General features: G+C 37.6%; 11 protein-coding genes and 2 long non-coding RNA genes across 21 annotated transcripts; 3 read left to right on the top strand and 10 right to left on the bottom strand.

Annotated features, from left to right (window-relative positions):
• Positions 1-7057: 7057 nt before the first annotated feature.
• On the bottom strand, positions 7058-7996 carry LOC136255213 (TNF receptor-associated factor 4-like). Its single transcript, XM_066047937.1, has one exon. It carries the CDS (start codon positions 7994-7996, stop codon positions 7058-7060), a length of 939 nt encoding a protein of 312 aa, XP_065904009.1.
• A 6144-nt stretch (positions 7997-14140) lies between these two features.
• Positions 14141-15730, top strand: LOC136255214 (TNF receptor-associated factor 4-like). The gene has a single exon (XM_066047938.1). It carries the CDS (start codon positions 14141-14143, stop codon positions 15728-15730), a length of 1590 nt encoding a protein of 529 aa, XP_065904010.1.
• Positions 15731-19410: 3680 nt separating this feature from the next.
• On the top strand, positions 19411-21102 carry LOC136255826 (TNF receptor-associated factor 4-like). The gene has a single exon (XM_066048721.1). The coding sequence runs from the start codon at positions 19417-19419 to the stop codon at positions 20986-20988; it is 1572 nt and encodes a 523-aa protein (XP_065904793.1). The 5' UTR covers positions 19411-19416; the 3' UTR covers positions 20989-21102.
• A 965-nt stretch (positions 21103-22067) lies between these two features.
• Positions 22068-41694, top strand: LOC136255813 (TNF receptor-associated factor 4-like). The gene is made up of 2 exons (XM_066048708.1): positions 22068-22274; positions 39923-41694. Exon 2 carries the CDS (start codon positions 39935-39937, stop codon positions 41540-41542), a length of 1608 nt encoding a protein of 535 aa, XP_065904780.1. The 5' UTR covers positions 22068-22274; positions 39923-39934; the 3' UTR covers positions 41543-41694.
• An 11573-nt stretch (positions 41695-53267) lies between these two features.
• On the bottom strand, positions 53268-54303 carry LOC136255215 (uncharacterized). Its single transcript, XM_066047939.1, has one exon. It carries the CDS (start codon positions 54301-54303, stop codon positions 53269-53271), a length of 1035 nt encoding a protein of 344 aa, XP_065904011.1. The 3' UTR covers position 53268.
• Positions 54304-62796: 8493 nt separating this feature from the next.
• LOC136256063 (reversion-inducing cysteine-rich protein with Kazal motifs-like) lies at positions 62797-67535 on the bottom strand. The gene is made up of 15 exons (XM_066048985.1): positions 67448-67535; positions 66566-66631; positions 66311-66502; positions 66163-66252; positions 65947-66051; positions 65787-65888; positions 65451-65566; positions 65313-65397; positions 64630-65264; positions 64473-64578; positions 64099-64262; positions 63867-63948; positions 63675-63806; positions 63301-63468; positions 62797-63250 (listed from the first exon to the last, which is right to left on the bottom strand). The coding sequence occupies exons 1-15, from the start codon at positions 67473-67475 to the stop codon at positions 62985-62987; spliced, it is 2337 nt and encodes a 778-aa protein (XP_065905057.1). The 5' UTR covers positions 67476-67535; the 3' UTR covers positions 62797-62984.
• Positions 67536-73072: 5537 nt separating this feature from the next.
• LOC136257078 (ultra-long-chain fatty acid omega-hydroxylase-like) lies at positions 73073-90838 on the bottom strand. 2 transcript variants are annotated; one of them, XM_066050195.1, is made up of 14 exons: positions 90535-90838; positions 87633-87777; positions 85999-86043; positions 84766-84893; positions 82748-82869; positions 81265-81327; positions 78961-79093; positions 77151-77246; positions 76639-76835; positions 76052-76182; positions 75882-75949; positions 75481-75563; positions 75361-75426; positions 73073-73226 (listed from the first exon to the last, which is right to left on the bottom strand). In XM_066050195.1, exons 1-14 carry the CDS (start codon positions 90715-90717, stop codon positions 73118-73120), a joined length of 1569 nt encoding a protein of 522 aa, XP_065906267.1. In that variant the 5' UTR covers positions 90718-90838; the 3' UTR covers positions 73073-73117. The 2 variants fall into 2 exon arrangements, 1 of the variants encoding a protein (XP_065906267.1); XR_010701796.1 differs by lacking the exon at positions 73073-73226 and having other exon boundaries at positions 75356-75426; positions 75859-75949.
• A 2968-nt stretch (positions 90839-93806) lies between these two features.
• LOC136257080 (ultra-long-chain fatty acid omega-hydroxylase-like) lies at positions 93807-150888 on the bottom strand. Of its 7 annotated transcripts, none has more exons than XR_010701799.1 (15): positions 150589-150888; positions 148931-149075; positions 148150-148194; positions 137356-137483; positions 136283-136404; positions 132947-133009; positions 122098-122230; positions 121310-121402; positions 115001-115197; positions 113652-113782; positions 113397-113464; positions 112166-112248; positions 112044-112109; positions 111724-111905; positions 99955-100042 (listed from the first exon to the last, which is right to left on the bottom strand). XR_010701799.1 is itself a non-coding variant. In XM_066050199.1 (14 exons), exons 1-13 carry the CDS (start codon positions 150769-150771, stop codon positions 94836-94838), a joined length of 1434 nt encoding a protein of 477 aa, XP_065906271.1. In that variant the 5' UTR covers positions 150772-150888; the 3' UTR covers positions 93807-94095; positions 94824-94835. The 7 variants fall into 7 exon arrangements, 4 of the variants coding, with proteins under 4 accessions (XP_065906271.1, XP_065906272.1, XP_065906269.1 ...); XR_010701798.1 differs by lacking the exon at positions 99955-100042 and adding an exon at positions 101922-102052; XM_066050199.1 differs by lacking the exons at positions 99955-100042; positions 111724-111905; positions 112044-112109; ... (1 more) ...; positions 113397-113464; positions 113652-113782 and adding exons at positions 93807-94095; positions 94824-94878; positions 94933-95015; positions 96221-96288; positions 96429-96559.
• A 10939-nt stretch (positions 150889-161827) lies between these two features.
• On the bottom strand, positions 161828-163599 carry LOC136256358 (uncharacterized). The gene is made up of 5 exons (XR_010701471.1): positions 163243-163599; positions 162257-162329; positions 162100-162202; positions 161980-162048; positions 161828-161916 (listed from the first exon to the last, which is right to left on the bottom strand). It is a non-coding gene; the product is annotated as an uncharacterized lncRNA (long non-coding RNA).
• A 2995-nt stretch (positions 163600-166594) lies between these two features.
• On the bottom strand, positions 166595-202712 carry LOC136257079 (cytochrome P450 4F4-like). Of its 2 annotated transcripts, XR_010701797.1 has the most exons (15): positions 202461-202712; positions 193239-193383; positions 190800-190844; positions 188892-189019; positions 183781-183902; positions 179555-179617; positions 175134-175266; positions 172741-172836; positions 172149-172345; positions 169791-169921; positions 169587-169654; positions 168277-168359; positions 168157-168222; positions 167277-167460; positions 166595-166630 (listed from the first exon to the last, which is right to left on the bottom strand). XR_010701797.1 is itself a non-coding variant. In XM_066050196.1 (14 exons), the coding sequence occupies exons 1-14, from the start codon at positions 202641-202643 to the stop codon at positions 167352-167354; spliced, it is 1569 nt and encodes a 522-aa protein (XP_065906268.1). In that variant the 5' UTR covers positions 202644-202712; the 3' UTR covers positions 167153-167351. The 2 variants fall into 2 exon arrangements, 1 of the variants encoding a protein (XP_065906268.1); XM_066050196.1 differs by lacking the exon at positions 166595-166630 and having other exon boundaries at positions 167153-167460.
• Positions 202713-207821: 5109 nt separating this feature from the next.
• LOC136255216 (E3 SUMO-protein ligase ZBED1-like) lies at positions 207822-209945 on the bottom strand. Its single transcript, XM_066047940.1, has one exon. It carries the CDS (start codon positions 209943-209945, stop codon positions 207822-207824), a length of 2124 nt encoding a protein of 707 aa, XP_065904012.1.
• A 12450-nt stretch (positions 209946-222395) lies between these two features.
• On the bottom strand, positions 222396-224073 carry LOC136257066 (uncharacterized). The gene is made up of 3 exons (XR_010701793.1): positions 223992-224073; positions 223524-223647; positions 222396-222546 (listed from the first exon to the last, which is right to left on the bottom strand). It is a non-coding gene; the product is annotated as an uncharacterized lncRNA (long non-coding RNA).
• Positions 224074-234255: 10182 nt separating this feature from the next.
• Positions 234256-244673, bottom strand: LOC136257082 (ultra-long-chain fatty acid omega-hydroxylase-like). Its single transcript, XM_066050201.1, has 14 exons — positions 244427-244673; positions 243025-243169; positions 242582-242626; positions 241309-241436; positions 240234-240355; positions 240063-240125; positions 239674-239806; positions 238339-238431; positions 237866-238062; positions 237329-237459; positions 235778-235845; positions 234758-234840; positions 234639-234704; positions 234256-234479 (listed from the first exon to the last, which is right to left on the bottom strand). The coding sequence occupies exons 1-14, from the start codon at positions 244607-244609 to the stop codon at positions 234371-234373; spliced, it is 1566 nt and encodes a 521-aa protein (XP_065906273.1). The 5' UTR covers positions 244610-244673; the 3' UTR covers positions 234256-234370.
• Between the last annotated feature and the right edge of the window lie 20076 nt (positions 244674-264749).

Consider the following 264749-nt stretch of genomic DNA (forward strand, 5'->3'; position numbering starts at 1 on the left):
ATGGCAGAACGATTATATTCCAATTATGGTCATAACCATGGTAACCAAAAATGATCACGTGCAATTGACTACACCCCAAGCTATCATTGTAATATTAAACGCAAAAAAGTAAAAATCGTTTACATCTGTTGCATGGACGTCTTAGGACTGCATGTATATGTCTTAACTAGACTAGTGATTTGCTGTAAGTTCAAAAGTGTGAAGTTCATACAATGTAGCTAGCTACCTACTGATGGTATGCCTCCTTCTGGCATTTACAGTGCATACTTCTGCATTCATTTTGTATGATATACATACTTCTGCAGACCGAATGTACATGACTGCCCGAGGCAGGAAGGCCAGTGAGCACACTGTGCATATCATTTATTGTATGTGTATTACTGACCATTTCACCAATACAGTATGTAATACATGCTATTATTTTGGTTTGTTTACATGCATACTGTGAACTACAGTTATTGTTTCAAGGTTTCTTGCTAAACCAGCCAACACTGCATATCCAAATCATCCAAAAACAATGAAAACATTAGATGAGAGTGGATTGGTTGTGGCTGGATGTCGTAATAGCTTAGAAGGCTGTTAACATGTTCAGGGGTGAATTGTTATTATCTACTTTACCAGTTAGGCACTGGAGGGTGTACACAGAAGGAAGAGCCTGTTTGAGGTGTTTACCCATAGCTTAGGAGCCTAATTGAAAATCTTTGAGCTAAATATCCTAAAGTGAAATGGGACAAATACCTAGAAGAGCTAAAAAAAGCCAACCCCACCGTGACTTAATCCGCAGGCCACCCAGATTCCGGATTGTAAGTTTAATAATAATTAACGGCCATATTTGCATTGTGCCCCCATATGTGTACTATATACATATTAATTTTATGCTTGAAGTTATGAGTGTAAAACATTCCCTCATTTAAGTTATTGCTTTTTTTCCTTGTGTATGTTTATTAGCTTCATTTGTAAGATAATCCAGAACTTCTGCAACACCACATCAGAGGAAATAATGATGCAGCTGTACATATACGAGGCTGTAATTGTATGATAGATGCATACTTGGTACATAGCAAAGTATCCATTTTGGTACTGTACAACAGGAACTTTTGATGGAACAAACAGTTGACAAATCCACACTTCATCAGTTCATACCAAAGATGAAAATCAACAACCAATAGATCTAAACATGTACTTTAAATTTAAAGGTTTGTAAGTAAATTATTAGTGATTTGTCAAAATCAGTTGTAAACGTTTTTCACCAAATTTTCCTATCATATGGTAACTTGGAGAACAATAAGCAAGCCTATAATCAATTTGCTGTTGGAGGTGTGTTGCAAACTTACAGCACTCATTTGCTGTATTCACATACGTACAGGATGTACATGAAACATGTAGTAAAATGCTAGCAAAGCATAAAGTGCTTTTTACTGTTGTCCTACATTGCAACTGTTTTACATCATTCTCTTGTAAGACCCATTATATTGATGATTTGAACCAATTTAAAGGGCAACCTGTTATTTCACCTCATCCCCACACACTGACTGCATTATTATTATTCCTTATCATGAACCATGATAGTGGTTCATAATAGGGATTGGGGCAAAAATTTTTAAAACTCTCTAATAGTAGCGAGTCCGGAATTCCGTAAATTTTGCATGTAATTTTCTCTGTGAATCTTCCATTAGAGAGTTGGCACAATCAATTCGCTGCCATACGAGTGATTGATCAAACAATTGGATCATTTCTAGTGTTTCTGGGTGCAAGGAATACGATGGTGAGCTAGTTTTCTGCTACAAATATGTTTATGTGGAGTTTTATGTCAGTTATAAGATTATCTAATCCAAAACAGCCAAGCTGTAAAAAAAGAGTGCGGCCCTGAGAAAGGCTACGGTGAAAAAAGATGTGAAATCCAAGGTGGCAGTCAAGAAATGGCTGTGATGGTAGGTTAATGGTAAAAATTTTAATAACAACAATTCAGGTGAATTTTGTGCCAAGACCAAGCGGCACCAAATTCACCTGAATTGTTGTTATTAAAATTTTTACCATTAACCTACCATCACAGCCATTTCTTGGCTGCCACCTTGGATTTCACATCTTTTTTCACCATAGCCTTTCTCAGGGCTGCACTCTTTTTTTACAGCTTGGCTGTTCTGGATTAGATTTCACTTCTTTTTGTATTTGTATACCCAAAAGCCGGCCTATGGCCGGCTTTAGGGCTTTTTAACCTATCATTTTTTTCTTTACTACAGGAAGAAAAAAAATGGAGCAGGGTGATTTCTTTGTAGCTGATCTCTCTGCAAGGTGATCCTTCTAGCTGATCTCTCTACCGGATGACTTGTTTGTAGCTGAACTCTCTACAGGGTGATTTGTTTGTAGCTGAACTCTCTACAAGGTAACTTCTTCTAGCTGATCTTTCTACAGGGTGATTTGTTTGTAGCTGAATTCTCTACAGGGCGATTTGTTTGCAGCTGAACTGCTGAACTCTCTACAATGTAACTTCTTCTAGCTGAACTCTCTACGAGTGGCTTGTTTCTAGCTGATCTCTCTACAGGGTGACTTGTTTCTAGCTGAACTCTCTACAGGGTGATTTGTTTGTAGCTGAACTCTCTACAAGGTAACTTCTTCTAGCTGATCTTTCTACAGGGTGATTTGTTTGTAGCTGAATTCTCTACAGGGCGATTTGTTTGTAGCTGAACTGCTGAACTCTCTACAATGTAACTTCTTCTAGCTGAACTCTCTACGGGTGGCTTGTTTCTAGCTGATCTCTCTACAGGGTGACTTGTTTCTAGCTGAACTCTCTACAGGGTGATTTGTTTGTAGCTGAACTCTCTACAAGGTAACTTCTTCTAGCTGATCTTTCTACAGGGTAATTTGTTTGTAGCTGAATTCTCTACAGGGCAATTTGTTTGCAGCTGAACTCTCTACATGGTAGTTTCTTTGTAGCTGAACTCTCTACAATGTAACTTCTTCTAGCTGAACTCTCTACAGGGTGACTTGTTTGTAGCTGAACTCTCTACAGGGTGATTTGTTTGTAGCTGAACTCTCTACAAGGTAACTTCTTCTAGCTGATCTTTCTACAGGGCAATTTGTTTGCAGCTGAACTCTCTACATGGTAGTTTCCTTGTAGCTGAACTCTCTACAATGTAACTTCTTCTAGCTGAACTCTCTATGGGTGGCTTGTTTCTAGCTGATTTCTCTACAGGGTGACTTGTTTCTAGCTGAACTCTCTACAGGGTGATTTGTTTGTAGCTGAACTCTGGTAACTTCTTCTAGCTGATCTTTCTACAGGGTAATTTGTTTGTAGCTAAATTCTCTACAGGGCGATTTGTTTGCAGCTGAACTCTCTACATGGTAGTTTCTTTGTAGCTGAACTCTCTACAATGTAACTTCTTCTAGCTGAATCTCTCTACAGGGTGACTTGTTTGTAGCTGAACTCTCTACAGGGTGATTTGTTTGTAGCTGAACTCTCTACAAGGTAACTTCTTCTAGCTGATCTTTCTACAGGGTGATTTGTTTGTAGCTGAATTCTCTACAGGGCGATTTGTTTGCAGCTGAACTGCTGAACTCTCTACAATGTAACTTCTTCTAGCTGAACTCTCTATGGGTGGCTTGTTTCTAGCTGATCTCTCTACAGGGTGACTTGTTTCTAGCTGAACTCTCTACAGGGTGATTTGTTTGTAGCTGAACTCTGGTAACTTCTTCTAGCTGATCTTTCTACAGGGTAATTTGTTTGTAGCTAAATTCTCTACAGGGCGATTTGTTTGCAGCTGAACTCTCTACATGGTAGTTTCTTTGTAGCTGAACTCTCTACAATGTAACTTCTTCTAGCTGAATCTCTCTACAGGGTGACTTGTTTGTAGCTGAACTCTCTACAGGGTGATTTGTTTGTAGCTGAACTCTCTACAAGGTAACTTCTTCTAGCTAATCTTTCTACAGGGTGATTTGTTTGTAGCTGAATTCTGTACAGGGCTATTTGTTTGCAGCTGAACTCTCTACATGGTAGTTTCTTTGTAGCTGAACTCTCTACAATGTAACTTCTTCTAGCTGATCTTTCTACAGGGTAATTTGTTTGTAGCTGAATTCTCTACAGGGCGATTTGTTTGCAGCTGAACTCTCTACATGGTAGTTTCTTTGAGTTGAACTCTCTACAATGTAACTTCTTCTAGCTGAATCTCTCTACAGGATGACTTGTTTGTAGCTGAACTCTCTACAAGGTAGCTTCTTCTAGCTGATCTTTCTACAGGGTGATTTGTTTGTAGCTGAATTCTCTACAGGGCAATTTGTTTGCAGCTGAACTCTCTATATGGTAGTTTCTTTGTAGCTGAACTCTCTACAATGTAACTTCTTCTAGCTGAATTCTCTACAGGGTGACTTGTTTGTAGTTGAACTCTCTACAGGGTGATTTGTTTGTAGCTGAACTCTCTACAAGGTAACTTCTTCTAGCTGATCTTTCTACAGGGTGATTTGTTTGCAGCTGAACTCTCTACATGGTAGTTTCTTTGTAGCTGAACTCTCTACATGGTAGTTTCTTTGTAGCTGAACTCTCTACAATGTAACTTCTTCTAGCTGAACTCTCTACAAGATGACTTGTTTCTAGCTGATCTCTGTACAGGGTGACTTGTTCCTAGCTGAACTCTCTACAAGTGATTTGTTTGCAGCTGAACTCTCTTACATGGTGGTTTCTTTGTAGCTGAACTCTCTTACATGGTGGTTTCTTTGTAGCTGAACTCTCTACAAGGTGACTTCTTCTAGCTGAACTCTCTATGGGTGGCTTGTTTCTAGCTGACCTCTCTACAGGGTGACTTGTTTCTAGCTGAACTCTCTACAGGGTGATTTGTTTGTAGCTGAACTCTCTACAAGGTAACTTCTTCTAGCTGATCTTTCTACAAGGTAATTTGTTTGTAGCTGAATTCTCTACAGGGTGATTTGCTTGCAGCTGAACTCTCTACATGGTAGTTTCTTTGTAGCTGAACTCTCTACAATGTAACTTCTTCTAGCTGAACTCTCTACAAGATGACTTGTTTCTAGCTGATCTCTGTACAGGGTGACTTGTTCCTAGCTGAACTCTCTACAAGTGATTTGTTTGCAGCTGAACTCTCTTACATGGTGGTTTCTTTGTAGCTGAACTCTCTTACATGGTGGTTTCTTTGTAGCTGAACTCTCTACAAGGTGACTTCTTCTAGCTGATCTATCTACAGGATGACTTGTTTCTAACTGAACTCTCTACAGTGTGATCTGTTCATAGCGGAACTTTCTACTGGGTGATTTGTTTGCAGCTAAACTCTTGCATGATTGTTTCTTTGTAACTGAACTCTCTACAAGGTAACTTCTTCTAGCTGATCTCTATACAGGGCAATTTGTTTGTAGCTGAATTCTCTACAGGGTAATTTATTTGAGCTGAACTCTCTACATGATGGCTTCTTTGTAGCTGAACTCTATTAGGTACCTTCTTCTAGCTGATCTGACTACAGGGTGACTTGTTTGTAGCTGAATTCCCTACAGAATAACTTGCAATGTAATATAACTGAGTAAATTATAAATGCAGCTGAATGCTTTATTAGGGTGACTGTTCTATTAGAGTATCTCGATCTCGCATTTGCTGCACGTAGTTGCCTTTCGAATCATAACTCAGTGATTTGTATCCCGATTCTTCTGTACCACTGCAAGGACTTTCTATGATGATTATTCCAGCTACATACTGATTTTCAGCTCGTTGCTCTAAGCGATTTGCCTGGTAGACACGAAAACTAATAGTTTTTTATTCATAAAAATCGATCGCGTAATTTTGACACAGGTTGGGTTTTGTGTCATATCTCCATGGTCTTTATCCCGATTCCTCACAAACCACAAAGAGGCACTCCTACGATGTTGCTCCATCTACGTATCAATTTTCAACTAATTTCTCCAAGGGGTTTACCCTGTAGGCGTGACAGACCTTCGACCTTATTTACGCAAATAAACGGTCATAACTCCGTGAATGTTCATCGGATTCCTACCAAAGTTGGTACGGAGATCCGCCTTAATGAGCCCTTTAAGTGTGCCAAATTTCAGCCCAATCCAAGCACGAATTCGTGTTTTATGGCGAATTTTGCGAAATGAAGATGAAGAAGAAAAAACGAAGAAATTAAAACGAAATTTTGTTCGCTCGTATCTCGGAAATGGCTGGAGCGATTTTCTTCAAATTTGGTATGTAGACTCCCCTAACTGGGCGGCACGTCTCTAGCAAAGTTGGTTCCAATCGGATAAGGGATCACAGAGCTACATAGGTGTGAAAAGTGCGTTTTCTTTTTTCCTGTTAATATACTCACGGTGTGGCGCGCCGACTTCTTGGGCCGCACGACACACTACGTGTGTCTTGATTTTGCAGTATAGCCACCACAATGTTATATTCTCTTAGCAAGAAATGACCCAGCACATGTTAGTTGCACCAAGGTGAGCATTTTTGTCCATGTAGTTTTCAATATTACTATGCTAAGTCAGTAAATTTGTACCACAAATAGCTCATCTCTTTGATGCACCATTTTGGTAGCTGTCAAGGAGCTGTACATTAAGAGAAAAATCATATAAGTAGCTATAAATCAACAGTACAACTCCTTGCTTTACATGCACATCGTATTTTTAGTGGAGATGACTGGTACATAGTGGTTGCACTTCACCATGTGTATGCTGTTTTACCATCTGCAAAATGCAGGTACACGTACACAGACACATGAGTGCCTTTACTGAACCCATTGCCAGCAGCAATCAAACACAGCCTCATCTTACATCCATTGTCTTGGGTAAAAAATGCTTCGCTATACCAAACTTGATTAGATTTCTTTAAGTTAGTAAAGTCGGGTACTTTGAAAATCACTGGACATGTTTCTCTACCTGAACAAATTTTCATGGACGCAATGTTGAGGTGTTGGCTATAGAGAAATGTACCTTGTAGTCGTGACCCCAACTCATTAATCCTTCTCTGAGCAACAAATTCAACTTCTGTAATCCTCGCTACTAGTGTAGCTTCCATTGCAACTAGTTGTTGTTTTGTTTGTACCAGCTCTTCCTTGGCATGGCTGAGTTCACGTTACAGATGCTTTTCCATTTCTTCTGTGTAATGCTTCTCCTGGTACTTGCGTTTTATCACTTCTGTACAACCCACTTCATGATACTGGAACTGTATTGTTTCTAATGGACACATCTTCAAGTGTTCTTCAATGTCCCCTCTTGTGATAATGCCGATATCGCACTTGTTAGGACAGGGTAAGGGAAACTTAGGACACTGTTTCTTATGTTTTCCTTCAATAAAACGATGACTTCCAGTAATTTGGCAATACCGACAGTTAACTTTACGACGCACACACTCAATCTCATGATCTTTCATGTCTTTTCGTAGTAAAGTTTTTCCACATTTGTTGACGCAGTTGATTTCTTCAAGTGGACAAGTTTTTCTGTGCCCATTCATCTCTTCACGAGGAATGTTATCAACATCACACTTGTTAGGACATGGCAGGGGTAGCTTAGGACACTGTTCCTTGTGTTCACCCTCAATTAACTGGTACTCTTCAGTGATGTGGCAATGTTGACATTCAACCTTAAGATGTACGCATTCAGTCTCAATATGCTTAGTAAGATTTTGTCGCTGCACAGATACCTCACAGTCATTGGGACAATTTATTTCTTCAAAGCAGCAGTGATTAATGTGGTAACGAATATCATTTACTTCACCCTGCCACTCACATCCTATCTTTTTGTTCGGACAAAATATTTTAAAACTTCTGACAAGCCGATCAACTTGCTTGTTATGAACACTTGTGAAACCCTTACTGAAACACATCGGACACTTTTGTGCCATGGATGACACCTCACTGGCACACAGGATGCAGGACTTACAGAACGTGTAGCCACAGCAAACAGTTAGTTGAGCCTCTCTGCTTGGACAGAGACATATTTTGCATAACAAAGTATCCAATGGCACATCCACGTAATCATAATCATACCCACCCAAGGTACTAGTAGCAGCCATATTCACATATTGTGGTAAACAATGAGCCTACAGTAGAGGGCTTCCTTCTAGCAGGATACTCCACTTCTGAATGTGAACAACCACCATGTAATCATTACACACTATCAATTATAATGTCTATAATCTAACAGTTGTATAGCATTACCACCCAGAGCACATCGGATACCTGTGCACCACTCAGGTTATAGTGTAGGTAGATGTTCATTAAGAGTTTTCCCAGCAAACAGAATGATAAAAGTGTTGATTTCTACCAAATTCACACTGATAATTATAAACATTCCTTTTGCCTTATTTAGAGCAAACTAGAACACTGTGCTGCACTGCTCTACCACTCTTTAACTCATTATTATCTAGGTTCTGTATAATATCAACTACATTATTTTAATATCCAACACAAATTCTTAATGTTTCTGACCAAATGTTGTACCAATTACTCGGTGCTTTACTAATACCAAATGTACAGCTGTTGATATAGACCACTGGTCGATGGAGTAATGTGAGTAAAACCTATACAGCAAGGTTGTAGGTAGGACTGCATTATTTCATCTGGCAAAAGTTTGGGGCAGAAGAGGAGGGTAATAGCGATGAGCAAAATGCTGGCATAATAGGTAGGTACAGTTTTCATAAAATCCACACTGGGGAGCATTTACTATGACATTAAAAAAATTGAGATACTCTAATAGAACAGTCACACATCATAACATATCAACAATATAATTATGCACCTATCAATGTCAAGCCCCACCCCGAGGGTCCCCATACACCTACTGGGGATTTGACATCTACACTTACCCCACCCCTGGGGATTTCGACTGTGGCAGTTTGCTGAACCAAAAATTATTTTAATAGGTACATGTAAATCAAATCTATAGAAACCCCTCTATCAAAGTGGAAACATGGTGGTGTTTTGACTCGCTTCTTAGCCCCAGTACTGTGGAATTTGATATGAGAGTTTGTCAAATCCCCTGTATTCCCCCACCCTAGGGGGTGGGGGTGGGGAATGACATTGATAGGTGCATTATAACTTCTTGCTTTTGGGCAATTAAATATCAAGATACTCCAACACAACAGTCACGTGATAACAAATACACAAATGTTTTGTTTTTGGGAAAAGCAAGGGAAGATCAAGATACTCTAATAGAACAGTCACTGCATGCATGGTGAAATGCAGTTGGGGCTGATTAGCTACTATAATTTGATGATGTTGAGCAAAATCAGTTTTGACCAAAGCATTCAGCATAATAGGAATTGTTAGAGTGGTAAAAGACTGTGATCTATGACATGTTAACATTTCCTTTACTGTAAATCCAATCCGTCACCCATACAATTTTCACATCTCAATAAATGGCAATCATTTTATTTTGATAATCAATAGAGGACTTGCACGCGTGAAGCAACGGTTGCTAGGCGGACATGTTTCGGGACAACTTTCTATGGCGCATATTCGGTCAGAATGAAGGTAACGAGATTTATTCACTAAGCACTGGGTATAGTGGCACTGGGAAGCGGGGCCGGTTTCGAAATAGAAGATCTTATCATTGGCTTGTGAAATAGGTGGCTAATTAAATTTCGATACATTACTAACGAATTCTAACTTCTTCGCCTTTTTTAACAAGCTGGGTGGTATTTACAACACAACTCAACACTGATTCGCTTCATTACAGCCTGTACCAAATCCTGAGAAAGCGCTTTTCAGCCACAACACTGTCCCGAAACATGGCTGACAGCCACGGTTGCTTAGCAATTACGATGATTTACGTCACGCTGCAAGTCCTCTATGTCATTTCAATAATGATGTGACATCATAGTAAAAGCAATTTTACACATGTGTTGACTTAAAGCCACGTAGTACTAATTAAGTTAGAATTTTAATCACTTCCAGCAGGACCGACACCCTACCACAAGTTTTCTTTCTGAATGTGGCTGATTTCCAATAGATTACAAAGATTTACTATTATCTCAATAAGCAAATTTATTACGATAGGTAATTTAGGTATCCAGATATCTTTTATCTAAATATTCCCTAGCAGCCATACATTTCAATATAGAACAGTAAACTACTCTAATAGAACAATCACCCATACACATTTGGAATTGCTTGCAAACCATATACACTAAGTGGTGCTGATCTGGCTGGAAGCACCTGTAAGGTGTGCTTGCGAGATCATATGCTAAATGGCAGAATTGTAAATTTTTAGAGTAGGCTACTTGAAAGAGCTGGTCTGTATAAGTACTACAATTCCAGAATGTTTTCATGTCAAGTGTGACCCTCTGCAGTTGCAGATATAGTATTATAACTAGGGATAACTATTGGAATATACCGCTGTATAGAAAAGCTTTGGAGTTGGAAACCAGACCATGAAACCCATCTGTTGTACAACTGTTAGGGCACTCCAAATAAATTCTCTTTTCCCATCCAACACCCAGATATGCTTATGTACTGAATGTTCCATTAATCTGTACCATTATTAAGTACACAAAATTTTGTTGGAATTTTCAACTAGAGTAGGGACCATAACACATCAATAAAAAAGTACTGAAACAAGTTGGAGTAGTACATGATATTAAATCACAGTAAAACAACATGAAGTGTTATATCCCTACTGTGCATTTGGGATGCCATGACATAGGAATTTTTATGTCAGAGAGGCTTATGTCACGACATGTCGTATGTCATGACATAAGCAATTCTAAAAGTTTCACAACTGAAGCTGTTACTTATGAAACTGTATAGCTACTTTGATTCAAACATGCAAAAATATCAACTTAAACATCAGCAATATTAACTATGACATCAGCAACCAACACTGTTCATACTTATTTGTCAACTATGTGGCTATTTATTGCATCAAATTTGATCAAAATGAATGGAAACTGTTCAAAAATCAAGAACTGTTCAAAAAGTACCTCTGCAATCAAAATAGCCATTATTGAAAATACGGATAATTTCCATTACGAAGGGAAACCATCATGTGTTACCGCCAAATTGACACTTTTTGCTGTCGGCAAAGATGAATGGGACACAAAGGAGGACACTGGTATGTCCATGAAGAATGCATTGTACGTACTGCAGTATGCCAAAAGGCATCTCTCGGGCCTAAGCAACATTGAACAGTGAAAAAATCAAGCCCGTAGCCAGTGTTGGGCAAGTTACTTTTTAAAAGTAACTAGTTACATATTACATATTACTTGCAACTGAACTATTTAGTTACAGTTACATATTACCCATAAAATAAAGTAACTATAATAATATTACATATTATATTACTTTGTGTCCACAGCCTTAAGCTGTCACGTGTGAAACTACCACTTTATCACGTGACATGATTGCGTTGTTGGACAATGTGCAAATCTTGGTTATAAGTAAGAAGCTGGTGAATAAGCTTCATTCAGTAGGCTTCGTTACTTCGTTGTGGCTAGGCATTACTCAGTGGATTACTAATGAGATTAGTAACTTCGTTACTTGTAGTAATAATATTACATAATATTAGATTTGTTACAGTAACTATATTACTTAGGTAATGCGTTACATTTGTAAGTAAAGTAACTTGAGTTATATTACCTGTTTTTATAGCGTATTTCGTTATATTACTTAGTTACCACAAAAGTAATAATATTACGTAACACGTTACTCCCAACACTGCCCGTAGCCTTAGCCGTTATTGAGTTACGCTTGTCTAAAGGCATCAGCAAGTCAGTCAGGCAGTAAGTCAGTAACAATTATGTTATATATATACTTCTCTTTTTTTAAATTCTGTAGCAACTTGTTGAAAGTGTTTCAGATCAATCTGAAAGCTTGTTTGGGCTTAGTTTTACCTAACCAATACTGCCTCATCATCGTCTGAGGCTGGTTTTTGGGTGATGTTAATTTGTGGGCCACGCCTACTCCTTTGTGGTAGGGCTGAGCAATACTACCGTTTTAGTGATATTTTGAAAGTATCAATATTGCGATATTTTGTTATTAACTATCGTTATACCATGCCTGTACATTGTCATTTTGTTATGCAGTAGTTTCATGAAGCCAATGATAAAATCTTCTATTTCGAAACCAAGCCCGCTTCCCAGTGCCACTATACCCAGCGTTTAGTGAATAAATCTTGTTTCCTTTATTCTGACCGAATATACACCATAGAAAGTTGTCCCAAAACATGTCCGCCTAGCAGACATGGAGCCAAGTACATTTAAAAGTACTTAAGTAAAGTACAAGTACTTTTGAATTTTCCAAGTACAAGTACTCCAGCAGCAACAAGAGAGTACTTAAGTAAAGTACAAGTACATGCTGGAAGTACTTAAGTAAAGTACAAGTACATTTTGCTGTAGTAAAATATTTGCTGTATTCAGTGTATTGTAGTATGTAAGTGTACCTAGGGGGGTTGGTTTTTGTCAACTATTCTCTCTCTTAAACTTTTAAAACACACTGACTTGAACAACAGCATTGGCGACATCGTTAATCGTGGCAACATGATACACAGTAAGGTTGGGGAAGGCAGTAGAAGAATCGCAAGAAGTTGTAAACTGCACCTTCATACAATTTTGATATTCTCATTGTACACCCACTGTGTACAAACTATGTACAATGTTTGCAGTACTTTAAGTACTCAAGTACATACAAGTACTTAGCAAAGTACTTGAGTATAAGTACAAGTACATTGGGGAATTTAAGAAAGTATTTAAGTAAAGTACAAGTACTTTCAAATCTGTACTTAAGTGTACTTAAGTATAAGTACTCATGTACTTGGCCCCATGTCTGCCGCCTAGCAACCGTTGCTTCATGCGTGCAAGTCCTCTATTGATTATCAAAATAAAATGATTGCCATTTATCGAGATGTGAAAATTGTATGGGTGAGCGATTGGATTCACAGTAAAGGAAATGTTAACATGTCATAGATCACAGTCTTTTACCACTCTAACAATTCCTATTATGCTCAATACTTTGGTCAAAACTAATTTTGCTCAATTTATGGTAGTCAGCCCCAACTGCATTTCACCATGCATGCAGTGACTGTTCTATTAGAGTATCTCAATGTTCACTTGCTCTTCCCAAAAACAAAACATTTATGTATTTGTTATCATGTGACTGTTGTGTTGGAATATCGATATTTAACTGCCCAAAAGCAAGAAGCTATAATGCACCTATCAATGTCATGCCCCACCCCCACCTCCCGGGTAGGGTGGGAGAGTACAGGGGATTTGACAAACTCTCATATCAAATTCCCCAGTACTGGGGCTAAGAAGCATGTCAAAACACCACCATGTTTCCATTTCGATAGAGGGGCTTCTATAGATTTGATTTACCTATTAAAATTTTTTTTTGGTTCAGCAAACTGCCACAGTAGAAATCCCCAGGGGTGGGGCAAGTGTAGATGTCAAATCCCCAGTAGGTGTATGGGGACCCTCAGGGTGGGGGGGTTGACATTGATAGGTGCATAATTATATTGTTGATATGTTATGATGTGTGACTGTTCTATTAGAGTATCTCAATTTTTTTAATGTCATAGTAAATGCTTCCCAGTGTGCACTTTATGAAAACTGTACCTGCCAATTATGCCAGCATTTTTCTCATCGCTCATACCCTCCTCTTCTGTCCCAAACTTTTGCCAGATGAATTAATGCAGTTCTACCTACAACCTGCTGTATAGGTTTTACTTACATTACTCCATCGACCAGTGATCTATACCAACAGCTGTACACTTGGTATTAGTAAAGCACTAATTAATCGGTACAACATTTGGTCAGAAACATTAAGAATTTGTGTTGGATATTAAAATAATGTAGTTGATATTATACAGAATCTAGACAATAATGAGTTAAAGAGTGGTAGAGCAGTGCAGCACAGTGTTCTAGTTTGCTTTAAATAAGGCAAAAGGAATGTTTATAATTATCAGTGTGAATTTGGTAGAATCAACACTTTTACCATTCTGTTTGCTGGGAAAACTCTTAATGAACATCTACCTACACTATAACCTGAGTGGTGCACAGATATCCAATGTGCTCTGGGTGGTAATGCTATACAACTGTTAGATTATAGACATTATAATTGATAGTGTGTAATGATTACATGGTGGTTGTTCACATTCAGAAGTGGAGTATCCTGCTAGAAGGAAGCCCTCTACTGTAGGCTCATTGTTTATCACAATATGTAATATGGCTGCTACTAGTACCTTGGGTGGGTATGATTATGATTACGTGGATGTGCCATTGGATACTTTGTTATGCAAAATATGTCTCTGTCCGAGCAGAGAGGCTCAACTAACTGTTTGCTGTGGCTACATGTTCTGTAAGTCTTGCATCCTGTGTGCTAGTGAGGTGTCATCCACTGCACAAAAGTGTCTGATGTGTTTCAGTAAGGGTTTCACAAGCGTTCATAACAAGCAAGTTGATCGGCTTGTCAGAAGTCTTAAAATATTTTGTCCGAACAAAAAGATTGGATGTGAGTGGCAGGGTGAAGTAAATGATATTCGTTACCACATTAATCACTGCTGCTTTGAAGAAATAAATTGTCCCAATGACTGTGAGGTATCTGTGCAGCGACAAAATCTTACTAAGCATATTGAGACTGAATGTGTACATCGTAAGGTTGACTGCCAATATTGCCACATCACTGAAGAATACCAGTTAATTGAGGGTGAACACGAGGAACAGTGTCCTAAGCTACCCCTGCCATGTCCTAACAAGTGTGATATTGATAACATTCCTCGTGAAGAGATGAATGGGCACAGAAAAACTTGTACACTTGAAGAAATCAACTGCGTCAACAAATGTGGAAAAACTTTACTACGAAAAGACATGAAAGATCATGAGATTGAGTGTGTGCGTCGTAAAGTTAACTGTCGATATTGCCATATTACTGGAAGCCATCGTTTTATTGAAGGAAAACATAAGAAACAGTGTTCTAAATTGCCCTTACCCTGTCCTAACAAGTGCAATATCGGCATTATCACAAGAGGAGACATTGAAGAACTCTTGAAGATGTGTCCATTAGAATCAATACAGTGCCAGTACCATGAAGTGGGTTGTACAGAAGTGATAAAACGCAAATACCAGGAGAAGCATTACACAGAAGAAATGGAAAAGCATCTGTCCTATACTAAACGTGAACTCAGCCATGCCAAGGAAGAGCTGGTACAAACAAAACAACAACTAGTTGCAATGGAAGCTACACTAGTAGCGAGGATTACAAAAATTGAACTTTCTGCTCAGAGAAGGATTAATGAGTTGGAGTCACGACTACAAGGTACATTTCTCTATAGCCAACACCTCAACATTGCTTCCATGAAAATTTGTTCAGGTAGAGAAACATGTCCAGTGATTTTCAAAGTACCCGACTTTACTAACTTAAAGAAATCTAATCAAGTTTGGTATAGCGAAGCATTTTTTACCCAAGACAATGGATGTAAGATGAGGCTGTGTTTGATTGCTGCTGGCAATGGGCTCGGTAAAGGCACTCATGTGTCTGTGTACGTGTACCTGTTGAAGGGTCTATTTGATGACCAGCTAGCGTGGCCAGTAAACATAGATGCTAAGGTGATGTTACTAAATCAAATTGCTGACAAAGATCATGTTGTTACGGCAACCAAAATTACAGCTAATAGAGTTGTGTTCACAAAAACAATGGTTGTTAATGTTGACCAGTTCATTTTGTACAAAGATTTTTACACAGTGACTGGGACATGTTCTTTTCTTAAAGATGACATCATGTTCTTCCAAGTTAACTGTATTTTAGATACTAATTGATAGATAGTATCGTATTGTTATTGGTGTGGTTTTGAATAACACATAATATAATAGTATCAGTATAGGTTTGCAATGTTATTGTTGTATTGTACAAGTACTGTATACCCTATTATCTATTTCTGTATTTGGTATAATTTATCTCATAGTTCTGATCTTGTTCATGAATTGATATGTGTGTCTCAAACATGCAGCAATATTGTGCAATAAAGCTACACCAAAACACTACAGGGCAACACCAGTAAATGTGACTTTACATAGCTATATATTCTGTAAAGCTTTCATTGGAATTCTGATTTGTGAATAGAGTAGCTATATGTGAGCTGTAACTCTAGATCTTTAATGGTTTCAGCTATGAAAGGCCAGCATGACAACCGCAATAATGGCAATAAGAAGTTTCCAACTATATTAAACCACTAAAACTTATAATGCCAAAAGAATAGCAGTCCAAAGCTGATATTGCCATCATACGTAAACGTAAACGTTAGTATATATGTTTGTTAGAACTTATAAAATTCACATTCATATAATTATAGTGTGCTTACCAGCAAGGGTGAAGACAGAATTCAGAAAGTGTGTGTGTGGTAGTGATGTGCGATATTAGGATTTTGGCTTCGGTACGATATCGATATGATAATTGGTAAAATATTCAATTTTCGGTATTTTTTTCTTCTGATTAATTGCGTGGGGTAAATATTTATAATTAGCAGCTATGCTTTATAGAATTTGTGAAGAAAGGTAATAACAAGACTTTGAAACTGGTAGACACTTTTTAAAATGGTAAACTGTACAGAACTGAGCTTCGTTTCTACTGTGATTGCACAATCACACACCAAAAGTTGTAAATTACCAAAATATTACTCAATATATTGAAAATTGTAGCAAAATATTGATATCAATTATAAAAATATTGAAATTCAATACGATATCGGTATTGAAAAAAATATTGCAATGTCAATAGTATATTGCACATCACTAGTGTGTGTGTGTTGGAGGGGGAAGATCATAGTTATATACATTGTATAATTCAAATTACAGTAGAGGCCATTGTATAGAGTGTGAAGTACACTCCAAAATTTTTGCTATAGCGTATGCATAGTCAATATCCACTAACAAACTATATACAACCGATCAAAAAGTTTGACATCTTTATTAGGGCATCATGATCTTTTTTTTACATACATTATCAAGTAACCTTTGTGCATTGAAGATTACACACTGACTAAAACCTCCCAGCCATATTCATGGACACATTCCTGAATTGTAAAACATGTGTGTGTGTGTGTGTTTATGGTATATTAATGCAGTGATCAGTGTAATATATATGGTGGCATTATTATCACTGCATGAATGGTAGTGCTTGCAATTGTTGACAATGGTGGTCAGTGTCAACAGTCATTGAATCATTCAATACTAATTTGTGATCTTTCAATTTGCATCATAACTGTAGTTCTGGTTATGCCCTAGTTTCTGCACTGTCTTGATAAAAATAGAATTTCTTTATACCCTAATTTCATGCCAAAATCCGCCTGAATCCATTTAAAAGTCAAAAGTATCCTTGCAACATGTGTACTTGCCTAGTTACATAGTTAATAACCATGTATCATTTTAAAACAAGCCCGTTGGGATCAGATGCAGCAAGGCTAACCAAGATGGAATATTGCAGCTTAAGGACTGATCTTTCCTACCAAGTTTGTATCAACGTATTTGCAACTTTTTTTTGAAGATTGGTGGTTTTGCAGCAGACATTCACAAAGTTATCCCATACACGTTCACCGAGTGCCATATCTTCCTAACAGCTAAGTCACAATTTGATGCATATATAGCTATACATGTTGTCTGTAGCAAAGTTGGGTTGCTGATCATATGTTAATGTAAAACATTACCTTAGGCCATGGCCAATTATAATAAACCAGTTAAATCCAGATAAACTACATGTTCATAGTTATTGTCATGGTAAAGCTGTTGACAAATTACAGATATTTTTTCTACTCAGGGGGTGTGGCAGCATAAGCCACATAGGCATGTAGTTGCACGTACTGACTTATAGGGGTGAAGAAACTGTGTAACCACTAAAAATGATCATGAAGATTTGATTTAATAAGTGACTCTTTATCAATAGCAAATAGAAACACCACGCATATTTAATATGATTAAACCATGGCCATGCATTATGTGATCACTGGATGAGTAGTAGTTAAGTTTCAAAGTTTGATAAGTATGCGGCTGGTGTGATCACTTGCCAGTGCATGCTGATAACCTAGTTCAATTCTATTTATAGATCTATATAGGATTCCTATAACCTTGTATACGTTTGACATAGTAGCTATATAGCTAGCATTGCTACATACTTAACACTTTCTTCAAGCATTAATTATATATATATATTATAGCTAGCTACTTCAATTACACTAAAGTGTGTATCAATTATTGATGCCATAGTGGCCTAATTGCTGCTCTAATTTAACTGAAGTGCTCACCTTTGCATATCAGGAAATAAAAGGACACAACACAGCATAGGTGATTCTAAGAGGGCGCGCCATGCTGAAAAATGACATTTTAAAAATCTTGGGGGAAAGTTGCAGTATAGATTGGCATTGTTATTTTAGCATTTTTCATGTTTTTAGTATAAATTTTAGGTTGTTTTCAAGCCTTTAAATTGCAAAAATCCTGCAGCTTCTGGGGGTTGCATCCCCAGACCCCCGTGAAATTCTACTTTATACTACAGCCAAACAATAATAGTTATGCTGTTCCCTACTTGCCCCCCCCCCCCCCCCCCCCTGTAGGTCAGGTCTAGAATCACTACTGCAACACAGAGGTAGTAATTGTCAGAACACCTGATGAGTTTGTAATTCAAGAAATAAAGTTTCAGCTTGTAGCACCATACCCCAACTATGTTCAAGGATGACAGGCAGTCAGACCAATTCAACTTTCCAGTTACCAAAGCAAAACAAAATATCAGTAACTATCATTTAAAGTCATGCAACTGAAGACAAAAGAAAAGAAATCTGATTGTCTTCACCCCACATGCAAACACAAGTAGCTACCAAGGTAGAGACTCAGAGGTACCCTCAACTGTCAGAGGAACTGTTATGATAGGAGACGGCCTGAGATGGTAACAACTACCAAGGTGGTACAGATAGCATGCACTCAAAGAGCAAAACATACCAGAAGCAGAACTACTGCCAACTGCATGGTCTGGTCACATAATTAGCGTCGTTTTGGTTCTAGGGTACTAGAACTAAAAGTACTTTTAGTACAGTAATTTGTTTTTAGTTGTAGTATACAAAACTGAATCAAAATTAGGAAGTGATTAACTAAAACTAAAGGAAATTTCTTCAACTTTTGGTTCTATTACTATAGTATAAATTAAAATTTGAGGTTTCAGACAAAAGTAAACCCTACTGATCTACTCTTGAAATATTATGGGTTGTGACTGGAAATTGTAAACATGTCTGAAACCATAAAGAGTCTATTATTCCTTATATCATGGCAAACATCAAAACTTGTCTTCTGTATTATATGACTTTATACAATCTTATTACTATCTTATCACAATCTTATTACTATCTTATCATAATCTTATTACTATCTTATCATAATCTTATTACTAGCTACTATTTTTCTGGTACGCTACTGTATGCCTGATATTGTTTTGTGTGTGTTTTTTTACTTGCAGATTTAAAGTTATGGTAGATGAGACTTTTGGTGGGTTTGATTATGATTTTGTAGACACACCTATGGAAACTTCACTGTGTAAAATTTGTTATTATCCAAGCAGAGAGGCTCAACTTTCTCTTTGCTGTGGCCACACATTTTGTAAGTCTTGTCTTGATGGTACAAAGAAATCAAAATTTACCTCAAAACTGTGTCCAATGTGTTGCAGTGGAGAATTTACTAGTGTTCATAACAAACAAGTTGACCGTCTTGTCAAAAGTCTATTGGTGTTCTGTTCTAACAAAGAGAAAGGATGTGAGTGGCAAGGTGAAGTAAATGATATCAATAAACACCTTGGTAGTTGCCATTTTGAAGATGTTGGTTGTCCTAATGATTGTGGGGTACATGTGCAGCGGCAAAATCTTACAAAGCATATTGAGACTGAATGTGTACATCGTAAGGTTGATTGTCAATATTGCCACATCACAGAAGAATACCAGAGTATTGAGGGTGAACACAAGGAACAGTGTCCTAAACTACCCCTGCCGTGTCCCAACAAGTGTGACATTAGTAACATCCCTCGAGAACAAATAAACCAACACAGGAAGATATGTCCACTTGAGAAAGTTGAGTGTGTTAATAATTGTGGGAAATCTTTGATGAGACAAGACTTAAGAAATCATGAGATGGAATGTGTGCGTTGTAAAGTTAACTGTCAGTATTGTCATCTCATTGAAGACCGTTATCTCATTGAGGGACAGCATAAAGAAGAGTGTTTTAAATTTCCTTTATCTTGTCCTAACAAGTGTGATATCAGCATTATCACAAGAGGAGACATTGAAGAACATTTGAAGACATGTCCATTGGAGGTGATCCAGTGTGAGTATTATGAAGTGGGCTGTACTGATGTTATAACTCGCAAAGACCAAGAGAAGCACAACAAGGAAGAAATGGAAAAGCATCTGTCCTATACTAAACTTGAACTAACTACTGCAAAACAACAACTAGCTGCATTGGAAACCACACTACTAGCAAAGATTACATCAATTGAGTCTGCTGCTCAGAGAAGGATTAATGAATTGGAGTCTCAACTGCAGAATACATTTCAGTATTGCCAGTGGCTTAACATGGCATCAATAAAGTCCTTGTCAGGTAATGAAACATGTCCAGCATTTGTGAAGATCCCAGAGTACATCAAAACAAAGACAAGTCACCAAGTTTGGTACAGTGAAACATTCTTCAGCCATGACAATGGCTACAAGTTGAGACTGTGTGTGATCCCTGGTGGCTATGGTGATGGTAAAGACACTCACGTGTCTGTGTATCTCTATCTGTTGAAGGGTCCAAATGATGCTAATCTACCATGGCCAGTACATATGGATGTTAAAGTGATGTTACTCAATCAGGTTGCTGACAGAGACCATCATGCAATGACCACTAAAATAGTAGCCAATAGAGTTAACCTCACAAAAACACTAGTGTGTAATGTTGATCAGTTCATCTCCTATCAAGATCTCTACACTGTCTCTACATCATGTTTATTTCTCAAAGATGATAACATTTTCTTTAAAATAAACTGTCTTTCACCAGTAGTTGTAGTATAGCTTGTGTATGCAATTATAATAATTTATGCTTGTTCACTTTAGCTACTGAACATGTACATATTCTGATAGTCAAATTATATTTTTAAAGAGTGTCAACTGCTGTGTGTAAATACACTGTACAATACACTAGTTATGTAATAGTATGCATAAGAGCATGTAATGCATCATGTATCGCTGGGTATTATGTGAGCTTGACTTTGTCCGCTACACCCTGCTGCCACCAGACAACAATTACAAATTGATCAATTTGTTACAATTGCAAACAGGTAAGTGGAGGGTAATGATGGTAAAACATGTCAAAGCTGAATGCGTAGCTTTACGTTGTAAGGTTGACTGTCAGTGAGTATTGTTACATAATCAGTATCAATGGCCGGACAAAAAATGCAAGCAACACATAATAGAAGTAGTGACCATCATGATAATGACAACATACAGGAATAGCTACAAGGTATATATATATACTTGTGAGCACTAACTTTTCTTCACAAGAATAATCTCACTCAGCTAATGGTTAGGACATGGTAGAGGTATTTATGTGTGCATATTACAGTATATAGTCTATATGCAGTGATGACACTTCAAACTTAATTGCAATACAAACTGATATTATGTGAAAGGCCACCTTTATACTCTATATATACCCTTTTAATGTTTTTGGTGTTTGATCATAATATTATACAAAACCCAGCTGTAATATGAGCAGTCTCGGCTAATCAAATAAAAATTAAATTGAAAAAAAATTAATTAAATTTAAAAACCACTGCATGGTATCATAGTAAACAGCAGTGTTGCCATGTTGTGAATAAAGTTCATAGATTTATGAACTTTTTGTCTTGTTCGTCAACCTGCAATAATCTATGAACTTTTGGCAATTTTAATCTAGGTGGTGACTTTTTTTTTTTTTTTTTTTTCTTTCTTTCTTTTTTTTTTTGCTCTTCAGTGCCCTACTAACCCAGAGATCCACCTATTTATAATGTGTGGGCTAGGTTTTGGAAAGTGACCATGGATTTATGAACTTTTTGTGAACAAATTTATTTTTTCACATGAACATTTGGAGCAAATCATCTGGTAAACGGGATTCTACTAATCACGTAACCATGTCCGCGTGATTTCCGGTAGTATAGTAGAATCGAGTGTACGTAGTGGCTAGTTACTCTAGACTACTGCTGTTAATATTTTGTTGAGCTGTGAAAAGGAGTACTGATTATTCCGCCATCGGTTTAAGGCCAGTGTTTTTATCTACTGTCAGCGGAGCCTTGGATCTCGCGATCGTCTGAACAACTGAGGTAAGATCCTGTTAATATGTACAGTACGTAACAGCGAGTGATATAAAGGTTTTAGGCTCGGTCGCCATGTACTTTCGGACACAATACTTTTTCTTAATAGCTACACGAATTACATTATTAAGATACAGGGGGTGTATCACAGTGTAATGGGGAAAAGCCCAGGATCAAATTGAGACTCTAGCAGCTACTGGATCCGGCACATGAGGATTGGACACTATAAACTCAATATAAGAACTATTTACTATCAAAATTATAATAATCCAATGCGACACGACTAACACAGCTGATATGTCCAGGAAAAAAGTTACAATCCAATCACAATGTTGTTACAAAAATTAGTTATCAAGTGTTTGAAGTTCTGTTGAAAAAGAGTCATCTGTCTGCCTAGTATCAACAACAACTATAAGAGCCTGAACAAGACTCGATCAATTATTACACTGTAGACCTAGCTATGACTACAACGTCCACATATAAATTTGCTTGCATCGTGTGGTGCAGTAACCTTAGAAAGCCACTGTCCAAAAAAATTAAATCGATGCTCGGACCTCGGACACCACCTTTTGTAATCTGTAGCTACCCTTCCCTGCAGCTTATAAGCTATTCCATAATTGTGCAGTAGTGATTCATAGAGCTATAACTTTGAGCTACCCCAGGATATAAGCAGATTAGATTTTTATTAACTGTACCCTCTTTCTCATTGGTTACAATTTGTTGAAGATTAGCAGGCAATTACATTAGCTGTGGGGCTAAGGATGCCTGCTGCTGTCATCTCAAAGCAATAATATCAACCTTAGCCTGACGTTGGTCAGCAAAAATTGTTGCATTTTAAAGCACAATAGATAACATGAGCCAATAGTAGAATCCACAGTGATATTCACTTCACAGCCAGCAAAAAACTCTTTTAGCAGTTGGTAGACTTTTTGCCCTCGCAAATAATCATGTCTTAGCAGCATTCACAAAAGTAGCCATAGGCTGGTCCTAAGTCTAGACTGCAAACCTGCCATAGCATCATAACAAACTGTATACCACAGCCATATAATAGCATTCACCAACAGCAACACACTGATGGTAAGAGTTAATATTAGTAGGGAGGGAAAGTATTTAACATCCAATAGGCCTGTATAAAATGAGCTGGTAGGTCACATGGAGTATTTCCATATTCCTTTGTAGTTTCGAAAGGTGTTAAAGACCACATTGCACATGCTTGCATACATTTTGTATGGCCTTGTAAAATCGATAGTCAGCAGTTGGGGTGGTTAGCAGTAGCCAAGGCAGTAGCAGCAATATTATGTTGGATGTTATGATGGAAACTCCAGTGTGAAATTTAAGCTACGGAAGAGTCAGGGTAGTATCGTTTGCGGTACGGCTCATTCGAGAATCAACCCGTCCAAGTTCTAGTGAAAAAAATTCCAGTAGTACAGCAAGTCTCAAAGAATTATCTTCAGTTAAGGCAGCCACTTCAAGAATTAACGTGTCCTACATTTGGAGAAGACTCGAGCAGCATATTGGAAAGCAGCTAGTTTCAGAGCACTTCAATTAGAATTCCTGGTTTCCAGTTATTTTTTCCCATTTGGCACTTCTTCTTATGCTGTGGTTCGATTTCAGTCTGGATTTCTCCTTTTTCTCCTTTTTCTCCTCATAAGTCATATATCGATATTGTGTTTCAATGGCGTGCCGCATTCTGCATCTCCTTTCATGCAATCAACACATCTGGAAAGAAGCCAGATCACTCTACGCACTCATTTTATACAGGCCTATTGGGTATTAGATACTCTCCCTCCCTACTATAATTAACTCTTGCTGATAGCATACATTACCATGGCATGTGGATCTCCCTGAGTGGTACCCTTTGAAGGGAAAATTTGCTGACTGTCAATAAACTCATTACATTATATAAGTATTCAGGAGGATGGTAGCCAAACAATACTTGTAGGTTGTGATGAGCCACCTGATGATTTAAACTGTTAGCATCAACTAACAATACAGTTAAATTCAAACATAGCACATACATAGGTAATGTTGTGTTGGTTACTCTTAAATGAAGATTTTCCACTTCAGTTTTGTGTCAGCCAGGATGCAGATTGTAATGCTGCTGTTCACGCTGCCAATAATTCTCACAACTACCTCACACACACACACACCTACAATATCTGTTAACATTTGTTCCAGTTATTATTTAGAGTGTGAACAGAGAAGGTACAACACACTCATGTGAGCAAATAGGTTTTGTGTAATAGGTTTTGTGTATATACTCATTAATATGAGGTTGTACAATTTAAAAAAAAAAACTGTAACTGCAGTGAACTGGGAAGTGGAACAGTGGGCATGGTGAGGAAGGGTGAATGCACTTTGATAAGTACGATACAAGAGTCTCACAATGTTGATATCAACCGATTGATGTACAACTGTTCGTTGTTGTTCATTCTTTCTTTGGTGACAATCACTTTCTTGAGTTGAGCCCAAAACAGCTGTTTTATTCTTGCAACCTAATCTGATGCCCAAATAAGGCCACTCCAAGTAAATTCATTGTTTCCCATTGCCTGTCAGCATGCAGATTCTCTTCCCATGATTTTATTTATAATTATGCTTAACATTTTTATTTGTCATGTGATTGTAGCAGTTGCACAATACCAAAAGGCATATTCAGAATCACAACCGATTTAGCATTTGTTGTATTGGTGCCCTTAGCAATATCTATAATGAATAATGAAAAATGAACTGCCTGTATGCATACATATTTGAGGTCAATAAAATAGGAAACAGTGAATCTTAGTCATAGTCTTTCCCAACTTCTGCTTTATGTCCTGTGAAAGTTTCATGCAGAATAGACAGGTAGGTCCAGGATTGCCCGGACAAGTCCTTTAATCCAAAATAGTCCTCTACAATGTATGGACATCCCAGGACAGCCAGCGTATTCCCTTATAGTCAAGTATTTCTATCCTAGGACATGTTGGGAATTCTTTAAGTGTCCTTGTTGTGGAGACCCTCTCTAGTCCCAGTCCCCAATGGTCCTTTTTGTCCTAGGACATGTTGGGAATTCCTCAAGTGTCCTTGTTGTAAAGACCCTCTCTAGTCCCAGTCCCCAATGGTCCTTTTTATCCTAGGACATGTTGGGAATTCTTCAAGTGTCCTTGTTGTGAAGACCCTCTCCCCAATGGTCCTTTTTATCCTAGGACATGTTGGGAATTCTTCAAGTGTCCTTGTTGTGAAGACCCTCTCCCCAATGGTCCTTTTTATCCTAGGACATGTTGGGAATTCTTCAAGTGTCCTTGTTGTGAAGACCCTCTCTAGTCCCAGTCCCCAATGGTCCTTTTTGTCCTAGGACATGTTGGGAATTCCTCAAGTGTCCTTGTTGTAAAGACCCTCTCTAGTCCCAGTCCCCAATGGTCCTTTTTATCCAAGGACATGTTGGGAATTCTTCAAGTGTCCTTGTTATGAAGACCCTCTCCCCAATGGTCCTTTTTATCCTAGGACATGCTGGGAATTCTTCAAGTGTCCTTGTTGTGAAGACCCTCTCCCCAATGGTCCTTTTTATCCTAGGACATGTTGGGAATTCTTCAAGTGTCCTTGTTGTGAAGACCCTCTCCCCAATGGTCCTTTTTATCCTAGGACATGTTGGGAATTCTTTAAGTGTCCTTGTTGTAGAGACTCTCTCTAGTCCCAGTCCCCAATGGTCCTTTTTATCCTAGGACATGTTGGGAATTCCTTAAGTGTCCTTGTTGTAAAGACTCTCTCTAGTCCCAGTCCCCAATGGTCCTTTTTACCCTAGGACATGTTGGGAATTCCTTAAGTGTCCTTGTTGTGAAGACCCTCTCTAGTCCCAGTCCCCAATGGTCCTTTTTATCCTAGGACATGTTGGCAATTCTGTAAGTGTCCTTGTTGTGAAGACCCTCTCAAGTCCCAGTCCCCAATGGTCCTATTGTGTCCTAGGACATGTTGGGAATTCTTTAAGTGTCCTTATTGTAAAGACCCTCTCTAGTCCCAGTCCCCAATGGTCCTTTTTATCCTAGGACATGTTGGGAATTCCTTAAGTGTCCTTGTTGTAAAGACTCTCTCTAGTCCCAGTCCCCAATAGTCCTTTTTACCCTAGGACATGTTGGGAATTCCTTAAGTGTCCTTGTTGTGAAGACCCTCTCTAGTCCCAGTCCCCAATGATCCTTTTTATCCTAGGACATGTTGGGAATTCTTTAAGTGTCCTTGTTGTGAAGACCCTCTCAAGTCCCAGTCCCCAATGGTCCTATTGTGTCCTAGGACATGTTGGGAATTCTTTAAGTGTCCTTATTGTAAAGACCCTCTCTAGTCCCAGTCCCCAATGGTCCTTTTTATCCTAGGACGTGTTGGGAATTCTTTAAGTGTCCTTATTGTAAAGACCCTCTCTAGTCCCAGTCCCCAACGGTCCTTTTTATCCTAGGACGTGTTGGGAATTCTTTAAGTATCCTTGTTGTAGAGACTCTCTCTAGTCCCAGTCCCCAATGATCCTTTTTATCCTAGAACATGTTGGGAATTCTTCAAGTGTCCTTACCCTCTCTAGTCCCAGTCCCCAATGGTCCTTTGTATCCTAGGACATTTTGCAAGACCTGGGACACTAAAGGACATCCTAAGACAAACCTGGTGTTATTCAACTATTGTGTCCCAAGTCCAAGTAGTCCTTGCAAGACCTGGGACATCAAAGGACATCCCAAGACAGTCCTGGTGTTATTCACTTTTTATTAGTGTCCCAACTCCAAGTTTTCCCTGCAAGACCTGAAGCACTAAATGACATCATGAGCCAACCTCTTATCAAATTTAACATTGAAGCTTGTTGATGATTGCACTTCTTTGAAACATTTTTACATGTTGCTGCACTTGGTTTATTCTTTTTATTAGTGAAAATCACGTAAGGAAGGTAATAAGGATAAGAATGTGGTCTTTTTCTTATTTTGCTATTTGTGAGCTTTAGTTTAGTGTAAACGCATATTGTCTTTGTAAATATCTTTTTTCTCTCTTGTAATGAAGAATGGCTATAGCCAATTGTTGGCATCTAAATGAAATCAACCACGTGTCTGGCTATATGGGAGCCATGCTCAGGATATAATTTGTTGAATTTAACAATCCAAAAGTAGCTTGTAGCATTTATTCATACTGCTAAGTGCTTCAAACCTATCAGGGTTGCAGTCGTCCGAACACCACTTAAGTGCATTTTGTCAACCACGATCTCTTCTTTGCAAAAAGTTGTGCTGTCCAGCTTACCTATGAAAATAATCCCATCATACTATATGTGCATGGGCATAAAACGTTAATTTAGTAGCCACTTTTACACTCCTTAATAACGCTTGACCAGTTTTTATTACGGTATTCATCACAAGCCTTGTATTTCAGTCTCATGTTTCTCCAATTTGTTTTTGTTGGGTTAGTTTTTGTTAAACCATTTGCTGACTTGAAGTACTAGTTCTGCTGTAGACAGACCTTAGATGGTCTACCTGCCGCACCACACTGAGCTGACAGTGAAAAGACACCAAGCTTGGTCTCAAGAGAGCGTTTAGTGCTTCCTGGTTGATCTCATATTCAGTTATTGGGTCACATAAATTTGTGCATACAGTATGCATATGACTTATACATATATAATACATACTGTATCACGTACACATATTGAAGGCGAAGGTTCAAGTTCTGTTTGTGGTGATGGATCATAGTCCAGTCGTAAACATAATTATGGGTGTCATCTTCAAAGATATGCTCAACATGAGTCAAAAAATGATTAGTAGGAGGCCCATTATAAAAGGCACCGATTCTAGTAGTCCAATATTAAGGTTGGTTAGGGTTTGGGTTTTGCTTTAGCTAGTAATTGCAGTTAGCTAGGGTTATGGGTTTAGTGATATTCTGTTGTAGACTAGATCATGGTTTGTATTGTTAAAATCCAGATTCCGACAGCTGGTACATAGTGGTGATACAGTGGACAGGGCTCAATGTATTTAAAAAGTGAAGAGTTCTACTGTTACGTAGTATGTTCAGAAATCTCTACAATATATTTTTTCTTTGTACAAGTTTCGAGTTGTATGTAAGTCACAAAGGGAATTTAGTGCTACCCGTGAAGAGAAGAACAACAGAAATACAATAGTATACTAAGTGATGGATGATGAAACTGATTATTGAAGTTTTGGTCACTACCAAAAATGTATTGTATAACAAGACTTGAAAGCAAGAGTAACATTAATTTTGAGTAAGAGAGAGCAAGGTTACTGTAACTACTAGAAAATGTTGACCTTGTCATAAACTATTAAACCTTCAACTGATTATTGAACATGTAACACTACAAGCTATGCATGAAGTACATGCTGTGACCTTAACCTCAGTAACTCATCGTACCTTTATGACTGACCAGCTACATACATAGTTAAGAAGTTGAAGTTAACTCCAGTAGATAATGAGTTAGTGCCTCTGTCAACTTTTGCTGCAAAAAATACTTCAACATGTTGACATGTTTGTTGTTTGTTTTATTTGAGTAATGACAACTATGCTTGCAGTTTCATTGTAATGTGATAAACTGACCCTTTTACTTGATAAATGGCTGATACCATTTCTAGCAGTGCAGAGCCAACAAATTTTGACCTCTTAATAGGGTGTGAATATTTTTGGGTACTGAGAAAAAGTTGACACCACCATCAGATTGTTTTTGATATCTTCAAAGATTCGATACATCTTTTTACAAGTGAAGGAATTTTAAGGAATAAAAGAATGAAACAAGGGAACAGCTATTTAAAAGTGGTGAAACAAGGAAGGTTACCTAATGCCTGCAGATATACTAGTGGATATTTAATCTTTAAACTTCAGTCTATACCCATGACTGCGTTATGGATTAATGTCCACTAGTGTATCTGCAGGTATAGGTAATCTTCCTTGTTTCACCACTTTTAAATAGCTGTTCCCTTGTTTCATTACTTTTTCTTCGATCCTAATCTAGCTTAAAATTCATAATTTTTCTTTCTACCTGTATTTATAACATAATTCACTGTATTAAAATAAAGAATGGCACCAGGAATGCTGTGAAAGTAATTTTGCATCAGAACATGTGCCCCAACAATCAATTACATAATGGAAGGCGAAGTGGCCATTGCACGTTGTTTTCACCTATGCTTCACCTGTTGCACAGCATTACAAGTGAAGAATAGCACAAGAAGTATCTCTACAATCAATCCAGTCACTATGGATAAGTCAACACAGCCACAGGGAAGCCGCATCACCCTATTGCGAATCAACACCTTGCATTGTCAGCAAAAAGAACTGGAACACAAAGCAAGTCCAGGATATGTGTGTATTGTACATACTGCGGTTGGAAAAAAGGCACCTCTCTGGAAGGATTTGGAGTTAGCCTGAAAACATTTTTGGGCTTGGCTGTGCCTGGTTTAGCCAATGCTGCCAAGCTATCATGAATGAAATTGCGGCTGGTTTTAGGGTGACACTTTTCACTGGAAAAGCCCAGTTCTTCATGATCCCTAATATACAGTACTACCATCCTGTATGATATTACAGGAAAGTGGTTCAGGTTCTAAACATCATTTACAGTGTATTACATGTTAATCAAATTCCACTATTTGTTTTGAGAATAGCTGGTAGATATCGTGGCCATGGAAGAATGAGAATTTGAATACTGCATTTGGGTCCTTGATGAGAAGCTTTCAGAAGGATAGAAAGTTACTTGAGAAATATGATGAAGTTAGTTGAGCAGAAAATAGTTGGGAGGTCACTAAGAACAAGTCTAAACAGGCTTATCATCCTGCAATAACACCAGTCAATAATCACATATTGTGTATGATACTTCAGCTGCTATAATGCAAAGTGGGGAGGGAGAATTTAAATGAATGTCTTCACAGAAGTCCAGCTATATGCGTATTACTACATTTGTATAGTGTCTTGTTTGCCATGCAAAGTGTCATATGGTTTCGCCCTTCATAAAGGTGAATTCATTGATGCCGTCTGTTTACGTTATGGCTTTACACCATCATTGTTACCATCGCATTGTGTGTGTGGTAAGGATTTTACCTTGTCTCACGCCCTTAGCTGCCCATATGGTGCCTTTCCAATTATCCTGCATAATGAAGTACGAGATTTGACTGCTAGTTTGATGACAGAAGTGTGCCATGATGTCCAGGTAGAGCCTCACTTACATGCCCTGTCTGGTGAGCTTATGCATCACCGTTCAGCTGTGCTTGATGATAATGCCAGAGTGGATATCAGAGCATCTGGTTTTCGGAGGTGCTTACATCATCGCACCTTTTTTGATGTTTGCGTTTTTAATTCTTTTGCAGCCTCCAATCGGTCTACCACCTTGGCTGCCACTTTTCGTAGGCATGAGGCTGAGAAGCGTCATGCTTATGAGGAGCATATACGCGAAGTAGAGCATGGCAGTTTTACCCCATTAGTTTTTTCCTCCTCCGGTGGAATGGGGAAAGCAGCCACTACCACCTATAAGCATTTGGCTCAATTACTCAGTGAGAAGTGGAGTTCCCCATATTCAGTGGTGATGGGCTGGCTCCGTTGCAGTTTGGGGTTCACCTTGCTTCGCTCCTCCATTATGTGCATCCATGGTTCTCGATCACGCTCTAAGCGTCCTGGTGTGCCCCCGGCAGTAGATCTCGCCGTCGCAGAGGGGCATCTACCAGTTCACTAACATTCCCTGGGCTTCTGTAGGTTCTTTTATGTGTCTTTTCTGTAGGTAAATTCTTTCTTTTTCCATTTTTATGTTGTTCTTCTAGCTTGTTTTCCATAGAGACGTGTGGGTGGAAGGGAGTGCCATTAGGGCCGGATAAAAAAAAAAGTGTCATAGTCACTGACATTTGCAAAAGCATTTTTGAAAATTGGTTGATATCCAAAAAGATGTAAGTAACACGTACGATGATTCCTCTGGTTTAAAGATGCTCATGATTCAGGTAATTTTCCCTTTTAACTTGAAAAGGTACACCACTCCTTGTAGCTTACAAGGCCTGTTACTGTATATTGTTTTTCAGTCGCTATATGCCTGTTACGTAGGCTAGCCCCTACTGAACTTTTATATACATCATTTCAGTGCCTGGCTACACCCCTTTGACAAAAATAGATAGCTAACCTTTAATATGGTACGTAAACACCCTTTATGCATTGAGTGAAGGTTTATTTCTGTAGCTCAAAGCCTGTTTGCTCATGTTGCTGTTGGACAGCCGTACCAACACGCAAACAAGGAGACATGCAGTTTTTGACAAACCAATTACAGGAAACCATGTGCGTGTCCACTGTGGGGGTGCTCTTGGGTTAAAAATGAATAGCGAATAGCATAAATGGAGGAGGGTGGTGAATGAAGTGTCAAAGATCTGGAGGATTATTCTCATCTGAAAAAGTAGTCCAGTCTGGGAAAACCGGTCTTATTGTCTATAAAAGTATTGAGAAATGCTGGTTTTAAGTATTCAGTGTGCTGTAGCTCACCAATGGATGAAGCTATGAGTACCAAATTTTCACATGTTTTATACCAATTACTTACCTTCCAGAGCATCCACCATACAAGTAGCCAACAGCTAAGTTTCCCGCCATTTGAGATAGATTTTAAACTGAGGTTAACTGTATCAGGCTAGCTCCAAAGGGGTGGAAGGCAGGGGCCGGAGGAAGGCAAGAGGCTATTTAAAAAATTAAAGAGGAAGGTGCAGGGGTGATAATTATTACCCCATAATTATGTATCAGCCCAGTTCCTATAGATATTGTATTTATCACTGGTTTTAGTCAACTGAAAAGTAACAAAATGGCACTTTTGATCCACCTGCAGCTCTCCATTGCAATGACTATTAATGTTCTTAATCACACAATATTACAACATTCAAGATCTCACAAATGTGACGTAAGCCATTACTTCAGCTTTGTGTGATGTAGGCTGACTTAAGCATTTCAGATAACCAAATTACTTTACATGCACCTTGTTGTTATACGTGTTGAATGAATTGCATATTATCTAACAAGTATGGATGGTAGTAGTATTTAGTAGGGTACCTGTATGCACCAAAATACCACTGTTACCTTTATGGAATAGTCTTAGTGACATCAATTCAGCATTTACAACAAGAAAATGCAGACAACTGGAGATTGAATTTTAAAATACTTGAAACCCAATTTTGGTCCCCTTGCCTGCCCACATTCCTATCTGACCGCATGCAGTCACAAGAATAGAGACCAAACGAGGCCACTATTTCACTCTACAGTAGCAAACTCACAAGTGGCATGTGTTTCCTCTGGTTCCGACAAGTGTTTGCCTTCTACTACAATTTGCCTTTCTTTTATGTTCTAGACCACTTTACCAAAAGCTATGGAATGTTAATTGGTCATGGCTTAATAGAGGATGCACATTAAACAATTTTTTCTATGATATGTATGTCTAGAACTGTCCGTTCATTGTAACAAACGTAACTGCAACATTAGATTCTACCTCCCTACAATAAAATGTTTCTAGGCATGCTTATAAAATGAATGAAGTGGCTAAACTGCTGTTGGCGAGGGTGACTGCTTGCCCACAGCTGGCTATTAGCCAGCAATATGCTTGTAAGAGCATGGCACATTAATGATTGAATGTGAGATTTGTAATGGAGGTCTTTCTGCTAGCAGGTCTCTAACCATTTAAAAACCTGGTGGATTTAAAAGACTTCATTATCTTCCAAAGATCAAAGCATAATTTATTATGTATACCATTATTTAACACTGCTTTGTTACCCTGCTATAGCATTCAAGGACACTCAAATTCTGCTTTACAATTCCAACTGAACACATAACTGTAGTATGATCATAATGGCCTCGCCAACCAGTACTCATCATAGAGCAGGTGATTAGTCCCTGTACAAACTTGTATGTTTTCGAAGTGTTTCACAGGCTCATAATCCCTTGGATTGAAATGAAACTTAGGCATGCGTGCACCATCTATAGAACTACAATAATTTAGTTCAAATAGAGTGAAAATCTCATGTTCACTGGTGAAGATATGGCTTCAAGAATGAAGTTGCAGTGAAGAATCAGCCTGGAAACACTTGCTTAGAAGATCCTACTCTATCAGTATCAAGTGAAGTGACCAGAATTAATCTTTAATGACAGTATATATTATAAAGGGCAATAATGCTATATTGTGATTCTGTTATGAGATAGTTTGCTGGGCTACAACTTACTATTACAATTAACTCTGCTTCCGTGTACTCTATGGCAATTGCTAATGTGAGCGATATAGGTTAAATTTTATCAAAACTCATGTGTAAGGTGAAATACAGCTACTTGATGGCTCATTTAAAATGACCACAACACACTACTGAGTCAAAAATGTAAGAAGAGAACGGCTTTGCAAATTAGTACTTACCTTAGAACAGGCAGAACATTACACAGAAATTCTACCCTACCACTTTCCCCCATCCACACAGGCACACACAACAGAAAAAAATCAGCCCGATCTATGTAAGTCTAGTGGTCAAAGTCATCTTCTCCATACAAAGAAACCATACCAAGTATTATTGACCCTTCTCTTGAATAAGCATATGTAAACAATATGAAATGCTTATACTACTGCAAAAGGCTGTACAACAAGGACACTTTAAAAATTCTCAACATATCTTTGATAAAAGGGACCATTGAGGACTGGTACTAGAGACAGTATTTACAACAAGGACAAATTCCCAACAAGTCCTAGGATAAAAAGGACCAGTGGAGACTGGGACTAGAGAGAGTTTTACAACAAGGACACTTAAAGAATTCCCAACATGTCCTAGGATAAAAAGGACCATTGGGTACTGGGACTAGAGAGGGTATCCACAACTAGGACACTTAAGGAATTCCCAACATGTCCTAGGATAAAAAGGACCATTGAGGACTGGGACTAGAGAGGGTCTTCACAACAAAGACACTTGAAGAATTCCCAAGGATAAAAAGGACCATTGGGGACTGGGACTAGAGAGGGTATCCACAACTAGGACACTTAAGGAATTCCCAACATGTCCTAGGATAAAAAGGACCATTGAGGACTGGGACTAGAGAGGGTCTTCACAACAAAGACACTTGAAGAATTCCCAAGGATAAAAAGGACCATTGGGGACTGGGACTAGAGAGAGTCTTTACAACAAGGACACTTAAAGGATTCTCAACATGTCCTAGGGTAAAAAGGACCATTAGGGACTGAGACTAGAAAGAGTCTTTATAACAAGGACACTTAAGGAATTCCCAACATGTCCTAGGATAAAAAGGACCATTGAGGACTGGGACTAGAGAGAGTCTTTACAACAAGGACACTTAAAGGGTTCTCAACATGTCCTAGGATAAAAAGGACCATTGGGGACTGGGACTAGAAAGAGTCTTTATAACAAGGACACTTAAGGAATTCCCAGGGACTACTTGGACTTGGGACACAATAGGTAAATAATACCAGGACTGTATTGGGATGTCTTTTAGTGTCCTAGGTCTTGCAGGAACTTGGGACACAATAGGTGAATAATACTAGGACTGTCTTGGGATGTCTTTTAGCGTCCCAGTTCTTGCAGGGACTACTTAGACTATAAGTGAATAACACAAGGACTATCTTGGGATGTTCGTCCTAGGTCTTGCAGGGACTATACTGGGCTTGGGACAGTATGGGTGAATATAGGTTGGGATTACTTTCATTCTCTGATAGGACAGAATGGATTTGTCTTGGGACATTCTGTAATATCAAAGGACAAAATAAGACAAAGGGATTTGTCCAGGCAATCCTAGACATTTATGAGAATAGATCACTAGAAGCTGAGTTGTATGTAGCCTCCTGAAGGAATATGCCATTGAATTTCTCTTTGTATGCCCCACGAAAGGAGGGAAAAAACATCCGTAATATCTTTAGCCTTGCGGCTGTGGTCAGGCAAGTAGGCAGGAAGGCAGACCAGAATTAAAAAAATTATATCCAACCATTTGTAAGTGTTTCTTGTTTTTAATGCTGGATTTGAAGTTAGATGTACTGAGTGATTTTCATTGTGTATGATGATTCTGGGATGGTTATTAATGCCAGTATTTTGGGTAGCACCCATCATTGTAGGGAGGGACCATACTGTTTGATTCTGGATCCCAAGAATCCATTTAGAGAGAATCTGCTGTATTGATCTATTAGGGCAATTCCAGGCTCAAAACTTAAAAGTACAAGTTTAGCCATCACAGAACCATACAGCCACATCAAGCCATTGCTGGGTTAGCCAGAACTCCATCAATGTCCCAGATTGCTCATCCATCTGGCTTGCCGCTGAGCTTGGTAAAGCAGGTAGGAAAAGCAGACCACTTAACTCTGGCTGATTTTAATCTGCTTTGTTGTGTTCCTCCAGATTTTTGCTTTTGGTTAGGTTAATGCTAGTACAGAAATACCATACCAATAATTTACAGAGCATTTTACTGATACCAATAATGACTATTAAGCATTTCACTTGTACACACACCCACGGTTGACTAATGTATTTCAGTTTTACACTTGTTTTATGTTTCCTTTAGACTACAACATGTTTGATAATTTGATTGGCTGAAAACGTGCTGGGTCTCTAAATCCCATAGTGCCATGCTCATTCCAATAGAGACCACGCTCTGAGGCGATACGAAACACATTAATCTTGTTTACAAGCAGCTGTCAACTCAAGGTACAATAAACAAGAATAAGTCAGACGTCAAGAACCAAAAAACCTTCAGGCTCTTAGTAGTGCCTGAGTGCAGCAAGGGCACTACAGCTCAGGGCATTCGAGTTTCTAAATCCCTGGTTTTCTTGACATCTAACCAGTAGTTATTGTTAAGAAAAGCAAGTATTCAACTTTTTTGGTGAAAGAAGGTAACGAAGCTCAGTACATTTGTTAACCTGCAGGACGAAATAGTTTTTTCAGAAGCAGCACTAGATGGTGGAGCGCATGAGTACTTTCTTTTTAATTACCTTTAGCCCTAGGATGTTTAAATTGGTTGAGATTTCATATTGCTTTTTAAAGGTGCTATTGTGCAAAACCCTCAGGGAAATTGAATAAACATATGGATGTACTATTCATAGTGTCAGGTGACAACTTGTGGATTGGGTTTGCTGTTTTGTCCCATTTCAGGCCACGGTTGTCACCTCAAACCAGATATAAAAATGCAATCTGTACCTAATGAACAACTTACAATAGCTCCAATTTGCACAAAACAAGCAGCTGCAAATAGTGTAATAGCTTACTTAGTCTTTGTGTGACAACACCTTGGGTAACACATGGACTATAGTCCTGTTAGGCATTAGCCTCTTATAGCACACCCTATTTTTACCATATAGGGTTACCGACCACGTGATCTGTGAAGACTCATCATTTTAAAGAACCAAGTCTAAATCCAAAGGACCTGCAAGAAGCCTGGTCTGAAATGTTGTAGATCGCTGGTAAAAGCTGGACCAGTTAACAACTATAACTAAGATCTTATGGAAATCTTGAAATCTTAAATCTCATTCCTGATTAGATCGAGTTTGTTGATCCCTCATCTGAATAAGTGGAATGTCACTAGATGTAATACACTACTATGGTTGAAAAGAATTTATTGCTATCACTTTTGTACATCGAGAGTTCATCAAGAAGTGAGGAAGGCCAAGACAAACAGCAAATATTGCCTTAACTTGAATAAAGCACAATTCACACGTTTCATTTGTTAAACTCTTCAAGAGAAGCTTAATCATACCTTGTTTTTAACCTATGAATGAAGTATGCAGCAGTTAAAGTGGTAACAGCAAATTCACACAGCTGCATAAGACAACTACAGTAACCCTCAGTGCTCAAGTGTTAATAACCAATATTGGCACCAATTTGATACTGATATTATTATTGGTGGAACACTAGTTAGCACCTTCTATGTGCTAACCTTGATTGTATCTACTACTGCAGGTTGTCTGATTCTACTTGGTGTCAAGCTACCTTTCCCTTTCATTTAGTTGGCCTTGGTTTGTGGGATACAGCGAGTAATAGTTACCCAACATATCTTGGCTTGCGCATTTGCTGTCCAGTTTCTTGCTAAATCTTCTTTCCTGGTGACTCTTCTGTGTATTCTTTGTTGCCTTGTAGTTCAGATTATTCTTCTAATCAAGACATTATTGAAATTCCCCTTGACATTGAGTGTTTTCAGTCTTCAGGAGTTTTTAGTTTTATTCAAGATATCGTCTGCTTGTCAGTTGCCATTGGCTGTAGTAGTCCATGGCTGTAGTAGTCCATGGCTGAAGGTTATTTCCAAAGCTATGCCTGTGTCTGAGCTTTTTGTATGTGTGTTTCGGTGTGTGTGTGTGCGTGTGTGTGCGTGTGTTTATTATGGAGATGAGCTTATTGCAAAATGTGCTGAGTTGCTTTTCTTCAGTGTGGACTTTTTGATAATCCACCCAGCATTTTGCTCATCACTTTGACCATGCAATGCGATCAAAATGTTTGCTGAGCACATCTCTATAGTATGTGTGTGGTGTGTATGATATGTCATGTGTTTGCCGTACAGATGTGTTGTCCTTCTGTTTTATATACCTCAGACATTCCGTTGTTCTTCCTCAATTTGGTGACCATTTTTAAAACTGTTTTATGTGCCGGGCCTTTACATATTTGTAGACATGCAGTTTTGTATTCTTGACAGCAAGACAATTTTGGGGTGCTGTGAGAGCAAAGAGTGAACAGTCCAGACTGGGCAATTTATGCTATCCAGATTTTCCTAGAGTTGTCTGCCTTCTTTGATGTGTCAGTCAGAAACGTTCTCATTGCTTCAATCATTTCTCAAGCCTTAGTGTCTGCTGGGGCTGCAGCTTGGAGAGGCTCTCAAAGATAAACATCATACATTACATTGTATAGCAGAATTTACCAAGCATTAAATTGTTCTCCCACCAATCTGATTCAACAGTTATCAGTTTGTATAACTGAAAGATGGTTCTTTGTTACTGGGTTCTACAACCAGTTGTGTTGTGGAAGCCAATGATAGAATATGTATCGATACATCTCTTACTCACTTATTCACTGCATTTCTGGCCGAAAGCAGCTGATGTCATTTTCAACCTGATACAAGAATGTGGTGACCAATTGTGTAACCAAGGATATGAAAATGCTCTATAAACTGGGGGTGTCTGTATGTAGAAAAGGGGTTCTAAGTGTCTGGTCTATGAGATCAGTTATACAGTGGAACCTGTCTAAAGCGGTTACATTCGGGCCAGAAATATTTGGCCTTTAGGCCCCTATTTGGCGATTATTAGTTTCTCATCCACCACCCGCATCCTTCTTAAGCTACCGCATGGTAAGCCATTATTAACTCTGTGCATGCTCAGAAGAACACGTGGTACCAAACTGTTATAATTTTTTTGTTGATGAATGCTAAAATGCGCTATATATTGCCAGGAGAACTGTTGTTTTCCTTAACAAATTGCTGCAGTGCCAGTTGCAATTGTGTTCTATCGACTTCATCAAAGCAGGCTTTCAATTGACTGTCGAAAAACAGTTGGCTATCACGAAAAGTAGAATCGCTGGTGAAGGAAATGTTTGTAGTAAGAAAAAAAAGACAATTTGGACAAGGTCTGTACATCAGTGTGTTAATATTATAAAATAATGGCATAATGGTAATACCCTCCCGCCCGCATCATAATAATTAGAAAGGCTGGATGAGAAACTAATAATCACCCGCAAATAGGGGTCTTATAGAGAGGTGGCTGCCTAACTCAATATCCTTCTTAAAGCAGCCATAGGCCATAAACTGAGGTTTGGCCTTGATACAAAGGTTTCAGGGACTTATATACTCAGGTTTAGCTATCAAAATGCATTTAGCTACACTCCAGTACATTGCTTACTTACATAGCAGACAAATTAGCAGAAAAGAACTCTGAGTTTGGAGACAGCAATTGAACTGATTATGATCCCTGGCTACAAAGTCTGTAAGTAAAAACAAGGACTTCCTTAAAGACGGCAAACTGTTAACTACACAACTGCAAATCCAGGACTGGAATCAAGATAGTAAGGTGAGCTTTAATTAGAATCACACTAAGAGGTAAAGCCATGGAGTGGCCATGAACTTTTCTATACTGTGAGTTTATAACTTTTCTGTATTACAGAAGTATAAAGTAGTGCAGTTAGTTTACTCACCGTAATGGCTGTAGCTGGTCGCTTTGTGAGAGGCCTTTTGTGTAGCGAAGTGCTGTTGGGGACTGCTAAAGCTGGCTGTTATACGTGTTATAGAGGTGACCGCTTAATGCAAACTATTTCTATACAAACTGATTGGGAATTGGTCGGGACCATAGTCACGTGGCTGCTATGTTGAGGTGACTGCCCAACTCAGGTGACCGTTAAGAAAGGTTCCACTGTATTGCCTGAATGCTTTATTAGAGTATCTCAATTTTTCCACTTAAAATATTGTTCAGAATAGCATTACTAAAATTAATTGCATGTGAATGATGTGATAAAAATCATTGTTACAGAAGTATTAAAGTATGCCCTGTTTTATGTTTTATGATGGATCCCTAATTTTTGGAAACCTGAATTCATAATTTCTCCTAAGCACTGTGTAAAATCAAAATGGGTACACATCTATGTAAGCATTTCAGTGGACTGGGTGATCCCATTCATGCATCTTCCAATATGCTGTGCCCCCTAGTTTGATTTCTATAAACCTGGATAGTATAAATTGCTGCACATAATTATGTCAATGTACTGTAGGTGTGTGAAGAAATGGCAACTAGCAAGGATATTGGTGGATATGAGTTTGACTTTGTCGGTTCTCCACCGGATATGTTACTTTGTAGGATATGTCTCCACCCCACTAGAGATCCTTATCTGATCGTCTGTTGTGGCTACAACATCTGTAAGTCTTGTTTGGAGAAGAAGAATGCAACATCCACTCTTAACAACACTTGCATATTGTGTAGAAGTGGGGAATTCCCAACTGCTCCAAATAAACAAATCGATAGACTTGTAAAGAGTCTTCAGGTGTTTTGTACTAACAAAGACAAAGGGTGTGAGTGGCAGGGTGAAGTGAATGATGTTGGTAATCACCTTGAGAGCAGTGATGGATGCCGTTTTGTAGAAGTGAATTGTCCAAATTATTGTAGAATATCCATGCAGCGACAAAATCTTACTAAACATGTTGAGACTGAATGTGTACGTCGTAGGGTTGACTGTCAGTATTGCCACATCACCGAAGAGTACCAGATAATTGACGGTGAACACAAGGAACAGTGTCCTAAGCTACCCCTGCCATGCCCTAACAAGTGTGATGTTGATAACATTCCTCGTGAAGAAATTAGTACCCACATGATGAGATGTCCATTTGAAGAAGTTGAGTGCATTAATGAAAATTGTGGAAAGACTTTACTGCGACAGAATCTTGCTAAACATGTGGAGATGGAGTGTCTACATCGTAAAATTGTCTGTCAGTTTTGTTCAATCAGAGATGAATTTCAGTTTATTGAAGGTGAACACAAGAAACTGTGTCCAGGCATTCTGTTACCCTGTCCTAACAAATGTGATATTGGCACTATCAAAAGAGGTGACATGGAAGAACACTTGAAGATCTGTCCATTGGAATCAATACATTGTGAGTATCATGAAGTGGGCTGTACTGATGTGATAACTCGTGAGAATCAGGCAAAGCATAACAAGGAAGAAATGGAAAAGCATTTGTCCTATACTAAAAGTGAATTGACTAGCAGAAATCAGCAAGTAGCTGCCCTGGAAAACACACTCCAAGCAGTTCAGAGGAGAGTGAATGAACTAGAAACTCATCAATTACCTGCTGCGTGGCAGAAGATAAATGCATTAGAGCAACAACTTCAGAACACTCTTCAATATGGACAGCATCTAAACATTGCATCATTAAAGTTTTCATCAGGTACTGCTGTCTGTCCAGTGACCATTAAACTACCAAATTTTGCCAACAGAAAGAAAACAGATCAAATATGGTTCACTACTTTCTTTATAGATGAAGGTGTGTACAAGTTGAAGTTTTGTGTTAATCTTGCTGGCCATGATAGTGGTAGAGGTACTCACCTGTCATTGTGCCTGTACCTCATGAAGAGTCCAAATGATGGCCGACTGCAATGGCCACTGCGAAGGAAGATCACAATCAAGTTACTAAATCAGATCAAGGATGAACATCATCACTACATATCTAGCATTATTGCTGTTGACAGGGTTGGGTTTTCTAGATCATCGGCACTAATCTGCAAATATGACCAGTTCATATCTAATGAAAGACTGTACGATGTTGCCAATTGCAGTAGATGCCTGTTCCTTAAGGATGATAGCATCTTTTTTCATGTGTGCACAGAACGTAGATGACAACTGTATGAGGTTGTAGTTACTGTGTGTGTGTGTGCTCCCACAAGTAGTGTGTACGTGAGCATGTGTGTGTGCTGATTAAAGTGTTTTAGTAGTATTTTTCAAGCGTGTGTAGTTGTGTATTGTCATTACATCATATCTAATTACTTTAAGGAAGGTGTTTAAGATATGCATTTATAACTAAAATCAAAATTAAGTTTTTTTTCTGATTTTTTATAAACTAAATTACAAGAACAATAATAAAATAAGCACTGAAAAGCTTTCTCCGTAACATGACCTTGATCTCTAATCAGATCCCATGACCTAGCTAACTTGTTGCTTGTGTATATAGCTGTGCAAACTATCATAACTGCACATCTTTGGTCATCATCATCTGTACGTGTGGTGTCATGTGAAAACAATCCTATGAGAATGAGGTTTGACTGGGTTTAATTTCCTCACTTTTACATACACAGAGGAGATGGAAAAAGTTTTTTATTTTTCTTTATGGCTACAGATGTGCAATTCACAATATTGTACCCGGAAAGCAAGACTGAGGGTTCCAGAGTAGTGGTGGTAATAACAAGGATATCGCAATCTTGATTTTGCTAGTTAAAAGAATTTTTGCAACTCTTTTATAGTGCCACCACCCATGGATTTCCATATTGCATTTTTACAATAAATGACTTCATTCCTCTTCAGTGGAAATACTATTGGCTTGAAATTACACAAGCTTGTACTTTATGGTCCTACCTACCTTTTGGAAATTAAATTATCTAGCTGTTGCCTACCAACTGCATACACTGAAAACCTATGGTGAATTTTAGTCTTTGTTTCTTCTCCCACACAGTACTACATTGTGACTGCAATTGCTACACTATATTGCTTCCTTATACCACATAGAATAATTATATAGAGAGATACAAGGAAAATTCCAAAAACCAGGCCATTGTTGCAAAATGCTGTTCCTCCTTCATACCCACACATGTGTCTTTAAAAATACACCTGAAGATAGTAATAGAGAGATAATATCCAAAACTCTGTTAGGGCTTCTCTATACTTGTACAAATTTTGGTTTAAAATACACTTGGGTTTATGGTGCCTACTTATCCTTTCAACATAATACTATCATGCTCACAGAATATAGTATGCTCCTTAAATTGCCTTTCTCAGAAAACTTGAAGCTTGAACTTCTATAGCATTGTTTAGGACAATGTAGAAGAACTGTGCTAGCATATTGATATTCATGATTTTTTTTAATGAATATCATTGAAAACCACAGGAATGCCACTAGAAATACATAGCATTGTAAGCATAAACATAATAAATAATATTATGCATATTAAAATTTAAGAAAAAACACTGCATTCTGATTGGCTAAAACATTACAACCATATTAATTTGTGTACAATTGAGGCAATTTTTTTCAGGCATATACAGTAGATGGTAATACATAAATATTCTGTTGATGCAAGGTAATATATTGTTCAGTCTTAAGTAGCTTGTTAGTACAATTCCACTTAAAAATAGCAATTTATGCTTGGTGGCACTATACCATCCCTTCAACTCTTAGTGCACCATTGGTTGCATGTGTCCTCACTGTGTGCTGTCCACTTCCTGTAGGCACACAAGTTAGTTAACTGGTCTACACCCTCATGACAAAACTGCAGCTTCTTGTTGCCTGCTTCCTTCTCAGTATCAGTACCTGTTCTAATAAACACATCACCTCCAGTGGCAGTGCATTGAGTGCAACAGCAACTCCAAGACCAATGCCATCTTAATGTTGTTCGCTCACCTTACAATATAAACTCTATACTGTACCGGAGGTTGACTCATCCATGCTGGAGATCACCCCAATCACAGATTATGGTGACATTGGTAAGTGCACAGGGTCCTGCCACCCAGCCTACTAAATTACTGTACCAAACACACATTACCAATCTTTTTTTTAGCCTGTAGGGGGAAATGTGGAATAAACTTGGGTGAATGGCCAAAGAAAGGTTCCAATGTGGAACCTTTCCACCCAAGAAAAATTGGAACTACATAAAGAGAGAACAATTATACTAGAGACACTATAATTATAACACATACTTGCATGTAGAGATTCAAAGAAAGATCTGAATGCATGTATTAAAACAATCTGAACTAAAGGATGAAGCTGGTTCTGGCTATGAACATGAAAACTGTACATGTGGAAGAATCATAGGTAACAATTGACTGAGACTGAATAGAGCTGTATGTGCAAGTCTGATATACTGTCTGCTTTGGCTGAAGTAGCATCAATACAAAAATTATGCATATTAAATTTACCTCTTGTCAAAGTGTAGATCCATGAGGAGGGAATCAAGGAATGAGGAAAGTATAGAATGAGTCAGAAAGCGGCCATCGCTAAGTTTGAATAAAGGGCCAGAAGCACTGCCGCAGATTGCCAAATATGCAAGAATGCCGTAATTGGACAGGACAGACAAGAGTATCAGTTCTACAAAGATACAAATTTACACCAAAGCAGAAGGGGTCTCTCTTGGACCGTTTACATAAACAGAGGACATCGGAAAGATTTGTTATTTTTCTTCATGTGCAATTCATGATATTGTACTTGGAAAGCAAGAAAGGTTCCAGAGTAGTGGTGGAAATAATAAGGATGCTGCAACCTTGATTTTGCTATATAGTTAGAAGAATTTTTGCAAATCTTTTACCATCCCTTCAACTCTTAGTGCACCATTGGTTGCGTGTGTCCTTACTGTGTGCTGTCCACTTCCTGTAGACACACTAACTGATCTACACCCTCATGACAAAACTGCAGCTTCTTGTTGCCTGCTTCCTTCTCAGCATCAGTAACTGCTCTAATGAACACACCACCTCCAGTGGCAGTGCAACAGCAGCTCCAAGACCATTGAACAACACTCGATTTGTCTGGAGCTTCCGAGCGTTCTGTATTGACAAACAGATGTAAGGGAGGATAATACTGGTATGTCAAAACTGAATGTGTGTATGTTGTAAGGTTGACTGTCAATATTGTCATATTCACAGAAGAACATAATAAACTGAGTGTGAGGTGGTATTGTACATGTCATGCACAAGCTGCAATTGTTGAAAGTTAGCCATTAAAAAAAATTAATATTTATTTGGCAGCAGGCTAATATTATTACATAGTAGTTTACCTAGCTGCTCTAAGAGTTTACTGATTAGGCTGGACATAGATCCATGTCACAAATTATCTTATTTGGCATCCATAAAGAATGGACAATCAACCCTTTATTTTATTTGCATACACGTGCAGTAGTTTCAGATACTGCATGTACTGATTTTCAATGTTTCATTCAGTTACTAGCAGTTGTATTGTATCAGTTGTACTTCTTTTTTGCCGTACAGAAACCTCCATATGGAGTATATGCATTCATGTTATGTAAAAGTGAATGGAATGTAAGTACTTGATTACATGCTGAGCAGAACTTTGTTGGATTTGCTTTTACTGGATGATGTTTATTTGTGATGCGAACAAGTTTCAACTTCTGGCTCAAGACACTGAGTAACAGATAGTAAAGCAATGTTACTCTGACAGTGGTGAAAGGGAATTTAATGGCTTCTGATTCCATAAAATGTATGATTATGTGGCCTGTATATTAGCTATAAAAGTTGCCATCTCATTATACTGTTGCTCATACATGTGTAACTGATAGATAGTTTGATTCTCAACTTTTCAAATGGATTCAATAGATTGGTAAGCTGTGTACAGATTTGTTGCTCTATAAGGTGTGTTGATATGGTTAGCAATTGCATGAGATTTTATGAATGTAAATGTTACTTTTGACTGTGGAAAATATATGTTAGTCTATGCTTCATGCAGCTTTCATTTGATACATTATTATTCAGTAGGGGCAATGTGTTCCCATGAGTATGATGTCTCTACTCAACATTTTCATTGACAAAACGCTTGCAGGAGTACCACTATCCAGCCTTGTGTGTATGGATATGAGGTGTCCAGAGTCATGTGAGTCTCAAGAAGCATGTCTACCAACTTGAGTATAGATATAGCACACAGGGATTTTATTGTATAACACACAAACAAGTATATCCTATATAATTAAAGAGCATGTATGTCAACTGATAACTTAAAGATTCATAGTTTTTACATGCTAGCTATTGAAACATCAAGCAGTTGCAGGGATACAATGTATGTACGTACGTACGTATGTACACACGGATGTGAGTATGTATGTACATTGCATATAACTTTTATGTACTTGTACTACTGTACACATGTAGGCCATACAAGAAGTCATGATGTTTAAGTACTGGTTGAATGCAGAGAAAATCATGGATCCCAGGCTGTGTGGCTCCACAGGTACTTGCCTAGACTGCACAATGCCTGTGGATCAAGTCACCACCTGGTCTAGGATATTTTCTGCATTCACAGGATTTTAGTAACATGTTTCTGACTTACTGATACACATGCTTGTAGTAGCCTTCTTTGCAGGTCCCTAGTGGGATAGTGAGTATGTGTTGTTTATTTGGTAGAACAATTTCTGCTGTATTGTGAACTATATAGCTACAGGTGTACTCTACAATTAGGACATTGGGACTTCAATACAACCGTGACACCCTACATTCACTTCTGCACCACAGAATATGATAGTCTGCATGGCTGTGGAATACAATGCTATCTATTTATGCAAGGGTAATTGCCATAGGAATAAAGTTGAGTCTCCACTTCCTTCACCAGGTTAGAAGAAACACAAGTCACAGACTGTGTACAGTGAAGCCCACCTCTGTGACCAAAAATGTAATAACAAGGTTGACAGCAGTTATTTAGGCCACTCCAAATAAGGATGTGGTTTCCCATCCTCTGCCCACATCATATCTGAGCACCCACATTAAATAGTCATTATTACCCCTTTTAGTCATTATTCTTGAAGATGATTATTTCTTGGTAGTGCTGCCACCTGTATGGATCCCTTCTGTTATGTGCTGAAACTCTGAAAGAATGACTCTAAGAGGCCTTGTAACTGATTGGTCACTTTGCAAAGCTGATGAAAAGTGGAAAGTTGAGAAATTTTTAGTAAGTTTAGTAGTATACTGAGCTAGATGACAGGATGTCAATCTCTGCATGCATGTGCAGCTATAACTATATAGTGAGTGCTCAAGTTTCTTAAATTTAAGCCTCGGTTTTATTATTAGCCAGACAAAAGAAGCCTTATATTGCTTTCATACTAGCTATAATACTAAATTTTGTTTGGATTGTTTACCCACTGTTGATGAAATATGAATGGTTGAACCACAACCTGTTGTTGTGACTGTAGTCTTCAATCTGTGAATAAACCTAGGGCCTCCAAATTTACTAGTAATTAGCTATGTGAATTAATACATATTTAGCTATGTAATAACACATGATTATCACATGATTATCATCAACAAGGACTGGCAGAAGCATGACATGGGAGTCATGTAATGTAATGACATGGAAGTCATTATGTCAAGTCATGTTATCCTGATTCTCACAAGTTCTCCCATGTATGTATTTATTAATTAAAACTTCTCAGCATAAAAGCTGAAGGTCTACAAGACTCGATGGGCCTGTAGCCTGAAAAACAAATTAAATTATTTATACGGATATGTATACAGTATGCGCATGAGTGAATTACAAGTAAATTGTGTCAGTGGTCAGAGTTAATTGTGTTAAAAGTGTGGAAGTTAATTGTAACTGGAATGGATGAACACCAATAACAGGGACAAACAATATGAAAGGTGCAGGCTTGATTCTGGTGAGTGTTTATAAAATGTTGCTTAAGTTGATGAATTGAAAGAGATGTTTCAAATACAGGTAGATAATTCCACAGTCTGACGATTCTGCTGAAATGGTATGATTGAAAACAGTTGGTACAGTGGGTAGAGATGCATGAAGCGTGGGGGTCCAATTCCTGTAGAGAGAACAAATATCTGTTTTCATTTATAGAACACATAAATTATTTATTACATTTATAATGCACATAACTGCTCTATTAGGGTATTTGAACATTCTATTATGGATTTTTCAGTTTTCAGCCCCACTCCAAGAACATATTCAGTGATCCAATTTTGAGGGAACTAAGCCCCCCCTCTTCCGCTCTGGCAAATACTGCAATGACAAAATGGCCAACTTATTACCAGCTGTTTGGTATTATGCCATGCATTGAAACCCTATAATTGCTATTGTGTGTATCAGACTATTGACAAGTACACAGAAAAATTTGGAATTTTCAACTAGAGTAGGGACCATAACACATCAATATGGCTATGTTCAACCCGTTACACAGTGGTGCAAATCAAGAACAGCACCCATGCTATCAAAATAGCCACTATGACAAATACGGATGATTTCCATTACAGAGGGAAGCCATCACGTGCTATCGCCAAATCGACACTTTTCACTGTCAGCAAAGATGAATGGGACACAAAGGAGGACACTGGTAAGTCCATGAAGAATGCATTGTACATACTGTGGTGTGCCAAAAGGCACTCTGGCTGAAGTGACATCAAACAGTGAAAAAATCAAGCCCGTAGCCTTAGCCATTATCGAGTTACGCTTTAGTCAGTCCGGCAGTCAGTATTCTGTTAAATGTATTTTTAAAATTCTGTAGCAACTTGTTGAAAGCGTTTTGGGTTGATCTGAAAGCTTGTTTGGGCTTAGTTTCACCTAACCAATACTACCTCATCATCGTCAGGGGAAATTGAGGCTGTTTTTTTGGGTGATATCATTTTGTGGGCCATGCCTACTCCTTTGTGGTCCCTATTATACAGTACTATTGTACTGTATGATTTTCTCGAACTGTATATAGAAATGGCTTATGGCTGTGTCCATGATCAGCAAACAGTGTAACTATAAGCCGAAAGATGTTTTCAGCTATAACAGTTCAATGTTTTTAAAACTGTCTTTGACTACAGCAGAGGCTCCAACCTTGGATCTTTCTTGGGAGTGAGACTTTTCACAAAGGTGAACAATAGAGATGTAGTCCTTCAACCACACACATGCAATTCAACAAAGTTATATTATAACCAGCACTTCAGGATGTCATCACATTATAATAGCACAGCCTCCTTGTGCTAATTATATTTGAAAGTGCTTGCACATACAGTTACACCATTGAGAAGTTGTGTATTAGATTACTATCCATTATGCAGAGAGACAAAAGCAAATATTGCTAGCCAGTGCCATGAAAGTTGGTCCTTACAATTTTCTAGTGAGTTATGTTAGCCAGTGAACTAAATAGGTACTAGTGTAAAATATTAATAACTGCAAAGTGTGTGCTAGCTGCTGTACATTACATTACGATTTCCGACAGGTTCACGTGATCCGCTGGAGTACACACTTCAATAATAATAATAATCTTCTGTACCTACAAGATGTCTTGCCAGCTCAACTAGCTACCTAGCTTCTAATCATGTCCACACAGGTTGTAGCTATCTTGCAGCAACAAAACCCCGGGAATAAAGTCATGTTGTACTCAACTACTACATGCTTTAAATGATTGGACCTTATCACTCGATGAACGTCTCTCTACTGATGTAGTTTATTTTGATTTCTCAAAAGCATTTGACAGCGTCCCACATACTAGACTTTTATTGAAACTTCAAGCATATGGAATTAATGGTCAACTTTTGAGCTGGTTCAAAAATTTTCTTACGGGTCGACGTCAATGTGTTAAAATTAATGGTGTCTTGTCATCTTGGGTACAGGTTTCCAGCGTGTCCCACAAGGTTCAATACTCGGTCCGTTATTGTTTTCTCTATATGTTAACGAACTGCCGTCACTTGTCTCCAGTCAGTTACTGATGTTTGCAGATGATATAAAGCTCTATCGTACCATCCGTTCTTCTGAAGACTGCCTTGTACTGCAAAATGACATAAATATCTTGCTTGACTGGTCAAAAACGTTGGTTATTATCTTTTAATATTTTAAAATGCAAGGTCTTACATATTGGCAATGCTCCATACACCGGCAATTATACTATAGCAGGAATCCAGCTGGAGCTATTGGATAACATTCGAGATCTTGGCATACAAATTGACTCAAAATTAAAATTTCACATTCACACAGATATGGTAGTTAAAAAGGCCTACCGGATTCTAGGTCTCATCTGTAAATCATTTGAGTGTAAGGACTCTGATGTCATGGTAAAACTATAAAACACTTGTCTGCCCAATTGTTGAATATAACAATGTCATATGGGGACCTCTTACACACTTGACAATCAAAAAGTTGAAAGAATGCAGCGTAAAGCAACCAGAATGATTCCATCTATCAACCATTTATCATACTTCGTCAGATTAAGACATCTAAACATACCATCTTTACAACACCGTAGACGAAGGGGTGATTTGATATATTTGTACCAAATTCTCAAAGGCAGTTATGATATAGAAAATCATTTATTTACCCCATCCACTTCTACTGTAACAAGAGGTCACACAAGGAAATTATTAAAACATCACACTAATTCGTATACAAGATCTAATTTTTATAGTAACAGAGTAATCAATGACTGGAATTCATTACCCCAATCTATTGTTGATTCTCCCTCTGTCAATGATTTTAAAACACTGCTGGACAGACACTACAGTAATTGCTTATTTGATTTTGTATAGTAATTAGAATAGCTAAGTACATAATAATTATTAATTTTGTTTATGGATGTACAGGCATAAGCCTTTATCCTTAAAATACAAATACAAATAAAAATCAGTAAACAGAATCGCTGAACTTCACAATTTATATCCCACCTGGAATCCCAGTGAACTTTCAAAGTTCCAGTACACTGCTTGCACACTCAGTCGTTGTCTAAAAGGAATCAGTCAACCCGAACCGCCATTGAGAACTCAGTCCGACCGCCAAACGAAAGTTTGAACGAGAGATCACGTGACTGCTGAAGCATAGATAACCTGACGCGCTCCGCAACTTTCTTAGCCTCAGGACTTAAGTGAAGCAGCCAGCATTGGAAAATTCGGGGAGTTAGGATTACTTGTAGGCGTGAGAGCGTGAGCCAAATCGTGAGAATCACGCCTAGGGAGGAGCCTCTGCTACTTCTCATTGTTAGCTGCGTACCTTACTACCAGTAGCTAGTTAGGCTAGTCTCGCGCAGCCAGACCACTATTTCTCCCCACGGCGCTTATCGATTAGAGCCGGATTATAAGCGCCTGCTCGAAATCTCTAATCGATAAGCCGTGGGAGAAATAGTGGTCTGGCTGCGCGAGACTATAGTTAGGCCACTATTCGGTGATATCATGTTTTTCATCAGAAAATTCCAAATGTATAGTGCGGGCGGGCGGGTCTTTACCATTACCCATCATTCCCAGTACTTGCCACAATATAGTTAGCTATAGACTTATTTTCATACCTCTATACTCTCCAGGACCTGATACTCTCTGCATAACAGACAATTTGCTAACTTAGCTTATAACTCAACACAGCCAGTTTTGCAACCATGCATATCTCGTCATCTTTCGTTACGTGATCACAGTTCCACTCGAACATCAGTAAGCATCACTGCAGTCTAATCTTTCACGTTCTCTTGGATACAATGCAAGATAGCTACTGTGCAGCAATCTTGAAAACTGAATTGCTCATCTTCAATATTTGGTTAATCAGATGAAAAAATGGTTAAATCTTTAATAATGGAGAAATACGCGTGGCAGTAAAAATACATGCGAGCATAGGCGGCGGAAGGGGGGGGGGGGGGGGGCCTGGGGGGGCCCCCTTCGGTCTGCTGAGGGGGAGCTTAGCCCCCCTCAGAATGATATCACACCGAAATTATCTTTCTTGAAGACCGTGATAAAGATCGAGATACTCTAATAGAGCAGTCACTCTAATAAAGTAGTCAGTGTGTAGCGAGCCATGTAAGGATTTTTATGTAGTTTATCAACTAGAAATGGTAACTGGTGAGGTGGAAAACTCTTGTCAGTTGGTTGTGACCTTTTTTTTTTTTTTTTTTGGTCTCACCTTACCAAACTGTAGAAATAAGTCTGGGTTAGCCCAGCGGAGCCCCCCCTCATATCAACTACTTCCTCCGCCGCTGCATGCGGGCAGTGTTTATTCTAGGATTTCTCCTTTAGGGGGGGTGGGGAGGTGGGGATCAGGGGGTGACCAGGTGCCTGAGAGTCTACATCCAATTGTCCAAGTTCACTATAAGTTGAAATAGTTGTGAAACTGGTTAGTCATTTAAGACTGTGTCATGAGTGTTGATTTTGACTTAAGTGAAGCCAGATCCTATGGTTGGTACCTAGAGCACAACGCATAGTGATGACATAATAATGATGTAATATCTAGGACAGCCATGTGCACCTCATGTACATAATTATTCTATTAATAGTACACTGCATTCGTTGAATCTGTTGAATAAACAATTTGTGTGAGATCACTAAGATATTGTATTGACTATCATTGCATGTATAATACCAACGACATGGGTGGATGTCTTCCAAGAAACTTACAGGCTATTTCAAATTGAATATTAGGGCCTTTTCATGGTTATGGAATTTTTTTTAAATCAGGCTTTCTGAGATTTAATCTGTCAGTATATTTGCTGGCTGTGCATGCCATTTAGGCTTAGAATATTTTACAAAATTACACTCTCTGGGAGGACATTTTGATAGTTAAGCATGCTATTTAAGAAACTGGGTAAACTTGGGCTCTCATTGTATATGTACCCTAGGAGACTTTTAAAAATTAAATGATCTGATACTGAATTTGAGAGCATAAAAAGATTGCAAAATTATGCAATTTTTAACCTGGGAAAATTTTACATAATGAACACTCTTGAGATTGAATCTGAGAACATTTTAAAGTTTTGTGTGCCATTTTAAAACAAGCTTAACCTAAGTATAGTGTAGCAGTCATTCACAATTTTAGGGGGTGAGTCTGAGATTTTAGGGGGGGAAGGTTCCCCCCCTAACAGCCCTAGAATAAACACTGCATGCGGGCGCTGGTGAAAAACATATTATCACCAAATAGTGGCCTTATACAAAAACTGGAGCCTAAACACAGCGTAATTACTACAGCCATGGCCAATAATAGTTCCCACAAGTCCCAGGAGCCACTGCAAAGGGTCCGCATCTACGAATTCAGTTAGGTTAGGTGCAGTGGCGGAGGAAGTAGTTGATGAGGTGGGCTGACCAGGGACGGGAATGAACTGAGGCACTACATTGTCTCCGGTTTGGTAAGGTGAGACCAAAAAAAAAAAAAGGTCACAGCCAGCTGACAATAGCTGCCCACCTCACCATCTATGCATTTATAGCTGATAAACTATATAAAAATCCTTACATAGCTCGCTACACACTGTTCTAATACTGTGACTGCTTTATTAGAGTGTATGACTGCTCTATTAGAGTATCTTGATCTTTATCACGGTTTTCAGCCCCACTCCAAGAAGGATAATTTCGGCGTGATATCATTCTGAGGGGGGGGGGGGGGCTAGGCCCCCCCTCAGCAGACCGAAGGGGTAGCCCCCCCCCCTTTCCGCCGCCTATATGGTTAGGTGTAGTACATGTTGCTAGGAATTAACTTGGTTTGGCCTTATGAGTAGCTATACTTATATTATACATCATGAACTCAGTGTATGCTTACTATGCTAGCTATACACAATCTACGCTATACACTTATATATACATATATATATATATATTTTTTTTTTCCCGGGGTGCCTGCACCCCTTGCCACCACCCCCAGCACCAGATGGTAAAAGTGCTGGACAAAAAAGACTGTAAACTCAAAAAAATCAATGAGATGGCAACACTTGGCCTTCCGAAATAGCAAGGTCAAGTGCTCCAATGGTCACAGGGCTGCCACGGTGTGACCTTGCTCCACGCAAGCAGGTCACTGCTGACCTGAGCAAAGAAAAGCTGGTGGAACATCTAATCCATGACACAACACTGCTGTAAGATTGGCCCCGTTGAGTAGATAGCATAGAAGCTAGACGTTTATAAGCAACTGTAGCCGCACTACCCATCCCTCCAAACGTGGAGAAAACCAATGGAGTGAATGAGCCCATTTCAACATCTCTTATTCTCTGTTCATACATCTTTTGTTTATCTCTTTCAAACCTTCTGTACAAGGAAGAAACCGCTGTGTTTCGATAACTGGGAGCAGTTGGATTGAAAATTCTAACATCAAAGAAAGCCTTCTGATGACGACTTCCCCAAAAACCATGTGCACTTACATCTAAACGTGCCTCATCCTCCACATTAGCTGTGGCATAGTGAAAGGACTCACCAGACAGGGGTTGCAGCACTGGTTCAATGGCCACATTATGACATACTTCAGACAAAGCAGCAGCAGTGAAGTCCCTAAGTTTATTATGACGTAGAGTAGGGAAACCACCTGTAGCACAATTCATTGCATGATCAACAGTAAAGCCATGACCACAGACACACTTAGCAGGTAGACCATTGGGCAACCAACCATATCGTAGACACAGTGCATCCCTAAATGCACCTTTATGGAGTGCAAAACCATGTTCTTCAATAGGAAGCACTGATAACCATGATGAGGCACCTTTCTCACTAGATAAAGAAACAATACGACGTAAACTAACTGGCAACTGTGGTGTGAGTTCCGATTGCTTACAAACCAGCTGCCGATGTCTCGAAGCTATAACATTAGCCTTAGCTTGACGCTGGGCACTAACCACTGACATCCTAAAGCAAGTCTGTTGTTCAATGATCTCCTTGGTTAAAGATGAGGTAACTTGAATGGAAGAATCAAATTCAAAGTTAGCATTAGCAGAAGGGTTACACAGACCCAGGCCTCCCATTCGTGCTGGAAGAGAAAACAATTCTCGCTCTAAATCACTGACAAATTTTCCAGTAACAGCAGGAATAAATTCTGTAAAAATAGTTGTTTCAAAAGGTTGAAGATAGTCAGAAATTCTGGGCAGCGTTCGTAAAAAATATGTCCACTTACTAATAAGACCACGCGTGAAAGCACAATAAGCAGCATGAGGGTGAGCCTTTGCAATTACACTTATATATAACAGTGGGAGAGTATCTGCACTGCACAAGTGCTTTTATTATCCTTAGTAGTATACTTGGTTGTGTTTTGTTATCAATTTACAGCAAGGAAAGGAACAGTATATTCAAAAGGCAAGCCTGTGCAAATTACTGTCCAAATACAAAACACAACTAGTACTCAAACGTTGTGAAAGTGGATTAGAGCGCCCTTTACATTAGAGATCGAGATACTCTAATTTATTTATTTGTTTGTTCACAATGTTTCACAACATAATAAACAGACTTATTAAACAGAAACAAAATAAATAAGATACTCTAATGGAACAGTCATATAGTATAGTATAATTTGCACATTCTACTTTCATTATAGCTATTAGCTATTTGTTCTTCCAACAACCAGACACCCGTTCTAAATTGAGTTACAGTTAATGTACCGGCAGTGCTGCACTAGAAATTCTCTGGAGATGCAAAATCATGCACCTGCAGGTTAAATATTTTGCAATGCTGTCACATGCACCGTACTAGCTACGTGACACGAGGAAAAACGTTAGTACTACGTTTCAGTAGCTACTCGGAAGCGCGTAGCTAGATCAGTAAAATTTCAATTGTAAGTCTGAGATGGAGCAAAGTATTGACGTCAGGTCTTCTTCTAGATCGTTAAGTGAACAGTCTCTGTACACTTTAGTGTCTCTTCCAATAGAATTGCTAGTGTACATTTTCTCTTTTGTGAACAGCGCACGTGACAAAGCAAAACTGCGTTATGTCTCACAACGACTACTACAAGCAGTAGAAGCCCCATCATTGTGGAGGAATTTTACTTGGCCACATTACGATTTTCGTGAGGAACGCTCGATTGAGAGTGTGTTTAAGTCGTGTGGTAGGCACATGAAGCAATTATCGTTTCCGGATACCACCGTGTTATCTGTTGAATCACTGCAGCATTGTAGTAATGTCCTACGACTTAGTTTACCATCAGTTAAACTGAATTTTATTCAACTGAGAAGGGTGATGCAATGTATGAAAAAGCTACAATATTTAGATGTTTTGTGGACAACAAGAAATGACATTAAAAGTTTACTTTTAATTGTAGCATATCCTGTCTATGGTTATGCTATCAAAGAGCTTACGATCAGAGAGAAAGTGAAAGATTCGTCATTTGGTGAAGCATTACATTTTTTGCTTAATGAGTGGACAGCATTGAGGCTATTCCCACATACTTTAAATGTTGTTACTAATGTTTCTCCTGACATTATGACAGAGGTTGTTGAACAGTGGATGCATTTCGGGAAACCCAGATCAGTTGATCGCATTAGCTACCTTAATATATATGGCAGTTTTAGCACTTTCATTGGTTTGGTTTCTAAACTTCCCATACTCCAATATCAGATTTTCGGTTCGCAATGTGGCATCCGTTCATTTATAAATGCCAGAAATTATGGGTTGTTGGGATTGGATAGTGATTATTTACTGTTGACTAGCTGTACTATCAGTAATGGTGATTTACTACACAAGGCTAACTTAAGTAACAGCAGTATTCAGGGTACTCCATTGAACATAACCAGCATTGAATTTTTGACACATTTTGTTGCTACTCAATGTGGTTTCCTTTACTCTGAACATCTAGAACAACTAGCTATTGTTTGCCCCAATTTACAACAACTAAACTTAATGGAAACTTCAAACTGTTTGAAATGCTTGCGAGGTTTACGTGCCATTGCTACTTGTTGTCAAAAGCTAGAAGGTCTAAACATCATGGGAATTTCAGTAAAAGAAGTGGAGAGTTGTATAGAACTGTGGAAAATTTTAGTTGATTTACACCTGACCTACCTAGCTATTGAACTATGCTGTCTGCTTTGTTTTGAAGATGATCAAACTAAGCAGATCATTACCAGTTTACACCAGAAGTGTTTAAAGGTGAAAGCATTGGAATCATCCAGTTATGGTGACTGTACTGAGTGTGTTGTAAATGAACTACCATTGATGTTATCCAACTTTCCATTACTCATCCATTGCTGTACATGGTTTATGAAGAATGTCAATATTTGTGAGACACTAAGGTATTTATGTTATATAGGAGATGATGATATGTGGTGGCCTTGGTCAATAAAGAATTGCAACTTAGAACAGTTGTGCACTTTTACAGAAACACTAGTTCTTCCTGACAGTTTCATGAATGCAATATCTGCTCATGGTGGACTGGTACATGTAATTTTGAATGTAGACTTTGTTACTCAAACTGGTATTGCTGCTCTCATAGAAAATTCTCCAAACCTCATAACTTGCCATGTTTATATACAAAATGAAGCCGCTTGGCATATTTTCTTTAGTTCAGGAGATTTCAGATCAAGACTAGTTGAGAAATATTCTCAAAGGAAATTATTTTTGTGCGGTAGTTGCTGTTTGGTGAAAGGGGGGTGGACCGTTAATGAGACCCGTGACTATTTGGTACATGGTAACATGGATGTCTTCTCACTCTGGAACTGCTGAGGTGAAGTATAGTGCAATTTTTTATGCCTGTATGTCATTTTGACATCAGTTTAGCTTTTATACAGTTTTCCTAGCATTTTACTTTTTAAAAATACATAACACATTACAATACTAGATCATGATAATTAAGGTTTGTGTTTATACCAACCAAACAAAATTTCAGTATCATGATCCACGATAGTGGGTTCACCTAAATTGCCCATATGTTTTTTTTGTAATAGCTGAGAACGCAGAACTAAAAACTACCTTGAAAGGCATCCTTCAACCCTCTGGTGGTTCTTTCCACTAGTAAGTATCAAGTGTCAGTCCATAAAATGTGGTATCTGTACACAATCTGTGTTGTATGATCCTCCTTACTTGTGATACCAGTTGTATAATGAGGATGGATCAGGATACTGGATTAAAACATATCATGACTAGGATCAAACCACAAGTGATAAAATGGAATACTAAAATATAATGGATATGCCACTGACGACAAGTACAATTCCAGTGTGTGGTAGCATTGCAGACTGTAACTATCATGAATAGAGATCGCCTATGTTTTTTCAAAATCCTAATAGAGCACTTACCTAAACACCACAGTAGGAAACCCAACCATGAAAGAAGCCTTAGAAGTTAATTTGTAAGAACATGAAGTCAAAAAGGACATGATAAAAATACTTCTTAAAAACACTGAAATCTGCCATTTTGAGCCATTTTGTTGATCTTATTTTTTCCACAGAGCTAGAGCAAAATGCGAGTACTTTTTGGGATAAAAGCTACATAACTTTCCTTCCTATGTCTTTCTTCATGTCAATGACCTATTTTTTTTTAAATGTATATTACAATGATAACACATTCTCAAGCAAATTTGCTTCTTGTAGGTTCACTTTGCCATTGATCTTCTGACTTGGTCTCTACAAGGATAACCAACATGTTAATTAATATGTAGCAACTTAGGGTTAGGTAGGTTTACAGCCTAATGGCGCTAACTAGTCACATATTATCTGCTTTTCTTATGGCAGACTGAATATCAGTACAAAAAATAGCCTATTTAAGACTACATCAACTATAATTACATCATAACCACAGTAATGTTCACCTAATAGTAAACATCACACAACTAAAATTAATGATTTGTTACAAATATGTATCCAATCTATTCATGTTAACATATTTATTGGAAACCCTATATCATTGTCTATATTTAACCACAGTATATTAAATTCATACCAGAACAACAATATTGTTGTGTACCACTGTGTACTTGACTTACTGTGATCACATAACTGCACAAGTGTATACATGCCTATTATGTATGATAAATCAGAAGCCATACTATTGCTGACCACAGTGTCAAAGCTGTATAGTACAAAGTACATTCAATAGTAAGGAAACAATACACTGGTGTTTGCTAACGCTGATAATATTAGCTGACTACATGTCAGCTACTGTACATGATGACTAATTTGATATGCATGTATACAGGGCCGCCCAGAAAAATCAAGGGGCCCAGGGCAAAGAGTTAAAGTGGGGCCCCAGGGGTAAGGAGGTTTCCATTCTGAATCACAACTTCACTCAAGCTGTAAGTTGAAGACCAAAAAAAAAAAGGTCATTACATGCTGAAAATGACAATAACTACCTCTCACCAACCATATCTCTTTATTTATAAGCTTGCTACACTGCTCCTCTGAAGAATATTGTGACTGCTCTATTAGAGTATATTGATCTTTGAAACAGGTATTCAAGGGGCCCTTCATGGGGCCTCCTGGGCCTCTTTCAGGCTGGGGCCTAGGACAAAATGCCCCAGTTTCCTCCCCCTGTGGGCGGCCCTGCATGTATAGACAATTGAAACTCAGCTCGAGACTAAGTTATACATATGTGAAGTCTTTCAATGATTCATTATTGAGTTGCAATAGGTGAGCATCACAAGACATGCAAACCATGTTAGCCAGCAGTACTGCACCTGATAGTTATGTGTTGCAATTTATAACTGAGCCACTATAACCCTCCTAATATGATTCATAGCGTTTCAATAGAAATGGTGCAGTGTATGTTATTTTCAGCTATGCTTTCTACACTACAGTATCATTGCCAACACCATATCTCAGTTGTTGAAAGACATTTAAATATATTTATATACTTGTACTGAGATTTGTAAATTCTCAAATTCCTTCACAAAATGGCTATGTACATCAAATACTGAACTCATAGAACTGATGTGATTTCATGTTATTGTTGAACCACATGCGTCTCACTTGAAGTGATTCAATTTGCAAATGTGACTGGGCTTGCAAAAACAGAGCATGTGGGAACATGATTTTTGCCTATTTTTTCAAACTTCCATCACTCATAACTTTTTATACCAGTAGCTATGGCAATTCAATTTTCAGCTCTTAGTTACAGAATGTAAATATTCTGTTCCAGTATTGAGATATGACCTGTAGTCTGATGGAGTGTAGTTTGTGCCCACATGCCCTGTTTTCTGGTCACAAATGTTATCACTTGGTTATTACATGGTTCACCTTGCACAATGGTGTATTGTTGTTATTGTGCAACAATGGCAGTCTAAGATGTATCCTTCTCAATCACTGCAACGAATGCTCTAAGATGTAAGTACACTGATTTTCTCTGTTTATAAAGTAGTCATTTCTAGAAAACTGCTGAAGTCTTATTCATCAATGCATACATTGTTATATACTCTTAACGTATTGTATGATAGCTACACCTCTAGTCATTATCGAAGGAATACTGTATGTTAACACTGCTCTGATATTATTAAATAATGTACAATTCTTGTATGTTACAGTGTTCCACCATGGAACTCTGAGAGTTGATGTTACTAGTTCCCTCACTTCCCTGCCCTCAAAAAGATCATGTCTAGTAATATATTGCCTACAAACTGGTGGCTAAGAAGCTTCCTCACGACAACCATGTCTCCAGAACACAGTTAACGAAAACAATGCATCTTCCCAAGTAAGTTAAGATGTGTAATGTGTCGAATACTGTATGTTACGACCGTTCTGTACTTATAATTGTCCACGTCTGTCACCTTTAGCACTACATACAGAGAAAGTTTATTTACACCTTGTATTGTTCAATTTATAAAAACCTTGCTGGGAAATTGAAGTACTTAACTTATTAAAACACTTCGATTATATGACCACCAACTTGACTGTTCTGTTGAAGTATTTTGTCATTAATGTACACTCTATTAGAGTAATTCAACGTACTTCTGCGTATAAAAATCATTGGGCTTCCGTCATCTTAACAAGTTCACTTATTTAAACACTTTTGTGTAACTCTTAGACTAGGAACAAATGTGTTAGGATCAATTGTAAACAATTTCAACATATACAAAGTAGTTGAAGAGAATACGTTTGTTTGTTTGTATGGGAAGTTTTGAATGCGAAAATCTAGATCCCTCCACCGCTGTGATTCGCATCAATTCTCTTCTTATACCCACCAATGTTCTTTATATTCTTAGCAATACAATTGTAAGCTACAGCATCACTCTTCAATTTCATCAGCTAAACAAATATGTCATTATAACTGCCTTATTCTTGATCACTTACGATAAGAAATATTTTCTCTTCAATGGTACTGTGTTGGTTACCATACACTTTGGTGGTGATTTTTCATAGTCAAGTCTCACTAACTTGCTCTCCAAGCTGTGCCTTCTAGTTTTTATTATAAACAAAATTGGTTAAAAATATTTGCTTACAATGCTGTAGGTCCTGGGCTAGTCAGTCTTACTATTACTACAATAGACTAATCAGTGCATGAAGTGGGGCATATACAAATATAAGTGGGGCCTACAAATATGGCTATATACTGGAAGTATGTCCTAACACACTGTGTATGCTATAACCATAGAGTCTCAGTTACTGAGTGGGAGAGTATCCGTACTTTCATTTTTGCTATGTACTTTGCTTTGTGCTGATGTCTCTCCTCCTACACATGGTTGCAAATCTACCACTAGCTACATAATGACAGTATGTTTGCTATGTTGAAACTGGTAGCAGAACACGGGATAAATTATTAGCTTAGAACAGTGGCACATTGAATCGGCACACTACCAAAAGCAGCATAACTGTTATTATTAGTGATTGTTCATCAAAGCAAATATGAATGCGACCACTTCCATATGATGAGATTGAAGCTAAGTATCATATTGTGTACTCCCGCCTTTCACAATTGCATCACACATAAAAACATTTTTCAAGATCAATCATGAATGAATGCAACAGCTTACTAACATTTGTGACCTGGTCAGTCTTATAGCCTGTCAAATTGTGACCACAATTTCAAAGTTTAAAATTCAATAACCTTTTCTGTGGACATGATTTAACATTTCACCACTTATGTAGAAATTTATAAAGAGTTTCCTGAAACTTACAGAATTGTTATAGATTACACAGAATTGGAGATACACAAAACTAAGAAAACACATGTAATTTCTAGCTATAAGACTGATTTTGTTAGACTTGGTCACATTTATCCTGGATAAAACTGATTATAGCATGGTTATTCTCAATAAATTTATACAATTCAATAATTAACACATTATAATTGTAGCAATTAAGGATGTAAGGTTCCAGAAACTCCTATATTTAAAGAACAACATAAAATTAATGCAAGACTAACTGGAATAATTTTGCAGCAGCTAAATCTTAATATGCATAATTAATTTCATACAATACCTGACCAGTCATAAACCATTATTGACATTTAGGATCCACTTTAAAATTTTGTTTTTGTTATGATATGATATGAATGTTGTCTTTTCAGTAGTTTTGACTGCTCTGTTAGGATACATCTAACTGTTCTATTAGACTATCTCGACCTCTATAAAAGGTGTACCTTTGTCCTCATTAAACCATCTCTGTGTAAGCTTCCTATTACACTCTAGTAATACTGCCCCACCTTGTTCCCATTTACTTCAGTCTGTACAAAAATTTGTGCTGTCAAACTAAGATAGTGTAGTAATCCTGCCACAAAGCAAACAAGTTAAAATATCAGAGACCATGCAAGCATGTATTGAAATACCTTAATATACACTATCCATGATCCATCATGAAATCATGATCTGGTATATAAAATCTTTAAATAGTGCTAGCTAGCTAATGAACCCATACCTCACTTATATCAAGAGTACATAATATATATATTATGAACTCTTGCTTATATGGAAACCACCTTGAAAAAATCCTACATATATATATATATACACCCCTAATATTCTTAGCAGTCCTTTGTATGAGCCTTACATGATTGCCATATACAACCTATTGTGATGTGGATCCATGTCACAAATGATATTATTATGCATCTAACCCTGACTGGTTTTGATTTTATTTTATTATAAATATGCATACAGTTTCATGAGGTCTTTTTTCTAACCATGCCCACAACTGCCTACTGTGTAAATCCTCCATTAGGTTGCATGTCGACATGTTTGTGTTTTGTACCCACACTGACCACTTTCTCATCATAACAGTCTAGGGCTCAAACAAATATTCGAATACCATTTCTGGTATTCGAATATTCGTTTCAAAGGAAATATATAACATCAGTGGTAGAGTACATGGAAATTCGTGATCCTACATAAGCATATCTATGACATAAGCGATCAAATCATGTTGATTCTGAATTGTATTAAAGAGATATCTTGTACAGCCGCAGGATTATTGATATCTCATCCATATCAATGTTGAAAAAGAATATTCGAATATTCGGTAGTTGTGAATAAAGAATATTCGAATAGTAAAACCACTATTTGTTTGAGCCCTATAACAGTCATTATGATGATATTAAAACACACCATCATTGCAAAATAATTTCATACTGCAGTATTATATATTGTAGCTAATTATGTACTGACAAATAAATGATAAAAATAATTCTTTACATTATGCATTTTGAGATGTATGTATAGTACAGGTCAATATGTATGTGTCATAATATGTACTGTGACATTGTACATGTTACTAGTAGCCACCTTCATAACACACAACTAAATGTTCATAATTACAAATATAGTGGACAATATTAGAAGTACTGGTGGCAGTATTCTGGCTGCACCACTGCCCCCTGCAGGGGTGGATGTCTCCTGTTCCAAACTAGAAGCTGCTGTCAGAAAGCTGATCACTGGATCTGGAACAATTTCAGAAACTGTGCCGTCTCCTTGGTCATTGACAAATTCAGAAAGATCATCAGCAGCAGTAAAGCAAAAAATAGGGTCTGTTCCAGTTATGGCTTCAAACAGGATCTCAAGGTTGTCTGAATGGGTAACATCATTATACAACATATAGATGTATATGTTAACTCACTGGTTGATGTGATGTATGCTGATATATCACAAGCATCTAAAACACCATCAGGTATTGTACCACTGCCTACAATACGCTCCAGTACAGCATCCACTGATTGTAGTTCAACAAATAGTTCAGTATACTGACTCAGTCCTTCTTCATCTAATCCTAAACTCACTATTCCTCCTAAAATATGAGGCATAAAACTGCTAATTAGTTAAACTCCTTTAGCATACACAAAATTTAAAGTAATTAGTGAAAGTCCTGTAAATTCTAGAGTGTTTATATGCTCTTGTACAATAAACACTAAACAGTATTATACTTTTTAAGCTACAGCGTACATACAACATATTTTGAATTTGAACACTGATGTATTTATTATTTACACTAACCACATATTGGGCAGCATCCATCTGTTGGCTGTACAATACTAGAACACCCATCAGGAATCACACATCGTTCTGCCCGTACACGATCACAAAATGTTTCAAGTGTATCCTCACTTACTGGATCAAGGCAAGGACCTGATGAAAGACATCACAAAGTATGAAGATTGTGTAACAATCAAGTGGAAACTATTGTACCTTCATAGTCAACTCGAATATTTGGGTTTTGTGAACGCAGAGCACAGACACTCGCATATGTTACAAAGTCTGTACCACATACCTGTATAAACATGTACAGTATACAGTAATGCATTATCATACTTCAACTACTATCCTCATGGACTGTTGAGTATGGTGTACATACTGGGTATGTATGTAGGTATATAGTGTATACGTTTATACAGCAAAGTGCTTTATTGTCAACACTTACTTCAGCATCCACGCATTCTGTTTGATTACATGGGCCATCATATTTAACATAAACATCATCTGATTCAAGAAGAAGACGGCACAGGCTTGGATAAGTTATTCCATCGGAGCCACACACCTCTTCATCCTCATCATCTACTGGACAGTCTGTGTCTGTTTCATTGACTAAAATGGAGGATTTAACAATTCAGAAGTTTATACAAACAATTTTGAACATTGCTGCACACACTAGTATACTGTATGTACTAGACAACTAGCAGTTACCATGGCACTACAGATGAGGGAAACCCTCAATAGATTTATCAATCACCTAGAGTATCATATGTATAGGCCTAATCTTATGCACACTAGCTATATATACTTGTCTCTACTTACTGCACATCCGATAATCTTCAGGTAAACACCCTCTTCTTGTGGAGCATGTTATCCGATGTGGTATACAAGTCAGCCCATCTTCACATGGGAAGTCTTCACAGGGATCCTATAAATATTGATAATTAAATTTTGTTATGATATAATATTGGTTACCGACCTTAGTGGAACATGGACCTTCTGTTACTTCTATTGGATCAATGCCAGCACAGAATTGTGCTGTGCACAGGTTGTCATAGGTTACACCATTTGGGCCACACACTGGGTCAATGGGCATATCTCTGCACATATCACATGGTGTTTCATCATCATCATCATCACCATCACGACGACGACACTTTCTCCGTGTGCATCCAGTGATCTTTCCATTCAGACATTTACACCTGTTACACCGATCAACTGCAAACACATCTCTATGTTGGTACTGGATTCCTTCATAGACACAGTTTAGTGGACGTCTAGGAGTGATTAGCTCGCAACTGCGACCATTAACACAAGTTGAGTTATCAAACTGTCCATTCTGACAAAGACAACGTCTACATTGAGACACATCTAGGCCAAATCGGTTGTGCTCCACTCTGTAGCGCCCAGCACGTACAACAACAACACATGCATCATACACTATGTCAGTGCACTCAGGTAGTCTACGCGAAGAACGTTGGTTAACCCTGGTGTTCATAATTTCAGTTCCATTTTCAGGATCCACACACCAGCAGCTATCACCAGAACACTGTAACGGACGGTACATTCCTTTGTCATCACAGTCCAATCCTCTGCTCTCATTAAAGCAAGGACCTTTAATGCAACAACAATAATGGAATAATATTTGTATATTTCTTTTACCATCAGTTTCATTATTGCTTTGACAAGTGTTGATTGTGGCATTAAATGGTAAGCAAGAAGAACCTCTTGGGCAAGGAACTGTCACCTGAAATAATTTGAATAGTTGACTGAATTCTTGGCATGTATTACATGACATACTGGACGGAATCGTCTAGAATTTCTACGAGAAGCAACTCCTCTCAGTAAACGCCTTGCGTTCATGTCCTCTTCACTGTCATCTTCTTCTCTCTCACAAATATCGCCTTCATCCATTCCTATTGTGATGGACAATAAAGGTAACTGACTTTGAAAATTGACTTTCATGTTGGTCAGTACAGAAAAGTGGAATATTCATATAATTACTATATAACACATACAACAGGAATCTATACAACTAGTAGTTTCACAGTGTGTATTCATTATTATTCACTACACACCTGGGCCTGTGTAGCAGGAAGTCAACTAGTAACTTAATTAAATAGCTGTGATAATTACCTGAGAACAAACACTTTCTTTCAGCAAAGCGTCCCCTAGCAATACAAACTCCACCAGTTGGACATCTGTCATCATTGCTATCACATTCATCCATATCACGACCTGTATAGATATGAATGATAATATATTAATCTGGAATAGCACATAGGTTAGAGCAGACCTGGGCATCGTTCCATACACTCCGGACAGCCATCATCACCTTCTGTCAAGCAGTCACGAGAACACTGTTCACTGACTTGGTCTGCAGTAGGACAGTCAACTTGATCTGTGAATGAACAAGATGAAAATTTTATTGGCCACACTTTAGTGCATTTTTATGCACAATAAAAACAGTTTAAATCTAATGTTTTGTAATGTAAGCAAATGTGCTGGTTACCTTTACATTCACAAATTTGACATCCAGTTCTGGGGTCTGTTGCATATTTTTCACAAAATAGTTGACATCTGATCTCAGGGCACTGAGGGTCTACAAAATAGAAAGAATATCATTTAATTTAATTACCTTAAGTTAGTTAATATATTACCTTCCATGCAGGTATTATTTGTCACCCTGTTTGATCTAAGTATGAGTCTGCTCACACGTGTGCCATTTGGATGGAGGCAAAAGCACAGTCTGGATTCTAGATCACATTGAAGTGCTGAAAAACTTCCATCATCTTCACATCTAATCCACTGAAAAGCTGCCATCACATCAGCACAGGTCCTGTCTGTGCTCTCTGTAAAATGCACAAAATTAAATTCAAACTTATTTGAATTGTTACATGTTCTCATCCGCTTACCATCTACTAGAGGTCCCAGATCAATTTTAGGTCCTCCACGAGCACACACCATTGATACCAAGAGACCTGATATTAGATGAATCAATAAATGCGTGCTGCTTATTAGCACCACAAAGTAATAATTATTGTATATTACCTAATATACAGCCAATTGGTGTGCTATCATCACCATTAATCACTGGAAACCAGCTAAAGGCTGAAATCCTGTACAATGGAAGCTAGAAACTTGACACTACTTATGACATGCTTTAATAAGACATTATCCCATACAAGTTGAATACCAATACTAATGATTAGAAGCCAAGCAGAATCAATTTATAGATATTTACAATTACGTATGGCGTCTACTGAACATTTTTGTTGACAAAAATCTTGCAGGAGTACAGCCCTACATGCATGGATATGAGATACACCTAATGTGGCTGTAGTCATATGGATCTCAAGGAGCATGTCCACCAACTTGGGTATTGATATTACTTCAAAGTATACAGGTTTATAGCATATAATCAAGTAAGTAGTATAGACATTGTACTTAATCCATCCAGTTAAAGAGCATACTGATAACTAAAGAACTGTAGTTTTTAGTGGCTATTTAAACTTAAACACCAGATCTTTGCAGATCAATGTCTCGGAATGTAATTGCTCTCATGGGAACATATTGCCCATGTTGAATAATAAGATATTGAATGAAAGCTGCATAATCTGGCAAAGAAGTACATTCATGAAATCTCATGGAATTGTTGTAACCCCTGACTTTACAATAATTGACTAAATCATGTACTACTGCATATCAAGTGAATATATCCATGATGCTAGTATTAAGATTGACAATGCTTGAAGCACCCGACACCTTATAGAGCAATACATTAGTACACAGCTTACCAATTATTACTACTACTTTGAAATCCATTTCTCTTGTACTTGAAAGTTGAGAATAAAACTATCTAGCAGCTGCACATATGAGCAATGGCACTGAGATGGCAACTTTTATACCTAACTAATGTGCAACCATATATCATGCATATTTAGATGGAATCAGAAGCCATTCTGTTTCACCACTGTTAGAGTCATTGCTTCACTATCTGTTGATTTAGTGTCTTGAGTCAGATGTTGAAGCTTGTTCACATCACATACAACTGAATATTAGCAAATCCAATAAAGTTTTGCCTAGCATCTAATTAAATGCTTACATTCCATTCAATTGTATCAAGAGTTCATAATAATATAAAGGGAGGGCTTTATATTATTATGAACTCTTGATTGTATGTATTATGAATGCATACTGCATACATCTAGCTACGTAGATTGGTTAACCAAACTGCTAGTAACTGAATAGCCAATATGTTAGTAATTGTGTGGTATACATCTACATCCATACATATATGGATCTTGATAATCAGAAGCTTTACTTAGGGTTTGTTGTTGTAATTCACTTGTTATATACACGGATAAGTAACTTACATGCATTTATCATTAGGTGTATGATAACTGGTAAATATGGACTTGAGTATACCTGCTGGCATTTTAGCTTATCAGTGCATGAGTGTGTTGGACCGTAGTGTTTGTAAAGATGCACACCTTTGAACAAGTTACAGAAAGTGGTGACATTACTAAACTAGGTGTTTATCAACTGATATAGCTACCAAATGGGATAGCATATATACACAGCCACCATTCATGTGTTTAGTAGCCATTAATGTGATGATAATATTATAATACTGTTGAGACATTTGGAAGTTACAATAACACTAGTTGACAATCATTTGCAAAACCTGGTGCAGAAATTCTTATAGTAGATTCATCAGTGTCACTATTCATGTATGCACATGTGTTTAAAGAAACACCTAACAGAGATGATGACATCATGACAACACTCTTAAATACTATACTGCATGTAAAACACATACACTTACACTAGTTGTGCTTTCTAAATCTTTTTGATTTAGTGTTCTGACTGGGGGTATTATTGACATTGTCATTGGTAGATTTGTTGAGGGATGGCAACTACATACAAATGTCCATTTTTGTCTGCATTATACTGTGAATTACAGGTTCAGGACCTGTGGTCTACTGCTTCACTTCATTGTATAATGTAGCCAACTGTCTACTCTATCCACTGGGCCATATCAGTGCTTGGAGCTGAAGCAAAAGTATTTTGGGCAAGACAAGAGAAGCTGTGATGTTACACAATCACACAGCTGACTCATATTTCACATGTCTATTTGTGGTAATGAAGAAATTATTGACCAATTTCTCATTCATGACATGAACCTTATTAGTCCATCAACACAATACATCCACATAATAGATAACCTTACAAAGAAATTTGTAGTCACTCAAGTGCCATTCAGTTAAACTAGCCATTCATGAATGAAAACATTTAACTAGCTACATTAGCAGTACTTTCATTGACTTTTTCACCAAATAAACATTAAGTACTTACACACCTCTGCAATCCACACAGACACCTGATTGAAGCCTTAGTTTACAATGATTCTGTAGGCAATAACAACATCAGTTATTAAGTGACAAGATATCAACGTACATGACACATATGTTGAATATTGACAAGATCATACAATCAGTCATTTTGTGTGTGTACACATGGATCAGTAAATCATGTTACTTTGGTACATCAAACTACAACATTCCTGCATGTACAGAAACATACAATCATACATACAAATAGCTATTATAATATTCAATTCATGCATGCACATATGTATGTATGTATTTATGTGCGTATGTTTGTATATACCACTTTAGTGTGGGCATCCAAAGGCGCCGCTAGAGACACTGTGCCCAGGAAATATCATGGGAACGTAGTTTGCTTATGGCTTTTTGATGCCCAACTAGTTCAAATAATTATATGACACGCTTGGACTCGTTATATTGAGCGACTTAAATGTATGTATGTATGCATAGATGTATGTATGTATGTATGTATGTATGTATGTATGTATGTATGTATGTATGTATGTATGTATGTATGTATGTATGTATGTATGTATGTATGTATGTATGTATGTATGTATGTGCATGTATGTATGCACGTACACATGTGAGTACGTATGTAGATTACATATGTATGTGTACTACTGTACACATGTAGGCCGTATGTACATTATATCTCTGAGTGTTTATTTGGTAGAACATTTCTACTTTGTATTTTAACTATATATGTACAGTGCAACCAGTTAATCAGGACATTTGAAAATGAAGACACCTGTATAATCTGGACTCTTGGTAATGATCCCTTATCATGTAAACTAACTTGGCCAGAAAATCAGGACACTTTAATAATCAGGATACTTTTGGTTGGGTTCCAAATACACAGGTTTGCTGTAATACCCCACATTGTTATACTTCTACACCACAAAATATGATACTCTGCATGGCTGTGGAATACAATGCTATTGTATCTTTCTATTTATACAAGGGTAAAAAGATATGATCAGTTGGTTATATATCCCACAAGTACTGTACACATGGATGTATTATCTTGTACTTGTATGTCTTAGTAGATCAAATAAACCAATGTTCAATAGAATCTAGGGACCCGCCGATTATGCTCATAATTTTACCTATTATGCTATGCTGCACTGCTCAAAAATTCACCTATTATGCTTAAATTAATGCTCAATATTTACCTATTATGCTCGATTATGCTCAATGTTCATGCCTTAGTTCATATGCTTTGCTACTAGTTTAACACCGTATAGAAAGAAAAAAAAAGGAGTGGCTGGAACACAAATAATAAATTCTTGCTGCATGCCTGCATGTAAGAGAAAAGATCGATATACTCTAATAGAACAGTCAGTTTTATGACTGTTCTATTAGAGTTACTGACTGCTCTATTAGAGTATATCGATCTTATTTTGCAATTGTCATTTTTCCAGCAAGAATTTACACTATCGTACAAATATTTAACCTATTATGCTGGCATTAATATGCTCAATGCTTTTAGGTACCTATTATGCTCAAAATTATGCCAGCATAATCGGCGGGTCCCTAATAGAATCACATTAAGCTTATTGTTGCAATAGACAGTATTTCAGCCACAAAATTACCACCTATATACGGATATGATCAAGGGTATTAGCTGCATATTTTGCAGCCTGAATATCAGAAATTTAGTGACAAGATTTTTACTCTCTGTATTCACAGTCTTCTCTGATAAAGTGATGCTACAACATTGCTGGTATGGATTACTTAATTTGGTGGAGTGGTGTTCTTACCTAGTTTACAACAAAAATATATTAGTATGGGATCATCACTACAACTCCCAGTACTACAATATAATGAAAATTTATTTCAATGTATAGCTCCAGTTGCTGATAGTAAATTGTACTTTCATTTATAGTGATGTCACTGCTGTTCATTGATCTGGAGACCTAGCTAAATAGCCTTATAGTATATATATACCAAACCAGACTAGCCATGTGATACTGTTGAGCATTGCTTTCACAGGTATTCATCAATATAGTTAATTGGGTAAGCTGCTTCAGAATTTACCAGACCAGGTCCCTATCAATGGCAGATCCAGGATGGGACAAATCCCCCGAAATACTAAACTTTGTCAGGCTAAAATCAGTTTACATAACTTGAGAAATGTATGCATACATTTACTACCATTTATTGCAAACAAACCAAAGTAAAGACAGCTGTTAAACTGATGAAACTGTCACCCAGTGCATACTAAGCACCTCTAAAATAATTATTGTGTTGCTGGTATTAGAGGCATTCATAGTCATTTATAGTCTTTGAACAGCTTTTACAACTATCTGCAAAGGCCAAAAATCAACAGTGAGACACTCCAAAGAGGTGATTATTTGCTTCTTCAAAAACACAGTAAGTACCAAGAGAATCTGCTGCTCTCCCCAACCACACTTAGTCTGTTTGTACCCCTCCCCTTGCCAGCACCTGGATCCACCCACATATATAGCAGGATAAATTGGAGGATGCAATGAACCACTTGACTTAAGGGTGCTCTGTACAGTTCGTACAAAGTTTCCCAAGACACTGTCTGTGTTGCACTGAAAGAAATATTATGGTCACTTAATTAGTCTGTGACATGTTGACACATTTTAGTACCCATAATTTAGGTATCCCATAGCAACAAGCGTACGCATCTTGCTATTCTACACCCTCTCACTTAAATTAGAACTACTCCATCATTTTAAATCCAATGGACATGAAATTTTCACACAAGCTACTTTAGTAATTTTGCCAAAGAAGAGCGTTTGCCATTTTTAAATAGCAAGTTCAGATGATGAATAACATGGAAGTAAAGAAAGGATTTCTGGGAGTATCAACCCAAAAGATAAATATGTGATGAATGAGAAGCTAAAAGACAAAAATAAAAATGCACAATGGTTTGTGCTGTTTAGTATAGTGTATCATAAAAGTATCAAGGCTCTAGTGTGTAAACTGTATAACTAGTTCTAGTATAAAGGGAAAAACTGTAACTAATGTTCTAAAGCAAATTTAGCAGTTGGGTTTGGACTAAACTGTGTACTTATATCCAGTAAAAAGGTACAGGACATTTGCTAAAACCATTTGTAAGTTATAGAACAAATTAAATTCATGGGAAGCCATATAAGCGGATTGTACAGAGCACCCTTAAAGCAAATTTAAGTTAGCATGCATGCACATAACTCCATACAAAAAAATATCAAAAGATGTGCAGTATCATAGATTATTAATCCCACACACAACTACTAGTCAATGGCACTACCATGCACAGCCCCACCCACTGTTTCCTCCAGCTCCTTCCTTCTTCTAGTAATGATTTCCATGGCAAAATCGTGAACCAATTTAGTGGCCTTCTTGAGCAGCTACATAGATGGCCAGGTTGTGAGACACTAGTGTACTATTGTTTGACATGTAGTATATCTGCCAATTATATTATATAGCAGACTAATTACGATTTAGTCTTGCAAAATGATTTAGTCTTGCAAACAAAGCTATAATACAGATTCATTGACAGATTTCAGCACAACCATCCCCTTATCTCATTTGCCAGTCCACTATATGATACCATACATAGTCATCAACAATATAATATTATTCAGATGCACATCTATCCAAAACCATGCATTCGTGACTGAAACAAATTGAATCTTACTTACTATTATATTCTTAACAGATTGTTATGTCAGCTCTAGTAGTCACAAAAAATGCATTCACATTTTGTTAGTGTCTGTAGTAGTTTAGCTATACCATTAACAAATATCAACTGTAATTGATCATTGGTTCCAGCTACTATATACAAGAGAAACAAGTGAAATATAATATGTGCAAAAAGGGGTCTTCCGCACACATCCAATTCTATGAATTTGGAGTGCCATAACTTAGTGTTCATTAACATACAAGCCTAAAATTTTCTCAGCTATGATGGTGCTCACAACTGGCTAAGTTGTGAGTTACTGGCTTTTTTTCTATCCGAAATTATGAATCACTAAAGTTGGTAAATTGGATGTGTGTGGAAGACCCATTTTTGCAAACCTGGTCACATATCATGTTTAAAACTCAAGTTTAAAAGTTTCAGTGTCACAATTCTCTAGGAGTTATCTTCAGTTTTATTCCATCTTTTGCTCTCAGGATAACCTCCAACTCCTTTAGAGGAACCTCTCCTCCTACTGCTTGTGCCAACTCAAATCTGCAGTATTGTATACACAAAACTAATCCTGATTAAACCCATGCAAACACTATCTAACGCAAAACAGCCAAACTGTAAAAAATAGAATGTGGCCCCCAAAAAGGCTATGGTGAAAAAAAGATGTGAAATCCAAGGTGGCGGCCAAGAAATAGCTGTGATGGTAGGTTAATGGCAATATTTTAATAACGACAATTCATTGTTTTCTCCTCCAAGTTTCACTAGGATTCAGCACCAAATTTACCTGAATTGTTGTTATTAAAATTTTTACCGTTAACCTACCATCACAGCCATTTCTTGGCTGCTACCTTGGATTTCACATCTTTTTTCATTATAGCCTTTTTGAGGGCCGCGTTCTTTTTACAGCTAGGCTGTTTTGGATTAGGTATCATTTCTTTTTGCATTTGTAATACTCCAAAGTCAGCCTATGGCTGGCTTTGGGGCTTTTTTAACCTATCTTTTTTTCTTTACCACAGGAAGAAGGAAAAAGTTTTAAAGCAGATTTTAAATACTTTAACTATTTTTGATTAAACAGTAAATATACAAATTATATAAATATATATATATTACATGCAATTATTCCCTACGGATAACTTGTTTGCAGCTGATCTTTCTACTAGGTGACTTGAAATGTGTGTACAGGATTTTCTCTACAGGGTGGCTTGTTTCTAGCTGAACTCTCTACATGGATATCTGTTTGTAGTTGAACTTTTACAGGGTAATTTGTTTGTAACTGAACTTTCTACAGGGTGATGTTGTTTGTAGCTGATTTCTCTACAGGCTGACCTGTTTCTAGCTGATCTATCTACAGGGTGATTTGTTTGTATATAGCTGAATTTTCTACAGGGTAATTTGTTTGTAGCTGAACTCTCTACAGGGTGACTTGTTTGTAGCTGATCTTTCTACAGGGTGAATTGTTTTTGTCTGATATCACTAGGGTGATTTGTTTGTAGCTGAACTCTTTACAGGGTGACATGTTTCTAGCAGATCTCTCTACAGGGTGAGTTTTTTTCTACCTGAATTCCTACGGGATGACCTTTTTTAGCTGATTTCTCTACAGGGTGACTTGTTTCTAGCTGAGCTCTCCACAGGGTGACTTGATTGCTTGTAGCTGAACTCTATACTAGGTGATTTGTTTGTGGCTGAATTCTCTACATGGTAAATTGGTTTCAAGCTGATCTCCCTACAGGGTGACTTGTAATGGTCTGAATCGCTAGAGAGATTTATCTGTAGCTGCATGATGACTGTTATATTAGAGTATCTTGGCAGTTGAATGCTCTATTAGGGTGATTGTTCTATTAGAGTATCTCGATCTTACTTTTGCTACACGTAGTTCGCTTTCAAATCATAACTAAGTAGCTTGTAATCCGATTCTTCTGTACTACTGCAAGGACTTCTATGATGATTATTCTAGCTACATACCGATTTTCAGCTCATTGCCCTAATAGTTTTTTATTCATAAAAATCGATTGCATAATTGTGACACAGGTTGAGGTGTGTACCATATCTCCATGGTCTTTATCTTGATTCTTTTCAAACCGCAAAAGGCACTCCTATGATGGTTATTCCATCTACATAGCAATTTTCAGCTCATTGCTTTAAGGGGTTTACCCTGTGGGTGTGACAGACCTTCGACTTTATTTTACACGAATAATCGGTCATAACTCCACGAATGTTCATCGGGTTCCTACCAAACGTGGTACTGAGATCTGCCGTAATGAGGCCTTTAAGTGTGCCAAATTTCAGCTTGATTGGAGCGCACATTCTTGTTTTATGGCAGATCTTGCAAAGTGCGTGAAATAAAGAAGAAAAAAAACAAAGAAATTAAAATGAAAATTTGGACGCTCGTATCTTGGAACTGTCTGGAGTGATTTTCTGCAAAGTTGGTATGTATACTTGCCTACCTGGTCAGCATTTCTGTAGCAAATTTGGTTCCAATCAGGTAAGGGATCACAGAGCTACATAGGTGTGAAAATCGCATTTTCTTTCTTCCTGTCAATATACTCACAGTGTGGCGCGCTGGCTTCTTGGGCCGTACGACACACTACCGTGTGTCTTGATTTTACTGAATTATGAGCACAGTTAGTTATAACATTAGTATAGTAGTCCTACCATTGTCAGTAGCTAGATAGCTAACCTTCTCAGTATTTTAGCAATCGCAACTTTTTCCTCATTCATAGCAAAGTTCTGCCCTATACAATTCCTATTGTAGAACACAATAGAATAAACAGCCAGTATAGCGGAGGTGTGTACTGACCTTGGACCAGCTGAGAATGGGACATAAGCAAATGGATCTCTTCCCTTAGAATTCTCCACTGTAAACCTCAGAGGATTAAATTCCTACAATACAAGTCTGGTTTGATTCCTGCATATATCCATCAACCCATTTCATACATTGTATTCATTGCGATAGTGAAAGTTTACAAAATTACTTTATTTTCTGTTACTACACTAACTGTTCTACTGTAGCCAACTAACTTTCCTACACAACAACAGTATCAAGCACATTTATGTATGCATGTGTCCATTTAAAAAAAAAAGTAGTTATTAAGCCAAAAATACTTGGTTTAAAGCTCAAGACAATGTTAAGATTCTACCAAAACAATGGACATGCATGTAGTGTAAAATAGCCCACCCATCGTCAGTTAATGCACACACCTCCACATCATCTCCCCAAACTGAAGCATTGTGGTGGAGAGGATAAATTCCAAATACCACCTTGGTACCTATCATGAAGACACACATACCAGTTAGAAAGTTGTAATAAAACATATTCATCACGTTTTATTATACATCAATACTCAGTTTGCTGTTGTGTACAGACACACCTTTAGGCATCACACGTCCTTCAAAGGCTACATCTTGTGATAATTCTCTACCAATGAAAGGTACTGGTGGGAACAGCCTCAGTGACTCCTTAATACACAAACCAACATAGTCAAGTCGGCTCATGTCATCCCTGTAAGCATAGAGCAATATCATTATACATACCATATCATTTACAATAAAACTATCAGTCACAAGATGTACAAGACAAGTCTAATATCAAAGGCAATTAGGGATGCATGACGGCAGGAGGTAGGACATGTGTGGCTTGTGTGCACCGTTTACTCATATCATTAGTATTTGAAATTTCACACAAGTATCAATAGTCATAATGCAAAACCAGCAAGCTTCAAGAAAATGTACTTTGTTTTGAAAGAGCTCCTGTTATAGATACACAAAAAATTGAGTTTTTGCTATTTCAACAAGAAATCCAGGGACTTGAGTATGTACGTAACCTTGAAGTTTATGTACAGCATTATCAACTATTACTACAATACTAATGATAAGCTCATATTTGTATTGAAATACAGTACAATGTCATCACTGATTATTTATCTATACTATTAAATTATTATATCTTAGTTTGTACCAGGTCAGATCTTCATTTTCCTTCTCATCAAACAGAGCATCCACCTCCTCCCTACACTTGGCCTGGTGTTCAGGGTGGATAGCAAGGTTGTATAGTGTCCAGGACAGACCACTAGCTGTAGTGTCATGTCCCTCAAATACAAATGTGTCCACCTCAGCTCTGATCTCTTCATTGGATAACCCAACTCCTTGTTCATCCTAGTAGGATTTAACAACCATGATGAAACAACCTCGGATGTAATAAGGAAATGTGGCTAATACATGTGAAGTAATTCTCTACCACCAGTAGTCAACATGATTCATGAAGATATGCATAACAGACATGAGTATTGTAGTACTTAAATTCTTAAATAGCACCACAAAATGCACTACTGTTGTTTTAATTTGTATAAATGTAGTCATCATTGTGGCAGAACTTTGTAATTTATTTGTCTCTGTGTAATAATACTGTGTAGACTAAAGCATTAAAATAACTGCCATTAGTTAGAATATTGTTTCTCCGTTAATACCTACCTTTGCTTGTAGCAGTATATCAATGAAGTCAAGGTACTTCTTTTTCCTCTTGTTGGCAGGTGCATCATTCATTGTACTATCATCATTACCAGTTTTCTAACAGGATAAATTCAGCTTGTGAATTATAACAGTCTAACACTGTGCACTAGCACTAGACAATAATACACTGTATATGTATCTGCAATCAACAACTGTACACTGCATGGATTACAAAGACTGAAAACTGTCTTGTGCTAAATTCACAGAGAAAGCAAACCAGTCTTCAGATGAGAAAGAAAGTAGGATTATTGGTGATACAGTGGAACCTCGATTATCCAAACTAATTGGAGGGAAAGGGTTGCACATATAATCGAATAGTATGTAAAATCGAACATCCATATCATTGCCTGAGAAAAAAGAAGTTCAGATAACCAAGGGTTCACTGTACTGTCCACTGTACTGTGTGTCTTGAACATTTTAACCCTGTAATATCTGAAGGTTTAACCATATTAACACCTGTACCGTAGATTAATAATCTATGTGCAGTTACTAAATAGTTAATAACTTGTAATTGTATAATTGATCATTTAAAAGAAAATTAGTAAAGCTACCAACTTGTTGACAGACGTTGTTCGTATGATGGACAAGTAACTAAAGAAACCCAGTAGTAATACATGTATTAAAAACCATCCGGATGGCTGCAGGTTCGAGGCTTCCCAGCTCCAGTCATGGATCTTTTCTCCTTTCTCCACCTTTATCAAACACACTTTATGTAACAACTTTAAACAGCCTGTAGGACCAGGTGTCCTACAGACCTTCAGCACTTGTGCTGTAAAGCCTTAATAAATAAATAAAGTGTGATGGTGACCTGGCTTCAAACCTGAGGTAGATATGTCACTTATTTCAACATTCAAACATTTTCTAATTGCAAGGCTGAAACCAGGTGGCTTTACCATCCAATTGTGACCAGCTGAGCGAAAACCAGCTATTTTCTTGCTGTACAAATCAAAAAATGAATTTATTGCTGTTTCAACTGCGCAGCATTCTACCAAAAGATATTCATCATAAAAGCTATAATTTTGGCTGTCTACTTTTTTGTTATTATAATGGAATTCAAGTAATGCACAAAACACGTGGCTAGTTACATAGTATGGAGACATTAGATACCTTTTATTAAACAAGTATAATGGAAAAATTAAGAATTTTAAGTTCGATTAGAAGTCATAGAAAATGTAGTAAAACAAGGTATGTAGGTCATCTATACCTGAAGATATGTATACCAGTTGACTCAGTGTATACCAACAACTGAATTAGGGATTAAATGTCCACTTGTATACAGTATCTTTCAGATGTACTGTAGGTATTACATTTGACAAAAAGCCGTCATGTATGCCTGCAAGCTCATGCCAGGCAGTAAACTGTTAATTAGCTAAGCATAGCTTCATTCTGAGAATACACTATTCTACAGAGTCAGCAACCGCTGGGTAGGGACAATTATGTTCACAGAGAATGACTGAAGGTTACGATCAAAAGGCTTGTTGTACACTACAATGAGACTGGAACATTATTGCACTTGGACTAAAAATGTGTGTGAATGCACAACTACTTCAACCCATACATAAGCTGCTAAGTTACAGTGTAGCTATGTAGTGGGCCTTATCATTTACTGTTTGTTTTGACATTCAGTATAGCATGATCACAGTGTTGCAGTGACAAGCAATTTATGATGCACACACAACCATTGTAACCACTCTTAATAACCCGATCAGGGAAATTTTGTACATGCCAAATTAACAAAGGCACTCCTACTACAACACACAGCCCCACATACTTTTCCCTCCAGCTCCTTCCTCCTCCTAGCAATGATGTCCATGGCAAAATCATGTACCAATTTAGCAGCTTTCTTGTAACGTCGACTGGATGATGTGAGGTTGTAGACGATGTTAAAATAGTAGGGAAAACATCTGTAGTGAAGATCACATGGTTGTTATATAAAACATACATATGTCTTTACACTAGCTATACGACTGGTATAGCGGTAATATCACTGCAACACACACACACACACATACACGTGTGCATGAATGCATGTACACAGTCACACACACATGTACACCACTATAGGTATTTGTAGCAGTGACATAATTCCAATATATAGCAACTAGTATATAGTGCTTTGTAAGGACAATTCCTCATTACGGATCCAGACTTTGAGTGGCCATATCTCACTAACTTTACATTGTTTCAGTGTGAATTTACCTTGATATCTTTTTCACTATTACATTGGGTAAGTGTTATCAAATCACTACATTTGTCTTAAACTTCATTGCTATAGTTGTCCAGGGTACATTACCAATAATGTTTTGTGGTGCTATTACTTTGGACAATGTGACAAGGTACTAAATTTAACTATAATATGTATGTACAAGTTGAGCTGGATTCTAACCTATACAGTCTTACTCCTTACTGTTTCTCTTCATTAGTAGTGCCATTATCACTTTGAAGGATTGTCTACAATGCTTGTTATTGACATCCCAAAATTACACGATTACATTATCCAACCGCGCAATAGTGCACGAGAGACCAGTTATCCCTGTTCCCATTCACTTAAGGGCGTGGCTGCTACAGCATAAGTGCAGGAGCTACTAAAATGCTCAACTGAGGTTACAGAGCACTTAAAATATGCTGTTATGGGTGTTTATATATCCAAACTGCCATATGGTGGTTGCGGCGGTGAGAAGGATAATGTCATATTTTGTACTATAGTATATTTTCTTGAGAGGCTGCAAGGTCTTCATAGTTTGAAAAAGTCGCTACATTAAAAGTGGCAGCTAAGAAATGGTTTCAATGATGTCATTATTGGTATAATGACAACAGTGTGGACATGTCATTAAATGATATTAACATTACTGTACTGTAGCCTACTGCCACCTTTGGCTTTTACCTTTTTACCACAGGAAAAAGATAACAATTAAGATTTTTATTGTACATACTGTAATGTTTGAAAAACAATATTGCAATCATGATTTTATTAGCTGAATGTTCGGTACTGTGACTGCACAATTAGAGTATTTTTTAATTGAACAAAATGAAGGAGTCTGGTGGCATGCCCTCAGAAATGTTAAAAGCTCTGAGATTGACTACTTTTAGCAGTAAATCCATTGCTTTAAATTTGATCACCTGGAGGTTGTCCTAAACTGTAGCTGTGATTCTTAGAACTATTAGAAGAGTAGTTACTTGACTGCTCTATTAGAGTACTTCCATCATTTTTAGTTGTATGATTGAGTTAAAAATCAAGTGTTGCTAAGGGTGTAATAGTTATAATGGATATGCTGTTGTATGCATAGCAGTATTTTGGGTCATGTTATGACAAAATGTCAACATAGCAATACTAAGTTATCCTGAAACTACAGAAACTCATCTAGATCTGGCACTGGTTTTCATCCACTATCTACACACTGTTTTCAGCTCATTTCCCCTTCAGTGGTTTATCTGGTAGGCATGACAACAAATTGTTTGCTAAATATGATGGACTGACTGCAAGCTGTAAACTGTCTGTGGATCAAGCCACTGCCTGGCCTGGAATTGTTTTCTGCATTCAGCATACTTTTCAGCTACAGGTTTCTGTCTCCCTGCTTCACAGGCTTACTATTAGCCTCCTTGCAGGTCCCTAGAGGGATAGTTGTCTATTCACAAAACTTCATTGTGTGCTGCTACATAAGTTTGGTTTAACTTCATAATTATGTACAAATAACATTGTACATCAGAATTCTCTGCCAATGTTTAATGCAACTTGCACAAAACATAGTTAATCCTAAACCCCAGTTAAAATCAGTCACCAAAATAAAAAATAAAACGAAAAGAAAGACTGACCCTTTGGTCATACATGTTTCGATGTCTTATGCGTATATAGTGTAGAAGCGACAGTGAACAAAGATCTCACCCTTAATATGAGAAATAGACAGGTAGCAATTGCTACCAAACACTACATCTTCCTTAATACAACTGCGTACGTTGGACTAATGTGAAGTCATTTAAACAACAGCAGGAAACAAGCATTTACACAAATATGATACTACACACATACACCAACTACAGTATGCATGTACTGTACACACCAGCAGTGTTCACTCACATTATTCTCTCAAATGCCAAGCTTGACAATTCATATACAGCATTAATGTAAGGATCACGCTCACTACATCAACAAATAGTATATACAGGGAATCAGAGAAGTGAACACACATAATGGTATACAAATGAGTTCTTGAATACAAAAATGCATGCTCTCAGTAAACAATTTAAACACTTTGCTTTTACTTTATTTGTATATTCACCCCACCATAATTTTGTAGTAAATCTTTTAAGACAAGGATATATGTGACCCAGTCTGGGAAAATGGTCTAATTGCCTATTATAAAAGTATCGAAAAGGAAGGTGTAGGGATGAATTAGGCCAAGTTATGGGCCATTAAAACTGGCTTAAATGAAAGGAAATTCACAGCACAGAGGTTTATTCAATATCACGGAGCTGTACAGCCACATACAGCCATCTTCAGGCTGCTTAAGGCACCACATTACACGTACGGATTGCCACTGTGCTTGGGAAAAGCAGCCAGCAAAAGCAGACCACTCAAGCCTAGCTGATTTTGATTGTGGAATTAGATATATTCATTTAGCTGTGTGTTCTTGGTGAAAAATCGAATCTGCTGACATGGACGATAAGACCGGTTTTCCCAGATCCAGTCACATATTAGTACAGTAAAAAGCTAATATGTGTCTTAGCTTTTCGTGCTTGTGTTCACAGTTCACATTACTCATGTGACATTTATTCAAGTAAATTTAGATTATGGTAACTACCACTCAAAGGTGGTATGGCTACAACAAAACAGCCTTTACCATCCTTTTTGTTTTCCATGATGCTGGCACCACAATCACATGGCTTTGGCAAGGACTATATATAATGCTGCTTCCACTTCAACATTAATCACCGAGTGTATCCATTACAGAAAGCAGGCCAAAGGCACATTCACTGGTCCCAATGTGGCCGGCTTAACTACACCAGACACAGGTTGCTCAAGCTCCTTTGCTCAGTAGAAATATTTTGAAACACAAATCCTTCTACTCTTCTCACACTATGTATTTTCTTTCATGACAAAGTACTTCACAGCTACTCAACATTCTGATCCAGCCAGCAATTTCACTAATGTGATCATGCATGGACAATTTAATATCACTCTTTGGTACACACATTGCCATCCTGGAGCAAATTTAAATTTGTGTGTTGTTTTGTGACACCGATTTTAGAATTGTGTATCATTTTTATTCACGTGGAGCTCTTACTGCGGTTGTTGCTTGTCAGACATTCGACCAAACAAGCCACCAAACAATTTGTCAAAACCAGGTTTTGCTTGGAAAGTGACCAATGGCTGATGGCTATTTCTGGCACTGCTACAGTGTATATCACAAGCAAGCACTTTTGCATGTAAAACATCCTATAAAGGTTCTAAATTCAACTATTTGTTGAATTTTAATGCATGCTCTTAAATCTACCCCTCCAATATACAGTACATGTTCTGCCTAGTAAAGTAATTCATTAGGTAAAACATCACTACTCACTTAGCTGTCTGGCAGTTGCTCTCATAACTACAAGTACAACGTAACATCACATCCAACGTCAGCATACTGGATGATGAGAACAACTCCACAACATCGTCTCTGTCCACCTTTGACCACTTGTCCTAATGAGAGAAGTTTACTAACACTTGTGTACATGAGTTTGTTTATAATGTGTTACTGTACGTAGCAAAGTAGCAGAGCCTGCATATTTATGATATAGTGCTTAGATCAGAGACAAATATAATGTTTTACAGTAGTCTGGTCATGATGTCCTGTCATGTGCAGGCTTGATCGGTCGTGGTGGGACATTTCAACTAAGAGTTAGATTGTACATAGTTATTAATTCTGGTATCTACTGTTCACACTATTCATTGCTCTTGTTGTGAGCTACTGTAACATTACTAATTGTATGGGAGTAGGCCTAGTACATTCATGGCCATCCCCTTTGGGTTGTAAAAATGTAGTGTCTCCTAGCAACCTTATGGTTAGCAGTACAATTAAGCCATTAACCAAACAGATAAACCATACTCCTTAGGCTGCATCCCTTTCTTTTGATAACTAGGACATTATGTCTAAGCAAACTGAGTGACACAGAGGCTATTTGGACAGCAAATGTCTGGTGACCAACTGTTATATTTTTCAGATATATATAGTTAGAATCATGATCAGCGTACTGAGCAAAACCAGTTATTTTCGCTAATTTCTTGAATTCCATTTAAAATTTTGTAGCAACTTGAAAGCATTTCAGGTTGTACTGGTGGCATTTTAGGGCTTCTAACCAATGCTGCTAAGGCAGCATTAAGATATTGTGAGGCTGAACTGTGGCTGATATTGTTGGTCAGAACCTCCATTATCCTTAATATGCAGTTACTACTGTACTGTATGATTATATACTATATATATATATACATCCCAGTAAATAAATATTTTACTGTGGCAAACCTTGATGATACAACTTTTTCTCCTAATTTTGAACCTTTTTGGTGGTGAATTTTTACTGGTATATGTTCATACAACCTTTTCTCTTACTGTGTAGTTTTTGTGCTAGTAGTTTTTCTCTCTTTTCATAGTGTGTACAGTGTCTTTTTTAGTGCTGTACACTTACAAAATTTTTGTCACCAGTTAATTGCCTAACGATAATTTGCAATAACTGGTTAATTGGTTTGTTTGTATATTGGCAGACATAATGATACTCAACAAGCCTGCTGGAAGATTTAAGGTGGTACCAAAGTGACCATCAACATCCTGTCTTGCAATAACAGTTATTACAATCACATATTTACACATGCTTTGAGGTTATGTTATGATGTTATATAACACTTGTCAACAGGGATAATTTATGATTTCTATGATAATTTATGTTATGATGTTATATAACACTTGTTAGCAGAGGTAATTTATGGTTTACCAAGTGGGTGGGCAATAACCAGTTTAAGGTTTCTTCACCAGTTAATAACAGGTTAATTGCACACCGGTGTATACTACTAGACCTTTTCAAAACACCAATCCTTTACACTTACACTTTCTCTCCTGGGGTTTTTAATCATACTCACCTTAATTTGTTGTTGCTGCCACTACCTCTGCTTTCAACAACACTCGATCACCTTATTTGGGCCTGACTACACCCACATAACCATAAACCAAACATTCAAGCTGTGCAAAATGGTACAGCCTTTATAAACTTGGGTAAATAATCAAAGATGGCGGCCATAGAACCATTATCAAATATATTTTTATGCTGCCAAATTGTTGTAAAGGGAAAAAGGCTTGTTTTTAATTGATATTTTAAGAGGGAAAACACAAACCTTAGCTATAGATCCTTTACTAGTTACTTTACACAATATTATAAAGTTGTGAATGTTGTTGTATTCTAATTTGCATGTACAATTATGTATACATAATTATTATGTATGAGTGTTGTTGTCATGTATGTACACAGTGCATGTTGTTGTCATGTATGTACACAGTGCATGTTGTTGTCATGTATGTACACAGTGCATTAACAAATACATACTCACCAATAGAACATCCACACATTCACAATAAACCTTCATATAAGGTTTCAAAATGTCAAAATGAAATGCTGGTGTGAGTAGGCGCCGTGTACGAGACCATTTTGGTCCATTTCCAGTTAATAATGAGTCACCTGTAGTATTTTTACAATGAATTTTCTCAAATCCAATACCAGAATACCTTTATAATCTGACATTGTTTGCTGCATCAGTAAGAATATTACTGAGTAATACCAGCTTTACATCCAAAACAATATTTGGCACCTAGGCCTGTGCCAAATATGCTAGCATAATTTGTGGAGCTCTAATAATTTGGGGCGTAATAGATAGGTAAGCATATTGCCAGCATAATAGGAACAAATATTGTGAATTGGGTAACAGAGAAGCTCAAGCTTCTACACAATTTGCAAGATACAAATTGTTATAGTCTAATTAAACAGGAAACACAGTTGATTTACTGCTAGTGGTGAAGGGAAGACTAGCAAAAGATCAATATACTCTAATAGAACAGTCACTGCATGCTGATATCCTAATAGAACATACAGTATTAAATACTCTAATAGCACAATCAAGCTAACAGCACATTTTGGGCATAATGAGGCACAATTGGGCACAACTGGAGCATAATAGGGAGGAGATTTTGGAACATTGCTCAAAAGCATAATAGACTCAGGCGTAAAAAGTGCTAGATTATAGAACCTTCACCAGTATTATATAAATACATCCATCCAATTATACATACACGTATTTAGCCTTTATCCGCCAAAAACACTGCCACTGAAAATCGTCACAACATATGTGGCAAAAATATAGAGTCTTGGTGTATCTAATGCTAAATCTTGCATTTAAAGGAAACTGTTTACATAAACACAATTATTGAATTTTAAACAACTGCCACAAGGAATTTATTCTTCGTATCCTTCTAGGTACATGTATAGACAGCATCAAATTATTTGAAGCACTTTTGCTACTATGAAAGGAAGTGGACATCTTTATCTATGACAATTTTTTTGTTTTACAACTGAACATTGTGGTCGTACCACTAAGCTATTTATCATGAGAAGATACTTAGGTGTTTTTGGGGGAAACATTATGGCAGCTGATGTTCAAGTTTGGGGCGATCCCTACTTAAACAGTACAGCTGTACTACCGTACTGTTTAGCAATTGCATCTAGCTTTAATTGGGGGTATAGGCATATTGCTTGTTTAATTTCTGAATAGCTCATTATATGTACTTACCTAACCAAGGCATCAGTGGATAGTAGAAGATATCAAGCTTGGGTTCTATATTCAAGAATAAAACAAATACTGCATGTATATATGCATGCACAAAACAATATACATACATATATGATGGCACATTCAAGTTCAAGTAGCTATTATGCACCGCTGTCACACATACATGGTATAGTTGAAACAAATATTCGATTCACTTGTTGTTGTTGTTGTTGTTGTTTTTTTTTACTAGTATTCAAATACGAAGCAACAAAGTTTTTACCAGTAATTGCAGTATGTGTTTGAAATTTTGTGACTGTGTTCTTTTCTATTACCGTATAGCTAGTAAGTAATTGCAGCTAAAATATCCTCCAGCATAAAATCATGTGATTGCTAAATTAGTGAGATACAAAAACAATTCTCTATAATTCTACTAATCTCTTTGGATACCGCATATAATTATAGAAAATGAAGATTTTGGCACTCACTCGCGAATATAAGATTTCACTCTGCTGTCAAAAAATTTTTTTTAAACTTGGATTTGCAGATTTCACAAAAATTTGTACATCTCATATAATATTATAGTCCCCTGTACAGTATACACTGTACTTGTACTTAAGTACATATATTCTAGAGTTGTACTGATAATCGGATCGGTAATCGGTAGAAGCCGATAATTAGCTGTTTTTACCATAATCGGAAATCGGTTGTAATGGGCTGTGGCCAGCAGATTATTAGTCTATTCAGCTTCAGCAGCTGCAGTACCACTGGAGGGCTAGTGTCAAAGGCTCTGGTATGTACTTGGGTAACTTGTTTATGTTTTGTGGTAACCACAAAGATAAACGGTGATGGTTCAGGCCCTAGCCCACTTGTCTGACTAGCAACTTTGAGTGTATAATTTCACAGAATTGGCTTTACTAGCTCTACTTTTAATGGAATGAGCACGAGTATAATTGTAGAGACCTACAATTGGGTATCGGTTAACTATCGGTAAAACAGGGTAAAAATATATCGGATATAGGTTTTCCCTAAAAAGTGGGAATCGGTACAACTCTAATATATTTCTTCTAGCAAACTAGCAAAAAGGTATTTCTAGCAGTGCTACCATGGATTTGTAAATACAGAATTACAAATCAAATCACATAAATTAACACAAACAGCATATTCAAAAAGTTTGAATTGTTCACTCATTGCACCATTAAAACTATTTGAATATTTCCAGTTCTAATACATGTACACACTCATGCACACACACTCTACACACAGACACATAATCATATAAATACAAACTACTGACTGACTGACTCACTCACTCACTCATCATAACTACATCCATATGGTCTCACACTTTGTTGCAGTCATAGTACAGGCTCTGGTACAACTGCTTAGACTACAAATATACCACAATTTTATCAATGATATTTGCATGCTTACAAGAAGTACCTGACTTTTTGACTGATTACATATTGTAGTATCCATGGTTTGGAGGGGTACAACATTACAAAACCTCCAAGGGAAGGTTACAAAACCTCTGAAGGTTTCGAAGCTTCCAAAACTTTTTTCCAGCCCTAGCACGCATGCATTCACTCACTCACTCAATCAGCCAGTCATGCACATGCATGCACACGCACACGCACACACACACAGACCAACCATACCTGGACCAAAGAATGCTCTTGCTGTATCAGGGTGATGTGCAAGTAGTATATAAAACAGATGGCCAAAATGAACAACGTGCATCTTTGGATCTAGTTTAGTACATTCCACCATCCAATTTGCAGCCTCATCACGATTTGAGAAAAACTGCAGTCAAGATAATAATGTAATATCACTACTGGTATAAACATATAATGACACTTGTGTCATGTGGCCAAGTGATGGGGAACAAGAAAATGGAATTTATCACTCTACGATGTGTTTAAATTCTACTTGCTATGTGAATTGGACCCGTTTCTTTCAAATTTGAGCTAAATTGGTACAGCTATCTCTGAGGTATGCACTTTAAATTTCAAAGTTCATCTAACATTCCTTTTATTTTATATACTTGTGATTATCAAAAATGCACATAAGTAGCTTACTATGGTAACTACACTGAACTTTACTATACAACACACTCAAGTTACAGTACAAACTTCACAATCAAAATGAACTGAGTGGTCTGCTTTTGTTGGCTTCTTTTCTCAAGCACTTGTATTGCAACACAGAAGGCAAAATTCAAAAAGCATAATAGCTTCTTTAGTTGACCAAAGAATGTTGTTTCATAGTTCACATTAGGGAAGGAAACATAATGAACTACACGTGTTGGTGGGTAGTTTACATGTAAGAAGCCATACCATGCTCTACACATTTCACTCTCCAATGTTGCAAGACACTTGTATGATGATTTTATTTAATTTGTGAATTTGAAAATTCATGTGTGATTGCTGTAACTAGCACACCCATACACAAAATAAAAGCAGTGGTCTGGCAACATGACACCATATAGATGTCATATCTCTCGGCTTAACTTTAATATCGGGGGCTTTGACATTTACACAAAGTTTTCAGCAGGTTCCTAACACACTAACGCTACAACAGCAGCACAAAAGTGAGTAACAGCATACAAATAAAATTAAATTAAAAAAAAAATAAGGAACATGAGTCCTCTTGAAAGATTTTTCTTAAGATTGAGACACTCTAATAGAACATCCAATCTTACCCTAACAGAGCATTCATATAAAATATCCATATGTTGAGAAGGAATTTTATTGCTAGAAATTACGTAGAATGTTGAATTTCAGATCAGGGTTTTTCATTGAGGAAGGAATATTTCTAGACCAGATATTGGTAAGCAATGAAAACTTCTAATACAAAGGAATAGAAATGTACTTCCTGTTTTAATATCATACAGTTGGGTGAGACACATTCTCAGTACACTTAGTTCTATTTGTGTCAGTGGATACATGTGTAATCTCACAATCTGCTTGCTACTGGGTGTTGTAAATCTAACTAAACTGATTCACTATCACACTAATATGCTAATTTGTCCATGAAATAATTATAGCATTCAATTGAGTTTTGGCCCATTAACAACACTCAAGGTCTCTCATGATCAATGGCTGGAAGCTGTGACCCCTTCTGCTGGCAATTGGAAACCCCACTTGTAAAATCCTGGCTATGAAAGATCTGAGCAGTGCACATACCTTACTTTAGTCATCAATTTAGGATATAGAGAATATACTATGTTTTAGTAGTGCAATAATTTTGTTGTAAATGAGCAGCAGACGTTGAGAAACAATCAACAAGTACATCATGTGATACAAGAAATCCAGTACCATTCCTATTTAATGGGCAATGTCACATGATCAAATTTTTAGGCATACCGGATGAGGCTATCTTTCAATAAGTTTAACAGTACACATTCATTCAGACAGTGAATAGTCAAAAGTGATAAACAAAACTTAGGAACGTCAGTTGGAAATGAAATGAAAAGCTGGTGGCATGGCATACAATAATTAGCTCTCTGTAGATAGATGCATTTTTAAAACTGTTAATGTCATACTCTTATATTGTGAATGGGTGAAATGTGTGGCCAAGTGTGCACGCCCACACCCTCTGAAGGTATACACTAGTCTCGCGCACCCGACCCATAAAGGGTCTGGTAGCACTCAATACAACGCCAAGTCCATTAGAAACCTTTCAAGACTGTTTGTACAGGTAATTACTTGTGGCTACTGACATCAGTATAATGAAATCATGACAAGCCGCAAAAATGTTACTCTTGTACAGAAAACATCTCTCGATAATTCCGATTATCCAGATCCTTTACACCCCCAGGATTGGAATCTTCTATTTTTAACACTTCCATCCGCACCTCCTCGACACCTTTCTACAAAGAGATCCATGAATTGATGCATCAGCAACTCGACTTTAGCGTATTAATTCTCTGTTTAGTGGACAGTACGTGCAATGAATTTACTTCAGTTCGATTAACAAAGGATGGATAAGTGCGCAAAACAAATTGTAAGTTCAGAAGACGTTGTTTCAGGCGGGTAGATCTAGCCAAAATTTGTCGCCACCATTCAAGCGGAAAGATTTGAACACGGAGACATGAACTAATGACTGTGCTGGTTCGATTCTTTATCCCAAGTTATACTTACAGACTGAATTTGACGCTCATAGAGTAAACAATTCGACAGTTACAGCTAGCCATAGTTTTAATCGCTTGGGTCTGTCAGCGAGTTTTGTCACTGTTTTTTCCTCCACAATCACCTTCGCCTTATTCGAAGTAAAGAACAAGGTTACTGTATCTAACAACATAACATTCACTACAGAACAATCAAGAGTATTATGTACTCTTGGAACAATGGATCAGACTTTTCTCCTCCCAGTTAACACCAATTAATTAACGGTGCTGATAGTCCAGCACATAAGTACAGCAAGTATGCGGAGATTCCTATCCCGGGGTGTAAAGGATCTATGACTGTACTGATTCCATCGTTGTTTCAAGCTGTCCACCCATAAATCATGGAGCGATGGATATCCATGGCACTACACAGTAATGATCTAATTATAACGTACCCGATTTGCGTGTCCCCAAAACCAGTGCATCTTCGGGTGACGGGGTAGTCCGCGAAAAGCACGATGCATTTTCCAGAAATAAGCCACCAGTTTGCCTAGTACGTACACAACCAGCACAGTCAACACTGCCAACAACACCCTGACCATGATGCTCCCTCCTAACACTCGTAGTAGTGAATCCATCGCTGTTACTCTATTCTTGTCAAGGACTTAGGGGTGCTCTGTACAGTTTGAGTAAGGCTTCAGGGTATTTTTGAATTTTTAGCACCTGTGCATTAGAAAACAGGTACGCCCCTTGCCTTAGTCAGACCCTATTTCTCCGCACAGCGCTTATCGATTGGAAATTATAAGCGCTTATAATTTCCAATCGATAAGCGCCGTGCGGAGAAATAGGGTCTGGTTACGCGAGACTATACCCCTTGCTATTCTACGCACTTATGTTTAAAATAGACCTAGTCTGTCATTTTTCACCCAAAAGGCATGAAAATTTTGGAGAGTTACTGTTGTAATTTTGCTAAAAAAGAGCACTTGCGGTTTTTTGATGGCAACTTAGGGTGACAAATATAGCTAGCTATACATGAAAGTGAAAAGAAAGATTGGTGGCAGCAAGAGTTAATAATTGAGAGGAGAGACACAATTTGGTGGCAGTGTCAAACCGGAAGTTCAGTATCTGATGATTGACGAAGCTAGAAGGCAAAAATAAAAACGCATCGTAATATATAGTTTGTACTGTTTTGTATAGTGTATCAAGGCTCTAGTGTGTAACTGAACTGTAACACTAGTTCTAGTTTAAAGCGAAAAATTGTAACTTGCATTCTACAGCAAATTAGCAGTTGGGTTTAGACTAAAGTGTGCTCTAGTGTTAGCTTAGGCCACTCCAAGTCATACCTTAGTTTCTGGTCACTCCCTAGCCAACAAAAGGATGCGGGCGGGCGGATGATCAGGACTTCAGGACTATCATAGACTCTTACATATACACCAGTAATACTGTAATGTTATTAATTTTGCTTAATTTACCCATTTCATATTGAGTTTACAACCAAGCTTAACAAACATTCTTATAGCATAAGTAGTTAATTATGCTTCTACAAAATGCACCAGAAAAATTGTTGATGGCTAGCTACACTGCTGAGCACAACAATGTGTAGCTAACACTAAGGAAAGGTCTGTTCATGTGGCTACTTTTGCTTTACAAATGAAATGTTTCATTAGCTATGTCAGGAAATTATTATTTACTAGCTAGCTAATAATAATCCAAAGCTATATTAACACATCATCAGAAACTCTTTCAAATGTGAAGTCTTAGCCAACTATATATGCATACGTTTCCAGCCTTCTATACAGTAAACCTTGAGTAAAGTAGCTGTCAAAGTTTTGAGTTGAGTTGTTGAGTGCTCCAGGCTAGTGTTTTTCAGTGATCATGTGGGAAAGCTAAGTTAATGTTTTAACTAAGGGATGTCATGCACTTGCTAATTTAGGACCATACTTGCAATTATGTAACCATGGAAAAGTTGAAGTTTGAGCTCACCAAACGTTACCGGATTTCTAGTCAGTATATCAGTGATCAGTGATAAGGAAGTCCAAGTTTAGATCCACTAGAAGAGTTACTAGACTAATTATTAGAGAACTACATCTGAATTGTTAGGAAAGTTTAAAGCTATGGTATATCTGATCATTAGGCTAGTGATCAATGCTACATACATACTGTACTGAAATTACTTACTGGCAACAGAAGCATTACTAATAGCTAGCTATATAGCTAATCAAGGACAAGTCAAAAACGTTATAGTAGTATCTGTCTATTCTAGTATTAGAGTTAAGGGTAGTGTGACTGCTCTATTAGAATTCCTGACTGCTCTATTAGAGTATCTCGATTTTTTGCAGTGTTTAAAAATCCCTGTCCTTGGTCACGTACACTTAAGCGCTTGTAATATTAATAATAGTCCTCATAAACTGGGGTTCCAGTTTACCATGCGGGCGGGTGACCAGAAACTAAGGTTTGACTTGGTGTGGCCTTATATCCAGTAAGAAAGTACAGTATATTTGCCCAAACCATTTGTGAGTTATGGTAATTTCATGGAAGCCGTATATACATGAACTGTACAGAGCACCCTTAAAGGTCATGATCAGTACTTGCAAAAGTACCATTACACAATAATTGTTTTAGAGGCGCTTACTGATGCCTTGAGAAGAAAACTGCATTGTAATCGTAATAATTATTGTAATTGTAATATTTACGCAGCTTATGCTGATTTTCAACGGAGCCCTGAAAATAACATACAGATATGTACACCAAGTACACAAAACAACAGCTATAGAAATACAAATACTTAAAAAGATGACAAAGTGGCAGCCTCCACAACATTTGAAGATAAACTATTCCAAAAATTGTTCCACGATGAAAGAAACTTCCTTTACCAAAGTTAGTGGCAATCCTGGGAACAAAAAGACGATCTGCATTAATTATGTCCACAATAACCTGTGACATCTTTAGAAAAATGAAAATATTTAGCAAATGGGAAGGCGAATAATTACTAACAGATCTGTAAACTTAACTTGAATGGCTGTGTGGTAACATCGATGTCCAGTCAAAGTAAAAGATAATCTGGAAGCACAAGATGGTGGCAACTTCTTAGTAAATTTAGAATGTACTCTTTCAATCATATTTTAAGGTATAGTTAGCATTTTTACAGTGGAACCTGCTATTCAGGATACTTGAAAATGAGGACACTTGTGTAATCTGGACACTTTTGATATCAGTCCCAACACAGAGCTCGAATTGAGAGTATATTATACGATTTACTCTTGATTTCTTTTATGTAATAGGATAGTCAATTAAAGTATATTCAACAGTAGTGGAGCAGCAGTAATTTTCAAGATAGTTCGGTTGATGCTATCTACTATACCCTTCAACACTGCATGACTTTTGAATATATACAGCAGCTAGCTAATCTATGCTTTGAGCTTGTAAGATGAATACACTATACATACTTTAGTTAGTTGCCACTCAACTGAATCAACTTGTATCAGATATATAGAGTCAAACTGATAATCAGGACACTTAGTCTCAATACCGGTTCACTGTATACTTTAACTAGAGAGAACTCACAACTGCATGTGAAGTGTATTATACCAATGTACATCATAAACTCTTCACTGTACGAAACCTGGCATTCGTGACACTTGTAAAAAATGTTGCATGTAAGCTCTTATCTTTACATCTACTTGTTTTGGCCCAGGCTTGTGACAACCAAGAGAGACAACCTGTATGTTTGCAATGGTTGTGGGTTACTGATCAATATTGAACACTACATGAAAATCTCAGATATTTCAGTTGTAATTTCACAATTTTGCATAACTGTAAACTGACCATTGATTTCCATATGTACATACATAAACTCCAACAAGAGAAACAAGTAAAATGTAAATATCAAGTGTAAATCTCTAAAATTTCAGTGTCACAATTCCCTAGGAGTTATCTTTAGTTTTATTCCATCTTTTGCTCTGAGCCCCAACCCCTTTAGAAGGACTTCCCCTTCTACTGCTTGTGTCAGTTTAAACCTGTAGAAGTACACATGTACTTAAAATTAATCCTGACCATGGGTGTATGTAGGAAGGGGTTTCAACTATAGCTTATATTTTACAATTACCTGACTGCTTTATTAGAGTATCTCAATCTTTCAACTGAAATTATTAGTTAGAACAATACTACAAGTGTAGCTATCACATTACTTTACTATAAGATAAAGGTCCTGTTATATGGCCTCTCGTTGTGATGCCAGCTCTATTGGCCTGTTGTGTAAATACGATGTCGAGGACCTTTTCAGAATTTTTGTCTTGCCCTTGCAACTATTATCCACGCTTATTCCTTCCACCATGTCATAGATGACAGTTTATCACTGCAGCGGCCAATAAAATACAATTCACTGGACTTATTTATTAACAGGTTTTTGGGCACAATTCCTTCAATTTGGACCACCATCCCATTGATTTTGAGAGAAAGAGGTATTACTGAGGGATGATTGTCATTTACTCCATGCAGCGACATGTTACTATATAACTGTTAACTAATGAATTTGTACGCAGCTATCCTATAATATGTGTGCACTGTATTTGACACCATAAAAAAGATAGATGAAACCTGAAGCTTCAATTTCTCAATGTTTCAAGTGTTCCTGAACCCCTGAGGGTACACCCATGCTGGTACAAGTCAGAATAATGAACACAGATGTATGTATCGTAGGTTCACTACAAAAATAGTTTGCACATTTGTCAGCAGCTTTTCTAACCTTCTCAGTATTTTAGCAATGCTCATTCATGGCAAAGTTCTGTCTTATACAATTCCTATTGCAGAATACAACAGAATAAACAGCCAGTACATTGGAGGTGTGTACTAACCTTGGACCAGTTGAGAATGGGACATAAGCAAATGGATCTCTTCCCTTAGAGTTTTCCACTGTAAACCTCAAAGGATTAAACTCCTATAATACAAGGTTTATGAATAACTGTACAGTAATTAGTTAGCTACTCAACCTATCCATATAGGATGAAGTTTAACTTTTTGTGTTATTGAGAATTCTAGGAAAATAGGAACGGGACAGGATCACAGGAATGAAAAATGGGAATGACTATTGGAAAAGGCCTGATAATGGTCGTCATGTCATTACACAGTTTTATTTTACAACACAATGCTTCTTTGCAGCATTGTTGGAGCCATCCACTCAATTGATTGAAACACTCTACAGTAATAGAGCAGTCACTTTCATTACAATACTCTAATAGAGCGATCAACAATGTTTTGTAAGTAACTATCCTACCAGGGATCTGCATTCTAAGTAAGACTGTGAATCTGATAGACTAGACCTGGCTGGCAAAGATTAGGTATATAGATAAGGTAAGTTGTCATCACTGAAAGCTGGCTACTTCCTTTAAACCTCAAAAATATTAAATATTTAAGAATTCACAAAGTATTCTATAAACATTAATATTATAGGCTTCAGGCTCTGTAAAGAAGTCATATGTCAGGATATGTAGCAATATGCTTGTCAGACTGGAGTGGTTCCATGAATGTTCATTGTTTTAAATTAGCTTCTTCACTGAAGCCACTCCAGATCAATGAGCATACAACAAATACCATCAGAGACCAGCAATGAAAGCCTGTGAATTTGATAGAGTATAGCTAGGTATACAGTGTGAATGCTGAAAACTCCCTTGTATATATTCCAAAGATTCAACCATGAAGTTTACATTCTAGTACGTTAAATAACATACAGTACCTGCATATAGATGTAGAAAGTTGCTGACTTGACTGCTTTACTAGAGCAGGTTACTGCTCTGTTAGAGTGTTTCAAATTTTTAGCAGAAGAATCCAGCATTATCCAACCTGTGTATTAACATGATGACTTTTATCGAGCATTTTCCATTGGCTGTTCTAGTTCCTGAATTTCATTCCTTCTACAAACCCAGAGGTTTACTTATACTCTGTACACTGTACAAATTTACAAACTATTTCCCTATATCTAACTGACTTTCCTGCATAACAACATTTCTATTTATTAGTGACTGCAGCATGTATGTATCTGGTTTCAAATAATTAATTTAGATTCTTCTGTACCAAAATAATGGACATGTGTGCAATATAACTCAGTATAATGCAGTCCCACCCATCATCCGTTTATACACACACCTCCACATCATCTCCCCAAACTGAAACATTGTGGTGAAGAGCATAAATTCCAAATACCACCTTGGTACCTGTCAAGAATACACACATATGTACATAGGGCTTTATATGACACTACTGCAGTTTGAAAGCTCTAATACAATAATTATACATACGTATGTATCACTAGATAGTATATTCATATGCAATTCATTGTTGTGTACAGACACACCTTTGGGCATCACGCATCCATCAAAGTCTACATCTTGTGATAACTCTCTACCAATGAAAGGTACTGGTGGGAACAGCCTCAGTGACTCTTTGATACACAAACCAACATACTCAAGATGGCTCATGTCATCCCTGTAAGTGTAGAACAACGTCACTATACATACCATTTAAAGTTGCTAATTTTACGACAAGACACAAAATGTATTCAGCCAAGATACGCTGTATACAAACTCATTCTGTAAAAGAAACACTTACATATGATCAGTGACACTAGATGGTTTCAGAGTAGTGCTCTGCGATATATCGGTGATACCGTTTATCGTGATAAATTATCATAACCGATTATCATCGTATCATACCGTGACAGCGTTTGATAACTGATATATCGAAATACCGGTATATCACTGAATACCGGTATAGGATTGCTTTTAACCTAGCCTTTGAGATTTAATTACCCAATTTGTTGATGGTTTAGCAGACACACCCTAAACAAAAACTTGAGGTTGTCATATTACAACACATGCTTACTGTACTGAACTATATATGTATTTTGGTTTTTGGGATGATACTGCTTCATACTAGGCCCAAGAAATGATGTAATAGTTACAATGACAAGCTAACCCCCCGTGATATTTTCCTGTTACTAATACCGTGTATCCAAATTTCAATACCGCCGAGCTCTATTTTAGAGTACAACTTGTCATCATACAACATGATGTATATACACCAGTGTCCAATTAACCAGTTATTAACCAGTGTTGTCTAGGTCAGCCAATAACTGGTGAAGAAACCTTTAAACTGGTTATTGCCCACCCACTTGGTAAACCATAAATTACCCCTACTGACAAGTGTTAAGTCATAACATAACCTCAAAGAATGTGTAAGTATGTGATTGTAATAACTGTTATTGCAGGATAGGATGTTGATGGTCACTTTGGTACCACTCTAAACCATCCAGCAGGCTTGTTGAGTCATATTATGTCTGCCAATATACAAACAAACCAATTAACCAGTTATTGCCAATTATTGGTAGGCAATTAACCAGTGACAAAAATTTTGTAGGTGTACAACACTAATGATAGTACTGTATATTAGGAATCATAAGAGTTTGGACCAAAATAAACCAGCCTCACAATACCTTCATGGTGTCTTGGCAGTATTGTTTAGGTTGACGTAACCAATCCTCAAAATGCCTTCAGAATGCTTCCAATAGGTTGCCACAAAATTTGAAACAAAATTTCTATTGACTACCTGAACTAATGTTCAGATAAGCGTAATTCAATAATGGCTAAGGCTATGGGCTTGATTTTTTTGTTGTTCAATGTCTCTTCAGCTCAACAGGTGCCTTATGGTTTTGTACATTCATTGCATGTTTCATGAACTTACCTGTGTCCTCATTTGTGCCCCAATTATCTTTGCTTACAGTGCAAGGTGTTGATTTGTGGTAGTGCCCCTGGATGCATGGCTTTCCTATGTCTGTAACAAGAATTGTCCGAGTTTTCCACTGTGATTGGATTGATTGTAGAAGTACTTCTTATGGTGTTCTTAATTTGTAACGCTGTGTAACAAGTTAAATAGCTGAAAACGAAGTGTAATGGCCACTTCACTATTTCAGTAATATTGATAGTTGGGACATGCACTCAGACAAAAACAATAAGCATGGTGATTATTATAACAGTAAAGACTTTATTACTACTAATGCAGAGACAATTATAACTTTTTAAAAAACCCCAGTGAAAATGTCAGGCAGACTAAAGCTTTACCTGACATTGATACACTGCTGCTTTACACAATTAGGCATTCAGGGAATACACCAATAGATTTACTTAACCTTAGTATGTATAATGGTACAATCATTATTGTGTTCACTATATACTTATGCACTAAAATAACTATACAACCTTGGACTACTTCCTTGTATTTTGATCTGACATTGTGGTCGGCCAGGCATGATATTTGCCTGACAAATGGCCTATGTCAGGCAGTAATAATTGGCTCTGTACTACTGGCATCTTCAGTTCTACATTTGCATGTCATCACAGATATTATGCCAATACATTGTTTGATCTTCATTTTCCTTCTCATCAAACAGAGCATCCACCTCCTCCCTACACTTGGCCTGGTGTTCAGGGTGGATCAGGGGTGGATCTAGGATTTATAAAGGGGGGGGGGGGGGGGGATAACTCAAGGTACTAATCTCTTGGGTAGAGGTGTGCAAAGCATGCTGGAACTAGGGGGTCTGGGGGCATACCCCCCCAGGAAAATTTTGAACAATAGATGCTAAAATACTGCAATTTGGAGACATGCCCACATAAAATTCATAATATTTTCTGCCTGTAGATTATATATACTGCCTTTAGATTATAGGTATGGCTCTCTGAAGCATTTTGCTAATGGAAAAGTTTGGGTAGGTACAGACAACCAAGTACATGATGCACCCTCTCACAATTGCACAACACTGAATAGGTGCATGTTAGAATAATAATGTTGAAAGTGGAAAATTTTGAAATTTGAACCAAACAAGATTGAATCTGAGAGCATTTTCAATGGAAATTGTGTACCTGAATTAAGTATTGCCATACATATTAACTACACAAGTGGATGAATGAAGCCCTTTAAACAGACCAATGTACTTCATTGTATGTATAGGTGCAGGCAGATTTGGAAAAATTTCATAACAGAACCAACTACATGTTTCCAGTGAATGCTCTATTAGAGTGGTTAGCTGACTGCTCTATTAGAGTATCTCGATCTTGTACACCTCCAATGCTGATCCAGGTCCTTGTTGCATAAAAGTTAGGATAAATCCACTAATAATACCTTGGAAAGATGTTTATAAGGTGGTTTTATGAGTATTTGTATTATTAGTGATCATATAATTATGCTAAGACAAAATTTCATTATAATTCTCAGCATATTGATCAAGTAAAGCCTAAATATGAAGGGGGGGGGGGGGGGGGGGAGGGGGGGGGCTTCAGCCCCCAAAGCCCCCCCTACCTGGATCCGTCCCTGTGGATGGCAAGGTTGTATAGTGTCCAGGACAGACCACTAGCTATAGTGTCATGTCCCTCAAATACAAATGTGTCCACATCAGCTTTAATCTCTTCATTGGATAACCCAACTCCTTGTTCATCCTAATAGGTGTTAACAATTACAATGTAACAACCTCAGAAGTAACAAATTAAAACTTGGCTAATATGGCATTGTGTGAAGCATTTCTCTACCAATAGCAGTTACATAACATAATTTGGTTTTCTTGAAGGCATGTAGAAAGAAACATAACAAGCACAAACATTATATTATTCAAATTATGCCACACCCTTGAGTGGTAACACAGTGTAGTACTATTTGAATTTACATTTTGGCAAAACAATTGTAGCTACTCTTGTGGCACATACGTACGTGCATACGTATTGTAGATCTGTGTGCGCATATAGACCAAAGAAAGTAAGTTGCTACAGTATAATTGTATTGGCAAATTGCTTTTTGATAGAATACTGTTGTCTGTGTAATACCTACCTTTGCTTGTAGCAGTATGTCAATGAAGTCAAGGTACTTCTTTTTCCTCTTGTTGGCAGGTGCTCCATCCATTATACCATCATCATTACTAGTTTTCTAATAGGAAAAACATAACAATATTCACTAGTCTATGTAGCTTTGTATTATCAACAAAATTACAAATAGAAGTTGCAAACTGTCACACAAAATACAGTACAGTTATACAAAACAGTTATGTAAGGAATGTTACATAAACAACCCCGCATGATTGATCATGTGTGTGAAATTGTACCAGTTGGTTCTACGACTAGAAATAGATTACATGGACACTTGTGTACTAATAATCTAATCACCAAAAATTGTTCTTTTACTAGTAGAACAGTGTATTTTCAAAATGCAGTCATGCTTAGCTAATTAGCAGTTTAGTGCCTGAAGCCAACAGCCTCCAGAACAGCTGGGTAGGGACGACATAAAACTGGAACTCAGTACAGGGGCGTAGCCAGGATTTTTTGAAGGGGGGTTCAAACAGCAGTATTGAGTTACCATGCAGGCACAGCCCCCAGCCACTGAGAGACTTGCAATATTTTAATGAATCAAAACTCAGTAGATTAATATTTTATGCAATTAATTATAATGCATATAAGTGCCTCTGGGATGAAGCTAGTACTGTAGATAAAGCTACCTAGTGGAAACAGACAGCATAACACATAGAGACACATATAGACATCTGTAAGTGATGGTTATCCCACTGGTATAGGAACCATAAATCCACTGATACAAATTAAATGAATGACTTACAATCAAAACATTATAACTACAATTTAATATGCATAGCATGGATTCATTTTGCATGCCCAAGTGATAAATTAATGGCATTCTATATCTTTAAACACTGCGCACCAAAGCTAGCAGAATAAGTTCATGCTCAGTTTTGTATTTAATGTTAGAATATCTGAAACACTTCACTAATGAAGTTCCTTAACATATGGATAATTACATGCATGCATATGTGACTGCTCTACCCCCTTGCTGGCGTGAAGTAAGGTTGAATGCAGAGAAGATCTCAGATCCTGGCCGTTGTGGCTCCTTTAGTGCATGTCTATACTGCAATGTTGCACCTCCTCACAGGGGATAGCATTAACGTGACTGCTCTATTAGAGAATATCGATTTTTTAAACCAGTTTTCAAGAGGGCTCATGTTACCTCTGTGAATCCTTCCTGAGAGATAAATCATGTGCAAGCTTTATCAATTGTTGTACTGCGCTTACTTACTAATTTTGTCCTGCCACACTAAATGGTGTGTTAGGGTCCTGCTGTAAACTGAGACGGAAGTCTAAATTTTACAGGGAGGTTCCTGAACCCCTCCCTATGCCCCTGCAGTAATTAGCTTAACAGAGAACTACTGAAGATCACAATCAAAAAAGGCCTTTTATACCTCGACTAGTATAATGTGTGTGAGTGCACAATTACTTCAACCTACACATAACAGGGACATATGCAGGAATTTTGAAAAGGGGTTTCCACTCAGTACAGCTAAGTGATGTAGTTTATATTGCCTGACTGCTTTATTAGTGTATACACCAAAATTATTATTCAGAACAATGCTACATATAGCTTTTATGTGAGTAACTATTGTTTAACTAAGATAAAAGTTTCAAAATTTGCCCTTTTACATGATCGATTCCAGATTCTGGAAACCGGAAGCTTCAATTTCTTAATGTTTTAAGTACTGTATAAAATCCAAAGGGTTTCATGAAGCCCCTGGAAACCCCCCCTACATTAGCTGCCATGTTATGTACGGGCCTTATCATCTACAGTTTTTTTTTGATACCCTATGCTTTGATAAAGCATATGCAGTGTTAGTATTAAGGTGACTGTCATAGTGCAGTGACAATGCACACAAAGCCATTGTAACTTCTTTTACAACCATACCTGGGAAATGGTTGTATGTCAGTTAACAAAGGCACTCCTACTACAAAACACAGCCCCACCCACTTTCCCTCCAGCTCCTTCCTCCTCTTAGTAATGATGTCCATGGCAAAATCATGTACCAGTTTAGCAGCTTTCTTGTAACGTCGACTGGACGATGTGAGGTTGTAGATGATGTCAAAATAGTAGGGAAAACACCTGTAGTGGAGATCACATGGTTGCTATATACATTGTGTTACGAAACGTATGTCCTATAATCCAACTTTACATCAATGGACTGGTATACTGACCCACTAACAGTGTTAGTTTAAAAAGCAATATATTACTTGCTACTGCCATTGCAATGTTATGTGCTTTATTTCAAAAGTAATTAGTGATATCTACAACCAAGCTGTGCAAAAGGGTGTGACCTTCCAAAAAATGGGCTATAAAGTATGGAAAAGCAACATCAAAGATGGTGGCCAAGAAATGGCTGCAATTATATTATGTCAACTTTGCAGCCATTTCTTGGCTGCTTCCTTTGACATCACTTCTGTTTCATACTAGCTATTTTGGAAGGCCACACCCTTTTACACAGCTTGGCTGTTTTGGATTAGACATTTTTTTGTATTTGTATGACTTTTGTCTATCTTTTTTAAATTTTTACAGGTGAACAGAAGAAAGCGACATTTGTAAACATCATATTAATGTTGCATGTATTGAAGGATCTCAAAACGAGCTTATTACATGCATGTAGCTATGGATGGCTTTCACATTGATTTCCATTACATTCATTACAGAAGGCTTGTACACCTGTAGCTTGATAGTTTACTGACACATGCAAGAAAATTTAGAGTGGTTTAGCTGGTAGACATGACTATAAATTACACTATCGCCAACTGATCTATTCTTGAGGGCATCTCGATCATGTGATTCTTATGTATATAGCCTATTGACTAGTTTTTAATCATTTTGTAGTACTCTAATATATAGAACACACATTTTTTCTGAGCACTTCTAATACAATGTTCACAGAATGTTCTAGAATTTCCATTGATAGATCTATGAAATTATAAAACTTTTATATACCTTTCTAATGTTATAAACTAGAATATTTTCATTTATAAGGTAGAAATTTAATGAACAGCTGACAGCAGTGGCAGAGTGGTACACGTAAAGGGTTTGGACATAGTTGTGGAGGTCCCTGGTTCAAACCCTGAACATTTTTTTCCAACGTTTCCATGCAATTTTTTAAACTTCTTGGTGACTGCTCTATTACAGTCTCGATCATGTTTGTTTCACGTGTTTGATATTTGCTCTTTATATCCCTTTATACTTTTAAATCATAAAAGGTCCGTGCTATGATGGTTAGCCTATGATTCTTAAGTTGCTTCTGTCAGTAGTTTACCTGTATGCAATTCTTGAAAATTGCTCGTAACTTTGCACCAATCTGTACACAAATTGGATTATAAATACGTTATGATATATTATGCTCTTATACCCTCCAAATTTGAAAAGAATTTAATAAGGCTGCACCAGTATGCCAATTTTTGAAGGTGGTGTAAAAGAAAACTAATGGAAGATGAAGAATAATACAAAGAAAATAAGACAAACTTTGAAAGCGTGTATCACGGCTGGACTGATTTAGCTCAAATTTGGTATGGATGACTCCCTACCCAAGGGATGTTTTATGGGTTATTTCTAATTGATACCGAGGAATGAATGCATGAAAATTATATTTTCTTGGTTTCTATAAAATACACGCTTGTCCAGCTTTCCTTGCCAACACAACACGTTATTGTGTGGCCTTATATTATATTATTACATTAAATATAATTGTGACGGAAAACCCGATTTGTTCGCATTTTACTTTTATGACTTTTTGTTGTCTATAGGGAAAAACCAATGGGATGTTAAAGTTTCAGCGTCATCTGGTAAGTGCTTTTGGAGTTATAGCAATAGAAAACAAGAAGAGCAAAACAGTTGATTTGTACAGTGTTATATGGCAAAAACTACAAGTGCTTGGTAATTGATCATAAGTCTTGAGTGCAACGAGCTACAGAGTTGGGACTTGTGTCATTCTATTCACAATGAACTGGAGCATTCATCAAGGTACACCCATGCCATTAAGCAAGAAGGCTGTTTAAAAGAGACCTCAATTCATGTCTTCCTTCCTGGTATGCTGGAGTGATTAAAATGTGCATGAATCTTTTCCATGGCACGCATTTTTTTACCCAATGTATTTCAATTATGCAAACAAATCAGATTTGGGTCACTTATAATATAGGAGAATTCATTGCTAGGTAATTTCTTCTTGTATCATTGTTCTTCACTATATACAGAGATGAAATCAGTGAAGAAAGATTGATCGTGTATAATCAATTCAATGTGACGTAAAAATAGATCTGAGCGATGGTTGCAATCTATTGATTATCGTGATAGTGAGTAACAATCATGATAATGATAGTATGCAATAGTACTATCACGATATATCAAAATGTGTCTCACAAACATGAACAACAGCAGCAAATTAAACATGATAGTGTTGCAGTTGAGGAAACTGTGAAAGTCCAGTTGAGCTGTAATACATACCAGAGAGTGTAAGAAAAGCAGATAGGTGGTGTGTTATCCCAGTGCCTACAGCTGTGCAAACAAAATTTGCACCCATTATTCATCTATTTACTAGCTATCAGTGAGTGGGTGTATTAATTTCTGATACCCAAAATTTGCCCTGTTTTGGGCAGCTTTTTTCGAGCGGGTAATAATATCACAGGTGGCAGTAATAGGGTGGGAGGCTGGGTGGGCTTAATATAGGGGTATAAAATGAAGTAAGAAGACAAATGGAATCTAGAGGCCAAGTTTGGGCCCTTCATGGCCCTCAAATCACTCCAAATTGACTGAGAACACTATTGGCGAGCTCTCTGTGAAGTCCCAGTTCACTACACACCATTATCACAAAGCCATGGCCATTTAATGGCCCACTCGTGGCTTTGACAGGGTTGGAAGAAAGCTGCTACAGAAACCAGACTTGCCAGTGCTGAAGGAAGTACAGTGTGGAATATGATAGTGTGTTAGACCAGCAATCCATTTCTGGTAAAAACGTAAGTTGGATTTTGTGTGTGTGGAAGCCTTGTTATATGAAATCCGGTCACATTTGATTATTTAAAATCATTTATATAGAAATAATGACTGCATTATTGGAGTATCTCAGTCAAACGAACTGGAAGACATCTCTCAAAATTTTAGATTAAGATTAGATTTCGCAGTAAATGTGTAATGTAGGGAAAAGGTTGTCCTAAACTGTAGCTTTGGTTCCTCTATTAGAGTAGTTACTTGACTGCTCTATTAGAGTATAGGGTGCGACGGAAACTATAGAAACCCATCTAAGTCTGCCACAGGGAACCCCCCCCCCCCCTTGTAAAATTTAGACTTTTGAGTTTACAGCAGGACCCTAACACACCATTTAGTGCGGCAGGACAAAATGAGTGAGTAATAGTTTAGGGCACATGATGGCACAGCACAATTGATAAAGCTTGCATTTATCTCTCAGGGAAAGATTTACAGAGGTAAACACGAGCCCTCTTGAAAGCATGTTAAAATTATAATGTTTTGATTGTAATTTGTATCAGTGGTTTCAAGGTTCCTATACCAGTGGGATACCTATCACTTACAGATACCTATACATATGTGTCTCTATGTGTTATGCTGTTTGTTTAGGTAGCTTTATCTAGTACTAGCTTCATCCCAGGGGCACTTATATGCATTATATTTATGTACTTTCCCACATAAAATATAGAGTTTTGATTCATTAGAATATTGAAAGTCTCTCAGAGGCTGACGGCTGCACTCCCAGACCCCTGCTTCTGGTAAATCAATACTGATGTTGGAATCCCCCTTCAAAAAATCCTGGCTACGCCCCTGTAATAATCATCAACAATATTTGATTGACAACATCGAGAAAAATTCAGCTATATAGATGGCCAGGTTGTGGGACACTAGTACTAAACCCACTCCACTATATGATACCATTGTCATCAATAATAGTATTTAGATAAATCTAACTTATTTAATCATTATATGTGACTGGATTTTGGAAAAACGATCCAAATTGCACATTAGAAGTTTCGAGATAAACGGTTTTAAAGAATTGAAGCCAGCATAACTCTCCAAGGATAGCAAGCACGCGTATGAAATTTACACAAAAGATGCATCAATCTGTTACCTTTCACGCCACTTCCAGTACTTGTAGTTGCTTGTAGAGTTTCCCGCCAAATAAGATAGAAAATCTGAGCAGTTGGACGAGCGAAGTAGTATCACGAGTGCTCACAAAGGGGTGGAGGGTGGGGGGTGATGGGGAGGGCAAGAGATAGACCTCAAAATGGAGGCAGACCACGATTGGAGTCCAGACACGAGATTACAGGGCTGTGCTGGCTCCTTAGTGGCTGATATGTAGCAAAATCAACAGAGAACACGTCTGGCCAGCATTATAAGGCTGCCCACCAGTAAACCACTGCTCCTTGCCAAGCCAGGTCCTTCACAAGGTCTGAAACCGTCATTTGAGCACTCCACACCACCCAGAAAAGATGTCTGTTAAAACCAGCCTTGTGTAGTTTGAGTAGTACTGAGGGTCAAAACTAGTAGTACGATAGTGTAGCTATCCACTGGTGGTGTTAGTTTGATTTTGCCTGATGTGCGATTTGGATCGGTTTTGTAAAATCTGGTCACATCAAGACACACGGTAGTGTGTCGTGCGGCCCAAGAAGCCGGCGCGTAACACCCGTGAGTATATTGACAGGAAGAAAGAAAACGCAATTTTCGCACCTCCGTAGCTCCGTGCTTCCTTGATGAAACAAGACGATTTTTGCTGTGGATATGCCCCCCAACTGCAGCACTCCACATTCCAAATTTGAGCGAAATCGCTTCGCGCGTTTCCGAGATATGCGACTTCACAAATTGGCTCAGTTTCTTCGTTTTTTTTTTCTTATTTTTCTTGTCGCACACTTACAAAAACTGCTATAAAACTCGCACGCCATATCCGATTGCCTTGAAATTTGGCACACAGAAGGGGGATATAAAGGCGCATCTCGGTACCAACTTTGGCTGGAATACGATAAACAGGCAAAGAGTTATGAACGATTATTCACGAAAATTAACACCAATATGTTGTCACGCCTACAGGGTAAACCGCGTATGAGAAGAAGCTGAAAATCGGTGGGTGAATAGGTTAACTATTGAACCTCAAACCTTTTGTGGTTTGAAAGAAATCGAGCTAAAAACCAGGAAGATACAACGAAAAAACCAACAGTGTGTAACAATTACGCAATCGAGATTAGCTAATAAAAAACGACTGCTTGCCACGCCTACCAGGTAAACCGCTTGGGGTAATGCTTTGAAAATCGCTGTACAGATGGAGTTATCATCTTAGAAAGGCTCTTCAATGGTGTAGAAGAATCAGACTTAAAACCACGGAGTTATAACACGAAATCCAACTTAGTGTAGCAAGTGCGAGATCGAGATACTCTAATAGAGCAGTCATCCTAATAGAGCAGTCATCCTAATAGAGCAGTCACCCGAAGAGAATTCAAGAGATCAGCTAGAAACAAGTAACCTGTATAGAGATCAGCTACAAACAAGCCACCCTGTAGAGAGATCAGCCACAAACAATTCACCCTGTAGAGAGATCAGCTAGAAGAAGTTACCTTGTAGGGAATTCATGCAACTATAGAAAGAGATAATTCAGCTAGAAGAAATCACCTTGTAGAGTTCAGCTACAAAGAAACCACAATGTAGAGAGTTCAGATACAAAGAAACCACCATGTAGAGAATTCGTTTACAAACAAGTCACCCTATAGAAAGATCAGCTAGAAGAAGTTACCTCGTAGAGAGTTCAGTTACAAAGAAACCACCATGTAGAGAATTCATTTACAAACTAGTGACCCTGTAGAGACATCAGCTAGAAGAAGTTACCTTGTAAAGAGTTCAGCTACATAGAAACCATTCTGTAAAGAGCTCAGCTGCAAACAAATCACCTGTACAGAATTCAGCTACAAACAAATCACCCTGTAGAGAGATCAGCTAGAAGAAGTTACCTTGTTGATAGTTCAGCTACAAAGAAACCATCATGTAGAGAGTTCAGCTACAAACAAATCTCCCTGTAGAGAGATCAGCTAGAAGAAGTTACCTTGTAGAGAGTTCAGCTTCAAACAAATCACCCTGTAGAAAGATCAGCTACAAACAAATCTCCATGTAGAGAGATTAGCTAGAAGTTACCTTGTAGAGAGTTCAGCTACAAAGAAACCATCATGTAGAGAGTTCAGCTACAAACAAATCTCCCTGTAGAGAGATCAGCTAGAAGAAGTTACCTTGTAGAGAGTTCAGTTTCAAACAAATCACCCTGTAGAAAGATCAGCTAGAAGAGGTCACCTTGTAGAGAGTTCAGTTACAAAAAAAACCACCATGTAGAGAGCTCAGCTACAAACTAGTGACCTTGTAGAGACTTCAGCTAGAAGAAGTTACCTTGTAGATAGTTCAGCTACAAAGAAACCATTCTTTAAAGAGCTCAGCTGCAAACAAATCACCTGTAAAGAATTCAGCTACAAATAAATCACCCTGTAGAAAGATGAGCTAGAAAAAGTTACCTTGTAGAGAGTTCAGTTACAAAGAAACCACCATGTAGAGAATTCAGCTACAAACTAGTGACCCTGTAAAGACATCAGCTAGAAGAAGTTACCTTGAGAGAGTTCAGCTACAAAGAAACCATTATTTAAAGAGCTCAGCTGCAAACAAATCACCTATATAGAATTCAGCTACAAACAAATCACTATGTAGAGAGATCAGCTAGAAGAAGTTAACTTGTAGAGAGTTCAGCTACAAACAAATCACCCTGTATAGAGATCAGCTAGAAGAAATCACCTTGTAGAGAGTTCAGCTACAAAGAAACCACCATGTAGAGAGTTCAGCTGCAAAGAAATCACCCTGTATAAAATTCTGCCACGAACAAATTGCCCTGTAGAAAGATCAGTTAGAAGAAGTTACCTTGTAGAGAGTTCAGCTACAAAGAAACCATTCTGTAAAGAGCTCAGCTGCAAACAAATCACCTGTACAGAATTCAGCTACAAACAAATCACCCTGTATAGAGATCAGCTAGAAGAAATCACCTTGTAGAGAGTTCAGCTACAAAGAAACCACCATGTAGAGAGTTCAGCTGCAAAGAAATCACCCTGTATAAAATTCTGCCACGAACAAATTGCCCTGTAGAAAGATCAGTTAGAAGAAGTTACCTTGTAGAGAGTTCAGCTACAAAGAAACCATTCTGTAAAGAGCTCAGCTGCAAACAAATCACCTGTACAGAATTCAGCTACAAACAAATCACCCTGTATAGAGATCAGCTAGAAGAAATCACCTTGTAGAGAGTTCAGCTACAAAGAAACCACCATGTAGAGAGTTCAGCTGCAAAGAAATCACCCTGTATAAAATTCTGCCACGAACAAATTGCCCTGTAGAAAGATCAGTTAGAAGAAGTTACCTTGTAGAGAGTTCAGCTACAAAGAAACCATTCTGTAAAGAGCTCAGCTGCAAACAAATCACCTGTACAGAATTCAGCTACAAACAAATCACCCTGTATAGAGATCAGCTAGAAGAAATCACCTTGTAGAGAGTTCAGCTACAAAGAAACCACCATGTAGAGAGTTCAGCTGCAAAGAAATCACCCTGTATAAAATTCTGCCACGAACAAATTGCCCTGTAGAAAGATCAGTTAGAAGAAGTTACCTTGTAGAGAGTTCAGCTACAAAGAAACCATTCTGTAAAGAGCTCAGCTGCAAACAAATCACCTGTACAGAATTCAGCTACAAACAAATCACCCTGTAGAGAGATCAACTAGAAGAAATTACTTTGTAGAGAGTTCAGCTACAAAGAAACCACCATGTAGAAAGTTCAGCTGCAAACAAATCACCCTGTAGAAAATACAGCCACAAACAAATTGCCCTGTGGAAAGATCAGTTAGATGAAGTTACCTTTTAGAGAGTTCAGCTACAAAGAAACCACCCTGTAGAGAGATCAGCTAGAAGAAGTTAACTTGTAGAGAGTTCAGCTACAAAGAAACCATCATTTAGAAAGTTCAGCTTCAAACAAATCACCTGTAGAGAGTTCAGCTACAAACAAATCTCCCTGTAGAGAGATCAGCTAGAAGAAGTTACCTTGTAGAGAGTGAAGCTACAAACAAATCACCCTATTGAAAAATCAGCTAGAAGAAGTCACCTTGTAGAAAGTTCAGTTACAAAGAAACCACCATGTAGAGAGTTCAGCTACAAACTAGCCACCTTGTAGAGACATCAGCTAGAAAAGTTACCTTGTAGAGAGTTCAGCTACAAAGAAACTATTCTGTAAAGAGCTCAGCTGCAAACAAATCACCTGTACAGAATTCAGCTACAAACAAATCACCCTGTAGAGAGATCAGCTAGAAGAAATTACTTTGTAGAGAGTTCAGCTACAAGGAAACCACCATGTAGAGAGTTCAGCTGCAAAGAAATCACCCTGTATAAAATTCTGCCACAAACAAATTGCCCTGTAGAAAGATCAGTTAGAAGAAGTTACCTTTTAGAGAGTTCAGCTACAAAGAAACCATTCTGTAAAGAGCTCAGCTGCAAACAAATCACCTGTACAGAATTCAGCTACAAACAAATCACCCTGTAGAGAGATCAGCTAGAAGAAATGACCTTGTAGATAGTTCAGCTACAAACAAATCACCCTGTAGAAAGATCAGTTAGAAGAAGTTACTTTGTAGAGAGTTCAGCTACAAAGAAACCATTCTGTAAAGAGCTCAGCTGCAAACAAATCACCTGTACAGAATTCAGCTACAAACAAATCACCCTGTAGAGAGATCAGCTAGAAGAAATTACATTGTAGATAGTTCAGCTACAAACAAATCACCCTGTAGAAAGATCAGTTAGAAGAAGTTACTTTGTAGAGAGTTCAGCTACAAAGAAACCATTTTGTAAAGAGCTCAGCTGCAAACAAATCACCTGTACAGAATTCAGCTACGAACAAATCACCCTGTAGAGAGATCAGCTAGAAGAAGTTACCTTGTAGATAGTTCAGCTACAAACAAATCTCCCTGTAGAGAGATCAGCTAGAAGAAATTGCCTTGTAGAGAGTTCAGCTACAAAGAAACCATCATGTGGAGAGTTCAGCTGCAAAGAAATCACCACTGCCCAAATTTCAAGGCAATAGCTCTTTCCAATCTGAAGCTATCAATTGTCAAAGTTGGCAAATTGGATGTGTGTGGAAGACCCCTTTTTACAAATCCGGTCACATATGTATTATATATATAATTTGTACATTTACTGATAAAATATTTAAAGTATATCTACTTCATCTTTACTTCTTCCTGTAGTAAAGAAAAAAAACATAGGTTAAAAAAGTCCCAAAGCTGGCCATAGGCCGGCTTTGGGTTATACAAATACAAAAAGAAATGAAATCTAATCCAAAACAGCCAAGCTGTAAAAAAAGTGTGCGGCCCTCAGAAAGGCTATGGTGAAAAAAGATGCGAAATCCAAGGTGGCGGCCAAGAAATGGCTGTGATGGTAGGTTAATGGTAAAAATTTTAATAACGACAATTCAGGTGAATTTTTGTGCCGCTTCACAAAATTTACCCGAATTGTCATTATTAAAATTTTACCATTAACCTACCATCACAGCCATTTCTTGGCCGCCACCTTGGATTTCACATCTTTTTTCACCATAGCCTTTCTGAGGGCCGCACACTTTTTTTACAGCTTGGCTGTTTTGGATTAGATATTCATTAACAGATTGTTTTGTCAGCTCTGATAATTTTGTGATTTGTCAGTGTCTGTAACAGTTTAGCTATATCATTAGAACTGTGAACTGACCATTGATTGCAGCCGCTATACACAAGAGAAACAAGTAAAACATGTGTAAAACTCAAGTTTAAAAGTTTCAGCATCACAATTCCCTAGGAGTTATCTTCAGTTTTATTCCATCTTTTGCTCTGAGGATGACCTCTAACTCCTTTAGAGGTACTTCACCTTCTACTGCTTGTGCCAACTCAAACCTGCAGTATTGTATACACAAAACTAATCCTGATTAAGCCCATGTAAACATCACATCTGCGTTTCACTAAATTATGAGTCACATTTAGTTATAAAATTAGTATAGTAGTTCAACCACTGTCAATAGCTAGATAGCTAACCTTCTCAGTATTTTAGCAATAGCAACTTTCTGCTCATTCATGGCAAAATTCTGTCCTATACAATTCCTATTGTAGAACACATCAGAATAAACAGCCAGTATATAGTGGAGGTGTTTACTAACCTTGGACCAGCTGAGAATGGGACATAAGCAAATGGATCTCTTCCCTTAGAATTCTCCACTGTAAACCTCAGAGGATTAAACTCCTGCAATACAAGTCAGGACTGATTCTTGAATTAGTTAAAGATATCCACTCAATCCATCCATACATTAAGTAGATGTTGCAGGATTTTAGATTAAATAATTATGATATTCCACAAAACACTGTTCCTTTGACTTATTATGTACATTACATCTGTAAAAAAGGCATAGCCTTCAAACTAGTATTGTTAAAATTGGTTGGCATTAACATTTATTAGGCTGCCACTTTTGATTTCAGTATTCTTTTTTCACTAGGGCTGAAACAAACACTGCAAATACTCAAGGACTTGTTAAGGATTTTGGTACTTGGATAGTAAAATTGGTACTTGTTAAGATCACATGATCTAGCTCACATGATGCATTTGCCTACAGGAGTGACACAATGAAGGCTATAAAGTTTGATTGGCATAATGTCTTGTCAGGAACACTAACATCAGTCCTTTAAAACAGTGTGTGTATCATTGTTGTTACTTGAAAAAGCTGTGAACTGCTTAAGGTCGGTATAAAACATGTCACATGGGTACGACTACAAGTAGCTAGTACTCAATTGTTAACTCTAAAGAGTGCTTGAATACCAAAAAACCATGATCATTTCAGCCCTATTTTTCACCCTGGCATCCTTTTTTACAGGTTAGCTGTATTTGCATGGATTCAGTTATTTTGTACCCAAGGCCAGCTATAAACTAGATTTGGGACTTGTTTTACCAAATGTCCTCTTATCTACAGGTGCAGTGATGATTACAATAGCATTATATAGTATATTTTAATTGACCCATTTTTGTAATACTTTGTATTTTAAATGTCCCAAACCCAGCCATAAACTGGTTTTGGGGCTTTTTTCTTATCTACAGACACAATGATGATTATGATGATTCTGGAAAACAGGTATTGATACATTTTATTAAACCATGTATATTAATTTTGTTTTTGTAATACCCTAATAGAGTGCACATTTTTTTTGCTAATACCATTGGTAGAACTATTTCATAAAACATTTCAAGTACATTGATTTGATCATGTATACATTAGAAAAGTAGCTGCTGAGACAAAATAGTTGGTTTCAAGAGTTCAAGATTCTACTAAAGTAATGGACACGTACAGTATAATTTAGTATAAACAGCTCCACCTATGTATTATCCAGTAATACACACACCTCCACATCATCTCCCCAAACTGAAGCATTGTGGTGGAGAGCATAAATAGCAAATACCACTTTAGTACCTATAGTGACAATAAATATAGACACTCATAGACAAACTACATAACACGACTGAACTACTCTAATTATAACATACATAAGTATCACTCAATTTTTTTTAATGTACATAGGTACAAACTTGTTGTAATGTATCTTTATATGTTCTATACATAATTCACTGCGTTGGTCAACATATGGGAACAGACACACCTTTAGGCATCACATGTCCATCAAATGCTACATCCTGTGACAACTCTCTGCCAATGGCTGGTACTGGTGGGAACAGCCTCAATGACTCCTTGATACACATGCCAACATACTCCAGATGATTCATGTCATCCCTGTAAGTGTAGAACAACACGATAATTCAGTAACCCACAGATATACCATTAGTTGCATTGCATAATTTACCATAAGGCTAAGTCACTAGATCTACATAACTTATTAATAAGGTACATACTACTGTATATACTGCATACAACATAGTTTATTTTGTGATCAGCAACTGACATGTTATGTGACACTACGTGACACAGCTACGTACAATATTCATGTAGCCTAAAAATAGAACAGTTTATGACAAAACTTGCACAATTATCATGTCAAAGGCCAAAAATCTTACAGAAAACACTCTAAAGCAAGATTTCTGATTATCACAAGGGAAAGAAGAACTACGTATAATACAAGTATTAGGTAAATTTAAAAATTTACATTTGAGTAGGAATCATTTCACAATAAAAAGCCATAAAATAAGGGAGGTCACTCATATCTTCAGCCATACCAGTCCACAGTTAATTTCTACTATAGTCATGGCTGTTAGCCAACTATAGGGCTTCGATTATTTCTAAACAATACTGTCAAGAAAAGCAAATGTGAGCATCAAGACAAGCAGAATGTTGGAGGCAAATTAAGGACTAGTGGTAGTATTGACATGTGATATTTGTCAACAGTAATTCGAATCATGACAGTGAATAATACTACATAGTATTGATTAGCACAGTGAAAAAAATATGATTAGCACACATTTCAATGGCCTACGAAGCTACACATTGAAATTTATATATTGCCCCTTGCTGTTAAAAAATCTCTGTACATGCAATAAAATCACTTCAAACCAATAACAACCAACTCACGTTTTTACCCCACCGCCTCTAACTTCATTATTGTTGTTATCAATCACGTGCACACTTATTTTGATGCTAAGAAGGCTGGCTATCATTTTACAGCACAGCAAATCTCATTTGCACCTCAGAAATGGTGGTAAAACGTAAGTACTAGTTCTTAAAATGCTTTAGCTAAAACAGACAGCTTGATTTGTAGTATCTTGTTTAAAATAATGAATAATGAAAAGTGATCTCCTGCCCACATGGAAATCCGAATTTTTGTGGATGAGAAACAAGTTATCAAGTTTGCCTGGCCTAATGTATGGCACTATGATAATTGCCATTAAAATTGATCTATTATCTATATTTGCCATCATGTACGTATTTTAAACTACGTAAGCAACTTTTGATGCTATCATAGCTTTTAAAACATAGTCATTATATCTTAGTTTGTACCAGGTCAGATCTTCATTTTCCTTCTCATCAAACAGAGCATCCACCTCCTCCCTACACTTGGCCTGGTGTTCAGGATGGATAGCAAGGTTGTATAGTGTCCAGGACAGACCACTAGCTGTAGTGTCATGTCCCTCAAATACAAATGTGTCCACCTCAGCTCTGATCTCTTCATTGGATAACCCAACTCCTTGTTCATCCTAATAGAAGTTAACAACTGTGATGAATAAGATGAAATGAGCTCAGACGAAACATAAATGTGATGAAGCAATTTTCTATTATCGAGTCAATGTAGCATTGGGATTTTTTGAAGATGGACAAAAAACACAAGCATAAGGGTGTTACTCTACAGCACATATAAACTTTCATTGGGAACTTTGTAATGCAAGCAGAGCAAATCCATCATTGATTAAGAGAATAGAAACTTTTTAACTTCATTCCAGAGGAGTGCATCATGTAATAGTTATCTAATCCAAAACAGCCAAGCTGTAAAAAAAGTGTGCGGCCCTCAGAAAGGCTATGGTGAAAAAAGATGTGAAATCCAAGGTGGCGGCCAAGAAATGGCTGTGATGGTAGGTTAATGGTAAAAATTTTAATAATGACAATTCAGGTAAATTTTGTGAAGCGGGCCGCACACTTTTTTTACAGCTTGGCTGTTTTGGATTAGATTTCATTTCTTTTTGTATTTGTATACCCCAAAGCCGGCCTATGGCCAGCTTTGGGACTTTTTTAACCTATGTTTTTTCTTTACTACAGGAAGAAGAAAAGATGAAGTAGATGTACTTTAAATATTTTATCAGTAAATGTACAAATTATATATATGTGACCGGATTTGCGAAAAGGGGTCTTCCACACACATCCAATTTACGAACTTTGGCAGTTCATAATGTCAGATAGGAAAATAGTATTGCCTTGAAATGTGGACAGTGATGAGTAACAACATAGGTTAATGCATGAACAAAATTTCAGGTTAGTATCTTCTTTGAGCACAAAGGTATGGTCATTCAAGTTCATAGAATTGGATGTGTGTGGAAGACCCTTTTTCGTAAATCCGGTCACATATAATACATATGTGACCGGATTTGCGAAAAGGGGCCTTCCACACATCCAATTTGCCAACTTTGACAATTGATAACTTCAGATTGGAAAGAGCTATTGCCTTGAAATTTGGGCAGTGGTGATTTCTTTGCAGCTGAACTCTCTACATGATGGTTTCTTTGTAGCTGAACTCTCTACAAGGTAATTTCTTCTAGCTGATCTCTCTACAGGGAGATTTGTTTGTAGCTGAACTATCTACAAGGTAACTTCTTCTAGCTGATCTCTCTACAGGGTGATTTGTTTGTAGCTGAATTCTGTACAGGTGATTTGTTTGCAGCTGAGCTCTTTACGGTTTCTTTGTAGCTGAACTCTCTACAAAGTAACTTCTTCTAACTGATCTTTCTACAGGGTGATTTGTTTGTAGCTGAACTCTCTACAAGGTAATTTCTTCTAGCTGATCTCTCTACAGGGTGATTTGTTTGTAGCTGAACTCTCTACGAGGTAATTTCTTCTAGCTGATCTCTCTACAGGGTGATTTGTTTGTAGCTGAATTCTGTACAGGTGATTTGTTTGCAGCTGAGCTCTTTACAGAATGGTTTCTTTGTAGCTGAACTCTCTACAAGGTAACTTTTCTAGCTGATGTCTCTACAAGGTGACTAGTTTGTAGCTGAACTCTCTACATGGTGGTTTCTTTTTGTAACTGAACTTTCTACAAGGTGACTTCTTCTAGCTGATCTTTCAATAGGGTGATTTGTTTGTAGCTTCACTCTCTACAAGGTAACTTCTTCTAGCTGATCTCTCTACAGGGAGATTTGTTTGTAGCTGAACTCTCTACAGGTGATTTGTTTGTAGCTGAATTCTGTACAGGTGATTTGTTTGCAGCTGAGCTCTTTACAGAATGGTTTATTTGTAGCTGAACTCTCTAAAAGGTAACTTCTTCTAACTGATCTTTCTACAGGGTGATTTGTTTGTAGCTGAACTATCTACAAGGTAATATCTTCTAGCTGATCTCTCTACAGGGTGATTTGTTTGGAGCTGAATTCTGTACAGGTGATTTGTTTGCAGCTGAGCTCTTTACAGAATGGTTTCTTTGTAGCTGAACTCTCTACAAGGTAATTTCTTCTAGCTGATCTCTCTACAGGGAGATTTGTTTGTAGCTGAACTCTCTACAAGGTAACTTTTCTAGCTGATGTCTCTACAAGGTGGCTAGTTTGTAGCTGAACTCTCTACATGGTGGTTTCTTTGTAACTGAACTTTCTACAAGGTGACTTCTTCTAGCTGATCTTTCAATAGGATGATTTGTTTGTAGCTTCACTCTCTACAAAGTAACTTCTTCTAGCTGATCTCTCTACAGGGAGATTTGTTTGTAGCTGAACTCTCTACAGGTGATTTGTTTGAAGCTGAACTTTCTAAATGATGGTTTCTTTGTAGCTGAACTCTCTACAAGGTAATTTCTTCTAGCTGATCTCTCTACAGGATGATTTGTTTGAAGCTGAACTTTCTAAATGATGGTTTCTTTGTAGCTGAACTCTCTACAAGGTCATTTCTTCTAGCTGATCTCTCTACAGGGAGATTTGTTTGTAGCTGAACTATCTACAAGGTAACTTCTTCTAGCTGATCTCTCTACAGGATGATTTGTTCGTAGCTGAATTCTGTACAGTGATTTGTTTGCAGCTGAACTCTTTACAGAATGGTTTCTTTGTAGCTGAACTCTCTAAAAGGTAACTTCTTATAACTGATCTTTCTACAGGGAAATTTGTTTCTGGCAGAATTTTCTACAGGGTGATTTCTTTGCAGCTGAACTCTCTACATGGTGGTTTCTTTGTAGCTGAACTCTCTACAATATAACTTCTTCTAGCTGATCTCTCTACAGGGTGATTTGTTTGTAGCTGAACGATCTACAAGGTAACTTCTTCTAGCTGATCTCTCTACAGGGTGGTTTCTTTGTAGCTGAACTCTCTACAAGGTCATTTCTTCTAGCTGATCTCTCTACAGGGAGATTTGTTTGTAGCTGAACTATCTACAAGGTAACTTCTTCTAGCTGATCTCTCTACAGGGTGATTTGTTCATAGCTGAATTCTGTACAGGTGATTTGTTTGCAGCTGAGCTCTTTACAAAATGGTTTCTTTGTAGCTGAACTCTCTACAAGGTAACTTCTTCTAACTGATCTTTCTACAGGGCAATTTGTTTGTGGCAGAATTTTATACAGGGTGATTTCTTTGCAGCTGAACTCTCTACATGGTGGTTTCTTTGTAGCTGAACTCTCTACAAGGTAACTTCTTCTAGCTGATCTCTCTACAGGGTGATTTGTTTGTAGCTGAACGATCTACAAGGTAACTTCTTCTAGCTGATCACTCTACAGGGTGGTTTCTTTGTAGTTGAACTCTCTAAAAGCTAACTTCTTCTAACTGATCTTTCTACAGGGCAATTTGTTTGTGGCTGCATTTTCTACAGGGTGATTTCTTTGCAGCTGAACTCTCTACATGGTGGTTTCTTTGTAGCTGAACTCTCTACAAGGTAATTTCTTCTAGCTGATCTCTCTACAGGGAGATCTGTTTGTAGCTGAACTATCTACAAGGTAACTTCTTCTAACTGATCTTTCTACAGGGCAATTTGCTTGTGGCAGAATTTTATACAGGGTGATTTCTTTGCAGCTGAACTCTCTACATGGTGGTTTCTTTGTAGCTGAACTCTCACCAAAGTAATTTCTTCTAGCTGATCTCTCTACAGGGTGATTTGTTTGTAGCTGAATTCTGTACAGGTGATTTGTTTGCAGCTGAGCTCTTTACAGAATGGTTTCTTTATAGCTGAACTCTCTACAAGGTAACTTCTTCTAGCTGATGTCTCTACAAAGTCACTAGTTTGTAGCTGAGCTCTCTACATGGTGGTTTCTTTGTAACTGAACTCTCTACAAGGTGACCTCTTCTAGCTGATCTTTCTACAGGGTGATTTGTTTGAAGCTGAACTCTCTACAAGGTAACTTCTTCTAGCTGATCTCTCTACAGGGAGATTTGTTTGTAGCTGAACTCTCTACATGATGGTTTCTTTGTAGCTGAACTCTCTACAAGGTAACTTCTTCTAGCTAATCTCTATACAGGGAGATTTGTTTGTAGCTGAACTCTCTACATGATGGTTTCTTTGTAGCTGAACTCTATACAAGGTGATTTTTTCTAGCTGAACTATCCATTTCCATAGTTGCATGAACTCCCTACAAGGTAACTTCTTCTAGCTGATCTCTCTACAGGGTGACTTGTGTGTAGCTGATCTCTATACAGGTTTCTTGTTTCTAGCTAATCTCTTGAATTCTCTTCAGGGTGACTGCTCTATTAGGATGACTGCTCTATTAGAGTATCTCGATCTCGCACTTGCTGCACCAAGTTGGATTTCGTGTTATAATTCCATGGCTTTAAGTTTGATTCTTCTACACCATTGATGAGCCTTTCTAAGATGATTACTCCATCTGTACAACGATTTTCAAAGCATTACCCTAAGCGGTTTATGTGGTAGGCGTGGCAAGCAGTCGTTATTTTTATTAGCTAATCTCGATTGCATAATTGTTACACACTGTTGGTTTTTTCGTTGTATCTTCCTGTTTTTTAGCTCGATTTCTTTCAAACCACAAAAGGTTTGAGGTTCAATAGTTAACCTATTCACCCACCGATTTTCAGCTTCTTCCCATACGCGGTTTATCCTGTAGGCGTGACAACATATTGGTGTTATTTTTCGTGAATAATCGCTCATAACTCTTTGCCTGTTTATCGTATTCCAGCCAAAGTTGGTACCGAGATGCGCCTTTATATCCCCCTTCTGTGTGCCAAATTTCAAGGCAATCGGATATGGCGTTCGAGTTTTATAGCAATTTTTGTAAGTGTGCGACAAGAAAAAGAAAAATAAGAAGAAAAAAAAAAACGAAGAAACTGAGCCAATTTTTGAAGTCGCATATCTCGGGAACGCGCGAAGCGATTTCGCTCAAATTTGGAATGTGGAGTGCTGCAGTTGGAGGGAATGTCCACAGCAAAAATCGTCTTGTTTCATCAAGGAAGCACAGAGCTACGGAGGTGCGAAAATTGCGTTTTCTTTCTTCCTGTCAATATATTCACGGGTGTTACGCGCCGGCTTCTTGGGCCGCACGACACACTACCGTGTGTCTTGATACCATGGCTGCAAGGATATATGCATACACCTGAAAGCCTGAGGGCCGCATTTATATACCTGAAAGCCCAAGAGCTGCAGGCCTGAGGGCTAAGGGCATATATATCAGCAAAACTTGACACATTCGTGGTATAACTAATGTATAACACTTGAGGCACACTCACCTGATAGGTGAAAGAACTAAAGAGCACTCACCCCATTTCTTTTATACATGAATGATAGTAGCTTAGGCTAATCAATTGTGGGATCAAATCACCATTTTGTACTACCTACTTTATTGGTATTGGGACAGTAAGTAAGTTAATACATTAGGCTTACTTAGGACTATAAGTTACTCATCTACTGTATTTAAATCGTAGTTCACCTCCTCCGTGGACTGCTAATGGCAGGAATACACATCCACGCATTGCCCAAACAATTATTTTACTGATCATTATTATAGTTTAGTAACTATAAACTAGTCAAAACTTACGTAGCAACTATACACTGAGCCTAGCCTAACCAACCTGTAAACCAAAATGTACAATTAAATGCTCTGTGCCACTCAGTACGAGACAAAATGTATAGTATCTTTGAACTGGTTGGCACTAAAGCCATGAGCAAACTACGTATCCATGATATTGCTTGGGAAATATGTGAGTTATACCCCGAGTGGCACCTTGAATCCCCAAGCAAAAGTGGTAGATAACCTTATGAAGTGGGATGGTGGCAGGTATTAAGGTTTGTGGTATTAGCTGGGAAAGTAATGTAAAGATTTGTAATGATCCTGGGATGCTTATGGCATTTATATGCAGTTCATACTTTAGAATACAGTGATCCATCCTTTATCCAAACTCACTGAGCCCTAGATGTGTTCGGATAATGGAGAAAGTCAGATAAATAAAGCCCATACATTTATATACAGAGCTCAGTTAAAATACTCTAATAGAACAGAAACCTATAATCAATGGTCGGATAATGGAGGGACCACTGTATTTGGCACTGATTTGGCACTGATTTGAGGTGTTAATGTTGAACTGGATCAACAATTCTTTGAGATCACATGACATATATCCAACCACCTCCTCTCACTTCATAAAAAGTACTTTTTGGTGGAAAATGGCTTCTGTGCGTAATACATACCCTTGCTTGTAGGAGTATATCGATGAAATCAAGATACTTCTTTTTATGCTTGTTGGAAGGTGCTCTATTCATGACTTCATTGTCATCAGTTTTCTAGCAGCATATACACAATCTTTCAATAGGTATAATATATAGCTACCACAAGTGATTAAGACAAAAAACTGCAATGAACACTACTGCAATTGCAAAAGGAGTATATAGCCACTTTCAGCTAAAAGAGAAATTAATAAAGCCATATCTTTATTGATGAACCAAAATCAACTGACAATAGTCTCCACTGCTAGAGGAGTCTTTCATTTTGAAGCCAACAGGTCTTACAAAAGCATTAATCAGTTATAAAAATGCAACAACCCTATAAAATTCCAAATGTATAACTTTACCATTAGAAATAATATTTAGAATACTTAGCTCTGCTCTTGGAGTCAAGCTACTAGCAGAGCATCAGAAACAATCCAAAGACAGATACAAAGCGCCCACTGCCCAGCATTCATTCATTCTTGTACATAATTTAATTTCTAAAAACAGTTTGAGCAGGCACAGGTTTTCAGAAGCCAGTTGCAGTATTCTTTCAGCACTTAATACAAATTTTAAATTTGACACACTCTAATAGAACATTCATAATGCAATTGGCCAACCTATATGAAACACTCAACCAGATTTGGGATCCCAGAAGGAAAGTCACTTAACACTAACTTATCAGTAGTTAGTTACATTTTTATCTGAGACCAGATCATATGTATCTTTAGAAAAGTGACTGCTACTCCCACTATATACACAGTCCCACCCACCTTTTCTTCTAGCTCCTTCCTCCTCCTAGTAATAATGTCCATGGCAAAATCATGTACCAGTTTAGCAGCTTTCTTGTACTGTTGTTTGGATGAAGAAAGGTTGTAGATGATATCAAAATAGTAGGGGAAATATCTGCAGTGGAAACCAAATGGTTGTTATTCATATTACACTAGTATTATAAATTTAAAAATGAAGTAGGGATCTATGCAATAAAAAAGTAGTGAAAACAAGAGATAATGATGGTATTACAGCATAGCTCAGTGGGAAGTCCCTACTTTGGCATTGAGCAAAACAATAGCTAATGTGCCAAAGTGGGGACTTTCCCACCGTGCTATGCTGTAATACCATCAGTCTCATCTCACTTCATTTTTAAATTAACAATTTAAAAAAAATACTAGTTTGTTTAGTGTTTTGTTGTAGCACAGCTAGCTACAGTGTAACTTGTGACTGTCCTATTAGAATATCATACATGACTGTTGTATTAAAGTAACTGTTGTATTAGAGTATCGCGAGTCAGCCAAGTGGTGTACAGCTAGCTAGACCAATAAGGGGTGAGGTCATATTGTTTACTGTTAAGTAAACAGCTAGATTGGTAAGAAGCGTGGTCTCCATACTCTATCACTACTAGTCCACCTAGATCTTTATTTGATGGGTGTGGTTGCAAACCTATAGTGAACGGGATCCCAATCGCGAAGTTGCAGATATCTAGCTAGTATACCTCTTATGTAGCGCCAAGGCTGAAGCACTTCTGAAATCCAGCCCTAAAATAATTCTGAGGTGTCTAAATTTGCAGCTGAAACTGTTGATACGAAAAATTAACACCTCAATATGGTTTTGTTGGATGAAGAAGAAGACAAGTAGTCCGATTGAAGATAAAAGAAAAGACAAGGCACAGAGGGCCTACACTCATCGAACTCCAAAAGGCACATCCTACTGGTGAGTTTGTTATTGTGGCATAAAATGGTGGATGTGCGCTGCTTCGTTTGGCCTCTAGCCTTGCGACTGTGGTCAGTAAGCTAGGCAGGCAGTCTAAAATTCGAGTTTTGGCGATTTAAAAAAATTTTATATCCTGCCACCTGCAAGTGTTTTGTTACAGTATGGTAGTACCGTATAATGGGAATGATTCGTGGAAGAAAACATTCGCGAATTTTGCAATTTTAGGTGCATTCGCAAATGTTTTCTTGCAAAAATTTTCCTACAATTAAAAAAACTTTTTTTTCATGGATCAGTTGATGTAGCCATAGATACTCTCAAAAATCTGTGATGTAGCATTCATGTAACGAGTGCATAAGTGGTAGCTGCTGGCCTTGCTACTCGCTAGACTGCTATGGACTGCTATATATGCGTGACAGGCCATGGTGTGTGATTCGAACAGAGATGCAAACTTCAGTGACAGTGGAATAATCGGTGCTACTAAATGGGGCAAATATAATTGCAGCCCAGCGATTCACTGTGTAGGAATGGCGTGTCTTAGCCTCAGTTTTAGTGCCGCCCCCAAGGCGTGCCTATCGTCCGTGCTCATTATCGTGAATGTCTACTGCTCCAGCAAAACAGCAATCATGCATGGCTACTAGTATGCGTAGTATGTAACATGTCAAAGTGAGCCATACAGTCAAATGTTCCCTATCCATAGAAAAAAGATTAATTCGTTGTGGGCGCACGCCCAATTATTAATTATTTTATGCAACAAATCGCGAACATTTTCTCGTGAATGAGAAAATAGTAGATCATTCGTGAGTGTTTTCTTCCGCGAATCATTCCCGTTATATGGTACTTTATATTAGGGATCATGGAGATTTGGGTTTTTCTGGCCAAAAAAATCACAAGATTAATTCGTTGTGGGCGCACGCCCAATTATTAATTATTTTATGCAACAAATCGCGAACGTTTTCTCGCGAATGAGAAAATAGTAGATCATTCGTGAGTGTTTTCTTCCGCGAATCATTCCCATTATACGGTACTATATATTAGGGATCATGGAGATTTGGGTTTTTCTGGCCAAAAAAATCACTCAAAAACCAACTTCACAATATCATCCTGGCACTTTGGCAGTATTGGTTAGGTATAACCAAACCCAAAAGTGTCTTCAGTACGATCCTAAAGGCTTCCAACAAATTGTTACAAAAGTTTAGAAAATTATTCAATGGAATTTTCTACTAACTAACTGCTTGCCTGCCTGCCTGATGCCTTCAGGCAAGCATAACTCGATAATGGCTAAGGCTATGGGCTTGGCTTTTTTCACTGTTCGACGTCACTTCATCCTGAGACGTGTCTTTTGGCATACCACAGTACGTACAATGCATGCATCATGGACTTACTTTTTGTCCTCCTTTGTGTCCCATTTCTTTATGCTGACAGCCCAAGGTGTCAATTCGTGGTAGCGTGATGCATGGCTTCCCTGCAATACGTTTATAAATGGGAATCATCTGTATTTTCCGTGGTGACTGGATTGATTGTAGAGGCGATTCTAACACTGTTTTTCATTTGTAATGCTGTGTAACGGGTTGAACATAGCTGAAAGCGAAGCGTAATGACTGCTGCACTTTCGAGGCAGATAGTTGGGGCGGTGAATCGTCATATTTTGTGGTGACTGGATTGATTGCAGAGACACTTTTTCTACTGTTTTTCGTCTGTAGCGCTGTGTAATGGGCAGAACAGACTTGAAAGCAAAGCATAATGGCTACTGCACTTTCGAAGCAATACTTGATAGCTGGGGCGTGCGTTCAGACGAAACCATCCTTTCTTTTAAGGCGATATGTGTGGGTTTACCAGTCATAATAATGTTACAAAAAAGTAAACAAACAAGTTGTACTATTCCGTAAAGACAATTTTCATCTTGTAAGATGTCTCTAGAATGATTTTCAAAGGTAGAATTTTAAGCGGCGCGCACAATATTCTGGGGGATCTCTACTTAAACGGTACCCGTACTGTTTAATACTTCTACACAATGACACTACCAGGTAGGAATTCACACATCACAATTTCATCATGTAACGTGTTATGTATGGTAACATTAATCTAGAGAAATCAGCTAAAAACAGCTTAACATGTACATACAGCCAATATTTGAAAATTAATTGACACTACACCACTGCTAAAATGATCTTCTCAGGTATACATATTCATGCAGTATGATAATACTGTTGCATTTCTGCCAAACTGTATGAAATACTGCAGAAATCAGTACCATGACTACAGTTCCTAGAACATACCATACATGTAACAACAAATAATACTTAACAAGTACACAAAAAATCTTGAATTTTCAGGGACCATATATAACACATCAATAAAAAGTACTGAAACAAGTTGGAGTAGTGCATGATATTAAATCACAGTAAAACAATAAGAAGTGGTAAGTCCCTACTGTGCATTTCCGATATGGTATCTTGAGCACAGTAGGGATATAATTAAATAGTTGTAACATGAGCACGAGTGATTTGCCTGATATGTATGTCCAAAGCTCAATGACGCAGCCAATCATGAGTGCCCATGTTACAGCTAATATGTAACACTTCTGTTTCAGGCTGATAGCCTTGCCAATACAAGTGTAATCACTGGATCCATTTTATATGCATGCCCGAAAGATTTGATTATGGTTAGGCAGCAAATAATGTTGTAGCTACGATTGTTATAATAAATGGATGAGTCCTACGGATATCATGGAAAAGTCGAGTAGGAAAAATTTTGGGAAATTTGCAAGTGTTTTAATGCTTTCGCGTTATGTAAAGACTAATCACAACGTATGCTAAAGACCTAAAGGGGTAAGCTTCATTGTCCATAACGTGGGTGTGTCCACATAAAAAATGTGCCAAAATGCTTGTGAGTGCACTGTAAGACTAGTTCTTACCTTTACGTAATATTTCCCAACTTGTAGAACGGCAAGGATACTGAAACACCTTCATTTGAGTGCTTCTTGTGGCAACACTTAAATTTGTGGAAATCATCACGTGAGCATTAATTTATTCCCACAATCGATCTAGATCTAAGCTTGTACAAAACAAACAGAGGGTGGTACTACTGCCTCATCCACATCAAGGCTATCATATAATGCTTGCCTTGATGAAAGTGGCTTGCTCTGTTAGAAGTGCAACCACTTTCCCGGGATACATTTTAATGTACACCGGTGTACATTTAGATGTCTCCCTGTAGAGATATATACATGGCAAATGTATCCTCTGGAATTCCTTTGATCTGAGGTGTCAAAGTGTTACATCACTTCTTATTGTTTTACTATGATTTAATAACATGCACTACTCCAGTTTGTTACAGTATTTTTTTGATGTGCTATGGTCCCTACTCTAGTTGAAAATTCCAAAAAAAATTTGTGTACTTGTTTGTTAACTTTTTTGCAAATAATTATTATGACTGGTGAACCCACACATACCGCATCGAAAGAAAGAAATGGTACCATGCACCCCAGCCAATGTTGAAACCGGGTCACTACTGCTGACCCAGATGACCCACTGACTCGGATAGCAGACCCGGATTTGACCCGGATTAATTAAAGCTGAGACGTGTTTCGGCTAGTCTCGAGCGAGCGAACGAGTCTACATTTTGAGCGTTCGATTTGTGTTGAGTAAATATTGCAACTTCAGCCTAGCTGTAGGTTGAAGACCAAAAAAAAAAAAAAAAAAGGTCTTCACCTACTGACAATAGCTACCCCTCACCAGATACCCTCAGTTTCATGCTACATACTACACTTACTAACAAATGGGCGTGGCTGAGCGTATGTTGGTAATGCGATAAGTGGGCGTGGCTCACGAAAGAGCTACGCGGTAGCATTTATAAGTTTCCACGTCGTCAAACAAACAATTTCGTTTCTCACGTGATCCAATCCAGGTCAGACCCGGATGACCCGGAGAAAATGTGACTCGGATGACCCGGAGAAAATGTGACCCGGATGACCCGACCCGGTTTCAACGCTGACCCCAGCTATATCAATAATTGTCTTAAAAGTGAAGTATCCATTATGCTTCATTGTCAGCTATGTTCAACCTGTTACACAACATTACGAATCAGAACTGTTCAAAAAGCACTTCTGCAATCCATGCATACCAAAAGAAATGGCACCACGTGCCCCAGTTATATCAATTATCGTCTGAAAAGTGAAGTATCCATTACGCTTTATTGTCGGCTATGATCAACCTGTTACACAATATTACAAATCAAGAACTGTTTGAAAAGCACCTCTGCTATCAAAGTAGCCACTATGAAAAATATGGACAATTTCCATTACGAAGAGAAGCCATCATGTGCTACTGCCAAATCGGCATTTTTTCGCTGTCAGCAAAGATGAATGGGACACAAAGGAAGACAGTGGTAAGTCCATGAAGAATGCATTGTATGTACTGTGGTATGCCAAAAGGCACTTGTCGGGCCGAAGCAACGTTGAACAGTGAAAACCTCAAGCCCGTCGCCTTAGCCGTTATCAAGTCACGCTTGTCTGAAGGCATCAGTCAGTCAGTCAGTCCCTAGAAAATTCCATTAAATAATTTTTTTAAAATTCTGTAGCAACTTGTTGAAAGCATTTTGAGTCGATCTGAAGGCTTGCTTGGGCATACTTTTGCCTAACCATTACTGTGTCATTGTCACCTGGGAAAAATGAGGCTGGTTTTTGGGTGATGTTTTTTCACGGGCCATGTCTACTCTTTTATATTCAGAAAAGATATGTCATAGAAGTTGATTCCACCACTTTGCTCCATATGGCAAAAAAAAGCTTGTGTTTGTCATCAACAACACTATGTGCCTTGGCAGTAGTGGTTGGGTAGAATCATGCACAAACATACTTACACAGCAACCACTGTAAATGCTCCCAGTTTCTAAATTACAAATTAAGTATAACTTTATTATATGCTAACAGAAAGAATATGCATCCCTCTTTTTATGTGGCAGTTGATTCCGTATTTAACATTTTCACATAAGCAGCAATGTAATGTATTCTCTTTAGCATATACATGAATATATTAAAGGTAACAAATGTAAACTGTGTAACAGACTAGGTAAGTTTTGTTGTTTAATGGAGGTGATGTTGCATAAGAAAGTTCTAAAAATTGAGACTTTATTTGAAATTTATATACTAATCAGTTATGTAATTTGTACAAATCAAATTTCTTGCTGTTTCAACTGGCTAGTACTACAGTATAACACCAAACCTATTCATCACTTTAGCTGTCCACTATTTTGTTACTATAGATCCCATCCAAAAACAGCTTATAGTTGTAAAAAAAGTGCGCGTCCAAGTAAAGCAGAGTTAACTGCAACAAAAAGTAATGATATCATAATGCAGCCATGTGCGAGGTTTGCAAGTTGCAAAATTAATATTAGCTAATCAGATAATACAATGTTATTGTTAAAGTGTTAATGAGAACTATGTGATGCTGCTAGTTTTTAAGTGTGTGAGCATCTTCATAAATGCCACACAAATTTAATTCTCAATAAAGCAATGTGTATAGATTCTCTGATAGCAATAAATAGTTTGAGTTTGGCCACCTTTCCTTTGTTCGTAGCCGTATACAGGAAAGGCGGCCAAACTCAAACTATTTATTGCTATCAGAGAATCTATACACATTGCTTTATTGAGAACTAAATTTGCCCTAGGCCCCCTGTTAGTGGCATGCAACTGCAGTCAACTAACACCCATTTTATCTAGTAAACCCTTAGTAACACTTTGCCTTTCATCTTGTACTGCATTAAAACGATCAAGATACTCTATTAGAGCAGTCACAAAACAGCTGTAACACAGCAATCAATATTTAGCATAGTTACAACTTCTACCTAGCATAGTTTAACAACTAGCTACTTACAGACTTTACAATATAAAAATATAGCACTTGTAGAAATGTGACTGTTCTATTAGAGTATCTCGATCTACTTCAAGCATTGACTAATTCAAGGGAAGAAGCCACGCTCCTGCCCATATCAATAAGAGATCTTGTGAAATGAAATGAGAATAGTAAAGAAAAGGCAAGTATGTACAGAGACAATAGAGGGGCGCGTAATTATGTCCTGTTGTAAATAAACGCCTTTAAAATTTATATTACTACTACATAAGCGCTCCAGAATAGGCTTGCGAAGCTGTTGTCTCATTGTTTGTCTTTTCGTGTTGAAGGGATTTAGTCACAATTGGTGAGTTTAACTATACATGTATTTGTGTTGTAAAACTTAATTGCAAAAAGGCGATTAGCACATATCATGTTAAAACATGTATTTGTCACAGTAGAGTCTCTCACGATTAGACATTGGACCAGGGTAAAAAATTTACTGCTATATTTAGAAGTTGTAGCGTTTTTATATCTTAGTATCTTAATAAATAATCCTCCATGATCACTAATCACTAATAGTGCAGTGAAAACTGGTCATTATTCAGGCTGTAGGGACAAAATTTTCTGACCTAGCTTATTACATTGGTGGCTACATTTTGCGGCTTTAAAAAAAGGTAAGAAGCATGCTGTTCTAACTGGCTATAGAGATGGATTTAGTGTGTGACAGCGTATGAGACAGTGAGTGCTGGCAGCAAGGGGGCAGCCAATCTGTTAGAGCACCAAAGGCACTGCTTCAGACGTAGGCAGTTGGCTGTCAGCCCAAAGTGTAAAAAGTTTCACTATTGGTCCTTATAAGCTGATGAAGAAAGAGATGAAGTCATTATCTATAGGATATATATATTTTCAGAGTATTCATTTCAGTTCCACAATATAGTAGCCAAGCATAAGATGAACATAACACAGCATTCCAGTGGTTTAGTGGTGACCACAACACTGCTTGAGTTGAACTGTGGTGAGATTTGAGACTACCAGAAGCCCTGGAAAGCCTTCAACACATGAAATACCAAATATCTAATGCCTGGCTTTCATCCACAGTGGACCTGTCTTCGTGGCCACTTGTACAGAAGGGAAACAGCTGCCACACAGTCTTGCGAGTGAAACAGCTAGTTGCCACACCCCTTAATTATCAATTTGTAAAATCTTGAGCAAAATTATGTGTGCGAGCAAGTGCGATGTTGTACATCGGCAGTGCCACATCATGAGTATTGAAGTCACAATGCATTACTGTATCATCCATCTAAATACAATCCCTGAATGTGTCATTTTGTGTAGAGAGCAATCTTCTACAAGAAGTGACCTGCAGGTTTCAGTGTATATTGTTAACCATTAATATTGTTCACCATTGTGAACTGTATGTACAGTGAAATCTCACTTAGCGGCCACCTCTTTAATAAGACCACCTCATTATATTGGCCACCTCTAGTAGGTCCCAAATATAGCTAAGCATTACTTTATGACCTCATTAATAAGGCCACCTTGTTATTCAGGCCAAATTTTTTGGTCCCACAGCTGGCCATATTAATGAGGTTTCATTGTACTTATGTGAATTTTTATATTTCGTAACTTTTCTTCAGGTTTACTGATGGGCACTATGAAGCATTGTTGACTGGTACGTGCATAATGTGGTGACTTGAAATGCTAAAACAGTACGTAGCATGTCTTGTATGTACATGTAATGTGTTGTAATGTGTCTACACATCCACACATCTTAGAAATAAATATAATTGTATTCTCTATAAATACTCAGTTCCATTGTGCCACTGGGCCATAAGTGGGTTGAGTATGGATCATCCAGGACATTTGAGTCACAGTTTGTCCTGGCCAAGTGGATCTCATCCACTGACAGAATATACAGGATCAGATCACGTGTATAAATTACGGTGGAACTTGTTTATTGCCACCTTCACTCAATAAGCAGGTAACAGTGTATAAATTCTCAATTGGAATTGGATTTTCAAGAGAGGTTGTCTTTCTATACTGGTGGCCATTAAGACAGGTTGTACTGATAGAGTTTACATACTAGAGATGCAACAATATCCTCCACTTAGTGTCGTTTGATAGTGATACAATGGAGACTATGTATTGTTGCATTTAAATACTATACTATTATATTGCAACTCTAGCATGTATTTATAACAGAAATGTTTGTTAACTGTTTAGACATACTGGAGCCACACCCACTCATCTGGATTCTACAAATGGAATCATACCAACTTGTTGTCATCGTACTTACTCGTTACTCCCATTGTGTTTGGATGAATATACATGCCGTCATGTGAGACTTGCTACCATGGCGGGCCACTGGAAAACATTTTCATAGCAGTTATATTACAGTCATTATTGTACAATTCTTACATTATTGTTGTGAAAAGTGTTTGGTATTCATGTGCCCTCTGTATGTTGTAATTACATGTGTAATTTTGTGTGGGGGTGCTATAAAATGCAATAATGCATGGTGACAATTGTAAATTATTAGGTGATTTTACACACTTCCTTTTAGGCTAGCTACATGTGCTAATTACTCACAACTTGTGTCAACAACTGGTAACTGCAGTTGTACTCTGTGTCATTCTTTAAGCCGCGCCCTTAGAGGACAAATTACATGGGGGCGACTAAATTCAAATTTCAAAACAAACGATGGTATGCAGCACCATAGATTATATCTATGGACTATAATCTATGGCAGCACACTTCTTTGTGACTATATGCACTGATTAACTACACAGAGCGCCAGTTCATCAATACCCAGTGACCGCAGTTGTGCTCTGTGTCATTCTTTAAATTCCGAGTAAAATTCTTACAGAGAGCAAATTACGTGGGGGCGACTAAATTCAAATTTCAAACTAGCCATTCTCGAAAACATATGTTTCAATCTGAACGAAACTTTTAAGAACAGTTTAAAGACACATTTCCCTACATGCCAAGCGAGTATTGCGGAAAACAACAATCTGGGTTTTGTATTTGGCGTCTAGGTTGACTGAGGACGACTGAAACTTCATTTGGTGCTGAAATTACGACTGTAGGGTAATCATGTATGGTGAAATCGATGATGTGAATCTTGAGGCGATTGAGTGAATACTGAAGCGATAGCAGGGCAATCAATGTTCGGAATGCACAACGGAACGCAAGGCATACACCTGTGGTTGCGTCTAACCGCATGCGATAAAAATAATAAATTTTAAAAATTTTAAAAATGGAACTTCCCCTTTGATGTATGTCGGCAATCTCGATCACGAAACAGTCGGCATGGATTTGCTTCACTGCTTGTGTGGTAGTTACTAGTGACACGATGAGTTCAACTCTAGAGTTTCAGAGGGATAGCGTAAGTGACGGGTGAGCTCCAGGAAGGCCGAATTTGGCAACGTCCGTTCCTGTAAAATCCTCACGTGTAGTGGTCACGTCATTTATTGACTGCGACACGCGTTTCTGCTTTACTGGCCGCACGACTCACTACCGTGAGTCTTGCTAACAGAGAACAATAAAAGGCATAGGTTTTTGCTCAGTGGGTTACATTTTATAAGCTAGTAAGATTGTTACAATAAAAACTGCTGGGAGATCATCACGTTTAATCCCTACTTTAGTCATGATGCAGGCTAAAGTAGGAAGTAAACGTGCACATCAATATACACAGATGCAGGCACACATGCACAAACACACGAGCACGGACACACCACACATATATTTACATATCAAGGCTTTACAGCACAAGTACTGAAGGTATGTAGGACAACTGGTCCTACAGCCTGTTTAAAGATTTTATAAAGTATGTTTAAAAAGGTGGAGAAAGGAGAAAAAAACATCCTTGACTGGACCTTGAACCTGCAACCATCTGATTTACGCTCGAATGCTTACAGGAGTCTGCTAGGCAGTCAGGATGTTTTCTCCTTGTCAGTTCCATGTATATGTATCCATAGGAACTCTAGAGAGTTACTTATTATCTCAAAATACTCATGTGGAACCAAATGGACATTGGTTCATTTATTACACATACATGCATACATATATATATATATAGTTTCCTCACATCATCCTCTCCAATGATAATCTTGATAATTCATATACAGCAGCAATGTAAGGATCACGCTTACTACATCAATACAAATTACAAATCAGCTTAACATATGTGAGGTCTATAAACTGCATAAAGATAACAGTACTGCATATATGTATTAAGACACACAGTAGTGTGTTGTGTGGCCAAAGGAGCTGGCATGCCCACAAATTGACAGGAAGAAAGAAAACACTATTTTCATGCATATGTAGCCAGGAACATATGAGCTGCCGAAGGCGGCACTGCCTTTGGCGGATCACAAGCTCCTGATATAGCTTAGCGATCCCTTTTTTTCAAATGCAGCAAATTCTACAGTGGAGTTGCCTGCCTAGTAGTGGACTGGAGCCCACATACCATATTTAAATCAGTCGTTTCTTAAGATATGAGTGACCAAAGTTTCTTCTTTTTTTGCTTTGTCTTTATGTACACTTTGCAAAATTGCTATAAAATACAAATGCATTATAACAAAGTACATAATGGGGGAGGGAGAGTGTCAAACTACACTATAAGCTGTAAAAAATGAGCCTGTAAAGTACTCACATACCTTCGTTTCCTCTTGTGAACCTGACCACTGTTGATTGCCCATTACTAGTTCAAGGTGGGTGGTCAGCATGGAATCACAATGGCTGAAACTCCATCTAGACATGTCAGTTATGCTAGTAGAACTGTTGAGGTAAGGGATGATGACTATGATGAAACCTTGAATGAAGACGTCATGTGTAGGTTGATATTCATGATGACCCAAAACACAGCACACGTGAGAAGTGGAACTTGGATTTGTCCAAAACAGCATTGGTATACGTGGTGATGTTTGCTTTCCAGGTTAGCTACCTGTGTCTTCTTTTTGTACTGAGTTCCTTTCAGCGATGTACCATACTTTTCTCATCAAATATGTTGTTCTTTCACTCAGTAGTTTCACTGTTTCTTCACATGTACCCATGTGCATGTCACACGTACCCATGTGCATGTCACATGTACCCATGTGCATGTCACATGTACCTGTGTGCATGCACAAAATGCACCAACTGCACTTATAATTGATCACCAATCAACACAATTCACCAAGTCATTTAAATGATTTCATATGACTTTATGGACTCATTGTTTCGCAATGTATAGTGCAGTTCGACACTATTCCTCTCCCATTATATACTCTTGATTATATGACTGAGATGACATTTGGCACAGGGTCAAAAGTCAAATTGCAATACCAAGTTTTGTGTGAATCCGATAAACAATTTATGAGTTACAACTGATTATTGCATAAAAAGATTGACACCCACAGGGTAAACTGCTTGAAGAAATGAGTTGAAAATTGGTTTGTAGATAATATTAACCATCACTGAAATAAATTGTATTATAGAACTTTGCGTGGGCGAGATCAAAGGAAAAAGTGTACTTAAATTTCATAAAGTACACTCTCAGCCGGCCAACTGCTTCATCGACCACAAAGAGTGTTTTATTGCACCGCAAAGAGTGCTTTATTCGTTCAATAAAGCACTCTTTGCAGTGCAATAAAGCACTCTTTGCAGTGCAATAAAGCACTCTTTGCAGTGCAATAAAGCACTCTTTGTGGGCAATAAAGCACAGTTGCCAACGTGCCTTAGTGTAGGCTAATAGCCTACGGGGCTCGCGCCAGTACGACTAATCACCCAAGCCGGTGAAGGCTGATAGCCTCGCCGCGCTGAATGATCAATCACCCCAGCCAATACGAGTTCCACCACTGGATTGCTTTTATAGACATACCTAAATGCTTCGATGATGGGTGGGAGAAGGTAACGTTGCTGTTACGTTTGTTAATGTAAACGGACAAGTCCTGGAGATATCACGGAAATACTTCACCATGTGACTCACAATAGAATCAATTGTGGGTTGCGAGCAAAACCTGCCAAAAGACGCGATAAACATCTACTATGCCAAACTATGGTGAAATACGCGTGAGTTACTTCTTTAAACTAGTTTGTGTGCGTTCAGGCTGCTAATAGTTCGTGCAACGCTTGTTAATTACGAGTCCTAGTGTATGGTGAAGCTACACAACTAGAAAGTTCCATAAATCATTTAAAGCATAGCCGCGAGTACTATATGAAAAATAAAGTACGAGGCGTGCGGCTGAGATGCTAATAAAGCACTCGGCTTCGCCTCATGCTTTATTAGCATCGAGGCCAAGCGCCTCGTACTTTATTTTTCATATAGCACTCGCGGCTATGCTTTAATATATACATAAAGACATGAAAATGCAAAGCAAAATCCAACAGTGTAGCAACTGTACAGTTGAACAAAAAGCCATGCTTGTCAGGCAAACTACTTCAGGAAATGAACTAGTCACTTTAGAGGATTCAGTAACAAGTCTTTCTGTAAAATGTTCAGGTATGTAATAAGTCATCATGTAGAGCATCAACAAATCACCTTGTAGAGCATTTATAGTTACATAACAAGTCACCGTTCAACCACTAACAAGTCACCCTGTAGATCATTCAGTAATGTACCTAGTCAATCTACTAGAACATTTACCTGATAATTTCTACAGTTGCTTGCAAAATTATAAACCAACTAGTTCAAATAAACACATGGTTACACACATTCAGTCTTCCATTTATTTCTGTAGTAAAGAAAAAGACAAGTAAAAAGGAAGCCCCAAATTCCAGCCACAGCTTTGGGGTTTGCAAATGCAAAAAGGAGTGATATCTATACCCAAGCTCTGAAAAAAGGTGCAGCACTTTTACAAGTTATTTGAAGTCTACATCAAAAGTACACATTGAAAAACTGTTGCTTTCTAAAAAGAATTTCTGTCTGTAGAGTATATCTGTACCAAGCTGTGAAAAAAGTGCTGTACCTTTTTTCACAGCTTGGTATAGATACACTCTACAGATAGAAATTCTTTGAAAGCAACAGTTTTTTTAATGTGTACTTTTGATGTAGACTTCAAATAACTTGTTTCTGCTCTTTCATCCAAAAGTATAGCAGTTGCATGGACTTTTCACAACTATGCACCCATCTGCTGGAGTCGCTTACATATGTTTAAAATAACTAGCTACATTCTTCAATTACTCAGCATAATTTGAGTACAATCAATAATACAATGGGGCTTGATTAGCTTGAGAAGCAACCTACGTAGGAAGAACGTCAACCGCTACTATACAACACATCACATTATATAGCTAACCAAATACCATTGTGGGTGATTTATTTGCTAAATTTTAATTCTGCCAAAGTATCTCTCCATACGGTAATATCTAAACACTTAAATAATTGAATTGTATACACAGGTATCCAAGTAGTGGATGTCCTAATTATTACTCTACTACTCACTTAGCTGTCTGGCAGTTGCTCTCATAACTACAAGTACAACGTAACATCACATCCAACGTCAACATACTGGATGATGAGAACAACTCCACAACATCATCTCTGCCCACCTTTGACCACTTGTCCTATTTGAAATACATTAAAATTATACTTGGGTGTAAGTACTGCTGAAAGTTACCATACAACCCGTGGCTGTGTGTGCACATCAGTACAAGAGTATCACTGGTAGACCTGACTGACACTTGCCTGACAAACAGAAGGTCAAGATACTCCAGTAGGGCAGTCGAACACTCTTGTTTGAGGTAAGTGTTTGTTCATATAGTTCGAGACTCAAGTTTCCAAGTACATGGATTTCTGACTTTAATACTGTTGACACATCAGCATAAACCAATGCAGTACAGGGTAAGGAAAATCATGACAAACATTTAATCTTAGCCCTTATCAATAGATACTTTTTACTTATAGAAGCACTATGGGATGTGACATGTGCCAAGTGTTAAGTGATAACTATTTACTATTTTTCCATTGCTTACACTCCTGCAACAATGAGTGTTTCAACAAATCAGCAATTATAATTCGTAAAAAATGATACAATGAGTTTTATTGCAAGTTTTAACACTGGAAACATCTAAATGATTAAAATTGTTTATTCAAATCCCTAATAGTAACATTTGTCAATGCGCTCTATGAAAATGTAAATAGCTGCATCATTCAGTAGTGGTCAGCAAGAATTAAAACCTAGCTCAGCACATAATAAGTTTTGTTCAGTATAAACCACCCAAAGTAATTATCATGAAATGGCAGAGTTTCATATATAACTCTGTGTGAACAAGTGTATTCTTGCATGCCCATAAAATAGTGTGCACGTGTGGGTGCGTGCACACACCCACACCTACATCCACCCACACACACACATACCTACCCAACTACACACATACACGCACGCATGAATACACACAACGCACCCACACAACACACCCACACACACGCGCACACACACACACGCGCGCGCACACACACACGCGCGCGCGCACACACACACACACACACACACACACACACACACACACACTTACCAATAGAACATCCACACATTCACAATACACCTTCACATAAGGTTTCAAGATGTCAAAATGAAATGCTGGTGTGAGCAGGCGTCGTGTACGAGACCATTTTGGTCCATTTCCAGTTAACAGTGATTCACCTGTTGTAGTATGAATAATATCCATACAATACACACATTCATACACAAATTGTGATTGGGCCTGCAGAAACCAGGCACATTCGAACATAAGATTGTCTGCTTTTCAAACTGTCATGACTAATAGATTATGCCATGTATTAAAGGCCATACAATTTTTAACCCTTATTGTAATACAAGTTAGAGAATGTACATAGATGTTTTATTCCAGACCTAGGATGATGGGGTGTAAAGCAGGTTGGTCAGGTCAACTGGGTCCAACTCAGATCGTAAAATACCTCCGGATTGTGCATTGCATCACCATGTGCATTGATAATAATGCCTGGTGATGATTGGAAGTGCATGTAATCCTCAGAAATGAATCATTACTAGCTAAAGATGAAATGGAAAGAAATTAGAGTAAAAGAGCAATTTTGAATTAAGCTACATGACTGTTCTATTGGAGTGTTTTGAATACACAGTGCTTGGACAACACACACCTTGAAAGTATATACGTATGCAGCAGACATCCATTTTTGTATCATCTATAAACATTTCTTACTAGTTTTCAATGATCACTCATTAAAGAAGTGTAAATACAGCAAGAAACACAAATTACATTTCAGAATGCTCGGATCACATATCAACGTGTTTGTAGTTTTCTATTCAAGTTTTTGTAAGATCAATGAATATAAAAAACACTGAACAGGAAATGACATCATCATGACTACCATATAAGTACTGCCACGTGTACACACCAATCGGCCTTTTTTCTTGCTCCAGCTAGTGAGTAGTAGGATCAGCCAAGCGACTATGTCTTCGAACGATTCACCCCATCGAGCCAACACCGAAGCAGTTGTACGAAGCACCGCCATCATCGACGAAGCCATTCCCAAGATTCGTCCGTAACTTCTCTGCTGCAATCACTCCAGAAGAATAACACAGCAAACCATGCTAATTTACACAGCGAGGTACAGAAGATGTGGGCTAGAGTCACCACGCTGGAGGAGCAGAGCCCTCTAGTCCCGCCACCTTCAGCGCAGTTGAATGGAGAGCAGAGTCTCTCTGGAGGACAAGACTCACAGGTGGCAGGAATCACCATGCTGCCACAGTCAGCGTCGAATGCCAATGGAGGGAAGAGTCTCTCTGGAGGATAAGACTCGCAGATGGCTGAAAACTTCGCCGGAAGAGAGCAGAACTCTCACCCGACGTCTACACCAGGCCACGAGGCAGAACAAAGCCAAAGCTCGAACCACTTTGCGAACCATACGCCAGTCCCAGAGGACCCCAATGGTGGGGCAACCAGCCAGATGATGAAACCCCGGACTACAAAGAACAGATCTTTTGGGAGCCTGTGGACTCAGTCTTGGATAGTGAACACCGTCAGATCTCCTCTGTAACAGTCAGGGTGATGCAGGAAGCATTCTCATAAACATTATCTTCTCAAAGGCAGAAAATCATTAAGAGGAAACAATCAATTCCTGACACCTCACAACAAGGTTTCCAAGTTGGACCCCACTATTCAGTTAAGAATGTCACCTGGTGCAAAGGCAGAGGACAGAAACTTAGCTGGCCTTCAAGGATTTGTCCTGGGTGCAGCCATACCTCTAGTGAATATGATGGAGTCTGCTAGGTCAGGATCCCTAAATTCCAGGGATGCAGCAGAGTCTGCACAACAAGCCCTGAAACTCCTGCAAAATGCTTCAGTTTATATTTCAGTTGAACGTCCCCTGAAGGCATCCTCCTGTCTGAACAAGGGGCTAGCTCCACTGATAGCAGATGAAACAACCTTCAAGGATGCCACACCCCTCTTGTTTGGGGACTCCTTCCAACAAAGAATGAGGGATCATACGGAGACAATCAGAAACCTGAGGCAACCCCAGTTTTCAAGCTACCAGCACTCTTTCGGAGGAGGAGCTATCCCCTACAGTCGCAAGGAGGTGGTAATCACAGGGGCAGAGGAAACAAGAAATATAAGTCCCCTCAGTCAGGAGTACATCCTCAGCAGTAACTGGACTTTACTACCAATGGACCCTGTATCATTAATTTTGTGCTTTGTATGACAAATTTATTACATGTATCAAACCATTAATATCTACCACTCTTCAAAGAGTACCCAGAGCAAGGTGTAAGGTGTATAGGGTCCATAACCAGAGCCCATAAGTGTCAGAGCACACAGCACTATCAACAAGTATCAGAGGTCACACTTCAAAAGACACACTTTTCAGCTGATGTCAGTGAACACATCATTAACACAAGCATCAGAGATACCTCAACTTGTATTTACTTTGAAAAAGGGCAGACAGCAAAGCTGATTATGCCTCAATTTGTAGTATAATAATGTCAAGCTTCTCCCAGTTCACAATTCTGGGACAAGCTTGCATCTCGATCTCTCTCCCTACAGCTGAAAGATCTACCATGGATCCACCTAACTAAGAGAGGCATATTTCTCATGGCAGAGTCCATCTTTCAGACCTATTTACAGGCTGAACCCAGCATTGTTTCAGCAGATCTGAAAACATCTCCTGTAGAAGCAGGTTATCCCTCAGGGAACCTACTCCTAACTTCATGGGGAGGAATAACTGGATGGCCAAGGACGCTTTCCTTATGGCCTCAATATAGTATCTTAATTAAGCTATCCTTCCTGTATATTCATGGTAGAGAAGGTTGCAAGTTGATCTGCCTCCCACTTGGTCTGTGCACATTGCTGGGGGTATACACATACATTGTAGATACTAAGATCTCTAGGCATCTATTTGGTAGTATACATGGATATTATGCTACTGATGTCCTCTGCAGAGCAGTAGTTAGCATCAGTATCCTGGGTTCATTATTAATTATCAGTAAGGAAATCCTTTCTGACCAAAAAAAATTTTTTTTTTAAAGTTGAATTTGCAATGTCAGTATAGCTCCTTGTTACAGTGCTAGGGAACAAAAAATCAGTTGTTGGCAAACCAAGAACTGTTTGAAAAGCACCTCTGCAAAGAAATGGTGCCACGTGCCCCAGTTATATCAATTATCATTGGTTGTGGTGCATACTGCATACATGACTAGGAGTCCTGAACATGCTCAGACAGATCAGATGGGAAGCTTCCCCAACCCTGTTCCAGAAAATAAGTCTTCTCTTGGACCTGTTGCAAGCAGTTTATCATCACAACTCTCACTATTTTGCGACTTGGAAGCCAGCTGCACAGATACATTATTCAGGCTTGGAATAGCCTTCCAGAAATATTGAAGGCCAGGAGCATAACAGGCAGAGTCCTATCCCATGCTCATTCCCTAGTAGTAAAGGAGCTATATTACTAACAGCAGTTTGGAAAGCTCAGGCACATCTTAATGCCTCTGGCAATGTTGATTAGAGCACCAGTTTCTCATCCCACAGTCACCAGACCAGAGTGTCAGAGCAATCTATCAAACAACACCCCGCAGTCTATGCGTAGGATATCTGCCATCAATGTGAAGGTAACAGCTACAGTCTCTGTCCTCTCAATATATGGAGGGGAAATCCACAAAGTCATACAATAATTGTTCTTTCAGTAAATGGAATCACAGGTGTGGGGAATGGAATAGTATTCCCTTTCTAGGCTCTAGATGTAGCTAATTTCTTAGCTGAGCTTTATGATCGAGGTCTCTTTAAATGCTTACTGATCATCCACACCCTCAACTCATGAGGTCAGCCTGCTGACAAGGACATCCTGCATTTGTAGGAGTATCAGGGAGCCTACAACTAGCTAGGGACCTCCCTTATCAAGACGCTATATTACACACTTCTAGTATCAACTGCTACAGTGGTTAAATGATCCTTTCTATGCTAAATTATCTGAGATAGATACTGGTTCTTTCAGTGAGACGTGCCTCAACTCTCCAGAGGCTTCAGTTAGAATTGTAATAATTGATGCTGCTGATTGGAGGTTAGAATCTATTTTCAGGTGGTTCTATTACAAACCAGCTAACAATATTTTGCATTGTACTCATCCTCAACAGATTCTCTACAAACATCACGTTGATATGTGATCCGAGCATTCCGAAATGTAATTACCTGAATGGCTCAGATCACAGAGTGGTTGCCAGCTATTCTGGATTACATGAGGAATGTGAGGTGAACATATCAACATCCCACCCATCCCTTACCCGTTGATATTATGATAATGCAGTGTGTTAGGGAGTAGAGCCCCACTTACCAGGAACAAACCCTCTATACCTTTATCATTTCAATCAGCATTTCTGCAGTATTAGCTATAAAAAGGCCGATTGGTGTGTACACGTGGCAGTACTTATATGGTAGTCATGATGATGTCATTTCCTGTTCAGTGTTTTTTTATTACAAAAATGTGCTGGAAAATAGAAAACTAGGCCAAACACATTGATATGTTCACCTCACATTCCTCATGTAATCCAGAATAGCTGGCAACCACTCTGTGATCTGAGCCATTCAGGTAATTATCCATTTCTACAAGAGTACCGATTGCTTGTTCTGTTTTTGGTTAACATATAGCCCTATTCTACACATATAACTTTTGCACTTGCAATTACAATATAGAACCAATTCAAAATGAAAGTTTTAGCACACATTCCAATTTAGTTAGTCCAGGTCAGATCCAGTCATTATATATCCAGGTCAGTGATGGTGCTGATGACCAAGGCCTGGTTATGATATTAATTACATTTCGGAAGGATCAGTCTCATATCAACATGTATTTGGCACAAATACAAGGTTATGACAGCCATTTTGAAGATACACATGAGTTAAATGACATAAAATGACAGTTCAGGTATAAAACCAGCATGCGGTCATCTCTCATTGGCTATTTTATTTGGCTGTGACAGTGAAAACGTGTTACAACTTGTTCAAGGAGATGGAAGAAGAACTCAAAGAAACTGTAAAATCCTTGGCCGAAAGTGCCAAGGCTATGCAAGCCGAGATGTCGACGCTAAAAAGCGAGGTCACAAGAAGTGACAACAGTAACTCGCTCACTGGTTCGCATCACAGCAACCTCGTATCCGGTATTCTCCCTGCTGCAAAGAGGAGAAAGACCATTTCAGAAGGAGACGACATCAAGCCGATTACTGATGATGAGGCGGAGGATGAAGAAGATGAAAATGGCGAACCGGAAACCCAGCAGAGTTTATATGAACTGTCAGAGGAGGCCAGGGCTTTCATTGAGACGGTGTTTGTGTCGAAGCTGGACAACACTACCAGGAAGTCCCACGCTACCAAGTTTGGCTTACCAGAGTCTTGCTGACTGAGATGCCCAAAGTTAGATCCGGTTGTTGCCAGTACTGTTCCAGCAGGAACTCGACACGCAGACCGCACAGCCAGCCGCCTACAGCAGTTTTGGCTCAATGCTGTAAATCCCTTGGTGTACATCCTGGAGTCAGCGGAGGAGATGAAATTACCCAGAGACCATTGCAGCAATACAAACTTCATTACAACTGATAGGCAATGCAAATCAGCACAGCTCTATTGCCCGCAGGAATGCAGTGCTTACTCAACTGAATCCTCAGTTGAAGCAACTGTTGGGGGAGGCTGACTATAAGGATGCTCCTCCCATGTTATTTGGAGACAATTTTGGCTCCCTAGCCAAGGAGCGACTTGAAGCAGCAGCGGCACTGACCAAGACCCTTGGTACCGACAAGAATCGGCAGGGTTTTCACAAGAGCCACCCTCAAAAATATCGAAGCCGCGGGGGAGGTGGACATCACAGCAGCAATTACAGCAAACAGAAGGGCTGGCAATCGCTGGGAAACAAGACCAATCCCAAGCACCAGCAGTCAAGGAAATGACTATGTATAAACAATCGTGTGCACGATCTTACATCTTGTACTGTAAACAATTCATTAAATGCTGTAACCAGTACTCAGGTAAAGGGTCAAGCGCATTATGTACAGGCTCTCATCAACACCATGAACCTGTCAATAGATTGCCCAAAATTGGCTGGGCGTGTAGCACATTTCCTTCAAAACTGGAAAGTGCTTACCAAAGACCACTGGGTACTTCAAACCATGGGTGGGTACCAGCTAGATCTCACATCCACCCCACATCAATTTCGGGTACGACCCGAGATAAAGACATCAAAAGAGAACGCAGCATTAGTGACACTAGAAGTCACAGAACTGCTGACGAAGGGTGCAATAGTGGAGACCAATCTATCAGCAGACAGCTTTGTCTCCCAGATTTTCCTGGTGGAAAAGAAGGACGGAAGGCAGAGACCTGTAATAAACCTGAAGGGTCTCAACCAATTTGTCATGGCAGAACACTTCAAGATGGAGGGCCTACATATCCTTCCAGAGCTTCTGCAAGCAGGGGACTGGATGGCAAAAATGGATCTGAAGGATGCATACCTTCAGATACCCATTCATCCAACACACCAGCCTCTCCTGACATTCCAGTGGAGGGACAAGTACTACAAGTTCACCTGCCTGCCCTTTGGCCTTTCAGCAGCACCAAGGGTATTTACCAAGGCCCTGAAGCCAGTGGTGGGCTTCTTAAGGCAAGTGGGCTGTCGATTGATTATCTACCTAGACGATCTACTGATATTACATCAGGACAGGGATCAACTCCACCAATTAGTAAAACTGACTTGCCAACTCTTCGAGAGCCTGGGCCTGACAGTAAACCACAAGAAATCTCTTCTGACACCCACACAGAACCTAGTGTTCCTAGGGTTCAACATCAATTCTCAATCAATGGAACTATCACTTCCCCAGGAGAAACTGAGGAAAATCCAACAGGATTCCAGACGATTGTTGACTCAGTCAACAATGTCAATTCGGCAGGTAGCACAGTTTGTAGGGAAAGCCACAGCAACCCTGAGGGCTCTACCAACAGCACCTCTACATTACAGAGCACTACAGAGGTTAATGAATTCAGTGACTCCACCCCAGGATGGCTCACCAACACCAGAGAGGTTCGATGTAGTAGTACAGATGGACTCAACCAGCAGAGCAGATTTGAATTGGTGGACTATGCTGGACAAGAAAACAATTTCAACTCCAGTAAATACACCGATGCCATCACAGGCAATAGACTCAGATGCATCCAAGGAGGGGTGGGATGCGATACTGAACAGCCAGACTCGCACAGGGGGACTCGCACAGGGGGACTCGCACAGGGGGACTCTGGTCCCCACAAGAGGCATCCCATCACATCAACTACTTGGAACTTCTAGCAGCCTTTCTAGCAACGAAGGCATTTGAAAAGACTTGGCAAGGTATAACAGTCCTACTCCGCTTGGACAATGTAACAGCGGTGACTTACATCAATCAGAAGGGGTGGACAACCTCCAGCCAGCTATGTCTGCTAGCCATCTCAATGTGGATGTGGTGCATAGGAAAGAACATCACCCTGGTTGCAGAACACCTGCCAGGTCACCTCAGTGTGATTGCGGACCAGGAATCACGTTCCATGAGGGATCGCTGCGATTGGATGCTCAACCCCAAAGTATTCCAGACCATTCAGGATGCAATGGGTCCCCTGGAGGTGGATCTGTTTGCAACCAGACTGACGAAACAGCTCCCAAGGTTTTACAGCTGGAGACCAGACCCGGAGGCAGTGGCCACAGATGCATTTCTACAGGATTGGTCACAGCTTCGGGGATTTGCCAATCCACCTTGGTACCTGATCCACCGGTGTCTCACCAAAGTCAAAGTTCAATCAGCACAGATGGTACTAATAACACCTTTCTGGAAGACCCAGTCCTGGTTCCCCATGGTACTGGAGATGCTGGAGGATTACCCCAGGGCGCTACCAACCCAGTCAGACCTGGTTGTGATGCCAACTGGACAAGAGTTTCTAATACGAGAAGGAGTTCCGCCACTGATCGCCTGGCCCATCTCAGGGAATCCTATTCATCACAAGGACTTTCTGATGAGGCATCAAAGCTCATGCTCTCTTCATGGAGAGATAAAACTAACTCCAATTATGGATCATCCTTTACTAAGTGGGCTAATTGGTGTCAGCAACGGAAGAGATCCCCATACTGGACCTATAGCAGATGTGGCAAATTTTCTGTCATATCTCTTCTCTCAAGGTTATCAATATCAATCCTTAAATTGTTATAGGTCAGCAATTTCATCTGTACATGACCCAGTTGATGGGGTCAGTGTGGGGTCACATCCTACCATTACTAGGTTGATGAAAGGTGCATTTAATACCAGACCCCCTCTTCCTAGGTATTCAGCATTTTGGGATGTCGGTACAGTGATCACTTACCTTAAAGCTTTGGGAGAGAATGGCAACCTAAGTCTTAGACAGCTAACCCTTAAGACTACAATGCTTCTTGCATTGACTAGGCCTTCACGTTCTGCTGATCTCTCCAGCTTAGACATCCAATGGAGATCATACCAGTCAGAAGGGGTAACCTTTAGACCAATTCATCTAGCAAAACAAAGCAGGTCATCTAAACAGAGGACTGACTTCTTTTCCCAGCCTTTAAAGAAGACCCTAGAGTGTGTCCAGTAGAGACTCTAAAGGTTTATGAAGATCGTACTAAAGAATTTAGGCAGTTTAAATGTTCTTCTCCTACGACAAATTTATTTCTTTCTTGGATCGGAGAACACAACCCAGTAACGTCATGTTCTATTGCTAGATGGCTGAAGATGGTTATGATTGAGGCTGAAATTGACACCAGCATTTTTAAAGCACACTCTGTACGAGGGGCAGCTTGATCTAAAGCAGCTGGAACAGGTGTCACACCAAAGCAGATACTGGATGGTGCAGACTGGTCCTCAGAGGGTACCTTTCAGCAGTTCTATCATAGGAGACTGGAGAGTGAAGACAAAACATCCTTTGGCAGGCATGTTTAGTCCTCAGGGAGTGCTTCAAACAATACATGTTGATATAAGACTGAGCCTTCCGAAATGCAATTCGTAAATGGCTCAGGGCACGAAGTGCCTGCATGCTATTAATAATTACATGAGGAAGGTGAAGTTGAAATATCAACACGTCCCACTCCCCTCTCCCTAGCTTGTTTCCTGCTTTAATGTTTAGTATTTTTCTTTGTTGCTGTCTTTACACATATAGGTTTCCGACACTTGGGTACCACCAGCTCAATACTGATTAGGGCAAGAAGCTGCAGATTTTAAAGATCATTTCTACAAAAAAGCCAATGAGAGATGACCGCGTGCTGGTTTTATACCTGAACTGTCATTTTACGTCATTTAACTCATGCGTATCTTCAAAATGGCCTTGTATTTGTGCCAAATAAATGTTGATATTTCAACTTCACCTTCCTCATGTAAATATAAAATTTAATAGCATGCAGGCACTTCGTGCCCTGAGCTATTTACGAATGTGTGATGATGACACTGGATGATGTCAGTATGTTTAGTTAAATCACAGCAGGAGTAGAATATTTTAGTTGTTGACACCAGTCTGAGCTGAGGACAAGTGTCAATAACTAAGATATTCTACGACTGCTTTGATATAGCCAAGTGAAAGACTTGTGGATACTTTGATGTGTATGGCTTTGTATGCAGCTTGCATAAACTTGTAATATTAGGAGCTTATTGCTTGCTATGTAACAGGTGCTGTTGAATGATTAACTGCTTTATTGTATGAACTAAACTGACCAAATGGACAAGTATATATACATAGTTCAAGTTTGGTTACTCTACAATACAAGATCAACTGCCTGTAAAGACATTAGATGATAGCTAGAGTAAAAGCATTGATTTCAATGGTATTTGCTGTTGTAGAACTTTTCCCATTCCATTATACATGATGATGAATAATTTTGTTGGCCTGCTAAAACGAGTTCTGCCAATATCACTGTTCATTCAGTAACATCTAAGTATCCCATTTGCCAACCTGACAGATTAGCAAATATGATAACCTCCAGCAGGCTATGTATACACAGCATGTAGTGAGATGGGAATTCTAACAATCAATACAGTATAAATCAATTAAATGAGGTTATAGAATAATGTTTGTGTTTTGGTATTGTGCGACTATGAACATCTAAGTGAAGCAAAAAGGCAGAGTTAGGGTCACTACTCTAAAAATGTAACTCGTTACATATTACTAGTTACTTCATACAATATAACTTGTTACAGTTACACATTACTCCCAGAAAAATAGTAACTAGTTACGTATTACACGTTACTTTGAGGGCTGTAACTAGTAATATTATTACATATTACATTTGTTCGTTACCCAACCTCCTAAATACATGCTTCTAGCCTACAACTACAAGTGACGGGGCACTCCCCATACACTATCACTCTTTGTTCTTGCCTGTACAGCTGTATTCAGTGTTGTCAGGACCCAAAATGCAGCCAATCAAGTGCTGGATACAACGCGCATTAAAAAGAAGCAACACGTTACAATTTTCGGATGTGATATCCATTATATATTACTTGTTACTTTGTCATGTAATGCGTTATATTACTTCGCTACAACATAAGTACTGTAATATTATTACATAACGCATTTCAAATGTAACTCGTTACCCCCTACTCTGCAAAGAGGTATGTAAAAACTAGAATATTAACATTTGACGGAGTTACAAATTAACCTTGCGCTATAAAACTCACTTCTAATGTTTATACCAATGGTATCCTGCAATTACTTTCAGTAGTTGCAATATATTGCAGTATTTCAATAATCACAATGCCATTCGGTGTGTATTAATACCTTATTGCCCAACTCTACTTCAATGCCACTCTAATGTCCCTGTGCGTGGATACTCACCTAACCATGGCATGAGTGGATAGTAGATGATATCAAGTTTTGGTTCTGTACATAAGAACACAAAATAAGAGATTACTTCTCCATTCATACACTGTGAATACAGTAAGTATATGAATGCTACATGTATACAACAACATAACCAAGAGTTCACGTTATTAATTATAATTGTATTATGATTCCTTGACAAAACTACGCAGTGTACGTATTACCACCACTCGTTCACACAGTAAACGCATGCACACACACACACACACTACATACACAATATAGGTCATGCAACCTTGGAAGGCAACAGCAAGGTGGATCATCACTGCACACTACCAGTGCATACCTGGTTTACTGGCAAAAGTCATGTGTGAATCCACAAGACTCATTGGAATTTCAACAGCAGTATAAGCCCCTGAGACAGTAACAAAGTTCACCAAACTGTCCTTTGTGTGCAAAACTTAAACTTGAATGCTATCCCTGGGAGGTTTGGAAAGGGTTAATGTGTTCCAAATGATAGATTGTCATCAACATTAGCATTGCATTGTCAGGAGGTCACCACACACACACGCACGCACGCACGCACGCACACACACACACACACACATGCATGCATGATCATACACGCACCACCTCACACTATAACACACATGCACACTACACCACAAACTAAACACACTATGCACACGCACATAATCATGTACATGCACACACGCACGCACGCACGCACGCACACACACACGCACTACACACACAAACACATACGTGTGCATGCACACTAATAAACTATACATACCTGGACCAAAAAATGGTCTTGCTGTATCGGGGTGATGTGCATACAGCACATAAAACAGATGGCCAAAATGGAAGACATGCATCTTTGGGAATAGTTTAGCACATTCCACCATCCAATTTGCAGCTTCATCACGATTTGAGAGAAACTATAATGACAATAGTCATCATTATATGTACATAAAATATTTATAATAAATTATCACACATCAGTAGTGTCAAGACAAATGGTTGTAAGCTGCTATGAATCCTTACACTAGTAGTGTATAAACATGAGTATAACATTTTCAATAAAGGTGCACACTGTTTCCTGTACTACTATTTAGATGGTTGTGCTTTAAGTTCCACAGGCATAAAGTAGTCCCATAGTGGTTATTGATAACAATTACACATATGAGCAACATCTTCCGGTGAGAAGCCTAGTCCAGCTGTTGTGAAATGCATGCCTACACTGCACATTGCTGAGCCTGGATTTCTTTTCTGCACTCAGTAGGGTTTTTGACATGCCGATTATTTGGCCCTCAGTATATTTCACAGGCTTTAAGAGCCTTCTAATTGGGATAGAAATTATCAGACCACTTTATTTAAAAGCACGAGGAAATTAATTAAGGATTGGCAATGTCTGGAGTACATATTTTCTAAACCACACATTGGTTTCCATACATGTATGCTTTTCACTTAACAGTTCACAAAACTTAGACCTATAGAATTACCAATTGGCACAAACAGAGTAAAATAGCATGTTCATAGGTAAAGATATGGCTTCAAGAAAGTAGTACATGTTGTGGTGAAGAATAAGCCTGTTAGTCACAGAAACACTTGCTGAAAAGATCATTATAATTGATTTTGGTTTAAACTGCTGTTCTGTGCGCTCTGTGGCAATGCTAATGTGAGTGTCAGTGGTAATATAGATTGAATTTTATCAATAAGTCATAGTGTAAGATAAACTATAGGTACTCGATGACTATTAATGAAACTAGTTTCATAGACTTGTGGCAAAGCATAGGCCAAATAATAGTATTTTTCAAGAAGGCAACATATATATAGTACTCCAGTCATTATGCAATAGTTATAATTCATACTCAAAATAATGAAGTTTTAACAATAAGAACTGCCTACCTTCACTAGCAGATTGTTCAAGAAACAAGAAATTTGTTATTAGAGAAAAAATTACAGTAGAAAGTGGCTAACAATAATCAAAATGTATCATCTTATTATTGTTAACTATAATTGGAATAAAGAAAAAAAAACTTCAATCCAATGAACATCGCTTCACAAAAACCTTAGAATTTTAATACTGGTTACTTTTATGCAATATTTCAGGAGTCAACATCAACCTCAGGCCTGATTTTTACCGTAGCTACAATTGTTCACTGGGTACAGCTAGGAGACTGAAGGAATGGTTGGCTCAATATTATGCCAGGGAGGTTCCCTACCATTGCCTCCCACTTCATTTATCACATGTACACCCCTTATCCCTAGCACATAGCTACCCCCATATACCCTGTGGTCTGGTGCGTGTACGTGTGTGTGTGTACGTGTACGTGTGTGTGTACGTGTACGTGTACGTGTGTGTGTGTGTACGTGTGTCATGGGTGCGTGTATGTGGGGGGCACTCTGCAATAGCATACGTGTGGTTATAGAATGAAAATTATAACATACCACTTTTGAGTGTCCCCACAACCAGTGCATCTTCGGGTGGCGGGGTAGTCCGCGAAAAGCACGATGCATTTTCCAGAAATGAGCCACCACTTTTCCTAGCGCGTACACAACCAGCACAGTCAACACTGCCAACAACACCCTGACCATGATGCTCCCTCCTAACACTCGCAGTAGTGAATCCATCGCTGTTACTCTATTCCTGTCAAAGTTCAAGCACTTACAGTTGTGGGTATACTCTAGCAGGCTGAGCCCGAGGCCGGCAGGCTGTCTCACGAGGTGGGCACTAGCTAGATCGATCTAGATCCGCCCCTGATAATTAATAGAGTCTATTAGTTGCAGGCGCGGATCTAAATTTCACACACGGTAGGGGTGTGCCAACAGGACAAAAATTCATGGGTGGAGGGCTAAGTGGTAAGACGGTCGCACGGCTTAAGTTTAGTGTGTTAATTACATCCTGCAGATATTGATCATTAGTCAACCACAAATCTAATTCAACTCCTTCAGTAAATTTGCTTATATCATAACTTATTCAGGGGCGGTTCCAGTGGGGTTTCTGAGGTTCCCAGAAGCCGGTCAAGTGTACTTAAGTTGTTAAAAATACTCGTAAAAATATGATTTGCAAAGGCACAAGCCGTTCAGATAGATACTCTAATAGAGCAGTCAATCACTCTAATAAAGTATTAGAGAAGCAGTGACTGCTCTATTAGCTATAAATAAGGATTTTTATGTATTTTATGTGGAGGGCAGTTATTCTCAGCAAGCAGTTACCTTTTTTATTGGTCTTCACCATTAGTCTATAGCTATAATATTATGTTCCTGATCAGAAACCAGACACCAAAAATCCTGGAGCCGCCTATGATATGGAATGACTGCCAATGACTACCTCTATACCACTCACTATATATGCAGTAGAGTAGGTGCTGGTATTATGAGTTAGGGGGTATTGTACATGTGGGTCACATATATAGCTTAAAATAAATTTAATAGGTTCAATCATGCAGATTTAAGATGAAAGGGATGCTACCACTTTAGATCAGCATAAAAAGTGATCATAAGTTAACCACAAATCCAATTAAGAGGTTACACAGGACTTTAAACTATGTCACTATAGAAATAACATTCCAGCTGCAGATTAGCTACCTGTACTCCTTACCATGTAGTAAGCAGGACAAAGACATGAAGTGTATGTACTAAGTTAACTAAGGTGGTTTTGAGACTTTTGACAATCTTTAGAGTTCCTGCAAATGTTTTCATAATATTTACCATAATTTGACATGACCTTATGAGCATAGTGACTCAATACTCCCATATGACTCATAATACCAACACTTACATGGCTTCAGTGAAAACATCAAACAACCAATACATGGTAAGTAATTTTTTTGAAATTTTAGCATATGGTTACACCTTTAATTTCCCTACAAGTAGTATGAAATATTGGGGTCACAGTATTAGGTGATGGTGGCGCTTTTAACTTAAGTGGCTCTTAATTAACTGATCATGACTAGCTTTCAAATAAATACAAGTGCTATGTAGAGGCCTAGGGTAGTTTGTAATTATAATCAATGCTTGAACAATAATATAAGTTTATTTTGTGTGTGGAAGAACATCTAAAGAGATTGATTTGATTTTTTCTCATGCATACAATAATATGCAATTACCATTCTTCCCTACCATAACACACACACACAGCACACCAATAAACACAATACAAAACACAACACAACCACTAGACAAACATTGCTGCTCATACACACAAAATTTAACTGCATGATTATTTTAAGTTCAAAGGATACAAATTCATTATACTATATATTTACAAGTAACATGCAGGCCTGAGTGTGGCAGCAGTGAGAGAGGTCCACCAATTAAGAAGTGGCAGGCAACCGGAAAAACTTTATGGAGCCATCACATAATGCAATATTATCTAATAAAGCATACATGTACCACTAGCTACTTATTGGAATACCCCTCTAATTAATGTATAATACATAACTTAGGCAGCTGAAAATATTATTGTAATGACATGAAGTTATGGCTCATAAAAGTTTGAAAGTAGCTATGCAACAAATTAATGTGCTCATGGCCGTGTGTACTGTTCTTGTTGTTCTAGAGGTGAGACCGTGAGAGGTCTCTATAATAATAATAATATTATTATACATTTTCAGTTTTTCACATGGCATTTAGACCCCACAGAATCACAGATATAGAATAATAAAGTCATAATGATGGACATAACCTACTTCGGGAACAGTCAAATTGAATGTAATAGCTTTGTGCATGTATGCATTATTAGACAAAATCAGTTATGAATCGAACTTTTGACCAGACCTGTAAACACAGACCTTCCACACATAACCATATTATTAACTTCATAACAGACTGAGATGCGAACTATACAGAACTTCAAGCCCATGCCAGAAGCTTCAACATTAGAAGCTGTATATAAGTGGTGATATCTGTGACAAGATATATAGTGATTGTCACTGCTTACTATCACTAAGAAATCCAGTAGCGATCACTATCTTATTACCATGGATCTCACCACGTATTTTTTACAGTAGTGTAATAATGTTGTGCTCTGTTAAGAACAGCTTAGGCCACTCCAAGTCATACCTTAGTTTCTGGTCACTCCCAAGCCTACAAATGGATGCGGGCGGGCGGATGATCAGGACTTCAGGACTATAGACTCTACTGTGACAATATACTGTATGGTATTATTATTTGCTCAATTTAGCAAATTCATGTTGATTTTGTTTTTAGTTAAACTTAACCAACAACATAAGTAGTTGTGCTTCGGCAAAAAATGCACTAGGAAAGTTGTTGATGGATCATGGCTAGCTATACATGCACTGATGTATAACATTTAAGTATATTTATTTATTTATTTAGAATATACTATAGGAAATGTTTTGCTCATGTAGCTACTTATGCTTTCCAAGTGAAATAAATGTCTCGTTAGCTATGTCAGGAAAGTATTACTATGACTTATAGCTAAGTTGTTCAAATGATCATGATCCAAAATGAAATTTAACTTCTATTTTCACATCAGAAATTCTTCATTCAAATGTGAAGTCTTAGCCCACTAGCTATGTGTTTCCAGCCTTCTATTCAGTAACCTTGAGAAAAGTAACTGTCAAAGTTTTGAGTCATTGAGTGCTCCAAACTAGTGTTTTTTAGTGATCATCTGGGAATGTTTAAACTATAAGGGTTTCTACTTGCCAATCTAATTTTAGTTATGGAAAAGTTTAAGTTTAAGCTCACCAAATGTTGCCGGCTTTCCATACCCCTGTAGTGTTCAGTGATAAGGAATTTGAAGTTACTAGACTAATCATTAGAGGACTACATTTGAATTATAAAGTTAAAGCTATGGCCCATCTGCATGGACTAGTAGTTAATGCTACTGAAATTACTTTGGTTACAAAAGCATTAGTAACAGTTATAATCTGAACAGCTATATAATCAAGGACAAAACTAGCTATAGTTAGAAACATTTTATTAGTGTGGCATATATACCTAATATTAGAGTTAAGAGTAGTGTGACTGCTCTATTGGAATCCCTGACTGCTCTATTAGAGTATATCGATCTTTTGCAGTAAAAAATAAGTGTCTTGCTGGGTCACGTGCACTTAAGCACCTGTAATATTAATAATAGTCCTCATAAACTAGGGTTCCAGGTTTACCATGCGGGCGGGTGACCAGAAACTAAGGTTTGACTTGGTGTGGCCTTATCTCTATGTAGCAAAATAAAATGTAAATTAATCAGCTATTATAATAGCTAGGAATCTTATATTAGCTACATGCTCATTGAATTCTGTAAGCTAATGCTACTGTAAAGAAGTAGCGCTGCACCATAATCAGCTTGTTACAGATTCAGTGAAATTAAACATGTATCCCTTAAAAATGGGCATTAACAATTTCCACAAGTTGTTATTGTTGAAATGTGTATATGTGACCCATGAAATTATGGCCATGGAGTGGCTTCAAGTACAACTATATACTATATACATTATATTACTGTGCACTTTGAAAAACTCAATATAATAATTATATGCATCATGAAATGTCATAAAAATTAATGCGTGTACAGTATATATACGTGTAAATATTTCTATAAATGTCCATCAATACATTGTGTGTGGCAGCATACCAAACTGTGCAGAAGCGTACTATCCTTGGTAGAATGCTTAGGAACATGACATGAATCTGTGTAAAATGTCTGGCGATTAAAAAAAAACAGTACATAAGCAAATTGATGAACTAAACACTCCTCAATACATATAGAGCAAAGCAAAGAGCCTACAGTAATTATGTGAATTGAAACACAGTCCAGTCAGATCACTATAACTCCAAAAGTATACTCACTAGACAAGGCTTGAAACTTTCACAGCCCATTGAATTTCCCACTAGACACCAAATTTAAAGAAGTCATAAAATGAAGTTCAAGAACAATGCAAACTCAGCGGGTTACATATGCTGTCTCTGAAACATACTTACATGTATACACACACACACACACACACACACACACACACACACACACACACACACACACACATGTACACACAAATACAAACACACCTAACCAAAATAAACTCTCGGTCTCAAATAAAGGCCCTATTTCATTACAGACCAGGTAAAAAATGTTTTTAAAGAAATAGAAACCCAGTTTTTATATGATAGATACGTACACCTATACATACAATCATAGTTATGTACATGCATACAGATGTAGGCTGAGAGTATGCATAATATAGTATATGTCTGCATATTGTATCAAAACACTGTTTCTATATGTGACCAGGCCTGCGAAAATAGGGCATGTGGGCACAAACTATACCCCATCACTCTACTGATCATATCTCGGTGCTGGAAAAGTATATTCCCATTCTGTAACTTGCATCATGATGCCAATTAAATACTTACTAAGAGCTGAAAATTGCAATGCCATAGCATAATGGTGCAAAACGTTATGAGTGATGGAAGTGTGAAAAAGTAGGCAAAAATCATGTGCCCACATGCCCTATTATCGCAGGCCCGGTCACATATGCACATGGACTTGGAGTGCCCATGCAGATCCATTCCTAGGAGCAAAACAACCCAGTATAGTATACTACAAGAGTAAACACATTAATAAAAACTAGAAGCCCAGTAAATACTATTATACCTTGCTTAGACCATCAATAAAATTTTGGCAAATAAATTTTTACGATTTTGTTTAGCAATAAAGAATCTCAATATTTTGTGATTCACAAATCAATACTTATTGGTTGCATAATTGCACAATAGCACTTCAACACAAATACCAGAAATACATAATTATCTCCTCAAATCTAAGGGTAAGCCTCGAGACCACTCTCCATTTTTTTGCACATATATGAATGGGATATGCCGATTTAAATTTAACTGAATGTGCCACTCCAGACATCTATGTCATAAACAATTGGTAAACCTTTTTGTAAAGGTTTCACAACTCTTGTTTAGTACACTTATCGGTAAGAAGAAACCATTAACCTGTGCTGAGTTAACACACACTCTATACAGCAATCATTTCTTAGATATACATTAGCATAATACATTTTGCTCAACTGACTGCAGACAGGTAAACATACATAAGTACACACCCCCACACCCACCAATTCACATGGATTTTCAGACAATTTGATGTCAGTAACATAGCCAGCAGTGGTGAGCTGAGTGATAGTTCTGCTTAATCAATTATGTCATGATAGTGAGTAACATTATGATGACAATGATAGCATGCAATCGTACTGTCATGATAAATTATGCATATCTGTACTTAAGTCAAAAACATGGCCAACACTGATAGTGTTGAAGTTGAGGAAACTGTGACAGTCCAGTAGAACATGCACAACAAAGATTACAACAACAATGGACTGTAAGAAAAGCAGCTAGCTACGTGGTGTGTACTAGTGTGTCGCTATGAGACGTTGAGTGACTGCTAGTATAATATCGTAATACTGTTGTTATTGTGATAAGTGATAGCTTTACTATCACTCAGCTCTATATATGTAAGCATATACAGTACTTGGATAAAAATTTGCATGAATCAATTTTTTATAAGAGATTTGTGCAATACTAGGGTATCATAACAACTAAATCAATGCTAATAGCAGTCTAGATTTACAATACACCACCCAGGGACAGGCTTCTTGGACTTATCTTTTGTATACTTCAAACTTTTATGATTTAGTGCGATTACAAGTGAAGGTAGCACTAAAGGCATAATTATACTCTATGCATGGTTGTGTTAGGACATAATTATATGCACAAGTAGTCTCACAAGCACAGCTGGTTTTTGTGTGTGTGCGCATGTGTGCGTGCGTGTGTGTGTGTGGGCATAGAAAAACTGTTTGATAAAAAAAGCATTTTATTAGCAGAAACAATGTAATTTCATGATGTTTTCCCTTAACAGAGTTGTCGTGTGTCCTTAGCAACAATTGTTCTATCCCAAGTGGTATATTGCTTCATTTTTTGTGTTAACTGTTTTCATTGGCTCTGCTAGAATTTTGCCAGTGTCAACTAAAAAGTGGCAAATGTAACCAGATGATATTTTCTACACCTACACATATATGGAAAAACCAGCTACTCGCAAGATTATAATGTACAAGAACATCACCATTCTATCAGGGTATTTTAACACATGTCCGTCTTCATCTGATTTTTAGTACTCTATGCTAGGGTTGGAACGAAGGTCAAATTTTAACTTTTGAAGCTTTGTACACACCCACATGGTCACACACTTTTTTTGCAGCTGTACTACACAGGCTCTAGTGTAACTACTTAGACTACAAAATTTGTCAACGATTCTGTTGCATGCTTCCAGGAATATCTGAGATAATCTCGACATTCCAGATCATGGTTACTAAGTTTTGGAGGAGCAAAACTACCTTCAATGATTACAATATCTCCAAAGGTTCTGAATTCTCTGGTTTTGTCTCAGTTACTACTTTTATTATGCCTTCATAACAAATTCATAATAATTAGTTGGTAGTTTTAACCAATGAAATAAAAGTGCATGCTCATATGGTAATGGTTGCCATGGCACTATATTATCAGAGATTCAGCTGCTTTGTCCACACTACTGTATAAAGAACCATTGAAAAGTGAATAATTTGAGTGTAGAGTCTACGAGTTCCCTTAGTAGCACTGCTACATGCCTTCAGATTACAGATTCTACACTGTATCCATACACTATTGTAAACAACATTGATAATGGATAATATGGTTACCATGGATACACGTATATCTTACATGGTTTTGTCCCATGAAACATGCGTGCTATCAGTGTTAATATACATGTATGTTTCATGTGAGATGCATGGATTTTGGACGCTTTCCCAACATGTTGCATGCATGAGACTAACGTGCATATTTGTGTTAACACTTTATATATGTCATAAAATGTACTGATACTAAATGCTGGCATGCATGTAATGTGCATGGTGTTTGTTACTACTATGATTACTGCTATATATAATGCTTACCATGCACCCCGGCTGCTATGTAAAGTATTACTGACTATCACAGTATGTAGAACTGTCATACAAACAGGATCAGAGTTGCATAACTATTTCTCACAGTTTTAACAACCATGCAATTGTTGGCTTTCATTGTGGGATTCTACATGCAGCATGCCCAATATGCATGTACTATGCATGGTACATGCATGGCAATGGAATTCGGTCCCTGTATCCATGGTACATGCATGTCCCCCTCACTGTAACATCCATGCTCCATGATACATGCACTTCACATTCATGTAAAACTCATGTTACAGTAATGATGCATGGAGGTTCAAGTTGGCTGGCCAGGGATGAAGCAATTGCTCTACATCACGCTCTCTTTCTTGTAATGGTAAACAATCTTTCATTACTGTACCCACAACGCATATCCTATTTTGAACCCTAACCAAATGCCATAATCACATTAGGAATCTGCATAAAAAACAGGACTAATAAGCTGACCTAGTATAAGAGTGTGCATGGGTACAAAGTAAAAATCTATTAATACTCACATAAAAAGCATATGTACACACATAAGTGGTATCACATCATCACTCCACCAGACGGTTTCTCATCTTACATCTGCAGTCTTTATGTATCAACATTTGGGAAGCGACTGGCAAGTTAACAATATCATTTTAAAGTCTTTTTTGTGACCAAACAATATGGTACATACAGTATGGTATAATTATAGTTGTAGGTATACAGTACAGTACAATTCAGTATGGTATATAGCAACAGATAAACTAGCATGACTAAGGTAGATACTAAATTTGCAGTTTTGGGTGATGATCCCCTTGTTGAGCGCTTTCATAGCAATGATTCCTACTATGTAGCTTATAATCCCATGCACCATGTTTCACTAACCAAGGTTAACAGATGGTGAGGCTACAGAATAAGTGCATATTAAAAGTATTTGTCTCACCACTATAATTCACTTTACAATAGAACCTTTTTGCTGGAAACATTAAAACACCTTGCACATGAGACATAGAACTATGGACTCATTAAGATCATATTAAAGGCCTTATGTATGTAAAGTAGTCTGGAAGCCCATATACACAAGGAGCACTTGAAACAATGATCCGATTTGTGTTAGTATACACCATTTAGACCCATGAAATTAGGATACCTCACTAATAAGGGAACTTTTCATGGACAGGTTCCAAAGCACTACAGCACAATACATTGGATTGTTCTGCAGTGACAGAGGTGTCCATATTGAGGGCTCATGTCTTCAGCATCTGAAAAATTGGTACCAACCTGCAAAATGAAAGCAAACAAAGCCTCCGGCAGCCATGCTAAACACAGCTATTACCACCCAGCAAACCAGCACTGGGATTCCTGTGCACCACTCAGGCAGTTGAATCTTGTGCAGGAAAATCCTCCTGGAGCAGGACTAGTGGATCACAAGGAGAGGTTGCTGAACCTAAAGTTCCACAACTACCTACATACCACTAAAGGACAATTAAAAATTTGCTTCCCCAGTAAATATCAAAGTACATTCCTACATACGTATATACATACATACATACATATATATATATATATACATACATACATACATACAGACACACATACATACATACATAACATACACACATACATACATACATACATACATGCATACATACATACATACATACATACATACATGCGTACTTGTACATACATGCGTACTATGTGATTTTCAGTCAACTTTGGTTAGTTCTATGGTGTCCAGTTTACAGAACAACATGCAAACTAGACACATACACTGGCTGTTGCGAGCATACCCAGTGAAACAATGAGACAGTTTTGCCTCACAAGTCAATTGTCTGTGTATTCGAAAATCCCACCTACTGTGTGACACGAGACTGTACAGTTGGCAGTTGCTTTCAAGACAATCAAGTCCCCATTATACTGTATACAGCTGGGTTGGCTTTTCCTCAGTTTATAACAGATCACCAGGGAAGAATGGAATGCTTGGTAAAGGAAACGGCAACAACAACTGGGTATTTCTATACTTTGCGTACGATTGCCAAATAATCAGCTATGCTACCACGGAGACATATGCACTACGACACTTAACACACACACACACAAATATACACACATTACACTCACATCGTAGTACATTCAGTAAATGCACAACAACATACACACATTACGCTCACGTCATAGTACATACAGTAAATGCACCCATGCACCCACAGAGATCCATATATATATACTACAAACTGTATTTTTAATTAATCATTTTAATCTTTTTTATGAGACTAATTACAGATGGCATTTATTGGATGCAACCTCTGCTGAGCACTTATTGCAAACACAATTCTCAAAAAGTCACATGCAATTTATACTTCTGGAGTAGTAATGGAAGAGACTGCCTAAGAGACATAAATTGCATCTACCATTAGTTCAATAAGGCTTCCTCTAAAAAATTTATATGTACGTATGTCCCACTATAATCAATAAATAATTGCAGGGAAAACTCACCAGCCCAATATACAGATTACCTTCAACTTTGCATTCGCTTGAGATTAAGAAACCGGACACAAGTTGTCTTAGAATCAAGTCACCAGCTGGTCTGGGGTTTTCTGTATTGTGATGTTGAGATTCTGACCCCCTGTTATGTTTACATGTTTTTAGTAGCCTTCTTGGTCCCAAGTAGTAATATAATATGCATCAACTGTCCGACCATTTTTTCCCATAAATGTATTGTTGAAGATTTAAAATTTATAATTTAGTCAAGACGCTAAGGAGCCACACCGCAGCCCGGGATCTGGAATTCCTGCTGCATTTGGAGCTGATGGAGTGATGCAACAGCCTACTTGATCAGTATTTTACTCTCCTAGCACATAAGAGCTGACAAGGTTTCTATGCTATTTAGAGACCCAAAGATGATGTGGGAGAGATTTACCCACAAATTAATTGCTAAGGCCACAGGCTGAGGTAATTAATATTGGGTAGCCAAGCCATGAGGGCTAAATGGCATAGAAACCGATGTTCGCTACCTCTAGAAAATTTTCCTGAGCAAAGTGGATACAGAAAGAACAAAAGTAAGTGAAAAAACTGTGGCTGCTATATTGATATTTGCCTGGCGTACTAGTTGATAGTGACAGGTCAGAGCCACTGTGACATTAGTAGGCAGTGGCAGAAAGTAATCAAACAGTAAAGCTATTTCCCTGCTGAGTAAAGGAGGTAAAGTGAGCAAAGAAACTGACTGTATAGTATTAAGATTTGTCACCAATGACATTTAGTGAATCAATGACAATGATGTCTGTCTTGTGTAGAAATAATAAGCTAACAGTAAGGTTATTTCCCTACTGAGTGAAGGAGGAAAAGAAAGAGCATAGAAAGTGGCAATCTGTGGCTGCCTTTGAGTCTTGATAGTCAGACATGGAATCAGTACATTAGCACGAGTTTCTTGTTCAGAAATTAAACAAACAGCTAAGCTTTCTTGTTTATGGTTTTGTTGATTTTCATTGGATAGATGTAGTGAACAACCACAACCGCATTGAGGTTACTAAGTGCAACCCGCATTGAGGTTACTAAGTGCAACCCGTGGTCTAGTTGTGGTTGTTCACTACATCTATCCAATGAAAATCAACAAAACCATAAACAAGAAAGCCTAGCTGTTTGTTTAATTTCTGAACAAGAAACTCATGCTAATGTACTGATTCTATGTCTGTTGTATAGTTGTGTGAATGTGGTTGGTGCTCACCTATCCTGCAGCAGCTTTGATCATGTGGGTGGACACTTTGTTATAGTCAATAAATGCTTCCCTTATCCCCTTGGCAACACAGCCATTCTGAGGCTGGAGAAGTACGTGGCTCTCACAACACACACCAAGATGGTAACAACATATCACCACACCCACCTTTATGGCCCGTGCTACCACTCCTACTGAGCTCTGTAGTAAGGTTTCAATTATGCTTATTTGGTAGGCCTGTTACGATGGCGGAAATGTGATACAGTAGTATGCTGTTGTCATGTAAACCTTGTGTTGCAATAGCTATCACTATGGCAACATATCACATAAATCAGGGTAGCTACATTTCGTGTTGGACTAGTTGAGGTGTCCATAGTAATGTAAACTTTGCCTAACAACGGAGTGGCACAAATGATTGTGTGAAAAATGACACAACTTATCATACCAGTGTCCCTGAAGTTGTCATCTGGTGATAGTGCTGTACAATTCATCTCGTTATGAAATACCACAGTCAACACCTGTGACAAGATCACATGACCTCACAAGATAATACACAAGTAACGGTTCCCACATATCACCTTTATTTTGTACCATGCAATTTGTCATAGCAGTTGCAACAGTATCGATATGCTGCACAAAACGATTTGCTAGACAATGGCTTTGTTAGCTTATAGTATAGTTGAAAACACCCACAAAAAATTCTTATATCATAGCCTTCCCAAATAGCACTACTAGCTGCCACAATAAACATATCATAGGAGTGGTCATTAATACAGTACATGAGTTTTCATGTCCCAACAACGGACCAAGTTAAACACCAATTGGGACCTATATACTTGACACGGTCACTACTGTATATTGAGGTGGTGTTATAAATGAGGTCATGAAGTACATCTCAGTTGTGTTTAGGACCTATATACTTGACAAGGTCACTATATTGAAGTGGTCTTACAACTCTTGGCCTAAACATAAAGCTTCACCACAGCAGCACTATAGTATTGGATTACAATAGAATAATGGTATATGTTATAGCTCCTAACGGAACTGCTTCTAGAACACCTACTACTGAAACTAGTACTGCATGTGCACACTAAAAGGATTAGAAAATGGCAAGCCATAGAATACATATTCCCTAGGTGGGGAATATATAATCTATGCCTGCACAATGTGACCTCCGTAAAACAAACAAAAACGGTAAATTCACAAAATGTAAAAATTTTCTAACTCAGAAGTGGGCCCACAAAAATGAGTACTTCCCTGCCAATTCACCTGAGTAAATGATGCAAACCTAGCTGTGCTTTTTGTGGGGTCACCAAGCTGTGCTAAACTGGACACTGAATGACTGACATACTGGCATATCAAATGAAGATAGCTACTCATGTAGTCCCAGGAAATCCAACTAATCAACAATTGCAGTTTACACTATCATACCATATAGATATATTCAGTGTTCACTATTTCATGTTCTTATAGCCTTCATTTCCTCCACTCCCAGCAAGTTCAGCCCATGGCGAATCTGTTTCAGTCATCTCGTGTGTTTGTGAGATGGCAAAGGAAATCTTCACCTACTGTAGTAAGACTAGCTGCCTGTATAATTCGCTCCTTGACTTCGCCACATCACTTGAGAAGAAGAACCCCGAGGAACCCAGCTGGGTTGATTCGAGGGTTTTGTCCGCGAGATTCACCAACCCCCTGAGTAATGTGACTTTACGTAAAACAAACAAAAACGATAAGTTCACCAAACGAGAGAAATTTTCTAAGTCAGAAGTGGGCCCAAAAAAAAAATTGGCGCGGTCAGGATGTTTTCTCCTTGTTATTTTCATTTGTATTTGTATTTGTATTTTAAGGATAAAGGCTTATGCCTGTACATCCATAAACAAAATTAATTATTATTATGTACTTAGCTATTCTAATTACTATACAAAATCAAATAAGCAATTACTGTAGTATCTGTCTAGCAGTGTTTTAAAATCATTGACAGAGGGAGAATCAACAATAGATTGGGGTAATGAATTCCAGTCATTGATTACTCTGTTACTATAAAAATTAGATCTTGTATACGAATTAGTGTGATGTTTGAATAATTTCCTTGTGTGACCTCTTGTTACAGTAGAAGTGGATGGGGTAAATAAATGATTTTCTATATCATAACTGCCTTTGAGAATTTGGTACAAATATATCAAATCACCCCTTCGTCTACGGTGTTGTAAAGATGGTATGTTTAGATGTCTTAATCTGTTGCAGTATGATAAATGGTTGATAGATGGAATCATTCTGGTTGCTTTACGCTGCATTCTTTCAAGTTTTTGATTGTCAAGTGTGTAAGAAGGTCCCCATATGACATTGTTATATTCAACAATTGGGCGGACAAGTGTTTTTTCATGTAGCTAATTATAGGAATTCTAGAGAGTAACTCATTATCTCTAAGCACCCCAAGTAGAACCAAATGGACACTCGTTCCTAACATCGACACAATAGATCTCGAAACATTTAAGAACGCTGTAGCTAAGTAATATAATATGTGATTGTAATGCTCATTAGCGTGTTGCCCCTAGTGGACTTTGCTAATTAACAATAATAATAATAACACTAGTTACTGTTGTAATTTTGCTAAAAAAAAGAGCGCTTGCGGTTTTTTTATGGCAACTTAGGGTGACAAATAGCATGGAAGTGAAAAGAAAGATTGGTGGCAGCAAGAGTTAATAATTGAGAGGAGAGTGTCCAACACAATTTGGTGGCAGTGTCAAACCGGAAGTTCAGTATCTGATGATTGACGAAGCTATAAGACAAAAATAAAAACGTACAATATAAGTTTGTACTGTTTTGTATAGTGTATCAAGGCTCTAGTGTGTAAACTGTAAGATTAGTTCTAGTTTAAAGGGAAAAATTATAACTCGCATTCTACAGCAAATTAGCAGTTGCTAAAGTGTGCTCTAGTGTTAGCTTATATCCAGTAAGAAAGCACAGTATATTTGCCCAAACCATTTGTGAGTTATGGTAATTTCATGGGAGCCGTATATGCATGAACTGTACAGAGCACCCTTAAAGGTCAGTACTTGCAAAAGTACCATTACAAAATAATTGTTTTAGAGGCGCTTACTGATGCCTTGAGAAGAAAACTGCATTGTAATCGTAATAATTATTGTAATTTTAATATTTACGCAGCTTATGCTGATTTTCAGTGGAGCCCTGAAAACAACATACAGATATATACACCAAGTACACAAAACAACAGCTAGAAATACAAATACTCAAAAAGATGACAAAGTGGCAGCCTCCACAACATTTGAAGATAAACTATTCCAAAGTTGTTCCACGATGAAAGAAACTTCTTTTACCAAAGTTAGTGGCAATCCTGGGAACAAAAAGACGATTTGCATTAATTGGTCCACAATAACCTCTGACATCTTTAGAAAAATGAAAATAGCTATTAAATAGAAAGGCGAATAATTACTAACAGATCTGTAAACTTAACTTGAATGGCTGTGTGGTAACATCGATGTCCAGTCAAAGTAAAAGATAATCTGGAAGCACAAGATGGTGGCAACTTCTTAGTAAATTTAGAATGTATTCTTTCAATCATATTTTAAAATTAGCTAGGGTAGTTAGCATTAGTGATACACCGACATGCCGATACCACCCCGCCCAAGTTCACTACCGATCCGATACCGATACATTTGAGGCCAGAAATGGCCGATACCGATCCGATACCGATACTTTGTCCCACAGGCATTTCTCACAAGAAACAGCTAGTGATTTAGCTCACTAAACTCATTTGCTAATCCCATCAACTGCAGTTTGCTGGTTTTGTGGCTATCAATTGCGCGAAGATAATAGTTTATGGCTTCAATGAATCTTATTTCGTGGCTTACTTCAGTTCCCACTGTACTATTAATGCTAGTAGCTGGCTTCTTTTAAGGAATTCATGGAGCTTTTGCTCAACTCCGTTCAATGCGCTATGTACGCCGCCATCTTGATAAGTAATTAAGTGACGTCATCCAAAGTATCGGCTGGTATCGGGAATTTATATAGCTTTACCGATACAAGTCCGATACTGCCAAAATAGGGCCGGTGCATCACTAGTTAGCATTTTTACAGTGGAACCTGCTATTCAGGACACTTGTGTAATCTGGACACTTTTGATATCAGTCCCAACACAGAGCTCGAATTGAGAGTATATATACAGGGTATATGAAGTATACCTGGTCCCAAATTGATTTACTCTTGATTTCTTTTATATAATAGGATAGTCAATTAAAGTATATTCAACAGTAGTGCAGTGGAGCAGCAGTAATTTTCAAGATAGTTCGGTTGATGCTATCTACTACCCTTCAATACTGCATGACTTTTGAAAATATAATAGCTACTGTAGCTAATCCATGCTTTGGGCTTGTAAGATGAATACACTATACATACTTTAGTTAGTTGCCACTCAACTAAATCAACTTGTATCAGATAGAGTCAAACTGATAATCAGAACACTTAGTCTCAATACAGGTTCACTGTATACTTTAACTAGAGAGAACTCACAACTGCATGTGAAGTGTATTATTATACCAATGTAGCATCATAAACTCTTCACTGTATGAAACCTGGCATTCATGACATTATTTTGTAAAAAATGTTGCATGTAATTATAAGCTCTTATCTTTACATCTACTTGTTTTGGCCCAGGCTTGTGACAACCAAGAGAGACAACCTGTATGTTTGCAATGGTTGTGGGTTACTGATCAATATTGAACACTACATGAAAATCTCAGATATTTCAGTCGTAATTTCACAATTTTGCATAACTGTAAACTGATCATTGATTTCCATATGTACATACATAGGTGGATCTAGGAGGCACTGTCAGGGGGGGCCAAGGGGGGCAAAAAGTTTTAGTGTACAACAGTGTCTATTCCACTAAGAGGAATTCTAGTACACAGGTTATACTCAGTTGCATAATTATATTCAGTATAGCTGGATGAATGATAGACATACAATTTTAAGATTGTAATTAGAGAAAAATTTTTAAAATTAGACCTCCTAGGTTTGAATTTGGGAGCATTTTTGGTAACATTTAGCTAAAACGTGTATGCTTGCAATGTATATAAAGATTAGTTAACCTATCTGAGATAAAACCTGTTTGATGGTAAAGTGTACTAAATCAAAATATAAAGGTGTAGCTAGTATTGTTATGACATTAGAATTGTGACTGTTCTATTAGAGTAGTGACTGCTCTATTAGAGTATCTCGATCTTGGCACAATAACGTAAACTTACTTTCTTTACAGTGTACAGTATAATTGTAAAGTATATTTATAACTGTTGTCTTCTATTTTCCCATTGGCTTTCTATACTTCTGAATACAGTGTGAATGATTCCAGTTTCTGGTATCAATATAGTACTGTGAGTCCAAGGGGGGCAAGGGAAGGGCCAGGGGGGGGCACAGCACCCCTTGGCCCCCCCTCAGATCCGCCTATGTGTACATACATAAACTCCAACAAGAGAAACAAGTAACATGTAAATATCATGTGTAAATCTCTAAAAACTTCAGTGTCACAATTCCCTAGGAGTTATCTTCAGTTTTATTCCATCTTTTGCTCTGAGGATGACCTCCAACTCCTTTAGAGGGACTTCCCCTTCTACTGCTTGTGTCAGTTTAAACCTGTAGAAGTGCACATGTACTTAAAGTTAATCCTGACAATGAGTGTATGCAGGAAGGGGTTTCAACTATAGCTTACAATTACCTGACTGCTTTATTAGAGTATCTCGATCTTTCAACTGAAATTATTGGTTAGAACAATGCTACAAGTGTTGCTATCACATTACTTTACTATAAGATAAAGGTCCTGTTATATGGCCTCTCATTGTAATGCCAGCTAACCTGGCCTGTTGTGTAAACACGATGTCGGGGACCTGTTCAGAATTTTTGTCCTGTCCTTGCTACTGTTACCCACGCTTATTCCTTCCACCATGTCACAGATGACAGTTTGTCACTGCAGCAGCCAATAAAATATAATTCACTGGACTTATTTATTAACAGATTTTTGGGCACGATTCCTTCAATTTGGGCCACCATCCCATTGATTTTGAGAGAAAGAGGTATTACTGAGGGATGTTACTAACTGTTAACTATTGTATACTATGTATTTGTATGTAGCTATATGTGTGCACTGTATTTGACACCATAAAAAAAAAGATTGACGAAACCTGAAGCTTCAATTTCTCAATGTTTCAAGTGTAGGGCTTCCTGAACCTCTGAGGGTACACCCATACTGGTACAAGTCAGAATAGTGAACACAAATGCATGTAGCATAGGTTCACTACTAAAATAGTTTGCACGTTTCTCAACAACTCTAACCTCCTCAGTATTTTAGCAATAGCAACTTTCTGCTCATTCATAGCAAAGTTCTGTCCTATACAATTCCTATTGTAGAACACAACAGAATAAACAGTCAGTACAGTGGAGGTGTGTACTAACCTTGGACCAGCTGAGAATGGGACATAAGCAAATGGATCTCTTCCCTTAGAATTTTCCACTGTAAACCTCAAAGGATCAAACTCCTATAGTACAAGGTTGATGAATAACTGTACAGTAATTAGTTAGCTACTCAACGATGAAGTTTAACTTTTTGTGTTATTGAGAACTCTAGGAAAATGGGAATGGGACAGGATCACAGGAATGAAAAATAGCAATGACTAATGAAAAAGGCCTGGTAATGGTCGTCATGTCATTATGCAGGTTGTATTTTACAACAAAATGCTTCTTTGCAGCATTGTTGGAGCCATCCACTCAATTGATTGGAACACTCTACAGTGATAGAGCAGTCACTTGCATTACAATACTCTAATAGAGCAATCAAGAATGTTTTGTAAGTAACTATCCTACCAGGGATCTGCATTCTAAGTAAGCCTGTGAATCTGATAGACTAGACCTAAGATTAGGTATATAGATTAGGTAAGTTGTCATCACTGAAAGCTAGCTACTTCCTTTAAACCTCAAAAATATTAAAGATTTAAGAATTGACAAAGTGTTCTATAAACTTAAATATTATAGGCTTCAGGCTCTGCAGCAACACCTGCAGTTTCTGTAAAGAAGACATATGTCAGGATATGCAGCAATATGCTTGTCAGGCTGGAGTGGTTCCATGACTGTTCATTGTCTATAGCTTCTTTACTGAAGCCACTCCAGATCAACGAGCATACAACAAATACCATCAGAGACCAGCATTGAAAGCCTGTGAATTTGATAGAGTATAGCTAGGTATACAGTGTGAACACTGAAAACTTCCTTGTAAATATTTCAAAGATTCAACCATGAAGTTTACATGCTAGTAAGTTAAATGACATACAGTACCTGCATATAGATGTAGAAAGTTGTTGACTTGACTGCTTTATTAGAGCAGGTGACTGCTCTGTTAGAGTGTTTCAGCAGAAGAACCCAACCTGTGTATTAACATGATGACTTTTACCAAGCATTTTCCATTGGCCGCTCTAGTTCCTGAATTTAATTCCTGTCCTATTATCCTAGAATTCTACAAACCCAGAGGTTTACTTATACTCTGTACACTGTACAAATTTACAAACTATTTCCCTATATCCAACTGACTTTCCTGCATAACAATATTTTTATTTATTAGTGACTGCAGCATGTGTGTATGTGTCTATTTAGCTTTGAGACAAAAATAACTGGTTTCAAAAATTTAGATTCTTCTGTACCAAAATATTGGAAATGTGTGCAATATAACTCAGTATACTACAGTCCCACCCATCATTCGTTTATACACACACCTCCACATCATCTCCCCAAACTGAAGCATTGTGGTGAAGAGCATAAATTCCAAATACCACCTTGGTACCTGTCATGAATATACACATACGTACATAGGACTTTATATGACACTACTGCAGTTTGAAAGCTCTAATACAATAATTATACATATGTATCACTAGATAGTATATTCATACACACTTCACTGTTGTGTACAGACACACCTTTGGGCATCACACGTCCATCAAAGTCTACATCTTGTGATAATTCTCTACCAATGGCTGGTACTGGTGGGAACAGCCTCAGTGACTCCTTGATGCACAAACCAACATACTCAAGACAGCTCATGTCATCCCTGTAAGTGTAGAACGTCACTATACACACCATTTAAAGCTGCTAATTTTACAACAAGACAATCAATCACAAGATGTACTCAGCCAAGATACGCCGTATACAAACTCATTCTGTAAAGAAAACACTTACACATGATCAGTGACACTAGATGGTTTCAGAGTACACTGTGTATTAGGGATCATAAAGGTTTGAACTTTTTTGGCCAAAATAAATCAGCCTCACAATACCTTCATGGTGTCTTGGCAGTATAGTATAGTGGCGTAACCCCCCAAATTGGCAATATTGTGCACTTTTTCATAAAACCATGAAACTTTCCACATAAATAGTACTCCTCATGACATGCATTTTAAGATACAATGCCATTGCTGAGTTGACCTTTGGTGACCTTTACGGCCATTTTTGTACAGAAAATTGATCATTTTTGTCTTTAACTCTCTGAGGCAGTAATTAGCTTGTTAAAAAATGGTACCAAACAAAAGATCTTGCTGATAGAAAAAACTTGGTTTTTATTTGAAGTCAATTGGTGATTTCATTACAAAGTTATGATCATTTGTACTAGCTGTAAAATCTGATAAATTTACCTGCCCTTGAGGTCAGGTAATTGGAATAGTTTAAAATGCGTGGGCGGAACAAATTACAAAACCTGCTTTAAGCCAAGCAGGGATAAATAATTTCAACTGTGTTGTGTTAGCAATACAACTAATTGTGCTTGTTTGTTTTTACTACAGAACAACGACTGTCCTTGGGTGTGTGGTCTACAATAGAGCAATGTTTTATAAAAATGTGCCGCCAAAAACCAGACTAACAGATTACTGAATCCTTATAATTTCAACACAAGTGGCTAAACAACTAAAACATCTAGGTCCTGTGGAAGCGATTTTTTAAGTTACTGGTAGTATAGACGTTTTGTTGAACTTTTAGTAGTTTTTTCGAGTGAAACAAGCTCTTTGAAGGCTTGTATCTGAGTCACTGGGGAGAAAAACGCTTCCACAGGACCTAATAAATTTAATATACAGTATCACTATGCCCCAGAAAAGCCAATAGAGCCTACATACAGCTTTTGCTGTATTTGGCGGCGGAAAAACATGGTAGTGACAGCTGGAGCTGAGCGATGTAAGGGCTGGGTTACTTGTGTTACTACAACAAATTGTAATGTTCCACCTGTCTCAAACTACACTGTAGCTACATAAAAACATTAAATATGAAGAGCTTCGCCTTCATTTAAAACTTTTCACGCTGCTACACTGGTTTTATGGACTTCTTAAAAAGTATCGATAGGCATTCAAAATTTTGAATGATTGCCCATGACTATACCGTAACCTATCAAATTTTGCAGCTAATAAAAATACTCATAACTTAAGAATGAATTTACCTATTGACTTCAAATAAAAACCAAGTTGTTTCTATCAACAGGATCTTTATTTTGATACCAAGTTAATTACTGCCTCAGGGAGTAAAAGACAAAAACGATCAATTTTCTGTACAAAAATGGCCGTAAAAGTCACCAAAGGTCAAATCAGCGATGGCACTATATCTAAAAATACATGTATTGAGGAGTACTATTTATGTGGAAAGTTTCATGGTTTTATGAAAAAGTGTACAATTTTTTGGTTGTGCCGCTATGCTAGCATTGTTTAGGTATACGTAACCAATCCTCAAAATGCCTTCAGAATGCTTCCAATAGGTTGCCACAAAATTTGAAACAAAATTTCTATTGACTACTTGAACTGATGTTTAGATAAGCGTAACTCAATAATGGCTAAGGTTACGGGCTTGAATTTTTTTTGTTGTTCAACATCTCTTCAGCTCAACAGGTGCCTTATGGTAAGTACATTCAATGCATGCTTCATGGAGTTACCTGTGTCCTCATTTGTGTCCCAATTACCTTGCCAACAGTGCAAGGTGTTGATTTGTGGTAGTGCCCCTGGATGGCTTTCCTATGTCTGTAATGAGAATTGTCCGAGTTTTCCACTGTGATTGGATTTATTGCAGAAGTACTTCTTATGGTGTTCTCAATTTGTAACGCTGTGTAACAAGTTAAATAGCTGAAAATGAAGTGTAATGGCCACTTCACTATTTCAGTAATATTGATAGTTGGGACATGCACTCAGACAAAAACAATAAGCATGGTGATTATTATAACAGTAAAGACTTTATTACTACTAATGGCATCTTCAGTTCTACATTTGCATGTCATCACAGATATTATGCCATTACATTGTTTGTACCAGGTCAGATCTTCATTTTCCTTCTCATCAAACAGAGCATCCACCTCCTCCCTACACTTGGCCTGGTGTTCAGGGTGGATAGCAAGGTTGTATAGTGTCCAGGACAGACCACTAGCTGTAGTGTCATGTCCCTCAAATACAAATGTGTCCACCTCAGCTCTGATCTCTTCATTGGATAACCCAACTCCTTCTTCATCCTAATAGGTGTTAACAATTACAATGTAACAACCTCAGAAGTAATAAATTAAAACTCGGCTAATATGACATTGTGTGAAGCAATTCTCTACCAATAGCAGTTACGTATTTGGTTTTCTTGAAGATATGTAGAAAGAAAATTAACACGCACAAACATTATATTATTCAAATTATGCCACACCCTTGAGTGGTACAACAGTGCAGTACTATTTGAATTTACATTTTGCAAAAAAAAATTGTAGCTACTCTTGTGGCACATACATACGCACGTACGTATTGTAATTTATTTGGCTCTGTGTGCACATATAGACCAAAGAAAGTATTAAAGTTGCTACTATACAATTATATCGGCAAGCAGCTTTTTGATAGAATACTGTTGTCTGTGTAATATCTATACCCTTGCTTGCAGGAGTATATCAATGAAATCAAGGTACTTCTTTTTCCTCTTGTTGGCAGGTGCTCCATCCATTATACCATCATCATTACCAGTTTTCTAACAGGAAAAGCATAACAATATGCACTAGTCTAGGTAGTTTTGTATTATCAACAAAATTACAAATATAGAAATTGCAAACTGTCACACAAAATACAGTACAGTTATACAAAACAGTTATGTAAGGGATGTTACGAAAACACCCCCGCATGATTGATCACATGTGTGAAATTGTATGTTGCTAAAACTATATAGCCAGACTAATCCTACCAGTTGGTTCTACGACTAGAAATATAGATTACATTGACACTTGTGTACTGATAATCTAATCACCACAAATTGTTCTTTTACTAGTAGAACAGTGTATTTTCAAAATGTAGTTATGCTTAGCTAATTAGCAGTTTAGTGCCTGAAACCAACAGCCTCCAGAACAGCTGGGTAGGGACAACATAATACTGGAACTCAGTACAGGGGCGTAGCCGGGATTTTTTGAAGGGGGGTTCCAACAACAGTATTGAGTTACCATGCAGGCACAGCCCCCAGCCACTGAGAGACTTTCAATATTTTAATGAATCAAAACTCAGTAAATTATTTTATGCAAAAATAGTATATTAATTATAATGCATATAAGTACTATAGATAAAGCTACCTTACAGACAGCATAACACATAGAGACACATACAGTATAGACATCTGTAAGTGATAGTTATCCCACTGGTATAGGAACCATGAATCCACTGATACAAATTAAATGGAATGACTTATAATCAAAACATTATAACTACAATTTAATATGCATATTATATAGTATGTTCACGTTGAGCTGAATCCTGAAAAACAGCTAAAAATTAAAAGTGGATTTTTTCTCAACCGAGTTAACATTTCAGCCAACCAGATGATTATTGGTGACAGCAAAGGTGTCAACAACAGACATGTATGGTTTGGCTCCATTACAAGTTCGGGAAAGGGCTGTAATGGACACTGTACTTATATGGCTTCCCCATAGGAAATGTATTGTGAAAATTTTGATTGGCCGTAAATATTATGTCAAACATCTGAACAAAAAGATTTCAAAACATTTTTAGCGGATCAAGCAGTACTACAAATGAGCCAAATTTCAAGATCATGTGTAATTGCATCCATGAGTTATTAAATGTTTTTGAGGATTCAGCTCAACGTGAACGTACTATAGCATGGATTCATTTTGCATGCCCAAGTGATAAATTAATGGAGTTCTATATCTTTAAACATTGCACACCAAAGCTAGCAGAATAAGTTCATGCGCAGTTTTGTATTTAATGTTAGAATATCTGAAAAACTTCACTAATGAAGTTCCTTAACATATGGATAATTATATGCATGTATACGTGACTGCTCTACCCCCGTGCTGGTGAGAAGTAAGGTTGAATGCAGAGAAGATCTCGGATCCTGGCTGTTGTGGCTCCTTTAGCGCATGCCTATACTGCATGTTGCACCTCCTCACAGGTTCCTAGTGGGATAGCATTTACGTGACTGCTCTATTAGAGTATATACCTGACTGCTCTATTAGAGTATATCAAACTTTTAAACCAGTTTTCAAGAGGACTCACGTTACCTCTGTAAATCCTTCCCAGAGAGATAAATCATGTGCAAGCTTTATCAATCATTGTGCTGTGCCATACACTATTACTTACTCATTTTGTCCTGCCACACTAAATGGTGTGTTAGGGTCCTGCTGTAAACCCAGACGGAAGTCCAAATTTTACAGGGAGGTTCCTGAACCCCCCTCCCTATGCCCCTGCAGTAATTAGCTTAACAGAGAATTACTGAAGATTATAATCAAAAAAGGCTTTTTGTACTTCGACTAGTACAATGTGTGTGAGTGCACAATTACTTCAATCTACACATAACAGGGGCATATGCGGGAATTTTGAAAAGGGGTTTCCGCTACAGCTATGTGATGTAGTTTATATTGCCTGACTGCATTGTTGGAGTATACACCAAAATTATCATTCAAAACAATGCTACAAATTAGCTTTTATGTGAGTAACTATTATTCAACTGAGATAAAAGTTTCAGATTCTGGAAACCTGAAGCTTCAATTTCTTAATGTTTCAAGTAGTGTGTAAAATCCAAAGGGTTTCCTGAAACCCCTGGAAACCCCCCTGCATTAGCTGCCATGTTATGTACCGGGCCTTATCATCTACTGTTTTATTGATACCCTTTACTTTGATAAAGCATATGCAGTGTTACAGTACTTTGTCATAGTGCAGTGAATGCACACAAAACCATTGGAACTTCTTTTACAACCATACCTGGGAAATGGTTGCATGTCAGTTAACAAAGGCACTCCTACTACAAAACACAGCCCCACCCACTTTTTCTTCCAGCTCCTTCCTCCTCTTAGTGATGATGTCCATGGCAAAATCATGTACCAGTTTAGCAGCTTTCTTGTAACGTCGACTGGATGATGTGAGATTGTAAATGATGTCAAAATAGTAGGGAAAACACCTGTAGTGGAGATCACATGGTTGCTACATACATAATGTTACAAAACATATGTCCTATAATCCAACTTTACATCAATGGACTGGTATACTGACCCACTAACAGTGTTAGTTTAAAAAGCAATATATTACTTGCAGCTACTGCCATTGTAATGTTATGTGCTGTATTTCAAAAGTAATTAGTAATATCTACAACCAAGCTGTGGTAAAGGGTGTGTCCTGGCTATAAAGTATGAAAAAGCAACATCAAAGGTGGCGGACAAGAAATGGCTGCAATTATATTATGTTAACTTTGCAGCCATTTCTTGGCTGCTTCCTTTGACATCACATAGATATAATTTTTTTTTTTTTTGTATTTGATGACTTTTGTCTATCTCTTTTTAGTTTTTTAAAAGGTGAGTAGAAGAAAGCAACATTAGTAAATATTTCAAAACTTCATATTAATGTTGCATGTATTGAAGGAACTCAAAACGAGCTTGTTACATGCATGTAGCTATGGATGGCTTTCTCATTGATTTCCATTACATTCATTACAGATGGCTTGTACACTTGTAGCTTGATAGTTTACTTACACATGCAAGAAAATTTAAAGTGGTTTAGCTGGTAGACATGACTATAAATTACACTATCGCCAACTGATCTATTCTTGAGAGTATTTCAATCGTGTGACTCTCATGTATATAGCCTATTGACCAGTTATTAATCATTTTGTAGTACTCTAATAGAACGCACATTTTTTCTGAGCACTTCTAATACAATGCACATAGAATGTTCTAGAATTTACATTGATAGAACTATGAAATTATTAACTTATATATGTATATATACCTTTCTGATGTAGTAAACTAGAATATTTTCATTTATAAGGTAGAAATGAACAGCTGACAGCAGTGGCAGAGTGGTACATGTAAAGGGTTTGGACATAGTTGTGGAGGTTCCTGGTTCAAACCCTGAACAATTTTTTCCAATGTTTCCATGCAATTTTTAAAACTTCTTGGTGACTGCTCTATTACAGTCTCGATCAGGCTTGTTTCACATGTTTGATATTTGCTTTATATCCCTTTATACTTTTAAATCATAAAAGGTCTGTGCTATGATGGTTAGCCTATGATTCTTAAGTTGTTTCTGTCAGTAGCTTACCTGTAAGCAATTCTTGAAAACTGCTTGTAACTTTGCACCAATCTGTACACAAATTGAATTATAAATGTGCTATGATATGCTGTTATACCCTCCAAATTTAAAAAGAATTTAATAAGGCTGCACCAGGTATGGCAATTTTGGAAGGTGGTGCAAAAGAAAATTAATGGAAGATGAAGAGAAATACAAAGAAAATAAGACAAACTTTGAAGGCGTGTATCACGGCTGGACCAATTTAGCTCAAATTTGGTATGGACGACTCCCCACCTAAGGGATGTTTTATACTAGTTGATACTGAAGAATGAATGCATGAAAATTATATTTTCTTGGTTCCTATAAAATACACACTTGTCCAGCTTTCGTTGCCAACACAACACATTATTGTGTGGCCTTGATTAATTATATTATTACATCAAATGTAATTGTGACCCGCTGAGGGAAAATCCGATTTGTTTACATTTTCCTAGAACTTCATTTTATGACTTTGTGTTGTCTAGAGGGAAAAACCAATGGGATGTTAAAGTTTCAGTGTCATCTGCTAAGTGCTTTTGGAGTTATAGCGATAGAAAACAAGAAGAGGAAAACAGTTGATATGTACAGTGCTATATGGGGAAAAAAACTACAGGTGCTTGTTTAATTGATCATAAGTCTTGAGTACAACGAGCTACAGAGTTGGGACTTGTGTCATTCTATTCCCCATGAACATCCATGCCATTAAGCAAGAAGGCTGTTTAAGCGAAAAAGCAACAACAAAATCATGTTTTACTAAACAAACACATAACTCTGGTTTGCTTCATGGTAGAGAAACAAAACAATGATGCTACAAATCCAGTAGTGCACTAGATACCTCAATTCATGTCTTCCTTCCTGGTATACTGGAGTGATTACAATGTGCGTAAATCTTTTCCGTAGCATGCATTTTTTACCCAATGTATTTCAATGGCATTTATCTCAAAAACAGAATTATGCAAACAAATCAGATTTGGGTCACTTATAATATAGGGGAATTCATTGCTAGGTAATTTCTCCTTGTATCATCGTTCTTCACTATGTACATAAAGAGATGAAATCAATGAAGAAAGATAGATTGTGTACAATCAGTTCAATGTGACATAAAAAAAATAGAGCTGAGCGATAGTTACAATCTATTGATTATCGTGATAGTGAGTAACAATCGTGATAATGATAGTGTGCAATCGTACCATCGCGATACATTAAAATATGTCTCACAAACATGAATAACAGCAGCAAACATGATAGTGTTGCAGTTGATGTTCAACTGAAAAAGTCCAGTTGAGCATGCACAACAACTGCAATACATACCAATTTTTACCAATGGAGTGTAAGAAAAGTAGATACCGTAGACTCCGGTTATTAGGCGCACATGGTTATTAAGCGCATATTGCCTGTTAAGCGCATATGGTAGACTTGTGCTAGACACCTGTTTGTTAAGTGCATATGGTTGAAATCGTCTTTGCCACCTCGTACGACATAGAATTATTGTCAGAACGAATCAGACATGTTACAGCACACTTGATGCCTCGCCAGGCCCATGTCTAGCAGATACTGTCGTCCGTTATAACGATAGCTGTAGGCTGTAGCTACCTGATGTCTAAGGATTTCTGTTTCCACGACTGAAGCAAACTATTGACTGGTGTTCAAATCAAGAAAACTGTAGTGGGCACAACTAATGCCCTCCTAGCAGAAATTCCTTACTGTAATTTATAAGCGCATGCGCTTAACAAGCATAGTAAATTTCACAGATAATTCCTCCGAAAATTATAAGCGCATGTGCCTAATAACCAGAGTCTACAGTAGGTGGTGTGTTAACTGAATTAGTATTCTGTGTCATTTATATGAAGTTGAGTGTCTTTTGATAAATGCTAGCAATATTGTGATACTGTCGTTATTGTGATATAAAAGTTACTATCAATCATGAATAGTGATAATTTCACTATCACTCTCAGTTCTAGAAAAAAAGACCATAACTCATGTATGTACGTGTATGCAACAAATCAAAGATTTTTGAGTTCCTCTTGAGTATGCAAATAAGATTACAGGGTGTATATCCAAGTTTTACTGTTAGACTCTTTCTTCACAAAGAAAAACAAAACATTTAAAACTTTGGCAGATTTTTTGTGTTTGTTTGGAATACGCAGTTTATCTATTGCAATCAATTGTTTATACTGTAAATTTTGTCCTGAGCCCCTGACCACAAGCCTGTAGTTACATAAATATATTTGCTTATTTAAAATCATTTATATGAAATAGTGACTGCATTATTGGAGTATCTTAGTCAAACAAACTGGAAGACATCTCTCAAAAATTTTGATTTTAAAAGCTCTAAGATTAGATTTTCGCAGTAAATGTGTAATGTAGGGAAAAGGTTGTCCTAAACTGTAGCTTTGATTCCTCTATTAGAGTAGTTACTTGACTGCTCCATTAGAGTATAGGGTTGCGACGGAAACTACAGAAACCCATCTACAGTAAGTCTGCCACTGCTTTTTAAATCATTGAAAGGCTCTACTGTGATGATCAATTTATCTACACTATGTTATTTTTGATTTACCTGGTAGTCATGAAAACAAATTGTATTTTATTCACAAGTTTAATTGTGTGCTGTTGCATCTTAAGCCTTTTCCTGATTTTCTTCACACCTCAACAAATTTGCACTACCATGGTTACTCTATAAAGTATCTACAGACCAATTCCAGCTCAATCCTTCAAGTAGTTTTACTCTGTAGGAATGACATTTTACATGTCAATTCTTTGTTAGCTCTGCCAACATTTAATGCATTTTGCACAAAACATGATTCACTTTAAGCCCCAGGATAAGTGTGCCTAATTGGATTAATGCAATAAGTTTGTCTTTTATGATGGTTTTAGAAAATTTGTAAAAGAAGAAAAAATGAAACTTTTATCATACATATCTGAGGGAGGGCAATAACTTTGCTCTAATTTAGTGTTCATACGTATTTGACAAAGAAGTGACTAGCAATTGCTAACACTAGGTTTTCTTTAATACAACCAAATAGGTTGGAGCAATATGAGTAACATTTCTTGGTCACTATAGCAACAGCAGAAAACAAGCAGTAATTTTCACAAATTACACAAATACACCAACTGTATTGTACACATCATGGTAGTTCACTCACGTTATCCTTTCCAATGCCAAGCTTGACAATTCATATACAGCATTAATGTAAGGATCACGCTCACTACATCAACAAAAATATAATATATACAGGGCATCAGAGAAGTGAACATGTGTATAATGTGTGATACAATTGAACATTTTCAATGTCAATAAAATTAATATTTCAAATGCTTCACTTTTATTTGCTTCATACATTCACTAGTGCTGCCACGATATGATGATGAGGTGATATGATATAGCCAATCGCTGCTTAGTATAATGATGTGGGGAGGCCAGACATATGGTATTTGGACAGTTACGTGTTGATGGTTTAGTGGTGGTCACAAGCCAAGCCCAAAGTAAACCATCAGGTTTTAAGGGTAAAACCTGATAAATATTAGCAGCTTTTGCTTGTGGCATACATCGAACTTTAACTTTAACTTACAATGAGGAGCATCAAACAATACGGTAGTACTGTTTAAGTAGGAATCGTCTGAAATGACGTGAGCCACCACAAACTGCCGCCTTTAAAAACCGGCCTAGAAATATCTTACGCAATGAAAATCACCTTTGCAGAATAGTATTAATCCATCTAACATCAAATGTAGTCATTAAAAACAAGAAAACACTTACAGGTATAGAATTTTTTTTTAAATCGCCAAATCTCAGAATTTAGTCTGCCTGTGCCTGACCACAGTCGCAAGCCCAGAGGCCTAACGAAGAAGCGCACAGTCACCATTTTACGCCACAATAACAAACTCACCGGTGGGATGTGCCTTTTGGGGTTCCGACGAGTGTAGGCCCTCTGTGCCTTGTCTTTTATCTTCAGTCTTCTTCTTCATCCAACGAAACCATATTGAGGCATTAATTTTCCATATCAACACTTTCTTTTAGCAGCATATTTAGATGCCACAGAATTATTTCAGAGCTGGATTTCAGAAGCCCTTCAGTCCCAACGTTACTATTATACCAGCTAGATATCTGCAACTTCTCCCGTTTGCGATAGGTTCTCGACCACACTAATAAAAAAAATCTAGGCGGACTAATAGCAATAGAGTATGGAGACTACACCTCTTAACAATCTAGCTATTTACGTATAATTTAAAGCATTGTTGCGAGTGCTATATGAAAAATAAAGCAAGAGGTGTGCTAATAAAGCATGAAGCAAAGCCGAGTACTTTATTTTTCATATAGCACGAGCAACATGGTGAAGTATTTCCGTGATATCTCCAGGACTTGCCCGTTTACATTAACAAACGTAACAGCAACGTTACTTTCTCCCACCCATCATCGAAGGATGATGGGTATGGCTATAAAAGCAATCCAGTGGTAGCACTCGTGTTGGCTGGGGTGATCGATCACTCAGCACAGCGTGGGCTATCAGCCTTCACCAGCTTGTGTGATTAGTCATACTGGTGTGAGCGCTGCAGGCTATTAGCCTGCACTAGAGCAGAGTCTGTGCTTTATTGCACTGCAATGAGTGCTTTAATCATACATTATAGAACTTTGTATGGGTGAGATCAAAGGAAAAAGTGTACTTTAAATTTCATAAAGTACACTCTCAGCCGGCCAACAGTGCTTCATGACCACAAAGAGTGCTTTATTGCACCACAAAGAGTGCTTTATTGAACGAATGAAGCACTTTTTGCGGTGCAATAAAGCACTCTTTGTGGGCAATAAAGCATAGTTTCCCACGTGCCTTAGTGCAGGCTAATAGCTTGCGGGGCTCGCGCCAGTACGACTAATCATCCACGCCGGTGAAGGCTGATAGCCTCGCCGTGCTGAGTGATCAATCACCCCAGCCAATACGAGTTTTGCCACTGGATTGCTTTTATAGACATACTTAAATGCTTTGATGATGGGTGGGAGAAGGTAACATTGCTGTTACGTTTGTTAATGTAAACGGACAAGTCCTGGAGATATCACAGAATTATTTCACTGTGACTCACAATAGAATCAATTGTGGGTTGCGAGCAAAACCTGCCAAAATACGCGATGAACGTCTACCATGCCAAACTATGGTGAAACACGTGTGTGAGTTACTTTGTTAAACTAGTTCGTGTGCGTTTAGGCTGCTAATAGTTTGTGCAACGCATGTTAATTATGAGTCCTAGTGTATGGTGAAGCTACACGACTAGAAAGTTCCATAAAACATTTAAAGCATAGCTTTGCTTGTGCTATATGAAAAATAAAGTACTTGGCGCTTGGCCTCGATGCTAATAAAGCACTCGGCTTGGCCTCGTGCTTTATTAGCATCTCGGCTGCACGCCTCGTACTTTATTTTTCATATAGCACTCGCGGCTATGCTTTAACATATACTTATAGAACTTTTCATGGGCAAGATCAAAGGAAAAGGTGCACTTTAAACTTCATAAAGGGCAAACAGTGCTTTATTGTCTGCAGGCAATAAAGCACAGTTGCCCACGTGTCTTAGTGCAGGCTAATAGCCTGCGGTCCACGCCATTACGACTAATCACCCAAGCCGGTGAAGGCTGATAGCCTCGCCGTGCTGAGTGATCAATCACCCCAGCCTATACGAATTCTACCACTGGATTGCTTTTATAGACATACCTAAATGTTTCGATGATAGGTGGGAGAAGGTAACGTTGCTGTTATGTTTGTTAATGTAAACGGATAAGTCCTGGAGATATCACGGAAATACTTCACCATATGTCACAATTGAATCGATTGTGGGTTTTGACTAAAACCTGCCAAAATACGCGATGAACGTCTACTATGCCAAAATATGGTGAACTACACGTGAGTTACTAGTTTGTGTGCATTCAGGTTGCTAATAGTTCATGCAATGCATGTTAATTACGAGTCCTTGTGTATGGTGAAGCTACACAACTAGAAAGTTCCATAAATCATTTAAAGCATTGTCTTGCTCATGCTATATGAAAAATAAAGCACTCAGCACTTGGCCTCAATGCTAATAAAGCTCTTGGCTTCGCCTCGTGCTTTATTAGCATCTCGGCCGCACGCCTCATACTTTATTTTTCATATAGTACTCGCGGCAATGCTTTAACATATACATAAAGCACTCTTAGGGCAATAAAGCATGTTTGCCCTAAAGTGTACTTTATGAAATTTAAAGTACACCTTTTCCTTTGATCTTGCCCACGTAAAGTTCTATAATTAACAGTAAACAAGATGACCTCACCCCTTATTGGTCTAGCTAGCTGCATGCCCCTTGGCTGACTTGAGATACTCTAATACAACAGTCACTCTAATACAATAGTCACTCTAATAGTGAAACAAGAGATGAATGATGGTATTACAGCATAGCTCAGTGGGAAAGTCCCTACTTTGACATTGAAGAAAATAATTGTTTTAGGTAATGTGCCAAAGTAGGGACTTTCCCACCAAGCTATGCTGTAATACCATCATTCATCTCGTTTCACTACTTTTTATTGCATAGATCCCTACTTCATTTTTAAATTAACAATTCTTAAAAATACTAGTGTATATTTTTGTTACAGTAAGTGCAAGTATATCGTGATATGTATGTATATACGTTCACATTGTGACGTAAACCATGATATAGAGTTTTTCTATATCGTGGCATCACTAATGCTCACTCACACCACCACAGTTTTGATCTTAGGATAAAATAGTGACTCCCAACTAACATATGGTGAAAATTAATGTACACATGTACATTACGTGTCTCATCATCAAATTGAGGAGAAACAGCAAAACTTCCCACTGCCAGTCACTTTGGGGCATAATAGGTTTCAGATACCCAACTATAGAGATTTTATGATGTAAAGAAGGAAAGGTACATTTTATTCAGCATTGTTTTCATACAGATAGTTCATACTGTCACAAAGAGCAATTGTTTCTGTAAAACATCCAAATAAAGTTTCCAAAATTTTTATCAGATCTGTAAAAAGCAGTCTTGAAACACTTAGGACCGGCCAAGTGATTATCAAGGTGTCCTGATTTTCAAGTGTCTTGATTAACAGGTTCCACTGTAGTCTTTCTAGTTGCCAACCCATAACGTGACTTGTGAATAAGGTACCAGCTTGAACTTTGGTCACATTATGGATTCAATACTATTGCTATGTGTAATTCTAAGAGGAGTAAAACTAGGATTTTCACAATGGTAAAAGACCTCTTTTTGCAGATCTGGCCCCAATTTACAGATTGCTGAATTTTAATGTATGCCCGTAATTGTACCCCACCGTCCAATACACAGTACATATTTTGCCTATAGTACAGTAGGTAAATGTTACTACTCACTTAGCTGTCTGGCAGTTGCTCTCATAACTACAAGTACAACGTAACATCACATCCAACGTCAACATACTGGATGATGAGAACAACTCCACAACATCGTCTCTGCCCACTTTTGACCACTTGTTCTAATAAGAGAACATTTGAGTGGAAGTGTTCATTTGTAATGTGTCCTTGTAAATGTTACTGTGAAAAGGTATACACTGTGCAATGTTTATATATGCGTGTGTACTGTATGTGATTGTGTCAGCAAAAACCCCTCTAGTTTGTACAAGCATGCATTTTGAAATTATAGGGTGTGACTATTTTAAAGACTGAACTGGACCACTCAGACCAGAAATTCTGGTTATGCAGAACTGGGGTTTTATAGACCGAACCAGAAGTTTAAGACTACTCGGTAAGGCATGCATGCACATTCTTTCATTGTGCAGGCTTTTTGAATTTCAAGTGCCAGAATTAAAGCCTGCTTGTGTTATCCCAGTGTGATGGATAATGTAGTGTGTTGTTTCGCAGTGGAGATTTGAATGTGCACAAAGTTGTGAAATGGATAAAACGTGTTGTTGATTCTGAGGAGAATACAGATAAGGCGTGTGTGACCTCTCTTCCAACAGTTCAGCCTGAGGGAGGGGAAGTATATAGTTTCAAGCTAAAGAGTGTAGTCCACGAAAGCAAGTTCCTGTAAGTGTTGCCTAGTAGCTAAAGTGGTTGTAGGTTGGTGTCACTGAGCAAGATGTTTTTGTAAGGATAGCTAGACTGCCAGTTCCAAAATGTCACTTGTGTAATTAACACTGATCAAATTAATACCTTTTCTCATGATAGAGATCAAGGAAAAACGACCAGACACTATACAATGATTAAAGTGAAATGGCCTCTCTCTATATCTTTACTTGCTTGTGATAACAAATCAACTGTTTTAGCTATAGCTTGTTATTAGAGGCTAAACCAGAATGTTATAGCTGAGCAGAATACTATTTTAGCATACTACTTTATTGTTGTTTTATGGCTAAAAGTAAAAGAAACTAACTATTTCATGCATTAATTATGGTGGTTTATACACAGAGGACTGGAAATCTGACCAGTATCGCTGGAATCAAACTGGAACCAAAGAACTTCCTGGTAGCACTCCAGTAGTTCAGAAGGTTCACTAGCTATGTGTGTGACACCAAGTGAAATGGACAAGTATTTTTAACACTTGGCTTACTCATTGTTAAATGACACTAACAACCTAACTCTGATTCACTACTTTGTGATCACAATGTTACAGTCAGGTTTCCACATGGAAACTTGAAGCAGTCAAAAGTCTACAACAGAACATGCTCATCTTTATTGCTAGAGGAGAGTAAAATAATGAATCACTTGCAAATGCATACAAGGAATTAGTTTCAAAGGCTAGTTGCTCCAGTTTTCATCAACCGGTATTTGTCCCAAGGAATGTAAAACAAATAAAGAATACTCAGGCAAAGGAGAGACAGTTAACCAGATTAAGTCATGATGCAATAGTTAATTTGCATGCAGATCTTGAAGACCATGTGTTAAAGGTAGATGCATTTCCTGATTTGGTTGTTGTGCGTAGGCTCAAAGATCTTTTCCAACAACTACACAACTTGATTTCATTAAGCTATAGTCCTAAGCCAGTTTTAATATCCTATGATACTACATTTCAACTGGGTGGCTATTATGCCTCGGTAATTTCATTCTGGTATGTCTTGTTTCAGTCACGTCCAGTTATTCTAGCAGCATTTCTTATTCATGAGAGGAAGTTCAGGACGTGAATGCATGACAAGCCACGTGAAAGCACAATTACCATCTTTGCAGAAGCTGCAATTACCAATCACGATTACTTATATAATACATTGTGATTAATTAATATAGATACCACAATGAAATGAGCTGCAAGACAAATGCTTTCATATAGAGATGCAAAGGCTGTGGGAAAAAACAAATCCTGATGTCAAGATAGATTACTGTATGGACAAGGTTGAACAAGAGATGGAATCACCAATACGTATGCAACATCAGTTATTTGTTCACAATCATAGTAATAATATTTACGTATGTTGGTTATTTTTCTACCTTAATATAAGCATGGGCAGACTCTGATGTGCGCTACAGACCAGAAAACAGTGTGGCAGGTTGGAATTTAGCCAGAATTGGAAACCATGTTTTATCTCCATCAGGGGACCGAAGGGATTTTAATCAATTCAGAGACTTAGACTTTTATAAGGAATGGCCACTATTGAAAACAGACTTGCTGGTAAAGTAAGACTGTCGAAGTGAAATTAAATACTGTAACAAATTTGGATTAGGTTTCATTATGAACTTTCCCAGTTCCAAATTTGATGACCTGTGTGATAGGACACTTAACCTATTAGGTGTAATGTAAGTATTTTCTTAATTTTGCACCCAATACATAACTTACATAGCCAGTATTAATATTTGCAATGTGGCTATTTATTGGTTGCTCCTATTGCCTTGTAGATAACCAAGATGGAGTCTACATGGACCCATGGATACAAGTTCACATACAGGAGTTCCACTAACCAAGAGGATGTACTCAGTAATAAGGCCAAGGCAACAAGCTAGTAACCAAAAGTAGCACCAAGACAAGAAATAGAAATAGATTTGACTATATGTGAAGAGTCGGATTTCCTGATCGTGACACCAGTTCATGGTGGGTGAAAGACTTACGTACATTTTCTGGATTCTGACAAAGTAGTGATCACCACAGGAGCATGGGCAAATTGTAGTATTATCAATGCCAGCCAGTTTACTCTGTATAAACAGTTTTCATTACCACACTTTTGCTTCCAAGATGTTGGTACTGTTTTATCCAAATACTGCATGATGGTGACAGACATCACTGGCTAACTGTCAGTAACTTGGGTAGTGACCACCCAGACATTGTATACGTCTATGATAATATGTTTTCGAGCAGCAGCTCTTCTGTTGAAAGTAGCTTGCTTGCTACAGACAGAGTCCTAGCTTTTTTCTAAAATTTGTAGACGTTCGTGCATGAGCAAGATGGACCGAAGCAATAACTTTGGCATATTTAGCTTTGTTATTGCATTATACTTTGTGCTTTGGTGAATGACTTGTATCTTCACTATTTTCCCAGCAACTGATGCGTGGGAATTTACTGCCATGTATTCAGAATCAGCACTTTTTAATGTTTCCTAAATATCAAGGGAAAGAAAAGAAGAGCATTTAAAGTCTGAGATGGAAACACAGTCAAAGTTTATCGTGATTGTAGAATGCCACATATTCCAAGTCAGCCAGCTATGATTTGTTGCTCAAAATGTGGAAAGTGGTACCACGGCAATACCTGCACTACTCCAATACACCTTAATGCACTTTTAAAGGAGAACTCAAGTGCACAGGTTAATTATGTGCTAGCTTTAGACTAATAATATATGATTGAGTACTATTTACAAGTGTGCACTTGCTCTACTGAGCTATAAAATAATTGCTACTACGTGACATGCATTTTCTATTGCCAACAATATAGCCATACTGAATGCATAGATATAATTATTAGTGGTGAATAATATAATGGCGCAATCACCTGGACTAGATGCTTGCTAATGTAGCCAGACCACTCGGACCAGAAATTCCAGTGCTGGAAGTCTGTTTTATGGACCTGACAAACCATGACCGGAAAATGAATCAGGAGTACTCTCCATACAGAAAATTATCTCATTCTGGGAAAAGCGGTTCAGGGATGAAGTCAGTACAAATCAGTGATGTCTACAATGATTATCTCTATAATTCCCATGGTCTGGTCCATAAAATAGATATACCCAAATTATATAAAAATTTGTAAAATTATGCATGCTGCAAGTTTTATCAAGCTATCACTCTCAGAGAAGCAAGACTTGAATTGATTATAGCTAACACTATTCGTCAGCTCATTGGGAGTTCGAAAATCTTTGTTTCGTTTCTGTAGCCCCAGCAGTATGCATGTCATGTGCATTTATTTACGATGCAGTGAACATAAACAAAACTTGTCATTTCTTTTAATAAAACCACCTTTATACGTATATACATGAGTAACTAAAAGCCTAAAACTATACCTTGGTTGATTTGCCAATGCATGATGAACAGTTTAAGCCACTGAAATCCCAACATTATGACTAATGCAAACAGAAGTTATGGCTGTAAGCGTCTAGTTTATTTTTGCTGTACAAATCAATTTCCTTGCTCTTCCTGCTATCTATCACTATAATTCCAAAACTAATAGGCTGAAATTTTGGTAATTCATTCCTTGGACACTAAAGGTAATGCTGAGAGAATAAAAGAATTTGGAAGTTGTGTGAAATAGGCAGGCTTTTGCTGAGATGGTCACATATGCTTTGGCACTGAAGATACAGTGCTTGAATGCAGTAGTACTGTATACTAGGAATCATGAAAGTTTGTACAATTTTGCAAAAATATATGTGACCATCTCAGCATTATTTGCAGTGTCCCAGGAACGGATCACCAAAGTTTCAGCCTTCTGCGGTGAGTAGTTTTGGAATTATAGCACTAGACAGTAGGAAGAGCAAGATAATTGATTTGTACAGTGACTATACTGAAAATAAACTATAAGTGCTTACATTCACAGTCATAACTTCCGTTTGGATCAGTTTACAATGTTGCAATTTGGCTTAAAACGTTCGCCATGGATTAGCACATCAGCTAAGGTATAGTGTTAGCCCTGTAGTGACTTGCGCATATGGGTATGAAGGCAGTTTCGTAGAAGAAATGATGACTATCTTGTTTACATTTACCGCATTGTAAACAAACGCACGTGATACACATACCGTTGGAGCTACAGAAATGAGATAAAGATTTTCGTACTCTCCATGAGAAGGTAAATAAGATGCTGTATGGTTTTAATCAATTTGAGTCTTCCTTCTTTGAGTAATGGCCCAATAAAAACTTGCATATTTTTTCTTTGAAGCATGTGTAATTTTACTTACAGTATTATATTTAAATTTCATTTTTCTCAATACGCATGCTTGTGCGAACAAGCCAGCTTTTTGCTGAGACGGTCACATATACATCAGCCAGATACCAGCAAAGATGGAGTATTTTGTCATGCACATACTTGTACAGTGCATCAACAAACATTTACTCACCAATAGAATATCCGTACATTCACAATAAACCTTCATATATGGTTTCAAGATGTCAAAATGAAATGCTGGTGTGAGCAGGCGTCGTGTACGAGACCATTTTGGTCCATTTCCAGTTAATAATGAATCACCTATAGCATTTTAAAATTACTCTGATCCATTCCAACACCAGAATACCTCTATAATCTGACACTGTTTGTTGCACCAGTAAAACTATTACTATTGCTAGGTAACACCACTTGGACACTACTTGGAGGTCAGATTGTAGAGCTTTCATTGTATATATGAATACTGTACATACATACATACATACATACATACATACATACATACATACATACATACAAACATACATACATGCATACATACAGACAGACACAGACACATACATACATATGTACATACGTACATACATACATACATACATACATACATACATACATACATACATACATACATACATACATACATACATACATACATACATACATACATACATACATACATACATACATACATACATACATACATACATACATACATACATACATGCATACATACATACAGACAGACACAGACACATACATGCATATGTACATACGCACGTAAATGATGTATACAATTTTAACAGCTTCCCATGAGGCATTAATTTTTTGTATCAAAATTTCCCTTACAGCCATTTCACTAGTTATTTGAAGCCCTTATGCTACTATGAAAGGAAATGGACATTTTGATCTATGACAATTTGCTTTGCTATTAAAACTAAGCAGTGTGGTCACACCCCTTATCATGAGGGGATAATATAGTCTGAGCGTGGCGAACAGGGAGATTGAGTAACCTTAATAAAGCAGTCATCCTAATACAACAGTCACGATAGATACGTAATTTGTTACAGTATTCTGATAGAGTATTCTAATAGAACAGTCATAACTTACTACACACAACCTGTAGTTAATTTTACAAAGTAGTAATGGAACAGGAGACATGACTATATACCATGGGAAATTCATTACTTTGGCAGTTATAAACTGTAACCAGTGACACAGTTACGATTAAGGTAACTGACTTAGTAAAATGAATATAATTACTGTGTCGCCTACCCCAATAGACGGTCATGTTTGTCTTGCTTAAAATTTCTGGTTATGCCTTTATGACAACTACAAGCCAAACTATATAGGGAGGTAGCTATGTACCACCTCATTACATTTTAGTAAATGGATTCCTACTCTTTTTAAATTACTAAATATACTAGTCACCTTTAGAAAATCTCTTGGTATTCTACAACATTTCAAACAATTATTTCAAATATAAATTCAAATATGGTAACATTACAATGTGGGTCACTATTTATAGTTGATTGGCATCGTACACTAGGGGTGTGCGATATCAGGATTTTGATTTCGATATGATATCAAATATCAATCGATAATCAGTAAAATATTGTGATATCGATTCAATTTTGATAATTAATTAGTGGGGGCGGATTAATTGCATGGGTGACTGATATTTACAAATATGCTTTAAATACAATAAATTTACTAAAGCCATCACATAGCACTTCTAACAAGCCTAGGGAACTGGTAGAAAAGCTATTAAAATAGCTAAATTGCACAGAACTGACCTTCATTTCTAGTGCGATTGCACAATCACAGACCAAAATACTGTAACTTTATCAAAAATTTCTTGATATATCAATTAATATCTACTTAATCGATAAAATATCAACATAAGCATTTGCAATATCAAATTCGATATTGAACAATTTATCGTGATATCGATAAATGTTCGATATATCGCACACCTCTATTCCAATGATCATAGTCTTCTTAATCGCAAATAGTTTTACCACATTTTCATGTGATTTGATCTAAATGCCTTACCACCTATACTACTTCTCACAAGTATACTTACCTAACCAAGGCATCAGTGGGTAGTAGAAGATATCAAGCTTGGGTTCTATGAACAAGAAACAAAAATACTACATGTATGCATAAGTACATTCAGCAATATAATAAGTGTGACGGTACATTCAAGTACCACTCTCACACATACACACTGGAGCTGAAACAAACATTCAATTCACTGCTAGCATTCAAATACCACAGTAAACATTCAAATACAAAGCAACTAAGCATGTACCAATATTTGTAGAATATTTTGGTATTTGTGACTGAATTTTTTCAATTACATACCATATACGTAGCTGGCCATTGTTGTAAGGTACAAATTTTTGTGAAGCAGCTAGCTTGAAATGTGATCACTAAATTTGTAGATATGAAACCAATTTTCAGTAATTCTATGCTACATCGGTGTGTAGGTATTTTCCCACTGAGCTATGCTGTAATATCATCATTCATCTCTTGCTTCACTACTTTTTATTGCTTGAATCCCTATTCATTAATTTTTAGTTGGTTTGGTTGTTGGTTGCTAGACTGTTTTATTAGGGTGACTGCTGTATTAGAGCATCTCGAGTCAGCCTTCACCTACATAGCAGGCAGGGGGCGTGCCACTATTTCATATCACTGTGCTAGCATTATGAACGCAGCCAGACCAATAAATAAGGGGTCATCTTGATCGAGTAAATAGATTGTTAAGAGGCCCCCCCTGATCATAATTAATCAACTATATTGTTCATGGGTGTTTATCATGTTATCAGTACTTTAAATATGCTGCTCAAGGAAGGTGTTGATACAGAAAATTATCACCTTGATATGGTTTCATTGCATCAAGACAGAAGACGAACAGCCTGATTGCAGATAAAAGGAAAGACAAGGCACAGAGGGCACACACTCAAACCACAAAAGGCACACGCCACTGGTGAGTTTTTTATTGTGGCGTAAAATGGTGGCCGTGTGCTGCTTCATTTGGCCTTCAGCTTTGCAACTGTAGTGAGGCAGGCAGGCAGATGAAAATTTGAGTTTTGGTGATTTTTTGAAAATTCTATATTCAGCCGTCTGTAAGTGTGTTCTCTTGTTTTAATGCTATATATGATGTTACAAATCTAGATGGACTAATTTATCTGCAAAGGTGATTTTCGTCGCATAAGATGTTTCTATTTGATAGTTACCTAACCGCAGGTGAGTATATATTATGGTACCACAATGTTGTGCACATCACAAAACAGCATAGGTACAAATCAGTACTTTCATTTCTGGGGGAGGCCAAACTCCATCTCTGAACACCAAATCATCCTCATTACCAGTGCCCTTTTTACCCCAAGAGCACTTACTCCACTAATATAAGTACAGAAAAGGCCATGATAGTTCAACGGTGCCACTTCTATAGTACAAATTTCTGTACACAAAATAATTTCTATTGAAAAGGTATGGTACACGAAATTTAACTTAGCATATCTTTGTAATAAATAAACAGAATTTTAAGGGGTAGGTTTTAAAGCACACGTAAAAGACTTCAGATTGCTACTACAGCTGTAGATAACAAACGGTGCAAGTTTCTAGAACTACCAGTACCGTTTTGTATAGGAGGTGTAAAAAGGATAGGTCCGAGGTCGCTATATATAAATGGTTTGAGAGCTATATGCCAAAATACTGTATATATACACCTGGTGGCGTGTTTGAAGTTTCATGTGATCATGGTATATATAAAATACTTACCTGGGAACAGGTGACACTCATATGTACTCACCTGCATGTGGGTGGGTATGTATATATACTCACCTGTGGTTAGAGGCACGTGACACTAAGCATGTCATGCAGGCTAATTAATAGGCTTCAGTGGGTGCCAGTATGATCAATGTCACCTGAACCAGTGAAGGCTAATAGCCCATACCACACAGGGTGACCAATCACCTCAGGAAGTAGGAGTCCACCCATTGAATCCATTCAATAGACATACCTCACAACTTCGATGATGGGTGACAGCAGGAAACATTGCTCCTATGTTTGTTGACATGAACAAACAAGACCTAGGGAAATACGGAATAAGTCCCACAATCGATCATCTGTTGTCAGTTGCTAGAGGAAGACTACAAACAACTCTACTATGCCAAACTAAGGTGAATTACATGTAAGTGTATTTGTTAAGTTAGCTTGTGTGTGTTTGGTGTGTTAGTGTTGTGTGTAGCGAGTGTTAATTGTGAGGCATGATATACAACATATCATAAGAGTAATGGATATTAACAAAAGGTATTTCTAGTGTATTTGAACTACTGCCATGGAATTTTAAACACAGAATTTAAATTTAAACAAAAATGTTCAAAATGTTTAAAATAGCACTGTTACTATTTAAATACATATGTATTAAATTTGAAGTTCTAATACACACACGCACGCACGCACGCACGCACGCACGCACGCACGCACGCACACACACACACACACACACACACACCTGGACCAAAGAATGCTCTTGCTGTATCAGGGTGATGCGTAGACAGTATATAAAACAGATGGCCCAAATGAACAGCATGCATCTTTGGATATAGTTTAGTACATTCCACTATCCAATTTGCAGCCTCATCACGATCTGAGAAAAACTGTAATCAAGATAATAATAATATAATATCACTGGTATAAAAGCTATTGATATAGTAGTTAACCGTACAAAAAAAATTCCTTTATAATGACCAGTACAGTTTGTAACCAGACAACAGCTAAATATGTAGTTAAGAGATGATCAAGTAACATATCATGACACATAACATGATATTGTGGTGTGTGGCTGGTATGAACACATGACTAACAAATGTGCACCGCAGAGGGTAGCAAAGAAAATGTGATTCATCACTCATTTGTAGCTACGTATCAGCCTGTTTACAGTAACCATCTAGTTCGAACTATCTTGAATCAGAGCGATTTCCAAGTTAGTGTAAATACGTACCGTATCGAACTGAACCATGTTAAACTGCACTGAAATGGAACTGCTAGGGACGTGGGTCTGGTTCGATGTAGATTACCAGTATAAACAGTTGCGACCCTGCAGTTCGATTTGGCCTTTAGTTAGTACATGTAATAAAGATATGGAGAACTACAGCTAAAATGGCAACTGTAATGATGAAATGAAGCAACAGCGAAGTATTTAGGCGATGATCCAGAAGGATGGCCTTAAGAACAACATAAGGGCTCAAGAGCAAACAGGTACGCATGCAAGTGACCAACTTCACGGAATTGAGAAGTTAATTGTTGTCAACACTTTTTCATGCCTACTAACCTGATAACAATAGAGAGCAGAAATCCTTTAACTCCATCAACAATCTCTGCTTCAATAAAAATTATGATTAAGTTTTTGATGGTTGATTGGATTGGGCCTGACCTTCTTCATATAAATGTTGCTCAACAATTGACCTGGACCGCACTGAAGCAAACTCATCCAGAGAGTCACTGATCTTGTAGTATATACAGGCTGTATATGTCATGTTTACACTGTAGATGCAAATGAATTGTATTCACTGTGTGAATTCCCCTGGGGTGCAGAGTGCATGGGACCCTTTTCATTCCAAAATTGGTCCAGAGGTACGCAATTTCAAATAAGACCACGAAAAGTTAATTAAATGTTTCTGGTTCTCTTCCTGATCATTTTTTGCTGCACAATCACCATACAATAAATAATTAATAATATTTTATATCTGTTGAAAGTTTTCACATCTTGTAAACACTCTTTTATTATAAAGATGCACTAACTTTACACCATAACTTTTGTTTTCACCTATAATTCCATGTACTGCTATGTTAAATGCAGTGTACCACATCAAAAGTTGCTGGTCACTTGGTAATTTAGGGGAATTGGTAGTACCAGAAACATATAATTAACTTTGCACGGCCTAACATTTCTTTTATTTATACACTTGTGGCTATCAAAAACATATATAGCTAGTTACCAGTTCCTTGTCCATGTGTTTGAAGATTTAAAGGTAACTACATTGTAATATAAAATTTAATTATAACACGCTTGAATTTTGGAGTTGCAAAAAGAAAAAAAACCATATTATTCAATTCATGTACCATACAGTAGGTTATCTGTGCGAGGTCCAAATTTTTGTGACATGGTCAAAATTCCTTGCAGCAGAAATTTTTGCCATTGTAAAGTTTGCAAGCACAACCGCATGCTAATCACGTGAGGAATGGCTGACATTGCCACAGAAAGAGTAGAACCGGTAATATTTGCGATAGAATCTAAGATTCATAGCTACCTTGTTTACAAAGTAGTTCTGCGTGTGGAGAGCTAGTATGAAATTTAATAATACTTTTCAGGAAATGTGGCAAAGCCGGATCAATGAAGAATTAATTTGCAAACAAGAACCAGGAAATGCTCATGATCCCTTCGCTGTGTCAGTGTGCAAGAATGATAATATTGTTAGACGTATCCCGCGAACCATTTCACCATCTTGCTACACTTTTTTGGGTAAACCAGGATCCTCTATCAAGTGTAGGGTGACAGGGCTGAGGTGATACTCTCGTGATATGCTGAAAGGTGGCATGGAGGTACCATGTATCGTGGAGTTTAAGGGTAGCAGAGAAGAAATCAATAAGTTAAAATGGGTACTTGACAAGCAGAGCCCACAGAGGCAAAACAGAGAACGTTGCCATGTTAAGTGTTCAACTGATCACGAGGAACCCACTGAGGATGCTGCTGAAGGTAGAGGTGGTACTGACAACAAGGCAGTGGCTTGGTTAAAGCGATGGGTGGTGCCAGTTAATGCTCCATGTAGTTTAAAAACATGTTAAAACAGATACTACCAGGGATATTTTAAACATTGTCAAAGAAGAATCACATTCTCACCAAGGAACTCAAGCAAGTGAATCTGTGGCACGCTTACTGCCAACTTCCTCACCCTATATTGCTACTGAGCACGGTTACGCCAAGGGGAACCTCAAAATATATGGGTACGATTTGGAAACTCTCATTTGATGACAGATGAAAAGGTTGCAATCAATTATAGCAAACAGCTCAATGATAGGCACATCAATCATGCTCAAGTCATAATTTAATTAAAAATCAATTTGGAATAAAAGGGTTGCAGCTGACTTTGTACCAACATACTAGAAAACTGGTTGAGAATGAACTTCAAATTATTTATTCAAGAAGTAATCACTGGATAACAGCAAGCACTATGTATTTTGTCCACGCCTGGCTGCGTCGATGTCTATGATTCTTTATTTGACGATGTAGACGCTGACACTACCAAAGTAATTCTTGAATTGTTTGCCAAATCGCAAATTAAATTGCAGAAGTGCAGAAGCAACAAGGTAGTGATGACTGTGGCTTGTTTGCCATTGCATTTGCTGTTTCACTGGCTCGAAAAACAGATCCAATTAAAATCTATTTTATGCAGTCTCTAATGAAATCACACTTGATAAATTGTTTTCAAGAAAAACAGTTTGTTAGTTTTCCAGTAAAGCACTAACTAATATAGCCTCAATAATATTATACAGACAAATCATCATGATCCGTTTGTTATCGTGCTACTGTTTCTTTTGATGTAGTCATAAGCATTTTTGATCCATTGCGCACCAAGTGGTTCCATGATTGACATGTGCAGGTCAACTGCTGGTGGGATTCCATCAGTAGTACAATTTTTGTACACCATTGAGCTATACCACTCACTAAACTGCTGCTTCACTGTATTCTTGAATGCTTTATTGACACTTACTGTAAATCCATCGGTTGTAACTTTCCTGTGCAGTCGGCAGGAATGCTGATGAAATATATGTCATTGTCCCTTAGCAGCCTGAAAACAGCATCAGTTGTTTGTCCTTTAAAGACATCGAAAATAACTAAAGCTGGAAAGGTGTCACCAAGCCCAAACTCACATCGCTTAGCTTTGACTTAAGGGATTATGATTGACTGTAGGTACTCTTTGGTTTTCTCCTCATTAGACCAAGATTGGGAATAAAAGTCCTTTAGGAATTTCACACTTGGTAAGCAAGCAGTAGTTTTGCCAGCATAAATCAACTGCAAAGGGAGAAAATTTCCATTTAGTGTGCCATAAACTACTGCAGTTATCTGCTGCTTGTCATCCAGCCCAATCATCTCAATTCGTTTTGCTCCTTTTTGGGCCATAGTCCACTGGGAGCCAGGGACAATACTGACTGGTGTGTGGTCCTAAGTATTAGTTCATCAGGAATATCTTCCATTTTAACCACCGCCAGTATGTCATTCAGGGAATCAACCTTGATTCTGTCAGTCGTGGACCATTGATTTAGCAGTAGAGCAGCCTTTCCTCTTCACAAAATTCATGCGATAAAGAAGAGATTTATCCCAGTTTGACATAAGATACAAAGGACTGCCACTTTCAGTCAACAAACTGGCATCAAATTTACGGACAACAGCCCTTCCAACAGCCATAACGATGAGAGTAGTTATAAGCCCACCAGAATCACATACAGACCCTATGTAAACTTAACCTGGTTGTCCATTGTTTCACCAATTAACAAAGGATGGCCTCTCTTTGAAGATGGTAGCACTGCAACACTAGGATCAGTGTCACCCAGCTTTCTTTTCTTCATCCATTTTGCTTTGTACACTTTCACCCAACTTTGAACAATGCTCTCGTTTAAATTTTCCTTGAGTTCACCACTATATTTCCTTGCAGCGGCACAATTAGCCTGCTCCAAAGTATACTTTGCTATTTTAGCTTTACACTGTAGTGTCACCTTGATGTAAGGCCCTTTCTTTTTAGGTGTAGACTGGTTTGTTATAGTTTTTAACACCTCATTGTTAGCTTCAATGATAGTTCCAGCTGGAACTTCTTCTGACAAAGGTCCAAAGGGATCTGGCAATGCAGATTCCGCAGATACCTTATGCTTCCGTTTAAAATACTTCAAAATTGACATATTACCAATAAATCTTCCTCGATGTGCTGACACGCTGGATAGAATTCGAACTCTTTCAAGTGAACCTCAGTTGGTAATGTGCGAAATTATACGAATTACACACCACAGCAGAAATATATACGAATCAATGTTCAATTCGCAAATTTTACAAAAACTTGGACCTCGCACAGATAAGCCGCTGTACGGTATTCATTTAAGAATGGTTGAATAAATTGTCAAATTGTGCAGTAAGTGCTTTTGCCATTTTGTGGAAATTAACGATGTACATTTTGTGATGCAAGTATTGTCATGCACTCTAGTGGGAAGATGTTTGATATAAGGTCATTTTCAAACTAAGAGTAAAGCTAGCTTAGGTTGACCTTTACAAAGTAGAAGTGCAAAAATATTACATCTATATATTCACATCTAGAGTTCACCCAATGACATGGCTGGGGATCTTGTATGCTATCTAGAAAGCATTACAATTTATTTATTACAGGTTTTGGCAATTGAATTAGTAGTTTTAGTGATTGAATTAGCATTAGAGTTCATCCCTTTGGCAACTGAATTAGAGTTCATCCCTTTGGCAACTGAATTTTTTGCTTTGGTAGTAGAATTCCTTGCATTGACATAAGAGTTCGTCATAATTAAACTGTATTCAAGAAACAGACTGTTCCTCACTCTCACCATAATGAATTACACTTGAGACATTACAAAGTATAGGTTGTATGTGAAGCTGGTAGCTGTCTGGCAAATTAATTAGCATATTCATGAGAGTGACCACGCTGCCCATCCACAACTATGCTGAACAAGTGGTAATAGAAGAGTTATTGCCTTATAAAGAGTTGCTTACTACAGCTGTAGGTCTTGTAGCAGCTGTTACATCTTGTTTTGTGTTTTCTCCAGCTGCCAATCTTGTTACCTATGAATTCTGAATTCTAATGCCAAAGTGACAACCAAAGTGATGAATTCAATATGCAAAACATGTATCAAACAGTCACTGTAGTACTATCGTACTGTTTTTAAGTAGAGATCCCCCAAAAATGACACAGCCTGCCTAAAATTACCCATTTTACGGAATAATATTAGTCAACATCAAATACAACATTAAAAGCAAGAAAACACTTACAGGTGGCTGGATAAAGAATTTTAAAAACTCACCGAAACTTGACCACAGTTGCAAGGCTGGAGGCCAAACAAAGTAGCACAAGACCACCATTTTATGAACTCACCAGTGGCATGTACATTTGGGATTGCAATGAGTTCCTTTTATCTTCAATGAGGCTGCTCACCTTCTTCATGCAATGAAACTACATCAAGGCATTAACTTTCCATATCAATACCTTCCTTGAGCAGCATATGTAGATACCACAAATATATTTAAAGCACTTATGCTTGGTAGATACCTGTAACTTTATGATAGGTCCAATTATAATGATCTGGGTTGATTACTAACAATCGAGAGTAGGGACCACACCTCTTAATAATCTATTTACTTGATCATGATGACCACACACCCTTATTATTGGTCTAGCTGTATTCATAATGCTAGTGCAGATATTAATATCCACACAAAAACAGCCAAGCTGTGAAAAAATGGTACGGCCTTAAAAAGCCTGGGTGAAAAAAGTTGTGAAATCAAAGGTGGCGGCCAAGAAATGGCTGCAATGATGTTAATGCTAATAAATTTTTAACAATGCACAAAGCCATTATTAATTTATTTTTAGTATTAACATCATTGCAGCCATTTCTTGGCCGCCACCTGTGATTTTGCAACTTTTTTCACCCAGGCTTTTTAAGGCCGCACCATTCTTTCACAGCTTGGCTGTTTTTGTGTGGATTTCACTTCTTTTTGTACTTTATAAGGTTCCAAAACCAGCCTATGGCTGACTTTGAGGTTTGGTTTTACTCACATTTCTTCTTTTCTATGCAGACACAATTGAAGACAGACTTATAAACGTATTGCATTGCATGATTTAATTCAATATTTGATAATATTATTGTAGAGTGCACATTTTTTGAGGACTTCTAATAGAACATACATAGAATGTTCTAGAACAATCTAGTACTTCTATTGGTAGATCTATGAAATTACAAATGTTTCATTATAAGCAGGAATTTTCATTTATAAAGCAGAAATTAAATGAGATGATCAGCCAAGGTAGCAGTGATTCAGTGGCTAAGGATGTAGGTGTTAGGTATAGAGGTCCCTGGTTCAAACTCTGGTAAGGGTTTTTTTAGACATTTTTTGTACACCTTTTTTACCCCGTGGTGACTGCTCCATTAGAGTATCTTGATCCCACGATTTTATACTTGTTTGGTTTTTGCTTTATAACTTTGTCACTGTACCTCTATTGCTGTTCAAACTATCAAAAGGCACTGCTACAATGATCAGCATATCTACACACCAATTTTCAAGTTATTCCTATGCACGGTTTACCCTGTAGCCATGACAGAAGTTTGACCTTCTTTTACGGGAATAAACAATCATAACTTCTTGGATATTCCTCAGATTCACAGCAGATTTGGTACGTGAATCCACTGTTACATGCTCTTCATTTGTGCCAAAAAGATCAAGTTACACATTTGCGTTTTATAGCAATTTTTTCAAAGCGTGCGAAAATAAATCAAAGCCCCCGTGCAGCATATAATAAGAAAAAACCAAAGAAATTAAAACGAAACTTCTAACGCCCATATTTTGCAAATGGCTGCTGCGAATTTAATCAAATTTGCTATGTGGCCTACCCTACCTGGCAGACAGCTATAATGCAAAAATGGTATGCTTTGGAGAAGGGGCCATGGAGCTATGCATGCAAGAAAAAGCTGTTTTCTTTCTTCCTGTCAATATACTCATGGTGTGGTGCGCCGGCTTTCTTGGCCGCGCAACACACTACCATGTGCCTTGATGAAATAGCCCCTGGGTGAAGACTGACTTGAGATACTCTAATACAACATTCACCCAAATAGAACAGTCACACTTGTATAGCTGTAAGCTATAAAAAAGACCAAACAAACTAGTACACATGTATATTTAGAACTTGAATAAAGTAGGAATTCAAGCGATAAAAAGTAGCGAACAAGAGATGAATGATGGTATTGTAATTTTTAAACAAGGGGTCCACCCAGTAACCAAATACTAGTGAGCAAAAAATGAAGAGTACAAAACAAAAATATAACTATAGATACAACACCAAAAATAAACATACGTGCGCGCACACACTAAGTGAACACAAAGAATTAATATTTAATGCTAATACAATTTGTTGAATGACAAAAGAGTAGTAGCCTCCTTGATTATAGATTATTCCACAGAACATACCCACAATAATAAAAGGACCCTTTCCCAGAATTGGCAGACACCCTGGGAATAAAGAGACAATTAGTATTGCTGCCAACATGACCAGCCTTATCTTTAGAGTATTGAAAAATATCTTGTAAATATCATGGAGAATATGTGTATGGACTTAAAAACTTGATGATAACGTCAATGCTCTGTTAAAGTACTGAAGGATAATCTGGAGGTAATAGATGATGGAATTTTCTTAAAGAACTTGGAATGCATCCTTTCTGGTATTGCAGCATATATTATAGCTCAGTGGGAAAATCCCCACTTTGGCATTGAACAAAATAAATGTTATAACTTGCTAATATAGACCGATACCATCATTCATCTCTTGTTTCACTACTTTTTATCACATGGATCCCTAAGGAAGAACGGCTGTAACCGATTACAAGGAGGTAAAACAATAAATCATTCTGCATATTCATGATCAGTTCCAGGCTGCCTACCCATTTTACTGTCGGTTCAATAGCGAGCCTGACTTATTGAGCCGACTTTTGGTTCAGTATCCACTGCCTTAAAAAAATTATAGAGTAACGGTATCCATGGCCCTAAGGTAAGTAAGGGAGTTTCTGGACAGCTCAGGCTATGGTTTAAGTACCTAAGTACCCTACTTGTGTACTATAAAATACTAAAGTTTTGTTTCGATAGCTTTAAGGATTGCCGAGATACATCACAATTTGTTTGCGCGTGTAGAATATTTTTGTGTAAAAAACTTTCACTACGCATGTTAACAGGAGATTGAGGCAGCGTTCGTAATTCTAAGCGACCATAGGCAGCACAAATGATCAGTCACACTATTCAGTGAACGGATATATAAGTTAGAGATAGTACAACTGGAATCCAAGCCCATTACCTGTGACGTGTTAACTGGCACGCGCAATCAACACAACCAGCAGCCTGGAGAAGCCCCTAGCAAGGATCCGCGTGGCCACACTACTTAACTATGCTGTTCAGTGTTAAGGCAACGACTGATACAGATTTCCAGGCAGTAGATCAAATGTAGCGTCTTCGAAAGCGCTGCAAGACACTCGCATGGTCTGAGCAAGGCTGGCAGCAGTTCTGCTGCTTAAAAATCGCTGTCACCAACAAAGTAACCAGACAAACAGAATGCTATCAGTCTCTGCTGGGCCATAACACTCAATAGAGTGCAGCATTTCCCATAACAATGGCAAGTACGCCTTTTTTTAGTGGTGTCCGGAAACCCCAGCCACATAATTTTTTAACATTTTCTCAAACTGCAAATTTAAACTGCTCTTTCTCCTAGTACCCTATACTTTACCACCCACAATTTATACCACCGATAGCCTAGTTTATTAGTTACAATTCGGCACTAAGCATGTTAGAATCCGTTTTTCTCTCGAGGAGAAATGAACAAATTTCTAATTCGTGTGCAAACTTTGTCCGGAAACGCCCGCCCCTACCTTATCTAGCTTATAATAATAATAAATTATAACGTACCAGATTACCATGTCCCCAAAACCAGTGCATCTTCGGGTGGCGGGGTAGTCCGCGAAAAGCACGATGCATTTTCCAGTATTGAACCACCACCTTTCCTAGCGCGTATATAACCAGCACAGTCAACACTGCCAACAACACCCTGACCATGATGCTCCCTCCTAACACTCCTAGTGGTGAATCCATCGCTGCTACTCTACTCTACTCTCGTCAAAATCCTCGGTTAATTAAAGCACAGGTCAAAGTACTGCACGATTAACATAATAATTGTTTATAGAGGCGCTAATGAATATAGTTACTTTTAAAAGCTATGAAATTTGAGCCGGGCTAAATTAATGGTAATCTGAATTTTATTTGTAGTTGCGAATGTAATCTCTCCAAGTTTCAAAAGGCCAGTTATCAGTGAGAACAGTGAAGCTTTTGAACTGAGTCATATAGTAATCATGGTATATAGTTATAGCTATACTTAGAAACTATATCTCATGACCTACACAGCAAAATATGTCACTATCCTTTTGATACTTGGGGAGAGTTTACTTGAGGCATTCATCTCACCTTCACAATAATGAAAAATTCAAGTTGCTAAGTATGAAGGGTGATTAGTGCCATATAATTATGCCATATATTTACATTATTGAGGTAGACTATTATGGTGTGGTTGGCTGCAGATTGAATGGTGATGTTGCTTATATTAATTACTGCCTTGTTATTAATTGTGTGATGTTTCCATTGCATGTGATATACACAGTAGTGATAAGTATGTATACTTTGATGTAGACCATTATCATGCAGCATTACCATTATGACATAGATCTTTGCCATTGTGATATAAACTTTTACCATTATGAAATATTTTACCATAATGACATAGACTTTTGCCATTATGATGTAGACTTTTACCATTATGACATGGGCCTTTGCCATTGTAATATACATTATGACAACATAGACTTTTACCATTGTGATATAGACTTTTACCATTACAGACTTTTACCATTATGACATAGACCTTTGCTAATTATGACATAGACTTTTGCCATCATGATGTAGACTTTTACCATTATGACATGGGCCTTTGCCATTGTAATATACATTATGACAACATAGACTTTCACCATTGTGATATAGAATTTTACCATTATGACATGCTTAGACCTTTTCCATTATGATAATAATGTGATATAGTTAGCTACAGTGGTAGATCTTGGGGGAGGAACTCCAGCAACCAATTGTTTACATACTTGATAATACTATCTAATAGAGCAGTCAGGTGTATATTCTTCTATCACAATTAAGACTATTTTAACCAAAATCTACCTCTATGCCATAGCAAGAGCAGATCAGACTTAAGGTTTTATAAACAGGTGCTCACAATAGCAATTGATGGCAATTAAAATAGAGTGGTAGCTGGTTAATGCACTTGGGTAGTACAGTAAGTATGCAAAGCAAAAACTCCTGATGCTTGTAACCATGACAACCATAAGCTCTATGTATACATTAGCCTATGTATATATTCTTTTCAATTAGGTATGCGTTCCAACTTCCCACATTATACTCAATGATCTTGGCCCTAGCTTCCTTGGTCCTCCTCAAGCTGCTTGCCTTTACTATCATCAGAAAGTTGTTAATACAATATTATGTATTTCACACTTGTACTGTTCTGGACACCATAGATAATAGGTGTCTATTTTCTATGTATGTTATACCCAGCCATACGTCCTCCCCAGAATCATATGGGACACTAAAGGCAAACTCCCCAGTACTAGAGTAAAGAAACTTATCTAATCTCCACTATGTTTCTGCCTCCTAAGAAGCATTTCTATAAGGAATCTGATCAGCCTATAGAATTATTTTGAACTGTATATACATGTCATTGCTCCAGGGGTGCCGCAGTCTTAATTGTCTAAGGCCACAAGGATCTGTAAAATACAAGATCTCAGTGACTACTATGATGAGACATTTATTGGTTACCAATTAGACTCATGAACACCTCTCATGTCAGTTATTCCTATACTTTGGTGTAACTAGAATTCACTTTATTCCTTATGCTATTACTCCGTTCCTTATTGCCATCTCTATTACTGGTGACAGTCTACCAAAGCATCTTTACTGTGTCCTAAGTAGTGCTCCATATCAATTAAGATTGCTTCACAAAATATATAATATTATTGTAAGACTTTGCTTTACAGAAAAACATTTCTAGATTGATTTAAGTAGGTGATCCTATATATATTTAATAAATGGTGAAAAGAGCAGTACTCAACTATACTGATGTGAATGGGTGACCCAAAGTCATGGCAGTGCAGTGGAGCTTGTCTTGATGTCTGCCCAACTACATACCAACCACCTTATAATTAGTAAGTCACCAACCTACATGATGCAGCTACTGTACAACACCAGTGGCGTAGTCAAACCCGGGCAAGCCAGGGCATTGCCCGGGCATCAGATTTCTTTGCCCCACCATCAGCTCCTAGAGTAATTATAAAGACGTGGGCTGGATAGCTCGAGATTTTGCTAAAGTTACTTAACTAGTCACTGTATAGCACAACACTCACCGTGCCATTTTCGCCGATGGTTTCCTTCTTTTTGGCTAAACAGAGATGGGGTTATCCAAGGGATTTTCCCTACGAGTAACTTGATTGTGCACAAATAGAGGAGGCAATAAATAGAAGCAAGATCACGTGATTACAAAAAACCGCGCAGCATTGTGGCAAGGAGTGAAGGACAAAGAATTGGTTTCACTATAGTGAGCTGGACGGTTTACATTTGCATTAAGTGATCACGGTAGCTATCGGTGTTGTCAAAACTCGGGAAGCAAAGCAGTCTAGAGGTATTTGTGAAATTAGCACCCATCTATCCGTGTGGATACTGCTCAGTTCAAATGGTATGGAGTACTTGTTCAGTCAGCAATTCTTTTCTTTTTGTTTCTACTTTTCTAGGCTAACAACTGTAGTGGCAGAGCATAGTCATCACGTGATAGAGCGCCTCGTGCTTTAATTCAAGAATCTTTGTAGTCTGGTATTAAGACACATGTAGCTAGATGTATGTAATAGGTTAGAAGGCCAATAGCTAGCTAGGCGTTCGCTTCTATTACGTTGATATTAGTCATCTTGCATACAGTAGTGTAGGATGATACATAATGCATATTAAAAATGTTATATTGATGTCCATATGAAGATGGGCATGTGTACGTGTGTTGCATGGGAAATGGCTTGCCCACCCATTGCCCAGGCATGGCGAAAAGTCTGGCTACGCCACTGTACAACACCTTTGTCGAAGGAAAATCTGACGAGTCCACACTACATCAGGCTTCAGCAATCATGTTTTCATAGATCTGACATTCGTTTATAAAGTGCGTGATCTAACAGATATATACAAGACATAATCCTACTACTTGTCTAGCCATGATGCATTTATAACAAATTTGTGCATGGCACCATAGCACCATCCATGCAATTATTGCATATATATTTCAACTGAAGGGTATGTATGTATGTATGTAAATCATTTCCATTTTGGAAATTCAGATTCGTTAATATTGCTATAGGTGTTTTCCCTTAGCATTAAAGTAACCTAATAGTGCATGCATACCTTACAAGGATGTTTTTGTTATTTAGCTATATAGCATGGTAATGATGGAGCCAAGTATAATTTTCCTTATGTAGTTAAAAAGAACTCTTGACTTCACAGTTGCAAGCTAATTTAAGTCATACAAAATTTCTGCATGTGGTGTAGTATGTATATGTAATCCTTCCTTCTGATAGTAACCTGACTGGAAGATGCATGAGCAGTAATAGTGGCAATGCCACTAGCAGCAGTGACAGCATCGGCAGTCCTACTTTCTAAGTAAGATGTGTGTGTTTGTGTGAGTAGCTATAAGTATCGTATGGACAATTATTTATGAGATTAAGTATGGAAATGACCTTTAGCCAAATGGTGGATTGCAGAGAAAAAATTATAAAACAATCTATCATTCATGACATTAGGCATTTTAGTCAAATGGCTTGCGGTGCTTTCAGTAAAAGTCTGGTCACCCAAACTCGTCCCCAGGGTTGGAGCATACACAATAATAATATAAGTACAGTATAGCTATCAGGGATCAAGGAGGTTTGCAAAAAACACTTGACCATGGCCAGAAACCAGCAACACAATAATTTCATGGCATCTTGACTGTTAGTTAGGTACCTGTATTAATAAGCCTAAACATACCTTCAGTACAACCTAAACACTTCCTATAAATTGCTACAATTTTCAGTATTTTTTAGGAGAAATTTTCTACTGATTAACTATCTGATGCTTTCAGACAATTGTAATTAAATTACAGCTAAGGCTTTGGTTTCGACATTTTTCTCTGCTGTGAGTATAGGCATCACTTCAGCTTGACAGGTGCCTCAGTTGACATACTGCACTATGCATGGTGGGATTACCTTTGTCTTCCTTTGTGTCCCATTTAATTTTTGCTGGCTGTCAATTTGTGATAGCTTGTGATGGTTTCCTACATTTGTAATGGGAATCATCTGTATTTTTATAGTAGCTGCAGAGCTTCTTACACTGTTCTTCATTTGTAATGCAATTTAACAGGCTGACACATAGCTGAAATTGAAGCACAATGGCCACTTTACTCTTCAGTAGTAATTGATAGTTGGGGTGTGTGTTCAGTTGAAAACATACAGTCTGCATATGGCGCTATTGTTTATTTTGATATGGTATAAGTAGATGTACCAGTTATAATCACATTATTCAAAAGTAAACAAATAAGTATATTCAAGGAAAATGAGGTCGATCAGGGATCATAGAAATACAAAGAATTGAAACAAGGAGATCACCTAAGCACATGAAGATATACCTGTGGACATTTAATTCCAATTTCAGTTATGGATTACTTGTCCACTGGTATATCCGTACTTTTACTTTTATGATCAAAATAATGAACATTAAACTAATAGTGTGTTGTTATCTTTGCATATAGGCTTACAAGTCATCATAAGGCATGCAACTGGATTCAAGACATTTGATTGTTAATATTCACTTTGATCACTTGATTTCAGCTAAAATTTGTGCTTGATATTTTAAGCAGGATGTCTTATAATGATCTTGAAATTATAACGTTACTTGATCACCTGTTTTTGACAGTACTTGGCTGCTTTATATTAGTGTTGTAATAGTAATGTGTTCTAAATTTTGTTATTGTTGTTGTTATTGTAGAGCTTCACAAAATACTTTTAGTTTTAGTTAATTATTAATTGTTAACAGTGAAGCCAGCGGGTACAATTTAGTTATTGTTAATATTTGTTATTGTTAATAATTTGTTATTGTTATTGTTACATTCAAAGGTAAATTACATATTCTATATGTATACATGCATTAAATGTACTGATCATTAGCCTTAATCAGGACTTCTCTCTCTAAATTAGTGTTGGTTAAACGATTGCGTCTACCAATACAGTAGTACCCTGCTATAGAAAAGGTGCATTCTATTGGAGCACTAGATGCAGGTACTACCATTAAGTCTACTGCTAAACGAAAAAGATTTGGTAATGTAGTTTCCAACTCTAACCAAAATGTAAGAGCATCTTTTTTACTGGGCGTTGGTATGTTGAACCGCAATTCATAAAATCTCTCAATTTCACTTTCAGCAGTAGTTGCAGCTATACCTTTGTCAACCTGGTGTGCTTCTCGTAATCTTTGGCTTATGATACTGGATAAGTGACGAAATTTCTTTAGAGGAGGTTGTTCATCACTATTTGCTACCACAGACACAGTTTCTGTGCTTCCTGACTCAAGGGTGGTGTCAGTAAATTCTGATATTTCAGTTTTCAATGCAACTATAAGATGTGCCTTTACCACTGTGGTCTGTTGATCATTCAAAATTAGCATGTATTTTGGATCCAGAAATGTTGCAACTATGTAATACACATCAAATCCAGCTGTGGAGGGATTCACATATTTATCAAAGCGGCTTTTCAGCTCATTGTTCAACCTTTTTGATATGGTAGCCATTCCAGGCTTTGTAGACATCTCTTCCAAGTGATACTGTAATTCTACTACAATAGGTACAACTGATGATATAGTGGTATATTCTTCCCCACTACACAGAGTTGTGTATTCTGCAAAGGGTTGCAGCAATTCTTGAATATTTTCTAGAACTCTCCATTCGCTGTTCTGTAAACCATCCCAGCTGTGCTCATCAAGAACTTGTATAACAGAAGCCTTGACTGTTAAAAATCGATTAATCAGTAGATATGTAGAGCTCCACTTAGTTGGGCAATCTCCTAGTAGTTTTAAGCCAGCATTTGCAATCAGTTTCTCAGTTGCTTTTGTTGATTTGTTAAATTTGCTTACTATATTCTTGGCTTTTTTGATGGTGTGTCTAAATACACTACACTCATCAAATTTACTGACAACCAGTTGTAATGAATGGGCAAAGCAACTAAGCCTCCTATATCCAAGAAATGCTATTTCATGTTCAAATTCATTTTCATCGAACTCTCTTTCTTGTTCATACATGTCTTGTTGATGTGATTCTTCGATGATTTTTTCCTGATCAGGTAAAGAATCATCTAAGCTGCCAGTGTCCAATACATCTACGTTATCTGTATCACACAATTCAAAATCTTCCTCATCATCACCTTCATTTTGCATATTTTCTTTTTGTTGTAGCTGTAGAATTTTGAAAGCCTTCACCATATTGCTCCCATTATCAGTTATTATGCTTCCAATCATGTGATCAGGAATGTTCCAATCTTTGAAGATTTGCAAAACAATCTTTAATACTTCCTCTCCTGTATGAGGGCTTGGCATGCGTTTTACTGCTAAAGTGACATTGTGACGCTTGTGACTGGCAAAGAAATGAGCAGTGACACCAATAAAAGAAGCAGTCATTCCCTTCTTGCTCCATATGTCAGTACAAAAATTTACTTTTCTAGCTTGCAACATGTGGGACAAAATATTGCCTTTTAAATCTATAAGCACTTCGTCTATCTTCTTTGACATCATATACCTAGATGGAATAGAGTACCTACTGTCTAATTCTGTGATTAGTGAAGAGAAAGTTGGATCCTCAACCAAGCTAATAGGGGCACTAGATGCTGCTAAAAATATAGATAACTTTTTTGTGATAGCCTTGCATGTAGGATCTTCATTGTTATACAGCTTGGGCCTCTTAAGAAAAGTAGTGATTTGTGGTTGATTACTTTCCATTGAAAAATTACAGGCAGCATTAGCTCTAGTACATGACTTCTTTTCATTTTCTTTCTCTTTGTTTTGCTTTTCCTTCTTAATTTCTTCATCATAGGCTTCTCTATGTGATGGCTTCAAATGCAACTTTAGGTTTGTGCTAAATTTTCCTGAGAAGGTTTTCCCACACTTAGTCTTAGTTACTACATTTGTTATAACCTCACATTTGCTCTTTTTAGCACTTTCATCATAGCTAAAATAATCCCACACAGGACTTGTTTTAGGTCTTCCAGTTACTGCTAGATCACTCATTGCTATCATTCAAAGTCAACTAGTTTTAGAGCTTAATTTAGAAATAGGTGGTTGGTAGCAAGTTATTTATGCCTTGGCTGACCCATCCCATAGTACATCTACTTGTTGTGTTGTTTACACCTTCACAGAATGCATGGTAGCTAACTCCACCTGGTTAATTAATTGCATGCTTTTCATAGATATATCCTATAATCATAAATACTACCAGGGGAAGTGACTTTAACCAGCTAATTGTCAAAGCAAATCCTTAATGTTACAAAAACTCTGTGACCATTATTGTTATTGTTATTAATTGTTGCTGTCTATAAAAAATCTTTTAGTTATAGTTTTGTTATTGTTAACAATAAATTTTATCCCTTACAAAAACTGGTTTTTGATATTGTTAACAATTACAACACTACTTTATATGTAGACCCTTGATCACTTAATTACATTTTTATCCTAGGTTCAAGCACTGGCACAAAACCTATAGAAGTGACTACCCTTTAATTATTTTGAACTCTGATCCAAGAGACATGCAACATCGCTGGTAAGGAAGAGATTGTATAATTAACTATTGTGGTTTATTAGTTATATTGCAGTTGTTAATTACATTAGCCACTGGTGAGTACATAATGCTTGGTGTATTACCTTCTATCACTGACCATCTTCACACAAGTACATCTCAGATGGTTGTTTGTAAGTTGTTTCTTATTTGTGACCATCTCAACAAAGATGATCCACCTGTGTAGTTCACACTTTTTTTTGGTATCAGCATTATATACAGTGTCCAAAATAGGTTATCAAAGTTTCAGCCAATTGCTTGGGAAGCGGGAAGGGGACTGTAGCCCTTGTCAAGCAGATTATTGAGGGCCCTCTTTAGCTGTCATCAATTAAATATTGGCAATAGCTGTGCTGATTTATTACAGCTTAGTGGTCACTGCTGATCAAATATTTCTTATAGAAGGAGGGGTCCTCCTATGTACATCTCCATCTCAGTACTTACAGGAGTCCATAATAAAGAAGAGTCCTCTCTATTACAGATTCTTGATACTAATATAAAGGAGATCAATATACCCTATTAAAGTAGTTCCCTAAAACACCTAATCCCACGAAAAGGGTGCCTCCTTCACAAGACTTATTGGGGTAGATAGATTTGGAATTACAGTGCTAGACACAATAGACATAGAAAAAAGAAATAAATTCATTTGTACAGCAACTGCCTTGAAAACTGAATTTGTAGTCATAACTTTCATTTGCATATATAGGCTTATAATGCTCACCATGAATTGACAAGTCAACCAAGTTATATACAGTTTTAGACCTGCATTTACTTGTGCAAACAAAGTATTAAGGCATTTTAAATGAAGAAATGGTGATTTTGATTACACCTACTGCATTGTACATGATCCTTTAAGTTATTTATCTGCATGCTTTAATTGCAAACTAGACTGCAATTTGCTGAGACAGTCACATATGTTGACAACTCTTATGTTTCTCAACAGTTTACAACCAACTGCCTGACTATAAAGATGAAAAAAATGATCGTGGACTAACATCTAACATTATTGATAGTCATAGAGAGATGCCTACATTGGAAATATGCATTCTGATAAACTATGTAATTTAACTACTTAAAATGTACACAGTGAATATTTATAGTTAAAGTAATAGTAGAATGAGTTACATGTATATTGCAAATCACACATTGCAGTGCATGTATATTCAGTGATCATTCCACACTTCTAGGGTAGTGCTCTGGGGTAGTGCTAAATTGTGTTGTTATCAGCACATCCTTTAATTATATGTAACCATTGTGGCCTGTAAGAATGGCAAAAACTACACCCCTATCACATAACAGGTCTTATCAATAGAACTGATATCTTGATTCTGAATCTTGTATAATGAAGCCAATTAATGTAGAATATGGCCTGAAAATTTTGAACATACGTACCACTATGTGGCCGCTTGGTGCAGCTCCAACTTAATCTCAATATAATTATTCTCCTTTACTCTTCCACTGCATAACGATAGTAATGATACATGGTACTAGAATACTACAGTCATGCATGAGATCAAGGAAAAAATGGCCTCAACAATGAGGTGGTTTTATTATTGTGTACACCTTAGCTATGTTATAGGGACTTCCGTGGTACACGACAATAAAGTCATGCATGTAAGGATGTGCAAAATAATTGTATGCCTACAAGGGTAGCTAATTTTTCTGTCCTTTAGTGCTAGGTAAAGCTTTTTGGCTGCCATATCTTAAGTCCTTTTCAAAAATGAGTTCATAAATGCAATCCTGCCTGTAACTATTGCATAGTAGCATTTGTACACTCATATTCAGAACCTAAAATGTAAATACAGTTATAAAAGTACCTACAGTACATGAACTTTAATGATAGAAATTAAGATTGTTATAATATTATTATAATTATAATGCAAGATCACAGTAAATCAGAGTTCAGTAAGTATGAGTATGATATATACTTAGGATAACAAATTCATGGTGTTACACAGTAAATTTCTTTATTAATTGTATTGTATAGACAGTATAGTTATTCATATAATCTTCATTTAGTGAACTCTTCCTACTAGACTGCATGCGACATCATCAATACAGATAATATTGGGAGTTCATATATTCATAGGGGAGAGTGACTACATGTTGATATATACGGTCTGTACAAAAGCGCTGCATGCTGCAAGTTCTGATCATATCAAGAGTAAAAATTTTATTATTTACTCTTGATCATATGTACACCACTATCCTGCTTCCAAAGAACTGTTGATAAGGTCAGCCTTCCTTCTAAGAGAAGCCTGGGGTGTTATTTGCAATTGTAGTGGAGCCTTTACTCACAATACTCAGTAATATTACACTTAACCCTAAAGTCAATAATAACTTAACAAGAGTAAATAATAAAAGTGAGACAATGAAGTTCGACACTCTCTTTATTGTTTACTCTTGATAGTATTATAGTATAAATCATTAAAAATTAATAATAGTGAAGGGAGAAGGTCTAACACTGCATAGGCCTTATAAAATTATCCTGAGAGAGTGATTCACTCCCATACTGGAGTTAGACACTCTGATAGTGGTGGGAGAGTGTGTAACACTGCTTCCTGAGAAATTCAAAGAATTCTTTGTGCTAATTTGTGGTATTCTCTATAGTCGAAGATTAATTGTTTAAATTACCTAACACTGTATAGGCCTGTATAAAATGATCTTCAGAGGTGTAAAATTAATGTTCACAAGAAAATGTGATGATTGTACACTGAGAGAACAGTACTCTCCCTCTACTATTATTAGCTAACTCTTGATATCATAAATCATGTATTAACTTCAAATTCATGCATGTGAGAATTAAAATAAAAAGTCAATCTCAATCTACATGCACATGACACTGAAATTTGAAACTAACTTATCACTGTGTATGGATATAGCCACACCAATACACCGCAAATTTTACACCCATGCTTAGGCAGCCTTTTTCCCATGTATCAGGCAGGATCAGACAACATGAAAGAACTCAATATGCTTATGCTAATTCAGTCACATTGTTACCAAATTGTATCTCAGAAGTCTAAGTTTGCAAAAAATGTTGTGGGGGTGAGGATTCAGACCCCCTTGAGATAGAGCATACATGCATGCTCAGGACCTTGTGATACTGCATATACTAGCAGATGTCTCAACCAGTTACCCAATGGCAGATCCAGGATGGGGCATTTGGGGCAAATGCCCCCACCCCCTGCATGCCTTGTGAAGGATTCATAACTAGCTAACTTCTTTTGGTTGATTGTATATATTGCTGGTGCTTAAGATGCTCATAGCCTTTTAAACAGTTTTTAAGATTTCAATACAATCTGCAAAGGTCAAAATGTAAAAAATCTAGTGAGACTATGAAGGGTGATTAGTGCCATAATTATGCCATATATTTACATTATTGATCATGGTGTGGTGGGCTGCAGGGTAATGGTGATGTTGCTTATAATTACAACCTTAAGCTTGTTATTATTAATAGTGTGATGCTTCCATTGCATGTGATATACACAGTAGTTGTCATCATGATAAGTATGTATACTTAGATATAGACTATATGATACCATAATCATGCAGCATTGCCATTATGACATTGTGATATAGACATTCACCATAATGACATAGACCTTTGCCATACTTTTACCATTATGACATAGACCTTTGCCATTGTGATATAGACTTTTCCATAATGAAATAGACCTTTGCCATTGTGATATAGACTTTTACCATTATGACATAGACCTTTGCCATTGTGATATAGACTTTTACCATTATGACATAGACCTTTGCCATTGTGATATAGACTTTTACCATTATGACATAGACCTTTGCCCTTGTGATATAGACTTTTACCATTATGACATAACCCTTTGCCATTGTGACATAGACTTTTTTCATTATGACATAGACCTTTGCCATTGTGATATAGACTTTTACCATTATGACATAGATCTTTGCCATTATGATATAGACTTTTTTCATTATGACATAGACCTTTGCCATTATGATATAGACTTTTTTCATTATGACATAGACCTTTGCCATTGTGATATAGACTTTTTCATTATGACATAGACCTTTGCCATTGTGATATAGACTTGTAATAATGTGATATAGTTAGCTACAGTGGTAGATCTTGAAGCAACCAATTATTTACATACTTGATAATACTATCTAATAGAGCAGTCGGATGTATATTCTTCTATCACAATTAAGACTGTTTTAACCAACATCTATTTTAATTATATCTAATAGCAGATCTAGAATTTTACAGAGGGGTGCTAACAAGTGCATTTAAAGTAGGGAGAAGAGGTGGTAACTGGTTGATACATCTGCAAGTATATGCATTGTGCAAAGCACAAGGTCCCGAGCATGCATGTATGCTCTATCTCAAGGGGGCCTGAACCCTCACTCCCACAACATTTTTTGCAAACTTAGACTTCTAAGATACATGCAATTTGGTAACAATTTGACTGAATTAGTATAAGCATATTGAGCTGTCTGATCCTGCCTGATACATGGGAAATACTTCGTAAAAGGCTGCCTGAGCACGACTGGCTGTGGTGTAAAATTTGCAGTGTAGCTATTGGTGTGGCTAGCTATATCCATACACAGTGATAAGTTAGTTTCAAACTTTCAGTGTCATGTACATTAGGCTTGAGCCTATTATGCTTTTAAAATTGCCTATTATGCTTTTGAGCATTGCTCCAAAATTTTCCCTATTATGCCCCAATTATGCTCCATTTACCCAATTATGCCCCATTATGCTCCATAAGTTTTTGCACAATCACTTCACAAACATGATTTAAATAGAGATGGGTACAGAATCAATAGCTTGTATTTTGTATAATGTACAATATTACATGCACTCAGCGATTGTTATATTGAAGCATTAGAGATGTCTCAATGTAATCCTGTAGGCTGTTTTCTTGCTGTTCACTGAATGAAGATTTCAACAGAGAGAAGACTCTTTCTGAAGCTGCAGAAGATGGTTGCAAGACAAGCACTTTGCGAGCAGCAGATGACCAATTTGGCAATTCATCAGCATTCAACTTCCACCACTCTAGAGGATCAAACTGTTCACTGACATCAGCTGTCTTTGCTAAGTATTGTGGCAATTCACTTTTTAATGATTGTATGTTGTGTATAAGAAATGGAAATACTTGTAATGTATCCACCATATTATCATTAGGCTTCATTGCATACACTTTAAGTGGAGAAAACAATCGTGCTGCCTTAAAAGCTTGAAGCGGAATCTGCAAACTAGTGCTTAGTTGTCGATTGAAGTATGCAATGCCAGGCTGCATGCAATTCTTAGCATGCTGTCTTAATCTTTCCTTAACTGTGTAAGACCCTTTTGACACAGAATTAATTACAGCCTCAGTGTTAGGTGCACGGGTTTCTATCCTTTTGATAGCAATTTGTAAAGCATCTACTATTTCATAGCAGGTGAAAATTAATGGACCGTCTCCTTCCAGTTTGTAAGTTGTTTTGACAAACTCCTCGCCATAGTCAATTACAGCTGCTAACTCAACTTGAAGCTTATCTCTTTTGTCATCAGTAAAGAATGAGAGCAGCTTGGTTCTTGTAACAGGAGGAAGATCTTCATTTTTCTTTAGCAATGGCTCTACATCTCCAAAATGTACCATGACCTGATAGTACACTTCCCACCGGCTCCACCATCTTGTAGGACTGTAAGAAATCATGTGCTTTCCTGTAAGTTCCTTCCAAAGCAGTTTGGTTTTAGGGCTGTGTGAAAACATACTGACCCAAGCAATTCCAAACTCATGAAGTATGGGAGTATGAAAGTTTTCTCCCACTCTGTCAATTGTGTGAGAAAAGCATCCTATGTCAACCAGATCAGGATACAGAACTTTCACCGTCTTCATAGCAACACCATTTGAAGATGCTCGATCCCTCATGGCAGCTAATAGGCTATGGGTACCAATGCTGTATTCTGTGGTCAAAGTGTGTATAACCTCACGGGCTATTTCTTCCCCTTTCAGGCTCTTAGATAGCAACTGTACTTTGACTAGACGCTGTTCAACGGTGAACTCAGCAGTAACAAAACGTAAAACTATAGCAAGAGCCTCACCCAATCGACTTGTGCCATCAAATATTACTGAAACATCTTGACCAGATACTTCACCTTGTAATTTGCTTTTCTCTTGCTTCAAAACAAGTGGAATTAAATCCGACATGTGATGCCTATCAGTAAGGCGATACCCTGTTTCTTCAAGTAATGTTCTGAAGTGTTGCAATTTGTTCAAAGGAACTGCTGCTCTAAGAAAACATTCTACAATCTTTACACGATATACTTGTTGATCTATTGACAGTGTTTCCCCTCTAGGGTGTACTTCATTGTTATGCTGCTGTATTGCTTCAGCAATGCTTCTTTCCTTTTTATTTTTGATGTTTAATGCAGCTTTGCCATTCTTATGTTTGGTCGATCGAATATGATTTCTAACACTGCTCTTTTTCAAGTTAACCTCCTCCCTGCAGGCGTTGCAGAATAGTTTCCCACTTGAAACACACAAATTCTCTCCTTTAAACTCGTCCACTCGCTGTTGTGGCTTAATACTTCTAGTAGCCTTACTGTTGTTTGTGCTCTTACAGCGGCGCTTGCCAGTTGGAGGAGTGTTTGTGGTAATAACTCGTTTCCTCGCCCAGGTAGAAGGCTTTGGGCACTTCAATACATCCATTAGAGACCGAGCTTTCTTCTGTGTGGTTCCTGTGCTGTCTTCACCAGCTAGGCCTGTTTGCGGCTCGCTGCAGCTGCTGGCCAGCTGAATAGAAACTTCGTCTTGAAGGTCACCACTGTCAAATAACTCAGATTCACTGCTATCTGACTCGGTAGATATATCTAGTTCTTCAACTAAATCCATTTCCAAGCAACTATGACGAGGTTAACTCACTGACCAGCTGTCACTTACATTAGCACCGTGCTATAATCTTGGATAATTAATTTTGATGGGTACTTACTTATATAGCTAGCCACAACGTAACACGAAGCAGTGGGTAAGCAAGATTACAGATATCTAGAACATTTTAACACTGATAACCTCAAGGTATGTGTACTGAGTATTAGCTGTTAAAAATGTGCCTATTATGCTCATATTATGCTTGAAGCTTGCCCATTCATTGTACATGCAGATTGAGACTGACCTTAGTATTGTAATCTTCACATGCATGAATTTGAAGTAATACATGATTTATGATATCAAGAGTTAGCTAATAATAGTAGAGGGAGAGTACTGTTCTCTCAGTGTACCATCATCACATTTACTTGTAAACATTTTACACCTCTGAAGATCATTTCAGTTATTCAGGCCCATACAGTGTTAGGTAATTAAAACAATCTTCACCTATAGAGAATACTACAAATTAGCAGAAAAGATTCCTTTGAATTTCTCAGGATGCAGTGTTACACACTCTCACCACCATCAGAGTGTCTAACTCCAGTATGCATATCAAGAAGTTTGCGGAAATTTGCTACGTTTCTGCTCCAGCCTCACCGATTTGTTCACTATAAAGTGGATAAATTCTATTGTACAGACACTTTATACTCACGTATCTTTTCACTCCAAATACGTATTTCAGATTCCCAAGTAGCATGAGAAAGAGCAACTCATGGTGAACAAAATGATACTAAATGAAGCTCGGTACACAAAAAACCCGCTCGTCATTTTGACAATACAGGAACACAATTGGTTTCAATACATTTCCTATGGGGCATTTTCACTATTCTTATAGATTCGATCATATCTCGTGACATGTTTGGATTTTTCAGGATTCGCTGCTAGATTCTGGTAGCCTATTCTTGAGCGTTTCTAACAAGCCATAGTGAGCACTTCCAGCATAAAGTATATCTCGTCAAAACGATGCTAAAGTCGCAGGTAAAATATGCGGGCAATTCGGAGCGAGACTAAAGCTGTGTTTTGGCACGGAGTTCGTCGAGTTAGGTTTGACAAGCAACGCACAGCCAATCTTTAACTATAAATAACTTCCCACACTTAATCCAGTGCTTTAAAACTATTTTATTAATGAAACACTGTATGTGTGCAAAAGTTCTAGTACACCAATACATCTGTCATGAACTGGCACTATGGAAGAATAGCCAATCTTTGACGCTCAGTGCAGTAGAGATGTCCCAAACCTACAAAATGAAAAATCAGCAACAGTAAAGCCTTTAATAAATGAAATATAGCAAGTTGAATCAATCACAGCTGCTTAATTGCTTTGATCTTGATTGGACAAATCACCTAATTAGTCATGGCAGCTGGCCTGAAAGTTCCGTTTTTGAACAAAACTTCTTCATATGGGAGTGAGTCACTCTCTCAGGATCATTTTATAAGGCCTATGCATTGTTATACCTTCTCTCTTCACTATTATTAACTCTTGATGATTTATACTATAATACTATCAAGAGTAAACAATAAAGAGAGTGTCTAACTTCATTGTCTCACTTTTATTATTTACTCTTGTTAAGTTATTATTGATTTTAGGGTTCAGTGCATATAATATTACTGAGTAAAGGCTCCACTGCAATTGCAAATAACACCACAGGCTTCTCTTAGAAGGAAGGCTGACCTCATCAACAGTTCTTTGGAAGCAGGATAGTGGTGTACATATGTTCAAGAGTATTTTATTCTTGATATGATCAGAACTTGCAGCAGTGCTTTTGTACAGACCATATAATTATACCACCATGTAGTCACTCTCCCCTATGAATATATTAACTCCCTATATTACCTGTATTGATCATGTCGCAGTCTAGTAGGAAGAGTTCACTAAGTGAAGATTATATAAATAACTATAAAATACAATTAATAAAGAAATTTACTGTGTAACACCATAAATTTGTTATCCTAAGTATATATCATACTCATACTTCTGAACACTGATTTGCTATGATCTTGCATTATATAATAATGTTAAAACATACGTATCTTAACTTCTGTCATTAAAAGTCCATGTAGATACTTTTATAACTGTATTTACATAACATTGATTTTTAGGTTATGAGTGTACATAATACTACTATGCAATAGTTACAGGCAGGATTGCATTTATGTACTCATTTTTGAAAAGGACTTAAGATATGTCAACCTAAAAGCTTTACCTAGCACGAAAGGATAGCTACGTAGCCTTGTAGGCATACATTTATTTTGCACATCCTTACATGCATGACTTTATTGTCGTGTACTGCAGAAGTCCCAATAACATAGCTAAGGTGTACACAATAATAAAGCCACCTCATTGTTGACAATGTTGAGGCCATTTTTCCTTGATCTCATGCATGACTGTAGTATTCTAGTACCATGTATCATTACTATTGTTACACAGTGGAAGAGTAAAGGAGAATAGTTTTATATATGAGATTAAGTTGGAGCTGCACCAAGCAGCCACATAGTAGTACATATGTTCAAACTTTTCAGGCCATATTCTACATTTAATTGTACAAGATTCAGAATCAAGATATCAGTTCTATTGATAAGACCTGCTATGTGATAGGGGTGTAGTGTTTGCCATTCGTACAGGCCACAATGGTTACATATAGTTAAAGGATGTGCTGATAACAACACAATTTAGCATTACCCCAGAACACTACCCTATAAGCGTGGAATGATCACTCAGGAACATACATGTACTGTAATGTGTGAATTGCAATATACATGTAACTCATTCTACTATTACTTTAACTATAAATATTCTCTGTATACATTTTAAGTAGTTAAATTACACGTAGGCATCTCTTATGACTATCAATAATGTTAGTTGTTAGTCCATGATCAGTTCTTTATCTTTAAAGTCAGACAGTTGGTTGTAAAAACTGTTGAGAAACATACGAATTGTCAACATATGTGCATATGTGACCGTCTCAGCAAATTGCAGTCTAGTTTGCAACTAAAGCATGCAGATAAATAGCTTAAAGGATCATGTACAATGCAGTAGGTGTAATCAAAATCATCATTTCTTCATTTAAAATTCCTTAATACTTTGTTTGCACAAGTATAAATGCAGGTCTAAAACTGTATATAACTTGGTTGACTTGTCAATTCATAGTGAGCATTATAGGCCTATATATGCAAATGAAAGTTATGGCTACAAATTCAGTTTTCAGGGCAGTTGCTGTACAAATAAATTTTTTCTATGTCTATTGTATCTAGCACTATAATTCCAAATCTACCTACCTCAGTAGGTCTTGTGGAGGAGGCACCTTTTTAGTGGGATTTTAGGTGTTTTAGGGAACTACTTTATTAGGGTATATTGATCTCCTTAATATTAGTATCAAGAATCTGTAATAGAGAGGACTCTTCTTTATTATGGACTCCTGTTAGTATCAAGTAGATGGAAATGTACATATAGGAGGATCCCTCCTTCTAAGAAATCTTTGATCAGCAGTGACCACTAACACAAGTGTGACTGTCGTATTAGGATGACTCCTCTATTGGGGTATATTGATCTTGATACATTTATAGTCAGGTGGTGTGAACAAAGGGCAGGGACGTAATCAGTGCAAGCTGATAATTTGGAATTCCTCTTTGAATAGCAATAATTGCAAGTAGAATCTGGTGGAATTGTAGGCATAGCTAAGGATTTGTACACTCAGCCATTAGCTGTAATAAATCAGCACAACTATTGCCAATGTTTGATGACAGATATTCCCTCCATAATCTGTTTGACAAGGGCTACAGTCTCCTTCCCACTGCCCAAGCAATGGCTGAAACTTTGATAACCTATTTTGGACACTGTATACAATGCTGAGACCAAAAAAAAGTGTGAACTACATAGGTGGATCATCTTTGTTGAGATGGTCACAAATATGAAGCAACTTACAAGCAACCATCTGAGATGTACTTGTGTAAAGATGGTCAGTGATAAAAGGTAATACACCATGCATTATGTACTCATCAGTGGCTAATGCAATAGACAAATTTCACAACAATGAAAATTCGACCGTTGCCCCTAGCAACCTAAATTTTACATTATTTATAGGTGTCAATGTCTTAAATCACTTCTCCAAGATAGCATAAATAAGTCATGAGAATGATGAGATATTACATTTTGAAGTTGCAATTTTCCCAAACATTGTCAATGAGAGGGGCAACAGTTGCCCCTTCTCAGTAATCACACAAATCAGGGGATTCAAGTAATGTCATATCTTATGACCTATATACACTATCCATATAAAACTTGGAGAGATTATTGTTGACATTCACACCTACAAATTATGTAATGTTGAGATATATGTACTTTTTAATTTTAGAATTTGCATACGTTGAAATGCCTCATTTTTGTGATTTCCCAGAAGGGGGCAACTGTAGCCCTCTCACATAGATATGTATGGAAAAACCACAAATTTCAAAATGTCATATCTTATGACATATATGTGCTATCCTTTCAAATTTTGAGAAGTTACTTTAGGCATCATCACCTAATAATACTGGGAAATTCAGGTTGCTAGGGGCAACGGTTATTTCTATATGCTATAAAGCCTTATTATGGAATTTGTCTATTAACAACTGCAATGTAACTATTAAACCACAAGAGTTAATTATACAATCTCTTCCTTCCCAGCGATGTTGCATGTCCCTTGGACCAGAGTTCAAAATAATTAAAGGGTAGTCACTTCTACAGGTTTCGTGCCAGTGCTTGAACCTAGGATAAAAATGCAATTAAGTGATCAAGGGTCTGTTAAAGCTACATATAAAGCAGCCAAGTACTGCCAATAACAGGTGATCAAGGAACTTTATAATTTCCAGATAATTATAAGATATCCTGCTTAAAATATCAAGCACAGATTTTAGCTGGAATCAAGTGATCAAAGTGAATATTAACAATCAAATGTCATGATTCCAGTTGCATGCCTTATGATGATGAATACCCCTTGTAAGCCTATGCAAAGATAACAACACACTATTATATAGTTTAATGTTCATTATTTTGATCATAAAAGTAAAAGTACGGATATAAGTAATCCATAACTGAATTTGGAATTAAATGTCCATAGGTATATCTTCATGTGCTTAGGTGATCTCCTTGTTTCAATTCTTTGTATTTCTATGATCCCTGATCGACCTCGTTTTCTTTGCATATACTTGTTTGCTTACTTTTGAATAATGTGATTATAACTGGTACATCTACTTATACCATATCAAATAAACAATAGCACCATATGCAGACTGTATGTTTTCAACTGAACACACACACTCCAACTATCAATTACTACTGAAGAGTAAAGCGGTCATTATGCTTCAATTTCAGCTATGTGTCAGCCTGTTAAACTGCATTACAAATGAAGAATAGTGTAAGGAGCTCTGCAGCTACTATAAAAATACAAATTACAAATGTAGGAAACCATCACAAGCTATCACAAATTGACACCTTGTGCAGTCAGCAAAAATTAAATGGGACAAGGAAGACAAAGGTAATTAATCCCACCATGCATAGTGCAGTAAGGCACCTGTCAAGCTGAAGTGATGCCTATACTCACAGCAGAGAAAAAGTCAGACCAAAGCCTTAGCTGTAATTTAATTACAATTGTCTGAAGCATTGGATAGTTAATCAGTAGAAAATTTCTGTTAAAATGTACCAAAAATTGTAGCAACTTATAGGAAGTGTTTAGGTTGTGCTGAAGGTACGTTTAGGCTTATTAATACAGGACTATTACAGGTACCTAACTGATAGTCAAGATGCCATGAAATTATTGTGTTGCTGGTTTCTGGCCATGGTCAAGTGTTTTTTGTAAACCTCCTTGATCCCTAATAACATTAACTCTTGCTAATGCTAATAGCTATACTGCACTTATATTGTTGTGTATGCTCCAACCCAGCGGATGAGTTTGGGTGACCAGACTTTTATTAAAAGCACTTGCAAACCATTTGACTAAAATGCCTAATGTCATGAATGATAGATATTTTATTTATTTTTTCTCTGCAATTCACCATTTGGCTAAAAGTCACTTCCATACTTAATCTCATAAATAATTGTTAGTTTTATATCTGAAGTATTCTTTTTACACAACAATAGCTTCCAAAGTCCCACTTGAGCCTCACCTGTAATGTGTGAGGGCATTGAGACATGGACACCAATTACCACCAGGTCTAGCTAGCCTTTGACAGCACAGCTAGGTGGGCTGCTTTTCCTTTCCTAGTTAACACCAACTCCCCATTATAACAGCTGGGTAGAACAGAGCAATGTGATATGTGAGTATAAAGTGTCTTGTTCAAGGAAACAACAAGCAATCACAAAACATCAAACGTAAAACCTTTTGATTACAAAATTTAGCACTCAGATCATGCTGCTTCTCTCTCTCTCTCACACACACACACGCACACGCACACACACACACACACACACACACACAATCAAACATCAAAGCAAAGCCTTTGATTACTATAAAAATTAGCAGTCACACCTACCCAGTGAACCAGCACTGGGACACACATATAAGTATGCACATATAATACTTATAGCTACTCACACAAACACATACATACACACACTACTTGTACACATCTTACTTAGAAAGTTGGACTGCCAATGCTGTCGCTGCTGCTAGTGGTATTGCCACCATTACTGCTCATGCATCTTCCAGTCAGGTTACTGTCAGGAGGATGGATTACATATATATACACACTACACCACACACAGAAGTTTTGTATGACTTAAATTAGCTTGCAACTGTGAAGTCAAGAGTTCTTTTTTAACTACTGCATGTAAGGTATGCATGCACTATTAGGTTACTTTAATGCTAAGGGAAAACACCTATATATATATATTATAGCAATATTAATGAATCTGAATTTCCAAAATGGAAATGATTTACATACATACATGCATAACCTACAGTTGTCATATATATGCAATAATTGCATGGATGGTGCTATGGTGCCATGCACAAATTTGTTATAAAAGCATCATGGCTAGACAAGTAGTAGGGTTATGTCTTGTATATATCTGTTAGATCACACACTTTTATAAACGAATGTCAGAACTATGAAAATATGATTGCTGAAGCCTGATGTAGTGTGGACTCGTCAGATTTTCCTTCAACAAAGGTGTTGTACAGTAGCTGCATCATGTAGGTTGGTGACTTACTAAGGTGGTTGGACAGGTTGGTATATAGTTGGACAGACATCAAGACAAGCTCCACTGTACTGCCATGACTTTGGGTCAGCCATTCACATCAGTGTAGTTGAGTACTGCTCTTTTCACCATTTATAAAATATATAGGACCACCTACTTAATTCGGTCTAGAAATGTGTTTGTCTGTAAAGCAAAGTCTTACAATATTATATATTTTGTGAAGCAATCTTAATTGATATGGAGCATTACTTAGAACACAATAAAGATGTTTGGTAGACTGTCACCAGTAATAGAGATGGCAATAAGGAACAGTGTAATAGCATAAGGAATAAAGTGAATTCTAGTTACACAAAAGTATACAACTGACATAAGAGGTGTTCATGAGTCTAATTGGTAACCAATAAATGTCTCGTCATAGTAGTCACTAAGATCTTGTATTTACATGTCATCAGATCCCTTGTGGTCTTAGGCAAAACTACGGCACCCCTGGAACAATGACATGTACAGTTCAAAATAATTCTATAGGCTGATCAGATTCCTTATAGAAATACTTCTTAGGAGGCAGAAACATAGTGGAGATTAGATAAGTTTCTTTACTCTAGTACTGGGGAGTTTGCCTTTAGTGTCCCATATGATTCTGGGGAGGAAGTATGGCTGGGTATAGCATACATAGAAAATAGGCACCTATTATCTATGGTGTCCAGAACAGTACAAGCGTGAAGTATCTGATGATAGTAAAGGCAAGCAACTTGAGGAGGAGCAAGGAAGCTAGGGCCAAGATCACTGAGTATAATGTGGGAACACATACCTAGTTGAAAAGAATGTATACATAGGCTAATGTATACATAGAGCTTATGGTTGTCATGGTTGCAAGCATCAGGAGTTTTTGCTTTGCATACTTACTGTACTACCCAGGAACATTAACCAGCTACCACTCCCTCCTCTCTATTTTAGTTGCCATTGTGAGCACCCATTTATAAAAGCCTAGATTTGATCTGCTCTTGCTATGGCATAGATAGTTTAGGTAGATTTTGGTTAAATAGTCTTAATTGTGATACACTTGACTGCTCTATTAGATAGTATTTCAAGTATGTATAAAAAATTGGCTGCTGGAGTACCTCCCCCAAGATCTACCACTGTAGCTAACTATATCACATTATTACAAGTCTATATCATAATGGAAAAAGTCTGTGTCATAATGAAAAAGTCTATATCATAATGGCAAAGATCTATGTCATAATGAAAAAGTCTATATCATAATGGCAAAGATCTATGTCATAATGAAAAAGTCTATATCATAATGGCAAAGGTCTATGTCATAATGGTAAAAGTCTATATCACAATGGCAAAGGTCTATGTCATAATGGAAAAGTCTATATCATAATGGCAAAGATCTATGTCATAATGAAAAAGTCTATATCATAATGGCAAAGGTCTATGTCATAATGGTAAAAGTCTATATCACAATGGCAAAGGTCTATGTCATAATGAAAAAGTCTATATCATAATGGCAAAGATCTATGTCATAATGAAAAAGTCTATATCATAATGGCAAAGGTCTATGTCATAATGGTAAAAGTCTATATCACAATGGCAAAGGTCTATGTCATAATGGTAAAAGTCTATATCACAATGGCAAAGATCTATGTCATAATGAAAAAGTCTATATCATAATGGCAAAGATCTATGTCATAATGAAAAAGTCTATATCATAATGGCAAAGATCTATGTCATAATGAAAAAGTCTATATCACAATGGCAAAGGTCTATGTCATAATGAAAAAGTCTATATCATAATGGCAAAGGTCTATGTCATAATGAAAAAAGTCTATATCACAATGGCAAAGGTCTATGTCATAATGGTAAAAGTCTATATCACAATGGCAAAGGTCTATGTCATAATGGAAAAGTCTATATCACAATGGCAAAGGTCTATGTCATAATGAAAAAAGTCTATATCACAATGGCAAAGGTCTATGTCATAATGAAAAAAGTCTATATCACAATGGCAAAGGTCTATGTCATTATGGTAAAAGTCTATATCACAATGGCAAAGGTCTATGTCATTATGGTAAAAGTCTATATCACAATGGCAAAGGTCTATGTCATTATGGTAAAAGTCTATATCACAATGGCAAAGGTCTATGTCATTATGGTAAAAGTCTATCATAATGGTAATGGCATATGTCATAATGGCAATGCTGCATGATAATGGTTTATATCAAAGTATACATACTTATCATGATGACAACTATTGTGTATATCACATGCAATGGAAACATCACACAATTAATAGTAACAAGGCAGTAATTATAGGCAACATCACCATTACCCTGCAGTCCACCACACCATGATAGTCTACCTCAATAATGTAAATATATGGCATAATTATGGCACTAATCACCCTTCATATGAGACGCTATGAAGAGATTAGTATCTGCTGCTTCAAAAACACAGCAACTAACAGAAATGAAATTATCTGTTCTCCCAAACCACCCGTATACAACTTAGCCTGTTTATGCCCCTCCCCTTACCAGCTCCTGGATCTTCCCCTGTTACCACCTCTTCTCCCTACTTCAAATGCACTTGTTAGCACCCCTCTGTAAAATCCTAGATCTGCTATTAGATAATTAAAATAGATTTTGGTTAAAATAGTCTTAATTTACGACATAGACCTTTGTCATTGTGATATAAACTTTACCATTATGACATAGACTTTGCCGTTATGATATAGATTTTACCATAATGGCATAGACCTTTGCCATTGTGATATAGACTTTTACCATTATGACATAGACCTTTGCCATTGTGATATAGACTTTTACCATTATGACATAGACCTTTGCCATTGTGATATAAACTTTTACCATCATGACATTGACCTTTGCCATTGTGATATAAACTTTTACCATCATGACATTGACCTTTGCCATTGTGATATAAACTTTTACCATCATGACATTGACCTTTGCCATTATGATATAAACTTTTACCATTATGACATAGACCTTTGCCATTGTGATATAAACTTTTACCATAATGGCATAGACCTTTGCCATTGTGATATAAACTTTTACCATCATGACATTGACCTTTGCCATTATGATATAAACTTTTACCATTATGACATAGACCTTGCCATTATGATATAAACTTTTACCATTGTGACATAGACCTTTGCCATTATGATATAAACTTTTACCATTGTGACATAGACCTTTGCCATTATGATATAAACTTTTACCATTATGACATAGACCTTTGCCATTATGATATAAACTTTTACCATTGTGACATAGACCTTTGCCATTATGATATAAACTTTTACCATCATGACATTGACCTTTGCCATTGTGATATAAACTTTTACCATTGTGACATAGACCTTTGCCATTGTGATATAAACTTTTACCATCATGACATTGACCTTTGCCATTATGATATAAACTTTTACCATTATGACATAGACCTTGCCATTATGATATAAACTTTTACCATTGTGACATAGACCTTTGCCATTATGATATAAACTTTTACCATTGTGACATAGACCTTTGCCATTATGATATAAACTTTTACCATTGTGACATAGACCTTTGCCATTATGATATAAACTTTTACCATTATGACATAGACCTTTTCCATTATGATATAAACTTTTACCATTGTGACATAGACCTTTGCCATTATGATATAAACTTTTACCATCATGACATTGACCTTTGCCATTGTGATATAAACTTTTACCATTGTGACATAGACCTTGCCATTATGATATAAACTTTTACCATCATGACATAGACCTTTGCCATTGTGATAGAAGAATACACACCTTGCTGACTGCTCTATTAGAAAGTATGTAAATACCACTGCTTAATTGGTTGCTGGAGTAACTCCCCCAAGATCTACCACTGTAACTATATCACATTATTATAAGTCTTTATCATAATGGCAAAGGTATATGTCATAATGAAAAAGTCTGTATCATAATGGTAAAAGCCTATACGTATAACATAACGACAAAGGTCTATGTCATAATGGTAAAAGTTTATATCATAATGGAAAAGGTCTATGTCACAATGGTAAAAATTTATATCACAATGGCAAAGGTCTATGTCACAATGGTAAAAGTTTATATCACAATGGCAAAGGTCTATTCCATTATGGTAAAAGTCTATATCATAATGGCAAGGTCTATGTCATAATGGTAAAAGTCTATATCACAATGGCAAAGGTCTATGTCATAATGGTAAAAGTCTATATCATAATGGCAAGGTCTATGTCACAATGGTAAAAGTTTATATCACAATGGCAAAGGTCTATGTCATAATGGTAAAAATCTCTATCACAATGGCAAAGGTCTATTCCATTATTGTAAAAGTCTATATCATAATGGCAAAGGTCTATGTCATAATGGTAAAAGTTTATATCACAATGGCAAAGGTCTATGTCATAATGGTAAAAGTCTATATCACAATGGCAAAGGTCTATGCCATTATGGTAAAAGTCTATATCACAATGGCAAAGGTCTATGTCATAATGGTAAAAGTCTATATCACAATGGCAAAGGTCTATGTCATAATGGTAAAAGTCTATATCACAATGGCAAAGGTCTATGCCATTATGGTAAAAATCTATATCAAAATGGCAAAGGTCTATGCCATTATGGTAAAAATCTTATTTGATTATGTGCAGTAAGATGGTCTGAAGGTATAGATCATACTCTTACAATTTCATTGTTGCAGCTGACAATGTACACACTTTATTGTATTACATCCTGTGCACCCAGGGGTGGATCTAGGATTTTTTGAAAGGGGGCTAAGCTGGTCAGGGACATAACTATAGGTAACTAACTAGCCAGACATTAGAAGATACCAAGCCTTCTCACAAGGCCCTAGTTGTAAGATTCATGTAGTGTCCATGGTCAAATTAGCTATTTGGAATAGTGACTACATTAGTGTGCGCAACCTAGGGGGTTCTGGAGGCATGCCCCCCCAGGAAATTTTTGAAATTAGGCCCTCTAAAGGTGAATCTGAGAGTATTTTTAGCAGTTTTTCAGTGGAAAATAATGGGATTTCAGTTTATATATCATTCAAATTTTACTTTTCCATTATAACAAGACTGATTGCTAGCTATTATACATTGAGTATCATTTTATTTGTAACTACCAAGCATTTAGATATAGCTAGCTATATGCCAAATGTATCAGCTCCTCTTATTCATGCTCTAATCAGCTAAATCTGTGAGGCAGAAAAATGTATAGCTAAGTAGTAGTGGTGCTGAACATCACAATTATTAGTATGCATGCTCCTTAGCCTAGTGACACTTTGTTAGCCATATAACACCAATAAAGTGTACTGAAAAGCAGCCTGAATGTAGTGAAGGGTACTAGTAGCTATTAGCTAGTCCACTAGCAATCCTTAGCAAAGTGCAACTATAATTATTTGCATTTATGGGCTTTCTGAATTTGTTGTTGTGATAGTAAACTTATTAAATCTGCCGGATTATGAAGACTGAACCATAGGCTAGCTACAAATGCCAGCACCATAACCCACAGCATGGGGTCATATCAGAAGGTAACTGATACAGATTTTATATTCAAAAACAAAAGTGGGTGAATATGTTATAGCTGCCTTATGAGACTGCAAATTACCAAAAAGACTACAGTTAGCTAAATGGCTGAATTGGTAGCTACATATTATACTGAAGCTTATAAATCTAACCAATTAAACCAACTAACACTTTTTGAATCATATAATTCATTTTTAAATATGAAAACCACACTAATCACCTCTTATAGCCGCCATAGTGGAAACACTGCTAATCATCTGAATAAAACAAAACCCACAATTAAAACTTTTGTAACTGGAGATGCAACCCACAATCGAAACTTATTTTTGAAGAACTCTTGAGGAAAAGGAAGCTATATTCTCCTGGAACAGAGTTGAACAATAGGTATAGTTACACAGACATTATTCGTGTTGGTAGTGATGCATAGTTCCTGAAATAAGTCTGCTTTTGATACACATAGAAGATTTAGGGTTTTATAGGCCAAGTACTAACTTAGAAAGGAAGGGGGGGCTACAGCCCCCTTAGCCCCCCCCCCCCCCTAAATCCGCCCCTGGCACTTACATCACTTACCTTTTGTAGAGTATATAAGCAGTACCTTGTTTTGTAGTTGTATGCTGTGTATTTGATTATTACTGAGCAGCTAAAGCTTAAAGCAGCTAGCGCTGCTGTAGGCTGACTGGCTGTAGCTACAACTGGAGTGAAGATTGAAGACTCCACTTGAGGAGAGCCCTCCCAGCTCATTACGAGGGCCACGTTACAATACCTATTGCTTAGCTGGGAAGTACTCTGACAACCCAGACGTGCACGTGTACACTCTTGCATGGTTGACTGTTATGTTATATCGAGTGTACCGGTACTAATTTTATGGTTACATATAGCTAGTTTAATTTGTTATGGTAAATCTTCATCACGATATCGTGAGTTAGCTAGGCTAATTAGAAATTAAGAAGGGTGGTTTGACACAGAATCCCATTATAAGTCCATAATAATTATACAGATCCTCGGATCACAGAAGCACTGTCTGTGGCTACACGTATTATGCTATTATACATATGTGGAAGTTCATAAATGCAAATTTAATGAAAGAAGATTGTTAACCAGACCAGCTGCTGAAATAATGAATGGAGGTCTTTAATTGAATGTGGATAGAGTCTGTCTGCCGAAACACTTTGTGTTTTCAAATACCTGAAATGTATATAATATTAGCTAATTAACAACTCATCGATAAAAATTAAGAGTATGGGACCCAGTATACTTCCCTGTGGTACACTGGGAGAGTACTGGTATAATACAGTGTTAGAAACTATATATGTTTAAATAGTTAGTGGTAGGCAGCTTTGTACACATTGAGCTGAAAATAATTAAATAGCATGTATAGAGCAGATTTTGTTCTGGCATTTCAGCCAACCGTAATATATGATTTGTGAGGTGTTAAGTGTGTGGTTAGGAAAACCCAGATTATATACTTTTATGGCTTCCATGGTGCTAACTTTGATTGAGCAAAAATTATCAGACATTGGAGTGAAAAGATTTGGTCAAGCAGTTGCTGTGTGTGCAGTGTACTGTACAAATTTCAGGAACTATATATGTAAGTATATATAGTAGTATAGCTAATTCCATTGAATATTAGTGCTGCCACGATATAGAAAAACTCTATATCATATATCACCAACGTTTATGTCATGATATGAATTTGCAAAAGCATTTGACAGTGTACCTCATCAGCGTCTTTTGCTAAAGTTAGAATGTTTGGGGATTCATGGTGACCTATTAAAGTGGCTCAACTATTATCTTACTAATCGTTTTCAGCGTGTGATGATAAATGGACCGTCCTCTGAGTGGCTACCTGTGTTGTCTGGAGTCCCTCAAGGGTCTATTTTAGGACCTCTGCTATTTATATTGTATATCGATGATCTCCACATGCATGCTGTAGTTAAATCATCCTCTTTGAAAATATATGTTGCTTTGTATGCTGAAGTGTCCTCCTATGAAGATTGTATTGAGTTACAGAATGATTTAAATCGTGTTCATGTGTGGTCTCTTATATGTGGCAATTGCCCCTCAGTCCAAGCAAATGTGAGGCCTTGAATATTACAAATAAACGTTCTCCTGTTTCATTTGTTTATACAATTGGTTCTGTTTCAGTTGCCTGGAAAAGTAGAGTGAAATATCTTGGTGTAATCATTAGTTCAAAGTTGAAATGGAATGATCACTGTCAACACATTGTACACAAAGCAACTCAATCTCTGAATCGTTTGCGAAGAACTATGTATGGATACACAGACAGAGCTAAAGCAACAGCTTATTTAACTCTTGTTAGGCCTTGTCTTGAATATTGTAATGTTGTATGAACTCTCTACACTGCTAAGAACATTAACTTGATAGAGTCAGTACAACGTAGAGCTGCAAAGTGGATAAAAAGTTCTTTTGATCCATTAACTTTTCAGTGGACTAAATCCAGTGATGAATGTTTGAGGGAGCTTGAATGGCCATCTTTGGAGCAGAGACATAATTATGCTTGTGTTACAATGTTATATGCTATTTTAAATAAACTTACTCCAATCAAGTTTTCTGATTATTTTCAAATAAATGATCTTCCAACTCGGTCTCACCCTTTGACAATTCGTTGTTTACCCTCCTCCATCAATGCTTTCCACCATTCATTTTTTTCCATATTTATGTGGAATTCAAGCTAAAACTGAAACGTTTTTTGTTTTTAAATTTGAATTAATTTTCTGTAACTTTAATCTTTTGTTTGTGTGTGTATTTCTTTGTTTTTGTAGCTGTTTGTTTGGTGTAGTTGTATGTTGTGTGTAATTTTTGTGGGGAAGCACCCTGTACAGGCTTATGCCTTTTGTGTGACCCCTGTCATTGACAAAAATTGATAAATAAATAAATGAACATATATCATGATATAGAACTAACTGTAACATTAGCAAGACAAACATATACATACTCTTCATTGTAAGTTTAAATTTAAGTTGGATGTATACCACAAGCAAAAGCTACTCTTGTTTATCAGGTTTTAAATGCATTTTGCTACTGCTTTACAGTTGAGACAAGTGGTGAAGTGGCTGGCACTACATAGAAACCTTACTACCTCCCTGTTTACTTTGGGGTTGGCTTGTTTACCACACTACTACACCATCAACACATAACTTAATTAAATGCCAAATGCCATTATGTCTGGCCTCCCCCACATCATTATACTAAGCAGCGCCACTATCGTGCAACCATCAATATATCACCACCTTGTTATATCGATACTATCGATGTATCGTAGCAACACTATTGAACATAATTATATTCATGATACAGACTCAGCTCATGATCATAAAAACCAGTTCTATAATTGTGACCGAATCTTGGAAAATCACCCATATGGGTGCACCTGAAATAATTAAAATGTAGCGAGTTCCTATTAAGAGTAGGACACAGTTTTAAAAATATTTCAAGAATTTTCTGGTATTGATAATGGTTTACAATTATATTTGCACTAAAAAGCTTGTTATGTGATTGTCAAATACGTATTTTAGGTGTCAAATGTGCCCTCATGGTTGATTTTCCAAAGTTCGGTCACAATTAAGGTGCTATATATATATATATATTCAACAATTTAACCAGCAGCTATAGTTTGTTATGTAGCACACTATAGAAAACTTTTTGAAAGTCAATGTATTTATATCGCATATTTCTCTTTTGATGCAATAAGCAGGTTGAAATAGAATATTTAGTAGTTGAAGCATTCCTTTGAAATCTGGATTGGTGTTATGTATGTATAATTTGACAGGGACTAGTACGTAGATAGATGTCAGGTACACAGAAATTACCATATTTAAAGATTGAGTAACTCAGTGTTGTCAAAGTCTGTGACAACTGTTGCGAAGTCATGACACAACAGGAGGGGGGCGAAGGCATATGGGATAGCAAATTTTAACAATTGTTGGTTATACAATTAGATATAATAGGTGGATTACTATACTGGATTGGAAATGCAAGACTGGTAGTCTTCCACCAGGAAATGGTCCACTACAGATCTACAAAGCTTCAAATAGTATCTTGCGCAGGGGGTCTCCCAGGGGCACCCTGAATGATTTTCAAGGAACAGTAGCTGTCAACAGCTGGAGAAAACTTGATGGTAAAGATAATTATTGTTGACGTTGTCATTACACAGCTATATATAACACAAAAATTAATTATATATACAGTATAAGTATTTTAAAGAATGCCTACTTATCCAAAGTCACAATTCCCTAGGCGTTATCTTTAGTTTTATTCCATCTTTTGATCTGAGGATGACCTCCAACTCTATTAGAGGGACTTCCCCTTCTACTGCTTGTGCCAGCTCAAACCTGCAGTAGTGCATATAAGTCCATGTAACACAGTTACACTCAAGTACTGACTGTGGTACATTCGTAGGTAGCAATGCGAAACTCATGTACCAAGACGGACCTAAGTCTTTAAATCATTGTGTGGTTCTGATACTGAGTTTTGCTGTGTAGCTAGCTAACCTTCTCAATATTTTAGCAACCGCAACTTTCTCCTCATTCATAGCAAAGTTCTGTCCTATACAATTCCTATTGTAGAACACAATAGAATAAACAACCAGTCAGTGGAGGTGTGTACTAACCTTGGACCAGCTGAAAATGGGACATAAGCAAATGGATCTCTTCCCTTAGAATTCTCCACTGTAAATCTCAAAGGATTAAACTCCTACAATACAAATCAACTTTGATTCTTGAACAACTGTACAGTAGACCCAACAGTGGTTACAAGTAGTGTGTTCGGGATTTTCCATGGCCACAATCAGTTATAACCTCTTTTATTGATGTTGTAATTGGTACATGCAGCAAAACTTTTCTATAGTACTCATTTTACCACTTTTTATTGCAAAATTATCTGAACTGTCTCCAGACTATGTGTTAAGCGCCTTTTAAAAATAATAATCATGTTAGCAAGTTATTATGCTAAAACGGTATACTGAGTAGTATACAGTACAGTGGAACCTCAGTTATCTGGACCCCACTTATCCGGATTCTCGGTTAACCAAACTTATGGAAATGACTGCTCTATTAGAGTAGTGACTGTTCTATTAGGGTAGTTGAAAATACTGGTATTAAAAAAAATTCTTTATGCTATTATAAGGCTATTTATACAGTTTCAGAGACATGAACTTTTCAGACTTATGGACCACTCCTGGTCCCAAGGGGTTCGGATAACTGAGGTTCCACTGTATACAATTTAAGTCTTTTTGCAAAGGTGTGGTACAAGACTATATTCAACTAGGCAACTGAACTGAAACAGACTGCACATGTCTCAGCGTGAAACCCAATAGTTCACTGGTAGATAGTCATCCTTAACTTTAGCACACATACCAAGTAAACAATAACCAAAAGCTTATAAACAACGAACTTCATGCTGTGATGTCACAAAATACAGTTATATAAAAATTCTTAGCCAACTGAATGACAACCAGTTTATGTAGTTGCCAGTAGTTACTAAAAGCAGTTAATAAAGCATAATTAAAAGTATACATCTGTCAAAGTAGCTACAGATGCATGACACTTGGATTAAAATTTCTGGTAAAGTTAGATTCCATTAAATGCCATTGTACAATATGACCCCACCCATTATCCATTAATACACACACCTCCACATCATCTCCCCAAACTGAAGCATTGTGATGAAGACCATAAATTCCAAATATCACCTTAGTACCTACAGTGGTATGAACAGAAACATATACTTAGGCAAGCTTATTTTACCTAATTATTTAAATACAACATATCCATACATCATACATTGCATTATTATGTACGTAAATCATAAGTTATTGTCAGGTAATCAGTTGCATAGCAGTTTATTATTTGTTATCAAATATTTTGTCCATAGCACATTTTCTTCACAACTAAATTTAGACATAATAGCTAAAAAACCTGCAAGTGAAAACTGATTGTACCATATCACATGTGATATGCTGGAAACTACAGTAAATACAAAATCACATTTAAGCCCCTAGTAGTTACATGAACACGTGGTTACTGAATCATGCACGCCTCAACAGCATGCAGCCATGTTGAATAACAGCTGTTACCAGCATTGTGTTGTACATCCAGTCTTTAGTTGAAATGACATTATTGACTGCTGGAGTTGTTGTAAAACAACAAAATATACAACCACCTGATTTAAATGGCCCCCTTGCCTTCAGTTGTACCACCCAAAACTTGTGAGATTCCAATGATGCCTGTTCTCTATCATCTTCAATTCATTGCAATTGCAGGGCTGCAATTTACTGGTCAGGCCAAGTAATGGCTACAGTCAGGAGAGTGTAAAAAATTTGCTTGCAAAGTATGCTTTCTGGGAATGCCCCCCCATCCAAGAAAAAAAATTGAAACAGCAGTCCTGAAATTGCACCTGAGAGTGTTTTTAGACAGTAAAAAAATATTTTAAGCATTTTCACATTTTCAGCTATATTATTCAAAGACTGTTCTATTAGATCCGACTGTTCTATTAGAGTATATCAATGCGTATTTTTCAACCAAAAAACTTTGCTATGGCCACTGCTGTAGTGGCCGTACTGCTTGCAATGGCCCTGAATAATAAGTATCCAGTTGAATGTGAATGAGTAAACATAGCTGTCTATGCCTGTATCCAGTATGCTTTCGCCTTTTGGCTTTATATATTCACAGGTATACGAAACAAGGAACAAAATAGTTGATTGGTATGAAACCACAATCGATCATCAGATGCTAGTGTATAAAACAAATGGGGTGAGTGATCTGTAGTTCTTTCACCTATCAGGTGAGTGGCCCTGAGTGATATATATCACTTACCGTATAGTAAAAAAGTTTGGCAGTAAAAAAGTTTGGCAAAAAATGCATCCTGTAAAATAGCAAAACTTTTAGGGGCACAGACTTCTCTACTAGCAATCACATATCCCAGTATCCATTGACTACATAGTGAATGGCATAGATACATAAGTCAGAATAGCAGAGGGTTGCAGCTCCATCCATACATGTGACTAAACACATGAGCACACACAATTCAAGGGATATAGCTAGAAAAGTTTTTCAAAATCATGTACAACATTCAGCTTAATTAAAACTGTGAAGTTTCTTTTTCAAAATTTGCTATTTGGTATGATAATCCTTACAAGTTCAACAGACAGTTCATTGTGGTACTTAACATAACACAGACACACCTTTAGGCATTACACGGCCATCAAATACTACATCCTGTGACAGCTCTCTGCCAATTCCAGGTACTGGTGGAAACAGCCTCAATGATTCCTTGATGCACATGCCAACATACTCCAGATGGCTCATGTCATCCCTGTAAGTGTAGAATATTAGTAACCCACCACTACTATTAAAGGTACAGTAGACCCTCAGTTATTCAACCCTAGTTTGTCTGTACCCTCAAAATTAGAAATGACTGTTCTATTAGAGTATTTCAACAAAGCACTGTATATAAATTTATGGGTCTCAGTCATCCGGACAATTCACTTATCTGATCACTTTTACCATTGTCTGAGATACATTGGGTTCAGATAACCTAGACTCTACTGTAGTAATAGGTACATAGTTAAGGCACACTTCATACTAACTTATTCTATGAATATATGCAGTAGTGCTTAATGTATAGTACTACTGTGTTTTCAGAGATACAAGTATTGCTGGTAAAGCTATTCTCAACAAAGCTGGTTACGCTACTATGTTATTTTTATCTTAGTTTGTACCAGGTCAGATCTTCATTTTCCTTCTCATCAAACAGAGCATCCACCTCCTCCCTACACTTGGCCTGGTGTTCAGGGTGGATAGCAAGGTTGTATAGTGTCCAGGACAGACCACTAGCTGTAGTGTCATGTCCCTCAAATACAAATGTGTCCACCTCAGCTCTGATCTCTTCATTGGATAACCCAACTCCTTGTTCATCCTAACACAGTTAACAAACATGATAACTGACATGAAACAAACTCAGAAACAACAAAAATACGGATTGCTTGCATGTACACATAACTGTAGTCTATCAGTAAGTTGAAGATAAACAGGAAACAAAAACACAAGGGTGTTCTACAATAATGTGTACTTTCATTGGGTAGCTCCTCACAGACTGAAACATAACAAGTAACTTACTATGGCTTCACTACATACTATGTATAATAGTTAACAGAGTACGTTTTAGCTAAAAGTTCCTGTGTGTAACACATACCCTTGCTTGTAATAGGACATCAATGAAATCAAGGTACTTCTTTTTTTGTTTATTGGAAGGTGCTCCATTCATGACAGCATCGTCATAAGTTCTCTATAGCAGGAAAAAATTAGCATATAAATGTTTTAATGGATGTAGTGAGTACGGTACATACATATAAGTATGTAATTAATACATGTACACTGAGATTACGAAGTGGTATTGTCAGGTGCTACATTTGTACAGACATCAATAAAGCCATGACCATATTGAACAGGTGATATAAAAGTTGTCAAATTAAATTGTCTCCACATAGTGTAACCAGGAGGCACATCAGGAGTATTTTACTGGGATCATATAGCTGACACTTCTTCAGGTCTTACAAGGCACAAATCAGTTGCATGAAATCCAAATGCATCATTTTACCACCAATTAACTTATCTGTGGTGGAGATATGTACCAGTTCATAACACCGACAATTTAAAGCAATTTTTGAAGAGTCCTGCTGGAAACTTGGGTCTTGGCAAAGTGCCAGAAACAAATCACAAACAGATATGAACTCCTCCCCACATTGATGTATTCTTATACACACCTCCAGATATAACATCCAGACAGCATAAAAACAGACATGATTTTAAGGAGGTTGCACTATTTTTCTTAGCACCAATACATTTTAAATTAGAGATTATTGTTGTTTACGGTGGTGGTCCGGAACAGTTTTAACAAGGCTTGCAACAGTGTTGTACAAACTATCACAATAGCAGTGAGGCTTAACCATATCATTATTGTGGTTTACTACCAGATCCTGTCATGTGCAAAGTAATAAAATTTTGTTGTGTAAAGGATATCACCGTGTCAAGATTGTGTAGTTTTAGACCACAGCAGTGTTATGATTGACTTGTTTGCTGCCTAACATCAGAGTTGTTGTGCAATGGCTCAACCACAGAGAGCTGTACACAATAACCTGTGCTATCATTTTATACAGGCAATATGGTTGTGACAGACGCTGTTTTGCTAAGCACTGTGTTAAAATAAAAACTCATTTTAAAAATTGCTTCTCAGAAAGTGTTGGCTGGGAAGTAAATTTATGTATGTTTGTAGCTCATACGTACTGTATCTCAAATTGTGCAATTCAAACAGGTTATACCTCAAGCCAGGCCTGCCTCAAGCACTCTGTCCCTTATGGGAAGAATATCGCTCAGATATGATGGGAAGGATTGAAGAGCTAGGTTGTGATTAATTGATTGATATGCCCAACCATTTGTTGTTCGATTTTCACAACTTTTAACACTACAAATCCTACTTTAGAAATGTAAGTCATACAAAAGCACTTCCACTATGCACAGCCACACTTACTGTTTCCTCCAGCTCTTTCCTCCTCCTAGTAATGATGTCCATGGAAAAATCATGTACCAGTTCAGCAGCTTTGTCATACTGCCGCTTGGATGATGAGAGGTTGTAGATGACGTTGAAATAGTAAGGGAAATACCTGAAGTGAAGATCATGCATTGTAAATACTGGATAACCAGCAGCGTAAACATCGGATACTATTCTAGTGTAGGTATATAGGTTTTATTGATTTGAAGTTTGTTTCACTGTGTATTGAAGTCATTAAAATGCACATCAAAATTTTATGTGGCATGGTATTTTACCCAGTTTATTTCAATATGCTTTTATAGCATAACAGTAATGACTGGTTTTCGCTCAGCTGGTCACATATAGGCATCTCAGCACATTTCACTCACATCATCCTCTCCAATGATAACCTTGTCAATTCATATACAGCAGCAATGTAAGGATCACGCTCACTACATCAATACAAATCACAGAACAATTTAACATGCATGTGGTATTCTATGGCAGAATACACATTATGGAAACAAGTTTTTAAAAAGTTTGTTGTTAACATTACTCACTTAGCTGTCTGGCAGTTGCTCTCATAACTACAAGTACAACGTAACATCACATCCAACGTCAACATACTGGATGATGAGAACAACTCCACAACATCATCTCTGCCCACCTTTGACCACTTGTCCTAATGTAAAAATTATAGTGTACGTGTACGTGTACGTGTACGTGTAGTGTGTGTGTGTGTGTGTGTGTGTGTGTGTGTGTGTGTGTGTGTGTGTGTGTGTGTGTGTGTGTGTGTGTGTGTGTGTGTGTGTGTGTGTGTGTGTGTGTGTGTGTGTGTGTGTGTGTGTGTGTGTGTGTGTGTGTGTGTGTGTGTGTGCATGTGTCACACATATTTGCAGTTATTACTGTACATCAGCTGGCTTCATAGGTTATAAGGTTTCTAAAGTGAGGGTGCCTGTTATCCACTATCCACTTGACCACCTAAGAGTACAGCTTTCATATCAACACTAAAATCATTTTTAGAGGCGTTTAACACATATGAAGGTGCTAAGAAGGAAGTTTTATGTGATCGTGCAATAAAGATAGGAGTAGGTGTACTCATACAGTGAGTAGAAAGAATAATGGCATATCCAGGATGGGGCATTGGGATAAATACTTCCTCTCCCACTTCCTTTCTATCCTTTCCTTATCTTCAACTCAAGAAATACTTACGTATGCAAGTATTAGTGGCTTACTGTATACCTTTACTTCAAAATAAGACATGCACTTACATGCATGTGAAACATTCTTTTGCAAAGGTTACAATGGTAAAATTCAGCTCAATTTGAGGATTCAGTTTCGGCCAAGTCTATATTAACATGTGATTTACTGCCTTTAATGCTGTAGCCATTAAGCATCAAGAGCAAGGCAGCACAGAGGATGCAAACACAATATTAGACAGGTATTAATGGCAGGATTAATGGCAGGATTAATGGCAGGATTAATGATAGGAAAGAATCTTTTTTCTATTAAAGCTGGCACTTGTACATTACCCATAAATAAAGCAGCCAGCTACATAGCCTTACCAAAAACTTTTAGCATAAATATGAGAATAGGTTCTACATGAAAAAGTTATAACTATGTGTACACACTCACCAATAGAACATCCACACATTCACAATAAACATTCATATAAGGTTTCAAGATATCAAAATGAAATGCTGGTGTGAGTAGGCGTCGTGTACGGGACCATTTAGGCCCACTTCCAGTTAATAATGATTCACCTGTGATGTCATAATAATATATATATACATACATAAAAACATACATGCAGGCAAAATATTGATAAATACAGATTTCCTGGTGCACAGGTTTTGTGGATGAAAATTTTTCCACAGTTTTATGGCTGGATGTGAGTACGTGCCTGGTTTCCTGAAATTGGTATGTGAACCAACAAATTTAAGAAAATAAACTTTCATTCAGTGAACAAAGGCTGTTAATGTACGTACTATGGTATTAGGCATATGGAGGTAGTGCGTCATTAAAACTGTTTAATGGGGGATTCAGTGACTGAAAATCAATATAGCAGGCCTTGTAATCTACTAAGAATACCACATTCTTTCAAGTTGAAAAGGAGACTGTTCCCTCTTCATGTGCAAACAAAAAATTAAGAGTAGCCTTGAGGCTTTGTCTAGAGAGTTTGTGTAAGAAAACGTTATAGAAGGCAAACTATAAAACAGTTGAAAAGATATTTTGTGTGTAATTTTTGTGGTTAAAAGTGGGAGAGTCACAGGGGGAATTTTCCCCTTCCCTATCACACCAAAAACTATACAAGATTGAGATATTCTAATAGAGCAGCCAATCAAATATTCTAATGGAACAGTCACCACGCATAACACTACTGACTGTTAACTATTGAAAATCCTCAACAGTTGCTGAGTATGAAACTAGTATCTGCAGCACTATGCCACACTTAACCTGCTATTTTGCAAATGAAATGCACACGGTCCTTGGTATGTTATAACTATACTACTATACTTGTGACTGTTACTTATACCTATACAACTTTTGATCAATGCAGAAAACAGTATGATTCAGATATTTGTGCATAAAACTCATTTCTGCCCTGCTAATGTAATATTATGATCTTAATTTGTAAAAAAAAATTAAACATTGTAATAGAAGAATTCTAATAGAACAGTCAGTGGGTGAAATTGCCATCGGGGCACCAACTTCATTGCCCTCCCTGCCTATGAAGCTTAACAGTCTAATGTAATGTATAATTCATACCACATATACAGCATCATCAGATTTCAATGACTTTCTATCTTTACAATGTCCCTGTGTGTGTGTATGTGTGTGTGTGTGTGTGTGTGCGTGCGTGCGTGCGTGTGTGTGGGTGGGTGTATGCGTGTGTGTGTGAACTTACCAAGCCATGGCATGAGTGGATAGTAGAAGACATCAAGCTTTGGTTCTATATAAGTGCAAATGAAATGCAAAATGAGATCACTTCCCATGTGCATGAATACATTGTACATACATACGGTACCGCTCAAATGCAACGTCGTCTTGTGAGAGTGCAATCAATTAAAAAACTCACTAATTAAAAGGGCATGCCACCCATTTCGTTCGCGAGTATTCATCCCAAACAAAACGGGATGAATACTTGCAAGCAAAACTGGTGCCACATTCTTCAGTTAGTGAGTTTTTTTAGTTGTTTGCACTCTCGCGAGACAACATAGCATTTGAGCAGTATTGTATTTGTATATACACAACAACAACTACACAATAGCAACTTAACCATGCAGTACTGTACAATTACTACAATTCAATGACACTATACACATGTGCATAAACAGACACAAACTATACCTGGACCGAAGAATGGCCTTGCTGTATCAGGGTGGTGTGCAAACAGTGCATAAAACAGATACCCAAAGTGAAAGACGTGCATCTTTGGATTTAGCTTAGTACATTCCACAATCCATTTAGCTGTCTCATCATGATTTGAGAAAAACTGTAATCAAGATACACATCTGCAATAACAGGTTTAGTATTTGAAATTTAGTTATAATGATACTATGGAAATTAAGGCTACAGTAGCATTTTCATGACCACCATACCAATCTAAATGCTTCATTTTTCTTGCCAACATGTGAGACAAAAAATAAGGTATCCATACACAACATTTTCAGAGATGTACAAGATAAAAAAATGTTATATCTTAACTAGGCTTTAATATGTGTATTGGAGATTGGTTAACCAGGTCGTCTGGGTTGAGTATTGATTGTTGAATTAGAGTATTTCAATTATTCCAGTGTTTGGATAACACACAGTATTCCTGGTAACTAATCGGATGGTTCAATCATGTTGCTTAAGAACTACGTAATTTATAGAAAGAGTTGCTTAGAAGTCTTGTAAAAACCTCATAGTTGGAAATTCATACTGTACAGTACAGTGTACGACTTGCAGCAGTAGTGTATGTGAGATATAATTAAAATCATTCTCGACAAGAAATTCATAACCAAGAGACATGTTTTAATTTAATAATTTTTTCACCTCCAAACTTTTAATAGGCTTTAAACTAGCTTTGTATAAACGTTTTTCAGGAGGCATTTTTGAGTCACATGAGCATATGCAAATACGTGACTGGGCCTCTCAGTATTGGAAAAGAATATTAATTTTACATTAGGTAACTTGTATTATGAAGCCAATTAAATGTTGAATGAGGGTTCCAAATGTATGGCCATAACTGAACATGATGGCTTACAAAGTTATGTCATGAAATTTTCAAAAAGTAGGCAAATTTTATGTGTCCACATGCTTTTTTTCACAGGTCCGGTAACATATTACTTTTTTTTGTAAGGCAATTTTTAAAACTACTAAGCAAGAAAGTGTGGCACGGGGATATCTTTAACAAGTACAAAATAAGAGGCCTTCTGTAGTGAGACAAATATCGAGGCTCAAGAAAATCTCACTAGCTAGTCGCGAGTTTTGTAATCCTGTATAATGCATTAGGATATTCAACCACTAACGATGTGTCTACACGGCCAGGGATTTGTGAGTGCCGCCTGCAAAACCTTAAAAAATGTAATGTAAAAGTTACAGGTTCTAGCTCCAGTTCTAGAATGGGAATACAATATTGAGCTCTGGAATCAGAATTTGTTCACTGACGGCCACGCCTAGGTTAATTGGATCTGAGATTGGATCATAACAATGAGTTAGCCTCTACATCTTTAATATAACACAGGTACAAGAGTACTGTACAACGTACCAGATTTGCGTGTCCCCAAAACCAGTGCATCTTCGGGTGGCGGGACAGTCCGCGAAAAGCACGATGCATTTTCCAGAAATGAGCCACCACTTTTCCTAGCGTGTACACAACCAGCACAGTCAACACTGCCAACAGCACCCTGACCATGATGCTCCCTCCTAACACGCGTAGTAGTGAATCCATCGCTGTTACTCTCCCAACTCCACTCCAGATCGATCACTAGTCTGACACATCACTTTTCTCAGCACGGCGCTTATCGATTGGAAATCATAAGCGCCTGCTCCTTTTTCGGAGCAGGTGCTTATAACTTCCAATCGATAAGCGCCGTGCGAAGAAAAAGTGGTCTGGCCACGCGCGAGACTATAGCTAATATCTCGGCTAATATGCAGGGAGGCTGTTATGTAGTCAGGCGCACGCTTGTAATAAGGTGTGGCACATTCCACGGTGAACGATCTAAGTATAGGCGACGTGATACTGCAGGCCCGTACCCAGGAGGGATTCGAGGAGGTTCAGTCGAACCCCCTATTTTAAACAGGAAATTTTATTTTACTGTAAAACGATCTTTTCAACTGTAATCTGCGTTCTATAGAGCTTATGCAGGGGGCGTGGTAATTATTTCTAAGCGCCTAGCTCTTACCAATTTAAGACACGCGTTAGGACCAGTTCGCCATTTGTAGGTACAACTGTACAAGATGCCAAAGGAGTGTTGTGCTGTGAATTGTTCAAATTTGTGTGTAAGAGGGAGTGGATTAAGTTTTTATACTTTCCCAGCGGATCTAGATTATTATGATTATGATGTGATTTGGGTTGAGGCTTAGAAGCCTGTACACCCATTCAATTACATACATATACATACCTAAATTAGATGCAATGAACAAAAATTAACTATGAATATAATTATTACATTAACATAAATCTATAGTCATAAAAGTAATTGATCGAAGAAATGGATTGCTACTGTAAACAGGAAGAACTGGTACCCAACCGAGCACACGGTAATATGTAGTGAACATTTCATTGATGGACAAAAGAGTAACAACCAGTTTGCACCGAACTACATCCCTACAATATTTCAACGCGTTGACAGTCCTATGAAACGAAAGATGGAAGCTCAGGTCGCGGATTTTCGAAGAACAGCTTCCAGAAAACGGAGGATAGAGCAGACCGAGATCACTGATCAGCGAAAGAAAAAGGCAAAGGAAAGCAGAATGCAAGAGCTTGCTGAGTCTAGCAAAAGGCAAGAAAATTGGAAGAAGAACGGAGGCTGAAAGAAATAGAAGAGCAGCAAAGGTTAGACGTCGAGGTTAGAGGACGAGAGGAAAAGACGTGAAGAAGATGAGAGATTGTTGAGAGAAGAAGAAAGGAGAGAAGTTGAACAAAGAAAGGAAATTGAAGATGCCAAACAAAAGAGGTTGGATGAAATGAACAGATTGCAACAAGCTGAAGAGACACAACTAAAGTATGGTGAACTACTCCTGAAATACAACCAAGCTGTAGAAGAGCTTGAACAGCTAAGAACAAGAGAAGCTAAACTGAATACAAAGGATGATGAGTTGCAGACAAGGATGGCAAGTCGACAGAGCTTAGAAGAGAATGATAAGCAAGTGAAGTTTTATACAGGCCTACCATCGTTTGCAGTTTTGCTAGCCATATACAATTTGGTGATAAAGGGTCTACCTGAATGTCATTTTTGTGGCTGCCCCATGTTTGATCAACTCTTGATTACTTTGATTAAGCTATGACTTAATAAGGCCACAATTGTATTATGTCGATGTCATAAGGCCACATTGTATTACCATAAAATTCTTGTGACAAGCTTGCTTTTTTTTTCTGTATATGCTACCCTGGCAATATCTTCATGCTTGCACCCATACTGACATGCAGAAGAAGTAAATTTATGCTGCTCAGGATAGCATATAGCCTTATCAGGGAAATAGATGGTTGAAAATGGTTCATGTAACTTAGAAGCTGTTATCCCACCCGCATGTTGCTCAAACCAAGCTTTGTGCGCTCCTCCACCATGACAGCTTGATTAAATGTGAAAGACACAGTCTCGTAAATATCTTCACATTTGGTCAAAAGATGATTATAAGCCAGCTCCATTGCCATCGGATCATGCAACTCTGTTAGAGGTTTGGGTAAAACCCCAGATTCTGCTTCTGGAACATAAGAATCATTATACTCAGCCATCAATGACAGCACAACTGGTTTCCCCGGCCCTTGAGACATTTCATTATGAAAAGTGGCTAAATCAGAATCAGTAGACTTAGGAATAGAAAACTTTTTGCTTTTCGTATACGGGTCTCCACATCTTTCAGTGACAGCTTGTTTGCGCTTATGCTTTGGTGTAGTGAAGTTTATTTTACCAATTTCAGAAAATGGGACACTTCGAAAAGTGCTTGGTAGCCATGAATACGGCAATGATGTGCATGAAAACTGCTGCTCCATCTGAGTATTTAACTCTAGCATAAACAACACAGAAGCAATGTGTGAACAAGCCTCTCCAGCACCAGCCATATATGTACAGTGAGCACACAACACTTTTCCACTCTGTTTAACTGAAACCATACCTTCATGAGGGTAAGGAAAGGCTTTGTGAAGTGCTGTAAACAAGTAAAGCTTGGTACTACCAAGAGTACATAATAATAGAGTAGGGAGGAGAGTGTCTAACTTCAGTGGATTTACCAAACTCACAGCGCTTAGACCTTGTGCAATCAACTATAGCCACCAAAGGTGACAAATGGCTTGCTCTGTGAAGGAAGTTGTAGCACTTCTACTGCTTCAATTAGGATATATCAACAGTCTTCTGTTCACTTAAAGGTATTGATTTATTACTAGAAGTTTTATGGATTGAAGTAGGAGGGTTTGAGTGCAGTGTGTTTGTATGGATTATATTGAGAGTTAGACACTCTCCTCCCTCTTCTATTATGTACTCTTGGTACTACTGGATCGACTGACACTGCAAATAACATCGCTCACCCATCCATTCACAACTTGATTGAAAGCCTCCAGACTTTTGCGAGGGGTCACCAACTCACAAATAAGGGGTACGGATTTCAAAATCTTGAACATATTTCTCAAGATTTCACGGATTTCACAAAATCGAACGAGAGCTGCAAAATATGATTTTAAATTACAGGTTGGTGTAGAGTGATAAGTTCTGAAATCACCAAAAAATAGTGGGAGAAAGAAACAGAAGTTCAACAGGCATGTAAGAGCAAAGCCTCACGAAATTGAGAGGAATTGCGAAGCCATATAAAACCAGGAGTAAAGTCTAGGCATAACTTTTAAATGAAACCCTACAAAACCAGGAGCAACTCGCAGCTGAAGCCCTATAAACCAGGAAACAAGGCCAATCATTCAGGGGAAATCCAGTGCGAAACCCCTCAAAATCAGGAGCAACTGTCAAGCTCTATCTGGTGTGAAACCCCACAAAACCAGGAGCAATTGTCAAAACTCTATCTGGTGTGAAACCCCACAAAACCAGGAGCATCTCAGTGTATGCTTCAGTTGCTTTTGTAGTTGGTGTGTTGCTAAGTTTATGAAGTTTTGCTAAGTTTATAGTTTGCTAAGTAAATCCGAAGCGGAGCGGAACATCGGATTTCATTCTCACTTTTGTGCAGGAGCAGTTTGCATGGATTCCCTAGTTTTGTTTGGCTTCTCAGTTTCCCACAACTCCTGGTTTTGTTTGGTTTCCATAACTCGCTTAATATAAATCCGAAACGGAGCGGAACATCGGATTTTATTTTTACTTTTGAACAGTTTGCATGGATTCTCTTCTGGTTTGTAGGCTTCTTTCCCACAACTCCTGGTTTTGTTTGGCTTCCACAACTCGCTTAATACAAATCCGAGGAGGAGCGAACATCGGATTTCATTCTTACGTTTGTGCAGGAGCAATCTGCATTGATTCTCCTGGTTTTGTATGGCTTCTTTCCCACAGCTCCTGGTTTTGTTTGGCTTCCACAACTCGCCGGCTTAATACAAATTCGAAATGGAGCGGAACATCGGATTTTATCGATGTACTTTTGAACAGTTTGCATGGATTCTCTCCTGGTTTGTGTGGCTTCCTTCCCACAACTCCTTCGCTTCCACAACTCGCTTAATATAAATCCGAAACGGAGCGGAACATCGGATTTCATTCCCTCTTGGTTTTTTCGGCTTCTTTCCCACAGCTCCTGGTTTTGTGCGGCTTCCACAACTTGATTATACAAATCCGAAGCGGAACGAAACATCGGATTTCATTCTTACTTTTTGTGCAGGAGCAGTTGAGTGTAAGCTACGGTACCAGAACGGGTATAGAATCAGAATCACGATAACAACATACGATTTCGTATTTCAGGCAGGATTTTACTGAAGGTGTACGAGATTTCGAAGCAGTTGGTGACCCTCGGACTTTTGTAAGTTTTAAGTTGTTCATGTGTGTAAAGACTCGGTGTCAGTATTAGGTAGTTATATACATCTCCGTACATCACATCTGGCCATTCATTCCACTCAATAGCACGTTCTGAAAACGATGAGGCTTCTCCAGTCGGCAATAGGGATCTTCCTCGCAACAAATCAACTTCAATTTATCGAGATATCGATCCTTGGTGTCTCCTGACTGTTCTAAACAATACTGTGAATAAGAAAACGCTTGGTTTACACGTTGTGCACTATCCATGAGCAGTTTCACCGTGGTTTCACTAAGTAACGTTTCTACCCTACAAATGGCGGAACGGTGCTAACGCGTGTAATAGCTGGGCGCTTAGAGATAATTACCACGCCCCCTGCATAAGTTCTGTATACCGTACGCAAGGAAATTTTGACGTAAGAAAAATTTGACGAATTCAGACTTCAGCAGATTTGACGAATGAAATGTTGACGAAAATCAAGAAATTGTAGGCAAAACCTGTACTTTTAAGGGCGCTTATAAATATTTGACGAATTTAAATTTGACGAATTAAACCGATTTGTCAAATTCGTCAATTTTTTTTGACGTCAAAATTTCCTTGCGTACGGTATATTCCATGGCTTCACAGCTGAACCCATGTAGTGACTTCCAGGTACTGATTAACCATATATAGCGCTTCGAGTTTATCTGTGTGTACATATAGAAACCACTTTAATGATGCATGAATACAGACAGTGGTTTTCTCTCTATCGCTAAGGCTTCCATTATTCTCAGTACCTTAATGAAGGCCATCCATTGAGCCATCCATGACCATACTGCACTGAGAGTCACTAGCTATTATTATTTCGATCATAGGCGGCGGAAAGGGGGGGGGGGGCTAGGGGGCTAAAGCCCCCCCCCCTCGGTCTGCTGAGGGGGGGCTTAGCCCCCCCTCAGAATGATATCACAAACGAAATTATCTTTCTTGGAGCGTTGGATAAAGATCGAGATGCTCTAATAGAGCAGTCACTCTAATAAAGTAGTCAGTGTGTAGCGAGCTATGAAAGGATTTTTATGTAGTTTATCAGCTAGAAATGGTAGCTGGTGAGGTGGAAAGCTCTTGTCAGTTGGTTGTGACCTTTTTTTTTTTTTTTTTTTTTGGTCTCACCTTACCAAACTATAAAAATAAGTCTGGGTGTCAGCCCAGCCCCCCCCTCATATCAACTACTTCCTCCGCCGCTGATTTCGATTAATTCCAATCGTAACTTGTTAAATATGTTCTAATAAGAGCTCGGAATAGCAATGATGAACACCAGACTGGATGGACACTGTGACTGATAGACTGTCAACTATAACAACAATTAAGCATGGCTTGTTGCATTCAATGACATGAATTCTAAAGTGTCAAGTGTGTGAGTCTGTCAGTTGTTTTCATACTATAACCTATACTATTATGGTTATCATCCATGTTTGGACAATGGTGAAATTTTTTTTAGCTTATAGCTGAAGTGAATGACCCTGAGCAGTCTTAGAAATGATGGAGTGTACATACACTACAACCATATTGTAATCTCTTCTTTGCATTATATACAGGGGCAAATCCAGGGAGGGTTCAAAGGGTTCCATGGAACCCCCCTTTTGAAAGAACCTCTCTTACTCGAGATACTCTAATAGAGCAGTCACAGTAGTCTTTTGAGGAGCGATGTAGCAAGCTATGTATACAGTTATAAATAAGGAAATGTAGTTGGTGAGGGCATCTATGGTGATTGTCAGCAGGTGATGACCTTTTTTTTTTTTGTCTTCAACTTACAGTTAGGCTGAAGTTGCAAATCCAAAGTGGAATCCCCTTTTTAAAAGTCTGGATCCGCCCCTGATATAGCCGGTGTGTGATGGGCCCATACTGAGAGGAATTTGTGTCAACACAATGACATGTGAGAAGTTTATTTAATCAGTGCATGCATTTCTGCAATTTGAGGCTATTCTCAGGACATTGAATATTAAACCTTTCTCAGCGTCTGGGGGCCCCACATCTGGGATCGCCTACCACTTCAATTTAGAACCCTCCTTTTGAAATTCCTGCGTACGGGCCTGGATAGGTGAGTGTCAGCTTGCTATATAGTCTAATAATAAGGAATATGCATATCTTGATTCTCGCTTGGATCAGTTCTGGCCAGCTAGCCAGCCTGTGTTAATTTTTTTTCTTTGTTTGTCATTTTCCCCGACCAAATGGACAACACAGGCTGGCTAGACTAATTTACTGTTACCTTGAACTGAATCTTAGTGATAGCCGGCATATCTATAATATATGGTGATAGTACTGTACATTGCCAAGGATTTTCCTAAAGCAATTAATTTTCTTACAGTGGTCTTATTTATTTATCGGTGACTCGGATGCACAAAACTCAAACATGAGTGTATGTGTGCAAGTACAATTTGTTCATAAACGGCAAAGAGTTCCATTCACGTATGGTGGCTGGCAAAAATGAATGATGATAAGAATTTAACCTTAAGCTTACTTGAAGTTGTCTAAACTTTTGCTGGTGACCTCGAGTTTTTGTTTCAGATAGTTTTATCAGTCCTGGGGTGCACATGCCTTAAAATTTACTTATAAGCACAAAACTTACTTATTTGTAACACACACGATAAAACTATGGTGATCAGCTTGTAGACAAACTCCATAGCGATTTTCATCCTCATTGGAGCTCGGATGACAGAGCAATCCCAAGTTTATAAATGTGAGTTGTTATTTTGTGCCAAGGTTTTATATACAAAGAATTTTTTTATTAAAACATCTTGAATACTGGAATGCCTATTATAAGATGATGTGGGCATGGCATCTTGGTAATTACATTGTGAGTAGCTGTGCCCATGTTGTCTTCGAGTCTGGTACAGTAGAAATAATTAGTTTGTACATTGTATCTTTGTTAGAAATCGTCCTAGATTCTTGGACTAATTTAAGGCTTATGTGTTACTGTGCTATTTTGCATCACAAGATCACATGTTTTGTGTAACTTACTGCCAATCAAACAGGGACAGAAGACAGTTACCAGCATCTGTAAATTACGTACTTATTTTGATCTTTTGTATCATATAGAAGTGAGAAGAAATGCACAACTTACGTTAAATGTTATGTGAGGCACTACAATTGTAGTCTTATTATATGACCCGAATCTTCTTTTTATTTCACATCAGACCAATCACAATAAACAGCAAATCAAAACAGGTCATGACTTGTGATCACTAGTTACAGGTCAACAGGCATAACAGCTGGGAGACCAGCCCCACCATTAATACCTGACTCAATCTTACTTAGACTTAACAATAATTGCAAATCCATTGAATTTATTTTAGTGGCCTGACATTGACACCTTTAACCTTGCTGAACTGTCAGGCCATATCATATGGTGCGAAGTTTTTGGAGGGGAGGAAGGTTTGCGGATCACCACTATCTAGGGAATTTTCACTCCTTTAGGATCTTTTATAATACTAAATACCTAGCTGCAAATTTTGAGGGCAAATTTTCTTGGATAGCTGCCATTCCACTAAATATATTAAAAATTTCCCCTTGAAAAACTCACTATACAGTATGTAGTTTGATTGGTGACTTGGTAACGAGGATTTTAATTTCATGAATAAAGAATTTTAGTTCCCCAAAATAATGTATGCCTATAGTTTCACATGATTTATACTGTAGACACCAGAGTTGGGAGTAACTATAGTTACTTTGTAACTAAGTTATGTAACTAGTTAGTTTGTAACTAAGTTACGTTATTAGTTACTTTATAACAGTAACTAGTAATAAAACTAATTACATGTTTTGTAACTAGTAACTTGTAATTAGGAGTAACTGTCTGAAAAGTATATAAGTTACTATAGTTACATTGTAACTATAGGTAATTATGCTTTGAAAGCAAGAGCACTTCAATTTTGGTGTTACATCCACATTAGGTAGACACTTCCTGTGTACTGTTCTTCATGATTCAGCTTGAGTAACAGATGAAACAGTTGAACTGATCATGAGCTGAAATGGCCAAAGTAACTAGTATCTAGATACTTAGTTACCTTTTTAAAAGCTTTTGTGCTTGGCATTATAATTATGTAATTAATTATTATTGTTAGTAAAGATGAAAGCCATATAGTTTATAATGCTTACTTTTATCTACGATAGCGATTTATTTTGTATTATAAATTGTTTTTCCAAAACTTATCAAATAAAATTTGACAGAGATAGCAACTGAATGTACCTGCTAGAAGCCACCCCTTTAGTCTACACTAACAGTCTACTAGTCACAAATCCTACAGTCACATGTTTAACTTTTCACAGGTAGAAGCATAAAATGTCAAGTCACCAGATGCAGCAGCATTGTAAAAGACATTAGACAGAGGATTGACATTGAACTCTCCATTAGTGTAGTGGATATGTACAGTTACATTTGGATTAATTTGTGTGCTCAAAACTTGGACCTGAGGTGACCTTTATTGGTTCAGCTGTACCATTTGTGCTATAACCCATTTATTTGTCAGCATGGCAGCTATAATGAGGCGATCTTATGAGGTGGCCACTAAGTTAGGTTTCACTGTACATTGCAATTGTGTTAATATGTAGGTATCCAATTACCATGTTCATTTGCATGGAAGCCCTATATTCGATTATTGTATATAACCACATTAAGTAAGTTCATTCCAGATCAGTGATGCTGTTGCCTACCACTCCCTGCTCTTTTGCTTGTGTGCTATATACCAGAAGCCATACACATATGCTGACCACAACATGCCATATGCTCTACATAGTCATGTGGCTGGTGAATATAATAATGACCTCAATTACCAGGACTTGTTGACATAAGTGACTGCAGCTGGTACAGAACCAGTGAACACTTGCATGTCGATTGCACAAAACACATCTTCAGGCAATTTAGCTATTGCCATGTGAATAAAATACGTACAATGTTCACACTGTATTATGCACTCAGATGTTTCACTACATGCAGCTATGACCATTATTCTTTGTCTCTAGTTTGACCCATGTATCAAGATAATGCATGGAGAAAATGCCAAAAGTAGTGTAACAAAATGTCATAATAATAACAATATAATGTACATAAAGAGCAGCAAATTTGATTGATAATATTATATTGAATTTAGAATAACTGTCAGCGTTTTAAATTGTAATATGGTTTGTGTTATTGAATTTGTGTAAAATTCTGCATGCCAGACTGGCATGGAGCCATTTGAGTCAGGTGAGTTATGTGCAAAGCATCTTGCCTAAATTTCATCCTACATGCTTAAAAATCATGATGGGTTCAACATAAGCATTAGTTGAGACCAATATCTGTGAGCATTGTCATTTGGCAGTTCATCCTGTCAAACTTTTGCTCCTTCGTCTTTCTTGTTTTAATTTTCTACACTGTTCTATCATATACAGTATAATTACCTTGAATATCCTAACTTTGTGATACCATCACACAGTTCACTCTAACAAATTATTCTACATGCAATGTAAATAATAAGTTAATCGGATGGTTGCAGGTTCGAAGTTTCCCAGGTCCAGTTATGGATTTTTTCTCCCTTCTCCACCTTCTCAAACATACTTTCTGTAACAACTTTAAACAAGCTGTAGGACCAGGAGTCCTGCAGACCTTCAGCACCTGTGCTGTAAAGTCTTAATAAAATACATTAAAGAAAGTTAATTGACTTCTCTATAATTTACAGTGTGAGTTCTATTAGAATAACATTATTCTGTAATGAGCATGTAGCTGCACAATGTAGGGCCCACAGCAAGCATCTTAACATCTGTATACCATGTACATTTCTCATAAGTGTGTACATATATACATAGTTATGTAGCCCAGTGGTGCAGAATAGCCAGACTTTAGCCATGCCTGGGCACTGAGCAAGCCATTCAGCCATGAAATACACATGCATATACACACTTTACACAGTAGCTTTTAAAATGTGTTAGGCATCACTATGTAATTACACTAACTGTATGCAATATGTGTATCTAATATTATAACCTTATTGTAAATGCTAGCTATTGATCTTCTTAATACAAATGTACAATACGTACATCAGTAGTGTCTTAATATCTGACTAGGAGAAAATTGAAATAAAGCGTGAAGTATACACTATTCCATCATGTGATGACTGCATGTGCATTGGATTTGTCAGCCTACAGACAAAAAATGAAAACAATATTAATGCTGATCATGATTAAACAAGTACTCCATGTCATTTGAACTGTAGCTATATACCACTATAGAAATATCCACCCCAGTATCCACGCAGTGCTCAATACTTCAAAGCTGCCCATCTCAAATAGCCTGGCTGGCTCATAACATATAATGATGTTACGGTTGTCTTCTGTTGCTACAAATGGTCCCCCTACCCACTCATACAATACTGAGTGATACAAAGCAAAAGTGGCACAGATTCTATATGTTTTCAACCAACAGAATGCAACACAATCTCTAATACTCAAGATAGTCTATATAATACAGCAGTTACCCAAGTACTCTAATAGAACATACAGTGCATAAAAGTTTTCTCTACTATGAAATCTACTTATGTAGCTATATTGAAAGATGTATTCAACTAGCAAATAAATATATAACAGTATCATAATGATACTGCTTGAGTTACTGTCAAATATACAGGAATTTCCCATTCAAGCGAATGCTCTCAGATTTCAAAGCAACATTTCCTGGGGGGTGATACCTTTTCTAATTGAGTACTGTTCTCCATTCCTGCACTAAGATATAAGGCTATATAAATGGCATGTGTGAACGAAACTATAATGCAGATACACTGATAGGTGAAATTAGGATGACTGTACATCATCAGATCATATTGAACATTAGCTAGCATTACTGTGCATTACATAAGGTCTGGAATAGCAAGAGATGTTGTATGCTCTAGTTACCATTATACAAGGCATGTTACTATATACATACTATGAAATATGAAACTTGTAAGAGAGTATCCAGGAGCTCCAGAATCTCAACTTCATATTTCGGTTTCCTTCCATCTTACACTCCTTTCCCCATCAATACCCATTTTCCTTTCCGTATAGCTCCAGAACAATAACAGATATAATTACTAAATTGGCATCACCAGGTGGGATTGGGATCTCTATCAATAAGAAAACCTTAACTTTTGTATCTAATAATTTAGGCAATATGTATGCATGCATACAGTAACTCTATACTGTAATATGTACCTTATCTAAAACAAGGTACATAATATGTATAGTACAACAATGTGTGTAAGCAATACGGTAATGAATAGACAAACAAAATGGTCATCAGTTACAACAGTGTTGGAGCGATAAAATTTCGGCACAGAACACCATCCTGTAGCATGGCCTTGTAATAACAAATCAGCAGGTAAAGTATCCCTTATTGTATCATTTGTATGAATTGCAGCATGCCAACTCCTATGAAAACTTTCCAAGGGTCAAAATGTGATGGGATTGGATAGTCTATATGCTGGACTGGATCTAATAAATCATTTAAGCAGGAAGATTTTTTGGTGACATTGGCAACAAACAAGAACAAAATTATTGTAAATTACCGAGGCCCTCGCCATCCAATAATCAACATGTAAGCCCAACTGCTGCAGCACATCAACGTGATTCCAAAGAAGGGAAAAAGTCATGATAAATACCAGGAGCCCCTGACACTGAAGAGCATCAAGACGCTCCAAGTGACTTTTGCCTACATGGTACACCTAAGCCTACTCTTATCTCTGGATAATCGAGTATCCACTGTACTTACAAAACTAAATAATTGTATGAACAGTTCAACAGATCGACTACATCCCATGATGCTGAAGCCCGGGCATTAAATATCCTGTATGAACAGAAGATGGTAACATGAGCTGTCTGCTCAAGTATGCAATATATTGTACTCTTTGGTAGATGGAATAGATTGCTAAGTTTTGTAATGGTCATTAGCATGAAATGGCCAAGACAGCCCACTTCAATTGTCACAAAATCAACTGAAAATCCAGCATGTTGAAAGTCCTACAGTTATGAACCATAGCAAGCTTTTTTACAGTTCCTTTGCAGCTAAAAGTAATGCCGAGTATTAGTGACTACAGAGAGTTCTAATAGCGTGATGGAATCTGTGGAAACCAGCACAAGATCATGCAGGTCTGCTTAGAGTAGATGTGATATGAGGTGGAATAGTACTTGGGGGACTAACACTCGCTTGGTAACCAGGAAGATTAGCATAAAGCTTATAACAAGATGGTAAATCCTTTTTAAAGCTCTGAACAAATACCTGCAAAATAGAGTACTAGTCATAACACCAAGTGTATTTCCCTTGAGCAAATGCAATGGAACAAACATAGTTGGTTGTAGGCTGAGTAGAGTGGCAAAGGGTACAAACTGGATTAACAATAATATTCCAGTGAGCTAGATTGAATGGTGTTGGTAAGGTGTCACAACCGGTTCACAATAAGAAAGACAGTTGTTTTTCAGGTAAACCATACATCAATTTTTTCCACAGGAGACATACTTGTTCTAGAGTAACCAGTCTTAATGTTCCTCAAACTTGCGAGTGAAGCCGGGCCAATACCGATGCCAATGCAATACCAATAGACAGTGGTATTGACAGGTGAGGGACTACTGTACCTATGGCAGACGAGACCTATCCACTGCTTCATTACATGTAAAAGTGAGCGAGTGGACCAGTTGTGACACTGCAAGTGATGAGAAGTTAGTATAAGTCAAAAGAAGCAAACACAAACTGGTCATCAATGTCCCCATTGGTCTCCATATGATATTATTTAATAAGCAGCTAAATTTTATAATGCACTCTGCAGTCATTCCCAAACTTGAAAACTTGCCATCTTGACTGGCGGTTTGCTAGGACCTTGGGTAGGACCGATGCATGCATGTGCCCTAACAGACATATCCCTAACAGACATACTGTATTATGTATGGCTGAAGTTTGGGTAGCTATCTGCACCTTAGAATACAATATAATATATAATACTGGCCCTAATGGCATTCTCGACTTAGAATAGAATACAATAATTATAATATCGTTCACCAATAATATGCTATACTGAGTAGTATACTCAATTTCATATCATCCTACCAGATCATGTAGTAGCTCTAAAGTTCATGACAAATTTTCCTCTACCATACAGCTTAATCAATAATTCCTACTTTTACAGATTATTAATTATTATTATTATTATCAAATTTACCACAATGGAAGGCATACACAAAAGGCAAAGCCTGTACAAGGTGTCAGCCACAAAAAAGAACACTACAACTACAAAAATATACAACAAACAAATAATTACAAAACTGTGCAACAATACAAAACATCAATTAACACACACATAATGGTATAATGAATGCCGGAAGGATTTTGGATTTGGATCATTGAGGATGGTTAATGGTACAGAATTCCACAGAAAGACAGTGTTAACAAAGAACGAATAACGACGAGAGTTGATGGTTGCCTGTGGTGGGTTTATTGACAAGTGATGACTTCTAGTAGATGAAATTGAATTAAATTTACAGTGACAATTAAACTTGATGGATGTACGTTGGTGATAAATATTATGGAGGAAAGAAATAGAAAGGTACTGACGTCTTGATTCAAGGGTAGGGAGATTAAGCTGAGAGCAGCAATCACTTGAAGATACAGTCCATGAATTGGTCCGTGGACTCCAGCGACTGCCACAAATCCAACGTGCTGCCCTATTTTGCAAAGATTCAAGCAATTTAATATCTCCCTTGGTATGTGGAGACCACACAACAGCAGCATACTCCAGAGTAGGGCATACAACTGCTTTGTACGCCGCACACTTGGCCACACAGCTGCATCCAAACATTGAGCGCCGTAAACAGTTTAAGGACTTGGTGGCCTTATTAATCACATACCTTCAGTGCTTGGACCAACTCAATTTACCATCAACTAGCACACCAAGGTATTTGACAGGATTGATTACTCAGATAATAGTCAGATTTTGGACCCAGTGATTAATACCTCTCTTCCTATATCCAGCAAATCAAAAGGCAACCAAAAACTTATTTTTACCACATTTTGTCAATTTTGATGTAAACAACAATTGTACCCTCCATTACTTGTGTCCCTGTTGTGATCTAAACTCTCCTGCCCTGTATTTTAATCATTTATGTAGCTATTAAAAGTATAGCTACGTGTTTTTTGTATGTTGTCTACATGTGAGTAGCTAGTCTCGCATGGCCAGACCGCTTTTTTTCCGTATATTGGGTGGGGAATAATATTTGCTATCACTTTTTTTCCCACCCAATACACGGAAAAAAGCGGTCTGGCCACGCGAGACTAGTGAGTAGCTACCTAGTTATTAACAGAAATTAGTTTGAGCATGCAGTTGGCACATGTTGCATCTGACCCTCAACATCACCACGCTATTTTTGCACATAGCTAGCCATTTTAATTCTGTAATCTTGCACTGATCTGGTCACGATTCTGGTGTTGTAAAGCAATAGCTAATAAATTTCAAGAGTCAAGGGGAAAAATTTTCGTTGATTTCGCGGTTTTGGGAGTTACCAGCGAAAATTTTATATTTAGACCTCCATATCTCGCTCCATATAGTTTTGGGAGTGTTTGCAAATCCGCCAAAATCTTATTTTTAGAAACCATTGCTCGAGGGGTCCGCAACAGGCTGAAATCTTGGACGCCTATCACTGAAATCTTGCTTAAAATCCGAGATCCGAAATCCCAACTAATAAACTTTTTTCCGATTATTTCCGTAAAATAATGTAACGTTTTTTTGTAAAATTACGGAAATCACAGTCGCAGCGGAGGGTATTGAAATCTGATTGAAATTCTCTGAGAAATCCTACAAAATCTTAGCAATATCCTATCGGAATCCAAGTTGGAATCGTGTATGAGATTTTTAAATCTATAAGATATTGAGATCTCGTGAAATTCTGAATCCCAGCGAAATCTTGAGATCCCAATGAAATCTTGAGATCTTGAGATCTTGGACACCATTTTTGCTCTGTTGCTGACCCCTCGCCATTGCTCAACTTCGAAAAATTTACCTCTTGAAATATTTAGGCGCGCGAGGGAATGCGCGCATAAAAAAAGTAATTTGTAAGGAAGTGCCGAGTCGGGTATGTCGTAGCATAGACAGGTGAACAAACCGATTTTCAGTTTCACACAAGAGTCAGTTGGTGAGTGTCAGCGTTTACAGTTAATGCAATCGATCGCGTGCCATGACACTATGCATGATGTTTTAGTGGTTAGGGTTTTCCCCTCTCTGTCCTCACTTAATTTTCCATCCTTGTTGTATATTGTGTAATTTTTGTGTGTAGTGTCTGTGTTGTGTTTAAATAGTTCTTATGCTGTGTGCTTGTGTTGTACTTTTTTGCTTCTGGACTTGTGTGGTTAGCTACTGTGCATTGATTTTAGTAGTGTAAAGTAGCTACACTCTTGTATGGAAAAATGGCTATGCCTTGAGCTGAAAATCAATCAATCAATCAATAATTTAAAATTAGCTAGTTTGTTATCACTGTTGACATGATTTTATTAGGTGGAAATTATTTTTGTTGGAGGTGTTCCAAAACCATATTGATTACATGTTAGTTTAAAGCTTAAAGCACATGCACAACAGGGATGTAGCGTTTTACTCTCAGATGTAGGAATCTGGAGTTGCAGCCCACTGTAGATACCATATAGCCTAAATATTTCGAGGGGCAAATATTTTGAGGTTGAGCAATGTTGCTAAAAATAAAATTTTCGCGGATTTGCAAACACTCCCAAGATGTATTAGACTATATGAAGGTCTATAATATTTCAAGGTTAAAATTTTCATTGATAAGCCCCAAAACCACGAAATCAGTGAAAATTTTCCTCCTCGAAATATTTAGGCTATATGGTAATCTAGTGCCCACATGCTTTTTCCCTTTTGAAAACTTGAGTGTATGAATTTTCCCACCCAAATATATAATTATATTATAATGGGGAAGAAAGCGGTTAGAGCTGAATACAAAGGGTCTGGGCCACTTTTTCCCCTTTGGGTGGGGCCACCCATATATACGAAAGGGAAGAAGTGGTCTGGACACAAGACTACTCTATAGATCATTACATCTTGAAACCGCTGGCAGGCCAATGAATAGATATATTGTTGAACACTTTACATCCATATTGTTCTGTTGAATCTTGTGGCTGAATTGTGATTTGTAGTGCATATCATGAATTTGGCCTAAAACTTCTTGGTGACTAAAGCATACAGTACTTACTTACTAGTACTGACTTTGCTTCGACTTTGTTTACAACAGCTACCATTCATCGTTTCTTTAGATAACTTCTAACAGCCATTACCAAGGTCATGTCAGCCATTACCAAGGTTGTGTTAAAATAATTCGTACAATCAGAGTCTTGAGAGTGCAACTAATGTCACAAGTTTATCTAATATTGCTAATCAATTGTTGTGGTTATTCACATGATGTAACTGTGTACCGTAACTATACACATTCTTGGATTCTTCTAAAAGCCTCTATAGCCTGCTGTTGCAGTGCAGCATTTCTTCATATAAAAAATGACACATTGAATACCTAAATTTTGTCAATGGGAGTTTGCTTTGCCTGATTTTTAGAAGATCCATGAAGAGACAAGCTATTGCATGGAGACCTGTTAGTATAGTTGGGCCTCTAGAATTACAAATCACACTTTCAATCATTCATTGTTTATGCCTCTCCAAGTTTATACGTATTAGCCAACAGCAGGCAACCAGTGACCAATGCCAACATGAGTTCATCCACTGCATTCTATCTTATGGGAGATAATTATAATGTTGTAGTTAACATGTTAGTGCAGTTTTTGAATTCCATTCTAGATGGTCAACCATGAACTTTTGAAGATTCAGTACTGCAAAATAAGAACATCAGAAAAATTGATTTGTATTTGACTCATGTGAGTAAAACCACAATCGCAGTTAAACACATGGCAAGAATTTTGAAATACAGAAATGCGACTTGTTGCTGTGTATCGTTTCATAATAAGTAAGCCACAGTTTTCATTTAACCTTCTCAAAGTAGTGCAATGAACAGACTCATTGTGTAATTTTAGACTGTTATCCCACCTAATGTCACCATGCATGCCCATAATGTGTATGCGTACATTCCCATGCAAAAGTTCTTTGTGAGTTTAAGGGTTAAATGTTCACCCCTTGTTTCTGTGCTTTTTTTCTATCAAACTAAAAAAATTCCTAATTAAGTTTTCCTTAGCTATGTTTCCTTTTTTTGTAACATAATTATGACTAGTGAACCTACGCACCTGTGCATACTGCATCAAAAGAAAGAATGGCAACAAATTTAATGTTTTCATCTGAACACATACCTCATCTGTCAGTTTACTGACCCAAAAGCAAAGCTTCATTTTCAGCTACAGTACATATGTTCAGCCCATTACGCAGCATAACAAATAAAGAACACTAGGGGAAGTGCCTCTGCAATCTATCCAGTCACCATGGAAAATATGGATGATTCTTATTTAGAAGTCATCATGTACTACCGCAAATTGGCTTATTGGGCTGTCAGCAAAGAGAAATGGAACACAAAAGAGGACAAAGGTAAGTCCATGGTTGGCGCATTGTACATACAGTCATATGCCAAAAGACACCTGTCAGCTGAAGCGACGTGGAGCAGTGAAAAAATCAAGTCTGTAACCTTTATCATTGCATTACACTTATCTGAAGGCATCAGGCAGGCAGACAGGCTGGCTGGTGGGCAGGTGGGCAGACAGGCAGGCAGGCGAGCAATTGACACATTGTATGTGACCAGATTTTACAGAACCGATCCAAATCGCACATCAGGCAAAATCAAACTAACACCACCAGTGGATAGCTACACTATCGTACTACAAGTTTTGACCCTCAGCACTACTCAAACTACACGAGGCTGGTTTTTACACACGTATTTTCTGGGTGGTGTGGAGTGCTCAAATGGCGGTTTCAGGCCTTGTGAAGGACCTGGCTTGGCAAGAGTCAGTGGTTTACTGGTGGACAGCCTTATAATGTTGGCCAGACGTGTTCTCTGTTGATTTTGCTACATATCAGCCACTAAGGAGCCAGCACAGCCCTGTAATCTCGTGTCTGGACTCCAATCGTGGTCTGCCTCCATTTTGTGGTCTAACTTTTGCCCTCCCCGCCACCCCCCAGCCTCCACCCCTTTGTGAGCACTCGTGATACTACTTCACTCGTCCAACTGCTCAGATTTTCTATCTTATTTGGCGGGAAACTGTACAAGCAGCTACAAGTACTGGAAGTGGCTTGAAAGGTAACAGATTGATGCATCTTTTGTGTAAATTTCATACGCGTGCTTGCTATCCTTGAAGAGTTATGCTGGCTTCAATTCTTTAAAACCGTTTATCTCGGAACTTCTAATGTGCGATTTGGATCGTTTTTCCAAAATCCAGTCACGTATATTCACTAATCATGTTGTCAGTCTCTCACAAGTGATGTTCTTAAACCTTACTATGGTTCATCATTTGGTTTTGAAATCTTCACTAACTGACACTCATGACATGTTTCCATGGCAAATTTGAATTCCATGTTGATTAATGAGAAGTTTCGAATGCATAAATTAATGGAGAAAAAATCAAAACCCTAAATCATGCAAAATGATATACATGTAACGTACATGTTGGTTTATAGTATTCCATACCCATAATAGAATGTGATTGTTTTATTAGAGTGGTTGACTACTCTATGTAGTAGAATAGCTGTATGACAATAATTAAAGTGGAGAGGAGAGGAGGCATGGAATCCACTGTGAGTAGTCTCTCCTCTTGCCCACTTTTGAATATACCCATGCATAGACCCATGTATATGTAATTAAAAGTGTCTGCAAATTGAAGTATATGTAGCTACCAAGTGTGGTGGTTGCACTAACCGTTGTATACAGGAGTACACAAGCATCAACATGAGCTTTTACACATCCAATTCATGAATAAAACTTATGTGTCTCTTAATTATGGTTCCTTAGCTATGTAAGTGATTAGTATAGCGGCGTAGCCCACAAAATTAGCCAAATCATGCACTTTTTCATAGAAGCATGAAACTTTCCACATAAATAGTATTCCTCATGACATTTTTTGATATAGCGCCATCACAGATTTGACCTTTGGTGACCTTTATGGCCATTTTTGCCTAAAAATTTGATCATTTCTGTCTTTATTTCCCTGAGGCATTAATTGGCATGCTAAAACATGGCACCAAAATAAAGGTCTTGTTGAACGAAATAACTTGGTTTTTATTTGAAGTTAATTCCATTTTGAAGTTATGATTGTTTTAAATATTTCCAAAATTCTCTGATCTTACCTGCCCTTGGGGTGTAAATTACCCATTGGAAGGTAAATTATCTCAAAATTCATGGGTAATATAAATGATCATAACTTTGGAATAAACTCACCTATTAACTTCAAATAAAACTAAGTTGTTTCATTCAAAAAGATCTTTATATTGGTACCATGTTTGAATGACTTAATTAATGCTTCAGGGAGATAAAGACAGAAATGATCAAATTTCTGAGCAAAAATGGCCATAAAAGTCACCAAAGGTCAAATCTGCCATATCAAAAAATTATGTCATGGAGAGTATACAGAATATTATTCTCCTACATACTAACCACTGTATTGTTATTTTCTATAATGACTGGTGGTTGTGTGATCCACTGATGTAATGTAGTTGTAAAACTAAAACCCACAATCACTTTGTGAATGCAATACTATCAAGAGTTCATAATATATATACTGAGGAGAGTATCCTACTCTCATATACCCTTGTAGAAGGGTGTATCGTGAAGTTATGACGTAACGACAAGATGTTGTGGTTTGTGACGTATGAGCAGCTGTAAAAGTTCAAGAATCATTAGCACCATTTCACACTCGCGATGCTCAGGATAGCTGTATTCGCGAATGGCCTAGCAAGAAACGCCTACAAAGT

Source organism: Dysidea avara, chromosome 5 (assembly GCF_963678975.1).
Source record: "Dysidea avara chromosome 5, odDysAvar1.4, whole genome shotgun sequence".
In the NCBI taxonomy this organism is placed as follows: domain Eukaryota; kingdom Metazoa; phylum Porifera; class Demospongiae; order Dictyoceratida; family Dysideidae; genus Dysidea; species Dysidea avara.

What these genes read in the sequence shown, in the direction of transcription:
- LOC136257082 (XM_066050201.1), bottom strand. Translation starts at nt 244,609, where the DNA reads ATGGATTCACTACTACGCGTGTTAGGAGGGAGCATCATGGTCAGGGTG. An exon ending in GGAAAGAGCTGGAGGAAACA is followed by an intron (nt 238,432 to 239,673) that starts GTAAGTGTGGCT and finishes TTCCTGCTATAG; the next exon opens with AGAACTTATGACGATGCTGT. An exon ending in TGGCCGTGTAATGCCTAAAG is followed by an intron (nt 235,846 to 237,328) that starts GTGTGTCTGTGT and finishes ATACCACTGTAG; the next exon opens with GTACTAAGGTGATATTTGGA.
- LOC136257079 (XM_066050196.1), bottom strand. Translation starts at nt 202,643, where the DNA reads ATGGATTCACCACTAGGAGTGTTAGGAGGGAGCATCATGGTCAGGGTG. An exon ending in AAGAGCATTCTTTGGTCCAG is followed by an intron (nt 190,845 to 193,238) that starts GTGTGTGTGTGT and finishes TCTTGTTCATAG; the next exon opens with AACCCAAGCTTGATATCTTC. An exon ending in ATTGCTAAAATACTGAGGAG is followed by an intron (nt 167,461 to 168,156) that starts GTTAGAGTTGTT and finishes GCACTTCTACAG; the next exon opens with GTTTAAACTGACACAAGCAG.
- LOC136257078 (XM_066050195.1), bottom strand. Translation starts at nt 90,717, where the DNA reads ATGGATTCACTACTACGAGTGTTAGGAGGGAGCATCATGGTCAGGGTG. An exon ending in TCCACTGATGCCTTGGTTAG is followed by an intron (nt 84,894 to 85,998) that starts GTAAGTACATAT and finishes AAAATACTACAG; the next exon opens with GTGACTCATTATTAACTGGA. An exon ending in CCATTCTCAGCTGGTCCAAG is followed by an intron (nt 75,427 to 75,480) that starts GTCAGTACACAC and finishes GTTCTACAATAG; the next exon opens with GAATTGTATAGGGCAGAACT.
- LOC136257080 (XM_066050197.1), bottom strand. Translation starts at nt 150,771, where the DNA reads ATGGATTCACTACTGCGAGTGTTAGGAGGGAGCATCATGGTCAGGGTG. An exon ending in TGTGGGGACACTCAAAAGTG is followed by an intron (nt 149,076 to 150,588) that starts GTATGTTATAAT and finishes TTGTCATTATAG; the next exon opens with TTTCTCTCAAATCGTGATGA. An exon ending in CCATTCTCAGCTGGTCCAAG is followed by an intron (nt 112,110 to 112,165) that starts GTTAGTAAACAC and finishes GTTCTACAATAG; the next exon opens with GAATTGTATAGGACAGAATT.
- LOC136255813 (XM_066048708.1), top strand. Translation starts at nt 39,935, where the DNA reads ATGGCAACTAGCAAGGATATTGGTGGATATGAGTTTGACTTTGTCGGT.
- LOC136255216 (XM_066047940.1), bottom strand. Translation starts at nt 209,945, where the DNA reads ATGAGTGATCTAGCAGTAACTGGAAGACCTAAAACAAGTCCTGTGTGG.
- LOC136255215 (XM_066047939.1), bottom strand. Translation starts at nt 54,303, where the DNA reads ATGGGAGGCCTGGGTCTGTGTAACCCTTCTGCTAATGCTAACTTTGAA.
- LOC136255826 (XM_066048721.1), top strand. Translation starts at nt 19,417, where the DNA reads ATGGTAGATGAGACTTTTGGTGGGTTTGATTATGATTTTGTAGACACA.
- LOC136255213 (XM_066047937.1), bottom strand. Translation starts at nt 7,996, where the DNA reads ATGGCTGCTACTAGTACCTTGGGTGGGTATGATTATGATTACGTGGAT.
- LOC136256063 (XM_066048985.1), bottom strand. Translation starts at nt 67,475, where the DNA reads ATGGATTTCAAAGTAGTAGTAATAATTG. An exon ending in TCAAATTTGTGAATGTAAAG is followed by an intron (nt 66,052 to 66,162) that starts GTAACCAGCACA and finishes GTTCATTCACAG; the next exon opens with ATCAAGTTGACTGTCCTACT. An exon ending in AAGCAATAATGAAACTGATG is followed by an intron (nt 65,265 to 65,312) that starts GTAAAAGAAATA and finishes GTTGCATTAAAG; the next exon opens with GTCCTTGCTTTAATGAGAGC.
- LOC136255214 (XM_066047938.1), top strand. Translation starts at nt 14,141, where the DNA reads ATGGCTGCTACTAGTACCTTGGGTGGGTATGATTATGATTACGTGGAT.